Below are 272,054 nucleotides of genomic sequence, written 5' to 3' on the forward strand. Positions count from 1 at the left end.
CGAGGACAGGATGGAGCATTTCATCCCCGCAGCGAAAGGAACATTGACCACGAGTTCGTTTACACCAATGTAATGCAATCATCAATCTGGCGTTGGAAAACTGAAATCACCATTCTTGCTGCGGCGATGAAATGCATTTTGCCATAAAATTATTGCCACGCTCCGTTACCCGCTGACCTTCCTGAACTGCTAGGTAAACAATTTCCATTTAACAGCTTCCTGTGACGGTCGCAAACATCTTTTATAAACGTAGGGCGCTGCCTTCGTTGAAACAGAAACTATTGCTCACCCTGTCCCTTGGATGTAATCAGTATTAATCTTCATTTGTCTTGAGGTTCAACAAGTTTTGCAATTTAAATCATTTCATAAAATTACGGTGTGGTCTATCTTTACGTAACATTCATGACCCACCAGGCGCCTCCATTTTGAGATGGACGAACGGAGCAAGCGGAATCATTTCGCGCGGTTTACTATGCAAACAATAATGACCAGTGAACCCTCCGACCAGAATCGTTTATTTATTGCCCACCGATGCGGAAGAAAAAAGCCCCCAAAATGTGCGAATGCGAAGGAGTGAAACGCGATGCCTTTTGGTATGTTTGGCACGTGCAGCTTACGTCCTATCTAATGATAGACCGACTACGGTTCATGGATGCTGCTACCACGCAACGGCTTTTTCGTGTTGCTGGTCGCGACGGAAGTAAGGAAATAGAGATAGACAGAGAGAGAGAGAGAGAGTGAGGGGGAAGGCTTCACTTCCAAGCACTGTTTCCGGCCCAGAAGCGTTCTCACTTTCATGCCTTATTGACCTACATTTAATGCCCAGTCGAGCTTCCGTGACATCCACGATCGGTCTGGTGTCTCTGGTGCGGGTTTTTCGTTGTTGTCGCAACGATTCCCTTGCTCATCTTCCTCACGGAAGTTTGGCCGAGTTGTCGCGCGGCTCTTGAAATAGATCTCGGGGTTTTCTGTCTTTCCATCCTTCACTTCCTGTTCCGTGCACCGCGATAAAGGGCTCGTTTGGATACAATCAAGTTTCCTGCTGTTTGAGCACCGACTGAAACCACGAATCCGAAACCACAGTGGCACTGCTTTTATCGACGATTCTGAAGTGATGCTGACTCTGACCGGTTCGGTTGAGTTTTTGCAAAATGCCGTGCTAGGTTACCGTGACGTGGATTGCGTTGAAATGCACACCCTTTCGTCCATTGCTACCGCATTTTACTATGCAATCGTTGAGGTGGGTGGCTCTGTACTTTTGGAATGTTTCGTTTTTACTACTAGTCTTTACTCTTTACTAGTTTTTGGCAAAGACTAGGTGAAACCAGGAATGAAGATACAAACAATCTAAACCTATCTAATTGTTAATAGTAAATTATAAATATTATCAAAAAATATCTCATTTTCTATTTTAACAAGGTAAAAACATAGTAAACCATCCTTAACAATAAAGAGTGAGCCCAAGTAACCTTGATTTGAATGTGAAAAATAAAAACTAACCCCAGGCACGTTCCTGACCTTTTCCTCCTACTTTTCTATTTGTTTTTAAGTACACAACACTTAAGTACTCGTCGGGTGGAACAGATTTTGTTTGGTCATGGTTTAATTAGCATGGAAATCAAAAATATCAAAGCACTGGCTTCAAAAACCCCCCCTTCAGCACAACAGATACACTGGCAAAAAGGGGTTGCAGTTGCTGGCCGTCCATAAATGCCTGAAGGAAAAACTTGACCGCAATGCGCGGTTGTTAAGTGCAACGGTTCTGTCGATGGCCTAAATACAACGGTCAAATGAAGTGACTTTTATACTCCAAACAAACCGAACGATGTTTGCTCTGTTGCTGTGTATTTATTTCCTTCCTATTTTCCAACGGGATGATTGTGTAAACGACATTTTGGAAACCACACAATACTACAGTTCAAAGTATTCGTTAATTTACTATCAAAACTTTCCAATCACTGGTTATCTATTTTGCACCAAACGTACTAATCGTGAAGTTAGAAATCATTCTGTACTTTGCACTATCGAACGCTGCTGCCAAAAGTTTAAAGACAACTCACTTTCAGCGTAGAAGCACGCTAAAGAAGAAAAAAACATCATTCTACACTTCCGGAAAAACGCGAAAAAAGCGTTAGAGAATGGTTCTTTATCCTCCGTTCACCGGATGGAGCGGAAGCTGTCGAACGGAATCAAAACGAATTGAGAAGGAAAAACTTTTATTTTGGCTTCCACCAGAATAAAAGGCAAAATGGGAATAAAGAGGGAAGCTAGCACCGAACCGAGGGCTGCTTCAAACGTTATCTTTACTTTTCCTATTCCACTTGCAAAAGGTGTTGGAAGGTTTTATTATTTTTTGTGTTAATAAAATCTGCAAGCTGCCCCGGGGAGATGGTTCGTTATATTTTCAAAATGCTCCCCAGGGAAAGGCGAAAGCATCACGGTTTGCGTTGGGACAGGGGGTGCACAAGTGGCGTGGCGATGAGTCGCCCGATTTATCGATGTTACCAGTGTCGTCGGATGGTGTAGGCGATCTATCAGCCCTGCATCATCTGCAGCAATGGCAGATGTGCATCGATAATGGAATTTTTCTTTTTCCGCTCACAAGACAAGTACGCCGATGCCTTGGTGCTGCATCATCCTTTCCGTCTTACATCCGCCTCCGTGGTGGTTCGCGTAAAATGACGACGTCAGCCGGGTGACATCGAATTTAAAGAGGGGGGGGGGGGGGGGGGGGGGGAGGAAAAAAAACCTATCTTTCAAGTCGTCCCCATCTAACCGCATAAAAATGCATCGAACGTTATCCGGCCAAGTGCATCCTCCCTAAATCCAAGCCGATGAAAGGAAGCCTTTGTAAGGATCCGGCACGGGAGCAAATGATGCTATTGTTTTCCATTTTATTTTACTTTTTTCTTTTATCTTCCTCTTCTTTATTATCTTTTCCCATTGCATCACAATGTTACAAGTTCCTTACTCACTGCGGCGCAATCTCGGCTCGATCCGGCCCTCACGTTCACGATGGCAAAAGTTCCATCGACATAAAAATGGTGTCAACTCCACGGAAAACTTGTCAAGGAAGCGTCACAGCTTAGTGATTGTGTCGATCAGACCAATTTTACATAATAAAAACGAGTTTTTCTTTCCATTAGGTTTTACTTTAGCAAGTTGTAAGTATAGTGAAATAAAGATTCAATATGTTACGTTAGAGACATTTTTACTATGGTCTCACGTTCAAGCAATAAACTATTTGTTTTTACATAACATTATAAATTTTATGGATAGTTTAGGATGTGACTTTTTCCAATCAACAAACAAGTGTATTTATGTACTACATTATATAAAAAAACCTAATTTTAGTATCGTGTAGTATGTTTAACAACTATTTATCTTGATGTCACAGTAAAAATTTCATTACCCATTTAGAAATCATCAGCTGGACGTTTCGATACTCAAAAGCCGGTATGAAGCCGGAGTGACCAAACGATGGACGAAAAACCTCGAGTCCCTGGAGGGAAAACAATTTATGCTGCCACGAGTCACTTCAGCATTTATAGTGTTCCATAAGCACTCTCAAAGTGGCGGTGAAAACGATTTGATGCAACTTTTACAACTTCGCAGCAATAAAATGCTTCATTTTGTGATCCGATCGGATAGACTCCCGTTCGAGAAAGATCGCCGCCAGTTGATATGTAGGTTATGCTTCCATTTCCCTTCGTTTGCCAAGTGCTACAACAAATCAATTATCTGACACAGTGACACACACACACGAACGCACTCCCAGGGCGATTGAAAACGAACCCCGAAAGCTCATCGATGATGAACGAAAAGGTGCTCCGATTTCGATGGAGACGCCTGGTCGCTGAGCTGTGCGAGAGAAAGGATCTGTTTTCAAACAACAATTGTCTGCTACAAATGGACCATTTTACTGCTACCTACAGTCTCCCTTCATCTAGCTCCCCATCGGGTGCTACCCCTCGGGAGCACTGACCGTCGCTCGAGTCGTTCGTAAATTTGTCGTCACACGCGCTCTTCGCAAGATTAAGCTGTCTTTATTTGTTTCTACAAACTCCACGCACACGCTACACTGTAGTAGTATTTCTCTGTCTCCAAAGTTGCCCTAAAGCTAGAGATAAAAGGCACACACACACAGACACAAGTGCCCGTCAGTCTGTCCGGTCATTCTCGATAACCAGCCAGAGTAGCACTTGGCTAGTTTGGTGGAAATCGAACCTCGATCGAAACCGTAGGAGATTTGGGGAAACATCGAAAATGCCAAAGCTAGACTGTTAGGACAAACGGTGGCGGCGGCTGCAGACAATAAAGAAACCACAAACGACGCCGAAATCCGAGCTCTCGGGGAAATTATCTCCAAACGGGCTCCATCGGCGAAATTTTACGAGAAATATGATCCTTCGTGCAGAAGAAATGCTTCGGTGCACCAAGGATGGCGGTAAAGTTTGAAAGCAACGGAATAAGACATTGAGATGCTACTACGCGTAAAGATGCATCAACTGCATAATCTTGCCGTTTGTTTGTTTCTTTTGTGAATTTCAAACGGCTAGATTATTGCAATAGATCGCATTTGACACGTGATCCTTTTGGAAGTTTAACGCGCTTATCGGATTACAAGTATGAGAAACAATTGAGCACATGAACGGGAAAAGGTCGCGAAAAGTAGCAACTTCGCCTATTTCAATTGTTCCGATCACACGATGTTGTTGATTTTCTTTTTGCCAACACGTTTATCATTCAATGCCTGTCAGCATTATCCTGAAATGGCGACAGTAATCATAGTACGGGGGCAAACAACGGGTCCGCTGTCCAGATGATTGATGAGAAATATTAAAATAAATTGATTTCCACGCCATCCCGTGCTGCTCTCCTTCCCACGGACACTTATTTCGCCGCTGTCTCAAACATATCCTTCGGTCAAATGCACCGAAACGCCGTGGCCGTTGCAAAAGAACAACTAGAACAAAACAAAACAGAAAAAAATCGGTAAATATTATATCCCCAGCTCGGTTTGGTAAATGATGGACAGTCGGGTTTTTTTTTTATCGTATAGCGTATTATTTCAACCATGACTTCTTTTCCATGGCGGCTGGTGTCTGAGGGTATCGTTTTCAATGCGTCATCGGTAGGTTTCGATCGCTTCAAGCCATCCGGGTTCGATGCGTGGATGGATGGTTGTCACAAACTTTGCAAGATTTTTTTCGTTACTTTCTTCCCTTCGTCTCTGTTGATACTTGAGGTATTTTCATCAAATTAAGGGAAGAGTTCTAATTGATTACATTTCTGTTTTGGCGACTCCCACTCACACGCTTTTGATGTTGATTTTTTGTCGAACGCCATATTTTATATCGACTTATTGATTGTTTAAAAAGTCTGGAGCCTCGCTGAACCATCGAAAAGTGGCAATTTAATTAGATTTTATTCTAACACCACATCGCCCAATCGATACACACCAACGAACACCAGCGAATGCCTGTGTGTAATTTAGAACTATAGAGGAAACGTTTAAATTCTGCTGCAGCATCAGCAAACCTGTCTTCTTGATGTACGTGAATATGCAACAACCATTATAAATGCAGAAGCACCACACCATTCGGAACACTTCCCTCAATTGATGCATAAAAACGATCAATTATGATCCACAATTATAACTGTTTTGAAATGTCAAACAGTTTGTTGTAAGCTGATAGTCCATTTAAACAATTACTATTTTGATAGCATCATACCTAATACTTGTCGTAGCTAATAAATAACAGATACAATAGGGAATAAAATGTATAGCTTGAAGCTATAGTAATAAATAAATGTCTTCGGCATCGTAACAGATTTCCGTCTAGAGACATAGCTTGTGTCTTCAATAATCAATATTTTAACATTATCGATCTCAAGAGTATCATCCAAAGGGGATAAAAGACAACTTTGCGCTGAAAAGTGATACTAATTGAATTAAACTTGTTCGTCGTTGGGTGGAAGCGTGTAAAAGTTCTGAGCCACCAAGGATCAGTCTACCCACCCACGCCGAGCAATAACTCACCCCACGTGCCCGGAAGTGATGACCAGCGTGGACTCGTAGCGTGGGGTGGAAACATACGAACATGTCCTGATGAGTTTTGATAAAATAAGCCACCACACCAATCAGCGAAAGCCATCCGTATGGGACTGTAATCCCCGGACGGGGAATGAAACACGACTCGCTCGTAAATGAATTGGTGAGAAAACGGAAAGCGACACCAGAAGGGGTGCGTTACAAGGTTTAGAAGAACATGAAAAAGGGTACACCGAAAAGGACTTCCCATCTGTCTTCATTCAGCATCGCACTGAAGTTGGCCGGTGGCGCCGAGCTAAGGCCGGACGATGACCTAGACGCAGCCCGCAACTAAAGGTTGTGGCGAAGAGGCTTCCGCTCTGACAATCCCTTTTTGAAGCTGCTCATCCTCATAGACTGCCAGGAAGTGTCCGTTTTTGTGCGGTGCCATCTGCACGAACTGTCCCGTGCCTGAGTGATAGCATGGCACTGTTTGACAGATGATAGCCCAAACCCGTCCGATGGCGAAAGACAACTCCAACCCACATTCCGAGGAAGCTGCCACATTCAATATCCTGTCAGACACAGTCATAAGCGTAGAGTGTCAAAGGCAGCAATAAAAAAAACCCCGTACAACAATGTAACCTACTTATCAACACGCAAATGCAGTCGCGGTTCATGACGGTAGCAGGAGCCCTCGGAACCATAATCTGGTCACTGATTATGATGGAATTCACTGCCAGCTCCGCTGACGCCGAAGCCTGCGATGGGTGGCGATGACAGCTTTAGTGGAATTCCTGTCAGTGGAACCGCGCCGGTTGGCTCTGCAATCCTCATTAATGTCGGCACATTCCTGCACACAGAAGGAGCCGCGAGTAAAACAGCTTGTAACAGTGCGTTAATTTGATCTAGCGCCATCCTTCGGGACTTGGGCATATTTCTAGTATATCCTTCCTATCCTCGCGATAAGTTAATTCATTTACCTGTCCCCTTTATGACTTGCTTATATTTTCTTTGTCGTGAACGTTAAATATTTTACTAAACATAGTTTCGCCGTCAAGCGAGAACATATTTCAAGCGTTTTCAATGGGACGCTGATTTGAAGGATTTGTTAGGTTTAAATGAAAAATATGCTCACTGGTTATTATCGCGCTGTGTTGAGTTTTCCCGTTAAATTTGGAATCCTATTCCACCGGAGTCAACAACCTGAGTTCATGCGATAAATCATAATCAGCAATCACAAACCAACGCGCGTCGAAAACGGAGGGAATATCCTCGTTGGTGGCAGAACACATCGCTTTCCCCGCCAGGAAAAATCATCCGACGCACCAGCTGGTCGCCATAACAAGCTCCTCCGACTCCCGCGAAAATGCGTGTCACACACACACACACACACACACACACACACACACACACACACATACACGGATGGCACAGATTTTCAAAAAAGTTCTGAGCTCATTCATTGCAAGACGGTGGTATATGACTGTGTTCCCGTTGTGTTGGTGTATGATAAATGACTTCCATTTCCATTTCGGGTGTGTGCTTATTTTTATGCTTTTTCCTCATCTCGTTAGTGGAAGACATGATGATATTTCCATCCACACGGTGCGTTCTGTGCTTATCAGATGCTGTGATGTCTTTTGAGGTATCACAAGATTCTTGGGGCCATTGAACTGGGCATAGTTTTCACCATAGTCGAGTACGTTTTGGGGTATAAAAAAGGAAAAGAAAGTCAATTTCTTGGTTGAAGAGATTTAAGGGAAACTTTAATAGATTCTTTTCGTATCATTTAATGTAAGAGATGTAAAAAAAATCATCACCTCAAAGTTTATACATACCTGAACTACTGTTTTCTGTTTATTTGATACCTACGAGGGTTGTTAAATGGAAAAATAGATTACAATGTGCACAATTAAAACGATCGACGGGAGAGAATCATGTCCCCGACTCAAGCCCGAGCTAAACCAATCAAAAACTACCGACCTGGCAACCAACCTGGTTTCACGGTGAAAGGCCGCTAACCGGACATAGTTTTTCTCCAGCGAACAAAAAATTGAACGACTCCTGGCACGTTAGCTTGGTGGAAGTTACGTGTGCAATTCATATATCGGTACCGCCGTTACGGCACCACAAGTCCTTAATGCATAAATAATTAATGCTTCTATAGGACGGGATGAGGAAGTGAGGTATGCGGGAGAGGAGAGAGCCGGTCTGTCTGTCACTTCCGTACCATCGAGCGTTACTTTTTCAAATATCACAAACTTCGAACCTGCCGCCCTGGAGTCCTGGTTTTGAACAACAAATTTCCCATCACTTTGCATTCGTTTCGCATGAAAGCATGTTTCGATCGAATATACTACAGAAAAGAAACCCCCAGAACTTCCGACTTTTGCTTCTGTCTGCTCTGTCTAATTGCCTATGCAAGCTTACAAATCGTCTACGGCACGAGACCCTTTCCAACGACCATTCCCAACAATGCTAAAACCTTCTTCCTGGCCGTGTCAGGAAGGAATACGGGACACATGGAAGTCCCTGTTTGTCCCATACAGCTGACTTTAACTCAGAACGTCCATACAAATTCCCCGCACCAATGTAAGCGATGTTTCCCCATCAATTTCGTGCATGTTTCCCCAAACCCTGGAACCAGCGGAAGCTCACCGTTGGCCACGCGCTCTTCCCGACTAGACGCGCCCGCACCCCGCTACTGAGTTTATTGACTCACTGACCTTATTTCCGTGGTGCCCGATTGCGGAATCCCGGCTTCGCGGCAGGAGTTAAAGTTTCCGGGTTTTTTTTTCGTATGTATCACGATGGTATGCATGTAAAAGACTTTGATAGCCCTACAGCTACACTGGTGTATAATTCTTGATACTGTTTTCGTAAGCCCCTGAAACTTCCGTTACTGCAGCAACAACGAAAAAAGGTTGCTTTTGCGCGTAACGGGAACCGCCGGCGAATAGTTTTAATTGGGTAGTTAAAATCAAAACCGCTAAAGCAGCAAGACACGAACGTGGAACCCAAGGACGAAAGTTTATATATGTTACTTCCCTTATTTATCGATCGTCACGATACCTTAACGATGCAATCAGAACTTGGTCAAAACAAGGATACATCGGATTTAAAAGGGCATACCATGTTTAGCTATGAAAATTAAGAGAATTAAGCCATAGAATAATGCATTGTCTTATATTTATTGTTTAAAATGCATATCATAAAGAAAAATCAATAAACTATCAATAAACACGTTTTCCTCAACTGTATGTTTAAAACGATTCAAACTCCCTTCACTCAATCCGTGCGTATAAACTGCCTGAGAACTGAGTTCTTTGCCATCGGTAGTGATGGGGAAACTGAACCCCTAGAGGGATTCGAATCTTTTGATTAAAATCCATTCTGAGATGCGGATATTCGAATCCGAATCCCAATTCGTCATATAATGCGTGCTTACCAAACTTGCCAATTTTTCATATCATTTGTTAAAGTAACAATTAAAACCAATGTTGATCAAGTGATTGAATCTACGAATCTTCGGAATCTTGATGCTGCCAACACTAGCCATCGGAACCACCTAATCTGACAGACGTCATTGCTTCGAGCATTGTGTTGCTAAGTTGGTGAAGTGAAATTTGTACGGAAAATTAACTGATTTACGCGCTTTGAAACCCTGCAAAACTATCGTTTTCATAAACCTTAACATACCGTGCGTCAACAGCGAGCAAAGTCTATTGCATTGAGCCCCTGTGCGGAATGAAAAGCAGCACGTTTTACGACCACGAACAGCCACGAAAAGAACACCTCTCTAACAAGATGGCGGCTGACGACGAGCTGAATGTCGAGGAGCTGCTTGAAGCACCGTACAAGAAGGAGGTAAGTGCCGAAGGTTGGGCATTAATATAATCTGTGTGATTGTTATTTTCAAGCACTACTTGCGCTATTCTCGTCGCTAGAAATTAGTGAGTACGGAAATAAAGGTTACATCTTGCCTAGATCGCTTGTACCCGGAAGAACACGCGCTGGGTGTAGAAGAAAAGGAAAGTAAACTAGAAAGTTCCAAAGGTGGAACCTTCTGTGTTACTTTTCTATTTGCTTACCACCCGATAGCTCTGGCAATGATTCCAAATAAAATAGAGATGCTCCTAGACAATTTAGCACCATGACAAAAATGCACCGTGAACAATTCCTAAGCGTTCTAGTTGAAGCGTCGATGTTAAAGTATATTCGTAGTATGTAAGTGAAGACGAAAAAGTATGTAAGAAAAACCACCAAATACTAGCTCTTTTTTAACAACCACTTCTCAACCAACATCTTCATTCTATTGCAAAGGTAAATGATATAAATTTTCCTCGTTTCTGCATTTTATAGACGATACTAATGTCAGGTTCCGGTATGAGTTTGGTACAGAGAGTGTGTGTATTCAGCTTCCATGACAAAGGTACATACCAATTAATACACGAAACAAAACCCATCAAAAATACTACAAATATCCGATTCCCCCCTCTCTCGCTACAGTAGGTTATATAAAAACGGGCCTCACGAATGAAAGCATCATCGATAAAAGTTGAAGAGTCGAAAATGAAAATCAACAAACCCAGTTCTGGATCAAAACTTTTGCTCTCTCCCCCCCATCCTACACCGTATAAATCGTTTCTTTTTAATCCGTTTTGCAAGATAGCTACCACCCTCAAGAAGCGATCTATCACTCTCCCTTCCCCCCTTACAAATCGATACCCGTGAATCGGACAGAACTGAAGTGATTAAAGTGGAACTTTCTCTTTATTTTTCTAGGCTGATCTCTGTATGAGCTGCTCTGTGTCTGCTGGTTGGATTCTTAGTAGGCAAAAGAAAAAACCATGAAATATAAAGCTATGATAGATCAGTCACCATAGATCTCCTTTGCAATATTGGTCCTCTAGGAGAAATGAACCATGCGCAAGCAACGAACAAAAGACTAAAAAGTACGCATTTTACAACACATCCCAAATAATCGAGCTCGTACGAACGAAGAACCGTAGGAGGCGGCGGTGACAAAACCATCCGCAACTTCCGCACTTCTTCCGTTCATGCGGTTCGCGTTTTCCTATCTTTCCTCTCAATATATAGAATTCTTCATCATTAAAGAGTGTCACAGCAAAAGTCTTGTCAGATTATCCACATAAAAGGAAAAAATCGAATATGCGTATCATCCTAGAACGATGTACAATGTTGTTGGAGTTTAACAACTGCAAACAAAACAATAGCTTTTTTGAAAGTATGACACACTAGTGTGTATGTAAATTATGTTGCCAATGTTTTTCTACTAGCTTGCCCAACAAGGCTGCAAAAAAGACAAGATGTAATAAGAAATTATAAAGCAGTCTCATAAACAATTATGAGGAGAAGAATGGACGGATATCGCTTAGCTTCTACTCGTTTTAGATATCGACTCACCCATGGAACCCTTTCGAATCATCGCTGAACGCGTCGCAACGTAAGAGGACAAAGTGGAAATATGTTTGGGTATACGTTGCTTTCTTTACAGGTACACTTAGACTCCTTCACTTACCATGCAAATATGGTACGAGCAACACGAGCCGTTGGCGTCCACTGGGAGCGACTGGCTGGGGCTCATACTCCACCTTAATTCTCTGTCGGTTTCTTCTAGGTTCGCGAGAGATTGTTCCGATGGTCATCGTCGTCGTCGTCGTCGTCTTTGCGATTTGCGAATCTTCTCGCAAAACCCGGTCACTACTACAGCCACTCAATTTGCATCGATGAACCTCGACGACGGGTGATGCGTTTTCACTTTGATGTTTTTGAACCGATTCGTTCCAGATTATTGGCCTCTCCCGACTGCACCACCAGCCAAGGTCGAGGGTTGAGTAAGGCCCGCCTTTATTTGTTTGTTGCCTTCCTTACGATTGCGATGCCCTCTACGGAATTTTCCGTTTTCCTCCTACGGTGAACCGTTTCGAGCGAGGCGAGATGATACAGTAAACGCATAAGCCAAACATTTCTTCGATATGTGCTTGTTTGAAACACTGGTTTTCTATGCGAGCAGCGTTAAGAGCAATATTTTCATTTTGCAGATCCTATTGCATTCAATTTGCGTTGATGCTCGGGAACTCCTCTGGCTGGTTGGTCGTATGCGGAGGGAAGATATGCGTGCTTCACGCAAGGCTCTCTGCTACCCCCCCGATACCGATAAGAAAAAGGCAGTTACTATGTGATCAATAGCTTACCGACATTTATACCTATCACTCAAACCATGCAGTTCGTAGAACTCCGATGCACACGATCCTTAACCGTAAGTTTTGTGTGTTCCCTAACCGAATACAGTGTGTAATTGTATTTGCAGAATCCTCCGTCCTTATCTTAGTCCATCAGGTTCGCATCGCAAAAATCATCCTGCTTTCTGGAAATACGGGGAGAGTTACTGGGACAAACCAAATCAGGCTCCAGCAAAATCAGTGTTGGTCGATATTTTTCTCCTTTTTCTGCGTAGGTTTTCTCGTACACTTGGTGGTGTGGGGTGTCCTTGCGAAGATCCATACTGCGAGACACGTGAAGCGATGTGTTGGGTTCCATGCAGAGAACATAAAAGCACGTCGGTAGCGATCGAAGGCCATTACGTTATGGCACACAACATCCAACTCTCTCTCCATTACTTCTCATATTCTTTATTTACATATCGTTCCTGCTGCAAATGGGCCGAATGCACTCTGACTGAGATCATTTTCCTAGCGGCTGCCGACAAACACGTTTCCCAGCACTCGGGACCTCTGAGAGTGCACCCTTTTCCGGATGAACGTATCGCACAACATTAATCCGTTTTATTGTTTTTTTTCTCTTTCCCTTTCTTTTTGTTGTTTTCTTTTTTTATTCTTCATCTCTGTCTCTCTCTCTCACCGTTCGTACGCCTGTGTTACGCGTCCCGCAACACACAAACAACAACCTCCTTCACTCTACTCTTCAATGCAAACCGAAACCCGAATGCATCAATTTTATTTTTATCGAATACGACCTTATCTTCTCGGTACAATTGATTGTGAACTGTTTGACGCTGTGGCTGCGAACGCAAAACGCTTGGTTTGGCTCTCTGGTCTCTGCAGGAGGAAGCATCCCCGGTCAACAACAACGGAACGGTGTCCAGCAACGGGGAGAAAAAATCTAAAGAAAATGGGCATAGCAAATCATCCCGGTAAGTAGTTCTTCTCGATAAGGCATAAAGAATCTTTTATTGATTATTGGTTTCATGCACTTTTGCAGTCACCGCAGTCGGGATCGTGAACGCGAACGGGATCGAGAACGTGATGGCGAGGGTCGTTCCCGGAAACATCGCTCGCGATCGTCCGACAAGACGAAGAAGGACAAGGAACAACGGCGGCGGAGCAAAGAGAAAGAACGTAGCCGATCGCGCTCGCCTCGCCATGAACGTTCCAAGGATCGTTCGAAGGAGAAGGAACGCGTTAAAGTCGATCACCATCGCCGAGATGCTGCAGCTGTGGAGAAGCGGCGTTCCCGGGATCGCGATCATCGACGACGCTCCTCACGTGATCGCGACTATCGTCGACGCAGCCGTTCGCGAGGTGGAGAAGTTGGTGGTGGTCGACGGCGACGCTCCATGTCTCCGAGGCCGTTCCGGGGACGAGGGGGACGGGGAGGATCCGGCGGATACTATCGTGACCGATCGCCACCGGAAGAGATGACTCAGGAGGATCGGGATGCACGGACGGTTTTCTGTATGCAGCTTTCCCAACGTATTCACGCCCGCGACTTGGAGGAGTTCTTTTCCAGCGTGGGCAAGGTGCGCGACGTGCGGTTGATTACGTGCAATAAAACCAAACGCTTCAAAGGCATTGCGTACATCGAGTTCAAGGATCCCGAATCGGTGGCCCTCGCCCTCGGTCTGTCCGGACAGAAGCTGCTCGGCATTCCGATCAGTGTGCAACACACGCAGGCGGAAAAGAATCGCATGGCGAGCCAGCCACCGGCCGCGCCACCGAAGAATCCGACCGGACCGATGCGTTTGTACGTCGGTTCGTTGCATTTCAACATCACGGAAGATATGCTGAACGGAATCTTCGAGCCGTTCGGCAAAATCGACAACATTCAACTGATAATGGACGCGGACACTGGACGCTCGAAAGGATACGGATTTATTACAGTAAGTATAGTTTCGAATTACCCGTTGCGAGAATGACTCAACGAACTGCGAAAGGAAATATGCGTACCCTTGACTTGATTATGATTATCAGTTTATAATCGAGGGGCAAAAGTATGCTAAAGCATAAGGAATTCTTGATCCGAAAGGACGAGAATAGACTTTGGTCCTATTTGATTTTACTTTCACTCGAGGTTCTATCGTTTTACATACCGAAGTTTTACAACGAACGAACTAACTTCTTTGCTAATAGTGTGCTCTGCAATCCTATCTGACTTATAAGGCATACCCTTGACTTGGTTGTGATTGTTGGTTTGCAATCGAGGGGCTAAAGTATGCCAAAGCACTTGAATCCTTTCTCCAATGTGAGATGGGGTCGATCTTGCAAATATTTGATTGTTTCTTTCGACTTGTATCGTATAGGAATCAATCGTTTCTAATGTGAGATCAAACAATAAAATATGCGAACATCAGGATACGAAATGCGTTCACACACAGAACATATAGCTTAAAAATTATGCATACCCTTGACTTGGTTGTGATTGTTGGTTTGCAATCGAGGGCTGAAGTATGCCAGAGTACTCGAATCCTGTCTCCATCGGAGACTGGGATCGATCTTGCAAATATTTGATTGTTTCTTTCGACTTGTATCGTATCGGAATCAATCGTCTCTAATGTGAGGTCAGACAATTAAATAATCAAACATCTAGAAATTTATTGCATTCACACAACTTAAATATTATGCATACCCTTGACTTGGTTGTGATTGTTGGTTTGCAATCGAGGGGCTAAAGTATGCCAAAGTACTTGAATTCTTTCTCCAATGTGAGATGGGGTCGATCTTGCAAATATTTGATTGTTTCTTTCGACTTGTATCGTATAGAAATCAATCGTCTCTAATGTGAGGTCAGACAATTAAATAATCAAACACAACTACAAATACAAGCAAATTTCCTTGAATAGTTTTTTAAAAGGGCTAACAACATTATCTTATTCTCTTTGCAGTTCCACAACGCTGACGATGCGAAGAAGGCATTGGAACAGTTGAACGGATTCGAGCTAGCCGGACGCCCTATGAAGGTGGGCAACGTTACGGAACGGCTGGATGTGACCACGCACGCTTCACTCGATACGGACGAAATGGACCGCAGTGGCATCGAGCTCGGAGCAACCGGACGACTGCAGCTGATGTTCAAGCTGGCCGAAGGCGCCGGTCTTGCTGTTCCGCGCGCAGCAGCCGATGCACTGCTCGCGACAGCCCCACAACCCGCCCCGCTGCAGCCAATCCAGCAGTCACCGCCCATCGCCACACAATGCTTCCTGCTGTCGAACATGTTCGATCCGGCCACGGAAACAAACCCGAGCTGGGACGTGGAAATACAGGATGACGTGATAGAGGAGTGCAACAAGCACGGTGGTGTCCAGCACGTCTACGTGGATAAGCAGTCACCGGCGGGCAATGTGTACGTGAAGTGTCCGAGCATTGCGACGGCGGTGCTGGCGGTCAATGCCCTTCACGGACGATGGTTTGCCGGGCGCGTCATTGGCGCCGCTTACGTTCCTCTCATCAACTATTACAACCTTTTCCCCGACGCAGCCCAGGCGGTCTCGTTGCTTCAGCCAAAGCGATCCGGTTGAAGAGGAGTCATATAGCAAAAGATATGGTCATGCTTCGGTGTATATAATCGAATATACGCGCGGGGTAGTTTTACGTTTAGGGACCTTTTACTAATAGAACTTTCCGTTTATTCACCCGCTTGCAAATCAATCAATGCTTGGACACGTTCCAAGATGCAATATTTGGCAATGAAACTATGTTAAACGCTTTAGACATAGAGGTGATCTCAGGCAAAAATATGCTTGGATTGAATAGGTTTGTCTAAAACAAAAAAAAACACGTTCTCAATTTGTTGTCCCTTGTAAAAATATGTGATATGAAGATTTGCCGTTTTTAAGATCCCGTTTCAGGTTTGAATACTGCATCCCGGCAGTAACAGTGTACGACAAGACATAATACCACGGCAAAAGTATGCGCCCTTTTCCACGATCGGTTACAAGGCAACAACGACTGGATACTATTGCATGTTTTATTGTAAAAATATAGGTTAGTGATTATGATTTGATTTCATTATGGAAACGGGCTTGTTTTAGTGAAAATTTACTGATCATAGCTTGAAAAAATATAGTAACCATAATAGTGCACAGATCAAACCATTATCGTACAAAAATGGAAGCAGAATGGTGGCGCGCTTGATTTGTGCGGTACAGAGCATCACCCAGATAGGTTTTCTTTTCAGGCATGAACCGGTTGCTGTTGGCCTACAGTTTGCCGGTAGCAAGAATGGATGGTACAAGTAAATTAATTAATTGTTATGTCGTACACAGGAAAAACGGTTTTTGTTTCGCTCGGCCGTTCGATTTAAACCACACAGCAGCAACAACTAAAAATTGTATAAGTTAGCGATAGGAAAAGGAATACAGCAGGTTCAATTAGTCTCTTGGTGAAATGTACTTGATATATTGCAAATGGTGTCATTTACTACTAGGCACACCGACTGTGCGGATAACATTAAGGGTTTTATGGTCAGGATACACCGAGTATGGTGTACCGATTATTAGGTAATAAGGAAAATCATATGGAAGACAATTACTGCAAACAAAGAAAGAACGAGAAAAAATAAACCATAAAATAAGGAGCTGGTCGTGTCACAGGGTTTTTGATCAATGTATCTCCGAAACGCTTACAACCGCATTACCATTAGTCTTTAAATAGTGGATTCCAGCTTTTTGATCATGCGAACATGATAATTTAATGAATGTTGGTTTAATGAAAGGGTGTTACCATTAGTGGTTGTTAGCACTCTGAATTTGATATCAATTTATGTGCCAATGGCTCAGTCTGACACTTTTTTAGATGTCAACTCCCCTGTCACTAGTGGATGCATTAAGTGAACCATAAATACTGTAGATTCCAATTAATATAATCTGTGTATGTTGTATAGGTGTATAGAGAAACGAAATGAACGTCCACCCTTCATCGGAGAACCCTACAGCACCAATGCGATTACGCGTTGCCTCGTTGCATTCCCAAATCACGGACGATATGCTGAGATCCATCTTCGAGCCTTTTGGCAAAATCGACAACGTTCAACTGGTTAGAGATTTGGACACTGGACTCTCGAAAGGATATGGATTCGTAACAGTTTGTATTGAAAAGATTATGGAAATTCATTGTTCTCAACTTTTCCTACAATAGCAACGATATTATCCAAATTTGTTGATCTCATTGTAGTTCCACAACGTTGAGGACGGAATAGTGGCAATGGAACAATTGAACGGATTCGAGTTGGCTGGACTTCTCATAAAAATAGACATAGTTACAGAATGATTCTCTGACCAGACACCCGTCGTCGAACGGGCCAGCCGAAACGAAACCGAACTTAGTTAGAAATAACTCGATGAAACTGTAGGATGATGAGGGAAATGACACGCAAAAAAACACAAGAATGCCGTCGTTACGTAACAATTTGATGTCTCCCTTTAAACATGCACGTTACATCACCTTTTTTGTTACACCAAACGTATGTTTCATTTCACTTGTCTTCTTTTATTGCTGAATGTTAACAGAATGATTTTCAAATACAAAAATATACACTCTATACATCACACGTTTTCCATATTAATTTGTAGGATGTTCTCCCTTGCCAGCGGTGGAGGTAGAGGAGGAGGGTGCCGAAGCCGGTGGCTTCAGGATACCCTTCCGGCGCAGATACCGCACGATCAGTGGCGTGGCGCCAAGCGTAATGCTAATTCTAACCGGTGCGAAAACTTTGTGGATAGCGTAAGCGATGACGAATGTGCCGGCACCGGCACCGGCTTTGCTTGCCAGCGCCGAGTCTCCCCAGCCCATGCGATCCAACAGAGCCACCATATCTATTCCACTGTAGGAGGGACGGAGAGAAAAGAGATCAAATTTGAGAAGAAACATTATTTAATTGATTGAGAATGATAAATTGGTTGTAGATAACTGGAAACAAAATTAAACCCTTGTGCTCGACAAAAGTTTGTTTGGTTTGAAACGAAAACAACGTAACTATACAACAGTGTAGAATGCGGCATCTAGTAACCCGGTAAATATTTCTTTTCCACTCGGTTATGAGAGGATGAGTACAGTACAAACCTCGACACCAGCAGATAGCAGGTACCCAACGAGACCAAGCTGATGCTGACGTGGAACACGAGCACAGTGGAACCGTACTCTTTGATCGCCTTCTTTAAGCGATCTTTGCGCGAGACGACGGGGCCTGATCCGTCTTCGGGGCGCCGTTCCTCGTTAGTCACGTTAGTGGTTTGAGCGTTACCTTTCGAATTTTGTGCGTCACTGGCCGCTGTTGGGTTAGCCTGAGGGGATTTAGTTGCAAGCGGTAAGGAAAATGCCAATGGGTGTACTGAACTGATGGAGAACGCTCTCCGAATGCTGAGGCAAGCAAGGTCAGCGTAATTCCGGGAGCGAACGAACGAGCCAGCTAGATGCGAGCTCGTGCTAAGATTATATCCTAGATGCGACGGTGAACCTACGCCGTTCGACACACTGCGCATACCTTCCGGTTTCGCGATCGGACGATCCTCGTAGGTGCCCCAATCGGAGCGCACCTCCTGCCGCAGATTGGTATAGTGCGACGAGTTGAGCTCGTGGGACAAAAACTTGCTCTCCTGTGCCCACGCACCACCCGGCATGTTTAGATGCGTGAACTTGTGCATGCCCCCGAACGGGCTTGGCACGTTGCTCTGCATGGCCGAGTTGAGGCTGACGGCGCCGGTACAGTCGTACGATTCCACGTGCGGATCGAACGTACCCGACCTGCCCTGGCTCTGATCCACCGTCACATCGATCGTACCGTTAACGGCGGCAACATCAACCGGATTCGGTGCCAACGATTGGTGCGTCAGCATGGCCGAAGCGTTAATGTCGCGCGACCGGAGCGGCGAGAACCTGCTCGTTTCGGTTGCATCGATGTTCGGCGGAAGCGGAAGGACGGCCGCTAGCGGATAGGTTCGCTGCACCGACACGTGCAATCCGGACGAATGCGAAGCCGTCGCTTTCTTCAACGCCGCAACTCCAGCGGGACCTAAAAAAAAAATAAAGACAAAAATGCGTAAAGGTGAGTTTATTTGTTCAAAAGAGCAATTATTGTTATACTACAATCCAACGTATATTTCTCGGTGCATTTATGATATATTACTAAGCAAATGCTTTGCATTTTGCTCCATGTTCAAATTACCACAATCCATTACTATTAGTTCAGAACTTGTTACATTCGCATCTGTATTTAATGTATCTATCATGTCTAGAAACTGCTTAGTAATGCACTTCTTTATGCATTCCAATTCAAGGTCAAATGCAAGCAGCGTATGATACAAAGAAGCTTCTATTCTTCCTCCTTCTCCAGGCGAATGCATTTACATTACAAAACAGAAACAAAGTTGCAACTACATACGATACGCCATTTTCGTGTTTTGCGATGTAGTAAACCGGTTTAATTCATTTTTTCAGGAACATACAGAATGCGAAACGGAACAATTTTACTCACCTTCCATTGTGCCGATGACACCGGTAGACATCGCTCTCTGGCCCGCCGTTTTGGCCAGGGCGGCCTTGAAAACTTGCTGCACTTGCTGCGCCATTTCTCCCCCGAGTCAGCTGAAAGTGGCCACCCGAAAACTACTCGCGAGCTATTAACTTGTTAAACCTTGCCCTTGAACCAGACCCTAAAAACTAGTAGGCTGTGGTCTAGGTGGAATTGTTTGGTGTGTTTCTTTGAAGTCACGTACACTATTCGCGCCTGATTGGCAAACTTCTGTTTCCGTTGGTATCCGAAAGTATGTACCGCACTCGAACAACGCTCATCAGTGACTGAGGAACGGCGGAACCCGTTTTTGCGACCACGCTTACCCACGACGCAAAACTTTGTCTTTATGAACGCCCCCCGCGTCCCGTTCCGTGCTGTTTGCTCAATTCCGTGTTCCGTCGGTGTTTCAGCTCCCCCTTCGTGCTGCGAAGATGAGACGATGGATATGTGTACGTGCCGACGATGTTGAGTCTTTGTTGGATGTTCCCGCGGAGTTCTATGTATCCGATTACTGCATCTATGAAGACATTGAGGAAAAATGCCGAATCGTTTTACTTGAGGAATTCTACCACACCTCTGGCTTCCTCTCTGGGAGAAAACTTCCAGTGTTTGTATGCTCCACTTTTTCGAATACAAGGCCAACGGTCGAGCATTCTTAGCGTGCGACTAAAAATAATGTTTCGCCCGTCATTTACACCTCAGCTCAGCGGATAGAAAATTGACGGACAGCTGATTGATCACCGACACAACAGATGCTTTCTTATATTTTTGGTGGAAATGGAAAGAAAGTCTCTACATACAGGCCGGCCAAAGTCCGTCCCCTGAGAGTGCTATGAACCGTAAACCATTCGTAACGATGCCGTGCTAAAACCGGCGGACATAAACCGGGAACCAGTCTGCACGACGTTGTCAGCTGATCAGTGCGTGATCTGTACAAACCGGTTCGCACTTGGTACTGGTATCCTGTGGATGCGAAACCACGCCGGTTTAGTTAATGGAAGGGAATTGAATCAATTTAGCGAACGCCATTTATGTTTTTTTTTTTTCCTATCGCAACCCGAGTCCAGTGTTGACTTTATTATGAAAGTATCCAATGGACGAGCGCATCGTATTCCATGGCATTGAGGATACATTTGCAATTCCAGCAATTTCTGTTCTGGTATGTACTGTACGTGTTAAAAATAACCCTCTGCATTCGAATGTAGCTTATGAAATCAGTAACAGATTGCCTTATCATTCGAATATACCGAAAAACATTCTTGTGCAATTTCCCGGCCTGGCCCTGGAGTCACTACTTCCAAACACCTTTTACAAATCGATTTTACTTTGTCAATTATAGATAAAAAGATTAAAAGTTACAAAGTCCCTAGTTTATGATCACTAAACTATCCTTACTTACATGCTAATTTCTTTAAAACACTAACAATTTAAATAAAACACTGGAGACACCGTACTATCAACAACACCTTGAAAAATAAAGTCAAAATATTATGACAAGTGACGACATCAATCCCTGCAGCTAGCCGATTTCAGAGACAACATCAGTTTAAAAAGTTATGGAAAATTTGTGCTTTAATTATGCAATGTAAGTTATTTATCACATTTAATTACATTTAATCATTTAAATTTCAAGTTTAGATAATACGTCATTCAATTTATCATCTGAACTTTCTTCTAAGCTTTCGTCGTGCACATCGATTTGTTCTTCACTATTTTCACCAAGTTTCTCCTTTAATTCTTCCTCGTTATACTTCCGTTCTTTAATTTTCAGCTCGCCAAACTGAACCTCCATCATTGATAGAGGCTTCGCAACGTCCGTTTTCCGGTAGATCAGCTGCCTGCCATTCAGAAGTCGAAAGTTGGGGATATCCTCTTGATCTCGCAGCCATAACGGACTTGTAAGCATCTGCTGTTTGACGTAATTAGATGCTTTGTAACACTGGCCACTGCAAAAGTTTTTCCTTTCGGTAATATCATACACCTTGGTGTGTGCAACGGAAATGGCGTACTTTTGCTTCGGGATGCTACAAAGAGAGTAGAAATATAAGGGTCATTTAGGAAAAAGTTGTACAGATTTGGCGTTGTTTTTTTCCAGATCTTACTTCTTCAACTCATTATCACACAACGGATAGCCACAAAGTTTCTCAATGGCTCGCTCTTGCACGATGTCGTCCATGTGGCATTGATTAATGTCCTTTAGTAGCGCAAGATATTCATCCTCCGTTCGCCCTGGTTCTATCAGGGTTTCCACCACACGTTGTGCTTTTGCGTTGCATTCCTTTTTCTTCCGAAGAGCCCTTTGAAGTTGTTCTTTGCTGCGGACAAAGTATGAGGGCATTATGTTAGCATTGCGTATCGCTTACAAGGGGTAGCGTACAAATAAACCAGTTAAATTACCTAAAATTCCTTGCACGCCGAGGAAGAGTAGCACGATTTATTTTCGCAGTAGGTTCCTTAGGGATGTGCTCCGTTGGAAACACATTCAATTCTTCATTGAACATAGCGAAATCAATAAAATAAAGTCCCACTTCCGAGAGATCACCGAGGATTAACGACGGAGGCTGTTTGTAAACATATGTTCCTTTGACATCTTCCCCCAGTGAAAATTAAACGCGTATGATTTCATACTTAACGAAAAAGGATTAAATAAGCGGCGGTTATGTTTCTAATTAATTTTTGTTATTTTATGTAAACACGATTAATAAATAGAGTTGGTTTATTAAACGTTATGCATGCTATATACACCCTCGATGATGAATGTCTTTTCTGTATTCATTGACGCCTGCTGACTTTCATTTACGCTAGGATCACAAGAAAAAGTATCAGGACATGTCGAGCTATGATGTCGAATAGTATGCCTTTTCAGTAACGATGCCTGATGAAACGTTTTTCCACAATCATTGCAACAAAAAGGACGTTCGCCAGTATGCGTACGCTCGTGAATTATGAGCGTACGCTTTCGAGTGTACGACATTCCGCACGTTTTGCAGCTATACGGCTTTTCTCCGGTATGGGACATTTCATGCCTTTTCCGATCCGAGATGTGATAGAAGCTGTTAGCACAGTAGCTACATTTATACGGTTTCTCACCGGTGTGCAGTCGACGATGGAGTCGAAGGTGTTGCTGAACCTTAAACTGAGCACTGCAGACATCACAGTGGTACGGTTTCTCATCCGAATGGCACGATCGGATATGTTCTTCCATGTTTCGCTTGCGGGCGAATTGTTTGGAGCAGTACGAACATACGAAAGAGCGTTCGGTCTTGTGGCAAATTTGATGATTCTTTAAATTCAACTCCGAGTTAAACCGCTTGGGGCATTGGCTACAACCAAAAGGCCGCTCGCCGGTATGCGAACGCTCGTGGATAATCAATAGCGCATTACTCACTGCCCGGAAGGGACAATCCTTGCATGTGTGCAGTTTGCAGTCCTGGTTTACTCGAACAAACTGATGGATGCGCAAGTTTTTCGCTGAATTAAATGCACGCTCGCATATGTTGCATTTGAATGGTTTACCCGCCTCTTGTCTTTCCCGGTTCCATCGAAGCTTCAACGAGTGCACATCTTGAGCGTGCTTGAGCAGCTCCGATTCATGACGGAATGCTTCTTTGCAATGTGTTACACAGCAAAATCTCTGGGATTTCGATCCAATACTAGGTTGACCTTCATTCAAACCTTGCTGCATCTCAACGGAAGCAGAGAGAACCACCTCATCTGTATAAACGGATTTGTCAGCATTGTCATTTTCTTCCTCTCTGTTGAGCCGTTCGTAACATATAGAGCATATTTTTCTGTTTAATGCAGCTTCTGAACCAGATAAATCGTCGCCATGATTAGCACTTCGCTCTGAATCGCAAATAATAGTTTCACAAACACAGCAACTATTGGAGACTATCTCGATCGTAGCATACTCGTGATCCATCATTTCACTGGAGGTCGTTGCTGAGCAGGAAATAACGGTTTCGTCTTGTAAGTGATCCTCATTTTTCGAGGATGCCTTAGCGGAACACCTTTTCCGTAGGGTTGCATCAGATATCAATAGTTTATCCTTGAAACCGAAAACAACTTGTAATTCCATAAAACATCGTTGGCATATGCTTTGCGGCAGGTTGTCGTCTTCTGCAATCTGCAAAAATAATAAGATAATATGAGAATAATCGTATGCTTGGGCAACGACTGGCTAAACAACCTCAATACAGAATAACTCGTGTAACAAAGTTCCAATCGCTACACCGTGAACATATGATCGGAAAAGCTCCACTAATTTGTCGTCCTTTGGGTTATTTGACTCCAGGCACACCCTGCACAAGTGTTCCATCCTGATGTCCTGGAAACTTTATCCTTTTTACTTTCTAAAATCCTTTGCTTGATGCTGTGGGTTTGTTTATTTACATCATTACAGATGATATCAACAAACATATCGCAAAGCTGTGGTGATTCCTTTTCTGACATTTACATCAATACTTCTTTTTCTTTCCTTTTTCCTTTTGAGAGAAAGAATCCTTGCGTGAAAAGGATATCTCAGGTGTCTATAGAAAATATTGTTGTTCAATTCTTTTATCGAATCCACTTAAATGTTTCTCAAACGTTAAATAATCACATTTAATCAACAAAATGACTTAGAGTCAGTCTTACGAGAACATTTATTTTGTCAAAGAACCCTGATAGTTACATCATTGATTTGCTCATTATTTCGTAGGCAGCGTTCTCTTCCTTTCCAGGAGACATTTCATCAACTTCGTATCCTAGTCGGTGGTAAAATCTCATACCATCCTCGTTGTTCTTAAGCACCGTCAGCACCACCCGCTCCATGGAGAAATGTTGAGCCATCCGTTCCAACGCTTTCATCATGAATGCTCCTAATCCTTTGCGCTGGTATTCACTTTCCACCTGCAGCTCGTAGCAGTATAGCACACTGCGACCATAGTCGAGATCAAACCGAAACATGGTGTAAGCAATCGGCTTCTTGGTGGCCACTTCCGTAGCTACAAGATAGCGAGCCCATGCTTTGTTCAAGTCCGCCTGCTTGATCTTGGGTTGCCATCCTAAACTGCACGCTCGGTATTGCGGGCCCACGTTGCGCTCGGCCAGTTTGAAAGCCCATTTTATTACTTTCGGGTCCGTTTCCGCTTTCCTCTTGCATTTTAAAGCTAGCTGCAATTCTGTTCCATCTTCACGCTTGCACTTGTACGACAAATACTCCGGGAAGTTCGCGAGCGGGTCTGATTGTTGGTTTGCCACTTGAAGACATTTTTGCTGCGTGGTTGCTTGGTTTCTAGTGACTGTTTCTGTGACCGACATTGTGAATTAGAATGAGATTAAATTTTATACCAAGAAGTCGCCGGCGGACCCGTGAAAAACACTGCGTGTTGTGTTGTGGGATTTAAATCCTGACCTGACAAAGCGCGCAAAGTTGGCATCAAAGTTGGCATGCGATCATGTCAAAACAGCTGTTACAGTGCAGCCAATTATATTTTTTTAAATATGTTTCTGATAAAAATCGTCATCTTTTGTTATAATAACAGATGAGCTGCTAAATAAATTTGTAAGATTTATATCAACCAGCATCGTACATTTCCCATTGTTGCGATTCCAAAATTAATTTTGAAAAGATTTTTAGGTGTTATCTGGCAACCAGTTCACAATTGACAGTTGTCAAACTTACCGCAATCCAAAACAAAGCACATTTCACGTGTTTCTCCAAAAACGGTGCGTTTAGTTAATGTTCTTTTTGCACTTTGCTGTTTCTTGATTTATAAAAGTGTTCAAACTTGTTTTTTGCAGTATTTAATTTCATCCCACGATGACTGAACTGATTGAACTTCGGCGCGAAGAAGCCATTCGCGAGTATGAGTACATGCAGCATCTGAAATTGTTCACAAAAAGTGAGATAAGCAAGATCAAAACAAAACGACTGTACCACGATTATAAAGTGGAGAGACGTAGCAAAAACGTGACGGATTTCATCAACTACATAACGTACGAGGTGAATCTGTTCCATCTGCTGCTCGAACGTCGTAAAAGGCTCCCGTCGAAAACAGCAGGGTACGATGGCTTGGAGAAGAGCATCCATAAGCGCGTTCGGGTGTTGTATAGACGAGCCATGGCACGTTTTGCCTCCGAGTACCGCATTTGGACGCACTTTATGCGGTACTGCCAAATGCGCCACTTCTACACCGATGGTTCACGCGTTCTCAACCGCATGCTCAACTTCCACGGAGACAAACCGAAGGCCTGGCTCAGCGCGATCAACTGGGAGTATCGGTTAGCAAACAACTTGACCAGTGCCAAACATTACAATCTGCGTGGCTTGCAGCGGCACCCGGAGTGTCGTGAGCTATGCCTCAGCTTAATCGGCATTCAATTTGACGAAGCTAAAGCGTTGGAAAAAAGTAAGAACTCTGATGGTCTGCCTAAAGCCCTTAAAATGGCTCAGCTGGTGTACAAAAACTTCGAGCGCAAGGATGTAGAATTCTTCCAGCAGCTGTTAGAAGAACTGAAGAAATATCGCCCATTATCGGATGCGCTGGCAAAGCAAGCGATTGATACGATGAAAACAAAGCTCGCCGACAAGGAAGAAATGTGGGATCTTCTAGCAAACCTAACACTTCAAGGTAGCGAATTTGTTGTGATCGCGGACGCCGATTCGAAGGATCTGCTTGCTCAATGCATTGAGATTTACCACGAGGGGATCGCTCGTGTTCCATCAAAGAAGATGTATTCACTATACATAGAATCGATGCTTAAAGCTAACGATTCAGCAGAGGGTTCAGAGAAAGAGGCAAAAGCAAAACGTAAAGCCTTAGCAAGGGCCTTTAAGGAGGCATTTACGGCAGAACAATTGGAGGAAGAAAAAATGCAACAATATTTGAAACTTCTCCTACACAATCCATCCCCGAAGGACGAGCTGGTGATGGCCATTATTGAAAAAGGTATCCAACAGTACCCCAACTCGGCCGACATCTGGTCTCTGTATTTGCGATATCTGATACAGAAAAACGTTGAGCTGGAACAGCTAGAGAGCGTGTTCCTCCAAGCAACCACCAGTGTGACCACAAACGCCAGTAGAATAACACTGTGGAAGATTCTGTTTCAGTACTATCACTCACAGTCGAATCTTTCCCAAAGTGTGGGCGACCTGTATCGAAAGGCAATTTCTCAGGATTCCGAAGTTGGACAACACTTTCAGCCAATCTACCTCGATCATCTTTCGAAAAGTGAAGGAATTTTTGTGGCTCGACGAGAGTATAATCGTCTGGTGAAAAACTTCCTAACCCCTCTGGAGTTACATTTGAAAATGGCCAGCCTGGAGGCGATGCAAGAGCACAAAAACATCAAAGAATTGCGCAACTGTTACGAGAATGCAACACAACGCTTTGGGAAAACGAATCCATCCATCTGGCTGGAATACATCATGTTTGAGCGGGATCATGGACAGGCAATGTTAATGCCAGCTCTTTACGAACGGGCCAAGGCCATGCTAGATGACGACGCATTTTCTTCATTCCTTCACGAGTACGAACTCTTGAAGAATCCATCTCTTGAAGACTAGAATTATAATTTGCTTACACAAAATAAACATCTATAAATAAATTCGTTATATCGTTGGTAATTTGGCTGTTTCTTTAATTCACAATTGTAGACCAGCTAGTTCATCGTCGTCTTCGTCGTGGTCAAGAAAACCGGACAAATTCGACTCCTTTGTTTGTCCATCAGGCTCTATCAACCGTTCCTCTACGTTTGTAGTTTGCTGTATCGTAGATGGCTTGGATCGTTGTACGAAACTGTCCAGTGTTCCGGGTTTCGAACCCCCGGGTGAGGCAATTGTCTTTTCCAGGAATGGTTCGATATTACCAGCATCACTAGGTGCTTGCGCATGGGATGCATCGGAAAAATCCTCGTTGCATAAACCTGCCTTGGTGAGTGTTTTCTGCTTTTTCTGCAGCATTCCCCAAATGATGTCATCGGCGGTTTTCTTTGCCAGCAGATAGCGCACCGTTACGGTATCCATCTGACCGATACGATGTGCCCGGCTTTCAGCTTGGGCAAGAGTCTAAAAAAAAGAAAGATCGAAGGCAAGAAATAATAGATAAATTATGTACGATGAAACTAATCAAACATTTTAACTTACACTCGGATTCCAATCAAGTTCCGCGAACAAAACGAGCTGAGCCGCCGTAAGGGTGATACCAGCATTGCAAGCCTTCAAGGACAGGACAGCGGCGCGACAGGAGTCTTTTGTTTGAAATCTTTCTATGAGAGACTAGCGAAAAGGATCACACCATTAGTTACAGCAAAGAAAATCTATGTCTCGAAGAATTCTTACAGCTCTTAAGTCCGATCTCGTTGTTCCATCGATGCGTATGTAATCGACCTTCTGCTTAGAAAAACTTTTCCCGATGGCATCCAGCATGCAATGGTGGTGTGCAAATACGATAAACTTTTTCTTCTCTTTCAACACCTGTTTTAAATATGCACTGTTAAAAAAAACGGGAGTTAAATGGAATGGACTAAAATAATCGGATTATCACGTTGTTCACTTACCAAACGGCGGGAGCTTTCGCTTCCGCTGTTGTGCTGTAGAATTTTATCAAAATTTCATCCCGCTGCTTCCCTTTGCTTTGACTATAGTCGTTAGCGAAGCAATTCATATCTTCCTCCAGTCCCTTACTCGTCCACAGATACGAGGGATCAAGGACGACTGCTTCTCGATTCTTCTCCGACAGTTCGGACAAAACGTCCTCCTTCGTTCGACGGATCATGAATTTACGGGCCAACAGGAGATTCAACTCGGCCAAATTAGACTGTCCCATTGCGTTCCATCCGAAGTTGGTCTGCTTTCCGGCGCAGTAGCGTGTGCTGTACTCTTTGAAGTTGCAGAACCGACCATCAAGCATCTGCAGTTGAGTGAACAGTTCAACCGGACGAGAAAGAGCGGGTGTCCCGGATAGTAGCACTACCCGTCGAGCTCGCTTGGCCAACTCAAGGGCAACGGTCGTGCATTTGGCTTTAAAATTTTTCAGCGTGTGCGACTCGTCGAAGATAAGCATTCCAAAACCCCGTTCTGTTAACTTTTCAGCACAACGTTCCATTTGTGAATAGCTCGAAATTAGAACGCGGCAATCGCCAACGAAATCTTGACCACTGTTCAATATCGCTATGTGATGCACGGGAAGGTGGGGCAGTAGTTGGCGCATTTTCGATGCCCAAACATCGCGCGTCGATGCAGTGGAACAGATTAGAAGCGGCCAATCTTGCTGGTAGAAATCGGCCACCGCAATGGCCTGGTACGTTTTACCGAGCCCCATTTCGTCGGCTATCAAAACTCGGCCTCCTTTTTCGATTGCAAAGGCGACACCTTCCTTCTGGAACTCCAATAGGCTACTGGTGAGGGATGGTTCGATGGCGTTCAGGCAAACACGGCTTGGCTTTGGCTGTGGACCGCTCGCGAACTCTCGCAACACGAATACAGGAATCGATGCAAGAACAACGTGTGGATTGAGGGTCAAAATTCGTTCCTGTAGCAGGTTGTAATCTTTTAGCTCAAAGGTCCATTTCTTGGATTCTGGAGCTGAAAAAAGGAGAACATAATTAACTTTTGTGTACAAAAACGTCACATTCTAGACTCACCATAATTTTTGGATGGAATTTTCTTAAACTCTTCTATCATTTGCTCATTGAAGCCGTCCGTTTCAACAACGAATCGAGTTTCAGAAATCAGTGAACAAGAGCAGGTAACTGCTCGAACAAACACCGGTGCTAGCTTTGCCGGGGTACTTTTCTGAACCGGCCTGGCGTATGGTGGGATTTTGCCAGGGAATGCCTTATTCGAGGAAGTTGCTTTACCGGCATTGGATGCATTGTTACCATAGAACGAACTTATAGTAAGCGGATTCTTATTAGATGTTACTGGTTGAGGTTCGCCGGTTACCGAGCGATCTGCAGCAGATGTTGGTCCCTTGTTATGATTCGTTTGGTTTACATTTTTGTTTTTCCGTGCGTTCAATCGTTCGATCGCAATCCTGCGTTTTTCGGCAATTTCTTCTGCCGTACAAGACATTTTACATTATTTTTATCAACACTGAGCGAAGTGGTTCACTTGAATTGTTGAAGTTGTTTTGATTGAAAATACCGCGCTAGTTTGATATTTTTGTTTACATTTTGCTGCATCGGCGCACCGGTTTTTTAAACAATTGATCAAACACCTTTCAAATAAGGAATATTCTAGCTATAATGAAACATATCAAATTAAAAAGCATTCCAACCCTTATATCAATGTTTCCATGTATAGTTACATGTAAAATAAATTATTTAAATTGCATAAATGTTTGCTGCATGGAACAATTCTTCGAGATCTGTCAAAACACCAGCCATCGTGCATTTTTTCATCAACAATGTGTTGTTTTGATAAACACAGATTCCACCGGGGAGGACTGCATAACAGCCTGTGGCTGCCCAATAGTTTGTGAACGGTTGTTGAGAAATCCCGAAAATGAACAAACTAGTATCTACTATTCTGTTTCGTGCTTCCTTAACACGGTGGCCCCAAAGTGCCAAATCGTTTCATGTGCTAGGAAGACAGTACAGCTACAAAAGCGATCTAGCTTTGGAAACCATCTATCCGAACAGTAGTCTCCGGCTGTACACACCACCGCCTCCAGCAGTAACATCCCTGAAGCCTTTGAGGCTGACTACTTCATTAAATACAAGTTTTATCTTTCTAGGCAAAAAACGACGGTACCTTTAATGGTTATATTCCACTGGATAAGTTGAGCATCACCTATAGCCGCAGCAGTGGCCCGGGAGGGCAAAACGTGAATACAGTGAGCACGAAGGTTGACCTACGTTTCCATTTGAACACAGCTACTTGGCTCCCGGAACAGACCCGAAATCGTTTGACAGAATTGCAAAAGGGACGCATCACGAAGGATGGATATTTAGTGATTAAAAGTGAACTCACGCGCTCGCAGCAATTGAACACGGCGGATGCGTTAGAAAAGCTACGTACATACATCAGACAGGCAGAGCAACCAGTCTCCCTAGAGCCTACTGCTGAAACGGTAGAAAAACTACGGCGTAGACATGAAAAAGCTGCCCGCGAACGGTTGGCCATGAAAAGGAAACGCTCGGAGACGAAAGCCTTTCGCCAAGCTCCTCTTTAGGCAGTAGACCGCTGGATGGTGTATCGGTAGTAATATACATTGTTCGTGTAACAGCATTTTCATTCTTTAATGTTTTGATTGGCTGCAACATACAATACCCTGAAAATCCGAAAAACTTTTACATTCAATTGGTACCAGAGTTCAGAATCCTTCAACATAAAAACTCAATCTCTTCGTAAAATTTATACTTTTTTATTGTTCGTCAAATACGATAAAAGCATCATATGTTTGTACTATAGTGAATCCAACCAACTCTCGTATTTCTTGTTTGTTGTATTCATACTGCGGTGCGACATTGTATCAATGATTGAATGAAATTAAGTAGGTAGATGAAATTTTGTAAGTCGATTTTAATATCAGGGGGTTCGTGTTTCGACCATTTTAAGTTTTCAAGGTTCTGCGCGAGCTTCCGAAACGCATTTGTTCATATCTATGTATCATTTGTTTCAGTTCATTGATCGTACGTAGACCATATAACATGGAGTTGTACACGGTAGGCTCACCCAATCCACCAATTATAATATCTACCACTTCTTCTTCCGGAATCTTGCAGTTCATAGCCATTTCTTCGATATCTAGCACATATCTATGAACGGTTTCATTAGACTGAAGACGTCGCTGGCGTAGGTGTTTAATAGCCTCTTCCTGACTAAATTCTGCGCTAAATTCTTTGAGCAAGTTTTCCTTCAGTTCTTCGTAATCGCTCACGCGAATGGTACGTAGAAATACTGCAGCGGTTCCAGTCAGCAAACGGGCTATGGCGATTACTTTCTGCTTGTCATTCAATGCCAGGAGACGAAATGCATTTTCCAAATCTGGTAACCATTTTCGGAATGTAACAAAAGTATCGCCACTGAATGGTTGAACCAGTAGGGCAATTTGATCCAGATAGCTTTTCTCTACAACAGCGACTTCCAGAGATGCTACCTTTTCCTGCAATTCTTTTATCTATTTCCTCAACTCAGCTACCATTTCTGCTGATGTTGCTTCTTTTTGATCCTTGACAATGGCGCCAATCTCTTCTTTTGCATCCGATCGCTTGGGTGCTTCGACATTTTGTGCGCTGTTGGAATTTCCCGGAAGTTGACCGGCCAGCAACGAATTGTAAAGCCGCTGTAATTCGTTCGGTCCCGCTCGAGGATCTACTTGGAAGCCAGCTGCAGTAAGCGCAGCATGCATCTCTTTTGGTGTATTACACATTTTAGAGTATTACGACGTAAGTCCAGCAACTAACTAAAGAATGTCTTTCAACAACCAATGTTCAAAAGCAACTGACGCTAAACTGGTTACAATCTATTCACCTCGGCTTGGCGTTTATTTTCTGATTTTGACATTACACCGCACGTTGCGATCAAAAACTAAACAAAGTGAGCTAGCTAAAGAATACGTTAACTAAAATGCACAAATCTCGCGGTGGTCGCAAAAAGAACAACCACCGACCGCAACGTACGGGACGTGAAAATCGTTCCCTGGCGGAAAACCTCTCCGAACTAGCGGTACAAAGTGACTCGTCGTCCGCAAGCGAAAACGATGGAAATCATTCCGGTTCTGAGCACAGTTCGGCAGAATCGGATGATGAGCAGCCGAAGGATAAGTTTGCAATTGGTAAACCACCAAAGTTTGCAGTTAGCATGTGGGACTTGAAGCACTGTGATCCAAAAAAATGTTCCGGACGTAAGCTGGCACGTCACGGGTTGATAAAAACTCTTCGATTAGGACAAAAGTATTGACTGTTTCAAATTACTTCAACTTCTATACGTTAAGGACAATAGAACGTTGATTAAATGGTTTTCTTTCTTTACATTAGATTCCCAGGGCTAGTGCTCACACCGGTTGGAACCAACTGCGTGAGTCCACAGGACCGAGAGGTCATAAAAACATCCGGCATTGCCGTTGTGGACTGCTCATGGGCACGGCTTGACGAAACACCTTTCAACAAGATGCGTTCACCAAATCCGCGCCTGTTACCATTTCTCGTTGCAGCAAATCCTAGTCAGTATTCGCGCTGTGCGTTTCGCGCAATTTGATGAACCTTTTGTCAACATGTTGGATATGCTGCACTTCTTTATAATTTCATTTTCAGTCAACTACGGGAAACCCTGCAAGTTATCCTGCGTCGAAGCGATTGCGGCCTCGATGTACATCACCGGCTACAAACAGGAAGCCCTTTGGTACTTGAACAAATTTTCATGGGGACACGCGTTCATCGAATTGAACCAGAGCCTTCTCGATCAGTATGCTGGATGCTCCAATAGTGCGGAAATCCTGGAGGTTCAGCGTAAATATCTGGAAACTGCTACAAGCGAAGCTCAGCAGAGCCGAAGTCTTCCCCCCAGTGAATCTGAAACCGAAGAAAGCACAGAGGACGAAGGGGAAGCTGATGTCGAGGATTCTGATAAGGAAAAAGCAAACGAAGCATCCACAAGTAAAGAGTCCTAAAGTTACACATTTCATACAATAAAAAAAGCATGTCGATGTAATCGAGACGTGAAAATTTAACATATTGAAGAACTTTTTGTTCTTGTTAATTGAAGAAGTAACGGATACCTCAACGTACTGTTGTAACCGGATTGGATCGGATGTTTGCAAGTAAACAATTCTACGGGCAAACCAGGGTAAAGAAGTATGTATACCTTGAAGCAAACGTCATAAGCATTTGAAGCGAAGTTGGCAACAGATTAGATTCGTCGTCTCCCGTGTTTACGTGAACATATATCGACAGAATTGATTTCATGGAGAAAGAGATCGATTCCAAGGAGCCTAAACAGGAATTTCACTGCGAAATTGATGGCTGCAAGCAGAGTTTTACGACCGAGGTGCATCGAAACGTGCACACCAAAAAGCATGACCTAAGTCTAAACCTGGAGATGCCCCTCAAGGGAGCAGCGGGTGGGCTGTTTGCAGACCAAACACCCACCCCAACGCGTTTGATTGGAAAGTGCGAAGAAGTTGGTCTATTCGAAGACTTGAAGAAGGTAAATCCGTTCGATGAAACGTTCCGTCGGGCGGTGGAATCCGGAACGGGTGGATCACCACTGTCTGCTGATCTTCAGTCCCCATCGACAACAGCATTGTCCGTGCCTTGTTGTCGTATTGGCGAGGGAGAAACTCTGCATACACCACATATTTTCCCCAGCAATATCGATCGTAGCGCCCATGACGATCCTCCTGGGAATAAAGAGAGTGTTGCTAAGCAACGCTCAAAACCCAAAGCCAGTGGTGCTTCACGCACCAAACAAGACCTGGCGAAGGATGCAGCGGATACAAACGCTGGACAAAAGTACCCGAAAAAACGCGCGGCTGTAAAACGTAAAGCTCCGGCAATGGTTGATATTTTGCCAAAACCGGCCGTGGTACAATCTTCACAAGTATCCGAGACGATTCCACTGCTCATCATTCCATCCGGCAAACCATCCAGCCAACTACCCGTGGCAGCATCGGATCCTAGCCCAAGCTCAGACCCGGTTCTGGTCAAGGAGAAACTGAAACAACATCTAGCCAAGGTCCGCGAGTCTGGAAAGGGAAAGAAAGAAAAGCCAGTCACAGGCAAGCGATCGGAGAGTGGCGAGGAAGACAAAAAGAATAGCAGCAAACTTTCGAAACCAATCGATCTTACAAAATCACCCGATGAACAGGCCGATTTGAAGCACGAGCGTTGGAAGGCGGCGGCTAAACGTTACAGGTGAGAATTGAGTAATGTTGGGTCCGTCGGAAAAAATAAGCTAAACGTAAACTTATTTCACCTATTCAACAGACTCCGGGTTAAAAACAGCCAAGATCAACAGCACCAGCGAAACATTCAGCTGGAAGAAGAAAACTTACGCCTGCGAACGGAACTTGCGGCGCTGAAGCACGCACACCGCAACTGCTCCGTAATGCGAGAAATGAAGCTTGCCGCAGCTCTGGCGCAGGGCACGGCACATACCATTGCTGCCACCGTTGGCGGCATACAGGAGCTGGGTGCGGGTACGGTCGTATACAACAGCGTCGATCCGCAGCATCCAATTTCGCTATCCACTCCCCAGCAACGGCTGATTACATCGCACATAATCGATAGTCATTCGATGAACCGAAGTCCGATATTTATTGTAATCGGTGCGGGGGCGGATTCGAATGGGCCGGTTGCATCAAGCAGTGCCTTACCTGAGAAAGGTATATAAAATCTAAAAGACCTGGTTTCATTAACATCTTAACAGTGATTAATTGTAGTTTTGCACTCGTCGCATTGCTGGCCTTTCAACGAGTTGCGCCTATTAAAATGTTATATTTTAGTGGAAATAAGTTTGAAAAGCAATAAACATTACACATAGTGTAGAATTCGAAGCTTTAATTTCAAAATTGAACCATTGAAAAGTGGTATGCAATTGATTTACGCTTTCAAAACGTATTCTCGAGTAGTAGCGAGGGGAAAATACAATTTTGCGCACGCGCACGTACTCTCCCACAAGCAATACCAATATTCGTCAGGCATCCGAAGATCATTCTTCACCAGAGTGGTTTAGTTTTGATTCGACTCGCAACTGGCGCACACGGTTTGGGAGACTATAGGACTCCCACTTTACTGTAACAAGTTTTTGAAAAAAAAGAGTGATCGAAAGCGTGACAATTATAAGAGTTTTAATTCCACGCAAGTAAACTTTGTTAAAAATTGGTACCGTTCTTTCAAGAATCAACCATTTTAGAAATAAAAACTACTGCTAGTATTACGAAACGGCCACAGAAGCTAAGAACGGTCCGGTGAAAACGTCTGGTCGCAAGCTGTCGTGTCTGGGACCTTCGTCAACCGTGAGGTGAGTGAACGAGGACACGCGTCCCAACGTGCGTGATTTATAGCATGAAAGCATCGCAGTTTCCCTCCCTATGTTCGCAAGCCGGTCATCGAGATGGTTATCTCGAGCGAAAGGAATGTTGTATACCGATTGATCGATCCGATCGTGTTCTGTATCTATCAACAATTGGCCAGCAGCGGTATGGGATAAACAGTGCCGTTTGTTACAAACACCTTTCGGTCGATTCTTCGAGCCGCCAGGAAGATGTAAACAGAGTTCCTCCGCTCGGAAAATCAAACTTAACGTTGTTCGTCCAGCGTGTGTTTTCCTCTTCGTACGAATGGTCATTACGGACCAGCGTTGATCGAACGCAAACTATACGCCCCAGGCTGGAAAGTAAGGCCTTTGCCGGGTTGATGTGTGAAATGCGATAAACCGCAATCGAGGTTTAATTGCGTGTTTATGTTCGTGGGGGCCATTTTTGCGAGCGCCCATTTGAACTTGAATACGTCCAACGTCGTTAGCCACTATGTAAACGCAATGTTCCAAACGAACTTTGTGACTGTGCTTTTGGTTTCTTTTGATCAAACGAGTGCAACCGACGGGACAATTTATTTTCTTCGCTGTTAATCCTACAGCGCAAGGTAGGGGAGGCACAGAGGAAGCTCATTTTCCTTCCGTCGCCCCAAACGGAGAACCTTGAACTAATTTGTTTCGTCGTAAATGCCAGCGGTGTGTCTTTTAGGGAAAATAACGTGCTAGAAGATGCAACCAGACGAGACAAGTGTTGAGTAACTTAAGACAAGGTGACATGGGAGGAAAAGATTCACAGCCACATTGGTGGCATTCCAGCTCAAGGGGTTGTTAAACTTTCTCACATAAAAAGGTAAAGCATAAAAGATCAAACCTGGGAAACCGATTTTATGTGAACTTCTTCGCGCATGCGACACACTTTTGAAGAGGTATTTTTTATGACTTTCTACCCTCTGTTGATCAGAACCGCAGGGTGATCTCGGGCATCGTTTGACCAACATTCTTCGACTAATTCCAACACCATACATACAGAACACGACTTGGCTGGCAACGAACCGTTTGGTCGTTTCTCACCCTGTGTCCCTCTAGCCTGCCGAAGAATTATTTATAGTACACTTTTCGCCAGTTTTAGGCCAGAAGAGGCAGAAGCATTGATTGATGAGATCCAAATGGCTGAGAAGCGGAAGAAAAAGTGGAAAACCAAGAAAACGACCGGACGCTAATCTCAAAAGTCACGTTTAACAGGTTCACGCTTTTATGAGAGGCGTGATATAAGCTGTGAAGCCTTCCACGATTGGATGGTAATGGAGTGGATGTTATTGATATTAAAAACGTGATTGCATTAAAAAGTTGTATACATTTCACTAAGACGCCTCGACTACGGTTACGTTCAATATAAATTCACTCAATATAAAAAATCGCTCATGTTAGCAATTTTATCTTGATTTTTGCGGTCGTTAAAGATTATTTTCCGCTGGGCGCTGCCATTGAAACCATTTTTCTTTCCCTTTGCTTCTTCATCGTGCAGGAATCGAATAACCGGACAATCATGACGGTAGAACGGGTCGACACGTTCTACGACCTGGACACCATCTACAGCACCATCGAGCGGATGCTGATACTCATCCGCCAGCTGTCCGGGGTGTCCCGGTTAGGAGAAAATGGCCGCTCCCTGTCGTTCGAGCTGCAGTGGATGAACGCCATCGACGAGCGGAAGTACCAGATCGAGGAGCTGCGCAGCTCGGTTCAGTATCTGTTCGGTCAGTTCCGCAAGATCTACCTCGTCAACAAGGACCTCTATGCGCAGCTGAATAAGCGCGGGGGGCGTGTGTTCGAGCTGGAGAAGACGATCGAGGCGCAGGGAGACAGCAAGTGTCTGTACTTCTTGGCCGACGCGATCAAGTACGAGCCGGCCCTGCTAGCGATGCAGCGCGTTCTCGATCGGACGATGCGTGAAATTAGAATCTTCCGAACGCAGCGCAACCAGCACAAGCTGGAACTGTGCATTGGTCACATCCGGTGCGAGAACTACGACAAGGTGTACGATGAGTACTGCTCTTCAGAGAGTGGCCTGCAGCAGCTGCCCCGGATCATTGAGGCGGTGTTCGAGCGTGACATGAAGAACCTGATGAAGATCCTGCTGTTTCTCGTCGGCTACCGGAAACTCAACAAGGCCAACTCGGCCGAAACGTTCGTCAGCGGGTGTGAGTTTCTCGTGCAGCATCTGCGGGAGTGTGGCGATCTAGCCGATCATCCCCAATGTTTGCTGATATACGGCTTCGTGGTGGATGCCCTCCAGGAGCGACCGGAGTTGTCCGTGGCTTCCCTGCTGGAGGACGTTTTCCGTCATCGACTCGAAACCGTCCGTACGGCGTTGGTTGGTTCCGTCCAGCGCACGGTGCGTCTCATCCAAACCGATCCATCCGCGACTGCCTCGCTCGGTCGTCTGGCACACCATTTGGCCGACGAGATCCTCATCGAGCTGCTGAAGCGCGCCTACGATGGTGACGTACGCAACCTGTCCAACATTCTCCGCTTCGTGGCGCATCTTTCCCGCATCGATCACGACATCGTCGCCTATCAAGTCCTTTACGCGCAGATGGAACACTACGACCACCTCGATCGACCGGAGGTGTTCCTGCTCGCCTATCGGATCAAGCGGACCATGCAAGCACCCACCTTCCCCACGGCGGGCCTTCGAGGAGATTTGGAGCGTCTCAAGGCCACCTTACCACCGATCGTGGTGTCAATCATGTGGAAAACAGTCACGATCGCCCGCCACGAGTCACGCATCCTTCTGAAATTCAGCGCCGTCGGTCGAGACGTAGGATTTTCCCGCTACACCGCCGACAAAAACCGGCTCGAGTTGGAACCGTTGGAGGACGGTGCCTGCTTCCGAATCCGAGGGCTCGCCATCAACGGATACCTCGGGGAAAGTGGCACCGGAGCGCCAATCGTTGCGCCGAAATCGGATAGCCTTTCTAATGCCAAGTTCCGCTGGCGACTGGTTCCGGTGCATGGATTCGAGTACTTTCGTGTGCAGAACGCTGCCAGCGGGGCCATTCTGTACTCGCGCGTCCCAAGCGACGAGACCGGCTACGATTTCTACAACAGCCAGGAGGTGCTGCAACTGACGGGAAGCGAGAGGATATTGACGGCCCAGAATAGTTATTGGAAAATCACGGAATATCCCCGACGATCGGGCAGTGGCAGCAGTGGTGGAAGTGGTGCTGGCGACTCCGAGTGCTGTATTCTTTGAACCGACCCGTCTAGAGCTCCGCCATTAGCCGGCTAATGACACGTCGTAAGTGGTAATGCGATGCGCATTGCGTGAAGTCGAAGCCAGATGCTGGGAAAGGAAAAATGCCGGAAAGAGGGGAGAAGCGCCCGGGCAATATTCCATTTACAGGATGTGATTGTTATTTCTACTCGCCAATCCAGTTCAAACTTCCAACCCACCTGCAACAACAACGCAAGCCAGGCCCATCGCGATCGCGCTCCACGCGGAGGAACTGAATAAGGACCATAAATAACCTGCCCCATTGATGGTACCTCGGTGGGAGACTGGCGGAAAGCTTGAACGGCCGATGGACGCATCGTTTGTTTTGATTGTACACCATAATCGAGGCCGGGCGTGAATGAATCAGCGCCGACTGGCAATGTTTTAGTTGCTCGGCTTGCCACAAACTATGCTTTAGGGGAGAGCTAGAGAAAACCCCCGGTCCGAATTGATGATGACGGTGGAGATCAACGGTGACGAACGTGTGCCCTTGGCCACCCCCGATTCGAGCCCTCCCCCACAATCGGGTGTTATTGGGACATCGTGCCCCAAAAATGCTTTATTACAACGAGAGCTATATTTTCGGTATGACGAAATGAGCATTCTCCGCGTGCGAAGGCGACGTTGCACGCCAGGGGTTTAACACATTGTTTACGTTGGATTCTTCGACAACGCGAATGGAACAAACAACAATGATGATACGATGCAAAGACGGTCGGTTACTCATCTGCCACGCGCGGAGGCGTGCTATTATTTTCTTCACTGTTTAAGACGTAATGTAAGAGAAAATCAAAAACCGAAGTGTTTGCGGGCAACCGAAACGTAGATTAAGCGTAAATAAACCGTACACTACGGAGTCACAACATGCCTTGTATGGTGTTGTATTATGAACTCAAGATAAGCAGCTAATTTTCTTGTTTATTTATTTTCTAAGTTGGTGTGAGAAGGTAAGTTTGTTTAGTTTATGCGAAGTGTGATTTACTTTCCAAGAGTCAGCGTAGATCACCAGGCGCCTCCATTTAGGTTAACAAGCAATTTTCTCAGTTGACTTCTCACCGATAGATGGAGCTGAAATTACTGGAAACAAGAGTGCTTAATGAGAAAGTTGATAAAATGTTTGTTTTTGAGGTGATTTCAAGCCATGTTGGAAGCATATTTAGAATTGTGCATTTGGTTTGTTTCAATGCTCTTTGGGTGCACATGTGCTATTGAAAAGTTTTATTTCCTCCAAATAGCTAAGAGAGATTTTTAGCTTGATTCAGGAACCTCACTAAGAAGAAGCATAAGTGAAGTGTAGATATTCATCGAGTAAAGGATTTAATTTTCAGTTTTTCTCTCGTTGATGCTTCACGAAACACCAGGCGCCTCCATTTAGAGTATCCAACAATCCTCGAAACCACAAGTTCAAAATATTCACTACCAGAGGGAGCTGCTGGAGTGAAAGTTTATTGGAAAAGCTTTCTTGAACATTCAACATACTTTGTCTTTCAGTTTGTTTTCTGCTTTTTTCTCTCGTTGTTCCTCGCCCTTTTATTCTGCAACGCAGGCATACAATCGAAATCGAAATGTAAACAGATCGAGAGTTTATGCTGATCGAGGCCCCAAAATTTACGTGCACCGTGTTACCGATTAAAACTGATTTACGATCACTTACAGTAGATCATTCGTCTTCGCGGTGGGTAGTTGGGGGGAAGGCGGAATGGATTAATTTACGGCCAGCCAATGTTAATTGCCACCGTCAATCACTACTTCAAAGTAGCAGCAGCGCATCGGTTGGCGAAAGGATCGTTAAATTTAGCTTGCCTTTTCTTAAGATAGAACGAACGTTCCTCGAGTGCTGCTGAAGAACGAGCAATGCAGCTAAAAAATGTTTGTTAATTTTGTTTATAAAATAAGGTAAAAAAGACAAAATATTTGTACCATAAAGCTACCGATTTTTTTTGTTTTTCGTAAGACTTCATATAATTTTGTTTTTAATTTCATCGGACTATTAACACACACATACACAAAGCCACTTTTTGTACAACTGTCAACCAACAATAACAAAGTATTGTTCTTAGCATCAACTCTTTAAGTCTATTGTAATACTCTTTATTCCTCTCCCATCGAACTTTTTAAATAACTCTCTTTCGTTCTAAACTCTCGCAACACCCGATGCTATAATTCATCGCAGCTCTGTTTTTCTCTCTGGCTCTCTTCGTACGTCTGCTTGCCTTTGATCCAAAGTGTCACGAAAGTAATTTTCTCGCCCAGCAACGTGTTACATTACGCTCGAATTGGTAAGGTGAAGCAGAAGGGCTTATTGGGGGGTTTGCAAAAAGAACGAGAGCGCCAATACGGGGGAGCAATATTCTGTTCGTCTACCTACGGAGAGCGGGTCCGACTCGTGGTTGTGTTTGACGAAAGAGTGCCATTACAGAAAACGCGAAGCAGTGCACGCGATAGTTACAAACCTACTCCGTTGGGTGGTATGCTGTCAGATCGATTCGTATCCTCGTGCGAAGTGGAGAGAAGAACCGTCAAAGAGAGCCTAACGAGCCAAAGGACAATCTTGGCTCCTGGAAACGGTACGCTGGAAAAGCACCTATCACACAACTTAGCGAAAAACGGTGTCTAACGAGCAAACGTTGCAAGGTCTATTAGAAACAGACTTCAAAAACGTTCCGTCTTGTGTCGTTGTGCCCTCGTTTCATTTTGTTGCTATCAAATATTTAACGGACTGTAAATTTTTTCTTTCTGTGCGTGACAAAAACGTCGATGGTATTGGACGTCGCTAAAGTGATTAAGGGCAGCGTAATGGAAGTGCCATAAGAAGTGCGTTGAATGCGAATGATTAAAGCTGCTTCAGGCGTACGATGAAGTAGATATATTTTTAGCCCCATCCGTGGCATTACAAACATGAAACCGTGCGCTTGAGTGTAGCATATCGCATCATCGTCGCCTCATCCTCGTCCATTTTCAACCTTATCCCGTTCTCTCGCTCTCTATGCCATACTTTCTCATACAAAGACCACACAGATTTTGCCAGTTGACAGCAGATTCGGTGGACCAGCAACACTCCCAAGAAACCGGTGACAGCAGCTCCGACAGCGGTGGCAAAGACCTGCTGTAGTGCTTAAAAAAAATTCCTGTGCCGTGAAAAACTGTCAATGTCGCATTGCGGATGACCGTCGCTTGGTTGTGCGAGCGAACGGATAGGATATTGTAAATTTGTAATTCGGCTTTGAATAAAGCATAGAGCTGATACAATAGTTACAACGAAATGAGGCTCAGTGCGTTACAATTGGAGCACCAAACGGAGTTGGAAAATTGGAAACAAATTTGTGAAAACCCCGTGTCATGCAAGATCTAGGTTGAAAGTGTTCGTGCTAAATATACAATTTGTTATCGTTTTACAGCAGCAGAAAAGTGTGTATTTGGTGCAAGCTAGTACTGTGAAAGTGAGGTTCAACTGAAAAGGAATTGAATACAAAGATTGGCGACCTTTGAATTCTGAAAATTGGTCCAATTTCTTGTCCATCGATTGGTCGTCTCCGATGTGAATGGTTGCTGATTTGCGGAACCACCGTGGAGCTCGATGCGGCCACTTAGCGTTCGCATCGCTAGCCCCGTTTTCGCGACGCCAAAGGAAATCGAACGAAGAAACGAGCGCCTCGTAACCCCGTGACTGCGCTATTTCCGTTTCCAGCGCATTTCTTGTCTGTTTTTTTTTCTCTCGCTAAACTGTTTCGCGCTATCTTACCGGAGCTCGTTCTGTCCGGTGCATCACCTGCACTGTGTTTCCATATCGCCACAACTTCGAAACCTGGAATGCTACAGATGCAGTGGGCTAACCGGGACTTCGTTCTATGAGGATTACCTAGCAACCAGCATTGTTGTACAGGAAAGCTGAATCACTTCGGTCGCAGGGACCGAGGGCCGTTGTTTTTAGGATAGGAAATTTTCTGAACCAAGAATATCGATACCATGGATAGAAAACAGTGGATTATTATCCCTCTGGGTAAGTATTAATATACTGGTGAGATAAAAATCAAATCACACATGCCTAAAACACGCGAACAACATAGGGATAGCAGTACTTTTCTTCCACATCCAGAAGCCACATCTTTGTACGGTGGAGGCGCCCAGTGATTTTCAATCACTATGGTTGCAAATTTATGTTAACACCTTGACGGCCGCACGATTCACTTCGCCTCTCGCCTGCTTGTTTTGGTATCCCAACCAAACATTTTGTATTTGTATATTTTTACCTTTTTAGAGTATTCTCACAATCCAATCAGTAACTTTAATAAACAATACGAAAAAGTTCAATGCGGTTATGTATGTTTTGCAATGTGCAAAGATTTAGTACATCACAACATCTGATGTGATTGGAGGTCAACCGACGTATTTGCCACCACATTACAGTGGTATGTGCGGCTGTCAAGGTGTTAAGTTACCTAACCCGTAGAATATTTCATTTCTTTGATGAAAACCTCAATGATCCGTTTAATTGATTTTCTTGTTCCATTACGTTCTCTCCGTTTCTTTTTCAATCTTCTCCCTTCTTATAAGTTATTCTCATTTCGAGTGTTTACCATTCTACCGCGGACAATTGTTTCCCATGTGAGTTATGATTTGTGAAGGTTCTGTTTTAGATAATTTAGCTTTCTGTTACGGTTTGCGTTGGTTCGTGTTAGTTTGGTGATGTTGTATGTTGTTTTTATTTGTTTAACTGAACTAGGTCATTATTTGTTTTGTGACGCTTATATGGTAAAAACGAGTTTATAAAAAAAGGATCAAATAATAGATTGTATTGGTGTACTTTTAACAGCAAAACATAACATTAGTTGTTCACAGAAACCAACAGCACTTACACTAGTCGGGCTCGTCACTAACACCTGTACTGTTCTTTGCTTTCCTCCTAACGCATGGAATACTCATAAAAAACAAACTCACCATGCTTGGTGCGTGTGAAAAATGTATGCTGAAAACAACAAAAACTCATCCCGTCAACATCTTCACATTGCGGTCCGACAACAAATAATAATCCAAACTAAACCATCAGCATTAGTTGGAGTGTTTTGGATTTGGATTCCACAGGTGTCCGCTGAGTGTCAAAGTAAGCAAGAAGCAAACATTGATTATTTTGCAACTACTGGTTTGATTAAGTATGGTTCAGGGTGAACATTTGTACGAAATGATAATTATCATTTTTTCGGTTGGAAATTTTGTTTGACATTCAGTTTGGTTTTGATTCAATCTTTTCTTTATTTTCTCCTACTTAAATAATTCTCATTTTGGTTGACTAGTTTTTAATCTATTCTTCTAAAAAGTTCGGAAACTTTCCCCTAGTTTTTCTAAGAATCTACAAGATGGTATTCTTGCATTCAACGTAAATACCTATCCATCATCACTAGTTTCTTTTCGTTGGCTTCGTGCCGTCTGTCAGCTTGCTGATTTTGCACTCCAATAAATATCAAACGAAACGGATATTGATTTTACGAGTGCTTCCGTTGCACAGTGGGACGACGTTTGTTTGGTTTTCCTCTCATATTTGGCCGATTCTCCTCGATCTGATGGGTAAGCAGCGAAGATATTACGTCGCTGTCATGTGCAATTTTCTTTTTCATTTACCCGACTGAGCCGATAATTCAATTTTCTTCCTTCCTGTCGATGGCGCTCCCCTTCTCTTCGACCCAAAACGGCTGGCGCTCAATGTTCGTTTATTTATCGCGCACGTTTTTGTTTATAAAATTCCCCTCCCGTTCTACTCTGCTTCCTTCCTTGTACTCCATGGGATTTCCTTGGGTCCGGAACATTTCTCTTCTCGCTAGCAATCTTTGTTTACAATCAATCTTTAAACAGCCGTGATTGAGGCCGAAGCGTCTCAATATCAGAGTGGAAAAAAACTGTTTTAATAGTCGGAATGATTCGAAGCATACAATCGGAAATAATATGCTTGAAGAATTTCGGAAGTGATCATTAGCCGTACAGTGCTCGACTGGAAGGGTCAGATTAGGTCAAGAGGGCTCTGATCAGTGGGAATATAAAACACATTGAGAATAACTAACGAGACATTTTTAAGTGGCTAGTTTTGATGACTACACAGACGACATATGTGTTTCATTAAAGCACGAAAAGGTCCAAGCAATGAAATTGTCACTAACTACATTAATCAATCTCTTTAACAGTATCGCCTGGCCTTATTTCCTTGTATGTGTTCATAATTTCATGTGTTTGTGTTAAATACAAAGCTTATATGTTGAGTAATATGTGCCCGTTTAGGATTCTTTAGTTTATTTCGCCTTCGGGTTCACGGGTCTGTAATCGCGGGCGTCATTTCATCTCCTTTTAACACTTCCATTTCGTTGACATCGACTTTTTAAAGCACGCTCGATCTATTGCTATGAGTGCGACAGTTGGACGGATGCACGGTGCAAGGACCCCTTCAACTATACCGCCCTGCCCCGGGACCAGCCGCCCCTGATGACCTGCAACGGCTGCTGCGTCAAGATGGTGCGCCACTCGAGAACACGTAAGTACCGACATTCTGCACAACGGCACAACACTTTCCCGGAACATTTTCCAGCTAGGTCAAGTGGTTTCTGTCTCTCGACTCTCACGCTCCTTGCCGCCTCTGTTTTCGAAGAGCTAATTAAGATTCCCTACCGAGGAGTTACCTGAAGTGCCTACATTCCGTCACATTCCTATCCTACTGTTCCACGTCTTTTTCATCGATTGCCTTTTCACCAGTTTTCGCTTGTGAGATCACGCAAACGAAACGCGTGTAGTTTAAAAAGGAAAATTCTCACAAATCATATAGCATATCTAATTACATCGAAGGATGTACTTGTATATTACCCGGTATTAATATTCGTATTTTCTCTCTTCTCTCTTTCCCTTTTTTCTCTTTTTATTTGCATTGTTCGTTGATTTGTACTTCGTGCTTTCACCGATTATCGGTCTTATGGATTCTCTTCACTTTTAAATCTTTATTGTTTAATCGAACACTATTGCTTACTGTTACTGTTTACACTTTTTCGCCGAATTTATTTGTTTTCTTTTTTTGTACTTTTCTGCTCAATTACGACATATTTTGGCTGATATTGATTATACTCTTCCTTCACTTTTACACTACCGTTCAACAACTGGCTTACGCGGAAACCACTGCTCCGTTGAACGAATGACATTCTACCACGCCATTGCACACGCCAAACCTCCCCGAATTCTGCACAACGAACACACATATCTCGAACACAACAATCACGAAAAATAAAACAAAATTAAAAACCAAACCATTTACCACGTTGTGTCGTCCACCGCGTCCGGATCGTCTGAAACTGTACCTTTGGTTGCGCGGAAACATATGGTATTTTCCCGCGAGAAACTCCAACTTCCAACCGTCACTGACTCTGATTGCCGATTTTTTCAACAACAACAAAAAACTCCAATAATTTCCGATCGATCCCGCGTGACTACTAACCACGTTTTTCCGGGAAAATGCTCACGCTTTGGCTGATTTGGGGTGTTGCGTGTGTATCTTTGGGCCTCTTACTATGCCCTTTTCTTGCACGCGCGGGATCTGGCGGGCTTCCGGTGTTGCCCGTCTGCTACTTTCGGCGTGCACCGCCGCTTCCCACTTCTTCTTTTGACGTACGTCACATCGCGCCCACGTCTCGTCATGATTGCGTGTGTATGCGACCACAATGCTCACACTTGTTCCCACACAAACACACACGCGTAGCGTACGAGGTCGTGAGGCGAATGTGCACGTCACAGTTGCAGATTAATCTGTTCATGGTAGATCATGTGTGTATGATGGAAAGTTCTGGCAATGGCCATATGTGTTTCTGTGAAGAAGATATGTGTAACTCCAGTCCTCCCAGCTTGCTCACCGCGAACCATCATCGGCTCACTGTGCACGCGTGCATCGGTAGCGTGATCGCCGTTTATTTGCTCCAGCTCGTCCAGAGGGTCTTTCGGTAAGCCGCAAGGTGGCTGCAAACCCAAAACAAAAAAAAACCAAAAAAGAAACAAATGCAACACTCCGTTTCCCCTTATCCCACTGCACGGGGCCATCAAGACGTCGATATCCCTTTTTGCCTGCTTCCCATTTCGTAGATCCTTGAATGGTCCTTTCTCCTCCTTATCGACCTTATGGCCCCCATGTCAGAAGTTGCAGTGGGTGGGAAATGGGTGGAGCTGCCTTGCGGAGCTCTCATTTGTCCTAAAGCAAATCGAAAGACTTTTCTACACTTGCCAACCGAGCTTACGGTTGCTTCCGTCGCTGCGTACTCTACTAGTTACCGCTTTACCATCATGCCTTTCTTTTCACACTTTCGTTTCGTTTTCTCCTTTGTTTTCCTCCCCCTTTCTGATCGGTTCGATCAGTTTAGAGATCAGATGTTACTCCACTCCGTCACACACACATACATTTAAGCACACATACACACAAAGACACACGAGGCACCTAAAAGACTCATCTTTAAAAATGAATAGTATACGCACGTGCCAGCTTACGAATAACCCCAAAATGACACTCCAGTCTCTCACCCCCAAAAAGGGACGGGTTTGAAAGACGGTTAGGGTCCTCTTGCTTGTACCGCAAGCACTCGTAAGAGGATGCTATCGAGCTCGGAGTGAAAAGGGTCCTTGATGGAGGTTCTACTGACACACATCCACTCACTGGCACGTGCTCAATTGCTAGAGCCTTACTTGTGCGAAACCGAAACTCACGTGTCGCCATTATTTTTGCCAAAAACAGATTCACCCGTTCGTTCCCCGTTCTATATCATATTCTGGTCCCTTTTATTTCTTTTTTTCCCCCCGAATTTTATAAATATTCATAGTTCCTTCTATTTCTTATAATCAGGTTCATGGTTTTGTCATGTTTTTGTTTTTCTTCTTTCATTTGTCGTTGAATAGTAGCTAGTCCATTTTCATTTACTGTACAGCGTATAGCTAGAAAAGTTTTTAACGAACTTTCTTCTCGACCTTCTTTTGAATTCTATTACTATTCGCTCACTTCAAACCCGATACCTGCTGCAGTTCGATCCCCGATTTGGTCTCCCTCACCGACAATATTGTAGTTGTATGAAAAAGCAAAGATTTTGGTCTCCTTTTCACACTTCCCTTTTCCAATTTCCGTTATGTTAATAATACGCGTTATTAACGTTCCTTTTGCGGTTTGGTTCGATACCGTTTGTTGAAGCTATTGCATAGTGTTTATTAGATTAGTATTTTGCTAGAGTGATTGATTAACTTTTCGTTTTTACGAAATTGGAACCGCAAGTTTTGGTTTTTACTATCGTTGATAAGTCATCCCTTTTAAGAAGGGATTTACATTGCTACCGCGTTAAAATTGGTTAAACTTAACTAGGACGTAGATATAATTAAAATGTGCTTATATTTTTTAAAAATAGAAAAATAACTGTTTGCAATGATATCACGCTTTTACTTAAGATCAAAAAACCAAAGCCTGGATATCAAACAAACAAACAAATGTTGAAACTAACAACGATGGTTTACAGTGAGTGGGTTATATGAATTTACTAACATACTCAGCTTACTCTCAAAAGAAACCTAATGACCAACCATAAATATCACTATCAGCTAAGGCTATCAAGAAAGCTTTGGTATGATCATGTTTAATGATCATAAATAACATGAAAACCGATCATAACTCATGCCGGCGCGAAGAATTGTTACGAGGGAAACGATACTGCCTAACAGGTTGTTTCCCTCTATAGATAGGAGTTAACGAAATGGATCACATCGCGAATCGTTTTGTGTTAAAAATAAAAATAACTTGACTGAATCGGGTTTTCGTTTGCGTCCTAATAATTAGGCGCCTATATTTTTTTCTTTTCATTTAACAAGAGCCAGAAGATCGTGTGAACTAGAGAAGAAACAGATTCCTTGCATGACATATTCTAAACAATAACCCTAGTACCGCGTATTAACAGTAATTTTCTCCACTTTCATGCTTCTACTAATCAATTGTTCTTCATGGTCAAGTTAAATGACAACCAAAGCGGAATACCATGTAAATAATTAACCGATCCGATTCCTATTTGCTGACGAAGCATTCGATTTGGCGAACGTATTTAATTTATTTTTTTAAACTTTTGGTTTTTTCGGTAGAAGCATGGTAGAAATAAAAAATACTAAAAAAGCACTTATCTCATCTAGTTTCACAATATTTTATATTTTACTATGATTTTAAATTATCTTCTCTTTAATGAGCTGAACGATATTTGTATCGTACACAGTCCATCTTACTACTTTCATTTTGATTTCTTACGTTTATTCTACAACTACTTCCTACTTCTCTTCCCATTGAACTATCCCATTAAACACTGAATCAATCTCAGCAACCTATTCTCTTGATACAAATGAATTCTTTCGTGTTTTACTTATCCTCCCTTGTTTTTTACAGTCTTTCTGTTCATAAGTCTTTTCTTCGTAACAGTCTTTTTTTCATAACTAGTTACTCCCTATCCTCAAAGACAACACTTCTTAGATAGCGCATCCAAAATTTTATATCAATTATTCAGCTCTACACCTGCTATTCTCTAGAGCTACCGTAGACATTGTTGGTTCATTTTTTCTCTGGCAGCTGTTGACAGTACTTTTGAAGCGAAAGCATAGCAATAGTTTTGCATCGCATAAAAGCAAAATGCAAATGCCAAACCGGTTTTAGAGAATTAGTAAATTGCGCAGCAACTGACTTATGACATTCATATTAAGGGGCAAACCCGTTACATGCAAGCTAAGCATAGATAGATACATATAGAGTTATTTACACCCATTTACACCAAACCCACTTACACCCCCCAACCTTTCATGAAACACGAAATAAAAACCCATTTCTGTAATTCGAAATCGTACCGTACCATCTCTCGACAATATGCGTGCACCCTTGTGTTTCTTTGTTTGCAATTTTCCACCAACCCAGCGCGTTTCGTTGTTTATTTTTAATTTTTGCTACTCAAACATATCCTAGCCTCATCAAGATCTGACAGATAAGGAACATAGGATGCAGATGCGATGGCTTAAAATCACTGTTTGAAGTAGAATTAATCATTTTGTTTCTATCAAAACAAGAAAACATAGCATTATCACCCATATTACGGCATACATTTCTTCTGATTACATTGAATCGTTAAAGAAGAATTAATTTAAAATAATCATACATACAATACACATTTTTGCTTAGTTATCACCGACAGAATGTTATCACATTCATGACAATATAAGCAGGGTTATCAGAAGAGTTGCACAGAATATCAAATCGAAAAGTGTATGTAATACATCGACAATTGTATTTCTGAAGAGAATTATTCTGCTGTAGTTTTTCCTGCTGCAATTACTATTATTCAAATTGTTGTTATCCATAGCAAAGTTGTGCCGGAAACATCGTTGTGTAGAATCCACACCAGACCGTCCAAAGAACAATTTGTAAACTTTATTGATCCACCTTTAACAGTGTTAACACTTATGATTAACAAATGTGAATCAATCAGTTAAAAGATGAAACGAATAGTTATTCTAGTTTTTCACAATTGAATCCAATATTGTTTAACCATAGTTACACAAATAATTAAGCTTCTTTGTTCCTGGTAAAACAATTACCCATTTCGATAAGAGAATCCTCCCCAAAAATTAACTTGTACCAGAGAGTATATATTCATGTACACTTGTTTAAAAACAGTAAACTCTATACTATCCTGTTTTACTTTCAAACGTTCCGAGCACGTTGTATGACAACAATTTAACAGTTCTATCAACGATGCTGTACAGTGAAACCATTTGACTAATGGATGCATTTTTCTATAAATTGCTATGACTTTATATGAATCAAAGTCATCAAATAAGATGACTTCTGCCAATGCATGAGCGGAAGCTAGAACCGAGGAAAGTGCGCGTAGAAAACCGATAGTGCTAAAGCGAGCTAGAAGACCAAAAATATAAAACATTAAGAACATAACCAGAAAAATGTACCCTGGAAATTTGTTGAGAGCATTACACCTAGCCCGTTATATAATTTAAACAGCCACATTTTGTGGAAATCGATTCTTGTAAAATTTACACAATTTAGCTAGAAACCCAGAGAAAGGAAACCGAGAGTGAAAATAGATTAGATTCTACCTTTGTACAATCTTATTCTATCCCGAGACCGTGTCTATGTTTGAAACCACTTCCACGAGGAAGTATTACACCATAGGTCTGATATTGAATCTTCAAATCATTTCTCAAAACTATACATTTATCCCCATCGCGAATAAGCGGGAGCTTCATTTTCGATCGTTCATAAAATCGTCCAAAACTCTAACCGTTGCGTTGTTGTTGACTAAGCTTGTACGACAAAGGAATGTTTGTAGAAAGATATGTTACGGATAATTTCAGAAAACGAAGATCGCCGCGCGAAGCGAACCCCATTTATGGTATAAAATATAATGATATATATAAATATACACAATTTTTTGAAATTTTTAGTACGTCTAAGGCAGGCAGGACGGATGTCCTAAACCAAATACGAAAGCTCTAATAACGTTGGAACCAAAGCACGTATCCTATCTAATGCAGAAACGGGGTTTGATTAGATGGATATTGCTTTAACTGGGATCCGAGAGAGTAGGTTGATCAAACGGAACGTTGTGTTAATGTTGAACAACCGAAATTCCAAAAAGAATCGTTTGCTTATGGAGATACTTTAATTGAATCGAAAAAACGAATAAAAACACACATAAGGCAACCAAAATAAAACGGATATATAGAATTCGCCAACAGGACAGCGATTTATTGAATATGGCATAACTAATACACCACAGAAGAAGAAAACAAACTTTAAAAAAGAGGGCAAACAATGCCAACGAAGAATGAAATCCTAAAAGGTACGATAAACAATAAATGCATCAAACGGTGAACAGAATTGGAACCCAACGTGATAAGCAATTCTTTCATATTGGAGAAAAGAGAATCATTATTTTCGCACAACAACCTCTTGATTTCTTCTCGACAGATTCACAAAAATATTTATCATTTATGAACTAACAGGCAGCCATGATCATTGGGACTTAATTGGCCAGCATTTATACAGCCAAACTTAAATATTCATTTATCAACTCATACTATTATGTTAGCTTATCTGGCAATTAAGTGTCTTCATAACTGATGCGGTTGTAAAACGCAAAAACTAACATCTTTCTTTGCGATGTTTTCCTGCTTATACGACATGTTCACCTTTATAAAGTCTAACAGCGTACAATTGGACTCTTATGAAAAAGAAAAGAACATACACATTCACACACTTTCTTGCGCTTCATAAATAAAAACAGTTAACTATTTCCTGGTTATTTGGCTTAAACATGCATACTTTCGTTTATCAGTACTCAATTGCTGATATGCGCAACATATATACATTGAAATTTAACAAAAACTCCATTAACAAACTTCAGAGTAAAGGTACTGAAATACAAGCAAAGCTAGAAAAGCTGAAATATTGCATGCTTTCCGCGATCACATTGAACTGTCTTATTTCATCCTGCTTTCAAGAAAGCGATGCTTTGCGCTGGTTATCGATTTGACTATTCGTGTGGCTTCCTTTTGTCCCTATAGCTTCCAGGTTTTCTTAGAGCTTTACTTGAGATTCAAAAATCAACTACTTTGCACACTGGTTTCTTCTCGCTTTTCCTGCATGTGATTGCCAACTGTTGGTTTTTTGTCTTAAATTTTCTCTAGTACGAATTGTTCAGTCGTTATGTTGCTGTTTCTGTTATATGCCTGTTCATGCAATTGTTTTTGTTAGCTTTGTGGCACATTTATTCAAATTAATGCAATGTTTTCAACTGTTATTTGTTCCTATTTTAAACTTTATTGTCCAATTAGTTTTTGTCCCTTAAACTTCCTATTCACAAAATCTTTGCTTATAAATCCAGCCTACAATTTGGTCTTCGATATACAAATTATAAATTTTTACGATCAATCCTATTCAGTTCTCCCCACTGGTATTAAAACATTTGCTAAATATGGTAAATGTATTCCGTATGATGATAGAACCCATATTATTTGAGGGAAGTTCTCTCAGTGTCTTTATACGTAATTAATTTCTGTATGCAATGTTTTACATCCCAATTTGATGTGTTCTTTCGTTTCGTACGAGCTTTACATGTGTCGTTATGTTCGTTTTCCCTTTTCGTGTCTTTTTTTTTAATAAAAAAAAACAACGTAAACGGAAGGAGTAATTCTAAACTTATCGTCGATCCATAAAACCCAATCAGGGCCAACAACAGCGAACGATTTATTATAATTTCTTTAATTTCTATTCGGTGTAATCTTATCAGGAAATCTCATACATATTTCCAATACTCATCGAAAAGTAACTAACAAAATGAAAATTTCTCTCGCGGCAATGTGTAATCTTTTGAAATAAACAATGCGGTAGATCGTAATCGTTTATGCGGTGAACATGAAAAAAGTTTGCAGTCAAAATTCGATTGCTCATATTGTAACATTTAATCGTATCGTAAAAGAAAAAAAGTAAACGTGCGGTTTGAAACGTTTTCAAATAATTAAAAATACTTAACAAAGATTAGTTAAATTTTATTGCTCCCTTATAGAAAAAGTTGAATCATCTAACGACAAAGTCAGAAATCTGTCAACGCAGAAACATCTACAAATATTCTATATTTTCAATTTCATTATTTGCGATCGATTGAGCGTTATAACTGGAGCAAAATGTTATGGAACTTTCGGTGCAAATAAGAAAAGAAGATTGAAACAATAACGACTGTGATGTAGGCTAGTCCAAGAATTTTGAAATCGATTAAATTGATCGTAATGGTTCACGAGATAATGATAGAGCAGTGAAAAGTTACAGCATTTGGTAAAGACAAGAACATGCGAACTTTTTTCAAACCCTTCGCATAACGATTAACTACCAGCTATCCCGGGCAGCACCTTGCGTTCCGTGACCCTGAGCCTTTTCCGACAACTCAATCGACAATTTTCGGCTACGCCGCAACCGATCGCAGCTGAAATACATGGCAAGTGTAATACTCTTCCATCCTTCGTATCTTCCGTCAGAGCAGTGAACATGACACCAGAGTTGAGTGCACATATTTTCTTCATCAAGAAATTGGGGGAAAACCCCGACTACGAAAAAAGAAGCATATTACAAATCTTCGACTTTCTGTTTCCTGCTCCTCCTGTTCATACTAAATGAATGGATGCACTACAATTTAACACAGCCTTAATATCGTTTGCATAAGAAATGATCCGATACACAGTTCCTGAATTGTTTTTTTATTGAATCGTCAAAAGTCGTGCAGGATTCAAAAACCAAAAAGCTTTAAAATATGCTCTCTTTTATATTAGAAGTCGCAAGCACATATGAAGCCAATGCCATGATATTTTTCTCATAGACATAGGTCGATCATCTATGAAATACAACATACAAGGGAGATCTCTGATATCATCAGCATGCAGCAAAGAAAAACGTATAGAATGAACTGGCCGTTTTTAAAACAAAATAAATAAAAAATCGATACGGTTTTAACTATTGCCGTTCAGTGCATGCATCATCGTGATTAATAGTTAAGGTTAGTTGTTATGTTTTAGAATTCCAACCATGATCAACAAAAGATGGATAGAAATGTCAGCAAAAGCAACACATTTTTAAAAATATCTGCAAAGTTCTAAAGGAGAAAAAGTCCACATCAAACAAGAAAGAAGTTAAATTATAGTTCAGAATGACTGTGGAAATTAAGATAAAATACAGAGAAACCAATAATAGTATAGTGCGAATTGTTGGCGTTCTCCAATTTGTTCTCAACGGTCAATTGCGACGTTGTCAATTTCCCAAAAAAAAATCTGTTCTAGTTTTTCAACATTACTTAGCACAGATAAAATTGCTGAATTACTGCTTTAATAGATCAACTATTTTACATTCTATGATTGATCTAGCGAACAAGAGTTAAGTTTTATTCTGTTTTCCAGTACGTAAGGATAAGCAGGGTTAGTTTTTATCATACTGAATCGCACCAATAACATATTTGTTAAGGTCAGATGACCCTAGTGTTTGGAAGAAAGAAATACTTCACCAGTAAACTTCTCTACCGGGTCAGCTATGGAAAAGTAATGCCATCAGCATTGAGGACAGTGTCACGATAGGCCAATGGCAAAAAGAATATTATACCTTAGAATACCAAATGTATATCAATTTAAGAATATTATCTTAATACAAAAGCCTTACAATATCCCGATAAAATTATATAATGCGATAGGTATATCGCTTGTTCCCAGCTTAAAATCTGTCCGTTCATTGTCAGAGAATAATATATTTAATTTCACCATTTTAAAGCAAAAAAAAAAAGATAAGATAATGGAACAACTTCAGCGCTTGTTCAAAAAATGCAAAAAATAACTCACACAAATTCAAGATCTTCATAGGTTCGTAATTTTAACCTTCCAATATCGAAGCTTCATTTTCAAACCTTTAATATGTCTCAGTAAAATATAGTGAAACATTTAAATAATTCTATCGCGAAAAAAAAAATGTGAACGCTATCAACCGAAAAATTCACATACGAAAAGCAAGTTGCGTGTTGATATAAAGTAACATTACCTGGTAAGGCAGACAAGAGGTTTGTGCTTCAGTAAGATAATTATTATAGTAAGAAAAACAGGAAATCCCAAACCCTTCCATGGACAGACTAGAACACCTTGAAACAAATGCTGACAAAACATTCATTATCCTTCACAGGACAGTGCACCACTGTAAGAGCTCAAGAAATAAAGGTTTTGTATCAGGTGATGGTTATTGTCTTATCCGTTATACGTTTTATGAATTTTATGCGGGCTGTTACAATACTCCAAGATGGGATACAACAGCAGGACAATTTTCGACCAGTTTCGTTAAACTTTAGAAATACGAGAACCCTTGCTTAACAACCAATTTGTTAGTCGCGGTGCTATTTTGATTTTCTTTTCCAAGTCCTTTTTTAAATTTCATACAAAATGCCTTAAGAAGATCGGAATAACATCAAGAAAACTACGCCTTCAAACTTATCAACCATTCAAAGTTTGTTTTTGGATGTTTATTCACGTTGTTGTTTTAGTCTTGTGTCGAAACCGCAAACCCACCTTTTTTATACAATCCTTATCGATGTCGTCTCGATTAGAAGTCTGTTAAGTCATCCTTGTTTTAGTTCTTCCCGATGTTGGTGTCTGTTTTTATTTAAACACTACAACACAAAGGTACCATGCATTAACAGTAGTACACACGGATCAAACTTGCAACTTTCCCTTATTTCACGGAAGTTTCAAAAACACGACCCTGTTACGCATACAACACATTCACACAGTGAAATTTAAAGTCATTTGCATTTTAAAAACAAAAGGCCTTTAACGTTCCTCTCCAATGAGCGATCGCGAATCAATTTTGTGATTTATGCTTTTCAGCTCAACGCTTTTTTTCTGAAAAACAAGCTTCACAAATGCTAAAGCAATATTTCAAAACCGCTCAATTCTTCGCTTGCGATGTACCGTTTCCGAACAACCTTCTAAAGCTTTCTTTAAAACTCAATATTTCCTATGTTCCCTCGGCTTCCTTTTATTCCTTTCACTTTTGAATATCCCGAAGGTGCTAGATGTAAAACGTTTGCAATGCTGATATGGTCAAGCAATGGCATTTTTAACTTAACTGATACAGTTGCCCAATCTTATCTTTCGATGGTATAATTCATTTTTATATGGCCTAAAACACAAACACGCATATATACTTAAGCCACTGAAGGATACACAGATAAAAACAATTCTTGTTATAGTTTGCTCCCAACAATGTGTCGTACTCGTCGAAAGTGCGTAATATTTCAGCAAAATTATCAACTAACTTTTGTTAGCGCAACATAGGTGCGTGCTGCGAATGCGTATGTTTTGAATTTACTATGGTGTAAAAAATTTGAAACTCCCCACAAAAAGTCCCCTCCGCGACACAATAAGCCGTCACAAAATCGTTCACAGCAAAAACGAATTAGCTCCTAATGCTACAAGGGATACTTCGCGTCTCCATCGGTTTCTACATTAAGCTTTTTATGTTGGTTTTAATTAAGTTTGGCCGTTCGGGAATCAACTTGGAAGGTAAAATCAATCTGCGCAACGGACAGAAGAAGGCGAAAATAATGGTAATCAACAGTTACAATAATTGAAACAAGTGAACTCGTGTTTCATTGTTTCTTTTTACAAGTTTTTCAGGTGTCTACCCTACCAGATCATCCCACCCAACGAGGAAAACACGAACCAGAGACTGACCCGGAAGCAGAGCAGTAAAAGGATGATACAGTGATATAATAAAAAATGTTATTTATTACCGTTTGTAAGGAATACAGCACTCGTTGCATCCTTTTAATATCCGAAAAACTGTTTGCTGAAACGAACAGGTAAAATTAGAAACTGTTTTGCGACATGAAGTAATACTAAGTTACCTTTAATCCAACGTCATATTTGCAGGATTAGTAGTGTTTAGCTGTGACACTTCTAAACTAGCATCTGAGACGTTCATGTGGAACGACGAACCCATCGCATCCAGATCATCTTCATCTTCATACATTTTCTTCATTCGTTGTTTATAGCTGTGGCAAAAACAAAGTGATATGATATAATGTTTATATGCTTGATACAATTATGTAGCTTAAGCAAACCACTTACATCTGACTGTCGGGATTATTTTCCTGATTGCGGCACTTTTCTAGCTTTTTATCTAAGAACCGGAAAAGTTCCTTCGTTGGCAGTTTAGTATTGTTCACCAAAGATCGCACTCTTCGTACAGCTTCTATCAAAACTGGCAGTTTATCCTTGGCCGAACCAAACAACGATTCCGTGACGTAGCTGTCTAGGTTTTCCTGCTCCTTGCTTGCAGCATGAAGCACTGCCGCAAGGGCTATTTGCGCTGGGGCGTACATTAGCGGAACATCCGTCAGAAAGGTCTTATCGATGAAATCTTCAATCCATGGGCGTAGCCGATCCGGATTTTTCATATTGCAGCGAGTCTGAAAGTTTCGGAAAGGAAAGGAAGCAAAGTAAGCATTATTCATCTTTTAAAATGTTCCCAAGCCTCTGGGTAACCTACCTTAATGTCGATTAGAAATCCTTCGATCGGCCTCATCGGATTGTGTATTGTAAGATAATAGTTCAGTTCCTGCATCAACAACAGTTCATTGGAAAGAATAATATCCATCGCTTTGACACGATCGCCCTTGGTGTTGGCCACAAATTGTGCAATGGAAACGTTAAACTCCTCCACCTTACAAGCGAGATAAATGCACGTTGCTCTGGGGGAAGGATGAAAATGAATTAATTGAAAACCAACAACCCTTTTACAACTAGGGCCCTATACTCACAAAATTTCTTTTGGATGGTAATCCATGGCCGAGTTGTTCAAGTAGAAACGTTTGAAGTAGTGAAACGCAGTACCCACTACATACTTCGGCATTGGTGGTTCGAACTTCTTACAGAATTCTTTCATGTGCGATTCGTACTGCTTCAGCAGCTGCCGCTCCTCGTCCGCGGAAAGGAAATGCGCCAACTTTTGCTCTTCCTGAAAATGCGTTCAAGCCACGAGCTTCAAGCACACCGCTAGGGACCGGTGCGACATTCACATACTTACAGTCATGCCTGCGCCATGTTTAGCGATGAAACGAATGTTTTGAGCTAGGCGTAATTCGGCAAGCTCCTGTTCCGTTTTAAACGTCCAGTACTTTTTCTGGGAGCTAAGGGCATACATCTTTACACGGGCTAATATTTTTTAAGAACTAAACGACAACACACTTTTCTACTGTTTTTCTTTGTTTGTCGAGCTTGAATGTTTTGACGGCTTCTGTGACAGTTGGAATCAAAAGTGACAAAATAGACAATTTTGCTTGTTCTCTGCTCCTCGTTATTATGTACAAATGTACAAAAATTTGATATTTTAAATTTGACCCCTCTACTAGGACAAAGATATGGATGTTGCATTCAAAATAGTTCAAACACAAACCCACGAATGGAAACTGCCGGTGTTACTTGATTTCAGAAGTGCATTAGATGGTATAAACACTCCAATAAAACGTCAGACGTTGTAAACATTTAAGAAAGAATCTGCAAATAACTCCTTGTGCTCCACTGAAACAAGAATCTTTCGACATCAGCAGGCTCAACAATCGGGACATATGGCCTATAGTTTCCGAACTCAGTTTTAAATGTGATTCAGTGCAATGGAAATGTTAAGTGAAAACCCCACGAAAGCATTGGCGCAACCAAACCTTTGTCTCTCAGTATAGAAGAAAAAGAAGAAACAGTTTAGGACGACGACCGAAGGAATCATCAATGCCAGTCGTCGTCGGGCTTCTCCATCTGTGCTGGTTGTTTTCTCAAGAAAGGTGGGCGGTATTGCAGAATCCCACCTACGTTTGAAGGCTATGGAGAAGCATATTGTCTTGCTATGTATCCTAGGCTTCTCGGCGGATCCTTTTATTTGCATCGTGCGATAAAATGTAAACTGTGTTTCCATCAGTGTGCTCCCATGCTTTAGTCTGGTAGCAGCACACATGATTCAGACACCTTCAATGAAGTGAAGATATGCCGTTAATTCAATGTGAATTTCTTGCCTGATCGAGGTAGAAGTATCACACGTGTAAATGCCTTGTGTGACCCCGAGGAAGTTCGTTTCTAATCAAAGTGAAATAGCGACCCGTCATCTGTTCGTGCTTCACACTATTGGCCTTGTCGACAAGCTCGATCATGTCCGGAATGTACGGTCACAATCGCGAGGCAGTTCGCGTGAAAGTGAAGGTAACGTGCAGCGACCGTCAGTACATGGTCGTCATTATTTCAGGGGGACTTCCCAATTTACTTCACCCACTCGTTTTTTTCTTTTGCAGAAATGTGAGAAAAATATTCCATCAGAAACGAGAAAATTCAGCGTGGATCCGCAGATTACCAACCTCGAGGTGTTGTACTCACTGCTCGCCAAAGCATTTGATTTAAAAACGGACTTTGGCATCAGCTACAAGGTGATCGAAGCGAACGGTCAGGAGAGCTACCTCGTCGTGCTTTCCGATTGGGACTTGGAAGCTGCCTTCCTGCGGGCCCATAATCAATCAATTGCCAGCAAATGTGAACCGTGTTTAAATCTGCGCGTCGACATCAAACCATTCTCCGAGACGTCGGATTGGGATGGAACGGGCGCAGCTACGAACACCATTCCCCGCGAACTGGTGTCGCTGCAGCAGTCGATCGGGGCCGGACAAAAGTATGTGCAAAACAAACTGCCCGGTTTGATTATGAATCAGATGGAGAAAACATTCTCCATGGTTCAGCGAGCCTTCAATCTAGTCGAGGATCCACTGCTGACACAACCGATTCGACCACCGTTGGCAGATGCTGAATTTCGAAAGCTACAAGATTCGGTTGGTCAGATAGTGGCACCGGAGCAGTTGCGCAAGGTGATCTATCTCGGTGGAATAGATCCCAGTTTAAGGCGTGTCGTGTGGAAGCACATACTCAACGTCTATCCGGACGGGATGACCGGCAGGGAGAGAATGGAGTACATGAAAAGGAAATCAGGTTAGTAATTGCACTCTTGAAAAACTCCTATCGAGCATGCCAATAAGTTTGTGTTCGTTATTTCCAGCGGAGTATTATCGATTGCGTGATGTATGGCGCAGTACGATGCAGCGAGGAAATATCGTGGGAGAACTAGCGTACGTAACCAGCATGGTGCGCAAGGACGTGTTGCGCACGGATAGGCTACATCCCTTTTACGCCGGTAGTGATGACAACCAGAATATCGCCGCCCTCTTCAATGTACTTACTACGTACGCGCTAAATCATCCTGCTGTCAGCTACTGCCAGGGAATGTCGGACATCGCTTCGCCGCTGCTGGTCACGATGGGTGATGAAGCGCAAGCGTATATCTGTTTCTGCGCCGTAATGGAACGGCTTAGTTGCAACTTTATGCTGGACGGAATCGCCATGACGTTAAAATTTTCTCACCTATCCGAGGCGCTGCAGTACTACGATCCGGACTTTTTCGCCTATCTCAAACACCATCAGGCGGACGATCTGTTATTCTGCTACCGTTGGCTGCTGCTGGAGATGAAGCGTGAGTTTGCCTTCGATGACGCGCTGCGAATGCTGGAAGTGCTTTGGAGCTCATTGCCTCCCATGGCGCCAAAGGGAGAGCTAGCATTGTACGAGAAAGAATATGAACCGCCGCCATCGGATGACAATACCCATCCACCACCGAGCCAGAGCCCATCTGTAATGCTCCGCACACCGCGTGAAAATCCGTACACGAAAGTGTGTGCCCTTCGCCGTCAAAGCTCCGCCCTATCGTTGAGCTCGTCGTGCTGCACCTCGACGAATCCCCAAAGCTCGAGTCGCTATGGAAGCGGACCCGGTGTCGGACTCGGTGGACGCTTGGACGCAACGAGACGCCTAAATCTCAGTCTGGACGAAAACATTACGAGGGAAAACGTGTACTCCAACCGAGTTGGGCACGTGCAAAAGGTACACCAAAGTTTGGACGAGGCAAAGATTGCGTTAGTAAAGCAGCGGAAAATCGTACGCAGTGTTGGAGACGACGAAGACATACAGGAGGTAGAGCTCGTTCAGCAGCAGCAACCGCGAGAGGAAGAAGACAATGCGACGGACATAGAGGATAGTGTATTTCATTCGCCACAGCACCAAACGAACCGAAAAGCACCGTACCCGAGCAGTAGTAATCCCTTTTTTGGCGATTCTCTTGAAAGTATTTGTCCGCCAGAACCAGAAGAGGAGCTGGGGCGAGCACCGGAGTCACCGCTCGACTTCAGGCCAGAGTCGACAGAAGCTGAACCCACGAACAGCAGTAGTGCGGCCAGTAGTGTACGCAATTCACCCGTGATTGGGCGCAGTCGGAGCCTGTTCTCCACGTCGGCTGCCACAGGAAAACTGATCGCGCGGCAGTTGAGCAATCAAAAGAAACATTTCACTGGTGGCGGTAGTGGTGGTGGATCATCGTCGAGTGGTGCAGGAAATGGGTCCGGAATAGGACATTTTCACGATCTCAAAGAGAAAATTGCCGCCAGTCGAAAGGGGATATTTGGCTCACAAGATAAGACCTCGGGACCATCCACCGACGAGCGAGGAACGGTTCTATTGTCCGAATCGCACGGCGACAGGGTGAAGCCGAAGTTGGTGAAAAACTTTAACGAGTTCCTAAACTTTGCGGCCATAAACAAGAGCCGCATCAGTGATCGGTTGGCAACGAAAAAGTTGCTCGCAAATTCATCCACCACCAACGTGACAAACGCCAGTAAGGGCACCATAAATAACAGTGGATCGATTGAGTCGACTACCAGCAGCTATACGACGACCGGTGGAGGAGGCATGGGAGGTGGAGCATCAAGGGATGATTCGACGGAAACGATTGAATACAACGAACTGAAACCGAAGCCTGTGATCAAGCTGACCAAATCATCGTTCGATGATTCCGATTCGTCGGCCACAAGCGTTGGCGTGGTGCTGGATTCGATGGCTACCACGGCGGCGCTTTCACGATCGAGTGATAATAGTAGCTTCATCGTGGATGATAGTTCTGCCTCCGGCTCCCCGATACACGTGCGCAAGGGGGAAGAAAAGGACACGACGATGAAGGTTACATCACCACCAGTGGAGCCCAATGAAGAAGGCTTATCGTCCCAACGCCCGGAGGAATTGTTTATGGGAGGTTCTTACGCTGCGACGGGGGCCGCCGCGGATGGTAGTAGTCCCGACGACTCGCAGGAATACTTTCCCATGACCACATCAATGACAAGGGAGCTACGGTTAGAGCTGGAAAACCTTGATCGGCATGTTTTCGGTAATGATTTCCACAGCAAGCAACAGCGGGTTTTCACACTCAGCAGTTGTGTCGACATGGAAACGCCTCCCGAAAGTGGTGACTCCCTCGAGCGCGCCGTCGGTATCCAGGGGGTTTCTCCTTCCACTATCACCACCGTGGTGGAGATCGACCAAGACACAACGACAACCGTCACGTCGATTGCGTACAGCAAGTTGGACAATAATGGAAGCCTACCGCGATCATTCGATACCACGATGGAGATACAATCGATCGATGAAATCTGTGATCGTTCCGACGATCATCGTCCGGAGCAAGTGGAAGAAGAAGGGTTGGCTGCGGCGGCGGTAGTTGTACGGTATCGAGAGAAACCGGGCCGTCGCCGGCAAGGCACCGGTGGTTGTCCCAGTAGCATCATCAGCGACAACCGTGACAGTAAACGCATCAGCACGTCGAGCGCCAACGTCACGAGCAGCGACGTGTTCGTTTGGGAAAATCCGCTCCACCAGGAGTGTGTGGACGACAACGCTATAAGCCCGGTATCCGGCGGGATGGTGACCGGGGAGGTGACTCAGATTCACCAGCGTACGGCCACAACACCCGACGAGCATCCGGAGCTGGAGTACGATGGGGAAATTATCGAAGAGACAACATTGGGCAAGAAGTCTGTCACCCCAATACGGTTGGTGCGACGCAACGGGGATCGTTCGGTGCCGTGTTCGGCGCGCAATTCTATGATACTTCCGGACTCATCAGACTCCTCGTGTGACTCACCGCTGGCACGTTCACCCGCAGCCGTGAAGTTTAAATTTCATCCCAATAATCCCTTTTTTGATGCGGAATCAAGTGCGATCGACAATCGCCCCGTCGGAGTGTGCTCATTACCCCGTGCCGGTGTTACAGATGGTGAAGAACTCGTTGCTGGCGGAGCACTAGAGGAAGCTACCGAAGCTTCGGCAATCATCATGGGTGTTTCCGCCAACGATACCCTGCTCAATAAAACCTTCGAAGAAAAACCATCCCCATCAGCATCGTCGGTCGAACCGAATCCACTTGACGTAGGTGGTGCAGGTGCCTCCAGTATCGTCACTATCGCCAGCACTATGAAAATCGCCGGAGCCCTTCCACCGCCACAAGAATTCGGCGGAGGCAACCCATTCCTGATGTTCCTCTGCCTGACGATACTGCTGCAGCACCGAGACTACATCATGAAGACGGGTATGGACTACAACGAGATGGCTATGCACTTCGACAAGATGGTCCGCAAGCACAACGTAACCCGCGTGCTAAACCAGGCACGTCAAATGTACGCTGAATACCGCAGGCTCTACCAGCAGCAACTTTCTCAAGCGGGAACGGTGAGTAGAGCGTCGATGCCGGGTTCGGTTTCGATGATGGCCAGCAGTTTCCATGGCACACAAAGTATCGGACTCGGTGGCGGTAACATGGACAGCTTACTAAGGAAAGCTTCGGCACCGGAAGTGAGCTCGGCGCGAAGAAATACCGGAGGCGATTTGACACTGGTGACGTAGTATGGTTTAAGTTGACTGAAACAAAACTTTACCGCGAAGATCAATGCGGTGTAATGTGTTCCTTTTTTGTCAGGATTTTTACTTTGCTTTTGTTAAATTGTAATTATCACACATCCCACTAAATATTTAAGTTGAAGGGAGTGAGGTAAAGTTAAGCAAAATAGCTGTTGACTAGTGTCAACATTTTCTTCTCAATCCATGTAGAATGCAATTTAAATCGTGATATTTTTTATTAGATACACACGCAACGATGTGGTTCAACGGTGTTGGTTTTATTTATGGTCTATAGTTTGTTCGTTTTTAAAGGGTTTTGTGACATGATTTCTTTTTTATGTAATTTCGACAACTGCCCTATTTTTCATCAGTATAACGAGAAACACAATTTTTATAATCAGCAGGAAGAAAATTAAAGATATTTAACGTAAGAAATGCGACCAGCTAAAAAAAACACATACCCTATATATTCGCTATCACACTTTAATGCGGAATATTTTACACTTTCGAAAATGTTGCTCGATAGTGCGGATGGAGGCGGAAAAAAGCTAAAATACCAAAAAAGAAAAAAAGAAACAAGATTTAAACTAAAAGTAGAATGGCTAGTATGTGGTAGGCATCCAATTAAAAGGCATCTTTTACATTCGTTCGACTTTAACCTACACATATTTATGCAAATCACTGTGGAACACTCCTCGTAACGTGACCACGTCGCACGCAAATGAACTGCAGCTGCACCACAAGCTATTTACAATATTTATATAGTACAGCAAACACTCTGGCAGATATTACCAACAAATGAAGAAAGTACGCGCCTACTTAGCCTGTAGATAGAGAAGTAACCATCATCCGGATAGATGATAGCAATCCTCAAACGTGGACCTCTCGGAAAGAGGAAAGAACGATCAATACTGACAAGTAAATGTGGCCGATAACGGATGAACGGATGCGAAAACAGATTTTCCTTCCATCTTTAGTGTCGCGCTCCCCGAACCAAGAGATACGTAGTATTCCGCAGTGTAATCATCCTCCTCTTAGTGAAAGTATGTCTGTCTGTGAGAAAGAATAATTCATTCCATGTTGTTGATAGGGTAGTTGTTGGATAGGGTAGAGAATAATCAATTTCATGGCCTTTTTCGGTCCGGTATGGTAGGCCATGACTGAGGCAAGATAAACACCATGTTACAGTGAATGTAATCATTATCTTTGGAGGATCGATGAGTGCACCACACGCAGGTATAACGGAAATATTTAAACCAGATGCAAGTGCTTTTTGCATTGCTTAGAACTACCCTCTCACTACATCTTTCGAAAGCAATGACGCACTAATAATAAATGCTTGAATATAGGCAGAAAACATCAACGGGCTCATGAAGCTCATTCTTTTCGCACTAAGCTGATATAAATTCACCTGACCTATCCTTTGCTTTCCCGTTCATCGAAGCGCATACATGTGGAACAGCCCATTTAATCAAGCCCCTCTCATCCCAAGATTGCTGCTTAGGACAATATACCTGTTCACTTTCCGCAACTTAAATAAATTCTTTAATAAGTCTCAAACTACGAAAGACTATACATACGTTCCGTGGCAATGTTTGTTGATGTAAACTTACGGCGTGGCTATTCTACAAGGACCGACTTTTTAAAAGAGACTGATCGTCACAGAGATTAGAGCTACGATGAAATATTTTCAACCCGAAAGGAGCTAATAGTACGACAGGAAGAAATCGTTCTTTTATTCTTTATTTCAACCCAAAAATTTCCAAATAGTTGTTAATTTACGGTGGCTCGATCTTACCAAACCGTCAACCAAACGAGTATTGAAATATGTAATACTTTCAGCGGAACACAACACTATTACTATGTAAGCTTTAAATTTTTCTCTCCAAATAATCGGATCAAAAGGCAAAATACAAACAGTATTGCAAAACTCAACACCAATTTTCCATTTCGCAGACGTGGCGGTTTTTAAATAGTTTCTTCTTTGATTTTATTCATTAAGGCTTGAAGATATGGTGTCAATTGAATATGATTTCGGAAAATGCTGACTATGGATAGACAATTTGGAAAACATTTTCCGGTCGATTATGCGCATAAAGAATTGCAATAAACGTTCCCCCTAGAGGAGAGAAAGCCAGAGGTCATACATATATTGTCCCATAGACTTTTGCATAAGCTGCATCCGAAACACCGTGCAGCCTGTTTTCTTTCATTGCATTTATACTCAATCTTTATATGATTTAGCTTTTCATTTGCAACAGACAATATTTATTTTCTTCTATATTGACCGCTGGCTGAAATGTACGGACCCATTGTTGTTCCTTATTAGTGTATGCCCTTGTGTAATCCGGCGATGGATGGTGGTAATAATTTTGTCTTTATTAGTTTCTCTAACTTTAATACTTCTATGTATAGTCGAATCTAGAGCTCCATCCCCTGGGGCATTTTAACACTTTTACTGTTTTGTATGAAAAGAGCAGAGAGTAATTTAGTGTATCGTTGAGTTCACTACAGTTTCGCTCAAAATGTTTCTATGCTTTTTGTTCCATTCCAGCCAAGGCAAGGCGATGCCTGGCATGTTCTACTGATATTTACTTGCAAAATCACCAGACGGGTTGAATCTTTCTCCAACTAGTAACCCCAATGATAGCTCTGATAATCTGTCCTCTGCAAAGCTAAGAAACTCGATTCCATGTTGTATCCTAAACATTGTTTTAGTGACATGATTCCTTGTTCAATTACTTTGTTTAATCATAATACGAAGGGAATGGAAGGAGTTCTCTAAATTGTTCTTTTTTGTTTTATTTTCTATCAGCGATCTCGGATAAGTGGTTATTGTTATGGTACTCTTTATTAAATCTTTAACACCAAACCTATTTCAACCACGGATCATTTTTTTAAGGATGATAAGATTCATGCGGGGCACATAACGCCACATTGAACTTAATAAGAACTACTCATCTATTGCACCACGTGTTTTCGTAATATGTCTGGCTGATTACAGTATCCACTTTTTGTACTCCCTTTTTCGAGATTTCGTTTTTTCTTAGCATCACCCAGCAGAAAACACCTAATGCGCCATGAAAAGCCAATAAGAGATCCGACGAGCACCGCCAACTGTGTTATGCCAGACTACATGGCTAATAAAATATTTTTGAACTAAATCCGAATCCAAACTGACTGACTGTTGCTGTTCAAGTGTCTTATTTTTTCTAGTTTGATTTATCGACTACATTTGTTTTTTAATAAATCATAAGGAATTGTTTAAAAATTAGACACGTCAGCATCTGTCTCTTTCTTTGTTCGAGGTTATGGTAGGATATGGTTAGAATATAACAACATAAAATAAATTTCAACAAACCAAAATCAAACAAACGAAAGCATGATTATTTGGCCGGAAATGATAAATAACATTCTTTTCTCCTAAGTATATTTACCATAAAAATACTAAATGTTGCCTAACAGTGAAAAGCTTGTATACTTCTCATATCATCACTTGAAAAACGGGCTGCTTCCGGAAAACAGCAACTGTTTTGGAATATCCTGACGACTTGCTGCTTTTCTGTGGTTCATATAATCTGATCTAGTAACAAATTAGCTTACGGAACGTAAAAGGGAAACAAGGAAAATTCTTATTCGAATTGGCAGAAAAAAAATCAACAACGGAAATGGTATGAACGGCCAACATCGTTGGTTCGTCCATATGTTTTCACCGGTACTCTCTGTATCTCTCTCAATGCCGGCTTCCAAATACATTCACTTTCTATCCTTCGTTCAGATTGTTTTTCTTGCTTTGTTTGGAACAAATTTTGGCATGACAATTAACTTCCTTCCATTTCCCTTTGCCATCGCACCTGGAATAGTTGGCGAACACTTCATCGACCATTCCTTACTCAACGAACGCCCCCGAGGTACCAGAAGGTATATAAGGATTTAGCAGGAGCAGTTCTCCTTATTTGCTTGCGCATCGTTGCTGAGTGTCGTTCGGGGCGATTGGGCCGGCTTATGCTGTACGCCCGTTTCGGACGAGTTCAGATCCAGACGGCCATCCTTGATGCTTTGGTAGATCTTTCTGGCCGTTTCCAAAAATGCTTCCTCCACGTTCTGACCGCTGCAAAACGATAGATACCAAGAACTGGTTATGACTCACACGACTCTTAGACATAGAACGAGCAAGGTAACTTACGTCATTGCACTGGCTTCTGCGAAAAGAAGCCCGTGTTCGTCGGCGAAGCTCTTAGCCTCCTCGTACGTCACCTCACGGGTGCTCTCCAGGTCGGACTTGTTTCCGATCAGAAATATCACAGTACTAGGGTTCGTAAGATTGCGTGTATCCGTCAACCAGCTGGACAGATGATTGTAAGTTGACCTGAAGAAGAAATGGCAATGTCTTGAGATCCGGATCCGGTGTTCGGTAAGTTTTTCTTCGTGCCTACCGTCGGGTGATGTCGTACACCATAAGTGCACCAGCTGCCCCACGATAGTACGATCGTGTGACCGCCCGGAACCGTTCCTGTCCTGCCGTGTCCCATATTTGCAGTTTAATTTTCTGCTTATCCACCTCAATGATGCGCGTCCCAAATTCTACCCCGATCGTGTGCGGGCAGCTGGCCATAACTGTTGAAACAAATCGAATGAAAACGTTGATCATCAAGAGCGAAGGATTTATAGTATCATACTTACATTTCTTTTCGGTGAATTGATGCAACAGGCAACTTTTGCCAACTCCCATATCACCGATAATAATGTACTTGAAAATGTACGAATAGTTGTACGGTCCAGCCGACATGATGAAAACTATGTTCAGGAAAATTTACAAGAATGAAACATCACATTAACATTACCTTCTTGATCATGTATGCAAAATATTTTTCATGGTTTACTCTGTTCGTAGGTTTTGTCGAGCCCATCGCACAACCTTTGCGACATTTTTGTAAAAAAAGCCATTTTTTCGTCCCTCACTACGTTGCAGAAGTAACAGAAAACTGGTACCACTGCTTCGACCACATATTCTACTTCTACCGTTCTCAGATTCGAGCGCTTTCAACGTTTGTTGCAACTTTGCTCGTAACGAATTTGCATTTACTGATAAGGGGTTCATTGTATGTTGTACATATGATATTTAAAAAAATGACAACATCGTTCCGACGGTCGGGGCTACGTGTTTCTTTTCCCTTTGCTTCATTTTTCATGTTGAAGTGTAGTGTAACAGGTCCGTGCGTGGGAAAAGTGGCAAGTGTAGCTAATTTTTTTTTATCGCCAGCTTTTCACAGGTAATGATGGGAAACATAAAATCGAATCCATACTACGGAACAATCGAAAACAAATGGAATAAGTATAGAGTATCAATCGGGTTGCTTACAATTAAGGTACGAAGTCATCTAATACTGATAATAGATGTCGGCCTCTTGTAGTAGGATACCGCCTTGATAGAGGCCAGAGATTAAATTACAGCTTTCTACTCTTATTGAGAATAGTCAATCTTCTTCATTTCTCCACATACACCCGTCCTCAAAGCGAAACTTTCCACTTCAAGGCCAAAAGGAGAATAATGATTTATCGACTCGAGTAACACTTCCTGCTGTGAGACAACATGCCAATTGCCTCCCACCCCATTCCGTGCATGCTATCGCTGGAGCATTGTACCTCGACGATACTTACGTATAGGATTGCACTGGCGTTAGTCGAAAATCATGAAAGAGTTATCCTTCCGCTCGTGGTTTGTTTCTGTTTGATCCGTTTAAATATTTGCAGAAGAATCACTCTGCTCTAGATTGACGACTATTATTTACTTTCCCGAAGAAACTAGTCCAAGATGCGTAAAACCCGTGTCACGGCATGAAATCGGGGATCCGCGCTTTGCCTTCGAATATCCTGGACGCACCGTAAACGTTGCAAACAATCCTTGCAGCAACAAGCTAAAGGACAGTTTCGCTGTAACTCAAAATCGCAGTTTTTTGTTGTGGAACCATACGTTTACAAATCACTGCACAATCGATACAGACGTTCGTCTGGGTCATTCGTTTTTTCCACTTGTTCGTCGCAGACGATGAGTCAAAAACCTTTGACAGTTCGTCATTATTTTATCTATTTTTTACATTTGTTTGGAAACTGTTGTCAAATCAATGTCCATATTTTATTAATCTAACGATTCTCTAAAATTTAATTGAGCTAGAGGAAACCCCTTATTGTTGTAAGATAATGGTTGTTTTCAATGTAAAATAAAATAGAAAATTTTATTCTTTTCGGAAAGGTTTTTTCACCGGGACCTAGTGTGGAAGGTAAACTGTGGTATTTTTTCAAAATGTCGGTCGCAAACGTCGCTTTCTGTCAAACATTCAAAGTCGCTCGGTCCGCCGTTTCGCATCGCTATCTGGAACGATTGCTTGTGTTGTGTTCTTCATTTTAACAAAATTTGCGATGGAAACGACATCCAACTTCACTAAAGTATTCCTGCTACAAGAAGATCGTGAGAAGAGTTTCAAACACTGGCCGTACACCGATGATAAACCATGCAGTATTCGGAAGGTAAACAACTCAACCCGTACTACGCGCAAGTCCATTGATAGTGATAATAATCTACATTGAATTCGTCGTTAACTAACGTAATCACTCCAACTATGCGCTTTTTTCCAGATGGCAGAGGCAGGATTCTACTGGCATGGAACAGAACAGGAAATGGATACTGCCGCGTGCTTTGTGTGCGGTAAGGCGCTGGATGGCTGGGAAGAAACTGACGATCCCTGGAATGAACATCGAAAGCACGCACCACAATGCCCATTCGTCAAGTACGGCCGGCCGGAAGCTAGCCTGACGGTAGGATTTTTATTTATTCGTATATTAACCATTTATTGAACAATATAATCGAGACACTGTTGGTGTAATCTAACTTGCAGTGTGAAGAAATGGTAAACCTTATGATGTCAACATTGAAGATGCGGCTTCAAAATAACCACACTACCTTGAAGACCAACGCAAAGATATACATAGAGAAAAAACGCAAAGAAATGGAAAAGATGTTGCGAACACACTAGTTTGCACCGTTTCGTAAGAATTAACTATATTTAAGATTTACCATAAGTATGCAAACAAACGTGCGACTCTTGAAGGAAGTTTGGGTGTACCATGTATTGTTTGAAAGCATCGAACGAAAATAAATACTAATAGTAGATCATTGGAAATTTGTCAACCGACGAGATTAGATATTCTTTTACACAACAAATATCCATTGTCATCAATTAATACCATATTTACAGCTAGAGTAGTTTTCTCACAAGGCACGGACGACTTTATTATAAACAAAATTGAGGAAAGGTTGGAAATTCATCGACTTCAGTAACAGTTATCAGAAGCTTGTTCGTTAGTGGAGATTACGTAGTTTTGTAGCGAGGTGAAAAGGCCTTTCCTTACTATCAGAGTATTTCGGTACGATTATGCGCAACGGACGCCGGTGTATACCTAGTTTTCTATAAATATAAACTCAGAAGAGAGTAAGCTTTAAGTTAATAAAAAACGAAGACAGCAGGTTCACATTTTCCACTAGCTTAGTCAATGTGGTGCCCTCTTTAGTTACGGGACGAAGATCTCGCGCGCCCGTTCATTCGCGCAGGCGCAACCAGCTTTACTCCTTCGAAAGCAAAATCCACGGGCTATATTCAGTCGAGGTGTGCGTGAGGAGAAGCTGAGGATATTTTTAATCCACTCGCTGCTCGCTGGGAAGAAGAGAAGCTGGTGTTCCGGTGGAGAGGTGAGAGTCCATGAGTCGTCCCCGGTATGTTGCTGCAACCGAGTAGTTTTGTAGCCGGGGAAAATCGATGCGCAAGCCAATGAACGTGGTCTGAGAAGGTGGATGCTCGCAGCCGGCAATAATCTATAAATAATATACATTCGAGAAAACCAGCATATTCACACATTCAGCAGCTGCCTTTAGTATGTATAACAAATTGTCCTTCATCATGGGGGAAAAACGAGCGCCTTTTTTCTCGAGTCATTCCTGTGCCATTTCTTTGCAACACGATGAATATTTTCGCAATTTCTTGGCAGAAGGAACTTTTCGTCCGTTGAACCCTTTTGGCTGAACTGGCCCGAGCGCTCCATACTTCTTTACATTCCATAGCTTTCTCAATACACTATTGAATGCAAGGAAGCATGGAACTTTCAAAGGCCCTTTGTTGCGTAACACATTTTTCGTATATGTTTTTAGAGATCAAGACAAAACGTTTCTTATATGTTTTTCTACTGGCTTTAGAGCAAAATGGCTGAAATCAAATATAAGATTATTATGGCTGAAATTTCAGTTAAAAGAAACGTTTACATAACCCCAAATACCAATTTAGTCATTTTTGCTACGTTCTTCACGCTCTTCGTTTGTCTGGCTGTGGCGTGGTATCGTTAAGATCCTGCGGCCCGAAAGATCGTTCTTCTTCTCCAGCTTCGCAGACTCCGTTTTGCAACCATCAAATTTTCATACTTCACACCGTATGGTTATCACGTGTTTGTCATACCATATGGCTATAATTCCTCGCTTCTCTTAACCCGCCGTACGTTTTAACTGTTTCTGTTTTGCAGAAATTCTTCACTCAGAATACATGCAAGCAAAAAAAAATGATCATGCACGGTAAGACATGATTTCCACCAAACCATGTGGAGTAACTGGTGCATTTTACTGCAAAAAAACTGAGCTAACGAATGCAACGAAGGCAAAAGTGCTTGGAGACGCTAGGGAAAACATACGTCTAAGAACGGACTCACGTTTTTTTGGAACCGAAAGAAGAAATCATCTTGACCCATCCAGATCTACCTCACCACGTGTGATTGTCAGTTTGATTTCCACGGTATTACGCACTCTTCTGAACAAATAAGTATCACTTTGCTGATCAAGAGTAATGGTTTAAATTTTCACATATCCTATAGCTTACCCAAGTTTTGCCACTGCACTTACACATTGTAGGATTTTCTTAAAAGTGATGCCATTTTCACTGAGTGAACCTTGTTTTCCAAGTATTTAGATATATGTTTAGTGCTTAACTCACAACTCTGGGAAAACACACGCTTGATGAGACAACCATTACTGCGTTAGTTGAAGCTGTTCAGCGGCAGATCGTTTTTCCTCGATCCGTTTTTCCGGTGTTTTCTCGCTATAAAATGGCGTATCGTTGGGAACTGTATTAGACGTTCACTAGCCCGGTATCTACTGAGGAGACGACGTTGTCGGTACGATACTCGACCCGGGGACACGATGCGAACGGCTCGGGAACCAACCGAAGAATGCACTGGATGCACTGCCGACTGCTCCCAAGACGAGAAGGACGGTGGACCGGCCCGACGTCATCTCGGAGGGTGGCTTCCTCGCTTACTGCCAGTCTAAAAATGGCCACCACTAAGGAGAACCTCCTGCTTGCCTCGAACTGCCGAAGCGCTGATGTGAAATCCTGCCCATCCTACGCCTTCTCCCGCTTCCACTTACTTGATCGTGCCGGTCGGTTCACCACCACCAGCGCATACGAAAGTAAGAGAATGAAACGATCGAAGAAGGCGTCGCGGTTGGTTCGAATCTCCAACGTCGCCAAGCACACCAGCAGAGCGAACAGCCCTGCGCATTTCGAATTTGAGTTTAAAAAATTCCCTTTTTTCCCTCCTCGTGTGGGAGCTTGGTGTAATGAAACTACAAGCCACCAGCAAAGCCATCACACGTTCGAAGGAATCATGATGATGAAAAATACCGTCACCAGTGGCCGTTACTGAGTAAACGGATAATGAATCAACGGCTCGAGGATATCATCAGCATAAGGCGAAAAAAAGGAGCAAGAAAAGGACAACATTAGCGAGACATTCGACGGACGCACTGGATGGAAGGAAACGCGGGCACACACATGGGTTACAGCCAGCCAGACTTCTTGAAGAGGCAGCTTGCGGCGCAGGAGGTAATTTGCGCGCGCAGACGCACCACACACATGGGGACCGTATTCGGCAGGCATGTTCAAAACGTCGCTGGCATGTTGTTGCACATTAGATCCTAAGAAAAACCAACAGCCAACTGCGTTTCTTATGGCTTTTCGGAACGACGAACACAGAGATGTTTCAAACGAATTTTCCCGTGCGATGCCATTGGAAGGAGAACGTTCCAAACGTTCTTCATTCAAAGCGGATCGCTTTGGACCGAGGTTATTCTGCCTCGCCATGTTGGGTTCAATCCTTGAATTTCGCATGATCTTTATTGCTGCTTCTGGTATCGATCGACAGATCTTGTATGCGCGTTATGTAATCGTTCCACTATCGATCGATTTCTGAACTGTCTGTCCAACAACCATCCGTTATTTCTCATTTTCAGAGTTGAAAGAGAAAATGTATGATTGCGATTCCAACTGTTTTAATGAAAAAACGGAAACTAAATCGGTGAACGGAAACTCCATGGTCTACTAATTAAAAACTCAAATAACTTGACTTAAAATAACCATTTTTTCACCCTCGATTATTGCTTCGTAAATCAGGAATCGTGACATTAATGTTTTACTGTTATTTTTCAGTACAATTTTACTAGATGAATTTTAAATGTTTGTGCGAGTCCCATTTTTCATAAATATTAGTTGTAGTTAGAACCATAATATTTTCTTTGGTTGAGCGTTAACGAGGCACAAAAGGCTTGGAAAGAATTGGAAGCGTTGATGGTCAATGAACTGTAGGTGATTTTGAAAATGCTTAAAACTGAACATTTAATTATTAGCAATAAAACTGAAAATAACTAGAGGATGTTAAACATATTTTATCAAACTAACAAAAGAGTAAATTAACACATGAACTATGTACAGAAACTTTTTATACAGTACAATTGTTACAAACATACTTGATGTTATACAAGGGTGAAAATAAGTTAAGCGTACGATCGAAATTTTGCTTTAATATCCATGTTGGTTTCACAGAATAGATTTCCATATGTGCGATTATTGTACTTACTGAAGCAGCATGAGGATCGGTCCCAGGAACTCAACCGATCGTCCTTTTTCCCAACCATGCAAACGGACACGTTCCAGATGTTTGCCACAGGACGAAAGGCCAAGGCACTTTAAGGCATCATGGGCGCCGAAGAGACCTTGGGTTATTTTAATTTATGGCGGATGGTTATAGGCAAATTTGACGTAGCAATGAGTGTGAGGGTGTGTTTTAAAGCTTTTTCATGTTAAAGCGGAAATATAGTGAATTTTTTGCTGCTCAAAGTGTTCTCAAACAAGGACGCTTCCGGTTGAAAGTGATGAAATTTGAGTCCTTCAGGCGCGTATTTCAAACGTTAATATAATGATATCCGTAGGCGCAGATCCATCAAATGACATAATCTTTTATCAAATCATGGAAGTTTGCATATAGACCATCATCGTTCCATCAGCACTGCTGCATGATGGGACATTGGCAACTTCCTTATAATGGCAGATGTTTTCTATGTCTCATCTCCGGCCGAGAGTAAAGATCGGTTGCTCGTTCAGTTCGTTTTTTTTTATTATTATTATTTTGGTGTTGGTCACCGACCGCTGTCGCTTAACTGTGGAACTAATTTTAACCCGCGGCGCTATCGCCACACACTACTTCCCGCCCAACGCACGCTGCTGGTGATCTCGGTTCGCAAAGCGTGCTCGAAATACGCCAAGCACACCCGAGGCGAGCGGCGAGTCAAGCGGCGGTGGAATCACGTGGCAGGCTAACCAGCTATCCTGGCCAGCCAGCCAGCCTCCCCTGGAGCGCCAGAGGACGGCCCCACAGCTGAGGTTATGCGATCGTATGTGTGCTGGGGAGCGCACACTCTATTTTTAAACCTTTCCAACCGACATCGGTCGACACGGCTGGAATGTTGGAATCGATCATGTCGCTTGGACGATGCCCTGAGACCCTCCAGGAAGAGGCAGCCAAGTCCCGCATACCAAATCGGGAAACTAAATGGATAAGATACCCGCTGTAACACTTCAATCATCTTAGAGAACACCATGCTCTTACCATGAGACAAATAAGGCAGGAAAACATGCAGCATAGTTGCAAATTTCTTAGAATTATGTCGGCTTCATCTATCAAAATCCGGATGCATTTCGTTTACGCGAAAGCGAAATAATTAGGATGCAATTCGACATAAAGTAGAACAGCAGCCTTTACAGCTAATTTTCATACACAGGATGGACCAACATGGTGGCAGATACGCCCAAGCAGAAAAACAGGATATAGGAAAACAAAACCAATTAAAAAACAAAATGAGCCTGTTGACTCTGCCCTGAGGAATGTGTCCCCCGCAAGTAACGCGCATGTTCGCCAGGAGATTTGCGCATGGCAGTTTGGTTTAAATTTTCACCACACTACTACAACCACCACTTTTGAATAGGTCAACGAGACCCGAGACTTTTCCCTGCGCTTGACCACACGAAGGAGGCTGTGTAGGAGTTGGAAATCATATCTCAATATTCGTGTTTGTCGGCTGCAACATGGGAGTAGCAGGGAGGGAAAGGGAAAGAAACCCCGAAAAGGGATGCTGTTTCAGTTCAGAGGAGGTGAATGGAAAAGAGGCCGGAAGCGAAACGAAAGGACCAAGAACACTCTCTGTCCGCTGGCCAGCTTGCGGAACGCAAGCAGTGGGCCAACCGCTTGGACTGTTTATAAATACTTTTGCCTCTAAATGTGATGTGGACGGTATAGCGGTTTGAACACAATTTTTCATCTCAATGCAGTTTTCCACCAGTGTACGACTGCCATCTTTTAATTTTAGTTTTTTTTCTGAGCCCTAGAGTAAAATAATGCCAATCCAGAGTTCGTTTCTAAGATTGAATGCATGTTTCAATGCATTTTTAATTTTTAAGTATCCTGCATGCAATGATTAGTGCTCTTGAACATCTTTTTACTTCTACTTGTAAAATAAAAAAAATCAAAACTACACACCTGTTGATTCGTTGGCTGCATGAAAATTACCAACAATCAATTGGGTTAAATCCATTTTTACACAGCAGTTTGCATTATATTTACAAGAGTCATTTTTTAAACAACGCGTATGAAATAGTTTCAAAAAATGTTTCACTCTTATAGCCCGAGCCCCCAATCGACTCCAAATATGGTCAATGGAAAAAGTGCTTTGCACCCGGGAAAACATCGATCACGAAGGAAATTACTACTCACCCCACTCCATCTGACGAAACGGCTTTCTCCCGGGGGTGACTGGAAAACTGCACTTGCTCAACATGCATCAAAAAGCGATTACCCTCTTCCTCCCCTCCTTCAAACTTCACCTCGAGGGACTCTTCTAAGTCGGAGGCGCAGCCGAGATGCACGTGCTTCGGCTCGAGACACTTACGCGTTGCTGAAACGTTCTATAATCTATACAGACTCTCTATCTTACGACCGGTGTGTGTGGTATGGTTCGGGACCTCTGGATCCGTACCATTGGTTCTCCCTGGAAAACCAGGCAGCCCACGTACGGAAAAGGCAAACGGCATGCGCTGCGATGCGATCAGTTGGCCTTTGGTGCAGTCGTTTGAGTTTTCCCGAGCTATTTTAAGGTACGAGAAATGTGCAGCTCTCGTCCCGCTTTCTCCTGTACAACACACGACGAACACACGTTACACCTCCCGCAAGTGGACGAGATCATTCACATGCGTAGGATAATTCAATATTCTCGCATCGCATTTCATTTCCATGCTACACTCCCCTACCGAGAATTGAATGCATTCCCTTCGTTTGATGCGTTTTCTGTTCAGCGGCCATGGAGAAACATTTGATTGAAAATAAATCAATGGCAAAAGGCGATAATTGACGAGCATGTCACTTTGATGCAGTTTAGGGTAGAACAAATCTATTTCTCATACGAACGGATGTTCAAATCAGAATGGAAAAGGTATGATTTCCTCCCATATTGCACAAATCGAGAACATAGGCGAATACTAGTCTTTCGGTTTGCCCCTCTCGTGCATTTTTTGTAAATTGTAGAATCTAATAATAAATACAGAATAGTGAGCAATACCTTACGTTGTATGTTGCGAACCTTAATGTGCAAAAAATGTCTATAGAGCGTATAAGTAAAGTTTACTGATGGACAAGACAAGACAAATTTACTTATTGCTGTGAGTGAAGATCATTGTTAAACCTTTTTAAGCATGTTTTCTATAAGTGAAGATCACTTCACATATTTTCATTACGCCTAGAATAACTATTTTTGCTATCGTAGATTATTTCTTAAAATAAAAACAAATCAATTTATCTAGTATTTGGACATATTTTTGTGACAAAGCCCCTGCGTTGGAGTAGTTTCTGCTGCTTTGCATATCATATATATTTAAAAAAAGGAGATAATTTCCTAAATTGCCCATGTTGCTTAAATAGTGTTACGTACTGTATTCTAATGAATATTTGATGCCATTGGTTCATTCTTAGCTGTCAAGTTGTTCATTCGATGTCAAATAACCCGAAGTTACAAGAACCTTGGTAGTAAGGTAAATATTTTGCTCGATTACATCTTTTGCAAAGATAATTCAGTCGTCAGACAACGTGCTTAGTTTACTTTACGCTACGAATCTTTTTTATCTCAACTTACTTTCACATAACAGCATGACGTCCAAAGTGTTGCTGAACAAATTTTCTTGCTCCATAAGACACGTTTATGTGGTCAATTTAGGTAAGCACTTCTCGGGTACGGGATGCTGCGTACGCACCACCGACTGCATTGCGTATCTTGATGTAATCTTTACCTTTCTCCTCGTTGTAGTGCCATCGTTATCCTTCTCTACGAACAAACCCCCATCGGATAAGCCCAGTCCGCGAATGGAGGAGTTCCAGAAGAAATTGCGCGAAAAAACACCCATCGGCAAGCTGGACGAAATCGTCGGCAAGCATCCGTACCAGGAGAAGGAACCACTCCAGCCATGGCCAAACAATACGAATCCAAATACCGGTGAAGTCGGTGGTCCCCGTGGACCTGAACCAACTCGATACGGTGACTGGGAACGAAAGGGCCGTGTGTCGGACTTTTAAGAGTATCCGGGATCCCAAGGAACCAGAGTTAGTAACAAACGTAAATTATTTTCCGTACCTTCTTGCTACAGGTGTTAAAACAGATGTTTTAGCCTACTTACTACCTTCTACAGATGTTAGCGTAGTTTATATTGTTATTCGTTAGTTAAGATGCTAGTAGAATGGTTTAGTCTCTTTTTGCACAATAAAAGGGGCTATATTTGCGATTGATACAAAGTTACACGATTGAAATATGTGGGTTAAGTTACTGACTTTCACCGATTACACGTTTAACCATTTTATCGCTCAATTCCCACAGATTCTGCTGGAGCGTGTCATTTTTTGAGGCTACGGATGGGTCGCAGACGTAACAGTTGTTGAAGTACAGCGCGGTCAATCCCGTCAATTCATGAGCCGTTGCACAGTAGACGGTCGTACTGGCGGCTTGTTGCTGGAAAAGACAAAAATACCGAATTTCAACTGGAAGAAGAATTTCTCATATTCCGTTATTGCTTACCAGCGACTTGGTGAATGGACGCACCAGAGCAAACAGGAATCGATAGAACCACCAGTTTCGCGAAAGGGCAGAAGAAACCATATTACCCGGATGGAGCACAAACACGGAAGTGCCCCGTTGTTTCAGGCGCTAAAATAGAAATCAAGTCATTTTAGATACATTTTAATAATTATGTATGATGCATTTTAACGTATTCGCAGCATGAAAAATTACGAATTTTATTTTATTTTATAAACTTTGTTGACAAAATTTTTCAAAATTTGTCAAACTGACAGTTGTGCAATCGGAAAAATGGTCAAGGCAAGGGGCAGGAGGTTGGTACATCATGATTGACAGATCGTTCACAACCAAGATTTGTTCAAGAGAGCAGGTTGCAATTTTCGCTGATAAATAATACCAAACCAGAGTAACCACAGTTAAATTATAAGTGTAAAGCAATCGGAAATAAAATCAACCATGTCTACATAATATGATGGCGTATATGCACAACCTTTCACGAACCAACTATTTGTAACCAATTATTTTTGACAATCAGTTTTGAAACCGTTTTCTTGAATTTTTTTTTTTTTTTGGCACATTTATACTAAATGACACGACCTGAACTGCTGAACAAATGTCGCTAAAACACGTGAAAGTTAAAGTAACCTGTGAAGTTTAGTCGAACGGGGTCCTGGTGTGCGGAAAGTACGCACCGGACGAGAAGGTCTGAAAAGAAAAGCGACGTTTGCTTCAAATCTTGGCCATCGCTTGGCACCGTAAGTAAAGTGATAAGAGTTACGCGATCATAGCTGCTGTTAACAGACCCCTAGTGCACTCCAATAAAGTGCCATTTGTCGACGTGCTTCACTTCTCCCCCATGCAATCTCGCTTCCGAGTACAGAGTTTGCAAATCTGTCGTTCTGGTCGGGTCATCGGGGGGTAAAGTCCATCGGCAAAGAACCTCGTACAGTAGTGATTATATAGTTTTACACGTTTTTTCGACGTCAGCAAGCAACCAGCGAGAGACGGACCAGTGAAAATTGTAGAAAGAATCTGCTGGCCACGAGATTCCGAGTGTGTGTCTGTGAGCGTGTGCGTGCGTGTGAGGTGCGTGTGCAAGAAGAAGTAGTGAGGAGGGAGCAGCAGCTGTCATCCGCACGGATTTGCACGTGTGCGCAATTCGACGAGTGTGTGCACGTCGCGCTCGGTTTTGTCGGCGGAAAGGAGGACATAGTCGAAAAAAGAAAACAACGACTGAGTTTGCAGGTGATTTCCTTCGCCATTACATTGCAGAAGTTGCGGTTAGTAACAGGAGCGTAGTAGCAGTGCCACCTCCACAACCTTGTTCCAAAACAGTGCGTGCGCCATCACTTTTTCCAGCGCCACGAAAGAAAAGTGATCCACTCGCCAGGTGTGTGCCACACTCTACCTCTATATCTCAGGAAAGGAGAAATTTTCTTATCCCTGCGTGCGTACCCCACAAACCCCCCGGGCCAGTGTAACGTGCCGTGCCGTGCTGTGTTGTACATTTAAACACATTTTTTCGAGAGACGAGATCATCGTGCACCTCCCCACATCTACTGTGTACGTGTCATCGTCGTCTGCTAAAGGCCGGCACAATCGCATTAACCTGTTTCCTTTTGTTAGAGTGTGTGTGCGTTGCGCCCCAATCCTGTCGACGGAAGAAGGCTGCCCCAATACCCCCTGCTTCTCGCCCTGCCACCACGGACACGGACGAGAAAGGAGGAGATTGAAGATCAAATTAAAGTGCAATCTAGTGCAATAATCACTTTATCCACGTGCCACGTAGGATCAGGAATCGGGACGTCTGTCCGAGGAACTGTCATTCCGGAGGGAAGAAACTATTTACGTAGAATTCGGGAATCCGACTGCGTAGTGAACGATAACGTTGCGCTACAATAAAGGTAATATAAATCTACACTTTACTAGCTCTCGGCTCTTGACGGCACTTTTCCTAATCGAAATCTTCAACACCCATACATGTCCGCCGCGAGGCAGACACACCGCGTAGAAGATCGGCATCGCGAGTTTGACAAAATGTCTCAACCGCGACACACACACCGCGGCTCGCGCGGGGTTGTCTGGACGGGGGAGCTCTGGAGGCCGTCCGGTATCGGGTCATTACGACACGACGACGGTCGATGTCGGTCGTTGTATCGGTCCTTCTGTTGCACACACTGTTGTGGACAAGTCCGGTCTGCCCTTGTCATTTTATGCTGCACTGTCCAACGTGCCAAAACTTCGACGTTAGAGTCGACTGGCTTCCCCAAGAACGAAAACCATCTCGGCAACATCCCACGACTCGGAGGAGTTAGCGCTAACGTCATTCCGCAGGACTTCTTTGCACGTGGTTCTTCTTCCCAGCCCGTCCATCATCCCCGCATGGCGTGTATGCGGTGCACTGTTCTCGAGTCCCTCGGAACCGAGCCTTTTTTGGGGCAAAGAAATCGAAAATTGCATAAGCAAATGAAGGGGGAGGAAGGGAGGAAACCAAAGGTGAGTGGGGTGGGCTAGTGTCTAGGCACGAATCAATCCGCCAACCTGTGCCGCACGCAAGACGACGATAAAGGAGTTGGAAGGGAGCGGGTCTGAGGAGTTTTTCTTACTCGAGAGATTTTGCAGAGAGCAGAGCGTGACAACCATGAATGAAATGTGCCAACGTAGTGTTGCCTTGGAAATGCACCCGTAAAAGCTCTTTGTGAGAAGCTTACCCTTTTTCTCCTTCCCTTCCTTTGTCTTTCTATATGCCCTACAAATTGGTGACAAAATAATAGCGCCAGTAACAGGTTGCATTTGTCGTTTTCTATCGAATCCAACATTTAAAAAGCCCCCCAGCAACTCTTGGAAATCGGTCCAATAGCATTTCGCCACCAGTCACCATTTTCACGGCCATCGGCAGCCAAGTGAATGGCTATGGAATGCCAGCGTGAGCACAGAGATAATCCACTCTCTTCCAGCTAGTTTAATAACAAAGTTGCCTACCACGAGGACATACCTTCATTTTTCATGATTTCTATTCCCCCCCTTCACCCTTCCTGTCTATCACACATTCAGTTACCGAGTTTCCTCAACAGCTGTTTTTGTAATGGTTTTCTACTTGATAACCTACTACTGGTGTATTCGACCTTTACTAGGTCATATGCAATCGGGCATAGCTTGCTGTTTTTCTTACAAGTTGCAGTCAACATCACAGAGCGAGCAAGACCATAACCGGCTTAACCTGATTAAATGGCGCGGCTTTCTAGATATCAGGTGATGAAAGGATAAATATTGCAGACGAAAGTGAAAAACTGCATCACACAAAGAAGAACACGCTTGCTCTGATCTGACTTTCTTGGCAATTTCACAAAGAGAACATGCAGTATCGATGGCAAGGGGAATGGATGAATGGATTTTTCTCTTTCGGTCTGCACCACGCGATATTCTTAGCGAGTAGCAACTGAAATAAAACGCTCGCCATCCAAAGATGATGCCAGCTTTACATGCAACTTTCGTTTCAACCTTCTCCTCCTCCTTCGACAGAGATAGCGGTGAAAATGGATAGGCGGATCGTAGCAAAAGATAGCTCGCCACAGCTCGCGAACGATGCCGTTTTCTTCCCCTGTGTCCATCCCTTGGCCGTGCGCATCCTCTCAAGGTCGCCTCACGGACGGCCTGGCACTTGGTGCGTGCAACGGGATATTAATGTGTTTCCCCGTTTTCCAAGAGGCCCAAAGCTCTCTTTTCATCTGCACCTCGCGTTCGTGCACATGATTGCCATTCCATCGGCGGCAACAGTTATGAGTGTGAAGGTGGTTGTGATGATGGGACGCCTTGGTACACACGATGGAGAGAGGAGGCACAACCCACCCAAACCCGCTAGCGAGCGCTTTCCAACCGGCAGTTCCGGCTTTCCGGGGTGGATTAAAATGTAGCTGCATACCCCAAAATGGCATTTCGATTCGTGTTCGTGTGGAGGTGGAGGAGATTTTCACGTTTTCCAGAGCGCTTTCTCTCCGATCGGCTTTCTGTGCTGTTGTGGCACGCTACCCGAATGCCTAATGGTATCAGTTTGACTTTGGAAATTGCGTCTTTAGCAAAGCAAAGTGCATCATCTCTGGTGAGAAACTTGTTACATCAATTACATTCCATCACTAGCATGGCATCACGTTAATATCGGAGTGTGCGAGAAATGCGGTAATATAAAGATTTCCCCCAAAGTAACGATAACGGGGGGGATGGATCTATAAGATAAAAAATATTGTCAATAGCAGCAGTACGGTATTAAACGTGTTCGTAGTAAAAACCAAACTTTCCACGTGTATAAAATGATTCTCACAACAACAGAGAGTGCGAGAGAATGGTCAATGGAGTAGCGGCTTCAAGTTCCTGTTAATGAATGAAAGCTCCTTCTCCATCGGCTTTGTCAGTGGGATGAAGAAGGGTTGGTTTCACAAACCACCAAAAAGGCCAGAATTGCCTTCCTTCCCCATTAACCTCACAACACACGTTCTTTGCCACGTTCAATGCAATGTGTGACCATGTTATCCATGTTTCCCACGTGCCACATGTACTTAAAATGCAAAATGAAAAACCCAATCCTCTCCGTGTTCGGTGCTGTTCGTGTCCGAAAAAATCGACTTCAAAAGTTCATATAGCTTCGAAGTAAGATTTTCGCTCTTCTCATACGATCGAGTGTTAGCAATCTGAACAACAAAAAAATGGAATGTTTGCCGTGAAACGCAACGGTTCAAATGAAACCCAACGTGGTGGCCTTGTGGGGCACGTTTTTACGTTCACGAAAAAGCCCAACATTCGGATGGTGGGGCGAGATGCAAAAAGTACCCAGCCTGTTTGGGGCGCGGTAAGAAGTATAACCTAATTTTATAAAAATCTCCCTTCCATCACTTTTTAGAAGGAAAAAATCGTTGTCCAAAAACCCGACGATAGAGATTTTTCTTTTTATCAACACAAGCAAAGCTCTTATCGAATACGCTCTTAATGTAGCGGAGTTGAATTGCCCCAATGCAAACAAAGCCTGCGGAAAAGCGTGGAAAATATTATCCCTTCCCATGGCGATATGGTCGCAACTGGCGTCGCTGGGAAAAGCATGCCATTCTCTCGCATGTGCGCGATCTACGATTGTATGTGCGAAAATCGTAATTGGTATTGGTTGGGTGGTATGTGGGTGGTGCGTAGGTTGTTAAATGGTGCAACATATGGGTGTGAGGTTTAAAAGAAAAGTTATGCATTGGGCGAGGTTTTTCGAGGCAAAGTCATACCAAATTAACCCAGCAAGAAGTTACCATCACATCATGCCGCTTTACGATGCTGTACTGTAGAGAAAGTCATTCACTACTCGCACAAGGGAAGAAATGAAATGACTCATCTAGTCGTCCACCAATGGCGTTGATCGCGAGCCAGATGCAACTAATGCATTTCGATGATGACATCACTGACATGACTGTTCGCGCATAATGCGAAATATGTTTTCGGTAAACTTTTACCCACCATTGATTGAACTTTTTACGAATTCAAACTGATACCGCGGGGGATATCGTGAAAAGTTAAATAAGGAAATAGACGGTAAAGTTTGTTGCGAGACTACTAACACCAATGTGCACGGGTTACACACCACTGCACTCGACCGTATGTGATAAAAATAGAAAAGAAAAGAAACCAGCGTTTCCTTAGCCGAAACGCGAAATAGTACTACGGACACAAATCCGCGTGAAAAACCAGTAAATTTCATACAACCACCGACGTCTTCCTCAACAAGGGAGAATTATGTATGTACGAGTGTCGCGCGGGTACGAGACATATTTTCCGGGGATCTCAAAAGACAAAGATTGTGCATAGTTAGTTTCCCTAACTTTTTTTGATGGGGATTGCTCTGTCATCGTGTTGATAACACGTAGGGGTGATTAGCGTTAGGACGGAGACAGGAAATTGTCTATTGGTGTATCACCTTTTAGTTGCTCTCATCTCTCGGTTTGTCTTCTTAACTCAACGTCGATTCTGATAAAAGTATCATTTATCTCTTTGTAGGAAAAACAATTCCATTTCGGAAGCTGCGTAATTTAACGTGCATAAGAAGAAGACGAAAGATCAGAGGATCGTCAAGCCATACTTAAAAGTCTGCTGCCAACTCACGAGACTGTGCTGTGTACTGTTTGCTGTTGTGTTTCCCCAGAAAAAAAAGGATATTCCGTCCTCCAAATCAGCACTGCCTCCCAAAAACAAGGAAAGCTCATATACCACCTGTGAGCGAAATCCGACAAGTTGTGTTCGCTATTCAGGTGCCGCAAATCTGGAGCTAAGTGTGGTTAGTTGTTTAAAGTCAATAGCACGAGCTAGAAGAAGAACCAGCCGCACGGTAAGGAGCAATCATGGAGACCGATCGAGGCGATGTTGCCACGGTGGCGCCGGTTGCAAAACAGCACGAGGAGGATAATAACAATATCGACGTGGTAGCGGACACGGTTGCGAAGCTCAACATTAACGGTACGTCCACATCCATCCCGAACGCTGCCAACGAAAACGACGCCGAGGAGCTGGATGCGACGGAAAACAAGCTGAACAACAACGAGGCGCCGGCCGCGGAGGACTCGAAAACACTGGCAAGCAGTAACAATAATCTGGTTCCGGGCGTGGCGGGTCAGCATTTATCCATTGGAAAGCGCATACGGCGCACGTCGGAAAAGCTGAGCGAGGACGCGGTCGGTGGTGGTGGACCGAATGCTCGCAAAAAGTACTCGCTTGATTTGCTGCTATCGCTCAAGGATTCGGCCATCGGGCGGGAAAAACCGACAGCGATCCCGGACGTCTGCAAGTCGCTGTTAAAATCCAGTCCGGGAACGTTCGTTTCGTCTGCTCGGCATATGGGAGGTGGTGGAGGCGGTGGTGGTGGTGGTCAAGATAATTCGCTTTTGCCCACCTTCATGAAGAACATGGGATTCGGAGGTCCTCCGTCGTCGTCGGGCGAGGGCTCGGATGGTTCCAGGCCCCCGATGAGTCGCAATCCGTACCGTGGGCGTCTTTCGGCGCGGGAAGCATCGTCCCGCTCGAACGCGGGCGGTGGTGGACCATCCGGGGACGATGTCGACGGCAAGATGATCAAGGTGAACCTGAACATCTCGGAGGAGGTGAAACTGAAGGGTTCGTCGAACGCCTGGAAGCCGAGTTTCTTGCAGAAGAACGACACGCTGACCGAGGAGGAGAAGAAAACACAGGAACTTTCGCGCCAGTTCCGTAGCGTGCTGAACAAGCTCACGCCGGAGAACTTCTCGGTGCTGGTGGAACAGGTGAAGAAATTGGACATCAACACGGAGGAGCGGCTGGACAACTGCATCAAGATTCTGTTCGAGAAGGCAATCATGGAGTTGAACTTTTCCGACACATACGCACAGATGTGCAAGGAGCTTGGGTTGAACATCGAGGTGAAGCTCCCCGAGGAGAGCAAGGTGCTGAATTTTAAGCGCAAGCTGATCACGCAGTGTCAGCGTGAGTTTGAGAAGCATCACTCGGACTGCAAACGAACCAGCACGCTGCAAGAGGAAAATGAAAAGCTCACCGAGGCATCCAAGCAGACTGCCGAGGAAACGGAAGAAATGAAGCTCGAGCTTGAGGAGCAGAAAAACCGCATCCGGCGGCGTGCACTCGGTACGATCCGCTTCATCGGTGAGCTGTACAAGCACAAACAGCTCACAGCCAAGGTGATGTTGAGCTGTATGAACATCCTGCTGCAGGACGACATGCTCGACGAGGAGTCGCTAGAGTGTCTCTGCAAACTGCTTACGACTATTGGCGCACGCATCGAGGAGGAGGTTCCCGGCAGTTTGGAGAACTGCTTCACCAAGCTGGCATCGGTGGCGGCCCGCAAAACCCCCCTTCCCGACGGTCAGATGGTGTGCAATCGCATCCGCTTCATGATCATGGACCTGATCGATCTGCGCAAGGACAAGTGGCATTCGAAGCGCGCCCAGGCGACGCCGAAAACTCGGGAACAGATTCAGCGCGAAGTTGAAGCAGAGGAAAACAAGAACTGGGTGCTCAACTACAACCTAGGAGGACGAGGTGGTGGCGGTGGTGGTGGCGGCGGCGGTGGAAATCGACATGGCTATAACCAGAATGAGGGCGGCGGTGGTGGTGGTGGAGGCGGTGGCGGCCGTGGAGGAGGTGGTGGTGGCGGAGGAGGCGGTAGTGCCTCGAAGAACAAACGGTTCGTCGATGACGACGGTTTCGTGCAGCCCGTTTCTTCAGGCCGCAATCCCTGGACGATGCCATCGTTTGATCCGAAGAAGATAAACATCTCGGTGAGTGACATATGCCGTATGAGAACGAGTGCTATGATTCAGAAATGGGTTAAGTGAACCATTTGCTTTCTGTTTTCTTTCTAGGTCCCAAAACCAGGAGAAGAAACCCGCCTCGGTTCAGCCTCGATGTTCCAGGGTTGGGGCAAGACGAACGTCTTTGCTTCGCTCAACGCTGACGAGCAACAGGGAGCAGGATCATCTACGGCAGCACCCGCTCCAAGCTTCTTCGGCGCATCAGGTCCGATGGGCGAGGGTAACAGGGGTGGTGGTGGTGGCGGCGGCGGCGGTGGTGGTAAAGGACCAGGTTCGCACAAGAAAGGTGGTGGGAATAATTCCAAAAAACAACCCTACCATGGTCGCAATAGCAGCCACATCTGATAGTCCTGTTAAAGGCTGGGAACATTCAGGAAGCAGCGGGCGCTGGCGACTGATAGAGAGGAAAATCTTCTGGTCGATTGCTCGGGGGACGCATAGGGTTGGTCCACCCGGAGAAATATTTGTGTATGCTAAAGGCGCTGGCGCAACGAGGCAAAGAGAAAGATAATGTAACACGCATTCAGGTTAAGCTTCCGTTACGCTCTTGCGGCCATTAGCGGTGTTTTTTTTTCAGATATATTTTCCCCATTGTTTAATTTTCCAACATAGTCGATTTGATTCTCGGTAGAAAAAATAGTTTTGGACAAACAATAAGCATCCAGTTCAAAATTGAAGAGCATTTGATTGCCATTAAAGCGAATACAAAAAGCAGCTCTACAAAATATTAGCTTTTATGAAATTAACAAATTTGAAATACCATTGAGTAGAAAATTTCATAAATCCTATCCCATCTCTCACGTTTCCACTATCTATGTCTTTCTCTTGTCTTTTGTCACTCAGCTTTTTTTTGGATCCCATAAAAATGTGTACATCTTCAAAGGGAAATACAATTTCCGTTCAAATCTACAGAGATTCTTTTGAAGAATGAAATTGGTAAAGAAGGCATGGGGTTTCTTTCCTAAATTTAGTGTGTACAGCGCATTGATGTGTATGAATGTGTATGATGTGTGTATGATGTGTAAGTGTAAAACGACCGCTGGGAAGTAACAGTAAAGAAGAAAACAAAATAACAAGAACATTGGTTTCTTCAATCATTTTTTTTTTGCAAAAAGATAGGCAGGAGGAGCGAAAGTGATTATGTCAGCATGAATGAACTAGGAAATTATTTCGCAACCCTTATTGCAAGGCAAACATATACTCGGTAGACAAAACCAGAAAACACACGTTCATAAAAAGAAAAGTGAACGATTAGGTAGGAAGGCAACATATTTTAATTGTACTAGTGGCTATTTAAAAACATACAAACGGAACTAGCCAAAATGAGCAGTTGCTTCCTTAGTTAAACGCTATCCCCCCTATACAACATCCCAAAAACCGACGGGTTAATTGTGTGGAAGTCTTACGAATTGTAGATAGGAAACAAACTATACTTGAGCAAGCAGAAAACATAGCAACCGAATGTAACAGCAATAGGAGTTTTCTGCGGTCGATTGATAGGCAGAACAATATAGTAAAAGCTAAATAAATCAATGCACACTAGTGAAAGACTCATATGAATAAACCCCCTAACCCGTAAAAAGATGGCACTTGACCGAGGAACTAGCAATACACTGCTACATTTGATAGGATTGTATTGGCCCTTTGCAAGGTTGTAATCGTATATATGGTAGTGGAAAATATGGGCAATAGACATGCTCTTTTCAATTTACACAATTTTATAAAGTCATTAAACCAGCAACATAGAGAAACTGAGTGCACGAGACCATGGACATAATAGAATGTTACAAGTTGATCGACATAATATCCCCGCTGCTCGCAGATTGCATACAATGCACTTCCGGTACAGCGAGAAAGGGAAGATGGAAAAAAGCATAATTTAAGAAACATTACTAGAAGATAATTAGGATTTTAAAATTTGAACAAATCGATTACATTGTCGGTGCCGCTGGTGACCGAAAAAAAAACGTTGTTTTCAACACAGTCAACAACTGCGGCTCACAAATGAGTGGCCACATTCTTATCTACCGTCGCTGCCCTGGCAAGCTGCATTTGCCTAGAAACACTTAATCATCATCTCACGATCATCTTTCCCGATTCGATTGTTTTTAATAAACTGTTCAATTCGATTGGTTTCGCTACAACACTCAACGCACGAGCGTACGTTAAGCAAAGTTAAGAAAAATAATGATAAATGCAGATCGTTAGGACCGCATGTTGCGACAATGAATGAATGGTGTTTCTTCAGGGTATAATACGGGCAAAATTCCCTCTAGGTGAACGTCGACAATGAGCTACCACTAAATAGGGTTTATACTCTCTAGTACTATTGAATGATACGGCACTATGTAGAAAGGGTGGTGTCGTATTATGGTTATGGAACATATTATTAACCTCCCCCCCCAAAACAGCCTCCTCATCCTCTCCAATTTGGGTGTGAGACAGATGTGTACCGTATAGATATCACGCTCGTTAACATAACACTATTTTTTTTACTCGCTTTTCCTTCTTCTGTTCAATAAGACTATGTATAATTAGTATATTATGTGTAAATAAATGAAAGCCTCAGTTTGTACCAGCAAACTATAAGCATTCGGTCGGGGGAAAACTGATATCACAAACGGTAGTTTCGTAAGCGTAAAATCGTCACTTAGAGAAAGATAAGATAGTGAAGATAAAACAGTGCGCTTACCTTTGCCAACTCCATCGCAAACAGGACGTTGCACAGTTTCGAATTGTTGTATGCTATCATGCTCCAGAATCGATGCTGCGGTGGACAAAGGTCACTCTCGCTTAATCCACTGGCCGGCAGCGTACTCATCCGGTGCGATTCAGACGAAACGACCACGATACGCGTGGTAAGATCAAACAAATCCATCAACAGATTCGTCAGATAAAAGTGCGACAGATGGTTCACCTGGAATGTGCGCTCGTAACCGTCCTCGGTAAGGGAGTGGGGAAGGGCAAATACGCCTGCATTTAGTATCAACATATCGATGTGCCTGTTTATAGAGAAAGATAAGAAGGGGGGTGATGCCTCACATGTTTATCGCTTCCGTTTCGATCGATAATTACTTGCAAAGTTTTTTCACTTCCTCTGCACAACGTTTCGTGGAATGTAGGTTTGCCAGATCGAGTGGTACAAACTTGCACCGCAATCCAGCCGCTTCCTTTTCATCTACAATCTTCGCAATCGCAGCCCGGGTCCCTTGCTCGTCCCGACAGGCCATGATAATTTCGCAGCCGTGTAGAGCAAGCGAACGGGCTGTTTCGAAACCTATGCCGGTGTTGGCGCCCGTTATTAGCGCCACCTTGCCGCTTAAATCACGCCCATGCAGCACCTGTAGCGCATTGGTGCCACTATCGAACCGTTGGCGTAGTTCGGCGACCTGCGTTGGGTTTTCCTCGACGGCGAACGCTAGCCTAGGATCGGTGTAGGATTTGCGTTGCGTTTTCTCCTCAACAAAGATCACCTTCCGTGTGTTTTCCTCGATGGTACGTGTCCAGCCAATCGGTAGCTCGCCGGAAACCCGTTTCATTTTACCCGTCCGCGGGTGTGTCCATTGGGTACTCTTACTTTGATGGCTTAAAACAAAATACAATAAAATAAGACACTTTTCTGCTAAAGTAAAAATGAGCCGGACAACCATCGATTCTTACTTGACATAGTAGACAAAACCATCACTTGTGGCACGTTCTTCCCATGCCGGAGGAAGCTCGTCCTCCGAGTCGGATTCTGGCAACTGGACCGGCATTTTTTTATTCTCAAAACTTTACACTTGCACTTCCGGGCCGGAAAAATGCCGGGATAGAAACGCCACGACTGTTTCTTTTCTGCCTGAACAATCAACAAGAACAATCGAACGGATTTGTATCAGCTGACAGACACGTCAAGCGTTTGATTTGACAACTTCTTTTGTTGCCAGGTTGTTGATGCAGTGTTTACTAATAAATTTCACTTTTCTGTTGTGGTTTTATATAATTTCACTTTCAGCGCATGGAAGAAATAGAAATTGAGCCTCCGAACGTCTCCGTTCCCATTTCTGACCGATACCCTGAGGAAATAGAGAGAATTTCCTCGGCTGATTTAACATATGCAGCATTTTTTAGCCGTTACCTTCGACCAAACCATCCCGTGATAATCACATCAATCGCCAACAATTGGGAGTGCTACAACAAGTGGATCAACAGGACAGAAAATACACCTTCAACACTCGATGTAGCCTACTTGAAAGCAAGGCTCCCAAATGTTCCTGTGCCGGTCGCGGATTGCGAAAAGCAGTACTATAATTCTCACGAAAAAGTTGAGCTGCAGTTGCACGACTTCTTAAACAATTGGGCGTCCGTCGAAGATAAAGAAACTACACCAACAGGGCTGCGGACAAATCGAAGCCGATACTATCTCAAAGATTGGCACCTGCGAAGCAGTGTACCGGAATATTGCTTCTACCAAACGCCACCTTACTTTGCTTCCGATTGGCTTAACGAATATCTGGTGGAAAAGGGTATCGATGATTACCGATTCGTTTACATGGGCCCCAAGGGAACCTGGACCGGGTTTCACGCCGACGTGTTTGGATCCTACAGCTGGTCGGTGAACGTTTTCGGACAGAAACTCTGGTACCTTCTTCTGCCGGGTGAGGAACGAAAACTGCTGGACTCGCTGAACAATTTACCGTTTATGATCACAGAAAAATTGCTCCAAGAAGTAGATGTTAAATTCTACACTATCCGACAACAGCCGGGAGAAGCCATTTTTGTTCCTTCCGGGTGGTATCATCAGGTGCTGAATGTTGAGGACGCGATATCCGTTAATCACAACTGGTTCAACGGTTGTAACATTGGGTTGATCTGGAGTAACCTTTGCGATGCACTGCGAGATGTACGGCGTGAGATTGACGACTGTCGTGATATGGATAACTTTGAGGAACATTGCCAGTTAATGTTGAAAGCAAGCTTTGGAATGGACTTCCAAGATTTCCTGACCATTATCTTCTACATCTGTGATAAACGACTAGCAAGTATTCAACGTGGGACAAAAGATAGACAGTTTACTACGTACGAGCTAGGCAAGCGGCACGCGGAATTTGACTTGAAAGCCATCCAACGTCTTTTAACTGCTATAATGGAAGGAGATCATTTAGCTTTCTCTCCTAATCTATTCAGTAACGCTATGAACTGGCTGAACAAAGTGAAGTCAATTGAGATTTCTTTGCAATCATACGATACAGTATAAAAGAATACAATCTTATACCAAAAAACTCATGGAAATAAAGGATCTCAATGTGGATTTATCCCAACAATAAAAAACCGCAACCTTAATATTAGTTAACAAATCTCGTTTAGTTTGTCTCACAACTTTGGTTTGTTTGATAAAAGTAAAACACCATTATCATACAGTCGGAAAATTTCATCTCTTGCAATACCTATCTCTGCCAATATTTCCTCAGTCATTTCCAGCTCATGCTTCTCGCTGGCTAGAGCGCCGGAGATAGCAGGTGTGCGGCTTAATTTTGGCGCTGGCGTCGGAACCAACGCATCATCTTGAGCCTCTTCACGTTTTACGAAAACCTGACGTTCTCGATTATGTGTATATGAGTCAACTTCATCCAACTCCAGCACTGGAAAGACGCAGGCATCCTTCTCATCAAATATTTGCATCCATTCATCTCTAGTTTTGGATTTAAATTTGGTCTCAAACAGTTGTCTTCTTTGTTTATCGTCTTCGAACTGTGGCAAATCGGGATCCAGTCCGAGCCCCTCAAGCAGCTGTCGATAGAAACGATTCTCTATGGCACCAACGGATAGAAATTTGTTATCCTTTGTCTCGTACGTATCGTAAAAGTGAGCTCCACCATCTAGGACATTTTCCCCTCGTGGGTTGCCCCAAACCGGAAGGTTACGGGACCGAAACAACCAACTTCCTACGTATGCCGCTCCTTCAACCATTGCATGGTCGACAATCTGTCCCTTACCCGATCGATGCCTTTCCACCACGGCGGCTAGAATTCCGAAAGCGCACATTAGACCACCGCCGGCGAAATCCGCCACCAAGTTTATCGGTGGCGTTGGCTTCTGTGATTTCTGTCCGAGCATTGAAAGTACTCCAGAAATGGCCACATAGTTTATATCATGCCCAGCACGGGGGGCATGGGAACCCGTTTGACCGAACCCGGTTAGTCGAGCGTAGATTAGGCGTGGATTATCCTGCAGGAGGATCGATGGGCCGAGTCCAAATTTTTCCATCACACCCGGACGAAACGGCTCAATCAACACGTCCGATCGACGACACAACGAACGGACCATTTCGATAGCTTTATGTTTCTTCAAATTCAGCGCCAACGAACGTTTCCCACCTTGTAACACATCCAGAGCATTCCGTGGAGTCTGCAATCAAACAAACCCGATAACTGTTTATCTTTCCCATCACGTTGGACATTGTAGAAATTGACTATCTACCATATCAATCCGCGTTACTGTCGCTCCGAAATCGGCCAACAGCATTCCGCAGAGAGGACCTGGGGCCAGTCCGGCGAATTCAATCACATTTAATCCTTTTAATGCCATAACACACAGTTCGTTTTCCTCTTAGAACCATTAAAATTCAACGAATGAACTTTGGAGCATGTTTACGATTGTATGCCAAAGGTGTTTGAGTCTATCAGGTTAAACATAGAAAAAATTAGAGAAATGATTTAATAACAACATATGTTTTGTTAATCTCATTGAGATTTACTTTCGCAGCATCGGATCACATTATTCAACGTTGAATAATGTGGGAAAATATCAAAAAGTGATAGTTTAAATTGAAGAAAAAGATTCCTTATTCACCACTCTTTGAGTTGACCGTTTCGATTCACAGAACAAGGTTCTTAAGCTAAGTTGTGCGGACGGTTGTACCTTTGCTGTAATAACCTGCATTAATTAAAGCTACCATTGAAAGAGTGAGATAGCGAAGGAAAAATTCCAATCGTGCATGTCTGTCTCGCTCTGCGCGTCTCTGACGTTGAGTTTCATTCCGCTGTTGATCCAATTTTAGTTCCATTATTATTTACGTTTATTTCAGTTTGCTGTTTAGTTTAGTTCGTTTATTGGTGGACTTTTTGTTTAGTTCGATGTGCCCGTATTAGAAATTATGTTTGAGGACCGTTTCGGACGCGCTAACAACATGTAATTGGTGAAGTAAGCCGCCCAATGCAGAAGTTTTCACAATGAATGTTCATTAGCTGTTGGAACATCGTGTCTTCTTTCTGTCAAGCATCGGGGGGAGAGTAGTTAAAGTGCTGACCCTCATCGCTTGAAGGAGCTGTTGGCTCATAAAAGTGTTAATAACTCCTCGTAATGCGAAGAAAGCGCTGTGGAACGGGAAATTTGCGGATGCAGATACGTTTTCGTGCATAATTCTGCCTCGGATGCATCGCGCTCGTGTCCACATCATCCTCACCATTATCAGCTAGTTTGTGTGTTTTTATGTGGTGTATGCTACTACTATACAGTTCATATTGATACACTTGATGCTTACTTTTCGCAACAAGGGCGCGCAGATTACGAAGTGAAACAAACAACAAGAAAATAAGCCTCATCCCATCGAACCTGAGCACTGCGCGCACGAATAACACCAACAAGAGCAGCATCGAATTGCAACGGTTCAAAGCACCGCTGGCTACGATCATAATGTGTACGGTTACGGTGAAAGGGCACACATTTCTCTGAAAAAGTGATAAAATATCGTTGTAACACGAACGTTTTTCGTCTATTTTTAGGGCAACAGCGAAAACATGTGTGAAGTGAAGATGCACCGTGTCGCGATCATTGTATTGATGCAGTTCCAGTATGTGGGTTATCGATGCACGAAAGCAACAGGCCCATGCCAAACCCAGATGGTGGGAATTTACCAATGAAAGATGTATGATTCAACCATGTTGTGCTGCTTCTGCTGCTGCTGTAGGACCGAGTCTGCCGTGCTGAACACCATGCATTGGTGGTGACGGTGATGAATCGGATGCGCCAATGGATGAATCACGATCTCGGAGCCGCAAAACAACGAACATACTAATAAGCGAAGGCTTTCTTAGCGTTGCTTTCTTCATACTGTAGAAGACAAACGCGATAAGACACAAGGCAAAGGTGTGCACACAGAGATTATTCTGCAATACTTGTGCGGGAAATACAACGGCACTAGTATCAAAACGAAGAAAAAAAAAGAAGAAACTGCGGCTCAGATTACGCGCAGCCCAGTTTAAATTTCGTCGCCCCGTGCGAAACAGTTCGCTTCGGTGGTGATAAGGTGCGGTCGGCTGTGGTGAACAATAATGGGCGATGCGAAAGTGAAACAACAGCCCTTTTACGGCGCACAATCGCATCATCACCATCACCACCATCATCTGCACGATCCATCTGCTTCCGGAACGGTCTTAAAGAGTACGGGTGGTACAGCATCGACAGCTCCAACCATGACGACGATGGCGGTGTTGGATTCAAAGCACGCCAACAGTGCCCTCATGGGCGGTGGAAGCCCGCAGCAATCGACCGGCAAGGAGTCAACAATGGCGGCTACCAATGCGGCAGGAAAAGACAAAAGTCCCGCTAGCTTAAAATACGAGCAGCTTAAACTGCGCAAACAGGAACTAGAGAAGCGGCTGAATGAAAAGTATAGTCAACTACAGCAGATCAAGCGCGAGGAAGCGCAGCTCATTGGAATGTACCCGAGCGATTTCAGCTGCGGAATCGGACCAGCCGGTTCGGGCGAGAACGGTACAGGTGCAAATGGTGGAACGAATGGCAACGGGACGGCACCGACATTGCGAAGAAAGATTGGTACCAGCTTCAAGCTGCCGGAAAACCTGCTAAACAACAAAGAGGATGATATCAACAAGCTGTTGCTAGAAAAGCAGATACAGCAGCAAATTTCCGAAGCATCCCTACGGCTTGCGAACGATAGTAGCCAGCCGAAATCCGTCCGTCGCACACATAAACAAAACTATGAAATGGCCCAGCAAAAGTTGCTGGCAATAAATCAAAACTTAAGTGTGCTCAAAAAACGACAACAGCAAAAAGAACAACAGCAACAACAGCAGCAGCAGCAACAACAGCAGCAACAACAACTGCAACAACAATCGCCGGAACATAAACCAACGGCCAGGGATGACATTGATCTCCATAAAACGGCCCAGGTAAATCGGTTCCGATCGAACAGCAACAGCAGCAGTATGCTTATGCATTTATCCGAGCGACGAAACTCGGTGAAATCAAACACCTCCTCTAACGCATCTGGGAGTATCGCCGGCCATCATCATCTGTATCAGCATCAGCAGCATATGTTACAGGTACAGATCCCCGCTGGACACTACCATGTACAGCATCAGCAGCAGAACCCGCAGATATCCCCGTACTCGATACACAGTGGAATCATTCCGTCCGGTTCGCAAAGCATGACCCAGGCTGCATCGGCTGCCATGATTTCACAACTGAGCATGCTGCGACACCGCGCACGAACCGACAGTTTCCCCGGCATTGCCACAAACTATGACACCACATCAACGACTGGTTCGGCTGGTGGAGAGCAGAGTTTGAAAATGTCACCATTAAGCGGAAGCGGAAGCATCACCAGTGGAGGCAACATCAGTCATCAGCAGCTCCAGCATCATCACCATCACCATCAGATGGGGCCGGGCCCTGCGCGGATGAATCGATTGGTGCAGCAGCAGATCGGAGTGAATTACAGTCCTCCACCGCCTCCATCGGCCGGCGCAACGATGGGTAACATGCCAGGATACGTTCTCTCGCCGACCAACACACCCGGTAACGGAGCGCAAGCATTTGTTTACGACGCCAAAGTGATATCGAGACTCCAGGCCAATGCTGGTGGCATGGCAGGAAATACTAACATTCTTCATTCGCCTCAAGGAACAGCAACGGGCTCTTCGTCATCGTATCTGGTGAACGATCAAAACTATTGTCCCAACGTAATGGTATCGGCCACACCAACAGGTTCTGGTGCCGGCTTTGAGCACGGATCGCACGAAACGCTGACAGTGCCATCCAGTGGTGGCTTGGGAGGCTACTGGATGACGTTGGAGAGCGGTGAAAAGGTCTGGTGTTCCGTTGACAGCCGTCAGTTTTCCAGCCTCGACCGAAAGCAGCAAGGTGTGCATGGGGGAAGCATGAAGCTGTCCAGAACGAGCACGAAGCTGAGCGATCGGGTGAAGCCATCGGGCCAGTTTACCGTGGGGACGGCCGTAAAATCGTCTTCGTTGGGCAACTTTCAGGAAGCGATCGGAAAATCTTCCTCGTTAGATGACAACGAGATGATCTCCGTACAGCCAGATGCGATCTCCGTCACCTCCGGTTCGAGTGAGCACAAGAAGAGGGAGAAAGTGTGGCGTGAAACGTCACTCGATAGCCCGGTGGTAAAACATAAGACGCTTCCACCGGTTCCACCTTCACACGTGGGGCAAATGTCACCTTCGTCAACGGGAAGTGGACACTTTCCACAGTCTCCTCCGTACATGCAGCCGGCACTGTTAGGCACTCATTCCTCCACTGCTCCCTTGCACATCAATACGAACGTTCAGGGTTATGGTGGGCCTTGCTCACCGCTACTCTTATCCCCACAGCAGATGCGTTACTATCAGCAGCGACAGCAGCAACTCTTAGAGCAACAGCGGGCACGTATTAAACATCAGCAGCTCCAACAGCAGCACCATCAGCAACATATGCAGCAGCAACAACAGCGGCTAATGTTGGAAGAACAGCAGCAACATATGAACAGTTCATCTTTGAGACAAAGAGAAGTGACCTCAGGAGGCAGTCTGCAATCTGGCTTAACTACGGTAGCTGCGGAAGCTTACAATCCTTATCATTATCAGCAGCAGCAACAGCAGCAACAGTTGCAACCGGTTCCCCCTCCATATCATTCTCGTCATCAACACCCGCCTCCGCCTCCGTTACCACCACCGAATCAGCATCATTACCATCATTCCCACCAGCAACAGCTACAGAGTCGACTAGAAAATTCACCGCCAGCACCTCCGCAACACCTCGATCTCTTGCCGCAATCGTACGCCCAACAATCGTTTCCCGACCGAAGCATCCCGCCGCATCTTTCACCTTCCTCGTCGCATCATCGTATGGGACCGGCAGCTCAGGACGGCGGCGGTTACTATCCTCATCGGGGGCAACTGTCCTCACGGCACCCGGATCTGGTCATCTCGCCGACGCTCTCCCAGTCGTCCTCGCACACACTCACCTCGGCGACGGCCGTAGTGCAGGCACTTCCGGTCGTTGGAGGAGGGCTGGAGGAGAACGGTACGATCTCACCGACGCCCTCGATGGCCGCGGGTGTTGGCGGCGGACAAGTGCCGTCGGACATTCAGCTGGAATCGCCGAAAAATATGACCGTCGTGCAGCAGGGTAAAATTATGCCCTACAAGGAGGTAACGAAACCGTTCGAGATGTCCGACTTCTACAAATACTCCACCAAGTATCGACAAAAGCAACAGCAGCAACAGCAGCAGCAGCAACAACAGCAAGAACACCAAGAGGCAGGAGGCTACAGCCCGAAGGAAAATGATCTGGAAACGAACGGATCCAACTCCGGGAGCGCGGGTGGTGATGGCATACATAAAGGTATCTATCAGCCACCGAATCGGTCCATTTGCCAACCGATAGCTAACAACTACAACTAGGCAGACACACAGAGTCTTGAGATGTAGGAGGGGTAGAAAGAAAGGCATCCACAAACGTAAGTCAAAGATTTCAATGTTATATCGTGCGAAGTTTGTCTTTTTATTTTCATCTTCATCAATCGATCGATAGCGTTTGTTTGTTCCTTATTCCGCTCTCTGATCAATCGCTCGAAGATTGATCGTGTAGCTGAAGGGTGTGTTGCAAATGGGTAAGGGACAGGCGTTGATTAAGCTAGAAACTGTTGTACCTGTTGCGTGAAATCGTTTCCTCACTTGATGGAATTTTGTTTTATTGATAACGGAAGGCATAAGATAAGGAGTTTGTTTGTTTGATTGTAGTTAAAATCTATCGCTTTCGCCGCAATACCTGTCTGGCCATGTTTTTTTTTATCGCAAACGGTTCACACACATACAAATTTTTGATAAGTTTTATGCGATTCTTTCTCTTTCCCAGGCATGGGTTTGGGTTTACAATCAATGTTCTATCGTCTCCTCTAGCCTTGCGATAGATGCAAGCCAATGTAGGATGAATTAAAGAATAATAAATTTCGAAGAGAACTGTTCAAGAACGTATCGACCCTAGTGCTTCACAACGGATCAATTTATGGTAGCAGAAAAGAAATGGTTATTTTTTTCTTTTTACGTTTTTTCTGTGTACTACAAAAAACAATCCCAGCATGTTCATTGCACAACCCTTTCTTGATGTTCATATATTAGCCACAATGTGGCCAGGATAGGACACACAAAGCTACGTCCGAACAGAACTGATTACTCAGTTAACGCGCATCATCAGGCTAAAATATAAGAAAAATGGTGGATACAGTGTAGACTCTAGTACATACCAAATGGAGGGAACGAACAAAATGATAAATTGAAAAAACATCCAATCCAACAACTAACCCCAATAGGGGAAATAACAACAAAAAAATGTCTGGTTTGTCGTTAGCTTAATTTTGTTGAATACCATTCCTCACACAATGGCGTATCCTCGAACACAAGACTTATGAGTGAAGCATTTCTACCGTAACCATAGTTTATCAACTTTCATTGATGAATGAGAATCGTCGACGCTATTGAAAAGATATTGAACCAATATGATGGTTAGAATGATACTTATTTTATAAACATGTTTGGAATTGTCATTTAGTAAGCTTAATCAATAAAACAGCGCATAGCTTACGGTCTATGATAGTAAAAGGTTTACGGGCAAATAGGCTGATTTATTAAAGTAATTCTGAAAGCTTAGATTCTACATTTTACCGATTTATGTTTGTATTGTTTAAGTAGAGTACGAAAAATCATTAATTTGTCATATAAGCTGTAAAAAAGGAAACACATCATCTGCATCATATTTACCTTCCGACTGAAGATACTCGTGTACCACGTGTAGCATAGTGGCTACATTGCCCTTGTTAAAATGTTTAAAAAATTGAAAAAGGACTCTATTGTACCTTAGCCTTATAGTTTGTACCAATAAAAGTGCATGTTAAGTCTTAGACAATAAGTTGGGGTGATAAAACGTATAACCGGCAATCGACAAGTTGATACATATTTTTCGACATGTTAGTTATTGTATGTGAAAAATGCAGGATTGTTTGCAAATATACAAAAAATTTGTACAAAGCTTGTTTTTAGTGGAAAGAAAAAAAACGGAAACAACGTTCTGTAAGTGAAAATTATGAAGTTACGAGGTAAGGTAACATAAAGAATGATTTATTTCCCCCATTTGACTGGCTTGCCCTCTAAGGGTTGATTGTCTTTCTTCCAAAATTGCAAATCGGGTGTCCGTGGTGAACCGGGAATATGACCTTGCAAACGCCAGCAGTTCTTCGCGCGAGGGTCACTGAATCGGTAACCATATTATACACGACCGAGATTGTGTCGCTACACGGATGTGGGTGAGTTGGTGCACACGATGCAAATGTGTCCGTGATACCGGGGTGCGATGTGTAGCGTAAAAGAGAAAGAGGAACAGGTGCGGGGCGTCAGAGAAGCGGTTGTAAGGGAGATTTTGGAAAACAACAACATAGCGCATAGGAGGAACGGGTGGGAAAGAGGGAAAGGGCAAACAACAACTCATGCCAGCAGCTCGGATAATGTCATTCCTGTGTCATTCGCGTGTGTAGGAAGCTCATCTCTGCCTCTGATATGTGCTTTCCGTACCTGTTGTGAAAATATCGTGGCGCAGGTGAGCGTTCGCAGGACTCTGTGGTCCAGTGTGGAATGCTTTCATTGAAAAAGTATAGTTAAGCCACCTTCTGCAAAGGCTAGCGCTTGCAGGTTGTTGGTGTTTCGACAGCGCACAACGATGTCAAGTGCAACTTTCTAGGTTGGTACACGAAACGAGTGCGGAGAAAGCAAAAACCTTGGTGGACATGCAGTGGCAGATCGATCAATTGTTTTGCCGTGAATATCTACGCAAACGGTGTCGGAAGCAGCAGTACGACAAGCAACAGCTAATGAAGTGGCCTTAACTCCACGACGTCTACGCAATAGTACGACAAACAACTATGAATACAATCGTCTAAACCAGTAGTGTATAGTACCAACAACTTCGTGTGCAAAGTGTCGTTCATAGGGTGTTTTGTACTTTCCTGTTTTGTTTTTAAATTTTATACTTGTTTATTCTCTTGTCAGAACAGTATGACTTTGTACCGTGTTCAATTGATTATGTTTTAGTCATCTGCAAATCAACTTCTTTTGCATGCTGTACGCTCTAGCATGGAAAACAGAGTCACACTCGGTGTTGTAATCGATATTACTATTTAGTTAGGTTTGTGTCGATTCCGCTGCGCGGCTATCGATAGAATCTTTTCTTTTCCGGGGACAACCGTTTCGGGTTGCCGGATGCCAGTGTTTATTGAACTGCCTATAATTTGATTTTGTAAGTGCATAACTCCTACATCATTAACGCATGAGCCACTTTTGGCACCACAAGATTACCTTTTCTGTCGACTGTGTTTTTTTTCTGCTCGCTTCACTATAATGTTTTTGCCTTTTTGATTTGGGTGTTCGTGTCATGCATTTTCGATTCATCGCGAACGTTTGATAATAGCTTTAAACGGATTGTACTGGAATACAAATGTGCGTTCGCGATGCCCATTGTTACCATCTTCCATCTCGATAGTTTCCCTTTTTCATCATGTGCTCTCGCGTGTTTTCTCCATTCATCGAAGCGGAAAAGTGTATCCAAACTTTGTGGCCCAAATGACCTTCACGCGTTCCGCCAAGTCTCCGCATACAAAAAGCAGTGTGTCGTGTAAAACTCGACCAGCTTAGGGATTCAACCCCCCGATGCGCACATTTATGGAATGGGGCTGAAAAATACCATCCCCAAGGCGGCGCTTGTGAGTCACCTTATGTAAAAGGGTCCGCACATCGCACCGTGTGTAATGTCGTAAGTTGTCACCATGCATCGAGAGCTTGCCGATCCGCGCAAAGATGCGAGCGCATGATATCAAACCCGCGAACGGGTTTTGCTGACCACGCGAGCACATTTACACTCACAACATTGTTATCGCATTTGCGGGAAATCGACTATGATGTGGCAAGGGAAACGAGAGACACCCTTGTGTTTTTTTTATTCCAAAGGAGTTTTACTACTGCCTTATCAAGACAGTTCATCCGATCGGTCGAAACCGAACTGTGATTTTTTGACAAAAATGTTCACAATTCCAACAAGTTGTTTGCTGCATCGTTTTTGGTTAACTAAGTTCAATTTAACCGACTGGAAGTCTTTAATTTATATATATCGCAAAACGTTCAACATAGGATACCATGATCGCTATGGGAACGTGATGATAGCCATCTTTGGATAGCAATGAAAAGTTTTTACAAACATCACCACCTTGTATTGTAAGCTTGCTCAATAATCCAGAATCGCATCTCGTTTCCGCAAAATTCCAAAATCACTTCTCTAGCGCCCACCGGCGGCTGCAGATTGCGTCAGTTCGAAAGTCCACGTTTATTCCTATATTGTTTTACATTTTTAGGTAAAGTTTTTACGGTGCTACCAAATAGTCGAAGCTGTGATCGATGAATGAAGCGTCGGAGCGAGAAAATAGCGAGTTCCTTGGCAAGAAGGCGCCCTGGCACATACACCTTTATCCAATGCCAACCCATTGGCTCCTTTAAGCAGTGCGCCAAACGCAACAACGCCCTCCAAGGAGAGAACGCGGACAGCTGTGATACATTGCTTTAAGTTTCGGTTTGGATCAAAGCGATCGGCCCTTACAAAATGTCTACAAAAAATGTCTATGCCATCAGTATTGAGCGCTTTCAGGCGAAGGCGATTAAAGGATCCATCGGGTCTACGAGTGTGGGAGCGGGAGTAGGAGGAGGAGGCGGTATCGATAGTAGTTCCAGCAGCCTCTTGTCCGGCGTCGAAACAACCGCTGCCGGTTCCCCACTGTCAGACCTGCGAAACGATCATCAAATCGACATCGAACCCGGCATGACGCTACAGGTCGTGGAGGACGTGTCGAGCAAACTCGCGCTGATTAAGATCAAAGATTTTCATCGACACGATGGCGAACCGGCGGTGACCAGTACGAATGAGGATCGGATCTTTCAGTGTCAATCGATCCATCTACAGCGGATTCCGTCGGACATTTGGCCGTTCATGATAGCGATACTGGATCCGCAGGAACGGTGCGATTTTGCCAAACGCTCGAGACTGTTCGACTCGGTCAAGAACCTCAGCCAGGGTGATAATGTGAAAGTGAAATGGTTCTCCAACAATCGGAATATCACGTACGATTGTAGGGTACGCTACATTGGGCCCGTACCATTGCTCGGTCCAGGATACTACTTTGGCCTTCAGTTACTGGTAAACAGATTGATTCCGTCTTTTGCTACATTTTATTTATGCACACACTGTTACCACTCACCACTTACACGTGTCCTCTCCGTACTTTACGCAACACCACACCACACCACAAGAACATCCACAGCACAATCCACCATTCCAACATCCTCATTTGAGTAAAACTAATCTTGAAATAATCGGTTGTAGCTAAAGGGTAAACTATAAGGGCATGAAGCAGGGGAAAGCGTATGTACATCAAAATTGTCCATCTATCTCTGAATCGTATCACATCGGTTGGCACTAAATTGGGTTTGGTAGGTAGAAGTTATTTTTATCAAGTTTCGAGTGAACTATTTTCTTAGTTATATTAAACTCTGGTTTTTCATTCAATGAAATCATCTTTAATACCTTTTCTCTGGTGTGCACTAGCTTTAGCAATGTACAGAATAATAGCATAGTTCTCGTTTACAATTTGCATCCAATTGGCTTGAGATTGGCTTACGTTTGGTTCAAGAGTACAAAGGCAGGCAAAGGGGAGGAAACATGGCATTCAGATGAACGTTTGCTTAAATTATGTTTCTCATTGTTTCGACCTTTCTTTCCATGTGTCCATGAACAGAATCTAAACAATGGGGAGTCACCTCAGAAGGATGATATCGCGTTTGCTTTAAACTACATGGCCTGTGAACCCCGCGAGACACTGATCGTGGCAGCAAATTTTCTCGTATTCCCCGAGCAGGATTTTCTCCACCGCGGCAAGCAGCATCACTCGAGGCGCAATATACTTGGCAATTTTGTGAACAGTATCACACGGCGTGCTGGTGGGGATTCGAGCTCGAAAAGTGCGGCTCGCTCGGGAGGTAAATCGTCGGTAAATGGGGACTTTCAACCGTACACGCAACGATCGTACACACCAGATTTAACGACTAGCGGCACTGGAGGTGGTGCATCCAACCGAAAGTCAACCGACCTCGACGCCCTGTGCGATAGTTTCAGTTGTTTGCCGATGGATCCGACTGGCGCGAAAGCTATGCAACATAAGAAGATGGCAGCCTCGATTTCCAGTCCGAATCTGTCGAAACAGGACAGTAGCAGCAGCACCGGTAGTTCCGGCCGATACGTGCACAGCCATCCGGTGGAAAGTGTGATGATGCACAACCATGGCCAAAACCATTCACACCATCATCATCATCACCAGCATGCGGTGAACGATGAAGCGTACCGCAGTTCCGGCCGAAGTTCACAAAACAGCTCCAACAGCAGCACACTGAAGCATTCGAAGGCACGTACGTCGAAGTCCGGTCATCGCCCGACCGGGTCCAACACGTCCGTAAACAGTGGTGGTTTCCTTAGCCTCCCCGATCGCGATTTGGTGGTGATCGATCCGAGCGAGATCGATGAAGCAAACAAGAGTGCGGGTAATGTCATCTTGGTCAATCCTCCTCGATCGCCGGTTCTCAGTCCAACCGACAGCGGCGGTGTGGATCTGATGGATCTGCTCCACACCAGTAGCAGCTGGCCGGCGGAAGCCGGGGTCGTCGCGGATAGCCAAAACATAATGGACAAAAAAACGCAAACGCCATCATCGTTGTCCGCTGCATCGTATGGCAATGGGGGGCTGAATGTGGGCTACAACACTGGCAGCAGCAGTGCAAGCAGTAACAGCACGTCCAGTACCAGTCACTACAACCACAACGGTACGGCGACCGAACGAACTAACGGTCGTAGTAAATCCTTTAATCCGCTGGCACATTTTGGAAACTCGAAACCCGGCGAAGTCCCTCCGTTATCAACGACGAGGAAGGCGGCTCGCACGGCGGCAGTAGAAGCAAAACCAGCCACGGTGGACGTTGCAACAATGACGAGTAAGTAGTCCTGTAATTTTGTTCCCAATTTGCAGTTGCTAATTCAATTTAGGGTTTGTTTCTTCATATTTCCTATGCTACCCCTGGCATGCCAGGGATTGGCAAATTATGATTTTATGAGACACGGTTTTCACGGTTAGAGCTTGTGTATGGCCATTGGGAACTGGATGGGAAAATGTATCTAAAATGTTATCTATATAAACACATCTAGCGGTACACTTGAGAAATCTCTCCCTACTTTACACTTGAGAAATCTCTGCTACTTTTGCTCTATGTGCTAATCAAACCTTATCTAAGGTTGACCCCAAACACAAGATTGGAAAATATTATGGAGGATATTACTAACGGTTTGATTCAAATATTTAAACACGTTTTAGTTTTCGTAGATCGAGATAATGTCTGTTGTAAATGCTGTCCTGCGCAGTATATAGCTTACCACTCACAGGGCGAGCTCACTAAATCCGTGAAAACGCCGGTTCACGACGGAACAAAAAAAGAAAAAAGCTTTTTGGCCATACCACCGTAAACATAGTGCACTCAACGGTTTTTGGTCGTGCGCCGTTGTCGATGGACGATGTTTCTGCCTTAAAAATAGATCTCACCATCATCACCGCGTTGTTTCATGCTCCACCGCGTTGTACCACATTTAAATTCGGTCTGTGGATTAAGAAACGACGACGAGACGTTCGCAAGCATGTGGTTTGCAGTTCAGCATTTGGATTGCGTGTGGTTTGCAAAGAAAAGTGTGCTGTAGTCATCGGTGGTGCATTCGTTTTGCTCGGAACATTTAGAAATCATGCGGCAAACTGGAGGTTGATTGTGTCTCGACATGTGCACAGTGACTAAGCCATCCATGTAGCGTGTACTCGTCTCCACTTCACTGTTCCTAAGTGTTACCGTGCGTGTGTATACGTCTGTGGCCTAAACACATTTTGTGACCCGGAAGCGTTGCACTTGCAATGCGGAATGCGTTGAGCTAAAATTTGCTAACAGAAAAATGTTCTCTGAATTTCAAAAAGACGACATCAGTTCGGGTCAAATAATGCTGTTGCTTGAAGCAATGCGTTGAATAAGGAAATAAAGAAACTACTTCGTAGGCCCGTGACGGTCGTAACCAACATTAAAATAACTCATTCCCCACGAGCTGCTTCTTTAAAGGTTTAGGATTATGTACGTACAATGAAATTGTGTTTCTCAACGGGTCGAACAGTGCTGAGATCATTTAATCGATCCTTAGTTATTTGTCGAAGTCAAAAGTTGTCCTTTGTTCTGCCAAAAGACAAAGAGATTTAAAGAAGTGATCAGAAGATCGATCAGCGTACTTGGTCGCGTATCAAACAGCGTGTTACCGGCCGTGTACCTTTAGTAACTTGTATAAGAATATTCGTAATTCACCAAAAACAAGGACACAATCATGCTGCCGGAAGCCTATGATAAGGATTTGTTGGACGGGATCCCCACAACGGTGCTGGATTATTTTGAAGATTTTCGGGAAGATCTGGAACGACGATTCACGAGCGATGAGGAAGAAGGTTTGTTTCCCTACGATCCTGATGTTGGCCTTCTAGTCCCGAACTGCCCGTTTTTGGTGTGTTTTACTGTGTTTTGTTGAATTTTGAATATGCTAACGACTCAATTCGCGATGTTTTTTGCTTCTTAACCCCAAAGAAAGGAATGCACGCACTATCTAATTCGAAGTATTAAGAGCATAAGGTATAGACAGAATAACAAAGTCTACTTCGGTTGGAGAAGTTCTCCGAATTATATCGCATGTCATAATTACAAAAACAGCGTGCTAATACTGTCCAGTGTACATTCCGTAGCTAGCTCGTTGCGTTTGCGTTGCGAACTTGTGCAAAATGATTTTAACACGGATTTTCCAGTGGTTTACTAACGCCCGTGAAAGATTCCTACCAGCATTGTTTGGCTATTGGTCGTCGATGTATCGCACATCTCACCATTTCTTCCGTTATGTTTTATACGGCGTCCGTCCAGAAATCAACGCACCCGAAGGTTATGGCACATCCAACGGAGGTCATGGCGCGTCCTTTGGAGGACCTGCTGTCTCCCCATTGGGACGCGTGGGCGATAACGGATTCGATAATACTATACCTGGTGCCGGGTTGCTACCCCGAATCGGATCGATATCCCCGGAATCGGATGCTGGATGTGGTTCGTTGGCCCCATCGCCCATGCAGGAACTTCCGAACGATCCCTCACTCGGTCTGGGCTCGGTGGTGGAAGTGACACTCGATCCGTTGGATGCTACCGCCGGTTCGATGCATGCAAACGCAGGACCGGGAGAACCACTGTACCACGGTGTGATACGTTGGATTGGGCCCTTGCCAACCGGTGGCGGCGGTGGCAGCCACCGGAACGTAATGGTTGGTGTTGAGCTGGAAGAGGATCCAAATCATCCAACCATGGAACTCTCCAACGGAACCTTCGCTGGTAAAAGGTAAAAAAAAGGAGTTTTAGGGTTTGATATTTGGTCAAGCTGATTTTTTCTTTCATTCCATAAAGGCTTTTCAAGTGCCCGGCGAACCGTGCAATTTTTGTTCGTGAGGGCCAATGTAGTCACGATCGACGTTTCCAGGATATGCCGCCCATGTCTCCGAGCATTTCGCGAACGACGCAGGCTTCCTCCAGCGGCAGCAAGACCGATACCACCATGTTCGGAAAAGTGGAGTGTCCGGTTGTCAAGGGAAGGATACCACCGTTGAGTAAGTCATTGAAGAATTGAATAGCGCGCGATTACTTTGTTATTCATGTGCACACCTTTTTCATTGGTGCATTTATAGAAATTTTGAAGCTCGAAGATCTGAAACTAATCTGCGGCATGTTCAAGGGAATCCAGGGACATCACAACTCTTGCTACCTGGACGCAACGCTTTTTGCCATGTTCACTTTCACTAGTGTATTTGATTCGTTGCTGTTTCGCCCCAAGGAACCGGAGGTAAAAGATAAAAAAAACCCACGACAACATGATAAGTGGATAGTTAAAGTTACTTTTCAATTCCTAGGATAACCCCCAGTATGAGGAGGTTCAGCGTGTGCTGCTTGAAGAGATAGTAAATCCACTGCGCAAGAATCATTTCGTTCGCGCCGACCGAGTTCTGAAGCTGCGCGAGCTGCTTGATCAACTCAGTTCCGTGACTGGTTTGATGAGCGAGGAAAAGGATCCGGAAGAGTTCCTCAACAGTCTGCTTGCACAGATACTTCGTGCCGATCCATTTTTAAAGGTTTGTGGTTGACGATTTTTACTATGCTGTTCGTTGGACTGCTTCTAATAAGTAAATCCTTTTTGCAGTTGAGCTCCGGTTTGGACACTTTCTACTATCAACTGTTTGTGGAAAAAGATGAACGGCTGAACTTACCGTCGGTGCAACAGTTGTTTGAGCAAAGCTTTCTGGCGTCCAATATTAAGCTGAAGGAAGTCCCATCCTGCTTGATCATCCAGATGCCTCGGTTCGGCAAGAACTTCAAAATGTATCCACGCATCCTTCCGTCTCAGGTGCTCGACGTTACGGACATCATTGAAGATTGTACGTTTTGCTTTAATCTCTTCGTTGCCGACCCATTGCGTTGAGGAGTTAACCAGATTATGGGGTTTTCTTTTTCCATCCCCACAGCTCCCCGCCAATGCTGTGTGTGTGGTAAGGTGGCCGACTTTGAGTGTCGCGATTGTTTCGGCAAAATGCGCAACGAAGGTCTGGAGGAAACGGCTATTTGCAAGAACTGCATCGATAGCGTGCACCAGCACAACAAGCGGATCAATCACAAGCCAGTCCCTCTGACGGTGCCGCAGGACTTTATCCCGATGGCGGCGCATTGTGAGGTGCCCCGCCTCTACATGGAGCTGTTTGCTGTCGTGTGCATCGAGACATCGCACTACGTGGCGTTCGTGAAGGCTGCCTCCGGACAGGACGCTCCGTGGTGTTTCTTCGACTCGATGGCTGATAGAAATGGTAAGCAACATTCCCATTGAAACGACCGCTGGATGTTTGATTGGTTCAATTTTTTCGTTCGTCAGGCGAGCAAAATGGTCATAATATTCCAAAAATGGTTCCGGTACCGGATCTACCGCACTGGCTGACCGATGAAGGTTCGCGGGCACTGCACGAGGAAGCGGTCAACGATAAAATGTTACCTGAGCACGCCAAACGGCTGCTGTGCGATGCGTACATGTGCATGTACCAGAGCACCGACGTCATGATGTACCGATAATAAGTGGGTGGAGGAACGTTTTTGTTTCGACTCGTTTGCTTCCACCAGGTCCTTATAGTACAGGCGCGTAAAATAAAGCGATTAAACGAATCGATAGTGCTTCTTTCTTGTTTGCGTATATCTGAATTTCAAGAAAAAATAAGTAGACCTTGTTTCGGAAGGACAAAGGTTACATTGTGCAAAGCTTAGCTGGCTTTAGATGATCGACACTTAATTCATTCACTGATGGAATGTGTGAGAGCGCTGTAGGCCAATAGAAAAGTGAAAGCTGTAGGTCAGTAAAAAATAGGTACGTCCTTTGGGGAATGGTAGGGGAATTGGAATTGTTTCTCCACGGCGGAAGGATAAAGACAGCCTAAGCGTGATTGGTGACACACCGGAGCAAAGTACTAGGGGACACATTACGAAGACAATTGTTCGCAAATCGAGAGATTTTGGACAAACACAAAATACTAAAGAGAATATACTTATACAGATATATACATATATATATTATATATATTTATACATTATACAAAAGGCAAAAACAAGCATTAGAACAGAAGACAACATTGTTCGGCATAAGTTTTGGATTGTACTTCTAAAGTATAGATGAACAAAGTAGGCGAGTGTCGTGTGGAAAGCGATGATAGGATGAAGAAAATCCAATCTAAAGCACGCAAAAAAAACAAACCGGAAAGGACAGTGCACCCAAGCTGAGCAATGCCAACGAAATTTAAGGAGTAAGAAAGAATGGTTAAAACAAACTCTGTGAAACTTATTGCAATAATAGAAAAGTAAAGAACAAAGCACCAGATGCATATATTATGAATCGGAAGAACCAAAGCAAGCTGTTATTCGCAGGACACAGACACATTACTACTAGGCATGGCAAGCGTTTTAGAGTGAAACGTGTCTGTAATTTAACGTTATTTCGCTACGCTCTTCCCTATATGTTAGCCTTGAACGCAAGCTACCGCGAGTTTCCTATCGATCGCTCGGATGGGAACAGTTGAACTGTTTTGAGGAAACACTATAGGTATCATTGTTTTGTGCTTACCAATATTTCATTTGTAAATGGTATGATTATAAACCGTTAAGGACGGTTGGAAGACGAAAAAGAAAGTTGATGGGGGAAACCGAGGAATTTGAATCATTTCGGTAAAGGCGAAAACCAATACGGACAGTAGTTGTAGATTTCATGGAAGCTTCAAAGGTAGAACACCATCTTTCAGTTGCATATCTTAGGCGTAGAGTTGAAACTGACTCATGTGAAGATTAAAGTTGAGGATGTATACACCTTAAATGGTTCAGTAATAGTAGCTTATGAATGATCATTAAATTTATTCAATTTCGTTTGTGCTGCACCTTTACTTGGTCGTTATGACACGATCTCTGTTACCTGGTGTTCATCGCATTAAATGTGTGTAGCAAGCGTTTTCTGAACGTGTTGGAATACCGTTGGAAGCAAGCTTTAGATGTTTTGGAACATGTGCAAGAACAATGAAGAATTTTCACTTGTAGAATCTATATAGATTGCTATTTTTGTACGACGATTCTGAACGACGGGACAACCTATAAGACACACCCTTTAGTATCAAACAAACATAAGCAGTAGTCGAAGTTAGCGTTCGCTGGGCAGATATGGAACTTGTTGGACGTTGTTGAAGTTAAAGTTGACCTCACCGAGGTGTGTAGTAGGTTGCCCTAACGAGAGTGCTTCATCACGCGACATGTGCCACGGACACACTGCTGATGAAGACGAATCCTTTTTCCAGCCTTCATCTATAATTATCACAAAGCACTAGCATGAAAACACAAACACAAACTGAATGAACGATTTTCTTAAAAAAAAAAAAAACACACACAAACAATGGGTTTCTCAAGGTTTTCAAACGCCGCATATGACCGGAAGTGAGAAATCGTTGTGAAGAATGACTGCGTGTTTTGACGGCGGCGGGGAGGAAAGGCTCGTATTTCAATCCTTCATTCGTGATGTTCACCAATGGAACTCGTCTATTTAGAGCGATTGTTCTGGTAGTGAGAAATACAAAAAAGAAAGAGGTAAGGTGGAAAATTGCATACGCTTACTAATGAGCGAACGGGCATACGTTACCTAAAGTACTTAAGAGCAACAGTTTGTCGCAGTTAAAACGGAAGGCGAATAATGTAGTACAACGGAAAATTGCAATGGCTATTGTACACGATGGCAACACTAATTTGTAACTATACACTATTAAAACTACGGAATCATACTACCTTAACCACTTTCTTATTGCTACCCTCTGATACCTGAACACTACTTGACACGGGACGGGAGAACACACGTGCTTCGTGAATTCAAACGACGGATTCAAACAGAGACAATTTTCAAAGTACACAGCAACTATAAATGGACGAATTGGAGAAAAATAAGGAAACGTCTGGAGCATTCGAAAGGCATCGTTTACCGGTTGGTACTGACCAACTCCCTTCGTTCGCGTATCCTAGCGACCATCGTTACAATGAACCTAAGGCGTGTAGAAGTGAAAAATAGTACCACAACTTTTCCCGTAGATTGAAGAGACAGCCATTTGTTTGATGTTTCACGCATCGTCGGGAACATAAGTCACAACGTAGATCGCGATTAGAGAGGGGGGGAAACATTTAAGCGGCCAAAACACACAGAATCCTGCGCGGAACGGAAACCAAGAGGATGTTGCGGTTAAGCTGTGAAGAGTTCAATAAAACCGAATGAAAACTAAGTTCAAAGAGTTCCAGTTGTCGATTTCTTTCTTATGCTGCTTCTACTTGCTTATGATACCCCACAACTCGGTAGACTTTTTTGTGTTGTCTGTTTTATTACTTTTTTTTACATTTTCAAACATTTTTTTCCATACCCCTGTGTTCGGTTTTAAATCTTACGTTTTGTTATTTCACATTGCCTAGATTACACTGTTTTAAAATAGTGATAAAGTAATGCACTTTGCGCATTTCTTCTGCTTGTATTCCACCGCTTTTCTGCGGTGGCCAGCAACCCACTTTTGCGCAAGCGTGCAACAAGGACGAATGCCATTTTTCACTCTGCGAAACATCTTCGGCGGAAACTCCTTCGCGAATTGTGTAAAATACTTAAACGGGAGAGAAAGAGGGAGAGGTCATCGAAAGGGTAGAAAAAAGGTTATTGACCTCTGGGTGCGCGTATGTGTTGCTGTTGCCTAAGTTCTATTGGCTTCCTCCCCCTTAACTTGGGTGTTGTGTGTATATATATATATGAATATATTGATTTCTTTTAATATTTAATTTAACCATTCTTCATTCGGCTTCGCATAAGCCCTTGCCTACCATTTCCTCTTCACGTTTTATTTTTGTTTGTCATTCCAATGGTCTTAAAAAACACATTTCACCACATCCCCTTTTTCCCAATTCACGGTGTCAATATATTGGGCCTTTTGCTTGCGCTTCTGTGCTTTGTATGAAATTCAAATTTGCCCGACCCAAAAAATCACTCCCTGAAGGTTTTACGTAATCTTATCAGGAAGATTACCGGGGGGAAAAAAGGATTTGAGCAGGAGGAGACAGGCGAGCGACAAATTCACCTGTGCCTGTGTGAGATTAATTTCATTTTCAACATTCAACGGCGACTTCTTATCAGTTGTTTAGCATAATTCCGTGCAACCCCTTGGCTCCAGCCGTGTTGGAGTTGTTTGATGCTCGGTAGAGTTGTGTGTAATCATCTTCCCGATCCCACAGGCTGCTTTTACTGATAACCGCAAACCCATGTTTTGTCTGTTTATAAATAAAACCCGCATCGTGTGATGTTGAGCCATCCCTTCTTTTTCACTTTGGCTCGCGGGTACAACTCGATCGTACAACTAAACGAGATCATGTTTGACGTCCATCCATGAGAGCGGAAGGAAGCCAAATTACATGAGTTTGACAGAAATTACACCTGAATTTGCATCCTAATCTACCGTCGCGGAACCGTTGTCGTCGTTCGAGCCGGGGAATGATCATCATTCCATTTCTCGCTGTGTTCGCGGTGTGTAAGCTATGTCCCCCCCGGTGTAGTCTAAAGCTACTTATCACATTTCGTGTAATTTGTACTTCAGCATGTAATGAAGATCATGACGACAAGGTTCGGCGTGGCAGACAGTTTCCCGCACGGACATACCCGGATGCAAATACAAACGAACCTCGCCTGCTGCGATTGAACTAATTGAAGTCGCATTCGTTTTTTTGATGTCGCTTAGCCTTCGCTTGTTGTAGCAGTTGTAACAAAGGAAGAGACAGGCCAAAGCACAACAAGCAACCCTCATATCCACTCATGATAGTCGACCGGATGGATCTACTCTAATCCTTACGATGTTTGAAGAGCATATCCTCTACACGTGTCCATTATTTTCAGGAGCGACAACCACAATCTAATTCCACAGTAAGATGTAGAGAACTTGAGAAAATTTAACATATTCCGATGGCCCATGCGTCCATCACAACCAGGTTACGCTAATTTTACTAGACAGGATAGAAAGGGTAATTAAAAATTTACACGCCTAATATCACAAGATGGGTACAGTCAGTGAAATAGTTCTCACGTGCGGTCTCACACCACCGGACACAGGACCGTTGGTGGTGGACGGGAAAACGTATAGTAGCGCCAATGTCGCAAAGAACATCGATCGTGGTGTTACGATCGTTTTGCCACTCTAAAACGACATCAGACACAACATTAGACCCAACGTGGGATGAAGCCAAGTTAAACGATACCAACTTTCGCATAACGCTTTTGAACGTTTCTTGCACCTCAAACTTGTCAAATGATATTACCATGGCTGAATTGAACAATTCGCATTGCCGTAGTAATTTGAGATTACAAGTGTTGATTTGGTGTTCAAAAGGCGTTTGAAAGTTAACGTTAAGCGAAAATTGCTATCATTTAACTGGGGCTTAACAGTCTGTTCAACAAGAGAGTGATCGACCTAAACAGCAATCAGTATAATTCATATTGTGGGGTCTTAAATCCATTGTATTGTGTTTTGCTAATATTTATGCCCAAATAATGGGAACTTTTGATATTAACTTTATAATATAACTGACTTCGATAAACAGAGTAATAAGAAAAAAAAACATCAGTAAAAATTCAAATCAGCTATAAAAGCTGTCTAGTTGAAAAAAATTGGCAAGGTTGGATTGCAAGTAAATTGTACATTGGATGAGAAACTCAGAAACAATTATTGTCTGAGATCAGTTACACTCTTGTCGATTAAACTGTGCGTCCTCATTGCGTCCTTCGCGCGTCGATGCTTTACGTGTCGGTTCGTCTTGTTCCGATATTCCCTACCCGGATCGCTCCGGGAACCGCCCTATCCCTCTCAGTGTACCAATTAACTGTCCCTGCTTGCCGATGAGGCACTGTCTGTGCCGTACTTTGTATGATGGAAGCGTTCCTTCGTCTCGATCGATTCACTTCCGAACCCGGTGCGGTGGTTCTGCCACTTTCACTTGCATTCTAGTTATTTTTGCATCCTACGAACCAAAACCAACGGAAGGATTGACGACGGCCAGTGCTTCACTGGCAAGCGGGAAACAGCGGCAATTTCACCAACTGGGACCACAACATTCCGCATCGCATTTCACTTCTCTTTGCAGCGGCGCTGGTTGTTGGTCATTTGGAAGAGCTTTTTCTATCGTAACAGCGATCTATATCGTTCGTTAGTTATCTTGTTTTATCTCATTGGAGCATTGATTCTCCGCTTCTTCACCTTCCTGGCCGTTTGTCGCTAATTAAGACGGCTGCTACCCTACAACAACGAACAATGTTTCTCTGGGTCGCCACCCCAAAACCTATGCATATTGTGGGCATATTTCAGACTGGTTCCCGCCCTGATGGCCGAGATATCTCCTCCTTTTCTGCTGCCCTTTTCGCCCGCCCCGCTTTCTGCTTTGCCTTAATTCTAAAATACAGCTAAGCTCTTTCAATTGCTCCAGTTGGCTACACATTGCCAGCATCGCGCACTCACCGTTACGCGAGTTCTCACGCCGCAGCTCTCACCTGCCCTCACGTAACGGTGTCGTGTCTTGTTCTTGGTTGGTTTCTTATTGAACTGTGTACTGCTGTTTTCATGTTGCCGCTTTTCTGCTAATGCTGTTGCTGATGATGTTGCAAGCGCTTGCAGTCTTTTTTTAACCTTAATCAGCGTTACGATTTATATCGAAGAAAAATTGTTCATACCGCTAGTTTGCTTCAATGCATGGGGATTATTATCGTGTTTTCACTAGTTTATTAAATTATCGTTTGAATGTAATATGATGAAAGAAAAAAAACTAAAACAAGCACACACTTATTCAGAGAAGGAAATAAAATGAAAAAAATATGTCTGATTTCCAAATTCCGTAAAGATATCCATATTTGGCTCAGTATTAAGCATGAATTCGTCAAATTAGTTAAGTTTTCTTCAGAAAACAAAGAGAAAAGAAAAAACTGATAGTCTGGTAGGGCAATTCATTCTTGTCCTCATATGCTTCTTTGTATATGGGATCGAGAGTGTGTGCTTTCGAATTGTCTCGAAATAATTTTCTTGTTCTCATATGCTTCTTCGCATATGGGATCGGTAGTGTGTGCTTTCGAATTGTCTCAATAAACTTATGATACTAATGAAAAAAAGTTCGATATGTTGGAAAAACACACAAAAACAAAAAAAAGTCATTTCCAAACACCAACGACGAGATCCACAAACATTCAGGCTGTAATGCCAGTTTCCGCCACTGCATTGTCGTCGTCATTGGTTACAAAAAAAAAAGAAGTGACGTCGATGGTTTTAGTAGCATTCGTCATCCTCCATAGCGAAATCGCTTGAAAAGCCCGAATCTGCATACACCGAGCTGTGGGAGAAGAAGAAAGGAAATTGTGTTAAAGTTTACAAAATTTAAGTGGTGGAAGAAAAGTTATATTACAAATTGAGGAGGAAAGAAATGGATTGGACACTGGCAAAATATGTCGTTGACATGATGTTCGAAAACCAATGCCTATTCCGACATACATCCTTTTCTCATTTATAGGCCTACTACGTATGTAAAAAATTCAGTGGAACATGCCTATTTTCTTAGAAGAAAGATAGACGATTTTCACGGTTGAGAAAAGAAACACCTATCGCGAAGGTAAACGAAAGTTGTAGCGAGATGGGTTCGATGAGGTAAACTTTGCCGACATAAAGAAGATGGAAACATGACATACGGACCCAGTTTTAAAAGCTGAGGTTTCGACCAATACAACAAACCAGCTGCTGCTGGTTCTGGTTTCTTACATAAGTGGTCAGCTTACATTTGCTAGCGGTATTGACCCGCCGACCTGGGCGATCAAATAATGTGAGACAGTTCAGTCTATTCTATCACTTATCTTATCGCTCGATAAAAATAAGACTGATGAAATGCATACGATGTAAAGATAGATTCGAAAACAAGCATCAAAACATCGACGTTACTTGTAACTTACGCAGGCAGATTCGTTTGAAATGCAATTCGGTTTCTCCTTGAACAAAGCGCATACTTAGAGCTAGCGGAATTGGAGGTGTGTGACCCATCCAACAGTTGGCTGCTATGGTGCGCCATTCGATGAAAAATTTCGTGTGGTACTGGTGTTGCAAGTGAACGTACGAGCACAGAAGCGTTGGTGCGTGTTTATGAAATATTTATTGTGGAAGAGTGCAGAAACTATGCACATAAATAAACGAATAACACGAAGTGCACCAACATGCAAGGATAGTTTTCTATCTTCAAGTAAATACATCAATAAAAAGACTCTCGAGACCCCAAACCATATGTAGTAGATGGTTATTAAAAGAATACTATTTCTTGAAATATGTGTTTTACATAATATTTTTCTAGCTTCGTTAAGTAGTTGAACTGCGATTGTATAAACATTTCCAATCGACCAAATGGAAACCGTGCGCACGACCGGGAAAACATGCATACGCAAACAGGGAAAGAGAGATTTTCGAATTAGTTCACAAAAAATAAAAAAAAGAGAAAACTGTTAAACAGACAACATTTAAAACAATATGGGAGGTATGTTAGGTAAGGTCCAGGGCTGAAATCATTTACACTACACAGGGAACTTACTTCAAGGCGCGGCACGTAAAGAAAACGATGCGCTTCAGCTTCTTGTTGTAGAAAAAGTAGTTGAACGACCACAGGCAACCCGGCTCGCCGAATGGGTCCGAGTTGAGGTCCGGGTTGTAGCTGTAGATATCGCAGTCCTTCAGCGAGATTTCGTCCTCGATCGTCGTCCATAGGGCGTGACGAATTTTGCTGTACTGCTCGCCGGCCACCGGGGCCAGGTTGCCCTCAATCGAGTTCAGCACCCACTGCAGTGATGGTTCCTTGCTGAATTCATGACTCTGGTTGAATAAAAAAGATGTAAACCATTTATATAAAATGCATGCATTGTAATTTTGTATATGCCTAGAATTCCTTCGCCCTTTTCCTCCAAAACAATCAAAATGGCAAACATCCCCAATTCAAGCATAGCTTCGCCATACTCCAGAAACATAGAGATACAAGATGCTCTAAGATAAGGCCAAGAAAAATTGCAGTTATAACTGAATGAAAGGATGAATGAGGATTCGACAAAAAATATAGGAATCGCAAAACACCAATAGGATTTAACGTTTAGGAAAGATGATTTTGTTTATTTTGAATTTTCATTTCTGTAACCAAGAGTTTCAAAGCATCGATGCTGAAAATTGATCTTTTAAAGCACAAACTGTTTACTAGCCACCCTCCGATAGGCTTGATGAGAGAAATTTCGCAGTTGCTTCTAATTTAAGAATACGTATTGCGATACCAACCCCTCCTCTTTACTGCTTCGTTCACGTTCGTCAAGCAACCGATCCGTTTTCAAAATAGAAATAATAGATAAACTTTTCACGTTCACTCACTCAGCTCAGCTGTGAAAATCGGTTCAAGGGTTGCTACCATTTTGCACAAGGCCAAACAAATTTTCCACAACAAAATAAAAGGCCGCTCATTCGCCGGGGGAATGTACGTTTGACCGCAGGAGCAGAGATGACGTCATTTGAAGGCACAAACATCACGTCCTTCGAGTGACAAAAGGCAAAGGAAAGAACGCTTCTCGAAATAGGACCAAGAAACTGCGCATTTACATTTTCCGAGCTACGAATTTTCTGTTCCCCTTCCGTTTTAACGAACTCGTAGTTCTGTTGTTAGTTTTGTTTTGAAACCTAATTTGAAAAAAAGTACAGAAATAACAAACAACATCCATACCAACACAAACCTAAGTTGAAGAAAATAAATAAGATCCTGTAAGTGTTGAGTAAACCGAATGAAAAACAAAATTCGACAGGTTTGGTCACTAACCTTTGCCTCGCTAAAGTCATAGTCCGGCTCGAACGCTGCGTTGAGTGTTGCGATTAGGTAGAAGAGCGTCTTGCGCGAAATCGTATCGCACAGCGTGACGCCTTCGTCCCCGGACAGGCTGCTGCGGAGGATCTGCGGCGACATGTCCTGCAGCGTTTGCGGCGGCGAAAGGGCCTGCAGATCGGTCGGAGCCTGCTCCGAGGTGAACCGCTTGTACAGGGCCTTGTCGTTGCCGGCCATCTTGCAGGAGTACGACTCGATGCGGCCGTAAATGGTGCTGTCCCCGGTCTGGATGTGCAGCTTGTTGTTGACCGCCTCGAAGCGGATGCTTTCCAGTAGCTTCATTATGCTTAGAGTGGGATTTTCGTCTAAAGCTTCGAAAAAATCGGCTGCTTCCGTTGATTTTAGCGATGAATGAATGATGATTGGATGCTTCCTTATACGCGAATCCGGACAATCTCGTCTTGACCGCGTCGGTATTTGTTTGAACAATGTTTCCTTCGATAAAATATAGCGCAAGCTCTCGTTGTTTTGCTTGCTTGCTGATTTCTAGCGCGTGTCTTCCTTTTGTTTATGTTTGCTGCAAATCCGTGCTGCAGGTGATCTTAATTGTGCGCGCTGTTGTTATTCTTAGTCGACAACAAACTTGTTTGCCTCTCGCTTGTCTTCTCGTTGTTTTACCAAACCAATAGTTAACGATGCCTTATTTGTGGTGCTTACGAACTAGCTTAAAACCTGGCCAAAACAAGGCGAGTGGTGGAACGACGAAGCGACACCTCACTCACAGCACCTGCTTAGCAGTGGTGGTGGTGCAGTCTGAGGCAGCTCCCCGTGCTCGGTGAGTATTTGACCATCTTGGGCGATCTTATCAGTCCAGCGTTGATCTTGGCGGCGATTCTAAACATGGTGGTCGGGTGTACGCAGAGTCTCTTTTTCAAAATGTTCTTGCTTGTGACCTGCCGATGCTGGTGAAGGCGGCGGTAGCTGTTGCTATTGTAAATTCGGTTGCTGACGACGGCGACGATGATGGCGGGTGCGGCAGCTTGCGGGCACATTTAAGTACGAGTCGAATATGTTACTCCCTTGCCGGCTAGCAAGAAGTGTCCAGCGTCGCGCGATTGCACTCTACGCTTGCGGAGTCTCTGATAGTGGGTCACCAAATGTACCGAAAAAAAAATACAACACTCACGCAGTGGAATCCGCGAGATTTTTACCAGTGGCCGCGGTTTGACAACTGACTCACTCAACTCTGCAAGACTACAGCGCGGCTTTGCGCGACTTCGTAACGCAACGCACACTTGAATGGGGAAAGTTTTCACGAGCTCGCTTTATTCTTTTCCTTCGCTCCACTTTGCGGCAAGATTGATTGTGACCCGTACGTTTGGTCGTTCATTCGTTTGTACACAGAAAACTTCTTTTACTTCCGACGCGCTCATTCGCGATTGCTTTGTTTACCGTTAATTATCAATTCGTAGGAGCGCGCAAGTTGAAGGGTTCGTCGTGTACATACAACACACAGTCCACAGATGATACCGAATATGGAGTTTACGGAACGGAAGTAGTTGGGTTGACCTTCAACCGATCTTGTCCTTCAAATCAGGACAATTGGTTCCGCTGTTACAATCCACAGGATCTCGACTATAAACTTACACACATTGGCATTAAGCAGTACATCAGAAGGAATATTGTTTAGAGAAAGAACCGATGGAGGCTGCCAAGAGGTCAAATCAATGGTTCATCAATTCGACTCGCTTGTTGTCGGTGAAAATGCAGTGTTTCACGGACACGGCGAACTTACGCACTCTCTCCCTCTCTCTCTTCCGCTCGTTGCTCCTTATTTTTCACACTAGGGTCACACGCAATTAAACATGGACGCACTCCAAATCGACTACGGCATACACTACAGCGAAGGATGTACTGTCCTCACGTCGCTGTTTGGAATGGAAACGAACTTAAAATTCACCATTTACACACTATACCATCGAGTACAGTCGGATACAGATGTTCAAACACACCAAGCGCTAACCCCACTCGCTACATATAGATGTATAAAGAAAACTTATAGTGTTCCATCATTTTCACTGATTTTCGTTGAGTCGGCCGCGGACGACAACTTGCAAGCGGTGAGATGCGCGTTACGCCAAGATGGTCGATACCGTTCGGTTACTACGGTAAATTTGCTGCTCTTTCACCAGCGGTAGATCGTCGACGCTACGGAATTGGGGACTTTCACAGGCAAGATGCTTTGCAAATCGACGGCACAAGAACGATAACAGTTTTCACGAAAGATTTTAACTCGAAATCACGATATATAATAATGCGGATGCGGTCGAAAGACGATGTGAATAGCTTCGCTTCTATTTTTGTTTTGAGAAATCGAACGACGGAGAGAAACACACGGTCGACTGCGGTTCCGAGAAATTTGTAGCGTTTACAGTAGCTGGTTGTACTTCACTCGCCTGTATAATGGCCGTGAGAGGCAGTTTGAAGATAAATTTTCAAACTAGTTTCAACATATTTGTGGAATATGGTCATCTCACTCTTCCATTTGGCTATTGTTCTCGTTCACACTTTTCAATCCCACTTCAGATTCGCTTATGATCCACAGTTCAATTTCGTCTCATTTTCATATTCTAGCGAACAAACATATTCGTAACAATTATCGAATTGTCCAACATTGAATAAAATTGATCGGAAAATGGAACATCCATGCCAACCTCTTCCATTCGCTATAGATGGTTTAGATCCTAGACTATAAACGTGACAATACCTTATGATCGATGACATCATTATCGAATGTGCCTAATGGTTGAATGCAACAATAGCAGAACATTTGAAGCTTTTCCGGTTTTAATTTTTAAAAATGAATTTGAACACGTGAGTCATGTCTTGATAAAATTTCTAAATATGAAAAAAAAATTCACATCTTTCGTAGATGTTCGTTTAAAGACGACAATTTTTTCTTACGGTTGTACGAAATTTACAATATAAAAAATATTCATAGAAACTCTATAAACTTCTTTTGCTCTCTATAAATGACTTTTAAATCAATTTGCTATAACAGCAATATAGCTCAAAGAACAATTATCTTACCAAATATGCCTCTACTCATTCTAACGCTTTTACAACTACACAGTCTTGGCCTAACCGCGAGACTGTGCAATGCGGAACGAATAACCTGGAAAGAATAAAACAAAAGTACAGAACATGAAGCACAATTAAAAAAACATACAGGCGCACCCGAGATGCGAGACAAAAAAAAAGGAAAACGAACCGCAACGCTATTCCCGATCGTAATCGCGGGGATCGCGTTCGAACCTGCACACTTCCAAGTGGCGTACCGCATGGCGCCACGCGCATGTCTTTGTAACGTACCGCCCCGCGAACTCAACAAAGTAACCTTTGGGGCCATTCACGATCAGTATAGTTGCAGCATCCGACGGTCGAGCAACGAATCTCCGCGTTTTCGCGAACCTACACTCTGCGCACACTTCCCATCCGTGGCTTTTTAATCATCCGGCAATTCCGATGGTAGGTTTCTTTACGTTGCTTTGATATTTTTCGTTATTCCGTGCTGGGGTACCTACAAGTGAACTAAGTGCAGTTTCGTCTTATACCGTAATAAGGAGCCCCTAAGAAACGTACATGTTTACACTGACGGACTTTGAATTACGAAGCATTGTAGTAACAGTGAAAATTTAGCAAACAAAAGTGATATCGCGTAAAAATAGTGCGGTGTGCAACTGGTATGCTGTTCCCGACGAAATTCGTCACAGATTCGCCACTCGTGTTACCAACCGTTTGTGCTGCATATACACCAGCACTTTACTATCGCAGTTTGATTGGATTTGCTCGAAAATCTTGTGCCACTACGTTGCTGCTAAATTGAGATCATTTGACACCGTTCGACATCAGCGGAGCGCGGCGATACTAATAAAGACGTGCAATTGAGTACTTTCAATTGTGTACTTCTAGGCATGGAATGGGGATCCCTCGCTCTGCCTACCCACTTCATGTACGGCGCTCCCCAGACCAGGAGCAATTTGTCGGACACCAATAGTGTTACCGGTTATTTATTCGCTATCTGTGTTCTCGATCAAGATTCGCGAGAAGCCATTCACTCTAGTAGATCTGGATAGTAGAATATTTCATTCATGGCCTGCTGAACCGTTGCCAGTGGTCCAGTTTCTTCGACAAACCTTCGCTTGCCGGTGGCGAAAATATGCATCCACAACGTTTGAACGAGAGAAAACACATGGTGGAGATGTTCTCAGGAACATGCTGAAGTAAAATTTCACAGCAGGAGGCATCAAGTTCCAACGTTTCTCGCACATTTTCTTCTCATATTCTTCGTGCGCTGCAAAGAAAAGGGAAAAGTGGTTGTGTTTTATTTTTAAATCGTCCACTATCGATTGAGCGATCGGGCCACCACTATTTGCCACCGTTTGGTAGACAAGTTGGGGAGGGGGGAGAAATTGAAACCCTCTGACATTCGGCGTGAAAACACCATTTGGCAATAACGCTGACGCCATTTTCCCAACATGACGCACGCCACCGGGCGGGCCTTGAGACATTCCCAATTGGATGGCACTTTTTTTTATGACAGAACGATTAATTTGTTCGATTAATCATACGTTCAAGAAACAATCAATTAATGAGCCAATGACGCTATGGCAACGGATACGGATCACGTTCAGCAGATTTCCCAACGGCGACCGTTTTGTTAATGGCGACGCATGGTCTTTTACGTCCTGTGCAAGTTTTCTCAGATCGTCGGGAGCTTGCCGTCTTGTATACTTTTATTGGTATCGTAGTATGTGTCTTTCTCTTATTGCCGCATTAAAAGCTATTATAAACAAACGACGCTTTCTTTTCTATATTTTTGTATATACACAAGGTAAGGCTTCCTTTGTCCAAAAATCCTAGACGTTTACTTAAAACTTTTCCTGATTCCTCATACTGGTTGCGTACCGTTACACTAAAGTTTATGAGGACGTGTTGTATCTTTTGCGATACATTTTTTTATTCCACTTGTGTAAACATACGATTAAATGTTTTCTAAACACGTGGAGAGGGAAGTACTAGTGGTACTTTCCCCAAAAGCACAAACGTGCTGTTGCTCAGCCGACTGCTGACCGGCTAGTGAGAAGTGCTATTTTTATCCTGTGCCATCTCTTCTGACTAACCGGAATTCACAATTATTCACGATCGCTGCTGCCATCAACACACGCCCGATGAAGAGACTAACCAACCAAACCTCTAGCGTCAGACGATGATGGACGGTTGCGAAAATCTCGCGATCCATACGATATGGCTTACGAAATTAGTGCGTCCTGTCGGGAAAACAATAACTTACGGGACGTGATAGAATGTACCTATCGGAAGAATCGGAATATCGTCTAAGGATTAGAATAAAATATCGTTATTAGTGGGGACGAACTTTTGAATCTACCGTTTCGGTGACAGAGCCGGCGGCAGTGACTAGTGTGTAACACGAAACATCTCTTCAGTATTGCGAAAACCTCCTATGGCGATCGCTTGATCTCAGCCAACCATAGAAGTGCCAAGAGGGAAGACGATTCTGTCCCATCATTTAAAACACCCACGTTCAAGTATACGATCTCACGAAAATTCCATGTGCAATGGACGCACCGCTGTTTTCTACCGTTGGTAGTAGAAACGCAAGTTATGAAGCAATTATCTTTATTGTTATTAATGGTGGCCAATTTGCAACTACTGATGTGTACACAAACATTCTACCAACACTTTTGAATACTTTACTATCGCTAAAATTGGTGTTTGCGCATTCGGTACAAAATTGGATTGATATCGGAGTTTTGAAACTTTTTCTCAATAGTCAGTATAATATGTGCGATAAAATAACTTTAGCTTTAGTCACGCTTTTTAACAATTCGATCACCGCATGTAACTGATAAGTAAATTCACTGAAAACCTATAAACTCTACCCCGTACAGGCTAAACATTCTTACGGGGACTAATACTTTCATAGACGTTACGGAATTGAACCAAGTTGGTGCAATAATGTTTGATGGTTTATAAAACATTCGCAATGGAGTCGTGTGTTCGGGAGCATTTAAGATTGCCTTGTTCTGTACAAACAGAAAACATTTCAACAGTCCGCACCCGAGTGCTCGGGAAATGTCGAAAAACGATCGCCAAGACATCATTCAGCTTGAACACGATGTGCTTTCTCCACTTGCGCCTCCACAGGTTCTAGTCACGCACGCACGGATCGAAGCACACATACCGAATAAACACAACGACACAAACACACACCCTGTGTGTGTGTGTGTCTTCCCGGTAGCATCCAAAGCATATGCAAAACGACGAATGAATGCCACTCGGGGCCTGGGAAAGGGGTTGCGGTTGCGGGCCACAGGGGTTGACCGATGAATGTGTCCCACACCCATTCAGCACATCATACGGCAGATTTTCCGACCATAACCCACCGTTTGGGGTAGGAGTGGCTGCTGTTTGTCCCGGGTGTCTCGCGGCCACAAGAGTTGTAGCGGTCGTGTGGTATTTATAATTTTTCCTTGCTCGCACGAGGACGACGTCGACGGCGACCCTTGAGATTCAACCCGAGTCAAAGTTGGACGGGCAGGCAAATTTGTACCAGGGCGCCCAGTACCAGTCCGCCGTATCGACGGAACGGAACGGTCTACCTTTCTTCTGGGTGTAGAATCGTGGGTGAAAGTGCCTTCCTCTCTTGGGCCTAGGATATAATTATTGCTAGGGATTTTGATCACACTGGACGGATTGGTGCGAACGAACATTCGGTGACTAAGTGACGAAGTTTCCCCATCATCGAGTGGAAAGGATTAAGATTCGAGCAGAAGTTTATGGAGCGAATAAAACCTATCAAACGATATGAGTGTCTCAATGCTCGCCAACAGTCATCAAATGCACAGTAAAATTTAAACCTACGAACAAACTCTAAAAGCTGGTAAAAATAATTCCATTGACGACTAGTTCGTGACTTCTAACGTGTGAGAGTGATCGAGTGAACGAGTGATCTTCCAAGTGTGAAAATTCGAATTGCGTGCGTCAAACGCCGGGGTGCCGTTGATCTCGCACGGTAGCTTCCATTCCGCCCGTGACAAAGTGAACGACATCGTGAAGGATGACAAAGTGGTAATAGTCAAGCCGTGTGCTTCATCCGCTTTCCCTATCCGCCGGTCAGTCAGAACGAGAACAATAAAGGGAAGACGATTTTGTTTAATCATCGCCGGGTGTTAAATGCTTCCGTCTCGAAGGCAGTGTTGCCCAGTGTCTGCGACTGAACAGTGAACGAAATTTTCATGTGCATTATAATCGTTGTTTGACCTGCTTCCATCACCGCGTTTCCAAGCCTTTTGTTGGTAATTTCTTCTACGATTAACGTGCTTATTTTTTATCACATATCACGCTCCGCTCAAATGGTTGACGAAGCATGTGTACCAACAGCTGAACACAACAAGAAACTATTTTTTCACAATTACCCTGAACTACGGCACGGTCAAGATCGGGCGTCCTTATTTCAGTTGCTCAATATCAAACAGTAACTTTTTTATCTCCAACCCAACACGCTGCTTTTGCGCCGAAAAAACATTTTACGGGCAATGTTTGCAAAAACATTAAACAAGTACCCGAATAAAAACGCCGGTGAATGGTTTTCCTCAAAATTGTGCTTGTTTTGCTTACAAAATTATTTTGTTTCTTGCAACGGCTACTACGACGAGCTCTGCCTTGGCGGAACAACGGAGTATTAGCTTTTCTCGACTCTCTTGGGCTTATTCAATCCCAACGTGCGGGCGCCTTGTGAGTGAGATTATTTTTAAACGAGCAGTTAGTTTGCATACCATCGGTCGTTGCATGCGGGCCGGTTGTCGTCGTTTGCAAACCCATCACCGACGCTCTTACCGCTGGTTTGTGAGGGACGGTATTCGTCCAACCGATCGACTTTCCCGGGGCCGGAGTTCCGGATGATCATTTTGTGTAATTTATCTGCCTTGCGTTACAGAACCCATACCACCACCCCTTCGCACGCCTTGGGGTGGTGGTATGGGTTTGCAAGCACCGGATGCGTTGCGATGCAGATTTGCAGTTACCGACGCCGTGCATTTTCCAGTAGAGCGCCAGGCAGCAGCTGCCGGCCTGCAACGCGATGACATCAAATTATATTAATATTGAACGGAAACGGTGGCCCGTCACGCTCGTATTTGAGTAATTGGTTGATCTCGTCTGAGACCACGGGCGAGACATCTCCTATCCTATTTCGAGGCGAAACGCACCGCTTTGGCGAGGGGAGGTGGAGTTTACTAGACGACGGCATGAAGGAGGGGAAGCGTTGAAAGAGAAAGGATTGTGGTCGGGAGGAAAGTTGTTTACACTCGCCGGCTATTAACCTCTTTTGCATGCTGGAGGATATGCTTTATTTGCAATTCAAGACGATCGGTTGTAGGGTTATCTTCAGCAAAATTGGATGATGAAGATGTTGAAGACACAACACTGCCCGCTTGTGCTGGAGGACAGAAAGCAACGATTCTTGTGATACTTTCAACAAATTCATAAAACATTTGTCCGAAAGGCCTTCTATAAATACGCCATTTTTAGTGCCCCTTCCCAGACACAACTAGGCCGTATCGATTTTATACGTCAGCGATGAATCTGTCAACGAGATTGCTCCGAGCTCGAAACTCTCCGTTTTATCGGTGGTTCCACATCGTGAGTAACGATCGCGGGCGAATACATGTCCGTCTCCCTGTGTTTTATATATGCACTTTCCACTTGTTTTCCCTCGCTTGAGGCACCGAGGAAGGATGGAAATAATTTGCTTGTTGAGCCAGATTTTACACGTCGTTCAGAAGAGGACCCAACCATTGACTAGCAGTAGGAGATGAACCTATCTGACAAGAACTGAAATGGAAGATTGGACGATTGAAACAAGATCGTCGTATAGTGGACGTCATGGTGGGCGATTTTTCCAACACCCAGCAGCCACCGATCGTCGAATGGGGAACACAGACGACAGACAGCAAAAGTGCCTTGCGTGTCACTCGCAGTCCCAACTCCCGATGGAGTTACCGGCCGATAATTGGTCTTCCCTGTGAAGGGTGTTTGTAAGGTTGAAACGGCAGGCGGCGTCACATGGCCTATAGAGGCGATCTTGTTTTAATTGCCCTTGCGGGGCTCGTTAGTATTGGACATTAATGTGAAGTAACAAGGACCGGAAGTGTGGCCATGCAACAACTATGGGTTCACCGGCGATAAGCTGGATTAGCTTTCACGACCGCAAACCCGAGATTATTATTTATATCTTCCGCTATGCTTCTATCTTCACCTAGAGTTACTGAAATAATTCTGAGCAAAATTCTAGAAATAACAATTGAAGTATTTCAAAACAATTGAAGATACCCCCTCCCCTTTCCTTCTTTCTTAAGTGGATAGCCGATCCTCGCTGCACAGACCTAGATATACGGAGCCAGACACAGCTGCACTATGTCCTACCGCTTAATTGTGACGTGGTTCCATACGCTAGTCTAATTTTCGCTTCTTTAAACCGACCCCTTCTTCAAAATTTATACCGCACTTATGCCACATGCGGGGAGGTATGCGAACATCGCCGCATTGGGATTCCTCTGTTTACACGATGCTCTCTAGGGCCGCTAGGAACTATACACTTCCTTCATCACCCATTACTAGCTTTGTTTACACGAACAAAACGCTCCCCGTACGAATACTCCCTATGGCGGGGCCGTGGGGAAGGCATTTTTGCACGATCCGGCAAAGAAGATGCGAGATAATCGGTCAAACATTCGTCAAGTATAAAAAGCGTGGTTTCGGAGGTTCTTGGGTGCTGCGATGTGCAGTTGCGCAAGCGCGTGTGCCAAATGTGTGCAGGTCATATTTGTTTACCTTGCGCGGCGCAAACCACCAAGTTTTGGTTCCCCTACGGATAAATAAACGGGACTTACGAGTTGGTATGGCTTGCGTAAATTGGCGAAAAATTCCAACACATTGCTCGAGAGCTCAAGTGCTGCATGCAGCCATTATTAGTGTTCATTCAAGGGATACATGGAATTATGTTGAATGAAAAATGTAAAACATATCAGGCATAAGTTTAAAATAACTAATAAATACCCCCAACACCTACAGATTTGTGAAACAAAGAAACGAGAAACGAAAATGCTAACGAAACTGGAAACAAATATTTGAAATCAAAGTCACAGGACTACTTTGTTGGTTGGAACGAAAATAAACGAACCGAATATAACACGCGTGAAATGCAAAGATTCGTTGACATGGGAACGAAAATAGATTATAAATCCCTGTTCGGGCATTTGTTAATTTAACATAAAAAAATGTCGTCCGTTTGTGCGTTCATCCAAGCACTCATTCGTTGGTTTTCATTTGTAACCGTCTTAGTTTTTGCTTTTTGAATATCTGTATTTCGTATTCTCTTCAAGCAAATGCAAATGCAGCGAAACGCCTTGGCAAAACTGGAAGCAAATCGCATGTAGACCGGTGCTCGGTGCTCTTGTGTGTCAGTTTCCTTGTTTCTGCTTTCGTTCTTTATGCGCCCTGCTTCATCATTAACCAGCCCAGGACTTACTTATGATGCTTCGAGTCGTCGTCGGTTCCATCTGTTTGTTTTTCACTGCGGTTTTATTTGATCACCCCTCCATTCCGGTCGCTATCTCGTTCTCGGGTGTAGTGACGCGTTGTCCCCGGATTGCAGAACGTTGCCTCTCGCGCTGATCGGTGATGATTCAGGATATGAAATTGTGTACCAAAACTCACGACAAAACATTGCGGTGTGGGGAAAAGTAGATGCAAAAGAAGCAATTCCAACCAGATGGAATGATGGGAAGAGACTGCAATAACTTCTTCAGCTCATAAATCAATGCTTGCTGGGCTGTTTGGTTTTCCTCGCAAAGGTTTGGAATTTGGCTCTCATAAGTAACCTTTGGCATATCAGAAAATGGAACAATGAAGTGGATATGTCTCTTGGGGAATCCGACAGGGGTCAACAAAGGTTGAGTTATTAGTAAAAATATAACCCAACCCCGCGGAACCCTCGCTGTTTTTCTTTGAGAATGAACAGCCTAATCTGGATCACACGAGCAGAAGATTCAAATTGGATTTTATATTCTTCTCTTTCCCTCCCTGCCTCTCTCTATTTACGCTCCTTTGTAGAATCCTTCGGCGCAACGCCTGCAGCTCCAGTAGCCACGCTGCAACGCGAGAACGTCGTCGGAGACCCGCGTTGATTGAAGGGCTCAACACCCAAATTGACGTAATCGGCCACAACATCTCGGACCACAACAATCTCGATCACAATCGACCGGAATCGCAGCATCAGTAGCAACATCGCCATCGTCTCGAGTGGTTGGGATAATTTTAATAGAATAATGCCCCTCTTTGATTCGTCCAAGGGGGACCCGAGACGTACGGATTCGCGGGTGTAATATGAACAGCCAATCCGATGGTGGTGCCAAAGTGCTCGTGAACGCGTACGCCGGAAGCAAGGGAGCCGCGGGGGGCAAGAAGAAGTCGTCCATTGCTCAGGTGAGAATGTAGGTCGCATCTTTTCTAAAAAGTTGTACGATGATTAGGAGTTTAATAGGCAAACAATGTTGGAAGTACATCATATTCACTTTGAAAAACTCTTAATTACTTCGTCACAAAGCGCTACCAAATTAAAGTGTCGCTTAAAGGTACAAATTGTTACATCGCGCAAGTTTCCCCCTTGAAACTCTCCAGTACACACTCGTTATTTGTAGCACACTTCCCTTCGGTCTGTCCCGGATTAGCTGGAAAAAGGTTCGCATCACTCACCGCTTCCTTTTCTCTAATTTCACACGCGTCGTTGTTATTTTTAGTCCAAAAATGCGCCTGACTCCCGTTCGTCGGCGACGGGAAGCAACGGACGTACGGGCGCAGCCGGCCTCAGCAGATCCACATCGGCAACATCGACTTCGGGCGGGTTTCAGTCATTCTTCCGTTGGTTTCGTCGCGATGATTCACGAGTGCTCGCACGGAGCACTAGCGGCGCGGAGGTTACACCGGAACTGCATGACAGAAGTGCACGCCAGCGACAGCAGCAGCAACCAAATCCACAACGTCCTCAACGGCCAACGGTGGTGCAGCAGCAGCAACACGATTCCTTCTCCTCGAGAAGTATTGGTGCTAGTGAAGAGTCTAGTTTAGACGCTGGAGGTGGCACCATCGTTAGTTGCCGAACGATCGACAGCACGACCAGCAGCAAGAGCACGGTCCCACCCGGTGACGGTGTCAGTCAATCTGCCGCGAGCAATGGAACGCACAGTTCCTCGCCCAGCCCGGGTCCGGTGATCGATTGTAACAACCTTTCGAAGAGTTCTAGCTGCGACAGCATTCTCAGCACTGCCACCAACGGATTTGCCTTTGTGCCACCGAATTGCTACGAGGCGGTGCTGGCCAGCGAAAAACCGGAGAACAGGAGAACGATACAACCGGGACCGTACACGGACAGCTACAAGCGGCGCTGCTGGCAGCGCGATCGGTCCCGCGAGCTTGATCGCAAGTACGAGTTGACGTTGCGCAAGAAGTATCGACTGTTCGCGAGTCTCCGCGAAAGTCCATCGAAGGAGCAGAGGCAGAACAGCGACACTACACTCACCAGGGACAACCAGCACACGGTCTACTCGGATCTCAGCCTCCCGGCGACGCCAAACGACATTAGGAGTGAGACGACGAACGAAGAAATCCAGGCGAACGGTGCTGATCCATCAGTGATCCGAAGACACCGGCGAACCGTAAGTGATAGTTCGAAAGATCGCCGAGCCGGTGCTTACGTGCACGTGAAGGGGAAAAGACGAGCTCCACCACCACCACCTCTCGATCCTGGCACGAGTGGATCTTCGTCAAACGGAACACTCACACGGCGTTCCAACTACTACGGGACACTCTCACCTGGGTCAACACTTTCAACACGCAAGAAAAGGCCCGCCCCGGCACCACCAGTGAGTCCAACGACTCCGTACCTCAACGAAGCGTCTTCGAGCACGAGCCTTTTAGAGGACAAAGAGATTAAAGCGATCATTGAAGGGAGACCACTTCCGCTGCTTACACTGAAACAACAAACCGCACACGAACCGGAAACGCTCATCATGCCTCTGCCGTTACTAAGACCGCTGTCCCCGCTGCCAAACATTTCCGAGGAACGAGCTCCACCCGGTGGGCTGACGGAGGAACAGAAGCAACAGCTTATCGACAACATACGAAAGGTTCAACAAACGTCACAACCCGCTCCGGAAACGCCTCCAACGAACGTGAACGACACCTGTGACGTCATGAAAATGGAGGAACAGTTCAGTCGAGCAAACGGAACTCGTTCGCCCATCCACGACTACCTGTACGCGGAAGCAATGGCAAGTGCGAAATCTTCTTCTTTAGCCCAGCCGTCGTCCCAACAAGCGGTTGCTGCTCCAACCTCACCGATCTCACCTCGGCCCTGGTACAAGCGGCCCATTTCTGGTATTCGGCAGCAGGAAAGCTCGCTTCCGTTCAAGCGCGACATTATACTGAAAACGATCGACAAACGAAAAAGTGGTAGCGGCGGCAGTGGTAAACACGCGAAGGAAACCGGTGAGGATCTGCCGGAGGTGGGCTATCACCGGAACTCCATGCTACAGGAAGGATCGTCCAGCACCAATGGTGGTGGGAGCCCACCGTCCTCCACTGGTGCTAAGTTTAATCTGTTCGCGAAAATAACTGAAAAATCGGACGACACCAAAAGGCGCGAGCGGGATGCGGAAAAACGACGGTCCGCCATCGGGATACCGAGTATCAGCGAGTTGGACCGCGAGGCGGCCGAGATAGTCCACAACGAGTACCGTTGTAATGGAGGAGCAGAGAAGGACACACCGAGTGGCAAGCAAAAGACTACCAAAGAGCTGATATCAAAGTTTGAAGCGACAAGTGTCCCGGTGGTGGGGAAGGTAACTGTCAACAGTTCCTTTGTGGCTCGGAAGGACTATTTTGGTGGCGATGCAGCCCAAAAGTCGGTCCCTGCACCTGCCAACCCACCGGTCGTCTGTGCCGGTTCGAGTAGCGACGAATCACCACCAGCAGATGTAACAGCACATGTCAAACCTCCTGCGCCTTCTGGTCCAAGTACAAGTCCTTCGCCAGCTTCCACTCCACAAGAGACAACCTCATCTAGCCTTTCGAAGACAGGCAGCGATAAAAACCTTCTGGGCTTGTGGAACTGTCCCTACTGTACGCTGGAGAATCCGAACTGGCGCATCATCTGTGAGGCGTGCGAGCGTATCAAACCCTACGATAGCAAACTTAGCATACTGGAAGAACCTCCCTTGCGACCGAACCATCCCCTGAAGCGTCCAATTCCGGACGCTAGAAAGTCGCAGTCATCGAACCCTCCTCCGGCAACACAAGGAAGCGGTGTCGATGATTGGGACAAGAAAACGGAACGGGTGTTAAAGTATTTCATGCCAAAACCGTTGGCAGCGCCGGCCACAAACGGCACGCTGCTGGTCGGAACGGGCGGCGGGGATGATCGGGCCTCCTTAATGCAGCGAAAACCGACCTACGGTCAAACGAAACCACTCGCTTCGCCCAAGATGGGCGTGAAAAGTCTTATGAAGCGTGTGCCGGGAGATTCGCCTATGCCAGCGCCGTACCGCAACTTTAATGCTGTCCCAGAGCGGTACGAAACCGCGTTCGACAATAGTGCTGGTTGTTCTAACGGCAGTAATAAGTTTGATGATCAGAAGCTTAAAGAAAGTCACTCGAATCACCACACGGTTGCTGCTCCTTTGGCATCGCCTGAACCAACCGCTGACAAGGAGGAAACTTTGTACGCAGTGGTCAACAAGACATTGACCCCCACAGCGACCGAACAAGTGAACATCGAAGAGATACGTAGCGCACGTATCGCACGATTTGGAGCCATCCCCATTGAACCACCGGAACAGCATCCGGAGGTGAAATGTAACGAAACCGAACCGAGCGCGATGACCAAAAGTAAAGAACAGCAGGATCAGGAAGCGCTGGAGAAGGAAAAAGAGCGCCTTCGAGAGATGATCCGTGTGATGAATGCGAAGGCACTGGCCGAAAAGTATCCGGTGGTACAGAAACCGCCAACAAGTAATCATAGTAGCCTAAAGCGAGACTCACCTTTGGTGCAGCGGAAGAATGGGCTTACGTCAGGAATTCCTATCAGTACGAAAAGTTTAAGTCCTCTTCCGGCAAGAAAAGGTGGCTGTAGTAATCCATTGGGCACAAGAAAATCTCCAGCCCCCATGGCACCGGAAGACCATGGCGTGAAGAACGATGCGACGACTGCTGCTTCCGTCGTTGCTGTTATCGAACCCGTTTCTTCCCCCCACACAGGTGCCATAAGGAAAACATTCTTCCCAAGACGAACCAGCAGTGAGATAGGTGTCGAAAGTAAAATCATTAATCAGGATGGTGTTGCTAGCACCGCCGCCATCCCGGAAACGGTTGCTGAACTGAACCAACAGCAACAAAGTGCTCCATCGTTGGTGCTTACGAACGATGTGCATGGTATTCACTACGAACCGATGGATGAGCAGCAGTTTGCCCGTGCAACCGTGGGGGCACTTCGTCAAGGTGAACCTATTAGTTCCATTCCGAGACCCTCGAACGTTCCTCTTTCGCCGCGATTGCAGGATCGGCACCGAAAATCGCTACTCGAGAAGCAACAGCAGCACGACGAAAAAGTGAAACAAATATCCGATCAGCTGCGCTCTCAGCAAGGTGTCGATAGATTCCGAAACACTCTGCTCTATACGCCCAACTCCAACTTTGGCCGCACGGGGACGCTGGCGATCAACAAGCTGCTGCGCAACCTGGAACTGGCCATCAGCGATGGGGCACACGATCGAGCGGCGGAACTGGCGACGGATCTGGCCAAAATGAAGGTCTCACTTTCCGTCACGCGTCAAAGCCCGGGCAGGTCAACGTGTTCAACGTCATCCGCAAGCTTGACGGATATAAGGTAAGGAAACAAATTGATTTCACTTGGCCAGCATGATGATAGTCTTGTTTGTTTGTCTCTGTACAGTCTCAACGTCTACGTTGATGATAAAGTATCCCACAAGGGTCCCCTGTCGGTTTCGTTGGCCGCCTTCGCTACGATGGGTCAGCTGAAGCAGAAGTTCTGTAACGAGTATCAGATTCCGGTGGCCGTTCAACGTTGGCGCTGTGACGATCGTCTTCTGGATGATGACACTAAGACGCTCTTTGACTACGGCATTCAAACGAACGATCGAACTTTGCACGTGTTTCTGGTACAACCGATTGCTCCTCCGACCAGGGATCGGAGCAAGCCACAGACGCTACTGCATGTCCCGGGTTTTACCAAAGTTGAGGCAAAGCTGCTGACGGTGTCCTCCGAATCGGAGGGTGAGCATTCAGACACGCAAAACGATGAGACTATGCTAGGTAAGTCTACCAAAGTCCGTTACAACAATAAAAGCTGAGAAGATCTTATTACATCTTGTCTTTATAGGAGCTGCAGCATTGCCAATAGCTGCGCCACGAGGAACGAGGAATGCAAAAGTGGAAGAAATTGCAGCAACAGAAGAAGAAGGATGGGCTTGTCCGATGTGCACGTTGATCAACCCACAACAGCGACCAGGATGTGCGGCATGCTCCGAGGCACGGCCTAATATTGTACACAAGCAGGCCCAGGCTGAAGTAGTGCCACCGCAGGACAGCATAACAGTGACGCCGGAGGATTTAAAACGATTTCTCGATGAACAACCTCCTTTGGCACCCGGTCGACGGAATGGAACGTCGAGAGAGTTGACATCGGCGAGGACGGAGGTGGCACTAAGGAATCCTCCGTTGGAAACTCGCAATGATTTGAATCGAATCTCTTCCAATCGCAAGTCTTCCGACATATTTAACATACTTTTAGATGAGAGCAAGGTATCCGGTACTGGCGGTGCGGTGGAGTCTCCCGTGCCGAAGCCACGGACCAGCGATTTGGTTCGCCCGGTACACATGCAGATACCGGACCAGAATAGGATCGCTATGACGGCCGCTTTCCAGGCACACCGTAGTCCAAACATTACAAGAAGCCAGTACCGCGGTGTGGACAACTTTAACCCCAATTCGAGTGGCATGAGCAAGCCGGAGAGGCCGATCATCACTACGGCCAGCCCGATCGTGCGTGCAGTGTTGCTGAAGAGTAGCACAGCAGCAGCAGCAGCAGGAGTCGATAAACCGGCAGCGGTTCGCTTCGGACGAAATGGACTCGCACTGCCCGAGGACGGGACGGAAGTGGCACCCAATCACTACACGGAGCTGGTCAATCTGGACAATGCGGATCTCATTGCGAACATTGAACCGTTCGAGTGTCCAATTTGCTTCGGTCCGTTCCAACCGTACGAGGGCATCGTGCTGCGGGACTGCCTGCATTCGTTCTGCAAGCAATGCTTGATCAGCACCATCCAATACAGTGAGGACGCGGCCATCCGATGTCCATACAGTGATGCTGTGTACAGCTGTGAGAGTATTATACAGGTACGCAAAATGCCCAAAGCCTTCTTTGAGCCTTGATACTAACGACCTGTCTTTCTGTTCGGTTCCTCGTTCTAGCAACGCGAAATAAAAGCATTGGTCAGCAAGGAACTGTATGAGGCTCACCTGGCCAAATCGATCCAGCAGGCGGAAAGCGCTATCGACAATACGTTCCACTGCCGGACGCCCAACTGTCGCGGTTGGTGCATCTACGAGGACAACGTGAACCAGTTCAAGTGTCCTGTCTGTAGGATCGTCAACTGTTTAACCTGTCGGGTAGGTGCTGGTCGAGCAGGAACTGAATGGACGAATATATAAAACATACCCTCAAAAACCTCTACCACCAGGTCATACATGATGGGCTCGACTGCAAGCAGTACCAGGACCGCATGAATAGTGACTGTGATACTAACCTAGAAGCGAGACGCACCAAAGCGATGCTCCAGGACATGATTGAGAAAGGTGATGCTCTCAACTGTCCCACGTGTCAGGTAGGGGAAAGCTCGTGTTGTAACCTTTTATACTGCAAACATTTTACTAACGCATCTGTACCGCTCAACAGGTGATTGTGATGAAAAAGTGGGGATGCGATTGGCTCAAGTGTTCCATGTGCAAAACGGAAATTTGCTGGGTAACGCGAGGGCACCGCTGGGGACCAGCCGGAAAGGGTGACACCAGTGGTGGCTGTCGGTGCGGCGTAAATGGAATCAAGTGCCATCCAAAGTGTAACTACTGCCATTGATGTAAGAATGCAACAAATGGAAAACGATAATATCTTAATGTTGCTTCTCTGATGCCAAGTACAGCCTCCTATTCTGAATTTGTTTCATCGTTTACTTACTATAACTTTCGGAGATGAATCAGGAAGAACTATGCCGGCCACCATGATACTACAACCACAAAAAATAATAACATTTTCGTTGTTACGTAAAAAAGAAGGAAATACAAGATTGCTTATCCTTAAAATGGTATTCCAAGATCGTCTGATAACAGTTTTAATGTTTAGCTTAACACATTTACCAAACACGACAAAACATCAACAACATTATAGCAAGCGGTCCAGCAGATTTTTTTTATGGCAGTGTTGCCCGATTTGAACGCTTTGACAATTGTTCAGTTTCGCAGTAGAAGTTTCGCCAGAATGGCATGTTGAACACGCGGAAGAAAAACGCAGCAACTAATTTCATCTGAAATAAATATAGCAAGCAGCATATTAAAAGTAAAATCGTGTCAATACTATATTGAGTTGTATCACGTAAATAGTAATGGATCACTACCAGGCACTTGTGGATCTTGAGGAAAAAGATATTGTAAGCAACGTTAAGGCATTCGAGTGCAAGATTTGCATGGAAAGTTATGACGCAGGCGAAGGAATTGTATTACGAGAATGTCTGCACACATTTTGCAAGCCGTGCATTGGAAGCGTTATAAAATTTAGCCAAGATGTAGAGGTAAGGTGTCCTTACCAGGATTCCAAATACAGCTGTGAAAGCGTAATACAGGTAAGCATATCTTCTAGCACAGCTCGACACCCAATGAAACTGTTGATATTATTTTTTAAGCACCGCGAAATTAAAGGACTTGTTAGCCAAGAAGAATTCGAAAAGCATCTCGCCAAATCTATGCGGCAGGCGGAATTCGTCATGGGAAACACATTTCATTGCCAAACGCCAAACTGCGTCGGATGGTGGCCTTATGAAAGCAATGTGAATTTTTACAAATGCCCGATTTGTGGGATTATCAATTGTACAGACTGTAAGGTAAGCGGTTAGTCAAATTGGGATGCCTTTTCTTTACAAGATGAAGAGAAAGTACTTCCTTTTTCAGGTCATACACGAGGGACTGGAATGTGAAGTGTATAAAGCATTGAATAATTTCGAGAATACGGTGCAACGTTCTGTAAACCATCTGGAAGAAATGATAGTAAAAAGAGAAGCAATGCAATGCCCGACTTGTGGTGTAAGTATCCAACGGAAGTCGTTTTGTGAAGTGGCCATGTCAGTATATTATATCTTATTGGGCAACATTGCAGGTGGTTGTTACCAAGATTTACGGATGCGAAGGCATCACTTGCACCATGTGCCAAACGGCCCTCTGCTGGGCCACACGAGGCCCTCGATGGGGCCCAAATGGAAAGGGCGATATAAGTGGTGGTTGCCGTTGCAAAGTAAATGGACAACAATGCCATCCATCGTGTGGCAATTGCCATTAAAACACATACCTTAGCATGTCACATTTTAACTTTGAATAGGAAACAGGATTCTCATCAAAATTGTCCGGAGTTTATCCCTCCTTTTGGAATGCTTTGCATGAATTCGTGATTTGCAAGTCCAGAAAAACTCTTCTCAACGCAGGTGCTAAGTATTGACCTTACTAATTTGTTCCCATTATTTTTATATAAACGCCTAAAAACGCTATTGATCAAACAGCTGTAGAAAATTGTAACAATAAAAACAATTTATTTGACAAATGTTCAATCAAACATAATGTGATCTTTGTGAACGAACCTAAGCGCAAGTCATATTGATTCTACTGACGAGAGCACTAAATATTCAATACTCGCTGAATCTTGCTGCCACATAGTAACCACTGAAGTGAACAGAATGAATGAATTTGTAATAGAAGATGTATCACGTAGCATACCCCATTTACCAAGAAAGATCCAATATTTAAACTCAACCGCTATGAGACACAACAAAAATGTCAACAGCGTTATAGCAAGTGATGAAGTATTGTTTATGGCATAAATGTCCGATTTGAACTGTTCATTTTCGCATTGCAGGCCACTGCGGTAAGCTTTATTCGAAGGAGAAATGATGTGATGTCGAAACCATTTTCTGTCTAAAATCAAGAAAACGAAAATCTGCAACAGTACGTTCGAAGAAAAACAATGGAACACTACCAGTCGTTACTAAATCTTGAAAAAGTAGAAGTCGTGGCAAACCTTGAAGCATTTGAGTGCCCAGTTTGCATGGAAAGTTATGACGCAGGCGAAGGAATTGTATTACGAGAATGTCTTCATACATTTTGCAAACCATGTATTACTAGTGTCATCAAATTTAGCCAAGACGTCCAGATTAGTTGTCCTTACCAAAATTCGGAATACAGCTGTGAAAGCACGATACAGGTAAGCATACCTTCTACCATGAGCTGACACCAAATTAAACTGTTGATGTTATTTTTTAAGCACCGGGAGATTAAAGGACTTGTTAGCCATGAAGATTTCGAAAAGCATCTCGCCAAATCTTTGCGGCAGGCGGAATTCGTCGTAGAAAACACATTCCATTGTCAAACACCAAACTGCGTTGGATGGTGGACTTATGAGAGCAATGTGAATTTTTACAAATGCTCGATTTGTGGGATTGTCAATTGTACAGACTGTAAGGTAAGCGGTAAGAGAAATTGGGAAGCTTTTTTATCGACAGGTGAAGTAGGTTAAAGTTCTTCATTTATTCCTTTTCCAGGCCGTTCACGAAGGGATGGAGTGTTTGGATTACCAAACCACGAAACAAATTGGAAACCTACATGACGGTTCTGCAGATACAGTTTTGCAAATGATACGGGAAGGTCTGGCGATTCCATGTCCAACTTGTAATGTAAGTCTTTAATGGATATTGCTTCGTAAAATCAATCTAGTAGTTTTATTATTATTTGTATGGGCAAAATTGCAGGTGGCAGTTACGAAAACCGGGGGTTGCGATAGCGTCATATGCAGTATGTGTAAATTGGAGATCTGCTGGGCTACGCGCGGTCCTCGATGGGGTCCGAATGGAACCGGTGATACAAGCGCTGGGTGCCGGTGCGGGATCAATGGAAAAAAGTGCCATCCGTCTTGTTCGGACTGCCACTGAAAGTGGTGTTAAAAATCTGACGGATCAGCCCTTGGTGAGAATGCCGGGTAAACGTGGTAATATTGATCACAACTACCATTTTAGTTGCCATTAAATATTTCATATATTTTATTTGAATCAATTTAAGTTACTATCCAACTGAATGAATTACAGTTAAGGTGTTGTACTGAAACACTAACCATAAACATAAAAAAATACTTGTATATTATCGGTTTTACTACTTACACACGTAACGACTATAGAACACATGAACTTGAAAAATGTTATTAAAACCGGCTCAATTTTGTCTTGGTTTAAGTCTATTTTACATTTTTATTGATGCAAATTTACGAATTCATTTTTCAATCATCGAACAATACGGGTATGCGACATATTTCCATCAAGGGCAACAGGACCTGAATAAGTGAACGCTGCTCTTGGATTGCAGCACAATTAAATATAATCGACGAGGATTCGGAGACTTCAGGATTGTTTACAACTGGCCTACACCATAATTTCTATGTTCGGCATCGGAAGCTGCAATAAAACTAATCATTCAGGGCATGATACGGTCTGTCTTCTTGTTCGCCGCCGTCCATTTGTCGTTTTGGTTTCACGGAACAGTCTTCAGCGGCGATCCTTTAACACACCGTAGCATAAACGTGACGAACTGCACCGCAATTACGAAGAATCCCAATCATTTTCTTCCCAATTGGATGGATTCGGTCATGTTCGCGATGCTGATGCAAATAAACGAAGGACAAAAATAAATGGAAAATCGTTTTGCAAGATAAACTATGCATTTTTTCTCGTGCATTTACCGAAACTTATCCACACACACGATGCGCATGTACGGCGTTCTGCTGCCCGCGTTTCGATGAAGAATTGAGAAGCATTTGGACTTAGTTTGGTTCGGGATTCTCCTGGCTATCAACTTCATTCATGCTCGTGGGATGTAGAGTACCGAGGGAGGTGGTTGTGAATGCCTGGTGGTTTTTGCATCAGGATTTGCTTTTCTCTAAAATATTATGGGACCTTTGCAGGCATCTTTATCATCATCATCATCATCATCACAGACAGATGATTGATTACTCGGCTAATAGAATGCAAATTAGTGTATGTTGTGCTGTCGCCCATTAGATAATCAACTGTGGGCATAAGGTTTGCATGTTCCCTAGCTCGAATTGTCTTCCCTTTCTCTTATCTGTTTTCATACAGACAGGTTATGTTCATAAGTCCCTGTGAGCCCCCGCTGTCCGCGACGAAAGATGATGAATATGTTTAAAGTTATTGTAATGTCTAGGATAACCTTATGAAAAGAAAACGCGGTCAAGCAAAACGGACGATGGGTAGATAGGGAAAAAAAACCTGGCGGCGCTAATGCGAGTGCAAAAAGTGTGCATGAGAACAAAATTCCCGAAGCTAATACTAAGCCTATGAAAAATGTTTATTCACTAGGTTTAGAGGAAACACACAATGAAAGAAAGTAACAGCGTACATATTGCGTCAGGTTTCGGTCAATCGAAGTTAATTCGACTAAACCAAGTGAATCTACATTACGAAAATGTAGACAATTTACAGAACGAGTTACAAACGGATATCTCTAATACTTCATCAATATGGTCAAAGGACATGTAGTACTGTCATACCTCGCTGTATGTCACGTAAGCTTCGAATTTGGACTAAAACAGCATCTTTTTACTTGCGTTTTTCGAAACGATATTTTCGATGGGTTTCTACGCTGTGTTGGTACGGGTTTGTCTGTAGCATCCTGCTCTGGAAGAAGCAGACTGAAACATGTTTTCATCCAAATGTGCCGAGAATCAGTACGTTCATAATGCATCAGCGCCGCCATCTGCCCACCCGTCCGCCCGTTCTTGTGGTTATGCATAAAACACGCGTAAGGAAATTGTAGTTTGTAAAAATGGGGTGAATGGTTTGTTTTCTTATCTGTGCCGGCGACGTCCACCATCGTCACGGCTGCGGTCGCGGGAACGCGACCGACGACGGTCCCGATCACGCTCACGATCCCGCTCGCGATCACGCTCGCGCTCACGGTCCCGGTCGCGATCCCGTTCGCGCTCCCGTTCGCGGCGTTCCCGTTCGCGCTTGCGCTCACGCTCGCGCTCTTCCTCCTGCAGTTTCCGCTGCTCGTCCAGACGGCGCTGATGCTCAGCCATGTTTTTGCGACGTTGCTCTTCCTTAACGGCAATCTGGAAAACATTTAGGATATTTAATTAGACGATTTTAGGAATCAGTTTCTTGGAATCCATGATGGTCTTCCATACCTGTTCGGTTGTGAGCGGTAACCAGTAAATACATGGCGTAGCCTTTGTCTTTCGGAACAAATCATCGAGCAGTCGAATTGGTGGTTCTTTATCTTGCTTCTTAAACTTTCGCGCTGTAAGTAAAAGCAACAAATTGTATTATACAAACAGGCTTTTTAGAGATCCGTTTTGCTTACCTGGTGACATATCAATGCTAGTACTGCGCCGTCTATCTCGTCCATACTCGCGATCAGTTGACCGCTTTCGCTCCGAACTACGGTCACCGCCTGCATTCGCGTCCATTCGGTTACCCCTGGAATCGCGAGGTCCTCCATCTTCTATTCGCCCACGCTCCCGATCACGTCCAGTTCGATCGCCGCCACTCTTATCCTTTTCGCCCTGGGTTTCACGCTCGCGATCACGCCCCAGCGCCCGTCCGTTCCGGTCGCGTTCCTGCTGATCGAGTGTATCTTTCTTGCCGAGATCCCATTCCCGAACTGGTCTTGGTGTATCCTGTGTGGAGAGTGAGCAAAACAAAACAAAAATGCATTAAAAACAGGCAAATATTTGTGCATGGAATTGACTAGTTAATGTTGAAGAATTTTTAAGTAGACAAATGTGAAAAAAGACCAAACAAACCAGGTAAGGAATAATTTAAAATATAGATAACAACAAAATAACTGAATGAAGAATTCAATTTCTTATTCTTACCTCATCCTTCTTGGGTGCATCACGGGACCATCCAAACTCTTTACCCTCCTTCGCACCCTCCATCGTCGCACGGACGGCGCCATCTTCGAGTGTGGAGAGAATAGCCTTTTCCATCGCTTCCTCACCACCAAAATCCACTACCAGACACTTCGGATTCGAGACTGGCCATCGGATGCCATGCAGAGCGTGACGCGTTTCCGTTGCCTCACTGAGGAATGAATCGGTCAAAAATGGATTAGCTTGGTGGTTAAATGGTTGGTAAATGAAAAGATGTATTTACTTACTCTTCCGTTTCGTACTTCACGTAACATTTCGATTTGATTTTATCAATCCAAAACCCATTCTCTACGATTTTTCCGGTACGTGCCAGCAGCCCCTTCAGCTGAAGAACCGTAAATGGTCGCACCAAGTTCGTGATGTACAGGATATTGCTAGTATGATGTTTTGCCGGACTAGGGGGACGCACAGAAGTTACCGCTGGCGTCGCCCCAGCTGCACTACCATCATCACTGACGATGCTTATTTTTCGGGTGATGGTAATTTTTTCCATGACGGGTTTTTGCTTCGGCACAACATTATCCCCGTTAGCCGTTTCCTCCCCTTCCGGTGCGTCCAGCTGAATGTTTTCCTTTTCGGCCGATTTGGAAACGCGCCGACGTGTAGCCGCCGTTTGTGACTGCTGCGTGGTCGAATCGATCGACCCCCTTTGATTGCGCTTTGATTTTGCTCGCTCTTTATCGTCCTCCTCGGTGCTGACGGAACCGTCCGGACCTTCTGCTTCGGAGGCTGAATCCAGCTTCACGTCCGCCAGCGGGACTGGTTTAACATCGGAAATGATATTTTTCAACGAATCAGTCGAAATAGTGATGACCGCCGGTTTCGACTCAGCGTTTTTCGACGAAAGCCATCGCCGTTTGCGTTGCAATGGTCTAATGCGGGGAGGTTCTTTCACCGAGCTGTTTTCCTCAGCCTCCTTTGCGCTGTTCGCTTTCGCATCTGAGCTGCCCTGGTCTGTGTCTTTGATTTCCCCGGCTTCTAGTTCTTCGTCATTCTGCACAGCAGCATTCTCAGTAGGTGGCCTCACCGGTGATAAATCTTTATCCGGACGCGAGGAAAAGCGTGGTCTACGTCTAGGAGGCTGAGGTTGTTCGGAAACTTTCGTTTTCTGACCATCCACGCTATCATCCTTCTGCTCCTGCTGCTGCTTTGGTCCTTTGTCGGCGGTTACAACCTGGCTTGCATTTTCCTCGGTAGTAACCATAGCTGCATCCGTAGCGTCAGCAGGCTTTGACTCTTCTGCTCCGTTACCATCCGATATGGACTCATCCTTGTCCGCGGCGCGGTCTCCGGTTTGTCCAACAATTTCACCCTCTTCCTGACCACTTTCGATGGAATCGCTTTCTTCCCTTGTTCGAGAACGATTGTTAACGACCGCTTTGCTATCATCTTGCACTTCTTCAACATCGGCGCGGGAATGTTCTTTCTCCTGCGTGTCACTGTCCTCCTGCTTCTTCATATTTTCCTCATCACCATTGTTTTGACTTACCTTTTCTTCGATGTCCACTGATGCCTTTGTTTCCGACTGCAATTCCCTCGATACAGCGCCAGCAGATGAATCTTCTTTGCTTTCCGCTGTCTCTTGATGGTCGTCATGTACAATATCTTTATCTTCCTTGCTGCCATCGTTTTCATCTTGGCAATCTTTCATGCTCTCAACCGCATCCGTGTCCTCGCCAGCTTCTGCAGAAGGTTCCGTTTCATCCGTGGGTTCTTCCGGTATGACTTCCATCACTTCCTCGGAATCCTTTGAAGGAGGTACCGCATCTACTTGCTCATCGCTTTTCTGCTTCAATTCTTGACTTTCGGCACCATTTTCTTCAGTTGTTGCCTCTTGTTCCTCTTGCGTTTCTTTCTCCCGGCGACTGTTGCGACGTGCTCGCGAAGGCGGCCTGTCATCAGTCTTCCGGCGTGAGGAGGTACTTCTTCCTCGCACTCCGCGTGTTTTGCCGGTTCCCTTCCGGCTCGTGCTCTCCTCCTCGGAACTGCTATTTTTTTCCTCGTCCTGTGCCGCATCGTACTCACGCTCGTCCGTATCCGGCTCAGGTTCTGGACTTTTGGACGGTGATCTGCGCCCGCGGCCCCGGGTAGAGCGGCGGGGAGTCGCTTTTTCCGGTGTACTCACACCGGCATTGGGTTTGCGACGCATAACTGTAAGATGCAAACGTGAAATTTAATGCAAACTGGGCCCGCAACGAGTAACACTGATCACAGCACTACATTTAAATTAAGTTTTTCTTTACGGCATAGTTGAAAATGCTACCACAGGCGGCCATAATACATTTTCGTTCATGATGCAGACGCGACGACGCGAACCTACCTTCTCGAACAAATTAGCACGCACTTGTACGGATTTCGCTTAGCCTGTACCTTTTCTAGATAATGCTTCCCGTGGGATAGCTGAGGAAACGATGTTTTAGCAAATTGAGTACAACACTTGTGCCGCACTAAACAAATTAATCAACTTCACGAGTACCAAAAATTAGCACTCCGCGTTTTCTTTTCAACACTTGTCACTAGTGTTCGGGAATCGGATGATTCGAAGATTAGATCATTAGACGGATTCTAAAGATTCGAATCCCAATTGACGGATTCCAAAGATTTGATTCGATTTGGATTAGAATCAGATCCTGGGGATCATATTGACAGAATCTTTAGCCTTTGGATCAATTCAATCATTGATAGTATAATTGTTAAAGTAACAAATAATATGAAAAATCGGTAAGTTTGGTAAGAAAGCATGATATGATGGATTGGGATTCGGATTCGAAGATCCGGATCTCAGAATGGATTTGAATCGAAAGCTTCGAATCCCTGTAGGGATTCAGTTTCCCCATCACTACTTCGTTCCTTTACGGAAAGGCCTTTCTGCAGGGCTGGTTTAAAAGAGCCTTTTGTAAACAAATTTGTGTTGATCATTTACCATGCTTTTATTGCCAATGGCAGCTATTATATTAAATTTAATAAAAACATTCGAATATATGCATATTTGAAACTATTTGAATGGAGATAATTAGGACAAAAAGTGTTATTCAACAATTCAGAAAACCATTTTTTCAAATCGCTTTATGAAGTATCGGGAACAGCCCTGCCCGTACCGCATTTGATTAAATAACATGAAAACATAAACAAATTTTAGTAGACCCGAAAATCGCACATTTTAAAGAGTCGTATGTTGTCTATTAACAGATGGTGAAGTTAAATTAGTATGGTCTTACAATCGAGCATTGTTTTTGGTCGTTTATAACACCTTTTATGTTTACTATTCCACAGATAAGCTAATAAAAACAATACTTCATCCTGCCAATCTTGCTGATAAGATAACTGAAAGCTGCAGTATCAGACCATTCCCCGGCCAGGAAAAACTGTGAAGTACGTAAATTAGGAGGAAACATCAATTGCCCAGTGCATTGATAACCCCTTTTTTGCACGCGTAGTTTAAACTTTTCTGTGGACGAAGCGGTTGTGTGATCGATAATGTTCCAAGTGCTGCAACGACAAACGGCAAAAGTCGGTCAGCTGAACCGCGGACGGTTCCAAAGTCTCACATCATGCCACTCCAGGCTGTACGGAGCATCGAACGATGGCAAAGGAAAGACAGATTTATCCGATCAGGTGGAAGCGAACAAGGACAATCCTATATCTCGGACAATGAAGCTTCTCGGCAACGATGTGCAGCGGATGAAAAAGTTCATTCTACCAAAAAGCCTACAAAGTAACAGTAGCGAGAACAAATCTGGTGCTACAGAATCCGTCGAAAACTACTTGGAGCGCTACCGGAGGGATGATTTCCAATCACACTGCGATGTGCTGGTGATCGGAGGCGGAGGAGTTGGTTCTTCGATCGCATATTGGCTGAAAAAACGGGCTCGCGATGGATTGAACGTTGTGGTGGTGGAGAAGGATTCAACCTATGCACAAGCATCCACTTGTTTATCGGTTGGTGGCCTTCGGCAACAGTTTTCCATAGTGGAAAACATTCAGATGAGCCTGTTCGGGGCTGACTTTATGCGCAACAGTAAAGACTACCTTGGCGATGAGGTGGATTTAAACTTTACCCCTCACGGATACCTCCTGCTGGCCACCGAGGCTGGTGCCGAACAGTTACAGGAAAACTCAAAGCTGCAAAATGCTCTCGGAGCTAAAAATGAGCTTTTAACGGCGTCCCGGCTGAAGCAACGGTTTCCGTGGATGAATACGGATGGGATCGCACTCGGGTGTCATGGTCTTGAAAAGGAAGGCTGGTTTGATCCGTGGGCCCTTCTCTGTGGTTTCAAAAAACGGGCTCTCGAGTATGGTGCGCACTACGTGGAAGGTGAGATGGTCGGATTCGGCTTCCGCCATCAGCCGGACATTCTGGCCGAAGGTATCGAAGAAGGAGCATACGAAGGGATCGATCGAGCATTCATCAAAATGAAGGATGGCGAAGTGCGTGAGATTAAGTTTGCCATAGCGGTCATTGCGGCCGGAGCCCAATCCGGAGCCGTTGCCCGTCTTGCGCGGATAGGTACGGGAAAAGGGATGCTGTCAATTCCTTTGCCCGTGGAACCTCGGAAACGGTTCGTTTACGTATTCCAGTGCGAGAACGATCAAGGCCCGGGAATCAACACGCCACTGACCATCGATCCCAGTGGGACTTATTTTCGAAGGGATGGGCTAGGAGGCAACTATCTCGGGGGTAAGAGCCCGCTTCCCGAGCAGGAACCATCCGCTGCCAACCTAGAAGTAGATCATACGTTTTTCGACCAAACAGTATGGCCCAATCTGGCCCACTTGGTGCCAAGTTTCGAAGCGATCAAAGTTAAAAATGCCTGGGCCGGATACTATGAATTTAACACCTTCGATGAGAACGGAATCGTTGGGCCACATCCTTACTATAACAATTTGTATATTGCTACGGGATTCAGTGGTCACGGTATGAATACTACTTATGAACAATGTTGGTCTTTTTTTTAAATAAACTTCTTTTATTTATTATAGGCATTCAACAGACTCCGGCTGTGGGAAGAGCTGTTTCCGAGATGATCATTGATGGAGGCTTTCGGACGGTCGACCTGACACGATTCGGTTTTGATCGGATAATTATCGATCAACCCATGTTTGAAGCAAACATTTTCTAGTCCAATAGATAGTTTCGGGAGAAAGTGTATGTAATAAAGTTTGTAAAAATAGAAGACGTTATAAAGTTGTACAAACGAGCGTGATATTTTAAATCGTCCTTGGCCGAGGAATTTATTTAATCTCACTCCAATACATCGATGAACATTGGCGCTATGCTACTTTAACAAAAAAATTAATTGAGAACAAACATAAACTTACGTACGTAAAGTAATCGCATCGTTGGGAGAAGAACAATTTAGTAGGAGAGGTACAGGCTGTTTTGTCCGCTCGTCAAACACGCAGGAGACTCACAGAATACCAGTGTAATGGCCACAGTTCACTTGAATTGGCCCGGTGTAGGGCCGAACAAACCACCAGCCTGTTTGCTCGCAGCTCGCGATGGTGCAAAGCCAAGCATTTTCTGTATATTCTGACGAATGGACATCGTGCATAGGATGTACAGGAAAATGAATGAACATTCCGTGTAATCATCACCGGGCAGGTTCCGGTGGCTCAGACCCTGAATCCAAGAGATTGGCACAAATGGTAACCGTGCTACGATTCGGCCATCAAAGCTGCAAAGAAAGGACCGTTTTGCTTGAGGATACCTGAACCCACGAAATAGTCTAAACCATTGTACATACATGCTGTTGAACATGCTGAGAAGCGCTGTGAAGGCAAAACCGATGGCAAACATTGACTTCATCTTCACAAGCGATAGATCGCGATTGTTGTTCTTCAACTTTTCTTCATCGCGTTCGATTTTCTTTTTATGGCTCTTATCTAAGGATTCTCCTAGAATTTCTTTTCGCTTCTCCACTGTAAGAGAGAAATATACAAGTTTAATCCAATTGGTCAACAGTGAAATTCAATGAACTCACATTTTTTGCTCTGTTTCTCTACTTCTCCTTTCAGTTTCTGATATTTCTCTGTCCGGTATACCATCACCCACGTCAGACCTAAGAGAAAGGGAACATTCTGTTAATTAGGTGGATCCAATCAATCCAAATCGCCGGGCCACATTCTAAAATAAGTGCTTTACCTTCTCCCAAAAGTGCGGTAAAGATTGAAATAAAAACTATCAGCAGCGTATCGGACCACATGTTGTTCGTCGGAAAAAGATTTTAGCAAAACGTGGGAACACTGCTTTTCGGCGATACTTGCACTTTTCGATACAAAATTTGAAGAAATCCTGCTATTTGCTCCTTTGAAAAAGTATAAATACGAACGTCTGTAAAAAGGCAAGGGGGTCTGCTGATCTCTGAGATAGTCGTAAAATACTTGAGCAAAGGATACCTTTTCCTAGTTGTAAGGCAGTGAAGTAGCTGGAAGGTCTATAGCTAAATGACTTATCAGGATATCATGTAACTTACAACGGGCACTCTAACTCGCGTAGCCATAAACGGATGAAAATGACATAAACAATCAACGTCATTACACTGCAATAATATGAGCAAAGGTACATAGATAAGCAAAGGCCTTTTAGGATAGAAATATTATTAAATTAGGCAGCAAACTAAAAGAAAAAGTAATCCCAATGTAGTGTAAACTTAAGAACTTTGAGGTAGAATCTGTTTTACCATTCGTCGATATATGCGAACAAAAATGGGATGGAAAAGGTGTGTTTACCTTGACTGCATGATCTACTAGATTGAAGTGCTCGAATTTACATGACTCGACAAACCTCGGAGTGACAGATTTCCACACAAAAATACAGAAGTATCATCTTCCTTCTTGAAGAAGCAAAGTATTCACGGCGCTGTCGGATTTTGTGCGAAGTCTATAATCCGTTAAATAAGATTACAGGAATCATTTTCGTTTGAGCTCGTTAAGATCCATTTCATCATGGTTTCCCAGACGGCGCCTACTGCAGCCTCCGAGAGCCAGCCAATCGTGGACGTCGAGATGGAAAGCGCCGAAGATGCGGAAGCAGCGAAGAAAGACGCTGAGCTACTAGCGGTCCAGGAAATCCGGGACCATGCACGCCAGATCGACAAAGCGGTCGTGAGTAAGGAACCCAGGTTCATCCTGCGAGTGCTACGCTCGCTTCCGACTACACGTCGAAAGCTGTCTTTGGTGGTCATCCGTTCATTGGCCGTGCAGCTCTACCCGGCGGGGCCAGAGCGTGAAGGTGTGATGGCTTACATCGAGGACTACCCCGCGGGAGCACAGGAACCGGAGCTACCGCGTCCCCGGGCGGCAATCAAGAGCCCGGTACCGGAGGTCGATGCATACTTCCATCTTCTGCTGTTGGTGCGACTTCTGGACAAAAACGAACTTGCTAAAGCGACGACCTGCGCGCAAAATCTGATGACGGAGATTGTCGGTCAAAATCGCCGTTCGCTGGATTTGATCGCTGCCAAGTGTTACTTCTACTATTCCCGAGTGGCAGAGTTGAACAACGATTTGGAAAGTATTCGACCGTTCCTGCACTCCCGTCTTCGCACGGCTACCCTACGCAACGACTTCGAAGGGCAAGCGGTTCTAATTAACTGCTTGTTGCGCAACTATTTGCACTACTCGCTGTACGACCAGGCAGATAAGCTGGTCAACAAGTCGGTGTTTCCGGAAACTGCCAGCAATAACGAGTGTGCGCGTTTCCTGTACTATCTTGGTCGCATCAAGGCAGCTAAGCTGGAGTACAGTGTGGCCCACAAGCAGCTGGTGCAAGCGCTCCGTAAGGCGCCGCAACAGGCCGCCGTTGGTTTCCGACAGACGGTGCAAAAGCTCGTAATCGTCGTAGAGCTGCTGCTGGGAGATATTCCCGAGCGGAAGGTGTTCCGTCAGGCTGCTTTGCGTCGTTCGCTTGGACCCTACTTCCAGCTCACCCAGGCTGTTCGCATGGGTAATCTGCAGCGCTTTGGTGAGGTGCTAGAAAACTTCGGCGAGCAGTTCCGACAGGACCACACGTTCACGTTGATCATTCGCTTGCGCCACAATGTCATCAAGACTGCGATTCGCTCGATTGGGCTGGCATATTCACGCATTAGTCCTCAGGACATTGCAAAGAAGCTTGGACTGGATTCGCCCGAAGATGCCGAATTCATCGTTGCGAAGGCTATCCGCGACGGTGTGATTGAGGCAACGTTGGACCCGGAGAAAGGCTACATGCGTAGCAAGGAAAGCACCGATATCTACTCAACGCGCGAGCCTCAGCTCGCCTTTCACCAGCGTATTTCGTTCTGTTTGGATCTGCACAACCAGAGCGTAAAGGCGATGCGATATCCACCGAAGTCGTACGGCAAGGAACTGGAAAGTGCCGAAGAGAGAAGGGAACGCGAGCAGCAGGATCTGGAGTTGGCCAAGGAGATGGCCGAGGAAGACGACGATGGATTCTAAATGAACAGCCGAACGAAGAAAGTGGGGTTGAAGTTCTGCTGAATGTGTGAAGGGCAGGATTGAGTACATAGGAATAATTCAATGGCGCTTTGGCGTATCTCGTATATTTCATGTCGCAAAAATTGCGTAATTCATTTGAGGAATAAATATTGGAACCGCAAGTTTTTTGTGAATTTACTTAAAAACATTGTCACAAAGGAATTACATGCATCTTTGTTTGTAAGCGTTTAAGTTGTAAAGATGGCTATTTGCTTCCGTCTGTTATTTCACTAAACACAAATGATGTGGATTAGTCTGCCTTTTTTCAATAAATATATATTATACGGGCATTTACTAGCAGCATAGAATGAGTCATTTTTATTGTAGGTTTTTAGTGGAACGGTTTTGTTTTAAATTTCGCAAAATAAAACGAAATGTCCTGATGCGACAGTGGATCCGTCAAAGCTGTCAAATAGTAAATCCAAATTTTAGTATGAAAATTGAATATGTTGGGAATGAAATGCTCGGATGTAAATTATTACATTGAAGTAAATTAATCCCCGCAAATAACGATTAATGTTCTTCTTCGTTGAATGTTCATATTGAATTAATTAAATATAAAATAAAATAAACGACACTTCCTGCTGTCATCTGTCAAACGCTGACAGTCAGTAAAACGAGACAGATGTATCACGGCAAAGAAGATTGCCAGTAGAAAAAGGGAAAAGAGTCGTGCGGGACATTTCTCTTCGCGTTTGTCGTAGCCGTACATTATTTTTTCTCGCTTCGAATCCATTGTGTGTCCGCAATCGTATGTAGACGGTTTGTCGTTGTCCGTTCAACCAATGGCTCTTAAATATCGTGTGGCAAAAGCGCGCAACCTTAGAACGGCAGCAGAAAAGCAGTGCCCCGCGCCACTTCAGGCGATCGCCTGAGAGAAGCCTTTCGCCGTAGATGCTTTTCTTCGAATAAGGATACAAATGTCGGAAGCAGCAGCACCCATCGAGCAAACCGCAGTAACACCAGCAGCCAGCAGCCCAAACTGACCGATCGAAAGGACGGATACGAAAATAGCGAAACGGAAAAGCGGCCGAGGTAAAGCGACAATCCCGTCGGTGGTTGTTAGGAAGAAACAAAAAATAAGAACATCAACTTTTATTCGTCATCAATAGCAGAAGCAGTTTAAGGGCGGTGGATTTGGTGGACCAAGCGGTGACTGCGCGGCCATTGCTTCTGGATTCCGATTGACAGCCGAACCAGAGGCGAACGTCTTGGCGCTATCAATGCAAAGAAACTGTCCGTATCAAGTGTGGCGCAACCTAAGCCCCGTGTGTGTAGAATCGTAAAAATCGACGGCACCCATCATTAGGTCGTCGTTTTGACAGCCGCATTAGCAAACCAGAAGCGGACTCGGAAAGTTAAGAAAATCTCTTCGATTGGTGCCCGCTTGTATCACACTTTCGAGTAAAAGGAAAGGAAAGTGTTTCGGGTGTAGCCTGGACAGTACGAAAGGCATCTCGTGGTTGCTCCTCGTAGGAGCCCGACCCGCGGTCGCATTTGCCGAAGAAACACCCCAACATGGGGGTTGTACTCCGCGTTGAAAGTGCATAGAGTTTGTGTGGTTGTGTGTGTACGTCAAAGTGAAGTGTGTGTTTGTGCAAGTTACTGTACCGTTCCGGAAAAAGAATAATTTTCTCAGGGACATTGGCAGAATAAGAAGGATTGTTGTGACAAAAAGTTCGATCAAAACGAGAGGTGGAAAAAACACGCAACTTGTCGGACTAATAGCTGTGGCTGGAGATTTTTTTAGAAGATTGTATACTTAAAAGAACAAGGAGGAAATTAACTCACGTGCGTATTGCGCTTCGTTTTGATCCCGAAGGACGTATTCAACGGAAGGACCCACACCTTTTCGGTAAATGCCATACACTGCATCTTGACCTAATTCCTCCACCCCCGTCGTGTCGTTTTATCTCGTGAATGTTGTCCACCAAGAGTTCAACAAGAAATTTACATCGAATTACCTATCGATTGTCGAAAAGCTCTTGTTTGTTGATGCTACTGTAGACAAGTGGTGAGTGTAGGAGTGTGAGTATCACAAAAAGACGAACAATTCGTACTGAGTCGATAGCTGAAGTTTTTTGATGGTGAATTGATAAAATATAAAACACTGCCGAAATCAAGATGAAGCCACAGATTACCTGCTGCATAAAGGACAACCACAGTGGGTCATAGGCGGTCTTCAAAACCAATAACAAAGCGGGATCAGCTTGTTACATCCCCGTTGATTGATTGGAAGAAAACGCCTGCACTTACACACTCTAACCCAACTGGGCATTATTGGGCTTAAAAAGGATAAAGCAGCTGCATCGATTGCTTCGATCGTCCAGGCCTCTTGGAATCGATCCTGTGGCATCAAAAACCAATTACCAAGTGAACATGATTAATGCCGCATTTTAGCTTCGTCTGTGGATGTAGATTTTTCTCCCAATTTTCCTGGACGCAACCATTGGACGGCTTTGAATCAAGTTAGTTACTTATGGATGTATAAAGAATTGGATTAATCGTTTACTTGATTTGCAACGAAGACAGAACTGGGCTTACGGAATATCACAGCGCACAGTGCCGACAGTACGGCACTTTCACCGTTGAAAGGAACAGGTTGTTAAAGCCCACCACCGGGAGGAACGATCCCAAAACAACCCCCCTACGCGTGCAGAATCAAATGTGTTGCTGGAAATGATTTGTAAAGAGGACGTCGTCAATTGGTTTAGAGAACTGAAGAGTTACAACAGGATAGATACCATGTGCGTCATGTTAAACATGTGCCTTCCGTTTGAGCTTCGCTTTCTGGGCACGTACCTGGAGGAGCTGGGCCGGCGTGACGCACCGGAGCTGCGTGGCGCTGAGCTGAAGGTAAACAACCCGCAGGAGTTCATCGCGGACATTGCGTCCGGTGAGCCGACCGACCATCGCTCCCGACGGAAGATGGCTCTATTCCTGGCGCTATACCGAGCCTGCAACCATACGTGTGCAACCGAGCTCTTCAAGACCCTCGAAGGCTGGGGCGGGAGACCGGATCTGCAGCGTCTGTTCGAGGAGGACGTACAGCACGAGCTACTGCTCGTGTATACGATGGCTACCAACCATCCGGGGTTCTCGTTTGAACAACGGCTGCATTGTGGGGAGATTTTCTCCAAACTGAAATCGTGGGAACCGAAGACTAACCCAAAGCAATCGGATCGAGATGAAATGATGGTGGATCACCAGCAGCAGCAGCCGCAGCAACAGCAGCAGCAGCATCTCCATCACCAACATCATCAGCATCATCACCAGCAGCAACCTTCACAGCACCAGTCGATGGACTCGTTGCATAGCAACAGCCCGCAGCAATCGCCAATCCAACAGCAGCAACAGCAACAACATCATCAACCGCAGCATCTACAAAATTCGACGCCTCCTCCTGCATCGCAGCAGCTCCCGACGCAAGTTCCACCACCCCTTCACACAATGACACCGAATGCCGCGGGCATTCCTCTCCAGCTTATGCCGCAAGGACCATCAACTATGGGCCAAGGTACTCCTACCTTGATCTACGCAGGACAACCTATTACGACGGTATGCATAAAGTTTTAAAAGCGCTTCTTAGTAGCGTTGGAATAAATGACTTCAACATAATTTTGCTAACAATGTTCATCTAATAAACATTATATTATTCCCGACTACTGTAGACTATTGGAAATGATGGAACCATTCCGTCGTACCATCTTGATCCAATCCAGCTGCCAATACATACTGACTTTACGATTCCCCCACCCGGCCCTCCCACTGCTTCCGTGCAATCTCGATGGGTTCAGAACGTTTATCAGCAGGTAAGTGTGTCAAAGACCACGGCGCAGATTCAAGCGAACAATTGTAACCGATTCTAATCTCCAACTCCCATCCTCTTCAGTTATCTTACCCACCACCTTCATCTTCACCGCATATGAGCAATCCATCGTCGCCGATCCAGAGTCGAACGGCCAGTCCGACGCGAATTCATCCCAATAGTGTACAACATCGAATAAGCAGGAATCAACAAAACGATCAACAACAGCAGCAACAGCAACAGCAGCAGCAGAATCAATCACAGATGCAAAATTTAAAGACTGTTGATGAGGTAATGCGTAAGAACATTGATACATTCTGAAGGGGAAGATTTTAGAATTGATTGTTTATTTGTTGTTGTTCCTTTCTACAGGACCAGACAATGCTGATGTTGAGTCAAATGCAGTTGCGAAACGGAATCCGGCAGACACACAACACACTACCCCGCTCACAGTCGAAGCAGAACTACGTCAATCAGCTTCCCCCGTACCATCAGCAACAGCATCAACAACCCCAGCATCATACACACACGCGGGATACGGGCGGCGGCAGTGGGAGTTTTCATTCGCTAAACTACAGCATGAAAGGATCGGGCGGCATGATGATGGACCTGATAAACCATCAACCAAAGTCGACAGGTAGTGATTCGGGCAGTTCGATAGGCTCTACAGGTGACGTGTCGCCACCGGAAACGCCTGGCGTTGTGTCGGTGAGCAGCAGCAGCAGTAGTGGCGTCCCTCACATGCGCTCCACTCGGTCCAACAATGTGCGCAATATCAATGGTCGGCTGGAGAAGCAGCTGCCATCGATGACCTACTCGCAGCTGCAGCAGCAACACCAGCAAGCTGTGGCACAGCAACAACAGCAGCAGCAACATCAACAGCAGCAGCAGCAGCAACAGCAACAGTTTGCAGGCGCCGACTTAATGGTAACAAGTGCGTCGCAGAATTTTCTCACAACCGGCACGACTAATGGTGCTGCGATGAGCAGCAATGGCAACAATGGGGCCAGCGGCAGTGGCGTTGTGTCGGGACAACTGTTGATTAGTCAAGCTGCTGCCGCCGCTGCTGTCGCCGCACCCGTGCAACCACCGTTTGTGTACGCGGGTGCACCGGCGACAGCCTACCAACCAGTGGTTGCTACTGCAACCGGCCACATGGTGACCCATCGTGGAGGCGTATCAACCGCAACCCCCCTTCCTCACGGGACTTCCTTCCGAACGGCACCGGCGTACGCCACAACGATCCAACCGCAAGCGACGGCCGATGGTGTGAACTATATCTATCATCCGGCCGCCGTGGTAGCGGCGGCCGCGGGTGCAGGTACGAACGTACCCTCCAACAGTACCATTTCCTTCCTTCCGGCACAACCACCACCACTACCACCATCTTCGACCGTCGCCAGTACGCAGACGGCCAGTCTACCGAGTGTGCGATCGTCACCATCTCCGGCGGCGGCAGCTACTCACGTCGGGCTATTGCAGCAGTCGAAGGTGGGCGTTAGTGCAGGAATGTACGGCGGTGGGGGCAGTGCCACACTTCCATACACGAGTGTCGCACCGTCCTGTTACAATTGTGGCTCCCTGAAGCATACCGGTCTCGAGTGCCCGGAGGCATCGATGGAAGACATGACGAGGACAACTAATTTTACGCTCGACTACAATACCACCTCCACCGTCACGCCCGTTACGACGCCAACGACCAGCAGTGCACCCGCGATCGGTGGTAACAACAACACCACGACGCTTGACACCAACGTCCATGTGGGGATCGGTGAGAGTCACATGAGCAACAGTAGCAGTAGCAACAATAGCACCAGCAGCAACAGTAGCAACGCCACTAGCGGTAGTGGCAACGGTAACAAAAACGCAAACAGCAGCACCAGCACCAGCACCAGCACCGGCACCGGTACCAGTGGCGGTCTCAGCAACAGCAATATGATTAGTGCCAGTACTAGCAGCAATAACAACAACAACAATCACCACCATCACCATCATCACCATCACCATCTGCATCACCATGGCAGCACCAATAGTAGCAATAGCAGTAGCAACAACAGCTCGATGGACATGCCTACGACGAGTCCTTCCTCGTCGATGAGCAATATGCTCGTGCAGGTGCAGGATGCTCCGGCGGGCGCAAGTGGCGCGGGGGTACCCAGTACCGCCGGTAGTAATACCACTAATAGCACCAATAATCTCGTTAGCGCTAGCGGTAAGTGATAATCGTTGGCTACAGGTGGTGTAATGCGGTTTAACCGTTCCGTTCTAGTAGCATCTGCAGTGGCAGCAGCATCCGTCGCGGCGGCAACGGCGGCCGTTTATCGCTCGTTTTTTCGATCGCTTTTTTCCCTGTCATCCTCGACGAACCACCACCAGTAGACATTTGCTACTGGTTCACCACACTCTATCTAGCAACCGGGCTTGAGTATCCGGTAACTAGGAACTAGAAGACGAATGTTCGAATGATCCTTAATATCATCAACGACAAGATTAAGATACCGCGGGGTGTGTGTGTGTGGGGGAAACATGTATAGAATATTTTATTTTTCGCTTCCGCGGTGTAGTTTTCCACTACACACAGACACACACTCACACTGTATAGATAACGAACTCACCGGTGATTTTTGGGAAGCATGATTGTATTTTGCAGTGGTATGCAAGATATTTTATGAAGTATCCTATGAAACCACAACCAGAGAAATATTTCAATTTCATAACCTCTGGTAGAAATGTTTAAGGATGTGTAGATAAATTCTCTCACACCTCCTGCAACATTTGATAAGGACGAAGGAAGAATTTTCTATAGAAAGTACACACAAGTAGCCGCAAAAGGAAAGGGGTGAAGTTTCGACATGTGCCGCAACAAGTGTGCCACAGAACGCGCACTCCTCAATATTCGTCATTTAATTTAGTGTTAAGATTGTAAGGTCTTCTTTAGGTAGTTTGTTTGGTATGTTTTTTTTAAATGTTTTTTTTTAAATAATTTTTGAGGATTAATCTTTTACATGTACTTGTGATTGTGCGGTACTAATCATACTAATCGAAGGGAGATGAATCCATGATTCAAACGAAGTGTGTTAGCAAACAACCAAAATTGACGAACGATGAATAGAGATTAACATTCACCACCAGACCCCGAGTTAATATGTGCAATTCGTTTGTTTGCTGTATCCCTTGGTTGGTTTGTTTATTTTAAACAAAATTTGATCTACACTGGCGGAGTTCTATACAGAGATTTTAGACACTCCCCGGGGATTCTCGATAAAGATGTTCCGTTCCATATTGGATACATTTCTTGAGTGATGGAATAATAACAATTTTGAAAAGAAAAATCAGTTCTTAAAGCGAACAAATGAACAAGTTGCATTGTCCGGAGAGATCGTTTTCTAGAAAGCTGATTGGTTGGTCGTCCGCTGGTGGCGATCGCGTGTACAGAAGAAAGCGTTACTCACCCTTTTTGTTGCCATTCAGCATATCAGCATGCAGCATTTGCACAATCCTAACTGCTTCTTTTCCGTTTGGAAACACCAAACCCACACGTTACTACTAGTGCGTTATCCTTCAAGTCGCCCATGTGCTGCGATGTTGTTTTAATGATACAATCAGATAGAGAAGCGAAGAAAAACAACCCCGTATGTTTAGCAAGTTATTTTATGTATTCAATTCAACCTGAACACGACGATACAATAGGTATGTAAGGGAGAGAAAAAAAAACAAATGGAAAGAAGACGGTCAGACGGGAAGCGAAATAAGTTTGTCAATATTAAAGCGTCAAACATAAAAATACAACGTGTAAGCGAAGGACATGGATTCGTTTTCGGAGTTGTGTATCTTTTAAATGAAAGCTTTAAAAGCTACGAATCATTGTGTTCCGTTTTCTAGGCGTGGATTCGGTGTAAGATGAAAACGAATTTGAAAATAGAGGGAAAAACTACAAAAGGTAACCCAAAAAAAAGTCTGTTAGATATTTAAAGCCATAGAGAAAGTGAATTAAATTTATCAATAAAGCAACAGCAAAAAAATAAATAAAATTAACTAAAAGCAAGTAACGGTTAGAGAGGTAGCCCGTAAACAAAAAATAAAACAAGCAGGTGGGGTTCCGATTTTAGTTAAATTAAAAATGCAAATTTTAGGAAAAACGTTTACAAAAATGAGCCCTTTCGAAGGGGCGAGTGGAGCGTGGTGCAGCGAGGCTTGATAAAAAAATAGGAGACGAGTTGTGTTGGCTGGATAGTTTTATGAATTGTAGCCCTATAAGATACCAGTTAAGAGAGAGAGTTGGGATTGGGAAGCAGCACATCCCGAACACGTCGGTATGCTGATCATAAGCGCGCATTCTCGTGAACTCCTCCTCCAACTCGTGTTGCTAACTGTATCCGTATTCTCGTGTGTTTATGTGTGTGACAAGAAAGAGGACAGAATTCGCAAAATCGGTGTAAAACATTTCGTCACCGATAGTTGGTATTGGGTATGGGTTGGCCGCGCTCCTGCTTCTTGTACTTTTTAATCCCTCGCCAATAATCAATCGATCAATCAATCACCATTAGCGCAATCGACTTAAAGTAGGTGTTTGTGTCCAAAAGAAGGCGCTTCCCGAGGGAGGCCAGTGGGGTTAGGTTTAAACTGTCTTTCCACCATGAACCTCAGAGAGTGTTTTGCATTCACGATTTGGTTTTACTCGTAGGAAGCATGCATAGAGAAGACGTCTTGTTTTAAATCGGATGAACGACACGCGTGTAGAGTGGAAGGGGAAAAAGTGCAGTCTCCGAGGCCATGCCTACCGGTTGCCTTCTGCTGACATGATAACGTTGGTAACCGATTAGTGTTGTCTGCGGATTGCGTACTTTGCTTTGCGACTCTCCTGTACTCGCCCCGTTTAACAGTAACTTAAGGTTGCGTAAGTCGTTTGTGTCCCATTATCCAACCTTCCAACCTATGCCCTCCCCCCCCCAGTAAACGTCTGTTTTCGCAACATAGCCCCACGGCAACCACGACAGCCATCTCCTGATACTGTGACTGAATACTACCACAAACTGCTGTAGGATATAGATAGAACGAATGCTTGTAAATAGCAGTACTAAAGCATCATAAGAAGTGCATATTTATAGTCCCCTTATCGTAATGCTAAAAGTGAGGGAGCGCGGGAGAGAGAAATGAAAAACAAAATACCAATTATAATCGATATAGCGGAACGTAATTTTTGTGTTTCCCGTTCGTCCCACGGAACAACTCTACCGAATTCTATTCTCTCCTTCGCATGTTGTAGTCCGCCCCACACCCCAAGTAGATTCCAGTTAGATGTGTAAGATATATGCTCCTCCTCCTCAAAGGACACAGAGCGAAGAAGAAGAAAAAAAAAATCAAGGATTACAAGCCCGTTGGAATCGGTGCGTGGTAAAACAAGCGTAGGGACGGAACAGAACACGAAACCTAATACACCTAAGGGCATGCACGCCGCAATATCAATACCCGCGCATTCATGCTTCGTAATACTTTTGTTATACTTCGATTTTTTGTAACGATGTAAGTTTATGGATTGCAGCGATGCAGCGAAAAGGGGAACGATAATGAAACGAGTGATAAGCAAATTGTAAAGCATGAGATAACAAGCGGTCTTCGCTATAAGCTGTAATGAGATTGCAATGAGGAAGATATGGGGTCGGTCGGAGATCGAGCGGTTTCGAAGAACAGAACATTATGACTTGATGAGCAAGCAGCTGGGGAGCAAAAAAATGGTCTAAGTTGTAAGTGAACTAACTATGCGTTCATCGTTACTGTAATAAGAATCAACAAAACAGCGTGAAGAGGCGTATAATGTCTCTGCTCATAAGCTATATTATAGGACACTCTCCCTGGATATTCTCCTTAGATTACTTGGCAGTACCGCCTCCTCCCCTTACCCGCCCGCTCCCGCACACATTGTAATCAAAAGTTGTTGCAAAGGAAGCTTGAAACTAAAAAAAAAAAAAGAATAAACCAGCTCTGCATGTGCGCCGAGTGAGAGAGGGGTGGTTGGTTGCCGCACGAGATTTTTGTTGTGTGTCTAACATAAGGAATCTGCGGAAGGATGCGCCCAAGAGATGCTGCGAGAGTGAACGGACCGATTGAATGTAGCCTGCGTGCGTTTAGCTAGCCGCTGCTCACGGATGTGATGAAACCGGTGGTGCCGCGTGTCTGTGTAGCAGCAGAATTTGAAATTGTGTGAGCATATTCGAGGACTAAGACCGGAAACCGTTTCGATGCGTTCAGCAAACAAGCTCGTATAGACTAGGAATGATTGTGAATAGTTCAAAAAGCGAAAAACAAAATGAATGTTGGTTTGCTGCAACAGAGCGAAAGGCAAATAAAAATAAACAACACGCGCAGAACCGATAGTGGAAAAATAAGATCGGTAAAAATCAGACTAACAAATAAAAATAAAAAATACAGACAAGAGCACTCAAAAGCAGTGGTTAGAGGGATGCGTAAAGCCGAAGCGAAAATTTAGTCTATTACAGAAACAAAAAAACAGTGTATTTATATATAAAATTATTAATAAAATAATTTAAACAAGTTAGCAAAACAATTCGGTTGCCTGGGTGTTTCACTAATAATTTCCAATTTATTATTCTCTTTCATTTCATCCAGTATAGCATCACTGTCCCATTACTTTGTTCATTCGAAGTACAATAAAGTTCCGAAAATGGTAAAGCAAGTTCAAATAATTCACCCGGCCTAAATTGAGTCATTTATATCTGATGAGATGCAGTGACAAGGGGGGATTATATTTATTGACTCTCTTGGCAATTGCAGACTCATCACTGTTCCGGAGTAGCAGTGACTTTTAGCAAGGTTTGGTGCATAAGGCCTCAGTCGTTTGGATGTGGATTTCCGCAAAGGTGCGTGATATAAATAAGATTGCAAATTAGGAGCAGCAATAAAAAGGAAATTGATGGAGCCGCAAAGGAGACAACCTCAGCAAATGGTCTCTTTACAGATTGGCGATACTTACCATAAGGAATGGTTTTGTTGATATATGATCGCTTTTAAATGCTCTAATGCATTGCTGCTGTAAACAGAAAATGTCTGTAAATATTTTGTGTTTCGCAAAAAATAATCATAACAATGAATTTTAATTTCCTTTTCAGCTCATCTGTTTAATGCATTCCCGGACGTTCAAAAGTTAACGTAATCCAACTCGCGCACCATTCTGAGGGTAAGTTGAAGTGTTTTCTGATCTGAATGCCACGCCGCATTCCCCTTGTCCGGGTCGATCTTGTGTGGCAGGGCGAGGTTAAGGTAGTACTTCGGTGTTTCAACGGTAACGCACTGTTCCTTTACCGACAGCTCAATATGTTGCACACCGATAGTGGCGTCTTCCTCCGGGAATAGAACCTCAACGATCATATTTTCACAACTAGCCGTACTGGGCGTTTTACAGTTCATCTGCAGATAGATGTCCTCGGTAGCCACGGTCTGACGGTAGGATATTCTATATTGCGGCTGCCGGCGAGACTCTAACAAGGCGTGATCTTCATTCTTCTGCTGCTCTAATTCCCATTCTTCGAGTGTTTTCGGTTGTACTTCAACGGGAGCTTCTAGTGGAGTGTAAGAACAAGGTTTCACATGCTCCGATCCATCGCTAGATCCCTTTTTTCTTGGTTTTACTGGCAACTCTCCTATATCACCGGGTCCTTGAAGCAAAGTGAAAACGTTAGAAACAGTAAAAACTGTACCTTACAAGCTTTGCGAACCAAATTGTGGAACATCTCCTGATGGTGTTTCCTCATCCGATGAGTCGTCCTCGGGCTTGAATAATTTTTGCAATAATTTAATGTTTTCACTTCCAAGGAGAGACATTTTTCAGCGATTGGCTCTCGAATATCCGTCGCGCGCAGAACAAATGTGTTCAATCTTGTGCACAAATGAGGCACGGCTTCGCTGGCTACGGTGTCAGTTATTGATAAAATAGTCAATAACGCGTGCCGCACCAGTGGAATAATAAACGAGTTTCATCACCATGGTAGTGATATTTCCAAGCCTACCAAAAAACCGTTCGTTTCAACGCATGCGGATGAGGCATGTTTGATGAATTTGAATGTTTGGGAAAAGATTCAACAGTTTTTTCTTGATATGCTAGCAGTAGGCGCGTGTAGACAAATTTCTTTTAAAACCCGGTAAGCCTGATATCTGCCAGTGAAAAAGGTTGGGAGAAGTGTAAGCTTTGCCAAAATCCCATCTAATCGTTTCTATTTCATCTCTTCCTAGCATCCACGACAGAGATCACTGATCGAACGCCCGGTTCAAAATCACGCTTCAGCACCTTCGCCTGCGTTTGCAGATGGCGTTAAACACCTCCGCAAAGGTGTCACCAATCGCTTGAACGACCGGCTAACCTCTTCCGAGCAACGGACGCACCAGTACTCCAGCGTTCATTGCCATATCATCGGCGTCGGTTCCGGGGTGCGTTGTGTTACTGTGTGTGGTTCGGCGCGCGAAATCAAATTGGCCAACCCAAACCGAAGTCATTCTTGCCTCGACTAGCCACTTCGATGGTCGTCGCGCCCACCTTTGCAGATGGAGAAGCGTAATGGACAGATAGATCACGATCGCCTCTTGTGAAAGGAATGGCGTTAAAGTATACGACATCTAGTCAATCACTTTAGGAGTGTAAATTGTTGTTGGTGGTCTGCACATTAATTTCTTCCATTATACCCAGATGGATAGGTTGAACATAACCTCATGGACATCACTGTATTTCGCGCGTTCAGGTCCTTCGCGTTGTTTTATCAGGTCGTCCAGTGTGTGACAAATCCTCCTTCCGCGAGCACATCCAGCATCGTACGGAGGCAGAACTAGGCAACCTCACACACTCGTGTCGGGTTCCTCGTCGAGCGGCGTGTGTGGAGCGTGCGTTTTGGCGCATGGTGTTATTGTCGTCGTGGTCGTCGAGGAGCTGTGAGGTGGACGCGAACGTGCGGTTTTAGTGGTCGTGGCGCGCGCGTGCGGGGATCTATTCTGCGTGAGGTATGTTTTTCGCGCTCCCACATTTAAATCAGTCCACTCTTCGACGGCAGCCGGTCGAGACGTTGTCGTCGGGTCGTCTGGGATTCGCTGGAGAGACAGTAACATTTCGCAGTTGTGTCTTGTGAAGGAAAGCGTTTGGTTGTGGTTTAAACATTTACTGATTTGGTGAGCCGGAAGTGTTCGAATCTTTTGAACATTTAACAAATCGATAGTGGATAGATGAGATCACGCTCCAACAGTTGTAGCTCAAACAGGGTGTGTGAAGAACTTAATCAGCGTCTTCTTAACAGTTTCCCAAAGGGCATTGAGTGATCGTTCGTTTGGAAACGAAAGGAAAACTATCAAGTGATCCGTGCTGTGTGGGTGGTCCACTGATCATCGCAGATATCTCTAGTCGTAGCTACTTTCGTGCCAACTGGTTTTGTCTCACAAAACGCTGTAGGAGTCGCCTTCAGCATGGGGTGCAGACGACGTAATGAGCAAAACGCGTGAATCAACAGCAGTCGGGCGTTGTTGAAAGGCGTGTGTCCACGAGCCGGCACTTGTACGGGGATTTGCCGGACTGCCAAAGTGTTATCGGTGCCTTTTTCTGGTGCAGATTTAAAAGAACAAGTGCTGCGGGAACAGTGCTTTCAAACGTGTGATCAATTTGATCTCGAAAATAGTGTTTGATATATGGTATCTGAAGAAGAAGGGTTTCAGATAAGTTCTAAAGCTGCCTTCAAGAAACTTACATCAGAAAAGGTACGAACCAGGATTAGGTAATCAGAGTTGGACTTACCGAATGTGGGACATAAAAATCTAATTTTGAAGGAAAAATGAAACTATCCAGATGAACAGATATAAACGAACCAAAATAGTAAAGATGGATTATATCCACATGATGCCTAAACTTTTTTAGAACTAGTACTAATATTTTGTTCCATAATCAGCATCCGTAACAATAGGAAGCCCGCCTGTGAGTTAATATTAGGGAAATCATAAAATTCGATACAATTCTTCGTCATAAATGCAGATACCAAACACTGACCACCGTCACTGGAAAATGGCCCAATATGCGCGTATCTGTTGCATCACTCAACACTAGCAGTGCTTCCAGGACCATATGTCTCAGACGTTCCCCCACCCGTACTCAGCCTTGCGCATGACTGGGGCTTCTGCAGCAAGTTTACTTCCGTCACAACTGTCCACTGTCTGCCTTGTCTGCTTCTGTGACTTTCTGTGGCGAGCATCTTTGGATGAATCAAGGCGCGGAAAAGGAAAAGAACGACAAAGCGCAACCACGGACAGAAGCATGTCAATGCGCGGCCGAATGCATTCGAATGAGATTTAACGACTTAATTATTAATACGCGTGAGTGCGGTCACGATTTATGATCGACGGACGCACTGGGCATGGAAAGCGTGCGCCCTACAAATAGCCATTTAAGCCCGGCCGTTTTTCAGACTCGACACACTATGTCATTTTCCCGGTAAATACAGACTCCAGGCCAAGGATATCGCGATCGCGGGGGTCCATCCTTGTACCGATGGGGCAGATTTTACAAGAACAAGACACCCATCGTCGTGGATCCCGGCCATTGTGTGGCGAATGTTTGTTTAGCCTCTTGTGTCGAATTTATGGCCGATAGCCATCCGAACCAGAACCACCAATCTCTTCCTCGAGTGATGATGGTGAATGTATCTTAATTAGTCGTAAAAATAATTTATCGCTCTCTAGATACCGGGGCCTTGTTGTGTGTCAGAAAGTCGTTACGATCGCAGTAGGGTCGGTGTAGTATTAGAGGAGTAGTATTATTTCATTGGGATATTTCGCTGATCTCTCCAGAGAGGGCTATCAGCATCATGAACAAAAAACCCCGATATAACCCGACGGGGAGTCCTTTTAGGCGGTGGTCCGATTTGTTCGGATATAAATCCACGTCATCGTTATGATAGATTTAACGCCCGTTTTACGACCCATTCGGTTGCCAACGCTTGAACGTGGAGGATGATTGAGATGTGATGTTCTCGCGCACAAAAGTTAACAGCAGTTTTAGAGCGATTTGTTCGATCTGTTTATTGTGTGCTACATGGTTTCCATGGTGAGTGTGGGACCAAATTGTCCGCTTGAAAGGTGTTTCTTGATGGAGCACGATTTAGTTGGCAATGGGTTTTTTTTTACTGGAACGAATCGTACGCCGCGGAGATTCTGGCTATTTCAGTGAACTCAGACACCGATGACACTCGGTTCGGTTGTCCTTGATTTTAATTTCCATTAGTATTGGCCTAAATAGAAGGTAGGATGCGCGAGATGAGGAAGAGAACAACTCTGCACAGTTTGCAGATTTGTTTCTGCATGTTCGCCAAGATAGTTAGATGAGTAAACATAGCGTGTCGAATTTTGCCAACAGGAACGTCCCCGTTCCTAACCCCCGTAGAAGGAAGCCGGTGGGGGGCGGAAACGAACCCGAAACGCGCGAAATGTAATAATTCGCAAACGCGAAATGATGCGGAACGAACATGAACACCGATGCTCATAAACACTGGCCAAAAATGAGTGACGAAAGGCGAAGGAAAAAAACACGCGCTCAAATACCGCGTCTCAGGATGATGATACTGCGACTGGTCTGGGGATGGAGAGGGAGGGGGAGTGTGAACGATGAATGCTATCGAGCCAATAATTCAACTCCCACAAGGCCACGCCGGAGTCCTCACCAGAAGTTTGGCCAGATTTTGGCGACATTCGAGCGAGACCGGTTGACAGATTGAATCGGGGAGGATCGAATCTGCGTGGCGGGGGTGTTTTCTCACGCGACCATCTGTTTCCAAGGCGGCAGCGGACCGAGGTCGACTGTGCCGATTTTGGACCACGCCACTCGATGGCCTCACACCTTACCTTCAGCTTCCCTTTTTTCATGGGGAAGCGAAACCCGAGCACCGGGAGTCATGTTCGATCGATAACCGATGTGCCGGTTTTGGACCGATGCTTGAAGCGGTCCTCCCTGTTCCATGAGCTAGCAGATCCCCCGTGCGATCGCGTCCAACGTATTCGGTGGTTGAAAATAGATTGGGGGAGCAAACAAGCAAAGGCCGACGCGTCTAGTCCGGATACCTTTTGACGCAAGCGGAAAAGATTGGTTCCGATAAACGAACAACATGATCACGATTATGGTTCCAGACAACTGTTTGTTCTCCTAGTCGTGCCCCCTTCTGTCCTGCATGAAGAGATATTCTAACACGTCTACTTTCCGTTTCAGCTCCGGACCAAAAGGAATCCCGAGGAACGACCGAGATTGAAGGAAGTGAGACCGATCGAACGTCACGATGATCGTCCGGTGGCCAAAAATGGTCCGACCCGCCAGCGGTCTGTTGCTGTCGATGCTGCTGGTCGCCATTTGCTTCGATCTGTCCGGTGGATGGCGATTTGATCGATGTTAGTGTAATCGATTTCTTTCAACTGCTTAACGGTGATATGTTTGAATTTAGTTTTGGATTTCGCTTTGACAACCAAATTGGTTTATTCTTAACTAAATTGCTAAAAATAGGAGCACTTGCATCTTTATTGGGCACAAGAGAATGACGTGTTTAGATTTTGAACTCGATGCCTTTGAAAGTAGCTTTGGATCTAGTTTTAGTGCGCCTCAGAGCAGGTCATAAATTCTCGTTCGTATTTGCTATGCATGTCACGAGACGGGTCAACATGATTTGTGCCATCGGTTGCGTGGTACCTGCCGAGAGGCCATTACTTAAAAATACGGGTGCAATGCTTTTCGGTCCGCAAACGAGCAAATATCTCGCATAGCCGTACATTCTTCCCCAAGTCCACCTATTTGTGGTGGTTCGTCGCGCAAAGGCATCGCTTTTCACACTTTTAATCCCGAACGCACCCGGTGGTCATAGGAGGAGGTGGTGGTTGCCTTCCACCTTCCTAATGGATCAACGCATTGGGTTCAACGAAAAATTCAAACTCCAATCACGTGTGCCCGCGCGTTCCTGTCGTGCTGCAGCAAGACGTCTTGTTTTAGCGAGTATCCATTCCACACCGGTCGATTTTATTTATCTCCGTTTCATGATTCCCTTTTCCTCCCTCCCCTCCCTCTTTCTTTCTTTCTCTTTTCCGGTCCTACATCCGTACGCGGTTCCGAACGATTGATGTTGGCTGACGCGATGGTTGGTGGTGAACAAATCTCGAATCCATCTGCACCCATGGGGTCGTCGTCGTCGTCGGGCGAACCGGCAAATAATTTCTTCATTCACACATTCGCCGTGTTTTTTTTGTTTTTGTTTGTTTCTCATAATGCTCCCCGAGGCGGAAAAACAACCAAATACAATCAAAAATATCTTTATACGCTCGCGATAAACATGGAGGGAGTATAAACGTACCACCAACGAACCAAACCTACATGCGCGTGCAAACCGGTCATCATCATCATCGTCGTCGTCGTCGTCGTCGTCGTCAACATCATCATCGCCATTCGCCAACGCCATCGTCGTCGTCGTCGTCCTCAGTGCCTAGACTGTATGGAGACAAGCTGCCGACGAAGGCAATTTCGCCGCGGTTGCGCAAAGTCCAAAGGCGGATCGTGATGCTGCACGACTCGTACCGGACCAAGGTGCTACCACCGGCCGCGAATATGCTAAACATGGTGAGTAATCGAGCGGCGGGAACGCTTGAGACTGTGTTCCGTGGACAGGTTGAACACCGGAACCCCGGAACGAACAGCGGAAGGTGAAGGTGGGCTTCGTGAAAGTCGATCGTTCCAAAATCTGCCGTGCCTGTGATGCGCACATGCCGGCCACAGACACTGTTAGCGGACAAACGCTGCTGGAGGGCCATAAATTAGTTTGCCGGCGATTCGGAGGGAAACATTCTAAACATGTGCGCGCGTCTGTGGAGGACCTTTTCAGCCTGCCCAACGATGGTGGCCGGGTGGTGCAGATTTGTTTGCTTAACCTAAATATCCTTCACGAGAGAAATGAGTTATGCGTGACACAGCAATGGTTGGGTGAATTCTTCGGAAGCAAAAATGATCAACATGATCGCATGTTTCAAAGGCTTTAACGATTCGTAATGATGTGACCTATTTTAATTATTTAACACATACTCATGGTTCCATGATCATTGATATTTTTGGTGTTAAGATCAACTGATCATTCTTTGTTGTGCAGACTTTACTATACCAACAGTATGTGGATCCTTCAAACCAACTCACCATCGCACTCACCAAATGTGATGTTCCGCCACAACGAAAAACACGATACGTTGACGATAGTTTAACAAACTGGTGCCGCGGGACCATTTACGCAGAATGTTACAAAATTTGCATCTTTTACCGATATCGGCGTTACGACGACAAATAGTTATTGATTCCCACGGTAATGTCCCAACCGTAAGCGTCCATTGTGGCGCCTATTTAATTGTTATTATTTCGCTATAAGGAAATACAACAAACCGAGGCAAACAAGGTTCGGACTTGGAGTCGTAAAGATGGGTTTGGAGAAGTACCTTCGTTGATCGGACACCGCCCCAAGGGGGAGAGGAACGGTGGATATTTATTTAATCGTGCTTGATGGCATGCGCCACGGTTAAATATCATTATTGGCGATCGTTACGTGTGATTGGTGGTGTCGTTTTAGTGTATGGCGTTTGTTGGTCTGAAATGTGAAGCCCCTGATTCTTTACTGTGTTCGAGAATCAAGAGTAAACTGACCAAAAAAAAACGGAATTCGTTTCGACAAGCGAGCGGTTAGCACCTAACAAAAAACGCCGAAAGGTGTGGAGCGTGCAGTTTTTGGTTAAATGTGCCGCTATAATCCTTAAAATTTGTCATTTGCTTGAAAAATGGAATGGACCGACATGGCGCAAGATGCCACCACGCTTCCGACGACTTCCATCCAACCAAAACTAAATCGCACCCCCCCGCCAAACATCGATCGTGCAGCATAACGGTTGCAGGAGTCTTGTCAGACATCGATAAAATATTGGAAGTTCATTTAAATGGAGATTAAATTAATCTTTCTAAAATGTCCCCCACCCCATGGAGCCACCCGGTCCAGTTCCAGCACCTCGCCGGTAGCTATGTTGATCCTCAGAAGCGCCCAAATCCGTATTTGGCAAATGCGACACAATTAGAAATGATTTAGGCGTCTCGGAAAGCGGTTCCGCCGGCATCGCCGCGTGTCGGCTTGTGCCTATGCGGAAAGGTAAAAAGTATTGCTTCGGCTCATCCGAGTTCGAGAAATGTGGATTAAAAAACTCCAAAAAACAGGAGGATTGCGCTCGAGTGGAAGCGAAGACCGGGAGGGAAAAAAGAGCTTAACCACGCACAGCATAATAACTCGCATCATTAGTATGCAAATCCGCATGTGACAACAGTTTTTCGATTTTCGATTTCGATTGCTTCGAGACACTTCAATCGATTGTGGTCCGGTGTTAAACGCGCCGGCAGAAACTTATGCATTAGTCCGTCGAACTGTGCCGGTATGTGTCATCTTATGAGATTACGCTCTTTTTTGTGCGGAGAATTGGTGTGAGCTCGATGGCCGAAGGGAGAGGGGAGAGTGAAAGGACCCGGTTCGATGATGGAAAATTTATTGTGATAGCTTCATTTTATCTCCATTTTCGTACGGTTGTTGTTATCGTGAAACATATCGAGTGTTTCCATTGGGAAGAAGAACCGAACAACAAAACGGACGGTTGAGTGGAGCAAAACTCTGCGCAAACTTTCAAGTTAAACAACCTACAGTCTAACTGACCAAAAAATGCCACGAGATGGGAACTCGTTTTCGAGCATGATCCGGTGGGGTGGGAGTAGCCGGCCTGGGGAGGCCGGGATGCTGATGGTGTGGACAAATGCTTCACACCTTCCAACCGAGCGTGACATGACGTTACGAAGAGTGTAAGCGAAGATAAAGAATGGCTAAGCACCATCCCGAGAATGCATCCCCCCCCCACCCCACCCCACCGGTGGAGGAGGCGCACATGCACAACCCGATGCTTAGGCAAGCGCTGTGAGCTGATTGGCAGCGTTTCCGGTGTGTGTGTGTGTGTGGGTGGACAGTTTAGGTGGCCAAATGAACCGGCGGCCATTTATTTCGGGTGCTTTGATTTATTGGCAGTGGCAGCACCCCCGGGACGCGCTTGTAATGGACGGCCTGTTTGAGGGGCAGCTGGTGCAGGTTGATCACACTTGCCCCTCGGTCTTGGACGATGGATGGAGACAAGTGACCTCCCGAGCCGATGAGATAGACCGATGATGTAACGTTAATCACCGTTTCGATAAATGCCGTTCGGGCTCTCTCTAAATACGGGGTTTCTTTTTTCTTCTATGAGCTAAAACTAACGACGGTCAAATTCGAGGAGTCAAAGACTAGATTTTATTATTTATGGCTGTAACACTCCGGGGTATCACAAACCACTCATAGTTACCCTTTCGGAGATAGGATTCGATCTCGAACCGAAAGGCGTTCTTCATTGAGATGTTTAGCTCTGCCTCCTGCTGCCAAAGCAGCACAGGTCCCGTGGTCCAAACCTTGGCCAGGTGTTCCAAGGAGCGATTGGCCAGCTTGCGCCCAGGAGTCTCTCTGTGTGTGTGTGTGTGTGTGTTTGTGCCTCAGGTGCCTGTGGCGTTGAAGTGATTTGCATGCAAATTAGTATCGACCGGTATGACGCGGGACGCACGGGGGAGGTAGGCCTTTGGGGCCAGGGTAGTGTCAGGTTTCCCGTTTTCGGCCCCATCAGCAGGCGCAAACTCATAAAACTCATCAACCGATGATCTCATTCATTAGTAGTGTTTATTTAATCTGCGACCACTGTAGAACGCAGCGTTCGGCGTTCGGCCGCGAGAGGTCATAAACTAGATGAATTTATGGCCATCATAATCGTCCGTTTATACCCGGTCCGCGATACCGACTTCCGATCGGTTTTGCGACAGGTACTCGCGAGATGGTGTCGTCATGCCTTTTCTCTTATATGCCACCTTCCAACGGGGGATCGGCTTGACTTCCGGTGGTGCATCGATCGATAAGTAAATGATTCAATTTCTCAATCTCTTTGCAGAAGTGGCACCACGGTGCAGCTCGGTCGGCGCAGAAATGGGCGAACCAGTGTCGGCTGTTGACCCACGACACCCCGAAAGGCCGCTGGATTGATAGCTACGGTGCGTGCGGGCAGAACATCTTCGTGTCGACACATCGAGTGCCTTGGTAAGCGGAAGATTTGAGCGTTGAACCTCGAGACGAAGCTCTTCCGTGTCGAGGCCATCAGAAGTATGAGACGTTGTCACGCTAATCGAGCTCTTGCGTGGGCCTACCGCCAAGGCGAGTCAGCTGATTCTTCTTGCCTTTTCCTCGAGCTTCATATTTCCCAATGGCAGACTGACTGATTTTGATCGATCTCTGGTTCGAGCAACCGATTAGCCGACTCCCATTTGGATCCACTTCCTTCTGCGAGTTGGTCAGTGTGGAGTGGAGTGTGTCTAACCCTGTTTTTTTCGTCCTCCCTCTCTTTCTCTCTCTCCCCCACAGGGTGTTTGCGCTGCGGACCTGGTTTTTGGAGCGCCAGAATTTCACGTACGGCTCGAGCCGGAACGATCTGACCACGGTCGGACATTACACGCAGATGGTGTGGGCCGCCACGCATAAGGTCGGCTGCGGGCTGACCAAGTGTCCCCGGGGTGGTCCGCGAGGGAAGCCGTTCTACAACTACGTCTGCAACTACTGTCCCATGTGAGTGAGTGATAGGGAACGGTGAAGTGTGGCGTTCCCCCCTCATGTGGGGGGTTAACACTTTCCTTTGCTCCGCCAATTTGGAGTGTGAAACGCGCGCGACAATTAAGATGCCGTTGTGTTGAGTGCGCTGAAAATCTGCATTAGCCAAGACGGCTATTTCTGGACCCGCGACTGTGCGTGCGTTCGAAGGAGAAGAACTGACACTCGCGGCGTGGGCGGAGAGTTGCGAGTGGGACTCCTTTTCGGTCATGCGTCCTTGCACCAGTTGTGTGCGTTGATGTGCACTGATTTACGTCGCCACACCATGTGGCATACCCTATTTCACGGACGCCCCCGTTAGTAGGAGATTAAAATATTCATGCATCGTTACGATACGGAAAGCTAAACTTGATTCCGAACGTTTTTTGATTGATTGAATAAGGTTGGTTGGGTCCAGTAGGCACTGGCTCAATACAAAGAAATTGAAAAACGGTCAAGTTTTCACTGAAAGCAAATGAAAGTTTAACGGAACCGAAAATGATTAATTGGAAAGCGTGGTTTAAGGGTCGAGCTTGTTTATTTAAATAAGCCGTTGGCGTCGGCGAGCCCGGCGTCTCGCGTTTTTACTGTTGAGATGTTTATTATATTGTGGTTTTTACTTTCATTCACCTCCCACCCTTCGGCTGCTCTCTTGGATCGTCGGTATGCGTCAGTGGAAATCACGAGGAGAAATTGGGCCTCCCTTACAAACGTGGCCGTCCCTGTGGTTCGTGCCATTCGAACTGTCTGTCGCGGAAAATGAGGTAACAACATGGAGATGAAAATGCCCATAGAACGGTTTCAAAGTTAATTTGTACGTTTTCTTCTTCCAGACTTTGCACCAACACCTGCAACACGGCCGATCTGTGGGCAAACTGTCGCGATCTGTACCGAACCTGGCCCGGCTGGCTGTGCAATACGGCGACGCCGGAGGGTCTGGAGCGCCAGCGGAACTGCGCGGCCACCTGCACCTGCCACGGGAAGATACACGACTGATTCGAAGGAAAACGGCAACCAGAACCGGGGCCACCCAGTGTCCTGGAAAAAATATGTGCGTGTGTGTGTATGGTTTTTTTTTAAATATCTCATCAAAAACTCGTTCGCATTCATTTAAACTTGATAGAACCATTTAAGTTAGCTTGGGGAAAACCAATATCATTCATTATTTTTGGAACTCGATTGGAATTCTTATCGCAGCTTAATGTTAGTGTGGGGCCTTGGATAGTATAAGGGATAGGAGGTTGTAGGAAGCATTTCGGAATGCGCTTTCGCACGTGGTTAGGCAATTTCCGGAGAGCGTTCGAGGTAGAAGGAACCACGTGCGAATGGTAGAGAGCAAAAAAAAAAGTGAAAACCAGCAAAATGTTTGGACCCGTTGTGATGTAAATAAAATTGAACGAATTTAAATTTCCTCGACCGAACCTTCCACCGGCGTTTTAACTCGTTTTATTATGTATTTTGCACGGACCTTCCCGAAAAAATACGTGCCGTTAGCTTACGCCAGTTCGAACGGAACTTTTACCACGAGGGTCAATATTACACTGCTTTAATGTTGTCTGCGCGTGTGAGTTGCGATGTGTCACCCACAGAGGGTTCAGCTCGAGGCGTTAAGTTGACTTCCGGTGCAACATGACTCGCCGGGTATTACGAATCAAAGCCCCGAGCAGGGGAAACATGTGCCTATGCTGTTTATGGTGGTGCTGTTGGCACGGTTTTTCTTTTTTGTTCCGTTTTCCTCCCTTTGTCATTCGTGCTTGGAAAAAGGGGGCCAATGGAGATGACGCGTGAGATGGAGCCACCAACGCCGTCGACGTCACTGCGGGTTTTATGGATCTCCTAGAGGTAGGTGACATGTTTTACCTTCCGAAAAAAGTAATTTCAATTTTAACAACCAGCAAAGGCGAAAACTGACTAGCATGCAAATGTTTTCCGTGGAAAATCATTTAATTTTCTCTGACTTTGAATTATTATTTTACAACCAAACTCAACAATTTTCCTCCATTCTCACAAGAACCGTAAGAGGAATTTATGACTCTTCTGACGGATGGCTTCTATCGTACACTGACCTTGTATTGTGTTGAATACCCATGGCCACTCTCGGAGGGGCAGACCTCCCCCATTCGTCCCCACACGTTTTAGGTGAAGCATAAAGAGGGAGACCATCGGAGAGGTCACTCCGGGCTGTGGTTCCTCCGGTGTCCGGTTGGTCCGATCTTCAGTGGCAGGTGACCGGTGTCGTAAATAAAGTCATGAAAGTCCGACGATTGAAGATGAAACAACGACCGAACCGGTCGCCCTTTTCTATCAGAACCGATATAGCAAACCCTTCGTCGTCCAGTGAAATCGCTCATGCGAAACAACCCGAGACCCCGAAAAGAGTCAAGATGACACCGAAGGGGATGGGGTAGGGAACCGTGGCCCCCGTTCGCCATCAAACAGGGGTGTGTGTGTGTATGGTAATGCGGTTTTCTCACCATTCTTCAGACGTGCAGGGTAATTTAAGAATTCACAAAACATAATCAGAATTCATTACGTCGTTTGCGTTTTGGGGTGTGGGGAGATAGGTGAAGATGGTTGTGTTCTGTGTCAGTAACCCTCCCCCCTGTTCTGGGAAACTTCCATCATCGAACTCAAGAGAGAGGCCGTGTGGCGTCTTAGTGGGTTCCTCGAAAGTTTATCGGAAACCGATAGACCTACGGGAAATATGATAGGTTTTCGCGCCCCGAACCATCCCTTTATGAATGGAATTGAAGGCATCGATCGATTGAGGAGTCCCATCACGTTCCCAAGGGGAATTTAGATTGCGTGTTGAGAAAAAGAAGAAAGAAAGGGCCAGGCAGCAACATGTTTGCATGCGTTATGTTTTATTCAAATGCTGGGGCCGTTTCTTTTTTTCTAATTTGGTCAGCTCAAGATCAGCACCTGTTACAACACTTCGACATTCTAATAGAGAATTCCACCATAAGAGCGTGTGAAGAAAAAAGCAACCGGTGAAAAAATGTCCGCACGAGATGCTAGGACAGGAATTCCCCCCACAATGGGTTAAGAATTGAGCGATAAAATCCATCATGAAAACATTGTCGCGGTTGCGAATAGAATATGACTGTTTTAACACTGGTAAGGTCAGAGATACCTAACTCTTCGTTATGATGCACGCTTTTTTAGTTGTTTTATAATTTTTCTATTTATCAAAATCCCATACAACATTAATCGAGGAGGGTTTTTCATCGGTTAACCATAGTAACGCTTCATTCTTGAAAACACGTTACTTTGATAAACCGATGTCTTTACTCTAATTTAATCGATAAATGTAATTTAAAATGTTTAAGAAAAGAATTAAAATTAATGAAAAGCACCGTTTTGTTAATCAATCTTCAATGGAAATGGCAAGAAGGAATAGGAGAGAGTAAATAGCAAGAATATTTGAGAATCACTGCCTTAGACGACAGGCGGTTTGCACGTTCTTGGAATTGTCTTTTCAAAGAGCTCTTAAGACGTTATATTTTCCAACAAACAGTGTCATAATCGTTAAGTGAAACGATTAAGAAATTAAAATAGAATCTTCTTCCCAACCGTCTAATGAATACTAATGTTGATCGTCTGCTTCAAGGAAGGGTGAAAACGGAAAACATTCTCGTTCGTTTCACTCTCAGTGAAACATTTTCATCAAGACGTTGAATTTTTCCTTTGTTGAAAGAAAACTTCCCCCACATTTGACGACCGTACTTCCCATCGCAGCATGTGTTTTGTTTGGGTTCTGTCCGAGGTTTCGCACACATTTCCTTTTGGCACACCGTGACTACCGTGTTTCGCCCGGTCTCCCCTTCAGCCATTCCAGCCCTTAATTTGCGGAGGCCTTAACCTGCGTTATGAGCCTCATCATTTATGTCGCTTATGTTGCTGCTACCCCTTCCGTCAAACAACAAGTCGCCCAAGCGCATCACGCGTTAACTATTGCAGGGGGTTTTTTTCTATCTAAAATGTTGCCTTTTCCCTCTTCACACTGTCGTGTTGTGTTATCCTCCGTCGCCGACACGGGGAGAGAGTGGTACTTTATCCAACCCCGCAACAGTTCGTGCACGTACGCCTGGTGGCGCGGTGGACCAAAAGGTCCAGCGCAGGTGAAGCGTATCGCGAGTTCTGTATTTTAATTCGAATTCATGACGCCCTGCTCGTGTCTCTCTGTCTTTCTCACCTTAACTCTACCGTCCAGCTTAAGCATAAATCCGCGATCGCCGTCGAAGGGGGTGCATGCGGATGGTGGTTGGAAAAACCGCGCCACTGACCGTGGCAGCCCTCCCTCCCCCATCTCTCCCTCGCCTCGTGTGCTTCGTTGGGACTCTGCGTGTTTGTGTCGGACCTGGACCGGTGCGAGCCCAACAGTCGCGGCCGAGAGGCTCGAGTGATCGGTTCGAAAAGTTCGGTTTTCCCGCACGCCCGCGCGGTTTTCCACGTGATTTTTCCCTTCTACTCGACGGTGTGACAAACGTGTGTGCGTTTTTGTTTGTTTTTGGTGCAGAAATTAATTCGCTGAAAAGGTGGAAATTCGGATAGTTCCGTTAGTGATGTGGGTTTTTGGTCCCATTTTGGTGGAAAGTTCTGAATGAAAATGGTGGTGACAACGAGCACCCCGATCGGGGGAGCAAGTGGGGGTCATGTGATGGGAGCAAATATGCACACGTACAAACCACGTACACCACGACGTGGGATCGCCGATCGGGACGAGCGCAAAGTGCCCGGTTTCGGAAAGCTGATGGTGGTCAGTGCGGATATAAATTACGATGAAACGCTCGCGCCGGAAGTCGGAAGCGTTGGTGGCAGTGATGGCAACAACAATCGCGTGCGGAAGGTGTCGGGTTACGGTGAAGATGATGGCGGGGATGCTGGTGTGACCCAGTTGAGGTCGAAGTTTGGTTCCGGTGAGCAACAAGTGGTCGCGTCCAAGTGGCCAGACGGCATGGGGGGCGAAGGGGATGGGGCGGGTGTCTATCGGTTCGGTGAGGCAAGTGAAAGGGGTGTTCCTGCCGCCTGCTCGTCCGGGGTCATCATTGGGAAGCCGGTCAATCTGATGCTGTCGAAGATGTCCCTGCTGTGGAACACGAGCGGATGGCTCCGGATTTATTGTGGCCCGGATCGGAGCGAAATCAGCTCGGAGGATCGAAGCCGAATGATCCACGTCGTAACGACCGCGACCACTCTCGACGTGGTCAAAGATATGAACCTGCCAGGAGACTATACACTATGGGTAAGATAAAGAAAACTATTGTTTTTCTCACAATTTTGCGGGAGGAATTGTCAGCGATTGCTAGTCTATTATTGAATCTCGATCATCGGAAAAGTGTTGTAACAGCCAGTCACCTGTCGGAAAACAATTTTCGTTAATGATCTGTCCACTTTCATTGGGTAAAGCAACAACTCTTGATTCCATAATCGAAAGTGGTTGAACAAGCGTTTAACTATCGCTTCATTTGTCGACGATCTTGCAATTAACCACAGAGGATCTTGAGCGTGCGAATTATTTAACAACGATACACACCCCGGGTTGTGTTTCAAGAAGTGGTTAGTTGTTATCCACCTGTTGTATCGCTTCCTTCTTCAAACGATCTTGTAAACGAAGCTAGTAAGAATTCATGGCGACCCCATTCCGACCCCGATGGTGCGCTAATCGTGGGAATAACAACTTGTTGCGCGAGAATGTTTTTCCAACCCTGCGACAATTTGACAGCTAATTATGGGCGGAAAATGGTGGCCAAGGTGACGATAATTATTTGGCTTGTAACCAGAGATGGACGGAGATTTATTTCAGTTTTGGGAGTTGGTAGCAAACCCCAACTTGGGTCTTTTAAAATTTGCACCAAAGGATACGAAGTTAAAAAAATATTAAAAATTAATAAAACTATGGCATTTTCTCATCACACTAGACAAAAATTGGTCAAAAACTAGGCAAACCACATTAAGTGAAGAATGATCCCTTACAACGCATGCTGGTCGAGAACACGTTACTATGGAAACCGATGATGTAACGTTAATCTCAACAAGCTGCTTGGAGTTAGATGACTTTCGAAGGTCCTCCAGAACACGTTTGTTCCAATGAAATTGTAAAATAATATCGACCAAATTTGATATTTTCAACATGTAAACACAAACAACTAGATAGTTGGAGAGAACAATATTCCATCGCCGGTTGTTTTTCCTCTGCTCCACACGAAGAGATTCTCCATTCAGTGCACATGCACCTAAATGCACCGGTTAAAAGTGAAATTATCACTGCACCCTTTTTGCAGCTGCCATCCGAATGTCAATCCAGCAACCTTTCTCCCGCGTATAAATTGTATAAAATTATCCACACACCGGCTCAGGGGCACCACTTTCTCATCTGATGCATTTCCGACAAACAACAGGTTCAGATCGGCGGCGGACGGACGCGCCGGCTGGAGGAGAACGAGTACCCGCTGCTGGTGCAGGAGGAATTCCTGAAGTCGCTCGGCTACTTCGACGAGTCGCGGCGCGCCCGGCTCGGCATCGACCCGGAGCTGAAGCACCTGATCCGGTTCCACGTCGGCCCGGCCGAGATACCGATGTGCAAGGGCGTGCTGCGCTCCGGCACGGTCGAGGTGCTCAAGGGTCTGGTGTTCCCGCAGTGGCGCCGGCGTCATCTAGCGGTCGTTGGCAGCAAGCTCATCCTCTATCCCGGTAAGTCCACCCCCTTGGTCGATCCGCGATCGCCCGAGCGTATCTGACGTTCTCCTCCTCCCGCAGGTAACGCCTCGTTCCCACCGGAAGTGTACGAGCTGGCCGGGGCCAACGTGTTCGAGCATGCACCCTGCGACAACCGGTTGGTGATCAAGATCGTCCCGAAGAGTGGCAGTGGCAGCACTTCAAGCGACAGCGCCAGGGATAGTCTCGATCGTGGTTCGTCGATCGCCAGCGTCGACTTCATCGATTGCTCCGGGACGATGGGAGTGTATCCCGGTTCGATGACGGCGGTGTCCAGCTCGAACTCCAACTCCGGCGAACGTGAAACGGTGCTGTTCCTTGGCTTTCGCGAGTCTTGGGAACGCGATCAGTGGAGTATTTGGCTCTCGGTGGTAAGTTGTTCCTGAAGGAACCGCTTTCTTGAGGAAGATCGTTTCATAATTGGGCTGTTGTTTTAGTAACACTCCTCTGTCGGGAGTGAGTGGAAGGTCGCGTTGGGTAAAGTACATTCCGAAACCACAAACCTGGTGCAGGCCTATATCATGCCAACTTCTTCGTGCGTTTCGGATCGATGACTTCGGCCAAGAAATCGGCTCGGTTTTTAAAACGGCAACACACATAAATAGAATAATCGGCAACCTTCTTACGAGGAAGAACGGCTGCGTGCGGTTTGGCTGCAGGTGCATCCACCTTGCACCAGTCCATTCTCTTGTCCGTGGTGCGTCGGTTTTTCCCCGCTCGAGTGCATCGCGATGCACGGGCGGGTTGCATTTACCCATATATATATATATTTTTTTCCTTTTCTCTTGTTGGTATTGGGCCGTTGGCGTGTTGGTCAATTAATTTCACCATGAATTGATTGCGTTCTACTTGGAGGGATCTTCGAGTTTGTTTTTTGTAAGAATCAACGTACGATAACTGAAGGGCTCATCGACCCTTTTTGTGAGACTTTCCACATGGGCAGTAATGAGTGGCTTTTAAATCAGTGGTAGTGATAACATGAAGGAAGTATGTAAACATATATAAAGTTAATTAAAAGACTTAAAGAAGAAGTAAAAAGTGTAATAACACAAGAAAGATTAAAACAACAATTCGATTCTCCTTGAACTATTTTTTGGTAAAGAGGTAACAAGTAGAAAAGTTAATTCATTTTACCGTTACATGTTTTATTTAATCTAAGAGCAAAGTACTTGCTAAATACTGCAATTTTACATTCACCAACATTGTGTTACGAAGCTTTAAAAAACTACTCATTTGTCTTGTTTGAATTTAATTTGTTAGAACACTACATTTGCGCTACGCAAGTACCGTATCGTCGTTCATGTTGGTACGTTTAACCATCAAGAAATAATTGAAGTTCACATTAATGTTCCTCACAAACCGCTTAGCTCAAAATTGATCGAATTTTGCGGAGTATAAAACCCGCTCGTGCTCAAATCTTTCCCCCTTTTTAACAATGCTTTCCTTCTGGAGCAATCATAAAACTCGCTCAAAACGAACCTTCAACCTGCTGTGCTTAGGCAAAGACAAAGAAAAGAGGCCCCATTTCAGCTTCGCAACCTATTTCACTGCTTATGTGCATCCTCGGTAGCGTTAGATACGCTTCGCAGGCTCCGTTCGGGAAAAAGGGGGAAGGACCTGAACCGGAACCGGCCTGAATCGTAACCTGCCCGAGATCTTTCCAGCAGACATCGGCGGACATCGGCTTGTCGGAAGTGGCAAGAAGGAACGTAAGAAAGACCGCACGCCATATGATGTCCGACACAAAAGACGCGGACGAGCAATTTTCCACCAGCGTTTCGGGTAATGAAAGTAAAACTTGAGCTTTTCTCTACCGAATCGTTTGGGGTGGATTTAGCTGGTTTGCTCGGACTTGTGAGGATTTGTTTTGGACCCGTCGGAGGTCGGTTCTCTTGGTGGAAAACCATTCCGCAGCAGAAGTAGCGGAAATGGAAATGCACGGCCAACGGTTGCTCACACATTTCTCTTTCACCCGTCGCGACGTGACGTTGGGTTTTCGGTTGATGTTTTTCCCCCTTTCAAGAAAAACCTGTTGGCTTGAATGGTCCGTCTAGCGGAACGAGAGTGGGGTCCACCGCATGTGATTGTGTCATAAGAGATGCGAGCCGCACGATATGATCGTCCTTCAGTTTGAGGGGATTTATTTTTTAAACGCAGATTGCGTTGGTGGACGGAGAGTTCCGAAACGATTCCGTGCGGCTTTGGAGGTAGTAAATTAAATAACTCCATCGTTCGCGCTCGGTTCGGTCATCCATCTTCCGCGGGGTCTTTGACATTATTTCATGTGCAACGTCGCTTGTGGTCCGTTGACAAATTGACTCCGAGCTTGGAGTGATGTTTTAGGCTGTTGCCTAAGCTGTACACGATATTTCGCCAATCTAACGTGCCTGCCGATTTCTCAAACACATGTTTTTAACGGCGGAAAGATGAGATGTTCACAAAGCGCGAAACATAATTGTAATGAAGGATGTACGGCATTGAGTTGCACACAGTTGACTGATGCAATAAATACATCAATTGTCGCCGAAGCCATGAAAGTTAACCAACTTTCATTCTGATTCTAAAGATTCCAACAAAGTCCCAATCGCTTATCGTAAGCTCCGTTCCTTTGCATCAAAGATCTACGAAAACATCGCACAAAAATGTGCTCATCTTCCCTGTTTGAACTTAATTATGGTATGAAGTAAATGTGTAACAAATTTCCTGTGGCCGCGATGGTGGGCGGTTCGGCCTCGGTGGATCTGTTGCTCAAATTACCGTAGCATACGAGCTTCATGATGCATGCTGCACTAATTAGGAGAGCCCCAGGTTACACAACCGGCGTCCAAAGATGTTGTTTGTGGTGCGTCTCGAAGAAATTGCTATTGAATGTTGTTCGGATGTTGACTGAAGGTAAATCAAAACGTAGCTGCTAACCGAAATAAGCACCAAAAAGCCATGGGAACAATGAGGAAATTAGTGAGGATGGAATTGAGTATGCCTGGTTTCAGCAACTGTTTTCCTTTTTGTTGCGATTTTGATTATGTTTATGTATTGCATAGATTTTGGTCATTTTTTGTTTGGTTGTTGAAAGAGAGTTGTTTGATTACTTTAGCACTATTATCGTGCTATCGTTTATACTCAACTAAGCTCACTTTCATTACTATACAGTTTTTTTTATTATCTAGGATGGTTTTACGCAATGTTAACTATCCTAGATCGTAAAATAAGATTTGTTTTAAATTTTCTAAAACATGTTCTCACTACTTCATTCTACAATAACAAACAAATTTTTGTGTTCCTTCAAGATTAAAATTGAAAGCAATCAAAATTATCAATGCAATTGTCTTCAGCCCATCTTTGAGCGCTTAGCTGTTTTCCTTGCCGCATGCGAGTCAACAAACCATTACAATGAACAAGGGAAATAAAAAATGTAATCGTTGTTGGATGTGGCACGTGCGATATGGATACAACAAGTGACTCAGAATTGTTCATGCTTGCGCTCTTGTGTTTTCGCGGTGGGGTTTCGGAGCTTCCCTTTAGTCATTCGGAAGTGGATTGATGCAACCCATCTTCTTCCACCTGCGCATAGTCCTATCGTTAGGCGAACGAACGGATCTCGTCGGGCTGTGAGCCAAATAATTTTATGTAATAACGTTTACCGTACGCTTAAGTGTGGTCTTCTGTCGCACCAGCACCAACCATTTGCGCACTACTTGCGCGAAAAGCGTGGCGCAAAGTAACGACGATGGTTCCGACACTGAGGAAGACGACACTCTCCCGGACTGTTTTCGGTCGTGCGAGGTCGAGGTTCTAGTCCAGTTGCTAGCAGACGTTCGGTAGAGCACCACGTCTTTCCGGTGGAAATTAGGCGTCTCGAGGAGTGAACTTGAGCGACCAGTTGAGGGAAGTGCGTTGATGTGCTTTTGTGCTATGGTTTTGAATAAGTGTATCGTTAAAACGATGGGCGATGGGACGTCCAGTTTAAAGTCGAACAAAAGTCGTGTCACCTTCTCCGACGTGGAAAACATTGAGATGGACTCGCTGGAAATAGAGTTCGACAGGCTGGATCAAATAGTGGGAAACGATGGGAAAACAGATGACGAGAGTGTGTGCATTCGTAAGCGATCAGCAGTGAGTTTCGTTTTTATTAAAATTACACGCCAATGAAACGATCTTCGCGTTATGCAATGGGTGTTGAAATGTGAAGTGCTAATTGGGCTTACGTTTTACAGGATGAACCCGATCGCAGCACCAGCCTGCGGTTGGATCTGGGCGACTCGGGGCTGCAGCAAATCCCGGACATCTTCCTGCAAGCCCCGAACGCCGTCGAGGAGCTGCTAGCGGGTCGCAATAAGCTTCAGGAGATCGCCCTGCGCGCGCTCGGGCAGTTTACGTACCTGAAAGTGTTACGACTGGACGGAAATGGGCTTAAGGATTTTCCCGACAGTCTGTACAACCTGCGTAACCTGCGGTTGCTGGATTTGAGCGAGAACGAGATACGAAAGCTGCCGGATACGATAAGTGCGCTTAAAAAGTAAGTAGCATATTTCATTGAAGATTGTGAAAATTTATAAAATTCATAAAAATGGTTGGTGTATTTATGTATTTATTAACGATCAACTCAAAAAGCTGTTATTTTGACCTTCGAATGTTGGATTTTCTTTTGACGCCGTAAGGTATGCAACATGCATTACATCGTTGGTGAATCGGTTGAGCCGGTTCGCGAATCAAATTTTAAATGTGAACACGTGATTTCCCGGCAGTTTTTTCAATTTCGTGATAGTGATGTAGTGATACACCGTAAAACTCGACAATATTGAACTAAAATATGACTATTTCAGGATATTTAAGCGGGCTATTAGTGATGCAAATTCAACGAAAGCGTTTTCGAACCGTCAATCAAACAATCTAAGTGTTATGTTGCTTCAGCGAAACTCATCACAGATAGACATCTCTCCGTAACCGTTTTCTGTCGCCTGCCGGATGATGCATTTTCGTGCTGTCGCGCGTATGAGTGAAGGCTCCAGCAATGGTTCAAGGAAAAGGGCTCTTTTTAAAACGCAGTAATGGAAGTCTTGTTACTGGCGTAGCGAATGAATGATCTGATAACGAGCCTCTTCCAACTGTTGTCGTAAAAATTGCGCACTCGAATGCATCGAACGAAACACTTAAAACCGCCGAACAGGTGCTAGGTTCGTCGAAGTTACTATGCAAAAGACGAAAGTCACCATAAAGTCAAGTGTCGACTCAAGGGTACCGGTAGTAAGGCGTCTTAACAGGCAAATGAATTAATTACGCATGCATGCACAAAGCACGATGGTTCTGCATGACGAACCCGTCCGTCATACCGTTTGCCCTGACCTACCAGTGGGTGTGTGTGTGTGTGTGGGTACGACCGATGGCGTCTTAAGAATAGGAATCATTTTCAACCATATAAAGGAAAATCCATAACACAACACTTAACCTCCCCCTCTTAGAAGAGTCCGGAGTATCGAGAATATCTCGAATGTGACATCAATTTCTGTGAACCATACCGTCCAGCACGAACCTACCCGTTCCAGTGCCGCTTCGAATGCGAACTTCCGGTGGTTGCGCACTCATGCAGACACTTAAAATTAGTCACTAAAAAGACGTGGCGTATCTGTTTCTTTTTTTTCCCGCGGGTCGAGAAGTCTCCGTATAAAGTAATCCTCGATCCCCGGTCTTTGTGTTGGTGTGCGAGCTGGCAACAACAACGTTGATGGGGTCTTGGCAGGTCAAGCTTGAAAGCAGCACACAGTGGCCGGGGCCGGGAGTTTCACTAGTCGCTGTGCCGCGAAGCGCAGAAGAAGACGCCACGCTCGTACACGCGTTTCGCTACTACTCAGAAGGCGAAGGCGTCCGGTCTCTCGCAGGAGACGCAGTTTTCCTTTCGCGGTACCTTCGAAAGTCCGGCAGGGCGAACCGATCGACTAGTAGCAACCGAGTGGCCAAGTAATGAAGTGGTGCCAGAAACCGGCCCGCCTTTTTTTCCAGCGTTGAGCTCGAGCTCGGAAAAGTCAGCCAGTCGTGAACGAACACCAGTCGTCGTACTTTGCCATCGCATAACGTGGGTGGATGCCGTTCCCTTTGCGTACTTCAATCGAGTGTAGACTATCGAACAATTCAGGTAGTAGTTTTCGCAAAGTTTCCTCCAAATTAAACCTGAAGATTATGTTTGAAATCGTTCTTTGAAAGTTTAAAGTGTTAAGCTCGTGAATCATCTTTATTTGGTAACCATTCCGGACGAAAAGGTTTCTTGAACAGGTGAGAGAAAAAAAGTTATCATTTTTTGAAGTGTACGCAAGTAAAATGATTGTACGATACAGTTCAAAGCGCTTCGAACGAAGCTTTAATTGTTCCCTTCATCGTATCATAACGTTCGAATTGTTTTATTATAAGGGCAGTGGATCAAAGCAGCACCGAAAGAAAGGGAAATCTCTAGCCAACCGTTGCTAGGGGATGCCCGAAAGCCCAGCGTGTGTGTTTTGCAATCCCGACCAACACCGGTCGCCGTGTGTGAGGTGAAGTGAAAAGTGCAGGGAAGCGAAAAAACGAGGTGTTAATTTCGAAATATCCGCTGCCGTTGAGCGTAAAGATGGTTAATGTTGATAGATCGGAGACTTCGGTTCGCATTTTCGGCTTTATTTACCCTCCGCCTGGACCTTCGATTTGGTGTGAGCCTGCGATGGGCTGTTGGGCAACGGACGACGGACACAACAGAAGACTTCAACGACCGACCAAGCGAGGAAGGCGATGTGAAATAACCCGCGTACGCACTTAGTCGTGTGCATTTGTGCAATTAAATCTGTTTTGTTGTTCTTACGATGTGGAGCCGCCCTTCACTCCCAGTGCGTGTCCTTTCCAGTTCTCGTGCCAACAACTAGTGAGCGATAGTGAACACTTTCGAGCGGTGCTCCAACCAAAGGACAAACACTTTTACATTTCACTGCCGAAAACTCGACCGTTGCTCGCTGACCGTGACGTACTTTCGGTTACTTTCGGTGCTGCTTAAGCTACGAGTTTGTGTTCCATGGGCAAAAGATATGTGATAACAAAGCAAAAAAAAAAAAAAGTTCATCGTTCAGAGGTGAAGAAAAGAAACACAAGTGATACGGAAAGCTTATCAATGCGAGAAATCGGTGCGCGAATCAGTGGACCACATTTAACGACGGAAAACGGAGATTTCGTTTTCTAATTGGAGCTGCAACGTATAATCGGATGATGTGCATTTATTTGACCGTTAGGAAATGGCTTATGGACCATTTCTGTGATGACTTTTCCAAAACGAAGCGCACATTTTCGGCATTCAGCTGCGCTAAACTGTGATGCGTGGAAAATATGATAATTTGCTTTGAATAATTTGCGATGGTTTATTTAGATCACATTTCTTGTCAGCCCATATTTAAAACTGAACCATTTTGTTACGCTAAAAAGAAATGAGTTATTGCACTCGCAACCTTTTGTGAGTGGAACATATCACGATAGCGCCATATCAAATGGCTGGCATGGATGCCGTGAGCATTATTTAACCCCAAATGTTACTTTCATTTGGTACAACTCACCGAAAAATGTATAACTGATGGAAAAAAGCCACGATTCTTCAACGCACGCACATGTTACACGATCCGTAGGGCCGAAACGTTGAGAAAAACAAAGAAACCACCGGGGTTTAAAGTATGTTAAGGTATGCTTTCGTGTGTTTTCCACGGGAGGCTATTTTGGAGGGCTGGCGTCGGAATACATTAGTTACAGTGCGATGATTTCTTCTTTATGTTTGATGAATATTCAGCAAGATATTCTCTCCGCTTTGTCTCAGATTGACAAAGAATGACGCCTTTTTGGTTGGATTTAAGAAAGAACATGACTTATGATAAATCATGGAACGTTTTTGGTTTCCAATAAGTCTTAAACGGGTTTCCAAATTCGAAAAACCGTTTCAAATGTTTGGATTGATCTACTTCGCACGATGAGTTGAGTAACGTTCCAAGACATGTTCGAAGAAGAAGCAACTAAAAAACCTTCTCTTTAGACAGCGAAAACAAAAAATAAACGTTCGCATCGGAAAACGTGCACGCATAACGGCCACTTCGAATGCAGCTCGCTTACGTGTGCTTGCTGCACCGAAAACGGCATTCCCCTTTTTTTTCATGCGCATTGTGGGGCGATTTTTTTTTTGCCATCGAGAGTTGACTGAGAGTTGTGTATGTGTTCGCGTCGGCTTTGGCCCTAAATTTTCCATTGAATTTCCACCAGCAAAGATACCGCTCGAGAGGAAAAGAACTTCTGCCCACGGACCGTAGTTGGCCCGCTATTGTTTATGTGCACGAGAGCGAATCAACATCGATTGAAACCGATCTGCAAGAGGATCACGGATCTGTCTCGGGTCGGGACGGTCTTACCTCCGCTGGTAAAGTTTTCGCGGAAAACGGCGTTTGACCGAAATCCAGAAAACACAAGCATCGCTTGTCAAATTATGGCCAATATATTAAGTGATCACAAACATGATTGATGCTATCCGGCTACCGGTAGGAAAGCAAGAAAGTGAAATTTGCAATCATCGCGCAGGAGATAGTAGGCTTCGAGACCGACGTCTTGGAAGGAAAAAAGGCGAGTGAAAGCGCTAAATGAGCGAAGGAGCAAGCAAAAGAGGGAGAGAGAGAGAGGTCGAGTTTGCGGTGTGTACCTAGTTGGTCAGTTGATCGTAGTAAGTGAGCCATGAAATGGACTCGGTGCCTTATTTTTTCCCTTTCGACGCAGCCTGCTGCAATCGCGGCGGGGCCTTATCTCATTTACATAACGACGCCAGCAGCGGACCGTAAATGTTTGACTATTTTTATGCCCGGCCCTCGTCCCGCTTGCCCGGTGCTGGCACGAGTCACAATGTTGGTTCAGGTGGAAATCAAACAACTTTGATTGACATGTTTGCAACAATCGGGTTCTGGCGCGAGGAAGATGAAACTGAAGACGGGTTGCCTCACATTTGGACATTGAGCAATTATTCTGCAAAGAGCCACATGGTTCAGCAATATTAAAACAACTTCTTTTTTATTGCTCTTGTGATGAAATGCATTTTAAGTTCGATTTTCCTTTCTCTGTTTCTTTGCAACCGTAGCTTGGAGGAGTTTTCCATCGAAAGGAATGAGCTAAGGGAGCTGCCCGACAGCTTGAAGGGCTTGAGCAGCTTGCGAGTGCTGAATGCGGCCTTCAACCAGCTCGAGAAACTCCCATCCTTCATGGTGAACAACATGCGTTCGATGAGTTTGTTTGTAAGTAAATTAGGCTTATCACTTTCTTGTTCATCTTCGACACGCGAAAAACTGATTTTATCTTAATTTTGTAGCAAAGAAACGACTCACTTCGAAATGGACACTTGCAGCTACGGGAGGTGGTGTCCCAGAAGGGTGAAGAGAAGCCGGATGTTCCTCTGACGAAGGTCAACCTGAGAGGAAACCAACTGAAAGGCAGCATCATACTGGGGAACTATGGGGTAAGTAAGGCGATAAGTGCAGAATTTAAAGGTGTTCTTAAAATATGCTTTATGGATTTTCTTACAGCTACTGACGCAGTTGGATGTGAGTGAAAATTCGATCGAAATTATGGACTTATCGGCGTTGGACAAGCTGGAGACGATACAATGCTGCCGGAACAGCTTGCGAGAGCTAACGCTTAGTGGACGGAACCTACATTCGTTGATCGCTGGCAACAACAGTAATGAAAGAGAAAAGTATCCCTAGGTTCAGGTTCTAATTAAAGGCTTCTCTCCAATCCCTTAGATCTCACCAAGATCACCGTCCGAGCGACTCCTACGCACCTCAAGCACATGGACCTCAGCCACAACTGTCTTCAGGAGCTACCGGATTGGCTCGTCGGATGTCACCAGCTGCGAACGTTGTACGCGAACAACAATCAGATCCACACCATCTCCGAGCATCTGCTGAACAACGAACATGCCACAATCCAGACCCTTCATCTGGCGTACAACCGGTTGACCAGCTTCCCGCCGATGGTCAAACGCAAGCTCCCACTCCAGAAGCTCTACCTACAGTGCAATCTGATTGAGGATCTGCCCGAAAACTTCTTCATTGCTTGCGAGCGCTTGACGATCCTTAATGTGTCCAGCAATAAGCTGATGACGCTGCCGATCATCTTCGGGTCCAACTGTAGCTTGGAGCGGCTGTACGCCACCAACAACGCGTTGACCGACCGGGTGCTGGATTCACTCATCTGTCTACCCCGGTTGCGTGTTCTTCACCTCGGGTACAACCTGCTAACCACGATGCCTGAAACGTGTATCGCTTGTTGGGGAGATCTGGAGGAGCTGGTAATATCCGGAAATAGGCTTCGTCATCTTCCAGAGAATCTGGCCAACATGGCAAATTTGAGGGTCCTGCGAGTCCACTCGAACCAGCTGCAGACGGTGCCGTCTCTCGGACGGACCATCACCCTAAGGGTACTAGATTTGGCGCACAACCAACTGGATAAGGTCAACATCGTCTCGCTGGTCCCGAGGAACCTTCAGTTTTTGGACCTCTCCGGTAACAAGCAGCTCCAGGTGGATGCCCAACAGTTGCAGGCCTGCCGCACCCATCGACCGATGGCGCTGGTTGATGTGTCCGGGAAGAATCGTCCTTCGCTGCCCACCACACCGCTCCCCTACCAGGAACACGAAGATTACGAACCCTGCTGGAAGGTAGGCTTTGCGGAAACCAGCGGATGCCTTCCGAAGCTCTACATCGCTCAACTCCGCCTACCCGGGTTCTGCAACTCCGAGGGCCTGTTTGGGCTGTTCGACGGTGAAACGAGTAACGCCGTACCGAACCTGCTGGTGAAGGCCATCCCGAAGATTCTGCTCGAGGAGCGCACGGTTAAGGAGACGGCAAACGATTACATGAAGTACACGCTGCTCTCGGCCCACCGGGAACTGAAGCAGCGGGGTCAGCAGGAAGCGGTCAACGTTACCCTGTGCCACATAGCGCGGAGTCGCGTACCGACGGAGACGATGAGTTACCTACCGCAGGCCGTCGCCGGGGGACGGAAGTTCATACTGCGTGTCGCAACCGTTGGCGAGAGTTCGGCGGTGCTGATCAAGCACAACCGATGTGTGCTACTGAACAAGGGGAACCCGGCGAGGAAGCTCGGTCTGAGTGCAAACTTCCCCGTCACCGTGCCGGATCCGGAAGTACAAGAGGTGGTGCTAACCGACGCCGACGAGTATCTGGTGTTGGGAAACAAGAAACTCTGGGAGGTCATCACGATGGAGACGGTGGCGGAGGAGATCCGCAAGGAGGAGAACATACTGCTGGCGGCGAAGCGCGTTCAGGACATTGCCCAGAGCTACGGTGCGGAGGAGAACCTGAGTGTGATGATCGTGCGCTTCAACAACCTTGGCACGGATGTGGACTTTCTGATGCGTGAGCTCCGGCAGACGATTCGCAAGAAGCCCACCCTCGCCCCGAGTGGGAGTGTGATTTCGGGGTTCTGTAAATGCGGTTGCTGCTGCGAGACGAACAACAGCTGCTGTCATTCGGCCGCCGCTTCCGCCGTGCAGTTCGTGCGACATCCGTCGGGAAGAAGCGACCGCTCGTCGCCCAGTGGACAGAGCGATCAGACGAGTGGTAGCGAAACGGTACGATCGAAGGGGATCGCCGAGTCACTGGCACTCTCTGCAGCTGGCACGGGATCGTTGGTTAGTAGACGACCGAACGCCACCTACCTGGCGAACGAAAGGCGTAGTCTTCGAGGGGGAGTTGTTCGCGCGGTTCGAGCCCGAATCGAGGAGGAGAAGGAAAAGGAAGGGATGGACGAGTCCGATTCGGCCATGTCGGAGGAACAGTTCAAATGCTGGGAGTACATGCTGGAGCAGAACACACAGCTGCTCTTCGACAAGGAGCTAAACACTATCTCGCGGGGATTCGTCGGGAAGCGTCAGATGGCAGGGAACGTGGGAACCACTTCCGATTCCGGCACCAACTCATCTTCCTCCATTGGGAGTAACCTCACCAAGTTGCAGCTGAAACACCTTTCCACCAGCTCCCCTCAGCTGGCCCAGCTGGAGAGCGACAGTGGGCTCAACTCCTCGACAGCGAGCGGATATAGCGCAACCGGACTGATGACCACGGCCCGGGCAACTCCGTTCCTCTCGAAGCAGTTCGGTTCAACGCGCTCCTTCCATCCGGCATCATCCCAGAGCTACTTCAAACCAATCCAGTACAACACCGCTGCCTCGACCCGACCCCGTCCCATCAACACCGGTCCGAATGCGGCCTACTTCGGGTCCCTGCAGCGCCTGATGCCGTACAACCTGGAGTACGACATGGGCGCGGTTCAGGATCGGTACGGTTCGAACGGGAACATCATCGAAAGCAGCACCCTCGAGCTGGACACGATCGATCCGGACGGTGGCCGGATGCGGCAGTACTGGGGTGTCGCCACGACCGAGCTGTAACCACGGTTTCGGAACACACATCGCACGCTGGACAACGAACAACGAACACGACTTTCATCGACGGAGAATCGCCCTCCGGGTTTCTCCGTGTTTTGTGGTGTATTTCTCGATCCTCGGGGTTGAGCCGACCTTCGGGAGGGATGGCTTGCCTTTGTTTTTAGCAATAAATTAAATAAATATGTACACATTTCAATAAGGATACGACCAGATACACCGCATTGCCTTTTTTCCTTGCCTTTCTAGTAATTAGTAAGTAACTGAACTAGTTGGTATATTTTTATACGTACGACGTCGAATGTTCCGTTTCACTGGGGAGGCTGATGCTCTTTTGGTTCCCGTTCTTCTCCTGCTGCCGAGGAGTTAGAGATTTTGGCCATCGTTCGCATTCGCACCTTTAAAAGTTTGCCTCTTGCCCGGCTTCCAGTGAAGAAGGAAAGGATGAGAAAAAGGATGGCTGTTCGATCTCCACTCCGTACCTTTCCTCTTATTTAACCTACTAATATGTTTTTTATACACTACACTACATCAAATTTACGACCCTTTTTTTGATTTAACTTGTTTCTCCACTTCAGCTCTCCCTCAGTTTCGGGCTGCCTTAGGTAAAATAAAGGCCGTTTTCCCCGTGACCAACTCTGCTCTAAAGGAAACTGCTTTATCAACCTTGGATGAGTTTTGGTTTTGTTTCGTTTTTCAACACCCGCGCATCGTGTGTTTAAATAAAAGTGTTCTAAGGAACGCGGGGAGGAGGGCAAAAACGAACTCTCCTGTCCTGGGCCGGACATATGTTCGAGCCGTCACTCCCGACAGCTGTTACGTATAGATTGGACTATCGTTCTGTTGGCATCCTGCAGGGCTTGTGGGGCGCTGTCACAACCAACAATCCCGATTTTACATGCTCAACACTCAGTTTGCCGACTAGCACCGCATTGTTTATATCTGACTCGCTGGGTGAAATCATCATTGACTGTTTCGGTTCTCTTCACCCCTAGTGGACTAGTACTTTCTCTCTTGGTTATTCTGTTGTTTTGGGAGGAACTGGGATTTTGGTTTCAGGTTCGACTGGTTAATTCTTAGCTAAACCGTGTTGGCTTTCCTACCGAAAGACTGGAAGTGCACGATGATGACGGTGATGATGATGGTGTTGTACGCAGAAAGGGATTGTTTTCGTGATGATTGTTTCCGTGCTGTTGTTGCTGGACTTTTAACCTAGTCTATGCTACAAATTAATACTAAACCAAAGTAATGGAAGCTGGCCTTGGAAAGGTTTTTTCTTAGGAGATGTTAAAGGAACTTAATCGTACGCATCAGATGGCTTAAGACTCTCGTTAGCTATGGCACCGTGTAGATCTACCGTGTGTTGATGGCGAAACCAATTCTTAGCATTTAGAAAGAAAACCTGAACTCCAGAATCCAGTAATATAACTTAAACGGGTGACTTAGGGCTCATAACTAGTGCTTTTGTGGACTGGAGTTTGTGATGGGGGGAAGGGCTTTTGTCCATCAGTAGTGTAGCGCTGAAGTCCCATTCGGTTGGTTCGGTGGCTGACTGAGGCCAAGGGGTTGCGCCGTGGATGGAGGACCTGCGCTGGAGGGAGCTGGACAGTCGGGACCGAGCCAGGAGTCGGGGCTCGGCGGAAAGTCGGGATAGCCTTGCGCGGGACTAGAATCGTTGCTGAGGTCCGACACTGCGCTACCGTGCAGCCCAGGGGGGCGAGCTCCAGGGTGCATTGAGCTTAGGGGTTGACCTAAAACCGAGTGGCTAGGAGTTAGATACGTCTTCTTTGGTCGGACGACTTCATTTAATTGGGAATACTTACTCACCTAGTGGTGTGTAGACGATGTTGTCCGGATACGACCCGTACGGATGGCCGGAACCCATGGGCGGAGGTGAGTGGCTGGAGAGGTACGGCGGAGGGCTTCCGTTGCCGTGGATGTAGGACCCTCGGGCACTGTGTGGCGAAGCGGACAGCGGGTCCTCCAGGCCCATATTGGACGTACTGTAGCTATCGTTGCTAAGGTCTGCAAAAAGAGTAGTTCCCGGGGTAAGTAATGTCAGTTCCCAACTCTCTCGGGGAAAAGAAACCCGAGGACCTCGGCCACCGACTACTTACCATGATGGCTGAAGCTATCGAGATCGATTTTCAGCTCGTCCTTGTCGAGCAGTTTATCGTGTCTGCTCGGTGAGGACGTGCCTTTCATCGAGCGGAAGTACTGACTCCACCGAGTTCGACCCGCGTCCTTCTTAAGCCTTTTCTCTTTCGCCCGCCTGCAGACGAAGGGAAACACAAGCGACACAGAAATGGGGTCAGTGTTGATGCCACATAATGCTCCGTCACGTACACGTTCTTACCTGTTCTGGAACCAAACTTGCACGACACGCATATCCAGACCGGTGTCCTGCGAGAGCTGCTCCCGGACGTGCCGGGCCGGCTTGGGACTGCTGTTGTAGGCGCTCTTCAGCGTTTCCAGCTGTTTGGCGGTGATGGTGGTACGTGGCCGCTTGTTGGACGACTCCCCATCCAGCGAACCGTCGGACAGGTACAGCCCTACGGAGAACCATAAGCAATCAAACATAGTCCCGAGTTGGGTTAAGTTCGGTGTACGCACCTTTCGCCTTGGCCGCCTCGTAGTCCGGTTTGCAGATCAGCTTGCAGTCCTCCATCAGGTAGAACTCGTCGCCGGTGTTGAGCTGCCGGGAGCACATCGAACACATGAAGCACTGCAGATGGTAGACGTTGTCCTGCGCCCGCCGGACCACTTGCGTCGGAGGAATGCCGAGATCACAGGCCGCACACTTCGTGCCGTAGCGCCTGTCGGACCAGCGGGGGAGGAGGGGAGTGGGCGAACCAACCAGAGATTAACACATAAACAATCCGTGTGCACGTTGCTGCGGTAGGCGGGCCGTGGCGCCGTGATGTTAAATACTTACTTGAAGAAGTCGTCCTTGCAGAACAGCTGACCGTTGCGGGCGAAGCACTTCTCGTTCAGCTGCACCCGACATTCGCTGCACTGCAGACACTTGGCGTGCCACGTCCGGTCGGACACTTTCAGGATGAACCGGTCCAGGATCAGCTCGTGGCAACCACCGCACTTTGGAATGGTTGCTGTACGAAGGAAACGGAACGGAGGGGCAATGTTAGACAAATGGTTAGTTGGAAATTAAACAAGCGCAAAGCTCGCTAGTGTTGAGAAAAAATATTCTAGAAACCAATCAACCAGCATCATTGAAACTTGTTTAAATTCTCCGCGTTAGGAATGTGGAACATTTTCAATCAAAAATTTGTGACATCTTTCACGAATGATTCGATGAACATATTGTGTTTCTGTTTGTAGCACAAATTGTTCTACATGTTTTTCAATTTCGATTTCCTCTTAAATATAAACCAAACGTTTCTTTTATTTGACACATCCATTTCCTGATAGAATAAGTTTTGTTTATAGCTTATAGGCTTGTAGAAGAATTATAAGGAAGTTTAAATTTATGAAATGTTATCTTCCTGTTTTAACTCTTTAATGATGGAATTACTAAATCCTTTATTGTAAAAGAAAATCAAGCTAATCGTAGTTCTAAGCCTTTGATTTCAACTGGATCTATTTCTATGCTTTTTCATTCGGTTTTTATTTGTCATTCAACATCCCGACGGTCCTTCTATAATCCTGTGGAGGACTACTTGTGTCACATTTTGTTAGGAAAATTCGCTTTTAGCATTTTACTTAACAGTTCCCTTCTTTCATATGTTGCAGATGCCACACAATTGAATTAAAAAAACATTAAACACCAACGAGATAACGCTTTCCCAACCTCCACTGCCAGCCACGATAAGGCACACTGTTTTCCACCTTTTGGACACATACACAGCGACACACTTACACAGCAAAACCTCCGGTAATTCGTCCAGATTAATCGGTGGTACACGATAATCCGGGCTGCGGGCTCGCTTCTGTTGCTCCTTTTTGATATCATCTATGCTGTTGTTATTGTTGTTGGTATTATTATTATTATTATTGTTGTTGTTATGGTGGGCATGGTTATTGTTGATGTTGTTGTTGTTGCCGCCAACACCACTGCCCAGTCCGCAAAGATAATCGCTGGTGTTCATCATCAGCTTCAACATTTCCATCGTGGACAGTTTTCCAGCAAATGCGCTTCGAGATTTAAATGTGGCAGGAAAATCGTACGCACGGTCCAGTTTAAATATCACCGGAAATCATTTTCGACACAAGAATTCAAACATATTCATTCCATATTTACGGGTTTTCAAACGCACCAACTTCTTCTTTCCGCTCTTGATACTTGCACAGGAAGGACTAGATGAGGAAAAGTCCTTCTAAATCATCTCAGTCACGTCTCACACATTCATTTTATCCTTTCGCCAAATAAAGATAAATGTATCCTTTTCCTCCGGTAATATAAATCGCCTCACTTAACTTTACATAGCACAAATATCTCACCACAAGATAAATAAAACACTAATTTTTCTTATGTGTTTAACTCTTTTTCCATACCCAAAATCGGGTGGATTATACTATGCTTCCACAGACTTCACAAATTTGCAAATTTTTGTCAGTGCCATAAAAACCATTCCGCCTTTCAATATGTCACTTGTTCGCCACTTCCGGATTCTTCTTTTTTTCGATGGTCACATATGTTTCCAAAAGTCAAAAAAAAGAAAAACAATTATCGATTGCGCGCGAGAACTTGCTGGTCGTGGCGTTAATGTGGCGAGCAGCGTGATCGTGTGTCGCACCCTCATCGATCAACCGCCACAACCGAACTGAGGGTTTTTCCGCTCGCCGCGAGCTGCAACCGTGCATTGTTGCGCTATCCGTGTGTGCGTGCTCGTTGTTAGGATAGATAGGACCCCCTCGGGAGGGAGTTGGGAAAGTAAGCTGTGTGGGAAAGAGAGCAAGCACTTTACGGTACAAACCTCGCGTTTAGGTTAAAAGTACCAATTTGTTGATAACTTATAGCCCCCTTCACCGATTTGAACATGTGACCCCTTAAATGAAAGATTTTTCCAAAAGACACAACTTTAGTCAAAGTAAGATTTTAGCATCTTGCCTAGTTTTTGAGAATTTTCAATACCTCTGGTGGCTCCTCCTCCGCCTTCGCATTACCGGTTCTATAACCTTGACGCTTCAAGCTACCGATTCGATGTTGGCTTCTCGAGCTCTAATTACCGGTTCGTCGGTTTCACATAAACGGTATTTTTTAGTACAAGCGCCACAAACGTTCTGATTGGTTGCGCTGCTTGAGTGTATGCGTTTCGAACGCCTGTCCGTACACGGCACGGGGTGTGGTTTGTTGAAGTTATGTTGGGCTTGAGTGTGTGTGTGTGTATTTTTATGCCACACACACACACATGTAAGCAACTTTGTTTCCTTTGGAAAAGGATACGATGAGTCGCTGAGGAGCAAGCAAGACTTGGTGACGTTGTATTAGTTTTTTAAAAAGCCAAACCCTGCGTAAGGATACGAGGATGTCTTTACATGTTCGAAGAAGCGCACACTTGGATGATTCTTTCATTCTTTTGATTTTCCCGGCAGGGTGGGGAGCTCCATCACGTTCACAACTGCCATGATTTTGTATTCAACCTTCGCGTTCGCAAGGGATGCTCTTTTTCCTTCTCGACGTTACATGGAGTCCTTTCTCGAGTCTACGCCACTTGATGCCATCGATCCGACTCGACGATCCTTCACCTGTCTTACTTTGTCGTCCATCCTTTTCCAACATCGTTGGCATGGAAAGATGAATCCGTCCGAGTACGAGTGCGTACACGAGTCCTTTGTGATGTATTATCCTTGGCATAAATTTAGACACACGCACATACACACACACACACACACACACACACGGACACAAATACTACCAGACCCCCAACGTGTCCCCGGAGCATCCAACAAGCGCACCCCGGGAGCCATTTGGGCTTTGGAGAGCGCTTTTCGCGGCTTTTCCCGATATTAATCATCGCCCTTTTCGGTTTCCGCAGGGAAACAGACGACCGTTGGTGGAAAAGGAGGCCTTCCGTGTCGTGAAGACTTTTCCCCCAAACCTCTGGTCTCGGCTCGGGACGGGATTGAAGATGGTTTTGGGGCATGTTTTGTAACGAATCCATCTTCCCGGTTTGTCTGCAACAACGAAATGGTTCAACAAAATAGCTCCCCCACTTCTCCCTCCCTCGTCGGGGAGGAAGGAGCCTTTTCAAAGGGCGAACCGGCGCGGATTTTCCAAAGCAGAAAAGCCAGCCAGCCAGCCAGCCCGTCAGGCCCTGGCCCGTGAGTAGTAAATGGGTGGATTGCCTCGGCAACATCGCTCCAAGCAACGGAGCCGAGCAGAGCAAGGATCTGACGGTGATCTCTTACCACTTTCCATCGGTGTGTTTGTGTGCCTTTCAGGCCTGGTTTGGTAAACACGGCCCAGGATTAAAGTCACCGGGACTGCTGGTCTGCGGGCCGCTCGGGGCGTGAGTGAGTGAGTGAGTGAGTTGTGGATTTTTAAATGAGACTTTAATAACCTTCCCAGGGCCGCGCCGATGATGGGTTCATAAATCTGGGAGCTTACGCTCGTTAATCGTGCCCGCCAGGAGGAGGGTGGCGGCGAAAGGCCGGATGGATGGGAAGTCACGTTTTTCCTCGCCATGATGGAGCGTGGTTTGATTTCGAGAAAAATAGATGCCGTCGGTGAATTGAAGAGTTTCACCATACGGGAGAGATGAAAAGTGTGAAGTTTGTTTGTTTTTGTGCAGCAAAGTGAGGTATATCTGCAAAAATTAGTATCGTTTAAAATATTGGAATAAGATCGAGTTTTTGAGGGATTTTCTTGTCAATAAATAAATCACATGAAACATTTTCCACAAGCATATAAGGCACGTAAAGAAACACAACAAATTGAGACAACAAATTTCCATTGCAAATTGCTTTCCTTACTGGCACTGGAAAGCCTGCGAAAGAAGCCAAGCCCGGGTGCCAATGAAAAACTTACCCAAATCCCTCTAAGCTGGTCGATAATTTGCCATTTTTACTGCCCCTCGGACATAACGTAACGCACATACACGCTTCAGAGACTCCACATGGAAAACATGGCTCGGTTTTGCGCTTAGAATATGGCGCTTAAGACGATTACGAGTGTCGGATCGTGTCGTTTCAGGGAAAAGAAACCTTCATTTGCCCACTCAAGCGAATGCCGGACAATTTCCGTCTAATCCGCAGCCGGGGTTTCCTTCGCCGTTCAAGGGACGGGCACATACGGGGCTCTTAAATCTCTAATGGCGAGTGGATCGATTTATTATATTGCTAATCCAACGAAGCCGGACCCGTTCGAAGGCGAAATTGGAAGCATTTGCGCTGTGCTATTATTCAAATTTATATTATTATACACACCATTTTGCAAAACTATTGCTTCCGGTCGCACGATCCAGACACACGGCTTGGGCCGGTGCAGTTGTACGGCTTTTCCTACCGATTTTCCTCCCACCGTTTTAAACATTCATCCAGCACAGGGTTGAGGCAGAGGCTAAGGACATGGCTAAGCTTTTATTGTTATTATGGACGCTTAAGTTATTCATTCCACTTTCAGAGTTTTGCACACTCCGCTTCGGGCGGTGTCTTTTCCGGCATTATCGTATTTATGAGCACGAGGTGCTAAGTGTGTGCTAGGATGAAAACTTGAGAGAGAACGAGATTTTCTTGCGACACACACACACAGAGGATGGGAGTTGCATTGCTAAATGAACTTTCTTCACTCGGCTGCAAACGGAGTAAAAACGCATCCGTACGTGAAGTTCCTTTCGGCGATGCCAAGAAAACCCGACTGTTTCCCGGCCGGAAAACGACCAGCTTGCAGAAAGTTTTGGCAAACATTTATCACCCCGAATTTATCGCCTTTTCGGGTGCATCGGAAAAGCCGGAAGGAAGGAGCGGCGCTTGTGCCGTGTTGTCATGGTCGTTGAAGACCTGCAATAAAAACGGTTCAAGTTAGGCTTTTAAGTGATTATCACCCATTTACAACATTTGTCACCCAGAAGGGAGGGTGCATAGGGGATTTTGCGCACCACCAAGCGTTTCGGGATGGACAAAAAAGGTAACGCGAGCGATCCTTCGGGAAACTCGGGGGAAGGATTTATGGTTAGTGAAGGTTTATGGCGAGTTTTCCGATAAATGGGAGCGGCTAGAGATGGAGAAGATTTACACCATGTGTGTGTGTGTGCCAGTGTATTTTCCAGTTAGATGAAGTCCTCTCGGTTTTAAAGGGGTTCATCGGATTTATTGGTGAGAGGTCGCCTGACGGACTTAGTGCCGGTCGATCCGGAGCAGGTGCATTCAAATGCATTTTGATGACAGCAGTTACGGCTTGTTTGGCGTGGAAGTGTTCTCCCTAATACCCCCGTTTCCAGGATTGTATATTCTCGAATTGATTCACGCGAGACCGCCAGCGATTCACAGGCGTCATCATCCTACATCAGTCATTCGGCTAATCGATCCATTAGCAGGATAGCAGAGCGGAGAGACCTGTCTCTAACCCTGCGAGAACCTCCCACATCCGCGACCTGTTTGGTGAAATCTGTTCTCCACTTAAATCGTGTCTCTGGCCATCTGTCAGAACTCGACGGCTTGCCAGATCGATCTCACCACGGTGACATTCAAGCAGTACGAGAATCTCCGGACAACCTCATCCTCACCCCAACTCCAGATGTAGGCGATATGTGCCTGCTGTGCCACACGGGTTCCGGTTCAGTTGACCCCATATCGGAGCGCCGTGACGTGTTCGCAACTCGGCACTTTTCGCCTTTTGTTATGGTTTTCCATCACCTAAACGCATTAGGCTCGTTGCGTGGGGGTTAAGTGCGTGGCGGTTTGTGCTCGCACCGGAATGAAGGCTGCTGCAACGGATACGATCGGTACCGGTGGTGACATTTATGTCCCAACTAGGGGAAAAACAGTGACACCAGGACCTCGAGTGGGCGAAGGTTCCGGCGCTGAAGCGTCCGAGAGGAACTGATCCGCTAAATACCGTATTGACATTTATACGACCGACGATATACCGGGAGGTTTATACGTTTAACAGTGAGGGTCGAGGAAGCGGGCGCAAACTTAAACCTGGTGATTTCGGGTTCAGGGGATTTCAATTCTTTTTTCCCCACTTTTTTCTCCGAGCCCTATTGAAACAGATGAACCCGTAAGGTCAATTGCTGACGGCGAGGGAAGAAATGTAACTCAACAACCCAGACCCTGCTTTAATCCACCCGGCCACCGACCGTATGTCCCCCGCCGGAGGGATCGTGCCATTTTCGCGCAAGCCGTAGATTACTTTCCGAGGGCTGTATGAATTTATTCATTGGACAATTTACTGCTGCCACCGAGCGCGCGCTTTTCCCGGGCGAGGAACACTCCGAAAGGGATAAAAATCCCCGCACGATGACAGATTTGTTGGTCTCGAGGGGCGTACATTTGTCGTACTCATTGTATGCATTTCTGTACACTTTTTAGGGAAAGAGAGAGAGGGAGAGAAAAAACACAATTCGCTGGAAAGGAATCGATGATGATGACTTTTTTGTTCCGGTTTTCGGAGGGAACCTTCCCTTGCGCCAGCGGAAAAGTCAATTACATTAACAACGTATGTTGTTTCGCAAAGGGAGGGGGGAAAGGAAGCAAACGGTGACAAGGAAAAAAGAATCTCTGCCCGAAAAAAAATAAGGGATACCCGAGCAACAACAACAATAACACCAAAACCCGGGAGCGATAACAATTGAAACCTATTAGGCTCATCTGTTTAATTGATGTTAAATATTTTGTCGATCCCTGTTCCGGTCCAAAATAGTTGTAAATCCTCGACATCCGGTGATGTGTGCTTGTTTTACAATCTATAGACTGCCGAAAGGTTAATTTTTCAGCAGCTTTTCCTCCGAAAGGGAGAAATCACAGGTGAATCACAAACAAGGCGAGATTTCTAGGGGGTTGTTTGACCTCTTTGGTGTTGTTTTGACCAAGAATAGCTCCCAACATGTGACACATGCCGAGAAGTAAATCCACTCATGTCGCCAAGGACTCAAATTGGACGCAGCAGCAGGATTTTCCCGAATGGGATGGTCGCTCCCCCGGAAAACCAAACAGGACAGCGCCGACTCGTGGCGCGTTAGTCTGGCGATAAAAATCAATTATTCACCAGATCCTTGCTCCTCATTATTTTCCGGTTCGTTCACTAAACTGTGTCATTCATTCTGATTACCGACACGCAGCTCGGGCGTGAGCCGGAACATGGAGCCGAAGGGAAACGGGGTTGGAAAGTGGTGGTCCCATTTAGTCGTTGTCCTTGCGCGTTTGCGAGTTTTTCCCGCCACTCGAACGTTGTCACCAGGAAGAACGCAAAATTTCCGTGAATCTCCGGTAATGAAATAATCCAATAAAGCTATCTTAACTTTTCCTTCCACTTCCTGGGGGGGCCAAAAAACCCCGGGATGCAATCTTCTCGTCCACGGCGCTGCTCGGGAAGGGATATAATGCGTCAATAATTAGATCAAACTCTCCCTGCTTCCCGGGTGGAAGGGAAAACAAGGAAATTGGTCCGGAAAGAGGGAAAGCGTGTGTCGAAGGGAGGGATCTCGAGCGCGGGAAAGCGCGACTCAAAGTTAAACCATTCTAGCCCCCGACTGTCGAAATGTGTTTTCATTAGGTTGCAGAAATTTATGAAAACAGATACTCTAATTTAGCGAACGGAAAGACGAGCTCCACGAACCTGACGAGGAAAGGATCCTGAAGAGAAGTTTTCGATGTCTCAGTGCAAAAAAAAAACAAAAACGCCCAATTCATTTCGCACCACTCGAGAGCGAAGTGGAAAAGCCAGTCAAAGGATCCGACGGTCGGAGTACTTTAGTAGTTTCAGTTCATGTCCTCGCACTTGATGTGACGCACATTATGCTCGAGTGTGTGTCAGAAAACATGCGACGGCATAAACCAGCCAACTACATTGTCGGAAAACTCACCCTCGGCTCGCACAAACTAACGACAAAGTGTGTGTCCTCCCCGAGAGAGAGGTGGTGGTGTGTATGGCGCGCTTCCTAATAGCTTCCCTGGGACAAGCCGTAAAGTGTAGCAATGAATTTTTATTTCAATTTTATTTCGGTATAATTTGTGCTCACTGTGCTCGGATGCGAGTTTTCCTCCCGATTGTTGTGACTCTGTGTTTGTGTGTGTGTGTTTTCTTTACAGGGGTTCCATGGAGCTTTGTCTCGCTCACAAGGATGACAAGGGATCCTTTGTGGGGCATGAGCAGAGTGGACGTTTTAGAACCCCCCCCTCGTCCCATCTGGGAAGGTAAACTCCAAGCCTCAAACCATCCACTCCCCGGGGTTTCGTGCTCTTTGTGGCTTTTGTGGTGGAATGGCATCCCGCATTTTCGTGTGGTAGCAAAGGGATTTCAAAGTATCGCCAACGAATGCGAAACAAGCTGGAATCCTCGGAAGGCACTCGGTTGGGAAATGGAATGGAAAAGGGTACGCCGGGGCGGGAGAAAGTGGAGTTTATTCTGTAAAAAGGAAAAATATCATGGAAACGGAAAACGGAGCGATGAGCTATTAGTAGGCTGTGTTTTTCTTTTTCCAAAGTCGCATCTATTGTGTTCCGAAGTCTAAAGTTCCGGAGGGCATAGAGAGATTGAAGGAAGCGGGTGGAAGCATGGGGAAGCCAGTAGAAAATGGCTTCCTAGAAAATGGTTCCTGTTTTCCTTCGGTTTTCAAGTTGGATCCTCTAGGATCTCTCGCTTCCGGCTCTCTTTTGAAACTGGTTTGTTTTTCTCATGTTGGAAAAGTAATGTTATCTAACGCAAAAGTTCTAACGATAAACCGTATACTTCTTTTAAGTAAATGTTATCAGCAGATAAGTGTTAAGTAACACTTTGATTTATTTGTGAAATAATCATTTAATAATTTTAAAAGATTTTTTTTTAAATGCATAAACAATCAGATTACTTGTCTCAGATTTAATATTGAGTCATATTCGTTAAATGCGTCCATTGTTTTAAATTTATAACATCATTTTTCCATTTCCCAATTCATTTCGCCATCCGTTATTACATAGTTCAATTCTTTTATTGTTTATCTTATCAATTCCTTTCTTTATTGTTGCCTTTGAATGTAAGGAGTTTTTCAAACTGGGAAAGATATTTTGCTAAGTTTTTGTCAAATTTTACTCTCCCGTTTCTTTAGGTGGATAAGACTGCCAACTATCCGATCACTGATGCCTTCTACACCCACAGGGAACACACGCGCATTTGAATTCGGAACGTTCGGAGCTATTCATTCGCATTTTATGGATTCTTTCTCTCGTAGTCTTCCCCTCTTTCCCCCCGGGCGTTACCCACTTTTCATAACGGTACCGTTTTTCTGTCCTCCCCTCCTAGGTCCATCGCCCGAGCGCCTTTATCCTGAGCACGCGTTTTCATCCATTCGTATTTTTGGGTTTTCTTCAAGGATTGGCGTGTTCCATTTTGCGCCCCGACGATTCGCCCATTGGCAGAAAAATCTCTGGCAGGGACGCGGGGACCTAAGGGGTGAGGAAGCTAAAAGGACCGCTTTGGAGTCGGTCCTGTTCGATACACACCGTACGACCTAGGGGAGTTCGTTTGAAATACGCTTTTTTCCCCCCGGTTGCGTTCGCTCGCACTCAACGCCAAAGTCAACCGAACAGTTGTCTCCTTCCACTCTCTGCCTTTGGAAGCATTTTCCACGGCACACACACACAAACACACACATACAAACGAAAAAGAAGAAAGGGAAGCATGGCATTTGTATCGAAGAGGCGGATTTAGAGCCCGGGAGAGGAAGCACAACATGGCAAAACATGGACCATTTCCAATCCCCAACGGTTTTCGGCTTCACAACTCCCCTCAGTCGCATCGCATTCGGACCGGGGGGCGGGGGGCGATGGCTACAATGGCTGAATTCAGGATTCCCTCGACACTATTCACCCCACCTCCCTCTCTCCAACCCGCCCCGTCAGACACGTATTTATGAGCCATGAGTCCTCCATCCTCTCGATGCCCATCGATGAAGAGACCGGAAAAACGGAAAACACACTCCACTCCACAGTTCGCCAGCCGTTTGTCGTTGGCTTTGTCGTATCATCCACCGAGTTGGATATCGGACTCGAGAGTTTATGCGACGCAATGGTCGCCCACCCACCACCTCCTCCCATCGGATGCCCAGCTTTCATATCCCAGCTCACTTTGATGTCTTTGTCGGTGACCATTTTGTGTGTTCTTGCATTTTTCTTTTGCGTCCCTTTGTGCGACATCGGCGTCCGTGGGGAGGTGGTGGTCTGGTGTTTGTGGCCGGTAGCAACATCAATAATTTTCCAGTCCCTGTTACTTTTTTTGTTGTTTTGGGTTTTCCTTTCTGCGTGGAGATCTTTTTTTCCGACCCATCTCTGTTTTTATATCCCCCTTTTTCAGCGGGGCGAGCTGTGGAGCGGCGGGGAGGGACGATATTTCTTCGGGACCTCAAACAACATCGGATCCTTTTGATGTCTGTGGGGATTTAAAATAAAAAAAAAAGAACAATGGAACCGTTTAATCGGACCCGCGCCGGAACAGACGGATCGATTGGGAGAAAACCGATTTCTTTCAGGGCGCTGACAGACGAGCTGCGTCTTCTTTCATGGGAAATCATGGCCCAGCAGAGCATCATGGTCGATGGTCGAGTTGCTCCTACAATACAATTCCCGGGAGCAACTAAGTGCAATTTAACAACGTCGAAGCAAAAACACAAAAACAGTTATGAGTGATTCCTTTTCGCGCTAAGTAATGAACTTGCTATAAATTGTTTCGAAAAAACCCCGGGCCGGCGTTCGGGTGTATGGGAACCGGCATGGCAAATGGCAATAATTAGGAGAGTGTTCACTTAATGCACCTCGTTACATTTAATAAGTCTCACCCGAAAGGGAAACCCGGGAGGATATAAAGAAGGAGACCACAACTGGTCAGTCATAAATTCACTTTATGTCCCAACCGATTAAAAGAGAGGTCAACGATGGTGACCGCGATCGGGTCGTCCAAGTTGTCCAACAAGTCACCTTGTTTTTTTTACTTACCACATGAACCTTCCCATTTAACAAGGGGCAAGGAAAGGAGGGAGGCCTTCTAGACGAACCTTTAGGTGAGTGTTTTCAAGCGTTTCATTTATTTAATTTACTCCAACCCGCTTTGTCGACTTCTGTCGGTTGACTTCTTGGAAAAATCCATTTCGGTGGTTCACTTTCTCCAGGTGGAAAGTTTTCCACGAGTTCACCTCCCCCTCCCCCCACCGCCTCCTTCGGACGCCCAATCAGCCAGGAGTGCCTGCGCGAGACAACGGAGACGATAAAGATGAGGGAGCGAACAACTCGTAAAAAAGTACGATGACATAATGTTGTGGCGTGCGGGAGAAGCGATGAGGAAAAACAGAAGAGCCGAAAGGAACTAAAAGGAGCCAAAGGTGAACACAAGGACCCGTCCGGAGGAGTCGTGGATGGGGCCTCGCTCAAAATGGCCGCCGAATGCCGTGGTGGAGAACAATGAAAAACTGTTGTCGGAACTCGCGAACTCGTAACGATGCGCGATGAGTTTCCGTCCGGTTGCGACGGTGTGCATGGCGAACGGCACGTTTTTTCTAATGCGATTTGGCCCTTTCCCTTTTCGGTAGGAAGGTGTTCCGGTCTGTGTGTGTGTGTGTGTTGATGAAATGAGATTAAGATGGGTTCCCGTTTCACCTTCCCGCGTTGAGGTTGTAAAGAAGCGAGCGAGGTCAAAAGTGAACATCTCCCGGCGAAAGGTTGCGCCACAAAATCACACCTTCCGAATCGCAAAACGCCAACGCGAACGCCATCGACAGGATCGGAGGTCACAAGAGGCTGACGGGGGGGCCCCTCATTCCCACGTTCGGAGGTCGTAAAAGCAAATGGCAGAAACATTTCCATTGTTATCCTTTTTCCTGAGCTTCGGGATTTGGTTATACTTTTCCTTCAAACAAAAAAAATGGCAACGGATCCACCGCCAGATGGGGTTCACGCCTTTCATCACCTCACCACGCGTCTGACAAGCGGCCTGGCTAAGATTGTTGCTGCGGATGGTGTGGTGTGGTCCTCGTCCTAGAGCAGGCACCAGTCAAGTCAAGCGCCAGAAGCACCAGTTCCGACAGCACAGCGCAATGTTGCAGCATTTAATATTTATGCAGAGCAATTGTGTTGAATATTTTAGCAGAGCTTAACGAGTGTTTCGCAAGTCGTACGCCCCAACGCCCGTTTGAGTCCACAGCTGCACGAGCCTGGGATGGTGGTGGGAGGATTTTCCGGCGAAGGGCTTTTGTTTTAAGGTACCGCAAAAGCAGAGCCTCCTCACCTGTGATGGAGGCTAACAACAAGGAGGCCGTCTGGATGTGGAGATTTGGATTTTAAGAGCTCATCCGGCTCGGTCCGAGTCCAAGCCGCCCGCTGCCTTCGGGGAAGATTGAGGTGGAACATCCGCAAACCAAACCAAAACAGCCGGAAAGGTGACCGAACCTGACTTCGCTGCCATCGCGGAGAGACATTATATCAGAGCTAATTAATTAATTTATGTGTGAAAGGCACTGAAAGGCGCCGTTTTCTTTTCCGGCCCGGCGTGATTTTCGGGGCCGACGTTTTCATTCGAATCGGGGCGTTAGGGTGAATCTTGGTCTCGTTATTGGTTGGTTAATGGTGGATTTGAAAACAAACGGTTGCGAAAAGACAAAATGAGTAATTAAAGAGGACAGTTTTGAGGTACATTATTTTGGCGGTAATTGCGATGAGGAGTAAAGCAAGTCCTAGTAAAAAGCTGGCGAATTGTTTTCATTTATTTTTGTATTGCAATTGTTGGAACTATGGCTACATTTAGGCCTCAATGATTTAGCATTAAGGATTAAGGCCAGGGAACTAAGCCAGCTTTACGAGTATCCTTAACACGTTGCGTACCAAGCGTTTTAGCACAATTTTTAGTACAATTTTTCTAATTACAATTTGTTTATAATATTTGTTAAACCGATTGTTTTCAAAGGCCAAGCAAAAACTTAGCTTCCCAAAAAATTTATATAAAATATTACAATACATTTTATGTTGCATTTTCATTTATTTATGAGTCAAAAACTTTTTAGAACTAGAACTGCTGTCACCCATATTTGGGTGACGCGGTACGGAACGTGTTAAACATATCACCAACCTTTTTCTGCTTCCTCAAGACTTTCAACCGAGACTGTATCCTTGAATGCCTTTACTCAGAATTCCATACTTTGCGAATACACTTTTCCACTCTTTAATGTGATTAGTAGACAGTTCCGAGGATCCATCCAACGCTAAGGAGGTCACATTCAAGAAAGCATATTTTCTGGAAACATGTTATCCTCCCTCGATGGATATTGCGAGTTCCACTGAAATACTGCATCCTAAACAAATCTGATTTACGAAATTCTTAGGACTTGCCCTTCTTCAGCTAATTGGGGACGCTTGAATTAGTTTCCACCGAACCGCGCACGGAACCGGACCGGATTTGTTTTCCAAAGCGGGCTTCGAGAGGATGTTTAAAAATGTTTGATTAAACATCGGCCGGAATTGAGGATCGCAAATTAACTCATGCTCGGGGTTTTGCTCCCTCGGAAAATGTTTGACAAATCAAGTGCACCCTTCGGTCGGCGAATTTTCACAGCAACATATTTGATGAAGCGGTGCTGGAGAGGGTGGGACGGAGGGAGGGGGTAGAAAATCCCGGTCGGTCGGAAAGCACTCACGCAAAAATCCCACCACTATCGGTTTTTCCCGAGTGCAAACAGAGCGGGATCAGCGGCGTGTGCAAGTGTGTAGAAAGTGCCTATGCTGCGCAACATAAATTATCTCTCCCGGGAAGATGGGAAGCCACGTGAGGGTACGCCGGCCAACCCAGTTAACCCACCAGACCTAACCGGTAACCACCACCACCAGGAACGCTTTGCTGCTATCATTTTCCCTTCCCTTCGAAACCGTCGTCGTCCGTGAATCCCGATCCCGGGAAAGCGGAGGCTGCTAAACGGCGTATAATTTGCTGTTTCCTCCGGAAAAGCCAATCCACCGCCGAAAAACCACCCTCTCGCTGTTGGAGGGGAGGGCAGCATCGAAGGGTTCGAAGCCAACGCCACCAACCGAGCCAACGCCATCCGGTCCCCGAGGGACCTCGAACGTTTGTCTGGTGCTGCGAACGTCGGTTTTCCCTCGACCAGGACGACGCGACGTGTGTGTGCTGCACCTTAGGGGCTTCGGATGCTGGCTGTTTTCTCCCTGACCCTCCGTTTTCCCCTGACTACTCTCTAACCCGCGACAACCCCGCGTGACATCCGTGGCAACAAATGGTCCACACCGAATGTGGCCCGGAAGCGTATTGGAGGGTAGATATGTTTGTTTTTAGCATAGAAATGACTCCTCGAGCGAGGACTGTGTTGTGGAACCCACCCAGGGGGAAATGGAAACCCAAACTTTGACGTCTCGATCTCGCAGCGGAAAAGGCGCGTATCGCAACAGATTGCCGGATCCGCTTCCAATGCAAACAAACCCGGGCTGGATATCGGCCTAGGGCCCGGTTACCCTTGGCGATGCCGAAAGGACGGAAAACAGACAAGGACGAACGATGAGATGATAATTAAATTAATCATATAAATTTTTACTACAGAAACCAGAGCGAAACAATAAAATTGTTTATTTATATTTATGGGTTTTCCGCCCGCGAGGTACTTTTGCGTTTGCTTCCTTTTTTTTATTGATTCACACAAGACTTGATACACAGCCTCACCCACCCCCCAAAGCCAGCGTGGAAAATACGCCGAGTTAGCCGGTTTTCTTTTTTTCGCGGTGAATGAACGAATAAAAAGGGCTAACTTTAGATGGCACGATGCCAAGTTCTGTTCCTCCTGTTACCATCTCGGTTCGCATTTGATCGTCTTTAACGACGCCATGTGCCAGTCCGTATATGTAAGAAACCACTCAAGAACAGTGGGAAACCATACTCATACCCGGCCCGGGTTTTTATATCGGATATACAATGCGCACAATGAACTTCCACAAATGTCACACAATGAAGTCATTTTGCCGGCGGAGATTATACGAAGGATCTCTGCCTTTCAGCATCAATTACAGAACGAATCCAACAAAATGGGTTTTGCGGGGAATATAGTGGCTACTGTTCCTCCGAGTTCTGGGTGAGATACCGTGAGAACTCCCGGAGCTAGAAGGACCGCTTGGGTACAATTCGCACCCGAAGTATGTTATTAGATTTCAATCGATAATCGCCGACCGATCCCTTTCGGGAACACGAGAACAGATAGCGGGAAAGAGGTTAGCGAATGCCTTATAATTATTGTAGCAAATCTGTGGGACTTCCCGGAGGACATCCTCATATCAAGCGGGAGTGTAGTTGGAGGTTGGAAACTGTATACCAGGAGCGATAGAAATCTTCTTCCAACGTAGACGTGTAGACGCTGTGGTTCTGAACCTCCCGGAGCGAAGTGTAGCACTTGGACTTGGTAATCTTTGGCAACACGGGACATGGTCGGGTCGCGTGCTGAGACCAGGATCCGGGTACCGAGGACGTCCTGTGGTGGGCGGGTTCTGATTCCCCGGAGACCAAGAACCGATACGGTTCCTCGAGAGGGGTGGTTCCAGCAAACGTTGTTGGGATATTGAATTAGTTTTGATAATTTTTCATATTTCCGTCCCATGCCCTAGACAGGGTCTCCCGGGAATGCAGTCATGATACTTCAGCCGTTTGATACCGTCTGGTGGACTCACGCTATCTCGCATCGATCGAGAGATGTTCCCCACCAGAGTCCTCCATGTGGACTTCGTAAGTACTTGGCTTCTTACTGTTTTTTCTCTACTCTGTGGCTTCCAGCAAGGCTTTTGCTGGCCACGATATCGTCCATCGACCGTTTGGAAGCGGACCATCCTCCAGCCCATTGCACTTGTAAGAAGTCAGCATTATTCTGTTATTTCTAGCCATTTCCACCACCATCTCTTACCGCGGGAAATCACACAAGCACCATTGAAACTGGACAATGATACCTCCCAGGACAAGCCCACCAAATGTATTTCCCCCCCCGTCCCCCCTCGACTCGATCATCGGACGAACAACAAATCGGGCATTGTGCTCTCGGTGACAAAAGATTTTCCGTTGCGCACAAAAGACCTCCAAAGACACATAAGCGACACACGGCACAACCGAATGGTACAGATATGGTCCATTCACGGCATCGCATACATATGGGCCCCCGTACCCACATATACACCACCCATTGTACGGACCCCGCGGGCACGTACGAGTTTTGGAAATGAATGGAAAAATCGTAAAATTAAAAAGTCGTTCATTTAAAGCCGGCACCGGTAGGTTTTCACAATGGCGAAGCTGCCGCATTTATGCGCGGCCCATCTGGCGTTGTAATGAGCGCAATTGAACACTTTTTCACGGATTGCATTGGGTGATGGAGTGGGAGGGGGATGATCTTGGATGGTTTTGATTGTATGTGTTTTTTTAAATTCTATTCGATTCTTTACTGTAATGACAGGTATTGAGTTGATGCGAGTTAACATAAAAGCATCAAAGTAAATACCAACCATTTTGTTGATTTTAAATACAAAAAATTTACAGATTCCTTACTTTAGTGTAAGGAAATGCACACAGTAAAAATTGAAGTATTACATCACACTCGAAAGGTAGTATTGAACATTTTATCTGAAACATGATTTTGATACTTTTAGCAATTTATTCTTTTTTTTCCTTTATGTTATTCCTTATTCCTTTTAATTTTAAAATATAGAAATTTTCAATTTACATAAATTCAAAGCATGTTGGTCAACTTTAAAGTCACACATCCGTAATAAAATATGCAAAAATACCTGGAATCATTCGGTTATGGTTAAAAATCTTTTTTAATAGAGGGCTTTTGAGGTAACTTCGTTCTTTTTTTGAATAATTTTGGGGTTTTTAGGTTAGAAAATTTTCAAAATAATCTGTGTTCAATTTTTTTGAAAGCCACTATTTATAAGCAACAAGGTTATACAATAAGGAACCCTTTATTAACTTTTATGTATTTTATTACTATACTTGTATCTTTGATTTCCTTGTGATCTTCTCTTTTCGGCATAGAACTTGATGGTGAATTATGATTACTAACTGTTGCAAAGAGTTTTCAAAGGACCCATTTTGATTGATTTGCGAATGAACAACCAGAAAATGTGAAGTGTGATGAAGAAATCTCTGTAATCTACCTCGTATAAACCTACAATTTCACAAAAGGACACGTGGATGGTTTTTGAAAGCGAGCATATTCAAAGCTCTTTACGATGGGCGTTCACAACCTCCCCGTTCGAAATGTGTTCCGATAATTTCGAGGCCAGTCTAAACACTCACATGCTAATGCGACCATGGACGTATCGGATCACGCACGGTCAAAACAGCATCGTCCACCACCGAAAGGACGTGCACCAGCTGACACCCTCAGAATGGGTGAAAGAAGAAAAGGCCCTTCGGACCCAAAATGGGTCGAAAATCCGCGCCACGCGTCATACGTCGCACGCCTCCGTCCGCCCCGCAATGCGGTTTCAGCTGACGCGTGCCAAGAAGAGCCTTCCTAGCCTACGTTGGCCTACGACGCCGTCTTTCGGTGCGGGGAGTGATTAATGTGCATCGATTATCGCCCTCGAAGGTCGGTGCATGTGTCGATGTGCTGCTCCACCACTTTTGGCCACCTTTCGTGCCGTCGCGAAAGGATTCCACCGCGGGGGCCGGGGTTGGTACTTTGGCACGCTCCGGTAATTTAATTACAGTCCTCCAGATCCGTCCTGAAGCAGTGTCCCGATTGTCAACTGTGACGACGACAAACAGCATGAGAAGTAAATAGAAGAAAGAAGGCTTCGTTCCAGCCATTAGCAGCAGCAGCAGCAGGACGTCACGCCGTTTTGTCCCCTTGGGAGTCGGGTCCGAACTCCACTCCACACACATACACAAAACGACCAAGTTGTCACGTGCGAAATTTGTTCAACAAACAATCTGCTACAATAACTTTCCACCCAGCCCCGGGTTTGGGTTTGACTTCAGCCGAGCCAAAGGCTCGTCCGTCCGCTTGTGTTAAAGCAGAACTGAAAACAAGTTAATCCTTCGCAATGACATTCGCCGCTCGGCCGTCGCCCGCCCAAGATGGAGGAAAACAATTTGCGCAACGGCCATTTGGATCAATAATCCCCGAGAAGCGATGTGATTGAGCGTTTTCTGTAAGCTCTCTCCTTTGCCTTTGCCTTTCGGGCTCCGAGAGCTTTCCTTGTTGCAAAATGGATGATGGACTGATGGAAATGCCCGACGCCTAATCCCAATTAGGCGCTCCGGCGGAATGGAAACTAGAGGTGGCTGCCGGGAAAGTCGGGCATTCCTTTGGCCAGGTTTCACAACAATGCAAAGCCAGCCCACGTTTTCCTCCTCCTTCCATGTCGGGGTGACTTAATTTGTTTGGGTCTTATCAAACTTTCATGATCGTCCATTTGCGGAGTCGGAGTTTGGAGTGCCATTACGGCGTTTGGGAGGGAGCGTTCGCGTTCCGGTGCCAGGTAAGATTATGATCGGTGATTACCAGAGGATACACTTTGAGTGTGTTTCCCACCCGCTTCCCGACCGGACGGATGGACGACCATTAGTTGTGTGGAAAATGTCCCTTCCGGGCGAAGCATTCGTGCCGGGGGGAAAATAGTGCTAGGAATGACAAAATAATAATCTTTCCCGACCTCAAGGTGCTAATAGTGGTGCCTGCCGGGGAGGGGGCGTTGGTGGTGGTGGTGGCATCCATTTCGCTCGGTCTGTGGCTCATTATTTATGCAGATGATTTTATTATAAACATACGCCGCAAAACGCTAGCCATATTTCCCTGCTCGCTGCTGCTGCTGCTGCGGTCCTAATGGAAACGGACCACCGAACGCTTTTCCTTTCCCGGTGGCAAAATGTCATTTGCATTTCCATTCGATTACACGATTCTCGGGCTCGGGCCTCTGCACGATGCACCCGAGAGGGGTGGGAAATGAGGTCAGTGTTGGATGGAAACGGGTTTTGGAAGCGCTTCACCTTTTGACTTATGATTACTGGACTCGAGCGCCAAGCGGAAATCAGGAATTTGCGATCAATCTGCGTCGTAATTCGTTTTTAATTAGCCAACGACATTAGTTCGTCCTCGGTATGGAAAATCCCATCGTTATATGTGCGATATCGAGGCCGATTACAAGCAAAAGGGAATTGAGGGAACAATTTCCAATTCATTGTATACTGGATAAATTTATGAAACTTTTCATTAAGTGGTTCAATGCCGCTACAATTGTCTTAGAAGTTAAGCAAACTTAAAATGAGTTGAAAGTGTACAAAAAAAAAGGGACACAGCGACTTTCATAAGTTTTTCTACTAGTTCTTGCACATAATCTTCAAATTTTGTAAGAAATAATCGATATGCCAATTTCATAAATTTAAAGCAAATTTCAGCGAGTTACATTTCCTTATGGTTGTCTCAATCCAATCAAGCTTAGATTAAGAACGCTTTCAATGTTTTTTTGCTCTACTCAACAAATTACTACACACTCGACGTGCACTTTTTATGACTCGTTTTGAAAGTATTATCCCTATCCATACTTATATCGCTTTGGAAAAATTACATCGCTTCACTTGAGCTGCCATCATTTCTTTTTGTGATCCCTTTTCCACGATCGCCTTGGACCGAACGTTCTTAACGTTTACCGTTAGAAACTTCAGCTGCTGCCAGGAAAAGTCATATTTTCTATGCACCGCTTTTCCGAAACCAATCGTATGCAATCGAGCGGCAAGTGCATTCAAATTCCCGTTCGCCAAGTTTTACGATTATGTAAACTCACTCCGCTCGATTGACTCGCAACGGTGCACTCACGGTGTTGGTTCGGTTGCATTTTCCAATCAAGCCGGGTTTGGTGGATGAAGGCGCACCGGCGATATGAAATAATAAGGGATGCAACTTTATGACATCATCCGGTGCGCGGGCGCGCTCGCGTTTCGTGAGGGTAAATTGTGAAATAGGATATAAACTCACCAATTAACCGATCGACTGGGAAGAGTTTTACGAGGCGGGAAGGGGATGGGAGAAAAACGGGTGCGCCCCGGTGCCTAGCCGCTCCGAGGGTAATATGGGTGTAAATGGCAAATTTATCTGTTTTATCACTTATAATGCAATAAAGTTTAATATTTATCCCATCGACGGGTTGGGCATCGAAAGGGAAAAACCGGTCCGAGGGCGCTGCGTGGATAAACGGTTCGATATCAAATTACGTTTAATTCGTTTAAACTAACTCCACGCTGGTGGTGTCTGGTTTTTATTGGAAAAAACAGCGGACCAACACCCACCGAAAAAGGGCAAAGTGTGTGTGTGTGTGTGTGTATGTTTTCCCCGGTGATCATCTTTTCGGTGAAATATGAGCCTTTCGCACCCGCGAGCACGGCTTCGGGAAGGAGCTCGTTGAAGGTTCCTTTTTTTCCCGGCTTTTTTTCTCGAGTGTTGGGCTGGGTCCCGGTCCATTCCGTCCCGGTTTTCCTCCGACGGACCGTTTGTTAATTTTATTGCCGTTGTCCCGCGGATCCATTCCCGGTGTGCGATCGAGTGCGCACATGTGCAATAAATAGCCGCCACCCGAAGGGAACCCTCCCAGACACCGTTCCGTACACCGTAGGAGGTGGTAATGTCCTTCCCCTTTCCCTCCTTCTTCATTTCCCCACCGTGCCAGTGGAAGTCAAAACAGGAACTGCGGGTGCCCGCGAATGTTTTTCCACCAGAATGACAGTACATAAAACATTATTACGCACTCACGCGGTGTGACATTTCCGCCAGCGGGATACCCAGAAAGGGGACAGAGGAGGGAAGGACAACGACACCGAAGGGGTCGATTGGATGCCCGCGGTGCCGAGGCGCGACATTTGCCGGCAACGGTTTCGGCTTTTATTTTCGGCCACCGGGGGGAAAAGTAAATAAAACACGTCGAAGGACAAACACCGACCGCCGACCGGAAGGAAGGAAAATCCACCGTGACAAGTTGTGGAAAATCGGTTCTGTTTTGCTCTTTTTTTTTGACGATATTTCGAGCAAGCGTTTAGTGTCCTTCGAACCTCCCTTCCCCTTGGTGCTCCATGGGCCGGGAAAATAGAACCCGTTCAAAGTGTTTAATGGAGGCGCACGGTTGGGTTCGGTGAAAAACGGAATGGAATTTTATTTTTTCTCGTTCCGGCATAGCGAAAGGCAATAAATTACGTCCCTCATGGAAAGGATTCCTCCAGTGAGTGGACGCAAATGTGTTGCCTAGCCGCAGGAGGGAAAACTCGTAAGAGATCGTAAATCATCACCGGAAATGGACGGGTTGAAAAAGAATTTAGTACCGCAAGGTTGCACCGTCTGTGGTGCTGGTTTAAGGTACTTGCCTTTTTTTGTGAAAAGAATGAGCAACATATAACTTGGAAGTCACATATGGGGTCTTACCTGCAAAACGGAAAAAGAAACGAAACATTAAGTGATGAAATAAAATGAAATTATAAGCTTTTACAGCAAACGTTTATAAAACTTCCGTAACGGAGGAAGCATTTTATCTCATAAGATCGATCAATATCAAGGAGAATCAAAATCGTGGATTTAATGCCACGGCAAACCATCCATTGTTACCGACGCAACATACCCGTGACACTGACCCAAATTCACATCACCAAAAGCGAACCAGGCTGCACCCGGATTGACCATCGGAATAATCGACCCGCAATTCGATCGCACCGGGCATTAAGCATCGGTCAAAATGCTTCCACACACGAGATGCCACACCTTTGAAAACCTCCCCTCGGTGGAGGTTGGGTATCCCCACACCCGAACCCACCGGAGAACAAACCCGGTACGGTCGTTTGTTGTTCGGTTTTGGAGGGCAAAAATAACCTCGACTCTTTTCAACGGACACAATTAGGCCATTTAATGCAATTTCCATGGCGGAGTGGGTGGGTCGTGTGGGAGATCCGGTTAGGAATGTTCGCCCTCTCCCATTCGGAAGTCGCTCACACAGCATATTATGGAGGAACAGTTTAATGCCAACCACGGAACCAAGCTACCCGAGAATAGCTTTTCCACCACCCCTTCTCGATGCCACACCATAAACGCCGGAGGGCGGGAAAACCTCCACCCAACCAAACCGGGAAAAATACCACTTCCGCATTTAGCACGGTTCACGGGCTCGCCAATCGATCGGGTTTTCCAACAAAACCACCAAACGCACATGGGTACAAGCGAGCGAGAACGTATGATAGTTTGCAGATCATAAACAAAAATGTGTGCTTGTGTATGTTTCCGGTTCACCAAAGGGTGTGTCTTGGAAGGTGTGGACTTCATATGGCCGTAGAGGAAGAAGTAGGAGTGAGGGGTTTTGTGTAATGGATCGCGATCCGATGAGAAACCGGAAACCTCATGGTGACGAGGCAGAACGGAAAACTTCTGTCGAGGAAACAAGTGAAAACAAACCATTCGCTACTGAAGAAGTTAATGTACGAAATGAAAAGAAATTATGATTTATGTTTCTACCATCCAGCGCTAACTATTTAAACATAACTGTAAGAAAACAAATGATTTTATTCAGTACTATAGGTAGGAAATGTATAGGACCATACGGCAAAGGTTCATCATGAAGTAGTAGAGACGGAAATGTACTAAACATAAGTTAAAAGTAATAACTGTGACCATAAGGTTACAACTCAATTAATAAAAGTGGGAAAACCCATGAACTTGGCAACATCTAAAGGAAAACATTCAATCTAACTCCAGCTAACCTAAATCACTGACGAAATGACATTCATAAAGTTTTCCCTCTCTCAATATTTTCATGGGATATCTATTTTTCTCGACAATAGAACAGCGTTTTTAACATGTTCTCCTCATCCATCGACTCATCTTGCATTCCTTTCGTGTAGGTTTCACTTTTTGTTCAAATCATTTACCATATTTTTCCCCACGCCTCGGACCTAAAAGGTTTTTCCGAACCGTCGTCCGGTGCTGTGCCGAAAAACTTTTCGATCCTTTTTTCTCTCTTTCCACATTCTTTTTTTGCGGACAGAGGATGAATGAATCTTTGTTCGGTTTTTAGAAACTGGGTCCAACAACTGGCTGGCCAGAGAGAAAAAATGGCGCGGTAGTTTATGACTTTTTGTTTTCGGTCACGTCGGTTTGGGACGGTCCGAGGGCCGGTGGGGCGTGGTTTATGAGGAGGTTGCGGCGATGATTCTCTAACGTTTCATGAAATATTCATACGTTTGTGGGGTTTTTTTATTGTGAAGATTTTCTGCTGGGTTGCCTTTCGACAGCAGAAAGAGCAGAAAAATGACACTTCCGAACGCGCCGGAAAAAAAACGGAGTGCAAAGTGGGAAAACCCGTGGGCGAAGTCGATAAAAATGGTAACTGTATTGTTTCGCGCAAAGGGAAGAAAAGTAAATATTCAGTCTTTTGATTTTATTATGGAAGATTTTACGACCCAACAGAAGGTAGGGATGTTCTCTGTATCGTGCTTTGAGGTTTGAGATGGAAAAGTGGAAAAAACCCCGTGCGAAAAAGGAGTAAAGTTCATCCTGATACAAATGAAAAATGCATTGCGTGGGAAAGTTAATGAAGAATTTCGTCTGTTTATTTTGTTGTCAAATGAATTTTCCTAATTTTAACCCCAAAATGCTTGTAGGCTTTTCAAAAGAAAAAGGGTGTGTTAAAATAATAATTCTTCAACCCATTATGCTCCCATAAAAAACACCTAATCAACAGATGCAAAGTGAATGACTCCTTGTATAATCGCATTCTTTTTTCCCCTACCCCTCCTACACAAACAAATCGCTGCCCGCCACTCCTCTCTTCAAGGATCCACTCCACCACGTCAAGAGTCCTTGTCCTTGTGAAGAGCGCAAATAAGGGCAAATATTTTCACTCACTCCACGTTCGCCCGGGGGGGGGGGTGGGGGAAAATCATTCATTGTCGCTCATTGTTGTCACTCGTCGATCGATTTCGTCCATCAGGAGTTTTCTTCACCCCTTTTTTTTCCTTCAGCCGGAACAACAACAAGTAACTGGACCGCATTTTCCTTCCGCTCGCTGCAGTGGGTGGTTGTGTGTGTGTTTTTTTACTTCCAACCCCGACATTCAATTATTCAGCGGCTTTTTCACTTTTCCCCCCGCCTCTCCCCACCACCAGCGATCAAGCGAAGGCAAAAGAACATGACCAGGAAAATGCCACCAGGAAACCGGGGCACGACGACGAAGAGGAGAACAAGGGAAAGGCGCAAGCAAAACATTAATCCACGTGCGCGATGGTGCATTTGCGTCGGGGAGTGACTGATGGCATTGTGTGTATGTGTGTCTGACAGTGTGCATGTCCTTAATAATGGGTTGCTTCCTTCCGCTGTTTTGTACGATGATGTTGATAGTAAAAAAAGAAACAGGGAAAACCAACGGAACCAGTGAGGGAGGACCCTAGACTTCTGGCGCACACGGGTGTGTGTGTGTGTTGGAACACATTGGCGCGGCGTCGGCTTGGCATTAGGCAATGCATTAGGATATCATTATCGAAATAAATAACCACAGATGGTGTTCGGGTTCGGTTAAATGGACTCACTCTGCGACGTCCCCTTCCGCGAGGGGAAAAAAACGAAGGGCATTGGAGTTGATTTTACGATTTTCCCTAACGCGCAAGGTTGGGACAATGAAAAGTGGAAAATGTTTGATTTCGGCGGGAGACTCTCCTCACGCAATGGATAACAATTTGTTCGTGTAAAGTTTTAATTGATTCCTTGGAGAACCGTTTTGTTTTCGAATAAGTGGTTCACTTTTAATTAAAGGGGAAAACCATAATGGGTCTTGTACGAAAAGTATTATAATTTCCCGCTCAAAAGTCGTCTTAATTAAATGTACAAATTAAACAGTTGGATACACTCAAGCGACCTAAACGGTGGTATCCTGCTCCGCCTCACGCCTCTGCACGCAGTAGTTGAAGGTCATCGCCATGTCTACAATCTTCGCCATCGCCGTCTCCGATTTTCCGTTGAGACAATCGAACAGACGTGTGTGGTAGGTGTTTAAATCGGGAGTGAAATCTTTTATCGCGGCCGTGACCGTTTTGAAGAAGTTCGTCGTTTCGGTGTAAAGCTGCACAACGGTGAAATAGGAGAAGGTTATTAAAGTCTCGTGGGATTTAGTGATTAGTGGACGATTACCGTTTGGCAATTTGAGGTGTCACAAGCAACGGCAACCTGTAGCTGGGCGAAAGCATTCTGCTGAAGCTGGCGGAGTTGGTCGCGATACTGTAGCACCTGCTCGGACAAGAACAAGGAGGCCTCGTTGTTGCACAGTGAAAGTGAGGTTAACTGAGCGCCGGCCAGGGTGTGTGCGGTCGGGAGGAACGAGCGAACGCAGATCATGTTGCGCGGGAGTGGACGAAGCATGCCCAAGGCGGAAGACTCCAGTCCGTACGAGGCGTACATGATGTTTTGGAACAGTTCCGTAAACTTCACGTCCGCCTCGTTTGTCGTGGACTGCAGCTCCGCCATGGAACCCTGCGTGAGGCGAAGCACTTCGGCGGTGAACTCTTCAACCGCGTCCCGGAGGGATTTGGGAAATTCGGACGAGGTGCTCAGCATCGATTGAAGCACCCGGTAGCCATCGCTGGCCACGCCAAGGAACAACGTCGAGCCGGAGTTGAGTGCCTCCCGGTACAGACCGTTGTACGAACGTGCGTGACTTCCGATTTCGAGCAGGTCTTGCAGAACCGCCTCGTCTATGGTCGCCGGGATGAAGAACTTCTTCAGGCTGGCATTCATCTGCTCCACACCGACGATCTGGCGCGTCACCAAGGTGGTGATCATCGTGAGGCTACTGGCGCTTGTGACGATGCTGTTCACCAACTTCATGTCCCAGCCACCCGAGGACCTGCTCAGCGATCGTTCAACGGGCAAGCTATCCACCTGCTCATCAACGGTACTCTTCAGCTGCTTGAGCTCTTCCGCCAGCGATTGGTTGTAGAAGTACTCAGGGAAGTGGAAGTCCGTCTGACACAAGCTACCTCTGATGGAGTGCAGTGCGTCGAGCACCGAACGCACCTGGAACGTAGACCCACCCTGGCCAAGACCGTCCGACAAGTTTTGAGCGGCAAGGGTGGCGTTACCAAGCGCGTGACGTGCACTATCCAACATCTTCGGGACGCTGGTCGGCAGCTTCAGTGTGGGATCAAACTCGACACGTGCGAGGGACTCCGCACTGAACTTAAGCACCTTCAACAAATACTCCAAACTAGGCTGGTATTCTAGCGCCTCGAAAGCGGTTCTTGCGGAGGTACTTTCGCGGAGGTACTGCAAACGATGGGAAGCAGAGTTATTTGGGTCTACACCACATTGCGCTTCACTTTACACTTACCGCGAACAGTAACACCACGGTGGAGAATAACTTTATTTTCATCTTGAACACGAAGTACGGTTGGGATGTCAATGAGAAACAACTTCACGGGCGGATATGGTGGTCTTCTTTATATAGCCTCCAAGTTTTGACACCCGTTCCACTTGCGTTGGAGCAAGTTGCTCAACACTGCAAGTGGAGGACTCCAAACAGTTGCATTCGAGCATCGCACCAAGCACCTGTTTAATCTGGAGCATATTTGGAAAAAGGTAAACCAACTCCAACTCCAACTTGGCCTTGTTTCTTCTCTCTTCCATTCTTTCCATCGTCGAAACTCGCCCCCTCGGGACAGACTCGCAGCTCGATAGTCGCACCGTCATTCGAAGGCGTTACGTTGACACCCTGGCCATGGCAAGGTAAGGTTCAACCAAACTGCCACCGGTGCATGGAGGGCAGAAAAGTCAACAACGCCACAACGAAGACTCGATAAGCCGCGGATAAATCGGGGCACTGCATTCACGATAGATTTGGGTTTGCAGCGAACGAGCAATGGCACTGATAAACCAGCTAGCATCGGATTTTGCTTTTTGAGCTAGATAAGCGTCCGTTTAACACGGTCACCGTAGCTCCATAGTCCACCGTAAACCCGAGAGATACTTGAACAATGTATTTATCCAAACATGTCTTAAATAAAGAAGGAAGAACGGCTAAGGGTTTGTAATTCATTTGTATTATTTACGGTAACGGAAACGGTACTCAACTCTACCATAACAGTTGGAAATCAGTTGCCTAAACATTTTCGAGGGTTTCGATTTTAACTTTCCACCATCTTCAGAGCTCTCCGGTGTGGTTGCTACCGCAAAGTACATGGCAAAAATCAAACCCAACTACTCCGAGCTGCTCGCTTCCGTTCCGGTGCTGCATATAAAAAATTAAATGCAAATAAGATTTATGAATTGGGTAAATATTTGCGCTCTTGTCCCGCGCTCGTCCTAACGAAGCAAACAGCAAACACCGCGCGGAACCAGCGCTGTTTCCACCCCGTGGCTTTGCCGAGCACCTTTACGAAGCAGAGGAGAGGACAACATTGCGCCATGAGGGCGTGGCAGGGCGCTGGAGGGAAAACGCTACCTGACATCAAAGCGGGCTGAAGTGCCCAAATGTTTACCCAAGCGCCGGGCAATACATTAGAGAGCAGAGGAGAGACCGACCGCAACGCGCAACGAATGACGATCCATTTCACTGTGGCTCGTGTGGCTCGCAAAAACCACCTTCGTCCTTGTTGTGGGGGGGAACCCATTTAGAGCTACCGTTGGTGAGTGTGTGCGTGTGTGTTTAGAGGAGAGAGGGGCACTGATCTGGTTCCATCATCGCCGGAAGCTTCGGATATCTGTCACCGGTTGGATGACACTCCGGGCTTAGTTTTAATAATTCACCTCCACGTGCGCCCCACGTTCCCATACTCCTTTTGGCGTGGAGGTGAACCCCCCGAGGCCAGGGGAAAAACAGTTTTTCCAACCGGATGGCACGAAGCACATGTCAAAGGATTTGAGTTGGAACAGGAATCTAACCGAACGTGTCAGGGTTCGGTCATTGTCTGCGTAGCAGCGCAGTGTGCCCGGAAGGCACTCCAGGACGATGGTGGGTGGATATCAAATACATGCCCCATCGAGTTCCGAGCAATGGCACCGAACCCTTCACCGGGCCAGACACACCGTAAGGCGAAAGAATAACAATACCCCCACGCCGTCACAAGGTAGGATGAGAAAAAAGGCTGCGCATGCGAACATGCCATCGCTTCCGTTCGTTACTACGGGATCGGATGGGGTTTAGCTAGCCTCGAGTGCGATGGATAAATTCAACATGGCGTTGACATCTCCCCTCGGGATAGGTTCGCGCTCGCTTTGCCAGTAAATATGACCGGAGCTTGTTTTTACTTCCATCCGATTGGGTTGGACTCCAACAAAACCGAAGCTGAATTCGATGCTCCAATGGAGTCGTTGTTTCTAATTCGATCAGATTTATAAAATGTACGATAAGTCTGTGCTAAAAATATATAAAGTAAGTTAGAAATAAATGGTCGAATGCACACTTTTGAACTAGCAGATCTAATATTAATAAGTTAATTGGCTTGAATCAGTTCCAAACTAAACCATTTCAGGATATGCAACAGAGACCCATTCTTAGGATTGAAGGAGACGCTTATCAATGGCTCCAGTCACTCCCCAAAAGATTTTTCCACTTTCCTCTTTTATTCTAGAAAGAATTCGATCCAACCATATGGTAGTCATCTCCACGGACGGACTCATGATTTATGGCTGCCATTTGGCCCAAAAAAAAAGATGGTCTGGCGTTAGATCGTTCGTATACCATCCCTATTCCGGACTTGGGGGGGAAATGTTACGTGCAACTTAAACAAAAAACAAAAATCCAGTCCAGTGCCATTAGTTGCACACGCTTGCAGGGACTCCTGGTCGAATCCATCCGGTCAAGAAGAAATACGATCAGACGTGCAGGACCAACGCACATGACAAATATGAGAGCCGGTAAAGTATCCGCGAACACACCCTAGTTAAGTGGCAGCACTCCCCAATTCCGTGCCGTAGGGCAATTTTCCGGCGCACCATAAAGAAGAGGACTAGAGGGTGATGGCACTAGGACATCCTCATTGCTCATTAGCACTGGTTGGATAGCCGAGGGTTCTTTATATGACGGTGGCTGAATTGTTTGGAAAAGTTGAAACTTTAACTGGGATGCTTCTGTTAGGTACAAACTTTGAGCCAAGGCCATCAGATTTGGTTCTTGGTTCAGGTGAACCGTGGCGGACACAACAGCGCTGAAGAGTCATAAATCAACCGTCCATCATGCTTCCTCACACTACACTCTATTGGTGATGCGTTCGATTTATATTCATTACTCCCTCCATCAGGAGCGGAACGTAATCGCACCGGGTAATCTGCTTCCTTCCAGCGCCACCTTATGGTTCATGCAACTTCCGAAACTGACACACACAAAAAAACGCATCGTGCTACAAGGACGATTAATGACTCAACCCCTCGCAGACGAAGAACGACCTCTACACTACGCGTGCCATCGGAATCTCTGGGCACGGCATGTGCGGCCTATAAAAAAAAGGTGGTCTGAAGGTTATAAAAAGGTGGCATTTCCATGTCGAACCGGGCCGGCACGATGTTCTTCCCATTGGGGGAAGAGTGTTTTACTTTTAAAAAAGTCAATGGACGGCGTGTGTGTTTCGGAACCATATGGCACACGCCATCGGTTTGCGTTGCACTCCAGAACGTGGATTATGTTGATCGTCCGCATTGGAAGGCATTTTCAGACAGGATGTAATGTGATCGCTCCTGATCTCCTTATGTTCGAAAGGGGAGCATCGAGCGGAAGGCTCGCATCGTTTTCCCAACAGGCAGGTTACGGTTCACGGAAGTGCAAGGAACTCGATCTTTGAAGTCATACGGTATAGAGGCGTTGTTTAAGAGATCAAGAACTTCAAATAAACAAAGTGTTATATTAAATATGGTCATAATGAGATGATCACAAAACAAGCAAAATAGAAAATAACTTCTAATAACTCTGTTAATGAGACAATTTAGAACCAAAACTTAGGAAAAAACGACAAACTAGTCTCCATCGAAAATGTTAACTCGTTTGCCACAACTTTTGTCAACAATCAATTGCATTCCCCTTTCCCACTTCTACTGTTGATCTATTTTTCCCACACTTTCCCAATCTCGTTCACTCCCGTTGAAGGATCTCATTTTCTATCCTCGGGGTCCTCGTGCTCGCCCTCGAAAAAAACCTACCACCGGTTTGCCTTTTTCATCGCCTTCAGCCTTTTCCCAGCACGTGCTGGGCTGAAAAATACCGTTCCAAATGAACAATAGCCCTCAAGGCTCGATAAATATTATGTTACAAAACATCAATTTTTTCGTTCGCCACAAGCAGCCACGCGCCCCCTGTATCGTGTTGCTCGAGGAATCCTGCCTCGTGTGCCACACCCGGTGGCTTGAGGAATGCCTGCCGACCGAGCGGACCGAGGGACTTGCGCCGGTTTGTATGGTTTTTGTATCGCCTTTTTCTGATACCAGTTTTCCCCCTTCGTGATCCATTCGGTCACACGGCACGATTGAGATTCGAACTTGTAGGTTTTTCTTTCCTGGATTCCTCTCCCTGTGCACTTGCTAGAACATCGGCACAATAGTTATAGAGGCATTAAAAAGTTTTCCATTGTTTGTATCTAGTTTTTCCAGGTTTTTCCTTCCTCTTTTTTGGCTAGAGAATCATTTGCTCCCAAACTTCGGGCATTGAAAGGTTCCCGTCTTTCTGCCAAAAGTGCGCTTGTTGACCATATCGACTAGATTTGAGGCCTCCAAATACCGGAACTCCCCCTCACGAGCGTCTCTGGGAAAAACTATTTAAACAACCATTTTCACACATTCAATTAGGGGTTGTGGCTTTCCGCCGGTTCCGGAGCGCCGGAAAGTGCCCTGCGGCTGTATGCGCACGTCCACGCTGGCAGCCACGTGTGTGCGATTTTTTTCTCATTTCCTCCTTCACCCACCTCCCCCCCGAGCCCACCCAGACTTTCAGAGAAACTACAACTTCCGGCCGAATTCGAGTGCGTTAATTCACCTCTCGATTGGTGGTCGCGGGGTTGATTTGTGGGGAGCGTTGGACACGGAAGGCAACGGGCGTGAAAAGCCCAGCGTCATTGGAAAACGTTTTGGTGGGAGGATGTTACCGGAAAAATGTAGCCACGTGGCCCATCAAGGTGGCGTGAAGTGTGGCCTACCGGGTTTGGGTAAATGGGAAATAAGTTCGGTTCCATTCCTTCCATCCACTCCACTGGGAATTTCCCAAACAAATATCATAGTTTGCAGGTACAGACAACCTTGCCAAAGTCTAGCCGGACAGATTATACGGGCGAGCCCATTTTTTGGCAAGAAATGAAGAAAAAAAATTGCAACCGTCCGAACGGACCGGATCAAGTGGATTAAGTACCAGCACCAGTCGGACACCAGTTATCGATGATTTCGGTGTGGTGGATTTAGACCTTTCCGTTACAGAGGGCACTTCGATTAACGAATCGAGCAAATACGGTGACATTAGCAAGCACGTAGTCCATTCAGGGAAGCGCTGTACAGCTTAACGCCCGATAAGGCAGATAAGGATTAGGCGGGGGACACATTTTGGGGCAAGGTAGATTTTTGGGATGCGCAGTATTACGCAAATGGTAAATAAACATAAAACATTGTGAGGTGTTCGAATGCACTCCAAAGAGTCTATAAAAGTTTTAACGCAGAAATAAGAACCTACAGTCCTCAGCTCACTTGTCTACATTGATTTGGTATCGGAAGTACTATATCTTTTTGTTAATATAATCAAACACTTCATTTGCATACTGTCAATCAGAAGCCATCGCGGGATTGATTACGCGCTTGAGAAAATGAAATTCCTCGGTAAACTAATTGAAAAGTACGATAAGAGCCCGCGGGATCAAGTCCTCCAATCAATCGAAACGATAATTAATACCTTCTACACCCCTCTGGGGGACTGGGGCGTCAATGTCATCAATCTCAGAATTGATATGTATTGCCTTATCGATTAGCTTTCGAAAAACCCTTTCCACGATAGTCGATGCGTTGACCTAATTCGTTCCGGTTTGGTCCGAACACCGGGCCGGTTCCGGACTGTCTACATTCACCCGCGTTGACGAGTGCTGACGAGAGTTTTATTGAACCTTCTCTGCATTGAGGAAATCTGCGGGAAAACACTCATTGAAGCGCTGATGGAAAATGGAAACAGTGTGACAAACAGTGTCCTCTGTCCTTGCTAGAATGAGCCAAAAAGCATTTTTCCCTTAGTGCAGTGCTGGGGGAGCTGCTACATTTCAGCAAATTATCGAGATTAAACATCAGTCTACGAAAGGCTTTAAAAACCATCAATCCGTCTGGTCAATCCCGGGGTTCCCGGGAGGGTTTGATTCTGGCATCCCTCGAGAGGGCTGGATAAATAAGAGACCCGCTTTCGATTGAATATTTCATCGACGTCCGAAACACCCGGAACATCGGTAGGTGAGTGGCGGGGGAGGGGGCACCCGTGAGGAGGCAGGAAACATACGGAGGTACTCTACGGTTATTATAGTTTGGCCATCAATCAAATTGATTGGTTGACGATCTGTGCGCCTCAGGTAAAAGATGGGCCCTGTCGTGGCGGAGCGCAATCGAGAGGCAAATCTGGACAAGTTGTCCAGATCGCGTAGCCAAATTGAGGCGCCACGAGCCACACTGACGAAACCCAATCTCCTATCCCCCAAAAGATGATCGAATGTTTCTATAGCGCGATGGCATCGTCACTTATCTCCGCGGTTCGGCGCATTCCCGGTGGATTGCTGTGCCATCAATTAGTTCCACCCGGTGGACTTTGGGGACACGCTATATCGTGTATACCCGTGCTCTTCCACTTGTTTTCCCTCTTCGGTCAGAAGTTCCGGGACATCAATTAGCGCTGGTAGATCCCATCCATCAGTAGGTTGGCATGTTATCTGATAGACATACGTCGTCCACCGTCGAGCGTGCAGTAGTGGCGCTGTTGGACACCTTCTCAGAAATCAGAAACGATATTTTCGCGTAAACGCAGGTGCCACCCGACGCCGCCTCACACGGCACACAGGTGACAGGCGGGACTTCTGTCGCCCCGGCATTTTTTTTGTACCGAGAGTGAACAGCTATTAGCAAATAAAAAAGGTAACACCACCGTTTTCGCAATTGTTGTGTAATTTATGTTCATTTGGGGAGGTTCGTGCCGAATGTCTTCCCGGCCCAAAAACTTCGAAAGAATCGCCCTCTTTGTGGCGACCCGGTGTAAGGTTTCGTGGTCATAGCCCCGGACACCGCTTCCGGAGATAAGGACCCACTCTTTCTCTCTCTCTCTCTCCTACAACCGAGGCACGCCGATTTGATGTGTTCAGATTTTCGACAGTGCATCTAAGCTGGCACGCGAGCTAGTGATAACCTTTTGGTCGCCGCAGGCCTCAGGCTAACGATGTTTTTCACTTCAATGTTCCGACATCCGAAACAAATCGATCGAAAAAAAAAACCCCTCCGCCAAGTGTTTGGTTGATTTGCTCCCAATTTTAGGAACCCCTCGAGTCGGCGGAGCGCGGGGAATGTGAACCATTGTGACCTTCATTTTGGCAGAATGAGAGTTATCACGTTGTCGGAAATTAAGATGTCGACCCATCCACGGCCGCGGGGATGGCACAATATTTTTTCGACTGAATCGTCCGTCTGCCGAACCGTTTGCAAAGCGGTGTGTGCTCTAGCATATTTCGATTGGGCTAGGTTTAGCCGCCGTAATGCACAAAAGGAGAAGTACCAACCAACCTTTATCGTTCGAACTGACATTAACGGCAGGTCATTTGAAGCGGTAATGAAATGCAGCACCGGGTGCGCGTCATAGAATACAATATTGTATTCCTTGGTGTGATAAGCACACTCTATTTTTTATGTTTTTTTAAAACGGCCCCTTCTATATTGCACCTATTCACGGTGAATTAGAATTCCTGCGCAGATGATACTCCGACGGTTCGAAAGACCGCTTCTGATAACGCCGCACTCCTGGGAGGTCGATTGATCGTTCATCTCCTCAAAGGCCATCACCATAACTAAAAAGTTTGTCCCCCCTCCCATTCGTAGTGTCCGTGGGGATATATACGGAGAAGTTGTTACAGCACCGATCGTATCGTTTCGGTAGGAGCTGATAGTAGAAGAAGAGGTGAACATGCAATCAGATTGCTCGCGAACACGTTTCTGGTTACTTTCGAGCGCAGATGACGGTCGAACGATACTTTCCACTTATCGCTCGGGTTCTCTTGTAGCGGCCAGCTATCGCGGTTGGTGATCGCAACGCATAGGAGGGATGGCCTTTCCGAGCCGCTTCGAAGTGCGTACCGGAGCATGCAGTAGCACTGTTACGATACGCCATCCCCAAAACTGCCCCCGGATCGACAAGCGATCGTTCCGGAACTGATACCCGAGGCTGATACGGCTCCCTCTGGCAAGGACCCGAGCAACTTGGTGTTTCAGCGAAGAACCGAGTCGCCGCGGGTAGGGTTAGAGTCTCGCGTGATATTTGCACAACTCTCGAATCCAATCCCCAGCACGGTACTGGCACCCTGGCCCTTCAAGTGGTTCGGCACAGTAATCCAAGCATACAACACAAAACCGCGTGTTTGGCTAGGGCTACCGGTGGAGGAGAAAACAAAAACCGACGCGCATGTCTAGTTGCGCAGCCTGCGCCCAGACCTTTCTGGGCAATGTTATCTAGAGCAAACAGGCAAACAAATTGGAGTAGTGTGCTTACGCGCATACGCCAGGGTAGGTGCGATTATCGGTCTGCAATAGATTTGGGCTTCCTATGCGCGTTCGGTAGGCCAAGTGTATGTTCCAGAGATTCCAAGGTCGTGGATTGCGGGTTAGTAGCAGGCCCCAAAGGTAGTATCTTTTGCACGACTTACGGTGACTACACGGTGTATCGATTCAAGTCGTCGATCATTATGAGGTACTTATGACGAGGAATACTACCGATATCGGTCAACTCTGGAAGTCGGCATGTCGACTAAAATGTTGCCCGTTCCGCCATACGATACCGACGCCGGTCGAGATCAGAGGATTGAAGTTCGTACATGAGGAGCCGTCTTGTACATGTCAAATGCACCGGTCGATAGTGGACGCCGGGAAAAGGAGCTGTTTGCCGTATCTGCGTAGCTGTCGAGGGTGTCGATGTGGAACGAAGATAACCGGGCGGGTGAGTGGATGCGAGGCACAAAACATACCGTACACACACCGCTCGCTAATCGTTCCTTTGCCTCACCCAAAAAAGTATAAAATTTGATAGGTGCTATCCCTATCTCGCTACTTGCCGCCTGATTCAATCCGCGACCTCAAACATACACACCACCGAAAAGGCGTGTAATTCTCATAGAGCTCTGATTTGATGAATCCAATGGAGGGATTGATTTTTATGGCACCGCTTAGGTGCGCGGTGGCTTCCTACTTGGACCAGTATTCCACCCCGAGCTGTTTATGGTCGGCTATCGTGCCAAAGCTCCTAAACTTACCTTCGAGGGCCTTGTTGCGCGCTATCAGTGCTAATAGCATTTCGGGATTTGGATGGTGATCCCCGAGCTCCCCCGTCGTCGCACCAGCTGCGGAGGAACGTCCATCGTGGGAGCTACCGTGGCCGTGCAGTGAGGATAGACCGGCGAGACTGGTACCGTTGTTATGGTTGGAGTTTCCGTTGTGATGAAGTCCCGATGATCCTCCCATCGACGGGTTCCCATCGATGGTGCCAATCGGGCCAATCCCTGTCTGACCGTTGGACATGCCTTGGCCCAGCAACGGGTGATGGTGGCCACCCATGGAAGGTGTAGAGTGAGCCAGCGGTAGCATCATGGACGAGGGAAGCGCCATCTGGGAAAGTGACATCGCGTCGACACCGAGCGTTCCTCCGGCGGACGAAACACAAACTGACATTCTTAGAAAATCTTACTTAGAACTCGTAGCTTGCACTTCGCGTAGTTTCACTGAATCCTGAGTTACACTCGAGCTCCCGTTAGAGGTGAAAGCAGCTTCCCTCCAAGTAGGTCGCGATCACTGTAGCCATTGCACACGCTCTTACTCAGAACCTACTGTTGATTGGAACCAAACAAACCATTTGTCATTAAAACACTGAAGCAATCGCACTGCCCGCACCGCTCACTCACGCTTATGGCGCGCGTATCGATCCCGGACTTCGATTAACTCGACAAACACAACCGATCCTTGGACACACGCCTTTTTGTGTAAGCGTTTGAAATGGCTAAGCAATCTGTACCGTTCGGCAATTCATTAGCAACTAGATTCCGAGCGCGCCCGGTGCCAGGCAAAGCGGACCGTGCACACACTATCTCTTGCTCGCTGGCCCCGGGTTGCTACAGTGCGTGCAGTTTGGTTGGCGACGATCGGACGGCCGGAGTGTAAAATAAAAAATCGACAAACCGAAAACAAACAATCGAAACCCGAAACGCTACGTCATCAAAGACCCGCTCCGGTCCGCTGGTCGGCGATAAGGAGCAAATTCTGGCGAAAGGCCCGTTTTTCCCGTGGTCCGTCGGGTGAAAGCGTTAGATTTTCGTCACGGCGCGCACACACCACCGTCGAATGTGGCGTGTACGTACTCGTATGTAAAGACCTATGGTTTTATCACTCCTCACAAACGCTTGCTGGAATAGAGCGAAATGGGTTGACTATTACCACGCACCGCACACACGTACGTTGTTGTGTCTATCTGAGACTAGGACTACCCCGAAACGTCTTGCTGGGGGTCCGTCACTGTGCGTGTACACTTGTGGAGCACCAGCACCAGGTCCAAAAGTCCGGAAGCGAGCACGCGGCGGCGGAGACTAGACGACGCGACAAATGGCCTGTCTGCGAGGTGCCTGCTACTGCTACTGCACCATGTTGTGACACCGCACACTGAAGAAGCGCGAGCTTATCACTACTTGGTGAGCACCTCACTCACCCCGTTCCGGTGATGACCCTGCCACCTCACACCGCTGCAGTTGTCCCTCCGAGTGGCGGAGGACTGATTGGAGCGTTTTAGAAGTGGCTCCCGTAGTTCTAATTTCGAGTTTCTTGACTGTTTTTGCCTCGCCTATTCCATGTTTCATTCCCGTGTGAAACGCTATCGCTGTAGGTTACTGTGGAAAGTCTGCCGGGGGGCGAATCTAATCGCTCGGAGGACACATTGTTATTACGCACTCCACGATCGCCCTACCGGGTGGGGGTTCTTACTAATTATACGCTAAATAGTCGTACCCGGTGATAGTTACGCGAACAACACACAGCAGGCGACGACGACCCGATGGGTAGAATCCAGGGTGCCATTTCTCCGCATCCTAGCTAACTGTCCTCCGACCTCCGGTATCCTTTGCGAATCACCATCTCGGTTACTTTTTATTTGCCTACCGAATGCTCCATTTCCTCTCCAATTAGTATGCAAATTTTAACACTCCATTGACGTACTTAGTACAACGAGCACTCCGAGCTGGCCACAAATGCAAATGCTGGAGCGGAGTCGTAAACAGCAAAACACTTCCAACCGGCGCAACCGGAGGAATCTGAGCCAACAGCCAGTGGCGGTAATCGTTTCTTAACCACAACAACAACGGCACAACACAAAGTACGGTCAAGAAAAAGTTCGCGAGAAAATGCGAGCCCTCCGTCGGGTTCGGTCCCCGAACCAACCTGACACACGCCGAGGGAGTGTTGAAAGTTTGTCAATTAAAAAACATTTTCATTACCGGCTTCCGATTCCGAAACCTGGGTGCTTTCCTAATTGGCTCCAGGTCCACGACTCCAACGAGTCCGCGCGTTTTCACTTTCCGTTTTTCCTTCGCCGTTGTTGTGGACGTCGCTTCCCTCCTCAGCCGCCCTAACCTCACAAATGACGCGAACACAAACAGCGGACGGAGCGAACTCCTTCAGCAATCCTGCATCCGACGCCGTACAATGTCTTCGGTATTACACCACCACCGGGCGGCTGCTAGCTGGCAGTCATTTTGTGTGAAAAACGTTTCCAACCCCCTTAAACGCGGGGTAGCTTTTTTTCGCTTTTCCTCTTCTTCCTTTCACGAATTTTCACGCCGGCGCATTTGGCGCGAGTAGCGTTTTCGGAGCCCGTTTTTCTTTCCTCCGCTTCGTTCCCTGCTGCCGGAGTGCTCTGGGCCATCTTGGTTTCTCCCATCATGTTCCCGTTTTTCTTTTTCTACCCTCCTCCTTCCTTCCCCACCCCGTGGTAGGAAAGATTTTCCATCATGTTTTCCAGTTCTTCCGTCGTACGTCTCGTGGAGGTGTTTGTGTTTCTACTTCTCTCTGGGGAAGTGGGGTTTTTAGTACAACTCACCAACACCAGCAGAGCGTGCACGTTCGCTCCACCCTCCGTGCCGTTGCCAGGGGCAATACACACACACACACCACGTTACAAGTGCTTCATCCTTTCCGCACACACTGCCGTGTCGTTTATTACGATATCCTGCGCCGTCAAGCGATGGTGGGACACTTGTCGTCGCTGTCGTGTTCCGCCCGGTGATGATAACACATCCTCTTATGCTCTTTTGCGCGTCGCTGCTCTACGCAAGTGATACATCGCAACGGGGTGGGATATGTATGCTAATGCATGGCCATTTTTCCACACATCGTCGTCGGGTGATGGAGCTTCGGGCACGCTTCTAACATCCCGAGTATCCATTATTGTTTCACCAACACCAACCAACACCGGGAGAGCCCAAATTTTGACTTCCGCCACCTAAAGGCGTAGACACATCCTAAATCTATCAACGGGCAACTCGTTGAAGGTGGGTAGGCGGGTGTTGTGATGATTTGTGGGGATCGCTGAATCGGATTCCCTCTCGCAAACTGACCCAATGTACTTACCCGTGGGGATTTTCCGACCCGTCGTTGAAGCTCATTATCTCTCGCAGTGGACGGCGTGAAGGACGCTGATTGGTAATCATTCGCCATTATTTGCGTCAGTTGAACGAAACGATGCGAGTTTTGGGCTTTCGCACTTCTAGATAAAGGGAAAGGGTGAGGTCTAGCCTAGCGACAGCCAATGCCAATGAATTTGGGTTAAAATTTAGATTTGTTTTGTCAAAATCAGTTTATTATTGCCTAGATAAATGGTGTCGAATTAGCTGAAGTGATATGATTATGAAAACATGAGTAAATCGTAACCTGACGTAAACTAAACAGCTTTTCAATAGAAACATAAAAAAAAGTATTTCAAAGGAAACCGCCTTAAAAGGAAAAGTAAGAGAATGAGTGTCAATTTCATTACAGGAACTGAATGATAAGAATGAAAATTTTATTTGCATTTTAAAATAACAGTTATTTTAAAGCACTGTAGCGAAAGAATTGTCGCGACTTCCGAATTAAAGTGCACTTAAATATGGCGCTTAAACGCTTTAAAATGGTTCAACAACATTGTACAAGATTTGTTTTCTCGATATTCAACCAAAAGATTCTAAAGTCTTTAAAACCGTCGAATTGTTTCGTTATCCTCCACTGGCGAAAGACACCGACTTTGTGCTTTGAAAATTCGCGACGAAAAATGGAACATGAAAAAGTAATAAGGGCCCACCCCGCTCACCCCACCACCCTGTTAAAGCCCCACGGGGTTGAAACCCAGAGAAGCATTAACTATTTGCTCAGGAAATGGAAACATGTTGACATTTTATGCTTTTGCGTTGCATTTCGGGATCCGTTTACCTGCCGGAAGTGGAAGCGCCGGAAAAATACACTCCACATACCAACATTTTTCTTTACCAAGGTAGGGGGAAAGAGTATTCAAAGGTTTTGTCAATCCAATGCCATTGGAGGAATGGAAAGGCGGTTGCAGAAGAGAGTCTATGCTTTTTTTTCTGTTTGTTCACGTTTCACGTTTATGAAAAGTTCAACGGTTGCTACCTCCCTTTCGCTTCGGGGGGATGTGGGGGTGATTTTAGGTGAAAGCACAAAGGGAGTAGAGGTTCCTAGTCACACATTTTCCGCCCTCTTCGCAGGTTCGCAGAACAAACCGAGACCGAATAAAGCAGCCATCCGACTCCGGCTATCCGTCTTCACCTTTTTGCTTTGGCTTTGAAACCGGGGGGAAATAACTATTTGCGCACGGGAGATGCATAACTCATGTCGTTTGCTCAGCCAAGATCTGGGCCCAGCGAGGGTTGGACTGGTGAGGGAAGACCGGAGGGAAAAAAGCACACACTGGGCTTGGGTTGATGGTACCTTTCTTTTTTTTCTCGCTTTTCCATCCCCACGATCCTTCTTCCTTCAAAGGTTTGACGTTCCGGTGGAGTAGTGGAAGTTCCGGATTCGGTTGTGTTTTTTTTCCATCGCCTTTTTAAAGTTCCCATTTTGTGTTCCCCACTCTCCGTCTATCTCCGGTAGGACGTCATCACCATCGGATGTTCGGTTGTATCCCGAAACAGAAGAGGAGTTTTATTTATACCACGTTCAAACTCCACCACATCTATGTGCCTCTGAAAAGGACGCTCCAAGCGAACGTTTTCTGTGGTGATAAATGGAGTGGCGATTTTCCAGAGGCTTTCCACCACCTCAAGGCGAACTCCAGCGGCTCACACACTTCTCTTCCGTCAAGCCTCCCCCCTGCCGGAGAAGGTAGAGTTTGATTTTCTTTTCGTACGAATTCTGGCTTAGGTCGAAATAAATGAGACTCCATTTAGTTCCCCCCTCAACCCCGCCTCATCATTTCCTCCCGTTCAGCTGTGATCGACTGAGGAAAAGTTGCCAGAAGAATCTTCCTTTCTCCGGTTGAGGGAAAGTTTTGTTTCGTTTCCGTTCGGTGATGGTTTTATTATTTAGTATCCAGCTTCAGCTTGTTGAATCGTTCCTTTCGGTGGAAAAAAAAACACAACGGTTGCGTGAGGGGTTTGGGAAACTCCTTGCATTGTCATGGAGATGGTGGAAAGCAAACGCAACTTTGCCATTTCTTCCACTGGTGACTATGATGAAGCAACGTGTCACATAAATAACTATACGGAGCATGAAACCCGTTGGGGAACACTTCCATGGAAGTTTGTTGTTCTTTGTTGTTGTGTTGTTGATTATTTCATCTAAGTGGAATCACTCTGAAATAATGAAGGTTCATCATCATGGTACGGGTTATCTTTTGTTTGTATGAAACAGTTTTCCAGAACTTAAAGAAGAAGCCAAAAACTATAAAACCACGGACACAAAGGAGAAACAAAAATCTCCAAACAGAATAAGTCTCTAAAAACCGCCTAAGAAAATGACACAGTTATTTATTGTGTTCAGTTGAATATTTACGTCTAGTATGTGGAAGCACTAAAGTAATAAGCATATGAATATCATGAGGTAAGTTACCGTTCTATTGTCCCTTCTCGTGGGAAATCGCAAAATTGTTCAAACTTTCCGTTATCTTGCCAATTTCGGAGCTCTTCTCAAATAGTTTCGGTTCATCATCGACTTCCGCCATTTCGCTGGAGTTCGAGTTCTCGGTCTCGAGCTGCTTGGGGTCCTGGTCCACGCCCAACAGAAGATCGGCTTGCGATCGTATCTCGTTCCACGCATACTCGATGTCGTGCATCTGCGGATCGATGCCGCAAATCATGAACCGTATGATAAACTTCCCCTGGTACGTGGCCGGAATCATGAAGACCTTCTTGCGCTGGGTAATGTTGTCGAGCAGCTGCTTCGAGCGGGCATCGTCTCCCTTCAGTCGGAAGCACACGAGGGCGAGCGTCGAGCAGAGTACCTCGAAGCGATCGTCCGTCCGGACGTACTCCTCGAAGCGGTTCGCGAGCTGAATGTGGAAGCGGATCAGCTGGCGAATCTTCTCCGCACCCATCGTACGCAGCGTTATCCACACCTTGAGCGAGCGGAACCGTCGGCCGAGCTGGATCTGCCAGTGGCGATAGTCCGGCGCCTTGCTGTGACCCTGGTACTGGTGCTGCAGGTAGATCCGATCGACACTGAACGACTTCGTCACCGAGCCCGCATCCTTGAACCACATCGCGCAGCAGTCGAAGTTGACAAACATCCACTTGTGCAGGTTGAAGTTGAGCGAGTCGGCCATCTCCGCTCCGTTCATGATGTGAGCGTACTCTGGCAGACATAGGGCGGCCCCGGCATATGCCGCGTCGATATGCAACCAGATGCGGTTCTCATTACAGTACGGTCCAATCTCGGCCAGATTGTCATAGGCACAGGTTCCCGTCGTCCCGACCGTCGCCACACAAATCACCGGGAACAACCCATTGGCAACGTCCTCCTCAACCGCCCGGATAAAGGTGGACCCACGCAAGATACCCGTCTCGTCGGCCGGTAACAAACGCATTTTAATCGCACCGAGAATTCCCGACTTCTCCACCGCACTGTTACTCTGGTCACTAGTGTACGCCACCAATCGGCCACGGATCTCGGCATCCGTCAGCTCCGGATGGTCAACCTTCAGCCGTCGTACTGCCTGCTCCCGGGCGGCCAACACCGCAACCAGGATGGATTCGCTTGCCGATCCCTGTATGATGCCTCCTCCATTTCCTTCGTCACAGTTGAGGAACGATTTGGGTAGGTTGAGTAGTTGACCCAGCCAGTTCATCATGATCACCTCGAGCTCGGTGCAGACTGGACTGCAAATCTGCGAATAGAAAGGCAATGACTCTCTGGACGAAGACAGTCCTTAGCAAATACTTACCCAACTGAATCCTACAACGCCAAGACCTGCGGCCAAGGTCTCCCCGACGATCGACGAGTACGAAGTTTGCGATGGATAGAACGCGTGAAAGTGCGGCGACTGCCAGTGAGTTAGACCCGGTAGTATGCATCGCTTGAAGTCCTCCATGATCGTTTTCCAATCCTCCGGCTCATTCTGGAGCTCCCCGGGGAGCATCTCGTGTAGATATCCCGGTTCTACCGATGGCAGGACGTCTCTGTTGAGTTGAATTTCAGTGAAATAGATGATTAAACATGTCGTGTTGGCTCATCGAAAACACTTGGTTGAGTTCGAAAGTGCAGTCACTTCTTAGGATCACATAATGTTTGCGAGCAAAAGATCGCAAGATCCTCGACCAACCGCACGCACCTGTCTCTGATGTTTTCCAAGTAATCCGCCACAAAGTCAATCGCTGCCCGACCGAACTCGCGAAACTCATTGATGTCCATGTTTGCCATCCTGGCCAGGTAAAGTACATAGGCACACACACAAACTCTCGGTGGTAATGCTTGAATTCACTTCAGAGTGCACTCTCAAACAGTCTCTGGAAGAATGAAAGCTCACTGCACGCACTGTTGTCTATTTGTCGGTTCTTCGGGTCACAACACAGTCACTTATTTTGCATGACACACAGAATGGATCACTTTTGCATTATTTGCTGGTTTGCTGGTCACTGCACTATCCGCCACTGATGGGAACTTGTGTCCGGGATCGTTCCTTACCGAAGACTGAGGATCCTCTGGATCAGCCAAGCCTTATTTATGCAAAACCCCTTCCACGACGTTGCCATTCGACTGACCATGCACCACCAACCCCGTCCCCGCTACCTGCCCAGCGTGGTCAGCAGCAAACAACCACAATGATAACATCAACAACCCGGTCCCCTATCCCTCCCCACTCACTTCTCCTACCTCACCACGTGGAGTCAAGTGGACCCCAAACACCGGAAGAGACCCTCTCCTTTCGGTGGCGTACGTGTTCGTGGAAGAAAGTGGACCCTCTCTTTCTCTCACTCCCTCCCTCTGGTCAGGGGGGGGGGGGGTCCATAGGGTCATTGCATTGTAGGTACCTTGCCTTGTTCGTTGGATCCTCTTTCTGCCTGCATTCTGAAGAGACACTTACTCAAACCTCAAGAGGACGTGAGGTGTTTGTCTTGTCACGGTCCATGCAATATGCCCCCTTCCTTCCCTTTTACTCATCTCCTCGGGGTGCCGGTCAGGTCCTGCCGGCGTGATGATTTTATTTTCGACAGGTTATGAAATATGCTTCAAAAAAACATGCCACACATTTAAGGTTCCCTCAAAATTCGGACCCTCATTAAAGCCCGTGTCGTTTCGAGAGGCCGGGCGAGAATTACCGGGGAAAACTTTCTCCCCCATGCCCGAGACCGCTCCCCGTACCGGCGGATGGAACGGTGTGAATGAAGGCCCGACCGGCTGGATTCGAACCCGGTGTGTTATGTGGTCTTCTTGTATGCTAATTAAGTGATCCTCATCGGCCTCATCATTATGATAAACGGTTACAAAAAGGCAGGCACGGCTCTCGAGGAAGAAGCGCCAGTCACAGTGGAATTTTCTGCTGGACAGAATTGACGCTGTTCGTTTTTTCATTGTATGTTTTTCTCCATAGGCCAACCAAATTAGATGAGATTCGGTGATCGCAGGTGATCCGATCGCTATGAGTTGTTCTCCTGAGAGGGGGAGAGGGGGGGGGGGGGCGGGTGTTTGTTCCAGTAGAAACCATTTTAATAACTTACAAGTAAATTGAATTTGCACAAAAATTGTTATCGAAAATCAACCAGCAATATGCCCATAGTGTTGCGCATCAGCTTTTCGGTGGGGAAAAACTCAACCGGATGATCGACGTCGAAGCGCAAGCTTTAAACGTTGACGACAGGCACCAATTATTTCCCGAAAGTCAATGGAGGAAGCTCAAATAAAACCGAAAGTCCCACCAGACTTTGATGGTGGTTTTTTTTATTATTCAATGAAAATGGAAGAAGAAATAAATTAATAAAAATCATGGTGCTTGGTCAAGTGTACCGGGGTGTATCCCGGACTTTCTTGTGAACTCAACCCATTCAAAAGCTCCTCCAACTCGTGGGTGAACGTTTCGATGGGCATGCTTTTATTATTCTTCAGCTGGCAAGAAAAGGAACTCGAGCTACAACATTAATATGGTGCGAGGTCCCGTTATAATTAGCATTAGCGAAAGAAAGTTACTTTTGACCTACTGATGTGTGTCTGGTGCGTCTTACCTAATCGTGAGGACGTTGGAATCGATGGAGGCCTCTGATCATTATCGACGATCCTTTTCCGGAAGTGATCTAATAATGACGAAATGGTGGGCCGAAAAAAAATAAGCAGACCATGATGCAATCTCGTGAAGGTATTGTATCATTACTCTGTGGACCAGCTGACCGCGAAACACTGTCTGTTGTCTTTCTTTCACGGCGATAAGAAAATGGACACCTTTAAACACATGTAGCAGCAGAGGTGAAGCTTTCTTCTTGATGAGAACTCAAACGATGGAAAAATATTTATTCTTCAGTGCTCTGCTGCTGACAAAGCTTGGGGTGTGTTGTGGTAAATGGCAAACAACACGAAAAAAACACGTCGAGAAACTTGGTGAAAACTAAGACTACAAAAAGTCAAACACAACTGTGCCACAATAAAAACGAAAGCGAGAGTCAGGTTGTTGACGGGAAAATTAAATCATCAAGCAAAATGCAAAACACCGACACAGCCGGCACGCTTTCGGGGGCACTTGGGACGGGTTGGGAATTCAGTCATAAAGTTTCTGGTACCAGGTTTGATCAACGGCACGCATAATCAACCAGTTCCGAGAGAAGAAAAGAAAAATTGCACCCAACCAACCAATGAATCATGAAAAACCGTCACCGAACGAACTGTCCAGTGCAGTGAAAACTGCAAGCTGTTGGTGCATTGAGAACACGTGGAAAACCGGAGGCGATACAATTAAACGAGCGAACCGTTTGGTCATTTTTTCGCGGTTGAATTATTGACGGAAGGTCCAATTCGGAAAATTGGTTCAACTTTTGTTTTTGTTCTTTGCAGTATATTTCTTTTCGTAGGCGAAAAACGATGTGAAAGTAAAAAAAAAACACTGCGAAAAACAAACAATTGCATATCAATCGCTACCGACTGCACTTGCCATGCATATGAGAGCACACAAAGCGAGCGGGAGGAAAGGGTGCTTGCAGAAGAAGGGTGGGTAAAGTTCCGCAGGGACTTTTATGAGTGCGGCCCGTTGATGTAATTGCATCGTGCATTCCCAATTGCATCGGATTGCATCGCTGGCGGTGTTCGGTTGGATGCTGCGTAACAACTTCATCGTCGTATGGAAAGGTTTTTGTTTTATTTCTTCAAACTTTTCGTTTCGTTTTGCCGTTTTTCGGAGCCTCGTGAGAACAATTCAAAGAAATGGATAAAAAAAGAAACAAAATACAAAACATTCGGCTGGCAAATGCATCTACTTTTTCCATCTACTCGAGGGGGGCAAAAAGTAGGCTTTATGAATTTTGAAAATCCGTTTAGTCGGCGTTTAAGAATCAATTTTTTACTTTTTTGTTTTATTTGGCACCGGAATTAAAGGTGTTTGATCTGTTTAGGTTTGTTTTCTTCATCTGATTGTATCAGTAGTTTTGATGGAAAAGCAAGAATCAGATACACGACTTTATCAGAAGTCGAAGTTTAAGAATGAGTCAAGGCTAAACTATTTGAAATAAAGAATGAATCAATATTATACGAAGCGATAAAAAGGTTTTAGTTTTAAGAAATCACATTTCACAAGAAAAAAAACTAAAATATTCTAAACGTGTTCGATGATATTTGTGAAAACCGCATGGAAAACATCGCAATAAAAGCTCTGTGAGCTTGGAAAGCTTGGAAAAGCACATCTTATGTGTAGTTCGTGGGTGCGCTCACCAGAGGACGCCAGTGAGGCCACCAGATGGCGCCAGGAGTATTTACGGCATAACCGGTTCGCTCGAAAGAACCGGTTCGATGACCTTGGCCCGGGGATTTATGACCTTGAAGAACCGTTTTGGAGAACCGGTTATGAACCGGTTATTTTGACCGGTTCGGGCCGACCAATCACAGGCCTCCGTTTAAAAAGGTCGTTGAACAGTTCTATGCTTGCGGAATTAAAATTTGTAAATGTTTAAATGAAATCAAGACGAATTTCGAGCATTTTGCGAATTTTGTGTCAAAGATGAAACATAAATGTTTAAATAGGAGGATCTTATTGGTTTTTCGAAAAATAACCTCTGATCGTTGACTGGTATTCCGTGTATCAAAATAGTATCATTGGACTCTAAACCATATTTCATTTCTACTATTTCATTTTCTTTAGTTAAGAACCACTTATTTTTGCTATCATTTTTCAAACAATAATCCTCAAACTCGACGCATACATATTTGGCGATATTAATATCAGTTGAATTGCTAGCGATATTACTTACCGTAGCGATTGCATGCGCTACCAGAGTGGTGGAGACAAGCACGAGCTCGGTACGGCGTTCCTTGTTATGGGTGCTATGAGGAAGCGTGTGATCGGATGGTGGCCGATCAACGACAGGATGTGCAGGTTGAGGATACGGGGACGTTTCTTCAACCTGAGCATTATTAATGTGCACAGCCCGCACCTTGGGAGCAGTGATGACGACAAGGACGCCTTCTATACGCAGCTAGAGAGGGAGTACGACCGCTGCCCACAACATAATGTGAAGATCGTCATCGGAGACCTAAATGCTCAGGTCGGGCGAGAGGAGGCCTATAAACCTACGATTGGTAGCTTTAGTGTCCACCAGCTAACCAACGACAACGGCCTCCGGCTCATAAATTTCGCATCCTCAAGGCACATGAACATTCGTAGCACCTTCTTCCAGCACAAACCTCGTTTCAGCTGGAGATCACCACAAAAGACATATTCCCAAATAGGCCACGTTCTAATAGACTTCTCGGACATTATCTCCGTACGAAGGTACAGAGGCGCAAACGTCGACTCGGTCCACTTCCTGGTCATGGTGGAGCTACGGAAGCTACTATCAACACACTACGCCACCGGCCTACCGGGCTACACGTCAGCACATGGGGAAGCGCTACCGCACAATAACGCGACCTCCACAATGTCCCTCGATGACCACTGGCGTATGGTGGAACGAGTCATCCCGAATGCTGCAGCGCAAAACCCGTAAGAACGTGGAACACTAAAGACGACTGAGGGCACAGCAAACCCGGGTCTTCGAGAACAAGAAGCGTCACTTTGAGGAGTCGGATGAACAACTAAATCGTTGGTCAGAGCTTTACGCAAATGCATGCGGTTTATTTTATTTTATTTATACGTAAGATTACACTATATCTACGAATACCACTACCTCAAAATATAATACCTTTTTCGGCGCGCCAACGTTCCCACCGATAACGGCAAAGTTAAACTTAACAAGCCCAAAGTGCTTCCTAACGATGCCAAACGAAAGCCTTGCGCGTGCAATTGACTGCCTACTACCGGCAAAGAGCAGGTTGATGCGGACGAACTGGCCCTGAAAACAGTGTAATATGCTACTTCGATGTAAATGTAATGCTACTACTTTCATTGCCACGTGATTTTATTTTTTTTTTTTCAATGTTTTTAGATAGTACAAACACAGGTATAAGAACATGCCTTGGTTCTCTGAATGACATTATAATATTATTTATTCCTATTCATCCCGCTAAATTCCCAGTTTAGAATAAAATAAAACCCACTTTTTACCAAGCGATATTTTAAATTATCATTACATAAAAAAGAGGTAAAATCAACGATTCAGATATGAAAAAGCACTATTCGTCTACTGAGCCGATTTTGGAAGTACTGGCAGTTAGTTTAGCTTCTGTAACATGTTTTCCAGCTAATTTTTGCTAAATATCACTCAAGATTTGCGTGATGCTTTGCATTTGTCCCTTCAGTTTTTTAATTTGCGCATCCTGTGAATTGGTTTTAGATAATCTAGCTGTCGATCTGAAGAGACTCAAAGTCTTTTTGTGCATAGTTAAAGTTATCTTGATCAAAGCGAGTTCATCAATCTGCTCCGAATTATTCTTAGATTGACTCCTTTTGATAGACTTTGCCTTGTCAACGTACGACTGATCAAGTTGCATGTACGGGGTCCACTGAAACCAACGAGTTCCAATGTAATATTTAAGCCAAAAACTGGGCAACCAAGGAAAAACAGGAATGAGTTGGAGATCATTGCTAGCTATTTTAGCATTTCCTTTGGAGGGAGTAGTTTTTTTGTCTGTTGGGGTCGATTCTTCGCCCGGATCGTTGCCGGTATCGTTGTTATTGGACGTACTCCGACCGTTATTTGATTCTTGGGGTCTCCTTACCACATCATCCTGGTTATTGGAAGCTGGAGTTGTCCCATTGCTGACGCGGTTTTCATTAGAAGCGTTGTCTGATGGGGTCGATTCTTCGCCCGGTTCGTTGCCGGTATCGTTGTTATTGGAAGTACTCGGATCGTTATTTGATTCTTGGGGTGTCCTTACCACATCCTCCTGGTTATTTGAAGCTGTAGTTGTCCCATTGCGGACGCGGTTTTCATTAGAAGCGTTGTCTGATGGGGTCGATACTTCGCCCGGTTCGTTGCCGGTATCGTTGTTATTGGACGTACTCCGATCGTTATTTGATTCTTGGGGTCTCCTTAGCACATCCTCCTGGTTATTTGAAGCTGTAGTTGTCCCATTGCGGACGCGGTTTTCATTAGAAGCGTTGTCTGATGGGGTCGATACTTCGCCCGGTTCGTTGCCGGTATCGTTGTTATTGGACGTATTTGGATCGTTCTTTGATTCTGGATCTTTCTGTGTCACAGGAGGTTTCTTGTTATTGGAAGCTTTGATTTCATTGGCTTCTTTAGTGCTCTTCTCTTTCTTTTTGCTTATTGCCAGTTTATTCTCCTCGTTTACTATCACGTATATAATGCTCTCAAACTTCTCGAAAAACGGACTTGGAAATAACGGTTCACGGAATAACCATTGCAAAAATCCTGGCATTGCAAAACGAGACTCAACTATGGCACGCTCATATCGTTCAAGCATCCTCACTTTCTTGCAGACGCTGATAAACTCCGACTCTTTGCGAATATCAGTAATATCGCTGACCGCAAGACCGTTGATCAGGTTCAGAATAACGATTGGCGCAATGAATAAGAAAGCGACGAATAGTAACCACCTTCCGTCATCGTAATTAATGTTGGCCGCCTCAAACTCACCGGTCGTCATTACCAGTGTCTTGATGGCAGCATCCCACGACGAATGAAAACTGTTGAATTTCTCTTCGGAAGAGTTGTTTTCAGTTCCGTTATTGCTCGAGATACCATCATTATTCATCCGATAAAAAGAGCAGACGAACGCAACAATTACTGGAGTAAAAGAGAGAAAACTGTAGAAAAAGCTGCTGGAGACCGTTTTGAACATGTAAAGCGTAATGGACAAATTGTTCCATGTTGCACCGAGAAGAAATGTTGCCTGAAGGGCCAAACTGACAAACACAAAAGATGAAAAACTCGACACGTATTCACACACTCCACCACGGTCGCATCCACATCCTAATACTATTCCGATGAACACCACATTCATGATGTCGACTACGTTCTCTAGCCTGAAGTACGACAATCCCAATAAAAACAACTGCATAATTTCCCGAACCGATATTATAAAAGCTCCGACACCCGCCATGACACCATACCATCCTCCCGATGGACATGGCATTAGCGTATAAGCCATAAACGTTCCCATTGTGATTGTCGTGAGCAGCAGGTTCAGGATGTGCCAGTGGCAAACACGCTTCCACTTCATTGTGATGAACGCAATGATGACTGGATGCATGAGGAACTCCTTCCGATCCTTAGACTGAGAAATCAAACGCAAAGCCGTCATGTCGTTCACATTGCGAGTGAAACGATATTTAGAATTGTGTGTCTCGTTCATCTCGGCCACAAGTTTAACAAATTTAAAGTGCGATTTTGATACATTCGAAGCTTTACTGGGTTTAACGTTAGTTGATTCTTCTTTTGCCAGCGGCCCAAGGAAACCCACATTGAATCTTAACTCAGTCTTATCCTTGATTGTGATGCAGTTGTCCAAATAATCATTCCAAAACTCGGTTGTTCCGTACTCGATGGGCGTTAGATTTTGCTTATTCATTAGACCCATCAGGCCGTGGCCTTCCTTCAACAAAAGTGAGGCAATCTTGTAGTTTTCATACTGGAGTGCCAGATGAAGTGCCGTGTTTTTATTCGGATTCGTGTCTTGCATGCAAATTTTCCCGTGGTTCTCGATCAACGTCGTCGCGCATTCCTGAAAGTACTTGATTTCCTCGTTCTCCTTCATCTTGGACATTTTTTGAATCGTGAGAATCAACAGAGGATGCTCGTTCAACAGCTTACTATCATTTATCCTTGATAAAAGAAATTTTAGTAAGGCATTGTTTCCATTTTCACATACTGTCTTTAGCAATCCTTTCAACTCCGCATGATGAGCTAGTTTATTTTCTTTGACCGAACTAGTATTGAGAGGGGAAGGCTTCTGCTTCTTTTGGAACATTTTGAAACAACGCCACCAAGATGTTGGCTCATCGCTCATGGGTGTTGGCTCAGGGTTATGTCGTTTTTGGCAACATTTAAAACAACACCAACGACAGGGTTGCTCATCGCTCGTGGGTTTTCTCGGCGTCGTAACCTCACGGTTGTTCTGGGAATCTGGCTGGTTGTCTTGGGATTTAATTGTTTCACTTTGCGTCTGTGGAACAGTATCTTCGGGGTTAGATGTGGCTCTTTCCGTGTGTGGATCGGTAACCTGGAGTTTGGATGTTCGACTTTGCGTTTGTGGTTCAGCACCCTCTTTAAATGAACCCTCAGCGTTCATGGATAGTTTCTTCGAAGAACACGCACAGGTGTCCTGGGAGTTTTCGGTTTCATTTTTCTCTAGTTTGAATGTTTCACCTTGCGTTTGTGAATCAAATCCTTCGGACGAAGACGGGTTCTTTTGAATTCGGCGCCCTGCGCTCGTAGGTTGTCTCTCCGATATCGTCTCATATTTGTCCTGGGAGTTCGGGGTAATGACGGGAAGGTCAGTCGCTTCACTTTGCGTTTGTGAATCAAGGTAATGTCGTTTTTGGCAACATTTGAAACAACACCAAAAAATGTGATTTCTCTCTGAATTAACCGAACGGGTGGGCTCCTGGGTTTCCGTTGCTTTGTTCTCCTCTAGCTTGAAGATTTCTTTTGATGCCTTCTTAATGATATGATCCACGAAAGTCGTATAATTCAGCTTGACAGCCACATGTAAAAGTAGCGTTATAACTTTTTTAACATTGTCACTGGTGACTGTGAAATCTTTCCAATATTGTTTAAACTTTTCCAAATCGTTAAAGCGGATGAATATTTCAAGAAGCTCTACCGTGACACGCACTTTCATGTCTTTAGTTTCCTTGTAAAACTGCACGATTCGCTTTTTCGATAAATTCTTGCCTTCGGTACTGGCATTTAACTGCTTTTGTGCTTTGTCAGTCATTGTAACTTTCGATTTAGCATGGAAATTGATTACATCGTCCAAAACTGCTTTTGTATAATACTTCCGCAAGAAATCAAAGGGCAGAGCGCCATCGTTCATGTAGATGTTAAAATCGGCTCCTTTGTCCAGCAACTCCTTTATGAGCTCTAAGATAGTTGGTGTCTTCTCCAGTTGCTTCTCTAGAGCAACCAATTCGATTTCTTCGTCATCCAACCAAATCTGCTGCATTTTATCCGCTTTTTTGCGCTCCTTTTCGATATCTTTCAAACGGGGTTTTAAAGTTGGCTCAATCTCCTTACTCCAGTCATACATGAAGCATAAAATAGCTAGAGCCGTTTCACTACGTTTATTACGCAGGTTAACCTCCGTCTCAGGTTGCTCCAAGAGCCATATAATGAAAACCCCATTCAACTGCCTTACCGCACAATGCAGAGGTGTGTCCAGTTCTCGCATCGTTCTTGGGTCGTTCTTGAGCTTTGGACGAAGGACGGTGTCCTTATTTAGTAGATGCTTAGCTTCGATGCGCTGAAACAAATATATTTTGAATTACAGTGCTCTGTTCATCACAACATACTCATACCTCTTTGTGCGCATTGAAACGTTCGATGAACAATTCCAAAAATTCACGATATTTAGCGATGTCTTTGAGCATTCTTAGCAATACCTCCTGAAGGCTAAAACGGGTTAAAAAACTTTTCTGATCAGGAAGGTGGGCGTGCACGTTCTGCAAATTCTTCTCTTCCTGCTCATAGCACGCCTCCATATTTTTTATTTTATCGTCGGCCAATATTCCGTTGAATTCTTCCAACTTTGCGGATGTATTATCCACTGTTATGGTATCGATAAAGTCATTAAAGCGCTTTTGAACCTCCTAAAAAAGGAAAACAGCAAATAATAACGTTTTTTCATCTTTATCACATCAGTCAATCATCATCACGTGGTTTTATATTCCATTAATTGTATGCACCATACCAACCTCTATTTCTTTGTTAGATAGGTAGATTTTCCTGTTTTGCGGAATTAGCGGAGCGACCTCTAGCTCTACGTCACTCATTGCTGGTGAAGATGTGCCTAGTTCCACAACAAGAAGTAAACGTTAACATAAACTGAATAATGTCGCTTTGCTGCGACACATGTACCTTTTGCCATTTTGTTTCCCTGCAAACCGATCAGAACGATTAAAATCTCTTTTCAAATAACAAAACTATTTCACTTACCACTGCTGACTTCAACATCAAGTTAAGTCATAGATATAAACACTTTCAATATAAACCGAAGACTGATCGGAACAACTGAGCAACGAACCATGGAGCTCGTAGCCACACGCGAGCTGATAATAAAAAGCCGGTTAATCACTCTTCGCGAGGGCGCAAAACATCACACTCCAAGTGGCGCCACAAACACATTCGCAGAACAAGACGGATTCCGAGAATTAAAAGCGAGTTTTTGGATTAAGACCCATAGTATAGTGGTTTATCAAGAGAGCATGGGGGAAGAGACTAGATGATAACCACGAATAAATTAAAAAATAGAAGATAAGATGGACCGCGCCACGAATAAAATCAAGAATCTAAAAATGTCTTTAAGGAAGGCTTAAAATGGTGATACTCAATAAAACCAACACTACGGCGCTTATCGGGAACGAAGCAGGTTTCGCGAATCGATCGATAAATTTTCATCGGTGGATAAAGTTATCTACCCGAATTTTGCATCGCGTACGCTTTTACCGTATCGATCGTAAGAGTGCAAATCGGTAAGTGGGACGCTTAAAAAAATAACCCTTGTCAGGGTTTGTAGACAAGAAGAGTACTTAACATAGATAATACTGAATTTTGCTTACCACAGCTTCTTTATCTTTCTACGAAGCATGTGCAAAAACAGAGCTTAAAAATCAATCACCAAGCGCCGCAATGATCGAACAAGTGCAAAAAGTCATAATCTTGCCAGTCAAACATAAAGTTGGACACTTATGTTAACGTGGTTTGTTGAACTATTTTCAGAAGTTTTTTATATTTAATGTTATTTCTCTTACAGACTTTTACGATGGATAGCGTAAGCTGAAACGCGTTGATCGCCTTTGTGAACTCCGTTATCGCATCTTGAAACCGGAATATGACATCTTGCAATCCTTCATCGCGTTTGTGACCTTCATTAATGATTCTATAAACTCGAATATGATATCCTTAAACTTCGTTATCGCCCTGTCAGATTGCAGGCCGGTTTGTTTTGGGTTTCATAGATGCAAATTGTGTACACATACATATATAGTCAACCATTCGAAAAAGACGTTACTGTTCACAAATAACACACACGGTGTCAATTCATGGATTAATGAACTATTATTAGTCAGCTATACTAATCGCCTACAGTACAGCCTATTCTATGCATAGAACAAGCTGATCGCCTCTGCGAACTCCAGTATCGGATTGTGTAACCGGAATACATAACCAGTAACGTCTTTTTCGAATGGTTGACCATATATGTATGTGTACACAATTTGCATCCGTGAAACCCAAAACAAACAGGCCTGCAATCTGACAGGGCGATAATGAAGTTTAAGGATATCATATTCGAGTTTATAGAATCATTAATGAAGGTCACAAACGCGATGAAGGATTGCAAGATGTCATATTCCGGTTTCAAGGTGCGATAACGGAGTTCACAAAGGCGATCAACGCGTTTCGCGATGGACCGCGCCACGAATAAAATCAGGAATCTAAAAAAAATTGAAGGAATTTTATGCCTAGCGGGCATTGTTGCGCGTCATTTGCCTTGCAATTGCTTATCTTTTTTGCTGAGTTTTAAATTTAGATTAAGATTTAGAAAGATTAGCAAAAGATTAGCAAAATATCAGTGCTCGAATCGTGACGTCACGACCATTCCCCTAGCGTGAGCTCTCCTCTGTTCGTGTGTAGATCCGACCACACACCAGAATGAGACGAAAGCAAATCAGATTTGTTTAAGAAATAGGTTTTTTACTATTACACCACTTCCAAACGATATCGTTGCCTTTCCACATGTGCTCTTTTCATTAATCGCTCGTGATCGCAACGCTAGGCGAGGGAATGCAAATCACGCCATACATACGCATGTACATATGTTCACAAGTGCTCCGGAGTGCACGATGGAGCGAAGCCGGAATAAAAATCAAAAATTTATTTTTGGATTTCAGAAAAATTAAACATGTTTTCTTAAACTACAAGATGAAACTAAGAAATGACCTAAAAACTAGAGCCTCTGTTCTTCCAGGTTCTGAGAAACAGCCCGTCAAAGTCAAGATTTGTGAAAATATTGCGTGATCCATCAACTTGGAAGGTCTGTAACTCCTATAATAATGGCCGGAATCTAATTTTAAGCACAGTTTTGGAAAGGTTTATTATCATGCTTTAAAATTGTTGACAGTTTAAGTAAATTGAAATTGAATGTCACAAAATATTAAGCATTGTTTCGCAAAACTCCTGGAAAATTTTTCAATTTTCTGTTTTTAACCTTACACCATCGCTAAGGATTGTAAAAGATTGTAATATGTTGCATACCCACTTATAGTCTAGAATGTTTTGTAACAATAAATGATGTTTTTTTTGCATATACGCGCGAACTTTACCTGTTTTTTTTAACTTCGTATGTGAAGCTTACAGTTTATCACCTACTAGGCGTCTCCATCATGCCATACGCCGCATGGTGCACACATGTGTGGTAAGAAATATTTGAAATTCTCATTCAATGAAATATAGGTCGACGATCGTATCGTAAAAATGTGAAGCAGGGTAGTGGTTGAAACTTAACGTAAAAGGGGAAAGACAAGCCAAGTCAATGGCAAAGAAGGAAATTTGGTTTGGCAAAGAAGGAAATGCATTAGGTCGCATTTTCTTGTTCTACAGCTCAAAAACCCATCTTTTTATACCCGAAATTCTTATTAATAATGTACCCTACACTAACATTTTGTTCTGTTTGTACCCTTACCTGTAAAAGTTGAAGTTAATCTTCAAGAGTTGGTGAATCACACTGCGTGTAGAATAATTGAAATGCAAAAAGCAAAAATCTTGCGGCACCTTTCAGCTTCTTTGTGTGATTCACTAAATGTCGTATTTTTGTGCTCGTGGGGCATTGAAGGATCTAGTGGACACAGCATTTACAATCAACTGTTTCATGGTTCCGGAGAAAATACTGCATCAGACAGTGATTTACTAGTATCGGCATTAACGCCTATCCGTCTTGCGTTCATTAGTGACGATTCAGATATCATCTGGATAAACTTGATGCTCCAAAGTGTTAGGTTTTTCAGGCCAATTGTTATCAAGTTTGCGAAAGAGTCAAAAGATAAAGTTATACAAATAGTAGACGAAAAAAAAAGCCAAATAACCAGGTCAGTTCCTTATACAATTCAGCTAAATGAAACAAGTGACGGTAAATTATTCATATGACATGAGTTGAATTGATGGAAAAATTTTGGCATATTTAACCGACACTATGTATACGCAAACATGTTGTATATATAGAGCAAAACCAACAGAAATGAACAGTGTAGAGCACTTATAAAATGGATTTATTCCAAATCCTGAGAATTTATCTTATGGAATATCTCCACTGCACTGTTGGATGAGATTTTTCGAATGCTTGCTTCACATTTCGTACAGAATTGAATTTAAAAAATGGAAGGTTATTAAAAATTATAAAAACATGTACAATGATCGAAAAAATTGTATTGGAAAAGATGTACAAGGAATTTGGTGTTAAAGTAGATGAACCAAGGCAAATGGGTGGTAATAGTACGACGGGAAATGTTTGTCGTCGGGCTTTTTCAAACATAGAAAAATTGAGCGATATTTTGCAAATAGAAACAGAACTTATAGAAAGGTTTTGAAATATTTTATATCCATCAACTGTTCACAGCTTTAAATCCAAAAACTATTAGTCTATATTGCAAAGACACATACATGTTTTACATACATCTTTACAATTGATACAAAATGCCTTCTACTGCCCATAAAGTTCTTGCGCATGTAGGTGAAATCATTGTAAATGCCCCAGCTCCATTGGGATCCTTAGGAGAGGAAGCAGCAGAAGGTAGAAATAAAATTTACAGAAGGGATAGAAGAGAACACGCCCGTAAAATGTCACGAGAATTCAATATTAAAGACATGTTTAGGAGAGCATTACAATCATCCGATCCATACATTTCAACAATATCTCTGACTTAATCGTTGAAAAATAAAAAAAACAAATCCCATACCCAGACGTAGTAAAAACATTCTTCGTAGATTACAGCTCCTCAAATAGTAACAGTCCCTTGCCAATTCAAACCCGAGAAGATGATGGTACAAGTTCAGAATATTCAGATAGTAGTTTTTCGTTAGGAGACGTTATGTCCGCGTTAGATGCTTTAAATATCAATTATTTTCCAGATAAAAATATTTTGAATGAAAGTTTGTAGTAAATTTAGTTTGTTTTATATCAAACTTCTTTATCAAAAAATCTTTATGTTAATATAAAAAAAGATTGAAAAAATAATGCACCCATAGAAAAATAAAAAAAATATGTGGTTTTTGCAGCGCCACCTGGTGGGATTGTCCAGAAACACCATAATTTCGTGTTACATAATAGTATTACACGATATTACAATGAAAAAATTGCAAAACATTTGAATACGATTTTTATCCCGGCAATTTGCTCTTTTCGCTCCATAGTGCGCTGCCCACAACATGATGTGAAGATCGTCATCGGAGATCTAAATGCTCAGGTCGGGCGAGAGGAGGCCTATAAACCTACGATTGGAAGCTTTAGTGCCCACCAGCTAACCAACGATAACGGTCTCCGGCTCATAAATTTCGCATCCTCAAGGCACATGAACATCCGTAGCACCTTCTTCCAGCACAAACCTCGTTTCAGCTACACCTGGAGATCGTTCGATCGATAGACCACGTTCTCATAGACGGAAGGCACTTCTCGGACATCATCGACGTACGTACGTACAGGGGCGCAAACGTCGACTCGGACCACTTCCTGGTTATGGTGAAGCTACGGCAGAAGCTCTGCGCTGTCAACTCACTGCGTCACCGGCCTACCCCACGCCTAAACACTGCGAACACCTGCTGTTGCCGAGGGCTACGCGACAGCGCTTGGGGAAGCGCTACCGGACAACATCGCGACCGCCACAATGTCCCTCGATGACCACTGGCGTATGGTGGAGCGAGTCATCAGCAGCACAGCCGAGCAGACACTGGGCCATAAGCCACGTAACCAGAGGAAAGAGTGGTTCGATGACGAGTGCAGGCGGGCACTATCCGAGAAGAACGCAGCGCGCGCCCGAATGCTGCAGCGCGAAACCCGTCAGAACGTGGAACACTACAAACGACTGAGGACACAGCAAACCCGGCTCTTCGAGAGCAAGAAGCGCCGCTTCGAGGAGTCGGATGAACAACTGATGCAGCAGCTAACTCAGTCGAGGGATACTCGCCAGTTCTACAGGATGTTGAAGAAGACACGAGGCGGCTACACGCCAAACGTCGCAATGTGTCGTGACGAGGAGGGCAACATTCTTACGGACGAGCGAGAGGTGATCGAAAGGTGGAAGTGCTACTTCAACGGACACCTGAACGGAGCGGAATTAGGGGAGTCCAGCAGCGGCGCAGGCAGAACTGAGCAGCACATTAGCCAGGAGGTAGATGACGACGTGCTCCCACCATCCTTGGACGAAGTCACTAGTGCCATCAAGCAGCTGAAACAGAACAAAGCAGCTGGCAGCGATGGGCTGGTGGCAGAACTATTCAAGATGGATTCGGTAGAGCTTGCCGTCAGTATGCACCAGCTAATTGTGAAAATCTGGGAGCAGGAAAGGATACCGGAGGACTGGAAGCTGGGTGTCATCCACCCAGTGTACAAGAAGGGTGACAGAATGGAATGTGACAACTTTCGAGCCATCACAGTTCTCAATGCTGCCTACAAAATCCTATCCCAGATACTCTTCTGCAGACTCGCGCCCCTTGCTACAGATTTCGTCGGAAGCTACCAAGCTGGGTTTGTTGGAGGCAAATCCACCACCGACCAGATCTTCACTCTACGGCAGATCCTCCAGAAGTGCCGAGAGCACCAGATCCCGACGCACCACCTCTTCATCGACTTCAAGGCGGCCTACGACACCATAGACAGGAAGGAGCTATGGAAGACCATGCGGCAGTACAGCTTTCCCGAGAAGCTGGTTCGGCTGTTAGAAGCCACAATTTTTTTTTTTTTTTTTTTGGAGAGGGTGCTGTGTAAGGTGAGAATTTCAAACATGCTGTCGGATTCGTTCGAATCTCATCGGGGTCTGAGGCATGGTGATGGACTCTCCTGCCTTCTATTCAACATCGCTCTTGAAGGTGTCATGAGGAGCGCGGGCTTCGACATCCGTGGCACGATTTTCACCCGCTCTCTCCAATTCCTCGGTTTCGCGGATGACATCGACATCATCGGGCGGAACACAAGGACGGTGTGCGAGGCGTACACCAGACTGAAACGCGAGGCCGCAAGGATTGGACTAATGATCAATGCGACGAAAACAAAGTACCTGCTCGTCGGAGGCTCTGACAGTGACAGAGCCAGGCTGGGGAGCAGTGTATCAGTCGACGGCGACGAACTTGAGGTAGTAGAGGAGTTTTGCTACCTCGGCACTGTCGTAACTCCGGACAACAACGTGAGCTGTGAAATCCGGAGGCGCATTGTTCAGGGGAATCGTGCCTACTATGGCCTCCACAAACTCCTGAGGTCCAGATGGCTTCTCCCACGCACTAAGTGTGCCATATACCGCACGCTGATTAGACCGGTCGTTCTCTATGGGCACGAATCTTGGACTCTGCTCACGGAGGACGCTAACGCTCTCGCAGTCTTCGAGCGGCGCGTGCTCCGGTCTATCTTTGGCGGTGTGTACGAGCAGGGCGTGTGGAGGAGAAGAATGAACCACGAGTTAGCTGAGCTGTATGGCGAGCCGGACATCCTGACGGTGGCGAAGGCCGGCAGGATCCGTTGGTTGGGGCATGTCATGAGGATGCCGGACTCATGCCCCACCAAGAAGGTGCTCACCAGCGACCCGCCCGGCACGAGACGACGAGGAGCTCAGCGAGCTCGGTGGATGGACCAAGTGGAGCAGAACCTGCGAGACATCGGATGCGACCGGGGTTGGAGGGCTGCAGCCATGGACCGAGCTACCTGGAGAACGATTGGTGACCAGGCCATGTCAGCACGACGTGCTCAACTGCGAGCGGGCCAGTGAAGAAGAAGAAGAAGTTAATAGTATGCTTAAAATTTTATTGCATCAGCTCAACAGCTACAAATACACATCGAACATCAACATGATTGCTAACACACTCATCGTTCATTGTAAAGTTATTGTTCTGCAGGGTATTATTGCCACGCGAATTTGAGCCCATTCTGTCTCTCCCCAAAGATTCCCCTGGTCCCTGTATAATGCTGTACGGTGTATCAATAGGAATAAGATGTATTGACGCATCCTGATGCGAGGGTAACGGGGGCACATGTTCCATGCTCACTACCGTGTATCGAGTTGCGCTCGCAATATAAAATAAATTAAGTGTCGTACGAGTAAAAACTTAACGGAAAACAGGAAGATTTCTTTCGATGATTGCAGCATAAGGACACTCGGCACACGACCGGTACGAGTGTCCAGATCGGAATGAGAGCAGTGTCTGTGTTTACTTCTTCTGCGCTGCCAGCAGCTCGTCGGCGGAGGCAGCAACTTCCTTCCACGAGAAATCAATATCGGCAGGCTCGGTGAAGCGCGAGCAGACGGCCATACGCAGGAAGTACACGTCGTTCACCTTGGACGGCACGAGATGGATGTTGCCACGGCCGTTGATGCGTCGCAGCAGATCCTCGTTCAGCTCGTTCGAGCCCTTCAACTTGAAGCACGCCAGCCCCATCTGAACCTCACCGAAGATCTCGAACCGTTCGTCGGCGACGCACAGCGCTTCGAACTGCTTGGCAAACGCGCAATGACGACGGATGTGTGCCTGAATGTTCTCCACGCCGTACAGACGGAGCACGAACCACAGCTTCAGCGCACGGAAGCGACGACCGAGCGGGATCTGCCAATGACGATAGTCCGGAGCGGAGCCCTGCATGTCGTGCTTCAGGTAGAGCGGGTCCACGTTGAACGCGTTCACGATCCAGTACGGTTCCTTCAGCCACATGGCACTGCAGTCGAAGTTGACCAGCATCCACTTGTGCGGGTTAAAGTTGAACGAGTCGGCCGTCTCGATACCCTTCATGAGGTAACGGTACTCCGGGCAGATGAAGGCCGAACCGGCGTAAGCGGCATCGACGTGCACCCACACGTTGTAGCGATTGGCCACCGGGCCGATCTCATCCAGGCGATCGAAGGCGCAAGTGTTCGTCGTACCAAGGGTGGCCACCACATAGAACGGAATCAAACCCGCGTCCAGATCTTCCTTGATTGCCTTTTCGAGCGTTTCGCCACGTAGCTTCAGATTTTCATCAGCTTTCAGCCCACGCAGTTTAACTCCTCCAAGCAAACCCGCTCGCTCCACGGACGAATGAGATTGGTCTGAAAGTGTGAATTAATCGTCGAATAAATTCAACCCGCGATCGAACGGATACCTGTTCGGGAGAGTTACTCACTGGAAGTGTATCCGACCAGCTTGGACACGATCGTATGGTCGTCCCAGTCCGGATGTTCCTCCTTGACGCGCTTCATCGTCTTCGCCTTAGCACCGAGCAGTGCGACCAGGGTGGCTTCACTAGCCGTACCTTGAATAACACCACCACCTTGTCCGCCGGAGCATGCCAGGAACTCCTTTGGCAGATCCAACATCTTGCCCAACCAATCGAGCATCACAACCTCCAACTCGGTACAGGCGGGGCTAGCGATCTAAAAGAGGATCCAGAAAGAAAAGTGATTAAAATCTAAATTATCTTTATTCACATCCGCTTGATTACTAACCCAAGTGAATCCAATGCAAGCGATAGCACCACTAAGCATGTCGGCCACGATCGCAGGATAGGAGTTGGCGGTCGGGAAGTACGCGTGGAACTTCGGGCTGTGCCAGTGCGTGACACCGGGCATGATGACACGCTCGATATCGGCCATGACATCTTCCCACTTGTCCGGCTGCTGGGGCGCCTCATCGGGAATCAGTGGCCGCAGGTATCCCGGCTGTACGGTCGGCAGAACTCGCCTTAAGAAGAAACACAGATAGATACAGATTTCATCACATTGGATCATGGAGAATTCAGTTGAAGGACGTCGGAAACCGTTGCCGTTTAACCGTTGGAGTTTATATGTGCATCTTAAAGTACCGCAGGTGTTACATCCAGGTCATGTTCAAATGATCAACATGGAAAAGGGGACGGTGCAATGCGGAGAGTGGGTCATGTTGCATGTCCGACAATGGTGTAGGTGTATTTAAAGCAAAACCTACCGCGGATCTCCCCACACAGCAACACCACGAAGCCAACAAGCAACACTGTGTGGCTTTGGGAATTGAGCAATACGCCAATTTATGACGCTTGGCCGAGCCTCACGAATACCCCCTCTAGCCGTCACCCTTTGGCCACCTTCTCGCTCGGTTGTATGCCAAGTTTAATTGCTACCACATACTGACGTGGCGGTCGTGGTTTGCACAATTCTACTCGCCTTCAAGAGGAGGGGATAAATTTATGTTGTCTAGCTTTCTGTTTTCGCGCAGACCTTCATCTTGATTTTGGACCCCACTACTACCTTCCTGCTCACTGCAGGCCAATCCAGTGAACCGTGGGACAAAATGTTTAACTCAACAAATCGAAAAAGTAACAGGAGGTTTGAACTTGACCAGGCAGATCAGGATCAGTTCGTGTCGGAGGTTAGTTATCGCGCTTCGTATTCGAAGCTCTGATGGATGCATTTAATATTCATTTGTTTCATTCGACGTTTAACAGGTTTCAATACTCGTCACGTTTTTCTATGGTGGTCTCTATGGCAACAGCCATGCCAGATTTCGTTGCGACTTTGAATCGTGAACAAAATGTCACAATTTGATTGACGATCTAAGTAGACCATGGAACACTAATTTTGTTCATGTATTTCTACGATCATGATCAACTGTGATTTCATATGATCATGACCTAGCACAAGGTAGGCTATGTTTCACATTAAGAAATCCATGGTCAGCGATTCTCCAACGATGTGCCCGAAAGTTCTATTTCCTTTAAAAAAGTTGCCATGATGTGAAAACATTGAGAATCGCTGCCATAGATCATCATCCTGTAAACTATTTCATATCTTCCGAGCAGACCTGTACTTGGACAAACCTGTTGGAATATTTTAAAACTTTTTTTTGCGAAAAACCCACTGGAATTTTAATTGACGTTCATCAATCTGTACGGGTCCAGGTGATCGAAGGAAATCTTTCGAATTCCAATAGTTGTAGGCCGCACACATTCTTTGACCAACCAGACAAGTGTAATTATGCTGCCGACCGGTTAAATTCTCGTTTTCCGTGTGCATGACACCTTCGTACACCGTTTCATAACCCTGGACTTGGTGCTCACTATACAGAAAAGCTCAGCTTGTCACTTTTTGTCTAGTCGATACCGGTCTCCATCCATCTTCATTCCTCGACGATTGGGTGGCCTTGAATATCTGTTGTTAATCATCCGTATCAACGTAAGGAATGTAGCAAATCCACCGGACAGGTTCTTCATTTCACTTATCGATAGAATCTGACCGTTCGTCAGGAAGGATGTTTCTTTTTTTTTGTGTGTGCTGTACAGCTTCTCAATCTGAGGTAAACCTCAACCTAGATGTGGATAGAGCGACAAAATCGTAGGACAAAACTGCTTCAGCAGAATCTAACCTTGGGGCACGTCAATGTAGCACTGTGGTAGTTGAATTTGTGAGAAAGCGGTCGCTGGCCGTGAAGGAATATAAACCAATGGTAACCACTAATCTGTCAGCAAGCCGTCCCCCGGATGTGGGTTGATTTTTTTTTTTCGGAAGGTTTTAACAAAGTCTCCTTCACCGTGACTCAGATATTATACTCTAGGGATTTTAGTTTTTGTCCGAAGGAAAGCGAAAAAAAAATAGCCAGCCGGGGTGGCCACCATGTTTGCCCTTCCCACAAAACGTTTGAAAAATGACACGCTCATCAAACAACTGGTTTCATTTTGTTGGCCATCGCCACCGCGGTGGCGGACAGCACCGGAGGGTGGGAAGGGGAAGGAACCCAGAAATCGCTGGCCTTGATCGGTGATTGTTAATAATTTACACTCCCGCGTCACTCTCGATTGAATCTCGCCGGTTCGAAACGGTCGAAAGTGCCGGCCACAGGCCGCGGTTCGGTGCAAATTATTATTACGTGAGCTTGATCAATCAGTTTAGCAACGCACTCGTGCACGTGTGTGTGACTGCGAAGTGCATTCAACCGAAGCATATCAATTCAGAAGAAGTTTATCAACGTGGTAAGCCCATGACTTCAGGAGGGTTTTGATGCTGGATGCCCCGGGGGTGATTTACGATAGGTCAGTAATACCAGTTCGGTGAATCACAGCGACCGGTTTTAACTGTCTATCATCTGGTACTTCCCGGGGATGGCACACTTCGCGTATGGGGGAATCCACGCCATCACTATGCAAATGACGTACTCTTCATCGTGTTAGGCGTGGAGGCGGCATCCAGCAGACAGACACACACATCCATTCGGTCTCATTTGCCCACTTCTTCTAGGCGTCAGCAAAGAACACCACCGGTCCTATACAAAAAATGGCCCTTACCTGTCACGAATATTTTCCAGATAGTTGGCGATGTAGTCGACCATCTCCTTGGCAAAGTCCTTGAACTCCGGGGCCTGCATTTCGGTCTGTTGGGGAAAGAAAAAATATTATAATTCATGGCAGGTGATTTTCTACCTTGTTAAATGATGTTAGTTTTTGTTATACTTACAACCGAAGGGAGTTCGAACATTTTGTCCATTTTTCTTTTTAGTTGTTAGTGAGAAGAGGTGCGTGGGTCGAGTTAGTGAAAAACGTGCATAAACGAATATAAAATACATTAGTAGTTATGGTTAGTAGAAGGAGGTTCGGGATAGTTACTCGTTTTTCACTCGGAACCGGCATTTTGTCTTGTTCAAACGACTGTAAAATCAAAATTTAAACAAACACAGACACAGACACAATGGCAAAAAGAAGTGCTTTCCAAACGTGCCAGACGCAAGGACTCCCGGGGAGATACTAAAAAAGTTGTAGGGCACCTTCGTTCGGCTTAGGCACACCATTTTAAATCGAATCATATCGATAGTGTTGCCATCGTACAATAAAGGCCCTAATTTGCTCGGTACCGTTGCCAGGCGATGAAAAGCAGGGCTCCCAGTTCGACGAAGTTTAATTGAATTTATCTTCTAATGGCATGAGAATGATCCTGATGCTCGAAGAGCGGTACACAAAATAATTGAGTTATTCTAGCCAGTTTTCAACGTTAGGGTTTCGCATGTTTCTAGCGTCATTGCCTAGATGCATCTTCGAGTAGGGCCACCTGTTGAAATGTTATTATCAACTGACGAGCAAAATCGGCTATCAATAAAACCGCCTGGCATTGATTGCTTATCACGACGCTGAATGACTGTTTTATTTTCTTATTTTTAGCAATTTGTGATTGTGTATCACGCTTGTTTATGCTGCATCGATAATTCAATGCGTAACAGCTTCCTCGTTGTGAAGTGATTAAATAATCATACAAACCCTTTCGTTGAACGTCAAACAAGCGATAGACTAGATGGATCTGTTCTCTAACCTCGCTTCCCTTCCCATTACGGTGTTTCCCTTGAAGTGACTCCCATGGCAATAGTAATTTCTTTCACTGCTTCCTTTCTATTCAGTACATTCTGAGAGAACCATGGCCAACGGTTCCATTTTGGGTGTCAAAACTCCCCAAAAGAAATCTTTAAAAAAGCAGTGGAAATAGCTCAAGAACAAGAGCAGGCTCCAATTTTTTAAACCTCCCCTTACCCTCACACAGCAGGAGGTTACCCCATACGTTGCCAAAAGCCAATCACTTTTGCAACCGCCGTTCTAAGGTCACCCCGAACAGACGCTCGTGAAAGCGAACGTGAAATCGTGATCGAAATCCATCCCATGGCCCCGACAGGTTATTGGTACCACGTGACGAGGTGGGGAGGGTGGAGAGAATCCAACGTTCTTTCCTGTGACCGGCAAAGGGTGCAGCGGAAGCAGGAACCAGTTTAGCGGAAGAATTCCAATCCAATCGCAGAATGTTGCCAGGTAGCAAATGTCTGAAAACGTTGTATTCGAATACCCACCAAACCGGTTGTCCTTGCTGTCCGTTGGCTACACTAAAACATGCACTTCCAAATGGGCAGAGACATACATTAACGACAGAAAATCTGGTTTCCCCATCACCAAAGTCAGAAATAGATGAGTAACTGTAGGAATTCGTAGGTTACTTACGATTTAAATAGACACTTTTTAACACTTTAGAACTGCTACGAGACGTAGTTTGATCCACCGGAATACACTGAAAACACGAGAAAGGGAAAACGCGCGCGATGATTTATTGGAGCGTGAAAAGGAATCACATTTGAGGCTAAAGTCACACACTAATGGAAGGATAATGGCGAAGAGCTGTACTTCCACTTCCAGTCTCTGGCGCACATACACTCTCGGCGTGTCACACGCACAACGTACCAGAACGGGACAAGTGGCAACAAGTGGTTTTAACACTGCTTGAACCCCACCAACAACGGCACACACCACGGACGACGGCAGGAGCAGGATATTCGAGGAGGGAAAACGTGGCACTGATTTTCGCTTTTCCGATGTAGCTGCTTTTCGTGATGAATGAATGCTGGAGTGGGTTTTTTCTTTGTCGTTTAAATATACTGCAACCGTTGCAGTGTATTTTTCCTGAGGCACACTACAAAGCAGTGGACAGTTTGACTGAAATCCGTCCGTACGCGCCGTTTGTCGTCGACTGAAGCCGGACGATGGCCGTCGCGAGCTTTTAAACTCGCACTTCGTGGAATCGTGTTCGCGCGAAGTACTACGAGCTAGTGAACTCTCACTGCTCACTCGTGCTCGCTCACCCATTCTGGCCTCACCTGTTGCCTTCTCTTTACATTTTGGACAGGTTAACAGGTGTCTAGCACGAAAATGGACTTCATTAAGGAAACCCGTTCCTGAGGAAGAGTTCATAATTTGGACAGTGATTATCCTATTTAGATGATATGAGCGTTAAGGTGCCAAAATCGTTAATAGCTGCACATTACGAGGATGACTATTTGCAATGCATGCACCGCAGCGGTCAGAAACGAACAACGAAGGCTCCATTCACTCGTTCTCGACCCGATAGATCGGGTGAGAAATGTGCCATACAATCGTCTAGCCGTTGGGTTCTAGTTCGAGGACGCAAGCATGCTGAGCGGGCCACCATAATATGTGCCACGAGCAGCCGTCCTTCGGCCATTCAACACGCACATACTTAAGCTCCGGGGCAGGGTGGAGAGAAAACGCGTGGAACAATGAGAACGGCCGAGGGGTTTCTTGCTAGAAAAAGGGCCCGAAACACTTGCCATGATGCGGGTAGTAAAGCCCATCGCATCGCATCCATATGAATGAAGTGGAAATCAGTTAGGATGCCAATGGACGACCCCGATGTTGTCGGAAAATCCGATTCAAGTGCAAGTGTGGAAGAATAAATATAAATCTCACCCAATCCACGCAAACAGTAGACATGACCGTTTTCGAATCTACCATTCACTTGAGTGGTTCTTTGATTTAGTTCTTCCAAATATCTTTAACATTTTAAAAATATACTAAATATGAGTGAAAAGGTTTATATAATATTTTTTTCAAAAATATACTAATAGTGTTCACACTACAGTTATTTTTTAAATTCGGTTTCTTGTCATCGATCTCGTACGCATGGTTCGTGGCATTCTTCGTCGAGATCTTGTGCGATTCCGCCTTCGAACCGGAAAAGCATTTTCAACCGTGGGATCTGATGTCTGGCTCATCTGATTCAAAGTTTCCATTTCTTTAACTTCCATCGATGTAGGTCCGAAAATTTTCTGTCGTATCATTTGCAGCCCATTTCCGGTCCAACGCAACCACTGCTCCCAGTGTCCGGTTCCAATGGCAGTGTAAAGGAACGCCATAAATGCACAAATGGCAGGCACCACTTCGGATGACATGGTTGAATCATCTTGTGTATTGATTTTGGGAGCATTCTGCAAAAAACTTCTCAATTGTATCATACCCCGGATAGGACACCAGATATTGTAACGGACAATTTCGATTGCTAGAAGATTTAGAATCGTTTCGGCAAACATTTGCACCACCTGGGGAAGCCTTCGTCGAACACGGGGCGGGAAAACGCGACAGGTTGAAAGCCAAAGCGCGGTAGAGCTTAGAACGAAGACCAGCTGAATTTTCTGACCATAGCCAGTGACCGCAAGCGGCGCAGATCCGGTTGTCACGAATATTGAATTTTTCGACACACAACTCAGCACAAGCGCCACTAAGATCGATATCGAAGAGGTCATGCTGAAGGAGGAAGATTTTTGATATTTGTTTTATCTGCTAACAGTGTTAGCTCTTCCTTTACCGGAGGATCCACTGGCGCTGTATGACTCCTGAAAAATACATCACCCCATACATTGTCAACAGGAGGATAAACATCTACAATTTGGCAAAGAATGTTACCTGACGTTATACGAGTTGGCTGGTTCAAGCTGCAGCCCAAAAAATCTCTCAACCGAATTAAGTATTGCCAACGCAGCAAAAATACGTAAAAACAATAGACCTTTCGTAGAGCTAGAAAGTGCAACTAACTCCAAGTAAAACGGGCGAAACGTCGAAAAATCCTTCACCCCATATAGTAAAAGTTTTACAAGAGTTGTCTGTAAGTAGATAAAGAGATAATAGATAGAAAGATTACAGAAAAGAAGCAGAAAAATTCTATAAATAACGTATTGTTTTAGCGAAATAACCTTACGATCCGCTGCTTAGATTGAACTAAGCGCTAAAGGCAACTGAGATCAAAATATTATGGGAAATATTACTGGTCTACACTGATATTGAAAGATGTTGAACCTTTATGCAACTTACCAAAACATTCTTTCGATGGATCCAAAGTAAAAACCACTGTAACGGAAACCAGATCAATCTCAGTGATAAATCACAGAGGACAGTATGCGCAAGTATCTAAGGAGAAAAGCGATGAAAAATATAAGCTCTCCGAAAAAGTACTGTTCAAGCATCTGCAAATGCAATCCGCATGGGATTCCAAACCTCTCGATGAATCCTACCTTAGCAAAATCAATCAGGAAAACTTCGGATTTGAATGCTTCAGGATTCTTCTCGGTCTTGTCTTCGTAGAAGCGGACATTTTTCTCGAACAATCGACTTAGTAGCAAACTAGCACTTATCACAAATATTACCTGCGGATAGTCGATACAGTTCACCTTACCATGTAGTCCTTTTCCGGTTTGAAGATTTATGAACACCGGCAGCGCAAGGCAAAGAAACCGGAAGGTCCACGAACTGCGCACATACTCGGGTAGACTCGGTTTCATTGCCAACACTTTTATGGGGAAAGATTTAAACAACGTCTTGCACACGGATTGAATGGTTCTGAGATTATGGAAAGGAAATAACCACGGCTTCTTGGATGTTTGCCCGTCGAAACCTAACACTTTTCTCTTTCCCTCTCTTTCAATATCCTTCGAAACTTATGCAACCAAGTTGCTAGATGGTTGATCACTTGAAGTAAGCGATTGACAATGAAACTTTTCCTGCACCTGCAAGGCCAGCGCATAATGTGAACAGGTTTATGTATTTAATTTTTTATGTTCACAGCCCATGTTCCCCATTCCGGACAAGACATTCCCCAGCCGGTTTGATGGGTTTTGTATTTTCTCTAGGAATTTCAACAGTGTACTTTCGAGGAGAATTAAATCGAACGAAATACGTGCCCCAGCAGGTTTCAATGAAATCTACTACCGTGCTTAATTTAGCCAATTTCTACCGCCCTCTCCCACTGTGTTCTCTCATTCTGTGGGGGGAGAAGTGAAAAGGACGACTTTTCTCTGTAGATGGCAGCGATGTGTTCGTGCTTCACGCTCCGAATGCTGTCGAGTGTGCGGCGGACCCTTGAATGACTGTTAAAGGACGATACGGGCAAGTGGAATGCATGAATCAAAGTAGGCGAGCGATGATGCTGTGGAAAAGTGGGTGTTAGAGTGGAAGAGGTAAAGAAACCAGAGAGAGAAAACAGTCGTACACGTGATGGAATGGGTAACACACTAGAGAATCGACTTTTCCTGTCCAACTTCGCAGATTCCGACTAACGGAGCGAAAAGGATCCAAGTGGGTGGGGGAATACGCCACTCAAAGGCCACCGGAAAATCATTTCCAGTAGGAGATGGAAAATTGTGTTTACTCATCTGCTTTTCTTTCATCCCTTGGGGTGCTTTTAAGAAGAAACTGAATAGAACGCAAAGATTTCTCTTGCGATTTTCGTTGCGGATTTCCACTTGTTGCGCTTGTCTTCAACATTCTCACCTCACCTCTCCCAATGGGGGTCGGTGGGTTGACAGCAAAGGAATAATGTTACGATAGGCATCGTGATAAAACGAAATGTAGTCCGGTTGGTTGCGGAACGGGATAAAGATTGATGGACGAGTTGAATCATCGTCATCATTATCCTTTCGAAGGAAACACAGTTGGTAGACAGTCGAGTGGATTAGACTGTGGGCGATAAAGAATGTTCGGTTCTTCTCGACACTCCTGATGGGAGTCAAGGGAAGGGACGAAAGAATAGTTCGTTGATTAGTCTCTTTTATAGCCATGCGGGTTCTCTTCATTCATGTTGAACAGAAAATTGGTTTGTTTGTCAAGTTGCACAACGCTTAAATACAATTGGTTTTAACCCAAGAAGTCGTAAAAACAAGTTTAATATCTTGTCAAGTAGTAGAATATACCCATCACCTTTAAGACTCGAAACAGAATACAATAATCTCCATATAAGAAAACATTAGTATTAAGAAAATGAAATACACAATTTACACCTTATGTTAATTTCACTCCTATTTTCTCATAGTTTATCATTGTCTTAAATTTATTTTCAATTGTTAATTATTATCTACACTTACATTCGTTTCCATTTCCGTTATTCAAGCTTCTGTCAGCGTGGCTCGTCCAACCGTTTTGGGCATCTTTTTGTTCGTTGAATCTTCCAGCTCCTTCGGCTTGTAGTAGTGCGGTGCGACCTCGAGTAACCATTTGCTATCGATTTCGATGACCGAGCGCATAAACTCCTTCGTCGTGAAGACGAGCTCGTGGTACAGTAGCCACCGAGGAAGCTCCTCAAATAGCGCCGAATTCGGGTGAATCATCACTGTTTGATTGTGCTTCACCGTCTTGTAGTTGCCCCCCTTGGAGAGTCGGGCCACGTGGTAGAAGTAGCCGGCCGTTATCGACTTCCGAATGTTGGTCGTCTCCGGCAGTGCCGATACCATTTCTATCTCGACGCGTTGCATCAGTCCCATGATCTGCTCCCGTACATCACGCGCCCGTTTCATCGAGCGGAACTGAATGAAGTTTTCGTAGCACCACTGCGTGCTATAGTCCGATTCGGCCCACTGATTGTACACCTGCATCAGGCTGAGATGGTCTCCGTGCATGTGGTTGAAGTTTTTCCGCGCGGTATCTGCGTGAATGATTTTATCCTTCGGTCGGTAGAAGATCGCTCCGTTCACCGACAGCATGGCGGCGATCGTGACGACCTCTTCGGAGCATTTATACTTTTCACTTGCAAGCAACATCTTGGCCATCATTGGATCGACGGGAAACTCGGCCATCCGCCGGCCAAGCTTCGTCAGCTCGCCGTGATGATTTAACGCACCCAGTGCGTACAGCTGCTCGAGCGCCAGAACCAACGTTTCGTGCGGTGGTGGGTCAAGGAAGTCGAAATGCAGCAAATCGTTGATTCCGAGCGCTTTCAGCATGAGCACAGCGTTTCCTAGGTTGATACGCTGAATTTCCGGTACCGTATTCTCTTCCAGTTCATTCTTGTACGCCCAAGCCGTATAGAGCCGGAAGCATTTACCCGGCGCAACTCGACCAGCTCGGCCTGCTCGTTGGTTTGCGGAGGCCTTCGATATGGGAACCACCATCAGTGTCTCCATCCCTGTGCGGGAGTTGAAATTGTTCTGCTTTGCGAACCCGGGATCGATCACGTAGATGATGTTGTCGATAGTGAGCGACGTTTCCGCGATGTTGGTGGCCAGAACGACTTTTCTAGCGTTCGGAGGGGTCGGTTCGAATATCTTCGCCTGCATGTCCGAAGGGAGATTGGCGTAGATTGGCAGTATAAGCAGCTCTTTTAGCTTCGAACCAAGGCGTTTAACCCGCTCTTGCAACATTTCCTGACAAGCTTCAATTTCTTCTTGGCCTAGGAACAGTTGAAAATTGGATTAAATTATTATTATTGTTTAAATGTTACCAAAAGACTATTCGTACCTGTTAAAAATACCAATATATCACCCAACGGTTGAGTAGCATGGATTTGCAGCACGGAAACGACACAAGCGTCAATGTAATCCGCTTCGGGCGCCTTTGTGTAAAATATATCAACCTGTGGAAGAATATAGAATGTAAATTAATATAAACGGCAATAATAGTACTTAACGCAAGCAACTTTACCGGATAACGACGTCCTGGTATTCGATAAACGGGTGCTTTATCGAAAAAGTCGGAAAACTTCTCCGCGTCCAGCGTTGCACTAGAAATGAGCAGCTTCAAATCCAACCGGAACCGAGCGATATCCTTCACCAAGCCGAAAAGAATATCCGTGTGGAGAGTACGTTCGTGAGCTTCGTCAATAATCATGACACTGTAGGACCCAAGATCCGGCTCCGAAAGGAATTCCCGATGGAGCGTACCGTCGGTCATGTATTTGATCACCGTCCGTTCGGAGGTGCAATCTTCAAATCGGATGCTGTAACCAACCTCATTGCCGAGTTTTACTCCCATCTCTTCAGCGACACGTGCCGCGACCGACATGGCGGCAACTCGCCGGGGCTGCGTGCAACCAATCTTTTTGCCATCGTTAGTGAAGCCCGCCTCATAGAGATACTGGGGAATTTGGGTCGTTTTACCGGACCCCGTCTCACCCTCGATGATCAGAATCTGGTGATCGTTAATGGCTGCAATAAGATCTTCCTTAAACGGGTAGATGGGGAGTGATTTTTTTGTCTCCTCGATATTCATCTTCTTTTTCTGAGCCTCCGTAACCTCCCGTTTGCGCTCCTTGTCTTTCGTGCCGGCCGTTTGCATCGCTTGTACGAAATCGATCTGCTCGTCCAGCAGCAACTCATACTCCTCCTGCTGGGCTGCCCTTTCCTTTGCATCCTTCGAGCCAAACTTGTACACTGCCGAGGCCAACTGTTCCGCTTCCCACTTCTTCTGCTCCGAATGTGGCATACGCTCACGCTCATCCACCTCGACGTACTCCTGCGTTTCGCCCTTCTTGATGTCCTTTGGCATGTGGTAGCGCTGGATGCGCTCCAGCTCCCGAGCCTTCTCATGTTCCTTGGCAATTTGCAACAAGCTTTTCTTGTACTCCCGGTCTTGCCGCTCACGCTCGGTAATTTCCGTTTCCGCAAATAGATACTCATCGTCGAGAATATCCGCCTCGAGTTCGGCAACCTTGTCCTCTTTACGTTTTTCCAGGTACTGGCGACGGGACTGGATTCGTAACTTTGGGAGCAGCTTTTCTCTGTCCTCTGTTTCCAGCTTCAACCGTTTGGCCGCTTCCTCGTAGGCCCTCTTGCCCGTGGTCGATTCGACCACTTTTCGCGTTCGGTCCTCATCACGCTTTTTCAATCGTTGAGCAAACTCGTCCCGTTCCTTCAGATCCGCTCGGCGGCGTTCCTCTTCACTATCGACGGAACTATCGTCCGAAGAGGACGGTTCGCGGCGAGTAGATCGTTTACTCATTGTTTTTCTGTTATTTTATTCTGTGGAAAACTAGAAACCACTTCTTTCGATGGCTTTGTTTACTAACATTCAACTGTTTGGCAAGCGGCATTTCTAAACGTCAAACGCCTAAGTGCCTAATGAGCGTTGTTCGATAGGTTCGTAAATACAAATACAGTTGGTCCCCGCAGTACCCGGGCGACGCTCCGTGAATTTTCTCACTATAGCGTTCATCATGAACACAATCGGTCCCCTAGACGTCGTCTTGACGTGATGTATTCGCGCTGAGTTGACCATAGTTCACTCGCTGGACATAAAATGAATATACAAATATTCATCTTTTAAATGGCATAAAGTAGGGTGTGTGCGCTCGCACACTTCTCTGTGTTCTTCTCCTTCGGTGTTGACTCCGCCTCCCGGAGGTGGCCGCCGAACCTCCTCATGTGGTCTGCTCGGCTGGTAGTTCGGTGTTTTGGCGGTCGTTGCTTTTGGAAGCCTGAGGGAGAAAAGTGTATATATTTATCTTTATTTATAAAGTTTTATACTTACCGTTTGGTTTCACCAGTCCGAAACCTTTGGTGTGTTGGGGTATTAATGTACCCGTGATGCACCAAGTCCGTTGCTACGCTACCCGTTCGTGCTGAGTTTTGTTTTATATCGGATGGACTCTAATCGCTACGCTGCATACGTGGTGCTATTTTTAGAAGCGTATTTGGAAGTAGGGTCACAAACCGCAGCCAGCTGATTCTTGTTTTTATCCGGCACTTTCGGTGCGAACAAACACATTCAGCTAAAGCGATGCATACAAACTCAATCGCACTCGCTCAGCGATTAGCTTTCTGTTCTTATTGTTTAGCTACATCTTAGCGAGACGTTCTTGCATTATCTTATTGTTATACAACGATGTTTTCTTGGATAAAGTTGTTTCTCTTGAGAATATCTTTCGTTTGAAATGTCGTTTGTAGAAATCCGTCTAACAATTG

At 45.3% G+C, this 272,054-nt stretch overlaps 38 protein-coding genes across 50 annotated transcripts; 21 read left to right on the plus strand and 17 right to left on the minus strand.

Annotated features, from left to right (window-relative positions):
- Positions 1 to 9,611: 9,611 nt before the first annotated feature.
- Positions 9,612 to 16,841, plus strand: LOC131263304 (RNA-binding protein 39). The gene is made up of 4 exons (XM_058265481.1): positions 9,612 to 9,904; positions 13,126 to 13,214; positions 13,283 to 14,180; positions 15,183 to 16,841. Exons 1-4 carry the CDS (start codon positions 9,785 to 9,787, stop codon positions 15,813 to 15,815), a joined length of 1,740 nt encoding a protein of 579 aa, XP_058121464.1. The 5' UTR covers positions 9,612 to 9,784; the 3' UTR covers positions 15,816 to 16,841.
- Positions 16,842 to 17,978: 1,137 nt separating this feature from the next.
- Positions 17,979 to 21,286, minus strand: LOC131267344 (uncharacterized). Its single transcript, XM_058270199.1, has 4 exons — positions 21,207 to 21,286; positions 19,769 to 20,324; positions 18,779 to 19,306; positions 17,979 to 18,118 (listed from the first exon to the last, which is right to left on the minus strand). Exons 2-4 carry the CDS (start codon positions 19,860 to 19,862, stop codon positions 18,111 to 18,113), a joined length of 630 nt encoding a protein of 209 aa, XP_058126182.1. The 5' UTR covers positions 19,863 to 20,324; positions 21,207 to 21,286; the 3' UTR covers positions 17,979 to 18,110.
- A 25-nt stretch (positions 21,287 to 21,311) lies between these two features.
- LOC131267343 (putative RNA polymerase II subunit B1 CTD phosphatase RPAP2 homolog) lies at positions 21,312 to 22,369 on the minus strand. Its single transcript, XM_058270198.1, has 3 exons — positions 22,205 to 22,369; positions 21,910 to 22,122; positions 21,312 to 21,831 (listed from the first exon to the last, which is right to left on the minus strand). The coding sequence occupies exons 1-3, from the start codon at positions 22,306 to 22,308 to the stop codon at positions 21,429 to 21,431; spliced, it is 720 nt and encodes a 239-aa protein (XP_058126181.1). The 5' UTR covers positions 22,309 to 22,369; the 3' UTR covers positions 21,312 to 21,428.
- A 144-nt stretch (positions 22,370 to 22,513) lies between these two features.
- Positions 22,514 to 24,186, minus strand: LOC131266326 (zinc finger protein 260-like). The gene is made up of 2 exons (XM_058268796.1): positions 23,997 to 24,186; positions 22,514 to 23,933 (listed from the first exon to the last, which is right to left on the minus strand). The coding sequence occupies exons 1-2, from the start codon at positions 24,123 to 24,125 to the stop codon at positions 22,527 to 22,529; spliced, it is 1,536 nt and encodes a 511-aa protein (XP_058124779.1). The 5' UTR covers positions 24,126 to 24,186; the 3' UTR covers positions 22,514 to 22,526.
- Positions 24,187 to 24,424: 238 nt separating this feature from the next.
- On the minus strand, positions 24,425 to 25,194 carry LOC131266328 (N-alpha-acetyltransferase 40). The gene has a single exon (XM_058268798.1). It carries the CDS (start codon positions 25,106 to 25,108, stop codon positions 24,476 to 24,478), a length of 633 nt encoding a protein of 210 aa, XP_058124781.1. The 5' UTR covers positions 25,109 to 25,194; the 3' UTR covers positions 24,425 to 24,475.
- Positions 25,195 to 25,610: 416 nt separating this feature from the next.
- LOC131266325 (U3 small nucleolar RNA-associated protein 6 homolog) lies at positions 25,611 to 27,413 on the plus strand. The gene has a single exon (XM_058268795.1). It carries the CDS (start codon positions 25,611 to 25,613, stop codon positions 27,357 to 27,359), a length of 1,749 nt encoding a protein of 582 aa, XP_058124778.1. The 3' UTR covers positions 27,360 to 27,413.
- Positions 27,389 to 29,873, minus strand: LOC131266324 (SWI/SNF-related matrix-associated actin-dependent regulator of chromatin subfamily A-like protein 1). The gene is made up of 5 exons (XM_058268794.1): positions 29,438 to 29,873; positions 28,352 to 29,378; positions 28,134 to 28,284; positions 27,939 to 28,070; positions 27,389 to 27,860 (listed from the first exon to the last, which is right to left on the minus strand). The coding sequence occupies exons 1-5, from the start codon at positions 29,865 to 29,867 to the stop codon at positions 27,438 to 27,440; spliced, it is 2,163 nt and encodes a 720-aa protein (XP_058124777.1). The 5' UTR covers positions 29,868 to 29,873; the 3' UTR covers positions 27,389 to 27,437.
- A 366-nt stretch (positions 29,874 to 30,239) lies between these two features.
- Positions 30,240 to 31,265, plus strand: LOC131266329 (large ribosomal subunit protein mL62). The gene is made up of 2 exons (XM_058268799.1): positions 30,240 to 30,470; positions 30,532 to 31,265. Exons 1-2 carry the CDS (start codon positions 30,300 to 30,302, stop codon positions 30,967 to 30,969), a joined length of 609 nt encoding a protein of 202 aa, XP_058124782.1. The 5' UTR covers positions 30,240 to 30,299; the 3' UTR covers positions 30,970 to 31,265.
- A 1,042-nt stretch (positions 31,266 to 32,307) lies between these two features.
- On the plus strand, positions 32,308 to 33,456 carry LOC131266327 (18S rRNA aminocarboxypropyltransferase). The gene is made up of 3 exons (XM_058268797.1): positions 32,308 to 32,692; positions 32,777 to 32,961; positions 33,053 to 33,456. Exons 1-3 carry the CDS (start codon positions 32,367 to 32,369, stop codon positions 33,406 to 33,408), a joined length of 867 nt encoding a protein of 288 aa, XP_058124780.1. The 5' UTR covers positions 32,308 to 32,366; the 3' UTR covers positions 33,409 to 33,456.
- A 180-nt stretch (positions 33,457 to 33,636) lies between these two features.
- LOC131263333 (cyclic AMP-dependent transcription factor ATF-7) lies at positions 33,637 to 35,288 on the plus strand. The gene is made up of 2 exons (XM_058265516.1): positions 33,637 to 34,651; positions 34,724 to 35,288. The coding sequence occupies exons 1-2, from the start codon at positions 33,702 to 33,704 to the stop codon at positions 35,127 to 35,129; spliced, it is 1,356 nt and encodes a 451-aa protein (XP_058121499.1). The 5' UTR covers positions 33,637 to 33,701; the 3' UTR covers positions 35,130 to 35,288.
- Positions 35,289 to 37,320: 2,032 nt separating this feature from the next.
- On the plus strand, positions 37,321 to 39,030 carry LOC131265975 (uncharacterized). Its single transcript, XM_058268296.1, has one exon. The coding sequence runs from the start codon at positions 37,321 to 37,323 to the stop codon at positions 39,028 to 39,030; it is 1,710 nt and encodes a 569-aa protein (XP_058124279.1).
- Positions 39,031 to 40,088: 1,058 nt separating this feature from the next.
- On the minus strand, positions 40,089 to 58,883 carry LOC131267663 (cyclin-H). Of its 2 annotated transcripts, XR_009178386.1 has the most exons (7): positions 58,700 to 58,883; positions 58,434 to 58,630; positions 58,163 to 58,364; positions 57,742 to 58,082; positions 57,519 to 57,665; positions 57,405 to 57,460; positions 40,089 to 40,119 (listed from the first exon to the last, which is right to left on the minus strand). XR_009178386.1 is itself a non-coding variant. In XM_058270592.1 (6 exons), the coding sequence occupies exons 1-5, from the start codon at positions 58,814 to 58,816 to the stop codon at positions 57,521 to 57,523; spliced, it is 1,002 nt and encodes a 333-aa protein (XP_058126575.1). In that variant the 5' UTR covers positions 58,817 to 58,883; the 3' UTR covers positions 57,372 to 57,460; positions 57,519 to 57,520. The 2 variants fall into 2 exon arrangements, 1 of the variants encoding a protein (XP_058126575.1); XM_058270592.1 differs by lacking the exon at positions 40,089 to 40,119 and having other exon boundaries at positions 57,372 to 57,460.
- Positions 42,934 to 47,327, plus strand: LOC131267664 (protein quiver). The gene is made up of 4 exons (XM_058270593.1): positions 42,934 to 43,051; positions 44,099 to 44,152; positions 45,422 to 45,568; positions 46,778 to 47,327. Exons 1-4 carry the CDS (start codon positions 43,018 to 43,020, stop codon positions 47,017 to 47,019), a joined length of 477 nt encoding a protein of 158 aa, XP_058126576.1. The 5' UTR covers positions 42,934 to 43,017; the 3' UTR covers positions 47,020 to 47,327.
- Positions 58,884 to 59,201: 318 nt separating the features above from the next.
- Positions 59,202 to 64,701, plus strand: LOC131266402 (uncharacterized). Its single transcript, XM_058268910.1, has 3 exons — positions 59,202 to 59,862; positions 59,952 to 60,636; positions 60,704 to 64,701. Exons 1-3 carry the CDS (start codon positions 59,812 to 59,814, stop codon positions 64,423 to 64,425), a joined length of 4,458 nt encoding a protein of 1,485 aa, XP_058124893.1. The 5' UTR covers positions 59,202 to 59,811; the 3' UTR covers positions 64,426 to 64,701.
- Positions 64,702 to 67,161: 2,460 nt separating this feature from the next.
- On the minus strand, positions 67,162 to 70,412 carry LOC131266403 (ras-related protein Rab-14). Its single transcript, XM_058268911.1, has 5 exons — positions 70,081 to 70,412; positions 69,103 to 69,216; positions 68,856 to 69,036; positions 68,606 to 68,788; positions 67,162 to 68,530 (listed from the first exon to the last, which is right to left on the minus strand). Exons 2-5 carry the CDS (start codon positions 69,206 to 69,208, stop codon positions 68,353 to 68,355), a joined length of 648 nt encoding a protein of 215 aa, XP_058124894.1. The 5' UTR covers positions 69,209 to 69,216; positions 70,081 to 70,412; the 3' UTR covers positions 67,162 to 68,352.
- A 344-nt stretch (positions 70,413 to 70,756) lies between these two features.
- LOC131263463 (baculoviral IAP repeat-containing protein 5) lies at positions 70,757 to 71,973 on the plus strand. The gene is made up of 3 exons (XM_058265663.1): positions 70,757 to 70,947; positions 71,056 to 71,235; positions 71,316 to 71,973. The coding sequence occupies exons 1-3, from the start codon at positions 70,840 to 70,842 to the stop codon at positions 71,451 to 71,453; spliced, it is 426 nt and encodes a 141-aa protein (XP_058121646.1). The 5' UTR covers positions 70,757 to 70,839; the 3' UTR covers positions 71,454 to 71,973.
- Positions 71,974 to 78,891: 6,918 nt separating this feature from the next.
- LOC131266268 (succinate dehydrogenase assembly factor 4, mitochondrial) lies at positions 78,892 to 80,268 on the plus strand. 3 transcript variants are annotated; one of them, XM_058268713.1, is made up of 3 exons: positions 78,892 to 79,054; positions 79,145 to 79,450; positions 79,709 to 80,268. In XM_058268713.1, the coding sequence occupies exons 1-2, from the start codon at positions 78,988 to 78,990 to the stop codon at positions 79,408 to 79,410; spliced, it is 333 nt and encodes a 110-aa protein (XP_058124696.1). In that variant the 5' UTR covers positions 78,892 to 78,987; the 3' UTR covers positions 79,411 to 79,450; positions 79,709 to 80,268. The 3 variants fall into 3 exon arrangements, with proteins under 3 accessions (XP_058124696.1, XP_058124695.1, XP_058124694.1); XM_058268712.1 differs by having other exon boundaries at positions 79,145 to 79,437; XM_058268711.1 differs by having other exon boundaries at positions 79,145 to 80,268.
- On the minus strand, positions 79,593 to 92,094 carry LOC131266266 (WW domain-containing oxidoreductase). The gene is made up of 5 exons (XM_058268709.1): positions 91,894 to 92,094; positions 91,309 to 91,818; positions 90,926 to 91,235; positions 79,907 to 80,035; positions 79,593 to 79,840 (listed from the first exon to the last, which is right to left on the minus strand). Exons 1-5 carry the CDS (start codon positions 91,986 to 91,988, stop codon positions 79,655 to 79,657), a joined length of 1,230 nt encoding a protein of 409 aa, XP_058124692.1. The 5' UTR covers positions 91,989 to 92,094; the 3' UTR covers positions 79,593 to 79,654.
- Positions 80,572 to 88,907, plus strand: LOC131266264 (eukaryotic translation initiation factor 4 gamma 1-like). Of its 6 annotated transcripts, none has more exons than XM_058268704.1 (4): positions 80,572 to 80,661; positions 80,894 to 81,151; positions 85,934 to 88,200; positions 88,285 to 88,907. In XM_058268704.1, exons 3-4 carry the CDS (start codon positions 86,275 to 86,277, stop codon positions 88,576 to 88,578), a joined length of 2,220 nt encoding a protein of 739 aa, XP_058124687.1. In that variant the 5' UTR covers positions 80,572 to 80,661; positions 80,894 to 81,151; positions 85,934 to 86,274; the 3' UTR covers positions 88,579 to 88,907. The 6 variants fall into 6 exon arrangements, with proteins under 6 accessions (XP_058124687.1, XP_058124686.1, XP_058124685.1 ...); XM_058268705.1 differs by lacking the exon at positions 80,894 to 81,151 and adding an exon at positions 81,696 to 81,810 and having other exon boundaries at positions 80,590 to 80,661; XM_058268703.1 differs by lacking the exon at positions 80,894 to 81,151.
- Positions 92,095 to 92,167: 73 nt separating the features above from the next.
- On the plus strand, positions 92,168 to 93,559 carry LOC131266265 (2-oxoglutarate and iron-dependent oxygenase JMJD4 homolog). Its single transcript, XM_058268708.1, has one exon. The coding sequence runs from the start codon at positions 92,231 to 92,233 to the stop codon at positions 93,467 to 93,469; it is 1,239 nt and encodes a 412-aa protein (XP_058124691.1). The 5' UTR covers positions 92,168 to 92,230; the 3' UTR covers positions 93,470 to 93,559.
- LOC131266267 (alpha-methylacyl-CoA racemase) lies at positions 93,498 to 94,819 on the minus strand. Its single transcript, XM_058268710.1, has 2 exons — positions 94,693 to 94,819; positions 93,498 to 94,620 (listed from the first exon to the last, which is right to left on the minus strand). Exons 1-2 carry the CDS (start codon positions 94,798 to 94,800, stop codon positions 93,586 to 93,588), a joined length of 1,143 nt encoding a protein of 380 aa, XP_058124693.1. The 5' UTR covers positions 94,801 to 94,819; the 3' UTR covers positions 93,498 to 93,585.
- Positions 94,820 to 95,316: 497 nt separating this feature from the next.
- LOC131263410 (dual specificity protein kinase splA-like) lies at positions 95,317 to 101,533 on the plus strand. Of its 2 annotated transcripts, XM_058265605.1 has the most exons (3): positions 95,377 to 95,415; positions 95,691 to 95,911; positions 95,997 to 101,533. In XM_058265605.1, the coding sequence occupies exon 3, from the start codon at positions 96,546 to 96,548 to the stop codon at positions 99,918 to 99,920; it is 3,375 nt and encodes a 1,124-aa protein (XP_058121588.1). In that variant the 5' UTR covers positions 95,377 to 95,415; positions 95,691 to 95,911; positions 95,997 to 96,545; the 3' UTR covers positions 99,921 to 101,533. The 2 variants fall into 2 exon arrangements, with proteins under 2 accessions (XP_058121590.1, XP_058121588.1); XM_058265607.1 differs by having other exon boundaries at positions 95,317 to 95,911; positions 96,005 to 101,533.
- A 569-nt stretch (positions 101,534 to 102,102) lies between these two features.
- On the plus strand, positions 102,103 to 111,491 carry LOC131263317 (ubiquitin carboxyl-terminal hydrolase CYLD). Of its 2 annotated transcripts, none has more exons than XM_058265498.1 (9): positions 102,103 to 102,415; positions 105,347 to 106,592; positions 108,588 to 109,050; positions 109,116 to 109,315; positions 109,394 to 109,548; positions 109,616 to 109,834; positions 109,903 to 110,137; positions 110,225 to 110,560; positions 110,626 to 111,491. In XM_058265498.1, exons 2-9 carry the CDS (start codon positions 105,404 to 105,406, stop codon positions 110,817 to 110,819), a joined length of 2,991 nt encoding a protein of 996 aa, XP_058121481.1. In that variant the 5' UTR covers positions 102,103 to 102,415; positions 105,347 to 105,403; the 3' UTR covers positions 110,820 to 111,491. The 2 variants fall into 2 exon arrangements, with proteins under 2 accessions (XP_058121481.1, XP_058121480.1); XM_058265497.1 differs by lacking the exon at positions 102,103 to 102,415 and adding an exon at positions 104,158 to 104,748.
- A 4,291-nt stretch (positions 111,492 to 115,782) lies between these two features.
- Positions 115,783 to 122,507, minus strand: LOC131262689 (repressor of RNA polymerase III transcription MAF1 homolog). Of its 2 annotated transcripts, XR_009178235.1 has the most exons (4): positions 120,153 to 122,507; positions 118,896 to 119,173; positions 116,322 to 117,659; positions 115,783 to 116,286 (listed from the first exon to the last, which is right to left on the minus strand). XR_009178235.1 is itself a non-coding variant. In XM_058264744.1 (3 exons), the coding sequence occupies exons 1-3, from the start codon at positions 120,495 to 120,497 to the stop codon at positions 117,596 to 117,598; spliced, it is 687 nt and encodes a 228-aa protein (XP_058120727.1). In that variant the 5' UTR covers positions 120,498 to 122,507; the 3' UTR covers positions 115,783 to 117,595. The 2 variants fall into 2 exon arrangements, 1 of the variants encoding a protein (XP_058120727.1); XM_058264744.1 differs by having other exon boundaries at positions 115,783 to 117,659.
- A 9,117-nt stretch (positions 122,508 to 131,624) lies between these two features.
- LOC131263826 (uncharacterized) lies at positions 131,625 to 139,022 on the plus strand. The gene is made up of 7 exons (XM_058266086.1): positions 131,625 to 131,723; positions 132,038 to 136,179; positions 136,246 to 136,625; positions 136,693 to 137,711; positions 137,787 to 137,984; positions 138,056 to 138,199; positions 138,271 to 139,022. Exons 1-7 carry the CDS (start codon positions 131,625 to 131,627, stop codon positions 138,448 to 138,450), a joined length of 6,162 nt encoding a protein of 2,053 aa, XP_058122069.1. The 3' UTR covers positions 138,451 to 139,022.
- Positions 139,023 to 140,598: 1,576 nt separating this feature from the next.
- On the plus strand, positions 140,599 to 141,559 carry LOC131267576 (ranBP-type and C3HC4-type zinc finger-containing protein 1-like). Its single transcript, XM_058270481.1, has 4 exons — positions 140,599 to 140,835; positions 140,896 to 141,093; positions 141,173 to 141,304; positions 141,380 to 141,559. The coding sequence occupies exons 1-4, from the start codon at positions 140,599 to 140,601 to the stop codon at positions 141,557 to 141,559; spliced, it is 747 nt and encodes a 248-aa protein (XP_058126464.1).
- Positions 141,560 to 142,951: 1,392 nt separating this feature from the next.
- Positions 142,952 to 147,070, minus strand: LOC131262486 (apoptotic chromatin condensation inducer in the nucleus). 2 transcript variants are annotated; one of them, XM_058264498.1, is made up of 6 exons: positions 146,894 to 147,070; positions 144,801 to 146,724; positions 144,517 to 144,724; positions 144,003 to 144,318; positions 143,827 to 143,939; positions 142,952 to 143,751 (listed from the first exon to the last, which is right to left on the minus strand). In XM_058264498.1, exons 2-6 carry the CDS (start codon positions 146,720 to 146,722, stop codon positions 143,485 to 143,487), a joined length of 2,826 nt encoding a protein of 941 aa, XP_058120481.1. In that variant the 5' UTR covers positions 146,723 to 146,724; positions 146,894 to 147,070; the 3' UTR covers positions 142,952 to 143,484. The 2 variants fall into 2 exon arrangements, with proteins under 2 accessions (XP_058120481.1, XP_058120482.1); XM_058264499.1 differs by lacking the exon at positions 146,894 to 147,070 and having other exon boundaries at positions 144,801 to 145,922; positions 146,063 to 146,345.
- Positions 147,071 to 147,690: 620 nt separating this feature from the next.
- LOC131267659 (FAD-dependent oxidoreductase domain-containing protein 1) lies at positions 147,691 to 149,786 on the plus strand. The gene is made up of 3 exons (XM_058270588.1): positions 147,691 to 147,779; positions 147,847 to 149,488; positions 149,554 to 149,786. Exons 2-3 carry the CDS (start codon positions 148,051 to 148,053, stop codon positions 149,691 to 149,693), a joined length of 1,578 nt encoding a protein of 525 aa, XP_058126571.1. The 5' UTR covers positions 147,691 to 147,779; positions 147,847 to 148,050; the 3' UTR covers positions 149,694 to 149,786.
- Positions 149,775 to 150,920, minus strand: LOC131267660 (calcium load-activated calcium channel). The gene is made up of 4 exons (XM_058270589.1): positions 150,716 to 150,920; positions 150,555 to 150,632; positions 150,318 to 150,492; positions 149,775 to 150,248 (listed from the first exon to the last, which is right to left on the minus strand). Exons 1-4 carry the CDS (start codon positions 150,774 to 150,776, stop codon positions 150,011 to 150,013), a joined length of 552 nt encoding a protein of 183 aa, XP_058126572.1. The 5' UTR covers positions 150,777 to 150,920; the 3' UTR covers positions 149,775 to 150,010.
- Positions 150,921 to 151,383: 463 nt separating this feature from the next.
- Positions 151,384 to 153,231, plus strand: LOC131266589 (probable 26S proteasome non-ATPase regulatory subunit 3). The gene has a single exon (XM_058269167.1). It carries the CDS (start codon positions 151,519 to 151,521, stop codon positions 153,010 to 153,012), a length of 1,494 nt encoding a protein of 497 aa, XP_058125150.1. The 5' UTR covers positions 151,384 to 151,518; the 3' UTR covers positions 153,013 to 153,231.
- A 539-nt stretch (positions 153,232 to 153,770) lies between these two features.
- Positions 153,771 to 160,611, plus strand: LOC131267474 (uncharacterized protein DDB_G0283357). Its single transcript, XM_058270361.1, has 4 exons — positions 153,771 to 156,609; positions 156,723 to 156,863; positions 156,944 to 157,150; positions 157,232 to 160,611. Exons 1-4 carry the CDS (start codon positions 155,731 to 155,733, stop codon positions 159,077 to 159,079), a joined length of 3,075 nt encoding a protein of 1,024 aa, XP_058126344.1. The 5' UTR covers positions 153,771 to 155,730; the 3' UTR covers positions 159,080 to 160,611.
- Positions 160,612 to 164,014: 3,403 nt separating this feature from the next.
- On the minus strand, positions 164,015 to 164,698 carry LOC131265886 (dynein axonemal assembly factor 6). Its single transcript, XM_058268226.1, has 2 exons — positions 164,593 to 164,698; positions 164,015 to 164,532 (listed from the first exon to the last, which is right to left on the minus strand). Exons 1-2 carry the CDS (start codon positions 164,696 to 164,698, stop codon positions 164,015 to 164,017), a joined length of 624 nt encoding a protein of 207 aa, XP_058124209.1.
- Positions 164,699 to 169,170: 4,472 nt separating this feature from the next.
- LOC131265836 (cysteine-rich venom protein-like) lies at positions 169,171 to 175,590 on the plus strand. Its single transcript, XM_058268167.1, has 6 exons — positions 169,171 to 169,279; positions 170,356 to 170,492; positions 173,906 to 174,051; positions 174,373 to 174,573; positions 175,269 to 175,358; positions 175,428 to 175,590. Exons 1-6 carry the CDS (start codon positions 169,171 to 169,173, stop codon positions 175,588 to 175,590), a joined length of 846 nt encoding a protein of 281 aa, XP_058124150.1.
- Positions 175,591 to 179,203: 3,613 nt separating this feature from the next.
- On the plus strand, positions 179,204 to 193,759 carry LOC131265519 (protein phosphatase PHLPP-like protein). Its single transcript, XM_058267794.1, has 8 exons — positions 179,204 to 179,839; positions 180,996 to 181,287; positions 181,354 to 181,682; positions 185,526 to 185,827; positions 190,427 to 190,580; positions 190,655 to 190,801; positions 190,869 to 191,022; positions 191,088 to 193,759. Exons 1-8 carry the CDS (start codon positions 179,204 to 179,206, stop codon positions 193,757 to 193,759), a joined length of 4,686 nt encoding a protein of 1,561 aa, XP_058123777.1.
- A 1,500-nt stretch (positions 193,760 to 195,259) lies between these two features.
- Positions 195,260 to 232,761, minus strand: LOC131265417 (LIM/homeobox protein Lhx3). Its single transcript, XM_058267677.1, has 7 exons — positions 232,347 to 232,761; positions 196,689 to 196,863; positions 196,367 to 196,569; positions 196,110 to 196,305; positions 195,871 to 196,025; positions 195,581 to 195,778; positions 195,260 to 195,504 (listed from the first exon to the last, which is right to left on the minus strand). Exons 1-7 carry the CDS (start codon positions 232,759 to 232,761, stop codon positions 195,260 to 195,262), a joined length of 1,587 nt encoding a protein of 528 aa, XP_058123660.1.
- Positions 232,762 to 238,174: 5,413 nt separating this feature from the next.
- LOC131263757 (3,4-dihydroxyphenylacetaldehyde synthase) lies at positions 238,175 to 239,976 on the minus strand. The gene is made up of 3 exons (XM_058266013.1): positions 239,888 to 239,976; positions 239,501 to 239,735; positions 238,175 to 239,443 (listed from the first exon to the last, which is right to left on the minus strand). The coding sequence occupies exons 1-3, from the start codon at positions 239,974 to 239,976 to the stop codon at positions 238,175 to 238,177; spliced, it is 1,593 nt and encodes a 530-aa protein (XP_058121996.1).
- Positions 239,977 to 257,352: 17,376 nt separating this feature from the next.
- Positions 257,353 to 262,324, minus strand: LOC131266922 (aromatic-L-amino-acid decarboxylase-like). Its single transcript, XM_058269612.1, has 5 exons — positions 262,171 to 262,324; positions 261,853 to 261,938; positions 259,046 to 259,280; positions 258,724 to 258,973; positions 257,353 to 258,649 (listed from the first exon to the last, which is right to left on the minus strand). The coding sequence occupies exons 1-5, from the start codon at positions 262,192 to 262,194 to the stop codon at positions 257,778 to 257,780; spliced, it is 1,467 nt and encodes a 488-aa protein (XP_058125595.1). The 5' UTR covers positions 262,195 to 262,324; the 3' UTR covers positions 257,353 to 257,777.
- A 5,800-nt stretch (positions 262,325 to 268,124) lies between these two features.
- LOC131262399 (pre-mRNA-splicing factor ATP-dependent RNA helicase DHX16) lies at positions 268,125 to 271,092 on the minus strand. The gene is made up of 3 exons (XM_058264392.1): positions 269,797 to 271,092; positions 269,614 to 269,728; positions 268,125 to 269,545 (listed from the first exon to the last, which is right to left on the minus strand). The coding sequence occupies exons 1-3, from the start codon at positions 271,090 to 271,092 to the stop codon at positions 268,266 to 268,268; spliced, it is 2,691 nt and encodes an 896-aa protein (XP_058120375.1). The 3' UTR covers positions 268,125 to 268,265.
- Between the last annotated feature and the right edge of the window lie 962 nt (positions 271,093 to 272,054).

The sequence above is a fragment of the Anopheles coustani genome, chromosome 2 (genome assembly GCF_943734705.1).
Source record: "Anopheles coustani chromosome 2, idAnoCousDA_361_x.2, whole genome shotgun sequence".
NCBI lineage: Eukaryota > Metazoa > Arthropoda > Insecta > Diptera > Culicidae > Anopheles > Anopheles coustani.

Bases quoted from the DNA above. Each gene is read 5' to 3' on its own strand.
- LOC131263333 (XM_058265516.1), top strand. From the start codon at position 33,702: ATGGAGAAAGAGATCGATTCCAAGGAGCCTAAACAGGAATTTCACTGC. The intron at 34,652-34,723 runs GTGAGAATTGAG...CCTATTCAACAG, and splicing joins GCGGCGGCTAAACGTTACAG to ACTCCGGGTTAAAAACAGCC.
- LOC131266328 (XM_058268798.1), bottom strand. From the start codon at position 25,108: ATGTCGGTCACAGAAACAGTCACTAGAAACCAAGCAACCACGCAGCAA.
- LOC131266327 (XM_058268797.1), top strand. From the start codon at position 32,367: ATGCACAAATCTCGCGGTGGTCGCAAAAAGAACAACCACCGACCGCAA. The intron at 32,693-32,776 runs GTATTGACTGTT...TCTTTACATTAG, and splicing joins ACTCTTCGATTAGGACAAAA to ATTCCCAGGGCTAGTGCTCA. The intron at 32,962-33,052 runs GTCAGTATTCGC...TTTCATTTTCAG, and splicing joins TCTCGTTGCAGCAAATCCTA to TCAACTACGGGAAACCCTGC.
- LOC131265886 (XM_058268226.1), bottom strand. From the start codon at position 164,698: ATGTCTCTCCTTGGAAGTGAAAACATTAAATTATTGCAAAAATTATTC. The intron at 164,533-164,592 runs GTTCGCAAAGCT...CTTTGCTTCAAG, and splicing joins AGGAGATGTTCCACAATTTG to GACCCGGTGATATAGGAGAG.
- LOC131263317 (XM_058265497.1), top strand. From the start codon at position 104,158: ATGTCTACAAAAAATGTCTATGCCATCAGTATTGAGCGCTTTCAGGCG. The intron at 109,835-109,902 runs GTTTGTGGTTGA...TCCTTTTTGCAG, and splicing joins GTGCCGATCCATTTTTAAAG to TTGAGCTCCGGTTTGGACAC. The intron at 110,561-110,625 runs GTAAGCAACATT...TTCGTTCGTCAG, and splicing joins CTCGATGGCTGATAGAAATG to GCGAGCAAAATGGTCATAAT.
- LOC131266589 (XM_058269167.1), top strand. From the start codon at position 151,519: ATGGTTTCCCAGACGGCGCCTACTGCAGCCTCCGAGAGCCAGCCAATC.
- LOC131263463 (XM_058265663.1), top strand. From the start codon at position 70,840: ATGGAAACGACATCCAACTTCACTAAAGTATTCCTGCTACAAGAAGAT. The intron at 70,948-71,055 runs GTAAACAACTCA...GCTTTTTTCCAG, and splicing joins AACCATGCAGTATTCGGAAG to ATGGCAGAGGCAGGATTCTA. The intron at 71,236-71,315 runs GTAGGATTTTTA...TCTAACTTGCAG, and splicing joins GGCCGGAAGCTAGCCTGACG to TGTGAAGAAATGGTAAACCT.
- LOC131263757 (XM_058266013.1), bottom strand. From the start codon at position 239,976: ATGGCAAACATGGACATCAATGAGTTTCGCGAGTTCGGTCGGGCAGCG. The intron at 239,736-239,887 runs GTGCGTGCGGTT...TCAACTCAACAG, and splicing joins TTGGAAAACATCAGAGACAG to AGACGTCCTGCCATCGGTAG. The intron at 239,444-239,500 runs GTAAGTATTTGC...TTCTATTCGCAG, and splicing joins GCGTTGTAGGATTCAGTTGG to ATTTGCAGTCCAGTCTGCAC.
- LOC131262689 (XM_058264744.1), bottom strand. From the start codon at position 120,497: ATGAAGCTACTGGAAAGCATCCGCTTCGAGGCGGTCAACAACAAGCTG. The intron at 119,174-120,152 runs GTTAGTGACCAA...TTATTCAACCAG, and splicing joins ATGACTTTAGCGAGGCAAAG to AGTCATGAATTCAGCAAGGA. The intron at 117,660-118,895 runs GTAAGTTCCCTG...CTTCTCCCACAG, and splicing joins TTTACGTGCCGCGCCTTGAA to CTCGGTGTATGCAGATTCGG.
- LOC131263304 (XM_058265481.1), top strand. From the start codon at position 9,785: ATGAAAAGCAGCACGTTTTACGACCACGAACAGCCACGAAAAGAACAC. The intron at 9,905-13,125 runs GTAAGTGCCGAA...TGGTCTCTGCAG, and splicing joins AAGCACCGTACAAGAAGGAG to GAGGAAGCATCCCCGGTCAA. The intron at 14,181-15,182 runs GTAAGTATAGTT...TTCTCTTTGCAG, and splicing joins AAGGATACGGATTTATTACA to TTCCACAACGCTGACGATGC.
- LOC131266266 (XM_058268709.1), bottom strand. From the start codon at position 91,988: ATGCCGGTCCAGTTGCCAGAATCCGACTCGGAGGACGAGCTTCCTCCG. The intron at 80,036-90,925 runs GTAAGCGCACTG...TTTCTATTTTAG, and splicing joins TTGCGATGGAGTTGGCAAAG to CGCCTGAAACAACGGGGCAC. The intron at 79,841-79,906 runs GTAAGCAATAAC...TGTCTTTTCCAG, and splicing joins GTCCATTCACCAAGTCGCTG to CAACAAGCCGCCAGTACGAC.
- LOC131266265 (XM_058268708.1), top strand. From the start codon at position 92,231: ATGGAAGAAATAGAAATTGAGCCTCCGAACGTCTCCGTTCCCATTTCT.
- LOC131267659 (XM_058270588.1), top strand. From the start codon at position 148,051: ATGTTCCAAGTGCTGCAACGACAAACGGCAAAAGTCGGTCAGCTGAAC. The intron at 149,489-149,553 runs GTATGAATACTA...TATTTATTATAG, and splicing joins TACGGGATTCAGTGGTCACG to GCATTCAACAGACTCCGGCT.
- LOC131266325 (XM_058268795.1), top strand. From the start codon at position 25,611: ATGACTGAACTGATTGAACTTCGGCGCGAAGAAGCCATTCGCGAGTAT.
- LOC131265519 (XM_058267794.1), top strand. From the start codon at position 179,204: ATGGTGGTGACAACGAGCACCCCGATCGGGGGAGCAAGTGGGGGTCAT. The intron at 190,581-190,654 runs GTAAGTAAATTA...TTAATTTTGTAG, and splicing joins TGCGTTCGATGAGTTTGTTT to CAAAGAAACGACTCACTTCG. The intron at 191,023-191,087 runs GTAATGAAAGAG...CCAATCCCTTAG, and splicing joins GTTGATCGCTGGCAACAACA to ATCTCACCAAGATCACCGTC.
- LOC131267344 (XM_058270199.1), bottom strand. From the start codon at position 19,862: ATGGCGCAGCAAGTGCAGCAAGTTTTCAAGGCCGCCCTGGCCAAAACG. The intron at 19,307-19,768 runs GTGAGTAAAATT...TTTTTTTTTTAG, and splicing joins TGTCATCGGCACAATGGAAG to GTCCCGCTGGAGTTGCGGCG.
- LOC131265836 (XM_058268167.1), top strand. From the start codon at position 169,171: ATGATCGTCCGGTGGCCAAAAATGGTCCGACCCGCCAGCGGTCTGTTG. The intron at 169,280-170,355 runs GTTAGTGTAATC...CGTCGTCCTCAG, and splicing joins TGGATGGCGATTTGATCGAT to TGCCTAGACTGTATGGAGAC. The intron at 170,493-173,905 runs GTGAGTAATCGA...ATCTCTTTGCAG, and splicing joins CCGCGAATATGCTAAACATG to AAGTGGCACCACGGTGCAGC.
- LOC131266329 (XM_058268799.1), top strand. From the start codon at position 30,300: ATGAACAAACTAGTATCTACTATTCTGTTTCGTGCTTCCTTAACACGG. The intron at 30,471-30,531 runs GTAACATCCCTG...TTATCTTTCTAG, and splicing joins ACACACCACCGCCTCCAGCA to GCAAAAAACGACGGTACCTT.
- LOC131266264 (XM_058268704.1), top strand. From the start codon at position 86,275: ATGGAGACCGATCGAGGCGATGTTGCCACGGTGGCGCCGGTTGCAAAA. The intron at 88,201-88,284 runs GTGAGTGACATA...TTTTCTTTCTAG, and splicing joins CGAAGAAGATAAACATCTCG to GTCCCAAAACCAGGAGAAGA.
- LOC131262486 (XM_058264498.1), bottom strand. From the start codon at position 146,722: ATGCGTCGCAAACCCAATGCCGGTGTGAGTACACCGGAAAAAGCGACT. The intron at 144,725-144,800 runs GTAAGTAAATAC...TTCATTCCTCAG, and splicing joins GTGAAGTACGAAACGGAAGA to TGAGGCAACGGAAACGCGTC. The intron at 143,752-143,826 runs GTATGGAAGACC...AATGTTTTCCAG, and splicing joins TACCGCTCACAACCGAACAG to ATTGCCGTTAAGGAAGAGCA.
- LOC131265417 (XM_058267677.1), bottom strand. From the start codon at position 232,761: ATGTCAGTTTGTGTTTCGTCCGCCGGAGGAACGCTCGGTGTCGACGCG. The intron at 196,306-196,366 runs GTGCGTACACCG...GGTTCTCCGTAG, and splicing joins CGAGGCGGCCAAGGCGAAAG to GGCTGTACCTGTCCGACGGT. The intron at 195,779-195,870 runs GTAAGTAGTCGG...CTCTTTTTGCAG, and splicing joins CGATAGCTTCAGCCATCATG to ACCTTAGCAACGATAGCTAC.
- LOC131265975 (XM_058268296.1), top strand. From the start codon at position 37,321: ATGACGGTAGAACGGGTCGACACGTTCTACGACCTGGACACCATCTAC.
- LOC131267660 (XM_058270589.1), bottom strand. From the start codon at position 150,776: ATGTGGTCCGATACGCTGCTGATAGTTTTTATTTCAATCTTTACCGCA. The intron at 150,633-150,715 runs GTAAAGCACTTA...CCTTTCTCTTAG, and splicing joins TACCGCACTTTTGGGAGAAG to GTCTGACGTGGGTGATGGTA. The intron at 150,493-150,554 runs GTGAGTTCATTG...TCTCTCTTACAG, and splicing joins AGAGAAACAGAGCAAAAAAT to TGGAGAAGCGAAAAGAAATT.
- LOC131266324 (XM_058268794.1), bottom strand. From the start codon at position 29,867: ATGTCTTGTACGGCAGAAGAAATTGCCGAAAAACGCAGGATTGCGATC. The intron at 28,285-28,351 runs GTAAGTGAACAA...TTTTTTTAACAG, and splicing joins GCGAAAGCTCCCGCCGTTTG to TGCATATTTAAAACAGGTGT. The intron at 28,071-28,133 runs GTAAGAATTCTT...CCTTTTCGCTAG, and splicing joins CGAGATCGGACTTAAGAGCT to TCTCTCATAGAAAGATTTCA.
- LOC131266268 (XM_058268711.1), top strand. From the start codon at position 78,988: ATGACGTCCAAAGTGTTGCTGAACAAATTTTCTTGCTCCATAAGACAC. The intron at 79,055-79,144 runs GTAAGCACTTCT...TCCTCGTTGTAG, and splicing joins CGTTTATGTGGTCAATTTAG to TGCCATCGTTATCCTTCTCT.
- LOC131267664 (XM_058270593.1), top strand. From the start codon at position 43,018: ATGGATAGAAAACAGTGGATTATTATCCCTCTGG. The intron at 43,052-44,098 runs GTAAGTATTAAT...CTAAACCATCAG, and splicing joins GTGGATTATTATCCCTCTGG to CATTAGTTGGAGTGTTTTGG. The intron at 45,569-46,777 runs GTAAGTACCGAC...ACACACGCGTAG, and splicing joins GGTGCGCCACTCGAGAACAC to CGTACGAGGTCGTGAGGCGA.
- LOC131267663 (XM_058270592.1), bottom strand. From the start codon at position 58,816: ATGTATGCCCTTAGCTCCCAGAAAAAGTACTGGACGTTTAAAACGGAA. The intron at 58,365-58,433 runs GTGAGTATAGGG...TCCTTCCCCCAG, and splicing joins TACCATCCAAAAGAAATTTT to AGCAACGTGCATTTATCTCG. The intron at 58,083-58,162 runs GTAGGTTACCCA...CGAAACTTTCAG, and splicing joins GATTTCTAATCGACATTAAG to ACTCGCTGCAATATGAAAAA.
- LOC131263826 (XM_058266086.1), top strand. From the start codon at position 131,625: ATGAACAGCCAATCCGATGGTGGTGCCAAAGTGCTCGTGAACGCGTAC. The intron at 136,180-136,245 runs GTAAGGAAACAA...GTCTCTGTACAG, and splicing joins GCAAGCTTGACGGATATAAG to TCTCAACGTCTACGTTGATG. The intron at 137,985-138,055 runs GTAGGTGCTGGT...CTCTACCACCAG, and splicing joins TCAACTGTTTAACCTGTCGG to GTCATACATGATGGGCTCGA.
- LOC131267576 (XM_058270481.1), top strand. From the start codon at position 140,599: ATGGAACACTACCAGTCGTTACTAAATCTTGAAAAAGTAGAAGTCGTG. The intron at 141,094-141,172 runs GTAAGCGGTAAG...TTCCTTTTCCAG, and splicing joins TCAATTGTACAGACTGTAAG to GCCGTTCACGAAGGGATGGA. The intron at 141,305-141,379 runs GTAAGTCTTTAA...GCAAAATTGCAG, and splicing joins TTCCATGTCCAACTTGTAAT to GTGGCAGTTACGAAAACCGG.
- LOC131263410 (XM_058265607.1), top strand. From the start codon at position 96,546: ATGGGCGATGCGAAAGTGAAACAACAGCCCTTTTACGGCGCACAATCG.
- LOC131267474 (XM_058270361.1), top strand. From the start codon at position 155,731: ATGATTTGTAAAGAGGACGTCGTCAATTGGTTTAGAGAACTGAAGAGT. The intron at 156,610-156,722 runs GTATGCATAAAG...CGACTACTGTAG, and splicing joins CAGGACAACCTATTACGACG to ACTATTGGAAATGATGGAAC. The intron at 157,151-157,231 runs GTAATGCGTAAG...TCCTTTCTACAG, and splicing joins ATTTAAAGACTGTTGATGAG to GACCAGACAATGCTGATGTT.
- LOC131266326 (XM_058268796.1), bottom strand. From the start codon at position 24,125: ATGGAACACTTGTGCAGGGTGTGCCTGGAGTCAAATAACCCAAAGGAC. The intron at 23,934-23,996 runs GTTGTTTAGCCA...TTATTTTTGCAG, and splicing joins ACGAGTTATTCTGTATTGAG to ATTGCAGAAGACGACAACCT.
- LOC131262399 (XM_058264392.1), bottom strand. From the start codon at position 271,092: ATGAGTAAACGATCTACTCGCCGCGAACCGTCCTCTTCGGACGATAGT. The intron at 269,729-269,796 runs GTAAAGTTGCTT...ATTCTTCCACAG, and splicing joins TACCAGGACGTCGTTATCCG to GTTGATATATTTTACACAAA. The intron at 269,546-269,613 runs GTACGAATAGTC...AACTGTTCCTAG, and splicing joins TATATTGGTATTTTTAACAG to GCCAAGAAGAAATTGAAGCT.
- LOC131266267 (XM_058268710.1), bottom strand. From the start codon at position 94,800: ATGGCATTAAAAGGATTAAATGTGATTGAATTCGCCGGACTGGCCCCA. The intron at 94,621-94,692 runs GTAGATAGTCAA...GTTTGATTGCAG, and splicing joins CAGTAACGCGGATTGATATG to ACTCCACGGAATGCTCTGGA.
- LOC131266403 (XM_058268911.1), bottom strand. From the start codon at position 69,208: ATGTCGGCTGGACCGTACAACTATTCGTACATTTTCAAGTACATTATT. The intron at 69,037-69,102 runs GTAAGTATGATA...TTGTTTCAACAG, and splicing joins TCAATTCACCGAAAAGAAAT to TTATGGCCAGCTGCCCGCAC. The intron at 68,531-68,605 runs GTAAGTTACCTT...ATCGTTTTGCAG, and splicing joins GCAGAAGCCAGTGCAATGAC to CGGTCAGAACGTGGAGGAAG.
- LOC131267343 (XM_058270198.1), bottom strand. From the start codon at position 22,308: ATGTTCAATGAAGAATTGAATGTGTTTCCAACGGAGCACATCCCTAAG. The intron at 22,123-22,204 runs GTAATTTAACTG...CTTTGTCCGCAG, and splicing joins CGGCGTGCAAGGAATTTTAG to CAAAGAACAACTTCAAAGGG. The intron at 21,832-21,909 runs GTAAGATCTGGA...CTCTCTTTGTAG, and splicing joins TGTGATAATGAGTTGAAGAA to CATCCCGAAGCAAAAGTACG.
- LOC131266922 (XM_058269612.1), bottom strand. From the start codon at position 262,194: ATGCCGGTTCCGAGTGAAAAACGA. The intron at 258,974-259,045 runs GTTAGTAATCAA...ATCCTCTTTTAG, and splicing joins CTTGCATTGGATTCACTTGG to ATCGCTAGCCCCGCCTGTAC. The intron at 258,650-258,723 runs GTGAGTAACTCT...TCACACTTTCAG, and splicing joins GCTGGTCGGATACACTTCCA to ACCAATCTCATTCGTCCGTG.
- LOC131266402 (XM_058268910.1), top strand. From the start codon at position 59,812: ATGTCCGGAATGTACGGTCACAATCGCGAGGCAGTTCGCGTGAAAGTG. The intron at 59,863-59,951 runs GTAACGTGCAGC...TTTCTTTTGCAG, and splicing joins CAGTTCGCGTGAAAGTGAAG to AAATGTGAGAAAAATATTCC. The intron at 60,637-60,703 runs GTTAGTAATTGC...CGTTATTTCCAG, and splicing joins GTACATGAAAAGGAAATCAG to CGGAGTATTATCGATTGCGT.